At 45.6% G+C, this 240411-nt stretch overlaps 1 protein-coding gene across 1 annotated transcript; it reads right to left on the bottom strand.

Annotated features, from left to right (window-relative positions):
- Positions 1 to 42297: 42297 nt before the first annotated feature.
- URB2 (URB2 ribosome biogenesis homolog) lies at positions 42298 to 225329 on the bottom strand. Its single transcript, XM_082251818.1, has 10 exons — positions 225283 to 225329; positions 208438 to 208582; positions 178388 to 178564; positions 121082 to 124400; positions 108296 to 108456; positions 105711 to 105821; positions 68449 to 68691; positions 68158 to 68248; positions 54911 to 55050; positions 42298 to 42604 (listed from the first exon to the last, which is right to left on the bottom strand). Exons 2-10 carry the CDS (start codon positions 208561 to 208563, stop codon positions 42404 to 42406), a joined length of 4569 nt encoding a protein of 1522 aa, XP_082107944.1. The 5' UTR covers positions 208564 to 208582; positions 225283 to 225329; the 3' UTR covers positions 42298 to 42403.
- Between the last annotated feature and the right edge of the window lie 15082 nt (positions 225330 to 240411).

Raw genomic sequence — 240411 nt, 5'->3', positions numbered from 1 at the left:
ACTGCGGCGGTCAGCCCCTCACAGGCAAAGTGACGTAGGCAGGGCCAGCGCTACACATAAGGCAGCACAGTCAGCCGCCTGAGGGCGCTAGGGATGTGGGGGCGGTGAATTCCCTTCCCATAACTCATACATTAGTCCTGGATAGGAGTCCCGGCACATTCAGGAGAAGAGGCAAGTGTGCAGGGGCGCGCTGGTGTGGGCACCAGTGTCATCTACCCCGCAGCTTATTCAGGGTGTTTGGTGTCCCACATGGCACGCTGTCCACTCTGCAAGGCACCCGGCATCTTTCCCCAAGTCCCCGCCCACCAGCCACCTTTCACAGCCTGGACTGAACTGCCCCCTCCTCCTCCTCGGCTGTGATGTATTCCTCTACACACTGACAGGAGGAGCTGGGGAGGAGGAGAAACGCTGCTGTGCATGCTCCCGGCTGATCTGAGGTCTGTGATTGATGACACTGTGATGTAGATGACGCTTGCAGGGAGGAATTGGGAAAGGAAAGTATAGGAGGGAGGGTGAAGGAGACCAGCTGGAAAAGAGTGATAAGGAGGGAAGGAGGGGGGGATGCTAAGAGAAAACTGTATGTCTTAGGGAGTGTTTCAGTAGGAGAGAGAACTTGTGCTAGGAGAGGAGAATGGATATGAAATCTGAGCACCCCCAGCACAAGTCCTCTCTTCTCCCAAAGCACCCCTAGGACATACAGTATTCTCTTATTCTCCCCTCCCCCCAAAATCAAAGAGATGCTGGCTTCCACACAGGAAATGAATTGGCATTTAGGACAATGGGCACCCCACTAGAGATGCATGGCAATCACCCCATGAACCCACATTAGTACTCCCCTGCCAAGCAAGTTTAGTGGAGACAGGTGGCAGAAGTTTTTGCAGCATTGGGCTCACTCCAGGACTCAGGGCCAGTTCATACCATGAATCGCACAGGAGCACACTGTGCATTTGTGTGATTTACATGCATTTCAGGTGCCGTGCAATTTCAGCCCATTTGTTTGAATGGGCTGAAATTATGTCAGACTGCACCAAGAGTTGTAAAACGCACCGCATGCGGATCACATGGTACTACTGTACCATACAATCTGATAGAGGCTAACGCATTACATTTGTGACCTAAGTTTGGGGTGTCATTAAGTTACCACTGACACCCACTGTTAATTGCAACTGCAGTGCAGGAAACACACACGGAATGCAGGTTTCCCACACTGCATGCTGGTGTGAACTAGTCCTGGATTTGCAAGATTTTGTCCTCATCTCCGGAAGGTCCCACAAAAAACAGGACATTTGGGAAGTATTGTTGATTGATTTGCATTAGAAGGGGGGGGGGGGTGTTGTGTTTGGGGGGAGGTTTTGTACTGGGAAGGGGTTTTGGGTGGGATTTATGATGGAACTAAGCAACTGAGTTGTTCTGGCGTGGGGAATTGGGAGGGAAAGTGGATTTATGCTTGGAGTGGATTTGGGGTGGTGTATTTGTGCTGGGATGTGGATTTGTGTTGGGAGGGGGTATTTGGGGGGTGGAAAAAGTGTGCTGGGAAAGGGGATATAGGGGAGCGAATTTGTGCTAGAAATGGGGAAAAGATTTACACTGGCAGGAAGATCTGTGCTAGAAGAAGTATTAGGGGATTGTTTTGCTGGGAGAATACATTTGGGGGGATTTGTTGTTCTGGGAAGGGGGCTTGGGTGGGAGAGAATTTGTACTGGAATGGGGGGTTGTGCTAGGAGGGAGCATTTGGGGGGTGGAAGAGGGTTTATCCTGAGAGGGGTATGGGGGGGGGGAGGATTTGTGCTGGAAGGGGAAGAGGATTGGTGCTGGGAAGGCTGTGGGGATGCTAAGATGGGGAAATTAGAAGAAGGGGGGAGTGGCCTGGTCTAGGGACTTGGGAAGGCTGGAGGAGGGGGGAGTGTACAAATTAGCGCTGGATTTTATTTATTTATTTATTTATTTTTTTAAGGGGAGGGAGTGGGGATTTTTACTCTCCTTACCACTACACTGTCCTATTAATTTTGTGCATTACACTCCTGCTCCCTGCATTCTGTGCATTACGCCCCTGCCCCCTGCATTCTGGGCATTGCACTCCTGCCCCCTGCATTCTGGGCATTGCACCCCTGCCTACTGCATTCTGGGCATTACACCCCTGCCTACTGCATTCTGGGTATTATACCCCTGCCTACTGCATTCTGGGCATTACACCCCTGCCTACGGCATTCTGGGCATTACACCCCTGCCCCCTGCATTCTGGGCATTACACCTCTGCCCCCTGCATTCTGGGCATTACACCCCTGCCCCCTGCATTCTGGGCATTGCACTCCTGCCCCCTGCATTCTGGGCATTGCTCTCCTGCCCCCTGCATTCTGAGCAGTGCACTCCTGCCCCCTGCATTCTGGGCATTACACCCCTGCCCCCTGCATTCTGGGCATTGCACTCCTGCCCCCTGCATTCTTGGCATTGCACTCCTGCCCCCTGCATTCTGGGCATTGCTCTCCTGCCCCCTGCATTCTGGGCATTGCACTCCTGCCCCCTGCATTCTGGGCATTGCACTCCTGACCCCTGCATTCTGGGCATTACACCCCTGCCCCCTGCATTCTGGGCATTTCTCTCCTGCCCCCTGCATTCTGGGCATTTCTCTCCTGCCCCCTGCATTTTGGGCATTGCACTCCTGCCCCCTGCATTCTGGGCATTGCTCTCCTGCCCCCTGCATTCTGGGCATTGCTCTCCTGCCCCCTGCATTCTGGGCATTGCACTCCTGCCCCCTGCATTCTGGGCATTGCACTCCTGACCCCTGCATTCTGGGCATTACACCCCTGCCCCCTGCATTCTGGGCATTTCTCTCCTGCCCCCTGCATTCTGGGCATTTCTCTCCTGCCCCCTGCATTTTGGGCATTACACTCCTGCCCCCTGCATTGTGGACATTACACTACTGCCCCCTGCATTCTGGACATTACACTCCTGCTCCCTGTATTCTGTGCGTAATATTCCTGTCCCCTGCATTCTGTGTTGGGAGGTATGCATTACTTAAAGCTGCGCCCTCTCTCCTATTGGGCTCAGCTTAGAGATTTTAGTTTGCCTCACCTGCAAGCTTCCGTAAATTTTTAATGCTGTGTAATGTCATTCACACTTTGCTCCATCACATAGGGGCACAACATAAAGGAGGTACCAGCGAGGCTGTAGACAGTGGGGGGGGGGCACTAAAATGCACCTTTGCCTGTGTAGACAAAAATCCATGCACCGGCCCTGGACGTAGGACTACGTCGCTAACCTGTGAGGCTCTAGGGGGCGAGCACGCGCCGCCAGGGGCGAGCGCGCGCCGTCGGAGGCGCGCCCCCGCTCGCTCCTGCACATCCCCGAATGTGTGACCGGCGGACCCGATGTCCGCCGGTCACTCGCGATCGTCCGGTGCAGAGGGAGAAAGGCAGGCGGCTGATGTAAACAAAGCCGCCTGTCATTCACCCCTGTGTAACAACAGAGATCATACGGTCCTGCTATGTAGGATTGTTTGTCTCTGTTGTTACACCACTAGCCACGCCCCTTTACAGTTAGAAGCATGCCCCTAGGGACACACTTAACCCCTGCATCACCAATAAAGTTAACACCTTCCCTGCCAGTGTCATTTTTACAGTAACAGTGCATATGTATAGCACTGTAGTAATGTCACTGGTACCGCCAAAAGTGTCAAAAATGTCAGTCAAGGGTCCGATCTGTCTGCCGCAATGTTGCAGTCCCGCAAAAAAAATCGCAAATCACCGCCATTACTCGTTTTACCAAACATATGTAGCAGAAAACAAATTGGCCTAAAATGTTAAAAAAATTTGATTTTTAAATTTTTTTTGGGAATTTCATATAAAAAAATGTGAAAAATATCATTTTTGAAAAATTTACGCTCTTTTCTTGTTTATAGCACAAAAAGTAAAAATCGCACAGGTGATCAAATACCACCAAAAGAAAGCTCTGTTTGTGGGGAAAAAAAGAATGTCAATTTTGTTTAGGTACAGCATTGCACGACCGCGCAATTGTCCGTTAAAGTCACGCAGTGCCGAATCGCAAAATAAGGCCTGTCAGGAAGGGGGTAAAATCTTCCGGGGGCTTAAGTGTTTAATATTACAATTGTACAGTATGTACAAAAAAAAAAAATATATATATATATATATATATATATATATATATATATCACGCCCCCTACAGGGGCTGCTGACTATGTTTGTTTCCTCCTCACTTCCTTGACCCTGAGGCACCTCCAACCCGCTTGACACTAGGGGTTCTGAAATGAGACACTATGGGTTCTGACATAATGATTCAAAAAACACAACAATGACACCTACATTTAGGTATATCCATTTTACTGACTTTAAATGGAAGAAGGAACAAATGGGATTTTAACACAGCAGGAATTATGACAGTATAGGACCAGAGTGAGATTCTGAGTCTTAAAGTCCCAGTAAAGCACAAGGTAACCTGAGACTCAGAATCCTTTACTTAAATAATATCAGAAACAAATATATATAATGATATCTAAATGAATAAGCATATAACTATGATTGCAAGAACAGTGCAATTCTACTTATAAGAATGTTAGAGTGACAAATCAGATATCTGACTCTATGTTAAATGATAATAGGAGAGTCAGATCTAACTAGTTCAGCTGCATGAATAACTCTTAATAGAATATATTTCTATAACAAGTGTAACCTGACAGAGTGCATTCTATCACCTATAGGGGGCCCCCTTTAACCTTGAATTAAGTGAGTCTCTTCCTGAGCAAGGCTTTGCTGGTCTTCGAAGGCAGTAGGAGCTCAAATCATTCCAAGAATGATATTTGTAATCCAGTGGGGAAAAGGGGTACTTGTATCCAGGTTGTGACTAAAATAAACAGTAAGATCTGCTGTATGTACAGTGCCTTGCGAAAGTTTTCGGCCCCCTTGAACTTTGCAACCTTTTGCTACATTTCAGGCTTCAAACATAAAGATATAAAACTGTAATTTCTCTATCGCTCATTGACAGACGTAGTCCTCGGTGATTCAACACCCTCGGGTTATGCTGCCCTCTACAGGAGTAGGACTAGACAGGAAAGAAAACGTTCTGGCCACACCCTAGGGGCAGTCCCAGAGGGTATATCCTCTCACTTCCTGCTACAGCAAATCAGTTTTTTTCTGTCTAGTTAGGAGTAAGGACCTAGATACCTTGCTGGGATCTTCGGTGCTGGCAGGATTTTTTTCTTAGAAAAGATATTTTTTAGACAGCTTTTTTTCTCCAGTGTTCCTGTGAGATCTTCAAGCAAGAAAGCTGAACTGGGCGACGGGCTGGATGTTGAGATCCAGTGGTCACCCCAGTTCAGCCTACGAGCGCGTGCAGGCCATAGCTCCGCGCTGGGTCGGCCGCGACATAGTCCCACTGGACGGGGACTGACCCTGCGAGTTAAACGTCTCGCTGAAACGCCAAAGACCATGAGTCACGGTGTCCGTATTGGTTGACAGCCCTCCTACCTCGGTGGAGAGGGGTACTGTCAGGAGTTGGCACCCACCTGGTTCCGGTATGGCGAGTAGTATGTTCCCCCTGACGGGTCTTGTGGTGAACGCGGGCCCCTCTCTGTAATGGTAAGGATGGGTTCCCCTCTATCCTATAACATGTCACAGATCCCCCTAATTGAGTGTGATTTTTGTGTACAAGAAGCCAGGAGGCTTGGTTTGGGAGCTGACAATCTAATTGTAAAAATGTGAAAATGATTGTAGTCAGTGGCAGTACTAGAACTTTACTGTGATAGTATAAGGTATCCTACCTGTCAGTAGCCACAGGGCGATGTCTATACATGTATACTGCATTCCAGATCATTCCTCCAGCTAAGCAGATGCCTCCCGATGGCCACGGACCGCATACGGCCCGCCAGGGTCCGGTACCGCCGACCACGCTGACCACCATGAGGGTGAAGGGTTGTGAGGCCGAGATCCTTCTGCAGACATGCCGCTATTCTGTGCAGGCCGCCGCCATTGTCTGGTAGATCGCACGAGGCCGCCATTTTGGTGTAGCCTCGTGTCTCCAGCATGGGGGCGGCCATGTTTGAGGTGACTCAAACACCTCATGGAGCCAGGGGGAGGCGCCGGCAGGCGTGTTAAGGGGCGGAGCCGCCTCCTTTACCCAGGAAATAGGGCCAAAGACTTCCTGTCTGTAACAAGACAAGCACTGAGCAAGCTGATGAAAACTTCTGTGCATCAGGGATGAGCCTTGGGGTCTCTCTCTCTCTCTGTGGGGTCCAAAAAGGCAGGTAACACTGAGGGGCGCTGTTGCGACTGGGGGACACAAAAAAAAAAAAAAGTTTTTTACTTTGTCATTTTTTGTCGCTGGCAAGTGTCTTGTATAATCATTGACCCTGCCGCATAGGTATCCCCACCTGATCCCCTCAAGGTGGCCGCAGGACCCTCCAGTACCCCACTTATTTTTAATGCATTATCGGCAGTTTTGGAGTCTTTGGTATCCCGGGTGGAGGTGGCCTGTCAGGGACGGGGGTCAAGAAGCGACCCCCGCCTACCCCTATTGTTTATCAGATACTTCAGATACGGATTCGGAGCTGGTCAATGCAGTTGCAGGTCCCTCTTAGGGGGCTGTTGTCTCAGGTAATATCTCCTCAGCAGTGAGGAGCACGTTTCTGCCTCCGCCATAGCACAAGAGTGGTGGATGCACTAGTTGTGTCCGTCCAGGAAACCTTTAGTCTTGAGGTTACACCGGCAGAGGTAGCTGAGACTGAGATTCCTTTTTGGTACTTGTTAGCCTACCAAAAGGGCGAAGGATTTTCCTTTACCCAAATGGGGTCGTTTTGAAACGAACCCCTGCTATTTCCAAACGCATGGCTAGGTGCTATCCGTTTGAGGAATTCCTCTTTATAGGATAGACGGTACCACCTGCTGTCTTGCCACAGACTGTTAGGATAAAAGGACCTCGTAACTAACGAGGACCTTCCTTTTCTGCTCATAAAGAGTTGTTCGTTCCGCGAGGGCGGGCGATAAGGCGAAACCCTCCAAAGCCCCTTTAGAGGGGTTTCAAAGGGCGCTGGTCGGCTAAACAAAAAGTCCGGCTCAGCCAAGCCTGAAGATACAGCCTGATGCGCCCCTACCCATCTCTGGGGTGGGGGGGATGTCCTCACCGGCTTCTGGAGGACACAGGATCGAGTTTCGATCACTTCCACCGGTGCGATTCTTCCCTTCTAACATTGAACGGTTTCAGGGGTTCTATTCGAACCTATTCACAATGCCCAGGAAAGAGGGCAAGGTGCGTCCAAATCTGGACTTGGGAAGAAATAGAGTCCATCCGTACAGTGGTGGCCTCCCTGCATCAGGGGGATTTCCTGGCATCCATAGACATTTAGGAGGCCTATCTTTATATCCCCATCATCGCAGGACATCAGCGTTTTTTCGCTTTCCCAAAGATCATCCCTGGTTCCCACCAGGAGACTGAACTATCTGGGCCTAAGGTTGGATACATCCTGGGCAAGAGAGTTTCTCCTTACGGAGAAACTCCAGAAGGTTCAGTCAACGATTCGGATGTTGCTGTCTGTCAATTGGCTGGGACTGATGGTGGCCTTCTTAGAGGCAGTACCGTATACCCAGTCTCATACCCGAATTCTCCTGAAGGAGATTCTTTTTTAATGGAATCAGAATTCCGATTCCCTGGACAATCAGATCCGGTTGAGCGAGCGGACCAGGAAGTCTCCGATGCTCAACCAGGGGAAGTCATTTCTTCCGATAGTATCCAGATTACCAATAAGGGTATCGGAACTGAGAGCGATCAGATTTTGTCTGATTTACTGGATCGAGCAGCTCTAGAGCAGCCCGATTCGGATCCAATCGCATATGGCCTCTTCATCCAGAGGTTTTTCACTAGCTGTCCCTTCATTGGGACATCCCGGATGTGGATCTGTTGGCACCTTGGCTTAACAGGAAGGTGCGGAGGTTTGTAGCTCGCGCCGCAATCCTCTAGCGGACGCAGCAGAAACGCTGATCGCCCCGTGGGGGCAGTATCAGCTACGGCATGCCTTCCATCCTCTCAAGTTACTGCGGGAACTTCTTTGCAGGATAGAGGTGGAGGGAATTCCAGTTATTCTGGAAATTCCGGACTGACCTCGTCGAGCCTGGTACGCCGACTTGGTGAGGCTAGTCGCGGACGCTCCTTTGAGACTTCCTCTCAGGGAGGATTTGCGGTCTCAGGGACCGATCTTCCATCTTGCTTTACAGTCGCTGGCTTAATGGCCTGGCCATTGAGACCCAGGTACTGAAGGACAAGGGAGTGTCAGCTTCAGTTATTCCTACCTCCAGTTAAAGCAAGGAAAGCGACTTCCAGCACATGGAAGTCTTATATTGCATGGTGTGAATCTATTGGATTTCCCCCACCTACCTATTCGGTGACCCGAATTTTGGTCTGTCTGCAACAAGGGGTTGAGCAGAAACTATCCTTGAGCACGATCAAGGGTCAGGTTTTCGGCGTTAGCAATCTTCTTTCAAGAAACCTTTGGCTAATCATTCCTTGGTGCGGAATTTCATCCAGGGGGTGCGACATCTGGCTCCGCCAGTGCGCGCACCCTTACCGCGTGGGATCTTAATTTAGTGTGGTCGGTTCTTCAGAAACTTCTCTTTGAAGATATTAGGGAGATTCCCTTGCTTACATTATCCCAGAAGGTGGCCTTCTTGGTGGCCATTACTTCTGTACGCAGGGTGTCAGAACTGGCCGCATTATCCTGTCGTTCCCCAGATATGGTGGTTCATAGGGATAAGGTGGTTCTTCTTCCGAATCCATCCTTCCTTTCTAAAGTGGTTTTCGTAAGACGGACTCACTTTTTGTGATCACGGATAGCCCTTGAAGGGGGTTGCCTGCGTCTGCCGCGACCATATCTACATGGATCAGTCATACGGTGGTACAGGCTTATTCTATTAAGGGTCGGAATCCTCCGTTCCCTGTTAGGGCGCACTTCACTCGAGCGCTCAGTACTTCCTGGGCCTATCGCCATCAGGCGTCAGTGGTCCAGGTATGTAAGGCGGCCACCTGGTACATACCTTTACAAAATTTTATAAGATTGATGTGATGGCATCGGCGGATGCCTCATTTGGCCGCAAGGTTTTGCAGGCCGCAATTTGAGGAGACCGGTGGTCTACCTCGGGGGTTTTTTTCTGTTGAAAAAATTTTGTTGAGTCTCATCATTGAGGATGAGCATTGTAAACTTCTAGTTGGCACCGGTTGGGCCTTCTAGATTGGATTTGATTTCCATTTTCCCACCCCTCATTTGTGGTACTGCTTTGGGACGTCCCGAGGGTGTTGAATCACCGAGGACTACGTCTGTCAATGAGCGATAGAGAAAAATGGATTTTTGTAAAATCTTACCGTAAAATCCTTTTCTCTTAGCTCATTGACAGACGTAGTACCCGCCCCTCTGTTTTTGAGTTGGGTTGGGTTAAATTCTCTAAACACTGCTTTGTGACATAACTGATTTGCTGTAGCAGGAAGTGAGAGGATATACCCTCTGGGACTGCCCCTAGGGTGTGGCCAGAACGTTTGCTTTCCTGTCTAGTCCTACTCCTGTAGAGGGCAGCATAACCCGAGGGTGTTGAATCACCGAGGACTACGTCTGTCAATGAGCTAAGAGAAAAGGATTTTACGGTAAGATTTTACAAAAATCCATTTTTTTTTGTGAAGAATCAACAAGTGGGACACAATCATGAAGTGGAAAGAAATTTATTGGATATTTCAAACTTTGTTAACAAATAAAAAACTGAAAAATTGGGCGTGCAAAATTATTCAGCCCCTTTACTTTCAGTGCAGCAAACTCTCTCCAGAAGTTCAGTGAGGATTTCTGAATAATCCAATGTTGACCTAAATGACTAATGATAATAAATAGAATCCACCTGTGTGTAATCAAGTCTCCGTATAAATGTACCTGCACTGTGATAGTCTCAGAGGTCCGTTTAAAGCGCAGAGAGCATCATGAAGAACAAGTAACACACCAGCCAGGTCCAAGATACTGTTGTGGAGAAGTTTAAAGCCGGATTTGGATACAAAAATATTTCCCAAGCTTTAAACATCCCAAGGAGCCCTGTGCAAGCAATAATATTGAAATGGAAGGAGTATCAGACCACTACAAATCTACAAAGACCTGGCCGTCCCTCTAAACTTTCAGCTCATACAAGGAGAAGACTGATCAGAGATGCAGCCAAGAGGCCCATGATCACTCTGTATGAACTGCAGAGATCTATAGCTGAGGTGGGAGACTCTGTCCATAGGACAACAATCAGTCGTATACTGCACAAATCTGGCCTTTATGGAAGAGTGGCAAGAAGAAAGACATTTCTTAAAGATATCCATAAAAAGTGTCGTTTAAAGTTTGCCACAAGCCACCTGGGAGACACACCAAACATGTGGAAGAAGGTGCTCTGGTCAGATGAAACCAAAATCAAACTTTTTGGCAACAATGCAAAACGTTATGTTTGGCGTAAAAGCAACACAGCTCATCACCCTGAACACACCATCCCCACTGTCAAACATGGTGGTGGCAGCATCATGATTTGGGCCTGCTTTTTTTCAGCAGGGAAAGGGAAGATGGTTGAAATGGATGGAGCCAAATACAGGACCATTCTGGAAGAAAACCTGATGGAGTCTGCAAAAGACCTGAAACTGGGACGGAGATGTGTCTTCCAACAAGACAACGATCCAAAACATAAAGCAAAATCTACAATGGAATGGTTCACAAATAAACCTATCCAGGTGTTAGAATGGCCAAGTCAAAGTCCAGACCTGAATCCAATCGAGAATCTGTGGAAAGAACTGAAAACTGCTGTTCACAAACGCTCTCCATCCAACCGCACTGAGCTTGAGCTGTTTTGCAAGGAGGAATGGGCAAAAATTTCAGTCTCTTGATGTGCAAAACTGATAGAGACATACCCCAAGCGACTTACAGCTGTAATCGCAGCAAAAGGTGGTGCTACAAAGTACAGTATTAACTTAAGGGGGCTGAATATTTTTGCAAGCCCAATTTTTCAGTTTTTTATTTGTTAAAAAAGTTTGAAATATCCAATAAATTTCGTTCCACTTCATGATTGTGTCCCACTTGTAGATTCTTCACAAAAAAATTAGTTTTATATCTTTATGTTTGAAGCCTGAAATGTGGCAAAAGGTCGCAAAGTTCAAGGGGGCTGAATACTTTCGCAAGGCACTGTATATTCGCCTCTCGCATTGGCCTTAAAGGCTTTGCTAATACACATTTTAAATAAAACTTTTCCATTTTCATTAGATATTTTACTTTAGACCCAGTGACTTTCTTAAATGGTTTCTGTGCTTCCGTATGCAATGCATGCAGATTGTGGCTGGTGTGAGGGGTGCACCATTCATGATCATATGTACAACAGGATGCAGCACATAGCTTTCTGAAAACATCACAGCACCCTGTCTCAGTAGTCCTCTGAAGAGTCCTTACCCCTAACAAAAGCAGTGGACTGGCTCTTGGGAGGAGTTATGCAAATCTCAAAATTTTTTTATGGGTGGGTGGGATAGTCTGGAAGAGTGGATGTTCCTAGGCAGACCACACTAGATTATGTCGACGTGATGTGAAGTCTCCACAATTAACCAGTTCTGGACCGGAAAATTGCGAGGTCGTGTGATGCTGTACCGAAATAAAATTGATGTCCTTTTTTCCCCACAAATAGAGCTTTCTTTTGGTGGTATTTGATCACCTGTTAGATTTTTATTTTTTGCGCTATAATCAAAAAAAAAGCGACAATTCTGAAAAAACAAAAACAATATTTCTCTAACGTCCTCTGATAGTCGCCGCCAGTTCAGTAAGCCTTCACTAGTGGGTAATGGCCTCCTCTGCAGGAGCAGGCTAGGCAGTAAAAGGTTAACAAACAAAAGCCTTTACAAATAACAAACCTCTAGGGGGCTGTTCCTAAGCTATTTCCCATCAGCCACTAGGAGTTGCTCTCCAGTTTTTTGCTGCCTAGCGTCAGGAGTAGGCCATGCTGGGACCTAGCGTCTCAGTTTCTTTATGTTTTTTTCTTAAACAAATGTTTTTTCTTTTGAAATTAGCTTTTTATTTTCTCTTACTATCGCTAGGTAGTCAGGGAATTTTCCTCCTGGAGGACTACAAGCGACAGCAGAGCTGGGCCTCGCACTGGATAATATAGATCCTTACGGAGTCCCAGCCTGCCACCAGGCCTCGCAGGTCACTGGTGTGCCCTGGCCTCGCAACAACACTGCCCCTCGGGTATGGAAGTACTGGTGGCTTCTGTAATATCCCCCTTCTGGCTAGCGTGGTAAGTTCCCCTCCCTCCCTGACCCTGCTGGGGGAGCTGTGCAGTGCACTTTGCTGCACCTGGGGGGCATGGGGGGCTCTATAGCGTCCAGGGATTCTCTTTGGGGTTCCCTGCGGTGGCCAGATAGTGATTGTATGCTTTAATTTGCACCGTTGTAGCGCGGCCGCCATCTTGGGTAAGGGCAGACTGGCTGGGCTCATTGTAAGGACAGCAGCCATTTTAGATCCCTGTTCAGGCGCCATCTTGGGTGTGGGCAAATGCCTAGTAAGGGCGGCAGCCATTTTGCCTGCAGTTCCTCCAATTGACTTTCATTAGGCACCATTTTCTTGTGGCTCAGGCCTCTATGGGTGTGAGGTCACTTCCTCTCTCCTTTCCTTTTTCCACTGAGCAGCGTGTGGCAAGTATACTGACACTGTGGGGGATTTTTTCTGTTTTCTCGGGCATTATCCTGTTAAAACTGTTTTCTCTTGTGGCTATTACCTTCTCTGAAGGGGCTCCACAGGTAGTGCAGTTTGCGGTGGGGGTCCGCGGGAACCGCCATTTTAAAGGACCAGCATCCCATTCATTTTTACAGGCAATTATGGACTCCCAGGATAACAAATTCCCCACAGGCCTGGTTGTGGCTTCAGGTACTCCTGAATCCTCTTCCGTGGCCTCATTATCTGCTGCTCTTGCAACTTTGGCGTCCAAAGTGGACCTGTTGATGTCTGAACGCACTTCTCAAAATCGGCCTATGCCCTCGCAGTCTTCTGCCTGATTTGGTTGCCACAGACAATGTTCCCCCTGAGGGGTCTCAGTCCTTACATTCAGATGGGGAGGAGGAAAAGTCATCTTCAGTGGCACGGGAACGTGCTGCGGTAGATGCACTCATTAGCACCGTTAGGGAGACTTTGAATCTGGACGATGAGCCTTCCCTGTCAGGTAGGCGAGTTTCCTTTGTGTTCTGCAAAGCCAGAAGTTGGGTCAGGTTTTCCCCTGTCCCAAGGAGTTTCATGAAACCGTGAACGACAAATGGCGTCGCATTAAGCATATGCTGATGGTGCCTAAGTGGTTTAAGTAATGTTCTCCCTTTGCGAATCCTGTTGATAATCATTGGACGGTGAACCCTAAGGTGGGCCGCATAGTTTCTAGACTAAATAAGTCCACTTTAATGCCTGAGGAGGACTCTTTCCCGCCTTATCTACATGGTGGCAGGCTCCCTGCTAAAACCGGTATTCACTTCAGTGATGGTCTCCCAAGCTGCCGCGGAATGGACCAGGGCGCTGATGCGCTCGTTGGTGGCGGAGTCAGTATCTCCGGCTGCCCTGGACATGGTGGATCAACCTTTACCTGGGGATGGTCCTGGACTCCGCTCAGGCGAAAGTCTTTCTCCCGGAGGACAAGCTCTGGACCTTGCAGGGTGAGATCAGGTCCCTCAGGGACAACGATATCTCCTCTCTGTGGGCCTCCATGCGGTCTCTGGGTCTGATGGTTTCAGCTTTCGAGGCTGTCCCTTTTGCTCAGTTTCACACGAGAACTCTGCAAGCAGAGATTCTTGCCATGTGGGACAGAACGCCTCAGTTGTTGGACAGGAGGATTTCTCTGAGCCCCCTCACAAGATTGGATCTTTTGTGGTGGCTCCTGTCACCAACTCTGACACAAGGCAAGTCCTTCTGGCCTCTACTGTGGACGGTGCTTACCACGGATGCCAGCCTGACGGGCTGGGGTGGAGTTCTGGGCACGCTTTGAGCCCAGGGGACATAGTCGGTGGAGGCGGCTTCCTTGCAGATGAACGTTTTGGAGCTCCTTGCAATCAAGCTGTACTTGTCTTGTGAGTCAACTCGGCTCTCGGGTTGCCCGGTTCGGGTACAGACGGACGACGCCACGGCTGTGGTGTACATCAATCACCAAGGGGGCACCAAGAGTAACCAAGCGGCCAGGGAAGCGGCCGAGATCCTATCTTGGGCCGAGATGCATGTTCCTGCGATTTCGGCAGTCCACATTCCGGGGATGGACAACTGGCAGGTGGACTGAGTCGCCAGACCCTGGACCAGGGGGAATGGTCCCTGCTTTCAGGGGTGTTTTGCTTCCTGTGTGTCCGGTGGGGGTCTCCGGCTGAAGATCTGTTTGCGTCCCGTCTCAACACCAAGGTGGGAAGGTTCATGGCCAGAACCCGTGATCCTCTGGCGGACGCCACGGACGCGTTGGTGGTGCCCTGGCACTGGTGTTGGCTGATTTATGCCTTCCCTCCGATTCAACGGTTATCCAGGTTCCTCCGCAGGTTGGCGTCGGAACGGGTGCGGGTCATTCTGGTGGCCCCAGACTGGCCGCGTCGGTCTTGGTACGCAGACATCGTGCAGATGGTCGTCGAGCCTCCCTGGCGGCTTCCGCTGTGAGACGTTTACTGTCTCGGGGACCGATCTTCCATCCTGCTTTGCAGTCTCTGGCTTTTACGGCATGGTTGTTGTAAGCCAAGTCTTGAGAGATAAGGGTCTCTCGAGTGCTGTCTTTCCTTCCTTATTGAAGGCTCGGTAAGCTACCTCTGGTATTATTTACCATCGCACCTGGAGGGCGTATTCTGCCTGGTGCGTGTTGCAGGGGTTTCATCCCTGCTCCTTTTCGGTGGCGAGGGTTTTGGGCTTCTACAGGAAGGTGTGGATCAGCGTTTGGCGCTGGCCACGTTTGCAGGTCAGTTGTCGGCCTTGGCCTTTTTTTTCCACCGTCCCTTGGCGTCTAATTCCTTGATTCACACCTTTATTCAGAAGATGCGACATCTGGCTTCCCCGGGGGAAGCTCCTTTGCCGCCATGGGACCTGAACTTGGTTTTGTCCATTTTGCAATGGCCCCCCCTTTGAAGACATCAGAGACATATCTCTGTGTTGTCCCAGAAAGTTGCTTTTCTGGTGTCTGTGACCTCTGCTCGCAGAGTGTCTGAGTTGGCGGCTCTGTCTTGCCGCTCGCCTTATCTGGTTGTTCATAGGGACAAAGTGGTCTTGCGACCCAATCCCTCTTGTCTTCACAAGGTGGTATCTGCTTTCCACCTCTACGACGATGTTGTCTTGTTTTCGCTTTGGGCGAAACCCGAGCATCCCAAGGATATTGTCTTACTTTCCTTGGTTCGGGCGGTCGGGGTTTTCTCTGTCCGCCATGGAGTCTTTTCGGTGGTCTGACTCCCTGTTTGTTCTTCCTGAGGGTCCTCAGAAGGGTGCGGCATTGTCCGCGGCAAACATGTCTATCTGGATCAGGCGGGCGATTGTTCGGGCCTGTTCAATCCAGGGTCAGATTCCTCTTTTCCCTGATCGGGCTCATTCTGATTGAGCTGTCCGTGCCTATTGGGCGTTTCGCCATCAGGCTTCTGTGGCTCAGGTGTGCACAGCGGCGGCTGGTCGTCTGTGCAACTTTTCACGGAATTTTACACACTTGCTGTGATGGCATCTTCGGATGCTTCCTTTGGCCGCGCAGTTTTGTGCGCGGCGGTTGTTTTGCGGAGATGTGTGTTTCTGTCTCTTCTTGAGGTGTTTTTGTCCAGGGTTGGCTCTTGTTGAGCTTTTGTTGCCCTGTTGGCTCAGTTTGTTTTGAATCTCTGGCCTGGTTGCACATTGCCTTTTCTTTGGTTGCGTCTTCCCACCCCTCACACCTACACTGCTTTGGGACATCCCACCAGTGAAGGCTAACTGAACGGGCGGCAAGCTGTCAGGATGTAAGAGAAAATAGAATTTTTGTAAGGACTTACCGTAAAATTAGTCCTCCGACAGTCGCCGCCCCCGCCCCTCTTCTTTTTGGAGTTGATAGTCTTTATATACTGCTTGCTACAAAACTGGAGAGCAGCTCCTAGTGGCTGATGGGTAATAGCTCAGGAACAGCCTCCTAGAGGTGTGTTATGTGTAAAGGCTTTTGTTTGTTAACCTTTTACTGCCTAGGCTGTTCCTGCAGAGGAGGCCATTACCCACTAGTGAAGGCTAACTGAATGGGCGGCGACTGTCAGAGGACTCAGAGAAAATAGTTTTACGGTAAGTTCTTAAAAAAATTCAATTTTTTCACTTTCCGCTATATAACATTCCCCCCAAAAAAATGTAAAATCAAATGTTTTCATCCTTTTAGGCCAATTTGTATTCTGTTACATATTTTTGGTAAAAAAAAAATCGCAAAAAGCATATTTTGATTGATTTGCGCAAAAGTTATCACATCTACAAACTAGGGGAAAGATTTGTAATTTTTGTTTTTTTATTTTTTACTAGTAATGGCGGCGATCTGCAATTTTTAGCGGGACTGCGAGATTGCAGTGAACAGGTAGGACTGACTTTTTTCACACTTTTGGGGGGACTCAACTGTGAGTGTTGTGAGACTGTGCTCTACGACAGCGACTGACCGGCCAGTGCGACTAACCGGGCTGTGCGACTGTGACTGTTGTGCGACTGAACGGGCTGTGCGACTGTGAGTGTTGTGCGACTGTGAGTGTTGTGCGACTGTGAGTGTGGTGCGACTGTGAGTCAAGTGAGTGTAGCGGAGTGTCAGAGGGTGAGAAGGTAGAGTTAGGAAGCCAGGAAACAGCCACACAGGATAGACTTAAATGACTGAATTCCCATTAGATTAGATTAGTAGGTACAATGCCCGGCGGGTGTGGAGATGGGACTCGGTGTACATCTTGTGATATATATGCGTTCCTCGATCATGCGATCGAGAGCGAATACAAATGCGCAAAATGTAAGCACGTTGCTTCCCTGGAAGCTCAGGTCCTGAATCTAGGGAAGCAGCTGGCAACACTGAGCCGAATGTCCATACCGAAGGAGAACCGGGATCGTACCCATCAGAAGCAGGCAGGGGCCTGCACAGAGGTGGGCGGAGTAATGGAGGTGCAGGCATCAGAGCAGAGTAGAGGGGTGACAGGAGGGGTAGAGGGGTGACAGGAGGGGTAGAAGGGGACAAGGTAAGGAGGCCGGTCCTGGGCTGGATCACCCCAATAGATACACCCCGTTGCATGATGTTGGGGAAACCAGTCAGGGACCAGCATTGCTGGAGCAGAGCGACGCCCCTAGCTGCCAGGGGAAGAACTCCTCCAGTGAGGCCGGGAGAAAGGGAAAGGAAAGACAGGTGCTGGTGGTAGGGGACTCAATCATTTGAAGGACAGACAGTGCAATCTGTCACAAAGACCGTGAGCGCTGAACAGTCTGTTGTTTACCGGGCGCTCGGGTTCGGCACATCGCGGATCGGGTGGACAGATTACTGGGTGGGGCTGGGGAAGACCCAGCTGTCATGGTACACGTGGGTACCAATGACATAGGCAGAGGAAGATGGAGAGTCCTAAATGATTTCAGGGACTTAGGCGTATAGTTGAGGAGTAGGACCTCCAAGGTAGTATTTTCAGAAATATTACCTGTACCTCGAGCCACACCAGAGAGGCAGCGGGGGATTAGGGAAGTTAACAAGTGGCTGAGGAGCTGGTGTAGTAAGGAGGGTTTTGGGTTCCTGGAGAACTGGGCCGACTTCTCAGTCGGCCACCGGCTCTATGGTAGGGACAGATTGCACCTAAATGGGGAGGGTGCAGCCGTACTGGGTGAGAAGATGGCCGAAAAGTTAGAGGGGCTTTAAACTAGGTGATGGGGGGGAGGGTACAGATGTAGAATTAGCCAGTGGAAAGCAAGATTCAGAGGGCACAAATGGGGACATTAGCAGTAGGGTGTTCAGAGCTCCTAAATCCAGGGTGGGTATGGGGAAAAAAATCACAGGAGCAGCCTAAAAACATCAAATGATGATATATGTAAACGGCCAAAATTACGAGGTTTGTATACCAATGCCAGAAGCCTGCCCAACAAGATGGGAGAGCTGGAGCTGCTGATGTTTGAGGAAGACTTCGATTTTGTGGGAATAACTGAGACTTGGTTCGACAGCTCTCATGACTGGATGGCGACCATTCAGGGATATTCCCTTTATCGCAGAGATAGAGAAGGTAAAAAAGGGGGAGGGGTATGTCTGTATATTAAGAACAGTGTACAGGTAAATATGAGGGATGATATCAATAATGGAGCTATGGACGAGGCAGAATCCCTATGGGTAGAACTTCAAAGGGAAGGCACTGTGGGGAAGGTAATATTGGGCGTATGCTATAGGCCCCCCAACCTGAGGGAAGAGGGGGCGGCGGACCTCCTTTTACAGATAGGATTGGCAGCAAGGATGGGAAATGTCATTATAATGGGGGACTTTAATTATCCAGATATAGACTGGGCAGAAGGAACCACGCATTCAGCCAAGGCTCGGCAGTTCCTAAATGTTTTGCAGAACAATTTCATGGGTCAGATGGTAAATGCACCGACAAGAAACAATGCGGTACTTGACCTACTGATTACCAACAATACAGACCTGCTCACGGATATAGAAATACGGGGCAACTTAGGAAACAGTGACCATAGGTCAATTAGTTTCAGTATTAATTACAGTAATAGGAAACACAAGGGTAATATAAGAAAACTGAATTTCAAAAGAGCAAATTTCCCAAAACTGTGCTCTCTGCTAGAAAATATCAAATGGGATAGAACCCTGCGAACGAAGAACACGGAGGAAAAATGGGAGTGCTTCAAGAGCATACTTAACAAGGGGATTGACCAGTGCATTCAAAAGGGAAATAAATTGAAAAGAGCAAAACTATACCCTGGGTGGCTAAACTCCAACATAAAAATGCATATTAATGCTAAAGAAAAGGCCTTAAAAAAATACAAGACTGAGGGGTCTTTGGCAGCATTCAAGCATTACAAAGAGTGTAATAAGAAATGTAAAGACAAAATCAAGGCGGCTAAAATAAAACATGAGACATATAGCGGAAGAGAGTAAAAAGAACCCCAAAAAATTCTTTAAGTATATTAACAGTAAGGAAGAGAGGCCAGAACACATTGGCCCCATAAAAGACGACAAGGGAGATTTGGTCACAGAGGACAGGAAAAAGGCGGTAGTGTTAAATAATTTCTTCTCTTCAGTCTTCACAAAAGAATTGGGGGGCTACACTAGCCCAGCTTGTAAGGCCAAACTAAACAACACACCTTAGGAAATACTGCCATGGCTAACAGAAGATAGACTTAGAACTAAACTAGAGAAACTTAACATAAATAAATCACCGAGACCGGATGGCTTGCACCCGAGGGTTCTTAAAAAGCTCAGCCAGGTGATTGCCAGACCATTATTCTTGATCTTTAACCACTTCCACCACAGAGCAGTTAGACCCCCTTCCTGCCCAGACCAATTTTCAGCTTTTAGCACTCTCACACTTTGAATGACAATTGCTCAGTCATGCTACACTTTAACCAAACAAAATTTTTATCATTTTTTTTCACACAAATAGAGCTTTCTTTTGGTGGTATTTGATCACAACTGGGTTTTTTTTTTTTCGTGATATAAGCAAAAAAAAGCAAAAATTTTGAAAAAAAACCCCACTTTTTTTTAGTTTTTATTATAAAATTTTGAAAAAAATGTATTTCTCTTCATACATTTGGGCCAAACTTTATACTGCTACATATCTCTGGTAAAATTAACCCAAATTGGTGTATATTATTTAGTCTGTGTGAAAGTTATTGAGTCTAGAAGCTATGGTACCAATTGCTGAAAATTGATCACACCAGATGTACTGGCGGCCTATCTCCTTTCTTGAGGCCCTGAAATGTCAGGACAGTACAAATACCCCCCAAATGGCCCCTTTTTGTAAAGTAAGACAGTCCAAGGTATTTAGTAAGATGCAAGGTGAGTTTTTTGAAGTTATAATTTTTTCCCACAATTCTTGGGGAAAATGAAGAAAAAATTGTTTTTTCTTTTTCCCACAAAGTTGTCAATTTATAAGCCATTTCTAACACATAGCATGTACACAGCAAAAATGACACCCCAAAATACATTCTGCTACTCCATCTGAGTATGGCGATACCACATCTCTGAGACTTTTACACAGCCTGGCCACAAAAAGAGACTCCACATCCAAGTAGCACCTTCAGGCGTTCTAGGAGCATAAAAAAACATAAAACGTTCTTACTACCTATCGCACTCTTGAAGGCCCTAGAGCACCAATACAATGGAAAAGTCCACAAAATGACCCCATTTTGGAAAGCACACACTCCAACGTATATTCTATGAGACATGTCGTTTGAACATGTAATTTTTTTCCACAAGTTTTTGGAAAATGTGGGAAAAAAAACGAAAACTTTTTTTTTTTTTACACAAAGTTGTCAATTTATAGGATATTCCTAACACATAGCATGTACACAGCAAAAATGACCCCCCAAAATACATTCTGCCACTCCTCCTGAGTATGGCAATACCACATGTGTGAGACTTTTTCACAGCCTAGCCATATAGAGGGGCCCAACATCCAAGGAGCACTATCATGCATCCTAGCCACTTGCCTAGGCCTATTTTTGACATTTGTTAAAATCAGTTGTTTTTGCTAGAAAACTACTTAGAACCCCTAAACATTATATATATTTTTTTAGCAGAGACCCCAGAGAATAAAATGGAGATTATTGCAATATTTTTTATCACACCGTATTTGCGCAGCGGTCTTCCAAACGCAATTTTTTTGGAAAAAATGCACTTTTTTAAATTAAAAAATAAGAAACCAGTAAAGTTAGCCCAATTTTTTCCATAATGTGAAAGATAATGTTACGCCGAATAAATAGATACCCAACATGTCATGCTTCAAAATTGCGCACGCTCACGGAATGGCGACAAACTTTGGTACTTAACAATCCCCATAGACGACATTTTAAAAATTTGTACAGGTTGCCATCTTAGAGTTACAGAGGAGGTCTAGGGCTCAAATTATTCCTGTTGCTCTAACGATCGCGGCAATACCTCACATGTGTGGTTTGAACACTGTTTACATATGTGGGCGGGGTTTCCGTATGCGTTTGCTTCTGCACGCGTGCTCACGGTGACAGGGCACTTTAATTTTTTTTTACTATTTATTTTATTTATTATTTTTTATTTTTACACCGTTTTAAAAAAAATAATTGATCATTTTTATTTCTTTTACAAGGAATGTAAACATTCCTTGTAATAGAAATAGGCACGACTGGACCTCTTGTTTGTGAGATCTGGGGTCAAAAAGTCCTCAGATCTCACAAGTACAATAAAAGATAGAAAAAAAAATAAATATATAAAATGAAAAAAAAAAGGGACCTTTAAACCGGTTGCTAGGCAACAACGTTTGCCGTAGCTTCGGTCCTCCAAGACCATAGAGTCAAGTGAGGGCAAGCTTGCCCTCACTCGACATCCTGTCTGTGAGGATCCGGGACCGGATCATTTTCCCTGCTGCCGGCGGGTCCGGTAAGCGGGGAAAAGGACCGGAACGCGGGGGGAGCACCAACCGTCCACCGTTTAAAAAAATACCAGGGTTATGGCAGCTATCTGCTGCCATAACACCGGTATTAAGGTTTAAACGGAGGACGTATATAAACCTTTTTGGACTTGGACATGGTGGCTGTATGAAGGGGTGACAGGTACTCGGGTACTTTGCTGGGGAGGTGACAGGCAGGTGACAGGTACTCTGGTACTGATGAGCAGGTGGCAGGTACTCGGGTACTCCGATAGGCAGGTGACAGGTACTCGGGTACTCTGATGGGCAGGTGACAGGCAGGTGATAGGTACTGATGAGTAGTACTGATACTGATAGGTGATACAGATACTGTACTGATGGGTACTGATAATCAGTACTGATAGGTGATAGGTAATGATGAGCAGGCGGCAAGTACTCGGGTACTTCAGGCGTCAGGTACTCTGATGAGCAGGTGGAAGGTACTCTGATGGGTAGGTGACAGGTACTCAAAGTACCCGAGTACCTGTCATCAGAGTCCCCGAGTACCCGTCATCAGAGTACCCATCATCAGAGTACCCGAATACCTGTCACCAGCCCATCAGAGTACCCGAGTACCTGTCACCAGCCCATCAGAGTACCCGAGTACCTGTCACCAGCCCATCAGAGTACCCGAGTACCTGTCATCAGAGTACCTGATGGGCTGGTGACAGGTACTCGGGTACTTTGATGGGCTAGTGACAGGTACTTTGATTGGCTAGTGACAGGTGCTCTTTATTGGGGGGGCAATCAGCGTGTTTGGGGTGCACTGTAATTGGTAACTAGCTGTTACCACAATCTCCTCCTCACACAGGATCAGTGTGTGCAGAGGAGAACACGGTGACAGCTAGTTACCGTGTTCTCTGTTGACATTTGTGACCGGCTGTGATTGGACACAGCCGGTCACGTGGTAAAAAGCCAATTTCATTGGCTCTTTACCTAGATCGGGGATTGGCTCTGTCCGAGGGACGAGCCTCGTCCCCGATCGCTGCTCTGCGCGCCCCCGGGGGCACGCATTGCAGAGAGAACGAGCGGCTCGCACTGGAGCTGCTCATGTGATCAGCTGTGATTGACACAGCCGATCACATGGTAAACAGCCAATTTCTATTGGCTGTTTACCTTGATCAGGAATGGGCTATGTCCGAGGGATGAGCCTCATCCTTGATCGCTGTGCCTGGGGTACGCAGTAGCAGCTAGAACGGGCGGACGTCATATGACGGCCGCCCGGAACGGTAAAGCCATCCTGCCGGCGTCATATTACTATATGCCGGTATGGATGTGGTTAAGGAGAGTTTACAGACGGGTATGGTGCCAGCTGATTGGAAAAAAGCCAACGTGGTACCAATATTTAAAAAAGGGCCGAGATATATCCCTGGCAGTGACGGCCGGTCAATAGGGGGCGCAGGGGCGCTGCCCCCCCAATCAGCATCTTCCCAATCAGCATCTTAAAAAAAAAAAAAATTACCTTTCTCTTACGTCCTCCGACAGTCGCCGCCTCTTCATATTCGTCACATATGGGGTATTAGACTTTGCTCCGAAGGAGTAGCTAGGCAACAGAATATGTTAACAATAAAGCTTTTAACATATCCCACCCTCAAGGGGTGGTCCCCTCAGTCAATACCCTCCTACTTCCTGCAACCATATCTCAGTTTTAATGTCTAGCTTGTCAGGAGTGGCTGGCTCTCTCTGTGCTGGGACTTTCTGTCCCAGACTCTTTCTTCTTTTTAATATTTTGTTTGAGTTTTTCTCTCTACCTTTATTTAGCTGTTATTTTGTCAGCGTTAGTTAGTTCTTCGGATGAAGAGGATCATGCGGACTGGGTCTCGGGCTGATCCCCCTGGTCGCAGGTCGTGGGTCAGTGGCTTCCCAGTCTGCCATCGAGCGTTCAGCCAGGTAACGCTCCTGGCAGAGTGAACGACCCATCCCTGTTCGGTGCAGGGATGATTGGTGAGGTGGCTACCTCACTGGACGCTGTGCGGTTTCTTAACCCCCATTTTGTGCGTCTTGACTTGCGACTCTCCCTGCCTCATGTGCAGCGGCTTGTTCGCCTGTGCGGGTCCCCCACGCCATGTGAGGTAAGTGTATTTATGTGGGGACCTGTCTGTCTGGGGGGGTGTCAGTCTGGGACTGTGTAACCTGCCTCTATTCACACTGCTTGTCTCCCTATCTCTCGGCTGCATGCTGTGGGCTGCAAGGGGGGGGGGAGCTGTATGACACTGTGTGTGTCAGACTGGTCAGTGTGAGGAGCTGTGTGCTGTGGGGCATGTTTTTTTGGCATGTTTGGGCATATACAGCGATCGCTGCGGCGATCTGACATGTATTCTGATATTGGAATGTAATGTGTGTTTTAATGCACTGTGGAGCGGCGGTTTCGGCGCCAAACGACGCCATTTTGCCTACACCCGCTCCGGCCGCATGGTTTACATGCATGGCGGCCATTTTCTTGTAGCCTCCATAGGCTTACATAGAGCGCCCTGGCAGCATCACTTCCTCTTTCCAGGAACACCGATCGAGGCAGCAGCAGCGGCGAGGGTCTCCTCAGGTTTTATCCTTCTGTTCTTGCTATCCATTGCCTGTGTTCAGTTTGCATATTCCCTGTGGGGGTCTCATTGTGCTTGAGTGTGGTGCGGTGGGCTGCGCTTGCCGCGCTTGCTTAAAAGGGGCAGTTAACCCTTGGTTGTCTGGCATTACAGGGGCAATGGATTCTCAGGAAGGCAAATTTCCTACAGTATTGGTGGAAAGCCAGGGGACCGCTGTTTCCCCCCCAGGGGGGGATTTAGCCACTATTGTGGCTGGCCTTGCTGCTCAGGTGCAAATGCTGGTGGCTGCTCAATCTACTAAAAGGCCCAGAGTTGCTCTTTCCTCTGATTCTGAGGGTGAAGGTGATGGGGCTGTTATGGCAGGGGCCTCCTTATCGGGGTCCCGCTCCTCTCTTGATCTAGTGGGGTCTGAGGTGGAGGCTGAAGTTGAGGGGGTTGATAATTCTCCCCCTGGCTCGCCTGAAGAGCTTGCAATCATGGATGAGTTGATTGCTTCCATTAAGCAAACGCTGCGTTTGCAGGACGAAGTGTGTCCCCCCGCTGCCTTGGCGGCTTATGGGACGCAGAGGAAACGCAGGACGCCGCAGGTTTTTCCCTGCAATGCTGATTTTCAGCGCGCTGTTAAGGATCAATGGCGCGATCTGCGCAAACCTTTTGCGGTACCAAGTAAATTCAAGCTGCGTTATCCTTTTTCGCCTGCCACTGATGAAAGGTGGTGTGTGCCTCCACCAGTGGATCATGCAATTGCGGTTTTGAACAAAGCCACTGCGATTCCTGCAGAGGGTTCCCCTGTTTTCCGTGATGCCACGGATAGGAGACTGGAGTCTCTTGCCCGTCATACTTATTCTGTTACGGGTTCTATGCTTAAGGCTCTGTTTGCTTCTCTCATGGCGGCCCAGGCGATCGCAAGTTGGACGCAGATGCTTAGGCGCGTCCTAGTGGCCGATTCGGCCTCGCCGGCGACCCTGGATATGGTGGATCAGATCCACCAGGGTGTCATGTATCTGTGTGATGCGGACCTGGACCTGATTCCGTTGGCTGCACGTGTGCACAGCGTGGCGGTGTTGTCTCGCCGCCTGGTTTGGTTAAAATGTTGGTCGGTGGACCAATCTTCACGTAAGACCTTAGCCAATCTGCCTTATGATGGGTCTCGCCTTTTTGGGGAGTCCCTGGATGTGTTGATTAGGGGATCACCGGGGGTAAGAGCACTCTCTTGCCCCATTTCCCCAAGGCTAAGGGGGCTTCTGGGAAGAAGCATGCTAATTTTCGGCCCCCTCAGGGGTCCTTTCGTGCCTTTCGGCCGCACTACAAGGGCAAACCGTTCAAAGGTCAAGGCTCTCAGAAGAAGCCCTGGTCTGGTAAACAGAAGTCCGGCCAATCCGGACCTGCAGCCCATAACAGTTCGGCCTGAAGGGGCGCCCTCACCCAGTTTTGGGGTGGGGGGACGCTTGCTCGGTTTTCTTCAGCCCTGGTTGGCCCGTGTGCGGGACAGATGGGTTCTGGAAATCGTTCGATCTGGTTACAAGATCGAGTTTCTCTCTCGGCCGGAGAGCAGATTTTTCCCCTCAAATCTTCAACTGTCTCCAGAGCGCTTGCGGGACCTGCACCTGGCGGTGCGGGACCTGAGGGCTCAGGGAGTGGTGGTTCCGGTGCCTCATCGGGACAGGTTTCGGGGGTTTTATTCCAATCTGTTCACCGTGCCCAGAAAGGAGGGCAAGGTTCGTCCGATTCTGGACTTGAAGGCTCTGAACCGCTCTGTGCGGGTTCGCAAGTTCCGCATGGAATCCCTGCGGTCGGTGGTGGCTGCCCTGGTTCCGGGGGAATTCATGGCCTCCATCGATTTGAAGGATGCGTACCTTCACATCCCCATATTCGAGGGTCATCAGAGGTACCTTCGATTTGCCATTGCGGAGGATCACTACCAGTTCGTGGCGTTGCCCTTTGGTCTCGCCTCGGCTCCGCGGGTCTTCACCAAGGTGCTTGCACCGGTTCTGGCATTATTGAGGGCCCAGGGCGTTTCTGTCCTGGGGTATCTGGACGACATTCTGGTTCGGTCTGCGACCAGACAGGGTCTGGAGAAGGACCTGTCTGTCACAATGCAAACTCTGCAGGAGTTCGGTTGGACGATAAATGTTCCAAAGTCGACACTGAGTCCGTCGGTTCGTCTCCCCTATCTGGGAATGATACTGGACTCGGTGCAGGCGAAGGTCTTCCTGCCGGAAGACAAACTCAGGACTCTTCAGGAGGAAGTCAGGTCCCTCAGGGACGTTCCGAACTCGTCTCTGCGGACGTGTATGAGATGTCTGGGATTGATGGTCTCGGCCTTCGAGGCGATTCCTTTCGCCCAGTTTCACACGCGGGGTCTCCAAGCGGAGATCCTGTCCAGGTGGGACGGGCGACCTCAATCTCTGGATCTTCAAATCTCGTTGAGTCTTCGCACCAGGGAAAACCTTCTGTGGTGGCTCCAGTCCCCGTTGGTGTCCGGGGGCAAGTCGTTTCGTCCGATCTCGTGGACGGTGATCACCACGGATGCCAGCCTGTCGGGCTGGGGTGGTGTTCTGGGCGTTCTGTCCGCTCAGGGGACTTGGTCGGAGGGGGAGTCTTCCCTTCCGATCAACATTCTGGAATTGCGTGCGATAAGTCTCTGTCTTCATCGCTGGACGGACCGGCTGCAGGGTTGCCCGGTTCGGGTGCAGACGGACAATGCCACGGCGGTGGCCTACATCAACCACCAAGGGGGCACCAGGAGTGCCCGAGCGGCTCGAGAAGTGGCCGACATTCTGTCTTGGGCCGAGACTCATGTCCCGGCGATAACGGCGGTTCACATTCCGGGTGTGGAGAACTGGCAGGCGGACTATCTGAGTCGCCAGACCCTGGATCAGGGGGAATGGTCTCTCCATCCGGCTGTCTTCCAGATGTTGTGCGCGAAGTGGGGTCTTCCAGATGTGGACCTGTTCGCGTCTCGTCTCAACAACAAGGTGATGAGGTTCGTGGCAAGGACGCGCGACCCTCGGGCAGACGCGTCGGACGCGTTAGTGGCCCCGTGGCATCAGTACAGGCTGATGTACGCGTTTCCACCGATTCAGTTGCTGTCCAGGTTCCTTCGCAGGTTACACTCGGAACGCAACACGGTGATTCTTGTGGCACCGGACTGGCCTCGCCGGTCCTGGTACGCAGACCTCGTGAATCTGGCGGTCGACGCCCCGTGGCGTCTGCCTCTTCGAGACGATCTACTGTCTCAAGGACCGATATACCATCCTGCTTTACAGTCGCTGGCTTTGACGGCCTGGCTGTTGAGACCGAGGTCCTGAAGGAGAGGGGTCTCTCTCCGGAGGTCGTTCATACTTTAATCAACGCGAGGAAGTCTTCCTCGGGGAAGGTTTATTACCGTACATGGAAGACCTATTTTGCCTGGTGTGAGTCCAGGGGGTTTTCACCCCGCACGTACTCGGTGTCCCGTGTGCTGTCTTTCCTTCAAACGGGTGTTGATCAGCGTTTGGCGCTGGCTACGATAAAGGGTCAGGTGTCTGCTCTGGCCGTTCTGTTTCAACGTCCCGTGGCTTCCAACCCATTGGTTGGCACCTTTGTTCAGGGTGTGCGGCATCTGGTTCCCCCGAGGCGGGATCCTCTGCCCCCTTGGGACTTGAATCTCGTTCTATCTGTGTTACAACGTGCTCCTTTTGAACAGATCAGGGAGATCTCGTTGTCTATGTTGTCCAAAAAGGTCGCCTTTTTGGTGGCGATCACTTCGGCTCGCAGAGTGTCGGAGCTGGCGGCTTTGTCCTGCAAGTCTCCGTACCTGGTTATTCATTTGGATAAGGTGGTCTTGCGACCTAATCCTTCTTTTCTTCCGAAACGAGTTTCGGAATTCCATCTTAATGAGGATATTGTCTTGCCTTCGTTGTGCACGAAGCCTAAACATCCAAAGGAGGTGAGATTGCACTCTCTGGATGTTGTTCGGGCGATTAGGGTTTACCTTAAATCGACTGAGTCTTTTCGAAAGACGGACTCCTTGTTTGTTCTTCCAGAGGGTCCTCGGAAGGGCATGGCGGCTTCGGCCTCTACCATCGCCAAATGGATCAGGCAGACCATTGAACAGGCCTATGCTTTGCAGGGGAAGGTTCCCCCTGTGCCTGTGAAGGCGCACTCTACTAGATCTCTGAGTACGTCTTGGGCCTGTCGTCATGGGGCTTCTGTAGCCCAGGTGTGTAAGGCGGCGACTTGGTCGACCGTGCACACTTTCACAAAATTCTACAAAGTAGATGTTCAGGCATCGGCGGATGCTTCCTTTGGCCGCAAGGTTCTTAGTGCGGCTGTTCCCTAGGGTCCCTTGTTGGGGACTCCTGGCTGTTGGGATAAGTTTTGTATCCCCTGGTTTTTTGTCTTTTCCTGGGTTGTTGCTCCTGTTGAGCACTTGTTTTTTGCTGTTGCCCAGCTGGTTTCCTACCTTTGGTAAGGTTCCTTCTTTGATGCGGAGACTGCGTTGCCTTTCGGCGCGGATGCGTTTCCCACCCCTCATGTTTGCACTGCTTTGGGACGTCCCCATATGTGACGAATATGAAGAGGCGGCGACTGTCGGAGGACGTAAGAGAAAACGGAATTTTTGTAAAATCTTACCTGTAAAATTCCTTTCTCTGAGTCCTCCGACAGTCGCCGCCCCCGCCCCTCTTTTGGGGTTTGATTGTATACTCTACTGCTATTCCACTAAAACTGAGATATGGTTGCAGGAAGTAGGAGGGTATTGACTGAGGGGACCACCCCTTGAGGGTGGGATATGTTAAAAGCTTTATTGTTAACATATTCTGTTGCCTAGCTACTCCTTCGGAGCAAAGTCTAATACCCCATATGTGACGAATATGAAGAGGCGGCGACTGTCGGAGGACTCAGAGAAAGGAATTTTACAGGTAAGATTTTACAAAAATTCAGTTTTTCAAGCCAGCTAGGGGCGTTGGCCCTATTGCTGGCTATGGGGGGGTTTGGCATCCCACGTGCTCAGAGCAGTGACGCCGATTGGCGGCTTTTTGGGTGTCATTGGGGCGCAGATCAATGTGCCCCGACACTCCCCATGCTACACGTGAAGTCCTGTGATTGGTCCAGACTCTAGCCTGGACCAATCACATTCAGGACGTCTGACATGCGACTCCTGGGGGCGGTGCACCGGTGTATGCGTCTGTCACCTTCCCTGTTCCCTCCCGCCGTCAGAGCGAGTAGCAGCGTGGGCGAGTCAAGACGTCTCTGAGCCAGGAGCAGGTAAGTGAAGCCTCGTGTCTGGGGAGGATGAAAGGAGGGTAGGGAGAAGAAGATTATCATAGCCAAGGAGAGAGCTGCAGCGCAGAGCTTGTGTGCAGTCATCGTCTTCTCTGCAGTTCAATGTGCCCAGGGGCAGACTGACCATTCGGGAATTCGGGCGCTGCCCGAGGTACCGGTGGTCAGTAGGAGGCCCCATGCCCGGCATCTGCAGTCTGCACTCAGTGACCTCCCAGGGGCTCGCTACTCCGGCGCCTGATACTTCACAGCATGGGATTTAAATTCCCCGAGTAGCCGACACCAGCGATGTCCCATCCGAGCACAGGTCACATAGGATCGTCAGTGAGGGATCGGGGAACAAGTGCACTGTGTCTAGAGCCTTCTGACAAATGGGTGAGCCAAGGAAGCCAGCACTGAGAGTGCTTCCCCCCTCTTCCTAACCTGTCGGCTTGGTTTGCTCTGTGACTGTGCTGGAAGAATCTTACCAGGCTGTGCAGAGAGGTGAGGGAGTACTTAGGAGGGGATGGGGGTTGTTCACCTGTCAGTGTGTGTTTGTACATGTCTACTGCCTGTGTGTGCTACACTGAGACACAGGACAACAATGGCTGCATGCTGAGACCATTTACCCACACAGCATGTCACAGTACACAGGGATCCTGATAGATAGAGAGACAGTCCCTGACCTGGAGACCAGTCCCTCTCCTTCACACACTATTGTGTATGTCATTGTCCAGTTCCCTGATTAACCCCTTGCTTACTGCGCACTTAAACCCCCTTCTTGCCCAGGCCAGTTTGTATGGATGTGGCTTGGGTGTGGGCGGAGACACAGGGGGCTCCATAATCTCCTATTTCCCGGGGGGCCCCATGAGTTGTCAGACCGCCCCTGAATGTGCCCATACATGTTGAGCAGGTAACAGGATCTGACTGAGACTCTGCCACTGTCGCTCTCTGTCTCTCTCTTTTTTTCTGTTGCACTCTCCTCTTCTTGCATGTCTGTTACCCTGCTGTCTCTTTCACCTCACAGTCTGCTCATTCTCATTTTTCACTGTACAAACACACCTTGCATTGTCCATTTCTGCCTGTCACAATACACCTTGTCTCAATGGCAGTCTGTCACTCTAAAAACAATCATCCCATAAAATGTTGTCTTTAATTTATTTTTTACTTTATAGTTAGAGTTGAGCCTCTCCTTACATGTTAGGGATGTCTCACAGCTGCTTGTGGCTTTTGATAGTTTGGGAAGGGTCTGCCTGGGAAGATCTGTCACTTGGCACTGGACATGAGGCAGGCACGGTGTGACTTGTCTGCTGGGGATGTGCAGGGGCTTCCAGTCCCTTTAACACACTATTGTACAGTATAGGGTTTATGTGGCAATTGTACAGTATAGGGGTTTATGTGACGATTGTAGAGTATAGGGTTTATGTGATGTCCCCTGAGCATAGTGAGATATGTCATTCACATCAGGTTTCCTATTTCTCTCTGTCTCGGTCTTGCTGTCTGTCTGCATGGGAATTGCTCTGTACCACCTAAATATATGTTCTGCAGCCTATACCATAACTGACCCATTTTTTAAATCTGCAGAACATTGCTCAGACCAATCTATATCTCTGTTCTGCAGATTACTCTTCTAGAGATCTGCAGAATATAATTCTTCCATTTATATTTTTGGCAGAATATCCCCTCTACAGATCTGCAGAGCATTGCTCTGTCCCATCTAGATTTATGGTCTGCAGATTATCTAATCACACAAACCCTTCTACAGATAGGCACAATATAGTTCTCTTCTATCTGTAGAACCTCTAATCATACCTAATCGATATAGTAATGCATTCTTTTTTGCAATTTTTTCTAATTAATTTGGTTTGTAGATTCCTCCCAGCAATTTATGTTGACTCCGGGCGTTGCCCCTTCTCTAATGTGCGTCCCGACACGGGGAGACATATACCGCGTCATCGCGGTAGCCTGGTCCTACTCTCCATCTTCTGTGCCCTTTGCGGTTCAGCTCGGACCAATCGGCAGCCTTAGTGCATCTGCACTTCCGGCTCTGACCCCCGTGTCGGTGGAGCGCAGATGCCGATCCCGCCCACGTCGCGTCAGGGGTGACGCATGCTGTTTGTGGGCGGGCTCGGCACCGGCGTTCCGGGAAGCCCTTCCCTTGAGGCCAGCTGTTCTACGTCTTGCACTAATTAACTAGCACTTTTATAGTGCACCTCTCGCAACACACAGCCAGCGCATTTACTTGCTGGCTGTGGTGCTGAGAGGACGCTGTTTGCCTTACTATCATCTACATTCAGGTACCAACTTTATACATTTTATTCAGTCCTTCAAAAAACCTTTATATTTCTTTCTGATCGGCTTCGCTGTTCTAGTTATATTCTATTGTAATTTTATTGCCCACTTTATATTGGGCTACCTTTTTTTTGGTATATACTTTTATCTCATTATGCTCTTTATATACTTACTATATCACTCATAGATTTACAGCTATTTTATATGCCGACACTTATCAGCCTTTTTCTTGCTCATTTTGCTACATACATCAATGTACTTAGCTCTGATCTGTCCATTTTTCAGACCGGCGCTACCTACACCTTTGCCACTCACCTACGCTTAAAAGGCTACCTCTGGCCTCTCCTAATTAAGGACTTCAGACGTCCGTTGATTGGGGGCTGCACACCTGATGTCAACAGCGGCTGGTTTATTGGCTAGAATAACCATTTACCATCTTACTCATTGCATTTTTGACTGCAAGGACACTCGCACCCACCAGATGCTTTTAACCGTGCAGGCTACCTGAGCACAGTTATTTTTTCAACCCTGTAAGTACTCGTTATTATTGTTATCATAATAACTATGTAAAACTCTATAAAGTTATGTTGGAATATCTTCCTTCTTTAAAAACCTCCAAAAATTTATGGTTTTTGTATTATCTATACTTTTTTATTCATTAGAGTACCGTTTGAACCCCTCCCCTGAAGAAGAAGCAAAATCTTTCCTTTGGCTTCGAAACATGTTGGGTTTCAGTTCAGACTACTACGGTTGATATATCTGTCTCTCCTCTGCCTGTACTGTTTTTAATCATTATTTGTATTTACAATAAAATTTATATTTTTTCAATACTCTTCTCATATAATTTTATACATAGTATATATCTTATGTGCCTTCAAAGTCCCACAAGGGGAACCCCACTTTCTTTGTCCAAATACTAGGGATGTGGCACACATAAAGCGCTAGGCTGAAGCACCCCATTCATTCAATTTTGGTAGTAGATACCGCCCCCGTCGCTTTCTTTAGCCTACCGCTTATTTTTAGGTTTTGCTTTTGTAGTTTATCCTAGAGTTCATTCTCTAAAAAACTAAATATTTGTCTACTTATTTGATTATTTGATTTCCTATTTGAATTTTCATAATGACACAGGATACCATTTTGTCAGACTTCACCGGGGATAGTTGGAACAATCTCATGCAACAATACCAACAAGATTTCGAGGACAACGAATTTATAGAGACAGAATTGTCATCTATGTTTTTTCAGTTGTCCAAAATGTTAGAGAAAAAATCAATGTTCTTTTGGAATATAAGATCTTTCCAGGAACACATAAAAGAAAATGTTAGCCCGTTCGGCCTAAGAGCCCAAGTTTTTCCGATATTGGAGGATCCAACCCCTAGCTTTAAAATCAAATGGGAACAGGCCTTACAACAATGCTCTGTGGCGCTTATGAACCTCCTCATTGAGGAATATTCTTTAAGAACCACAGAGCTGGATAAACATATAGCTTCTACATGTGAAAGACTAAAAAGATATAAAAGCCATACCACTTTTTCCCATCGGGAAGTCAAATTAAAACAACAATTAGACACCTTCAATAAAAATACCCTTGTGAAGAAACAAAAAATTCTTAACAAAGACAAAAACACTTATATACAAGGGAAGGCTTTTCATTGGACGAATAACCAACACTATACTCGTCCACTTAATAGGGACTCTAATGCCCCAGCACCTAAACTGAATACCAAGTTACCACCCCCTGTGAAGAATCACAAGACACCAATGGAACGTACTAAACGTCCCCATGCCTTCGGCTCAGACCCAATATCTAAAAAGTCTAACACCCAACCCCAACATAAGGAGGGTTTATCTCTTTTTCCTACACCATCAATACCTCCACTGTCCAATATCCCTCTCTCACAACAAACACCACCCCCTATTAATTTATCTAATTTACCTACACATCACTCCTCCATCACTCACTTAGACGACCAAACTTTTTTAGATGTGGTCCACCAACGAGCTTCACAACTCACACTTGCACTCCCATCACCTCTTCCCCTCACCTAACTTCCCACACTGTAACCCCCCCTCCCCCCACCAATTTGGCACAAGACAATGTGGACTTTTCTATCATTAATTTGTCCAGCTATAAATTATCTGAATCTGAATTATCCATATTACAAAAAGGCCTTAATTTCTGCCCCACGAATAACATCAACAAATTTGATTTTGTCAAGGATCTCCATCTATTTGCCCGCAAATTAAATTTTAAATACATTTACCACAAAGACAAACAAAAACCACATGAACAGGACCCCATCTTAGACACTTTAATTACTCTTCTCGAAGAAAACGAGGATCTTATTGATCGTGTGGACCTCCCCTCTTTACTCGCTGGTATCCCGCCTGAACCCAGAGAACAAAAGATAGTAGGCACTGATTTTCGCAAAAAATCCGACGCCTACCCTCCCATTCAGAATGCGAATATCAACGCCTTCTTAAAAATAGTGTCAAAGGAAGTTGAAAAACTTAATATACGTCCGCTATCCCAACCTAACATCTCTCAAGCTCAAAGAGAGGCAATTAACAAATTGGCAACTAATAAATCTATTACTATCAAGCAGGCTGATAAAGGAGGGAATATTGTGATAATGGACAACTCTCAATACATCAAAATGTGCACCAACATCTTAAATAACGCTGATTGGTACAGGCGTATCACATCTGATATAGTTACCAAGTATAACTTGGAATTTTATCAGTTGATAGACACCGCCTACCTCAATAATGTTTTTTCTAAAGACACCTGGAATTTTGTCCGCACTAAATTTCCTGTTACCCCCACATTTTACGGCCTCCCAAAGGTACATAAAAGTACCACAGACCCTCCCGGCAGACCGATTATTTCGGGATGCGGATCTATTACAGACAACGCAAGTAAATTAGTTGATGCTTACCTTCAACCCCTTGTCCATAAGCTACCTTCCTTTACTAAGGACACTATTCACTTTATTAATAAAATTAAGGATCTTTGGATACCCCCCACCGCGATTCTAGTCACCATCGATGTGGAGGCTCTTTACAGCTCGATCCCCCACTCCAGGGGTATCGCAGCTGTAAAGCATATTATATCTGGTCAGGACACAGTGGACGCCTATGGCGAGTTTATACTAGATTTATTGTTGTTTATCTTAACACATAATGTATTTACATTTAATGGTTCCCACTACCTCCAGGTGCAGGGGGTAGCGATGGGCACTTGCTGTGCCCCATCATATGCCAACCTGTACCTGGGGGAGTGGGAACATTTTCTCCTGGATGATGACGCGTTGTCGATGTACACTGGTCACATCCTTTTTTGGACCAGGTACATCGACGACGTGTTCCTCATCTGGGACGGTCCCACGGAATCCCTCCAAGCCTTCTTAGTTCATTTGAACAAGAACGACTTTAACCTCTCATTCACAATGAACATGGATCCCGATCGGATCACTTTCCTCGATGTCGAGATTATACGCAGTGAAAATGAAACCCTAAAGAGTAACCTCTATCGTAAACCCACCGCGGGAAACACAATATTGCACGGATCAAGCTTCCATCCCACCCCTCTACTTAGATCAATTCCCACCAGTCAATACTTGAGGTTAAGACGAAATTGTTCAGACCTCAAACTATTCCAAGCGGCTGCTGACGCCCTCCAAAAACGTCTACTACGTAGGGGCTATTCTAAGAAATCGCTCAAACAAGCTTACCAACGTGCCCTTAATAGTGACAGAGACACACTACTAGCCCCAAAAACATCAGTGGGCTCCAATAAGGAAGATATCATAAGGATTATAACACCCTATAATCAGCAACATCAAAAAATTAGACGTATTGTCTCCAAACACTGGCACTTGCTGGCCTCGGACCCTATATTGGGCCAACATGTATCAGATACACCTAACTTTACCTATAAAAGGGCCCCAGCTTTAAGAGACAAAATAGTCCGTAGCGAGTTCCGCGATACTGTCACGTCCACTTGTTGCAAATACAGAGGGACATACATCTGCGGCAGTTGTAAATACTGTGGCTATATGTTCACACAAAAATCCCCCATATTACCGAATGGAGATGTTCATCGACCTAAGCATTTTGCCAATTGTCGTACGATAGGCGTGGTTTATCTCCTGCTTTGTTCTTGCCAGTGCTTTTACATTGGTAAGACCAAGCAGGAGTTTTGGCAACGCGCATACCGCCATCTTCTAAGCATGAGGAAAGCAGACCCTGAGCTACCTTTAGGTAGACATGTGGCTACTGTACATGCCGGCAAAATGCCTAAGGTTAAGTTTTTGATTCTCGACCGAGTCCACCCAGCCCCTAGAGGAGGGGACTGGAATAAGTCCCTCCTCCAACTTGAACTAAAATGGATATATTGTCTTAGGGCCACTGAGCCCCCAGGACTTAATGGATCTCTATCATTCAAGCCCTTTCTCGAGGGTTTTAACTCTGGAGGAATGGAGATTTAATTCCCCCTACCCAAACCAGACGGCCATTCACCCCTAATCACATTTTAGGGCCTTCTCATAACATCATACTAGTCCCAATATCCATTTACTTATATGCTTTACTGCTCTGGCCTTATTATGTTTTGTACTGTATGATATTATGTCAACATGCTAATTTTCCTTTTTTCTTTGTATAATAACTATATAACAAAATTAATTTCTTTTGTTATGATTATGCATAAATATATGTACATGTTTCGATGCTTGTTGTATTGTCATTGACACAAGTTGTATGTATGTTCCTTTTCCCCGTATGTTGATCTTGTCATTTTTTATTCCAGTGTCTGTAACCTGTTTACATCTGCGGGTCGTGTCCTTGCTGATATTCACATTCAAGAAACTACAACCTCTAATCATACCTAATCGATATAGTAATGCATTCTTTTTTGCAATTTTTTCTAATTAATTTGGTTTGTAGATTCCTCCCAGCAATTTATGTTGACTCCGGGCGTTGCCCCTTCTCTAATGTGCGTCCCGACACGGGGAGACATATACCGCGTCATCGCGGTAGCCTGGTCCTACTCTCCATCTTCTGTGCCCTTTGCGGTTCAGCTCGGACCAATCGGCAGCCTTAGTGCATCTGCACTTCCGGCTCTGACCCCCGTGTCGGTGGAGCGCAGATGCCGATCCCGCCCACGTCGCGTCAGGGGTGACGCATGCTGTTTGTGGGCGGGCTCGGCACCGGCGTTCCGGGAAGCCCTTCCCTTGAGGCCAGCTGTTCTACGTCTTGCACTAATTAACTAGCACTTTTATAGTGCACCTCTCGCAACACACAGCCAGCGCATTTACTTGCTGGCTGTGGTGCTGAGAGGACGCTGTTTGCCTTACTATCATCTACATTCAGGTACCAACTTTATACATTTTATTCAGTCCTTCAAAAAACCTTTATATTTCTTTCTGATCGGCTTCGCTGTTCTAGTTATATTCTATTGTAATTTTATTGCCCACTTTATATTGGGCTACCTTTTTTTGGTATATACTTTTATCTCATTATGCTCTTTATATACTTACTATATCACTCATAGATTTACAGCTATTTTATATGCCGACACTTATCAGCCTTTTTCTTGCTCATTTTGCTACATACATCAATGTACTTAGCTCTGATCTGTCCATTTTTCAGACCGGCGCTACCTACACCTTTGCCACTCACCTACGCTTAAAAGGCTACCTCTGGCCTCTCCTAATTAAGGACTTCAGACGTCCGTTGATTGGGGGCTGCACACCTGATGTCAACAGCGGCTGGTTTATTGGCTAGAATAACCATTTACCATCTTACTCATTGCATTTTTGACTGCAAGGACACTCGCACCCACCAGATGCTTTTAACCGTGCAGGCTACCTGAGCACAGTTATTTTTTCAACCCTGTAAGTACTCGTTATTATTGTTATCATAATAACTATGTAAAACTCTATAAAGTTATGTTGGAATATCTTCCTTCTTTAAAAACCTCCAAAAATTTATGGTTTTTGTATTATCTATACTTTTTTATTCATTAGAGTACCGTTTGAACCCCTCCCCTGAAGAAGAAGCAAAATCTTTCCTTTGGCTTCGAAACATGTTGGGTTTCAGTTCAGACTACTACGGTTGATATATCTGTCTCTCCTCTGCCTGTACTGTTTTTAATCATTATTTGTATTTACAATAAAATTTATATTTTTTCAATACTCTTCTCATATAATTTTATACATAGTATATATCTTATGTGCCTTCAAAGTCCCACAAGGGGAACCCCACTTTCTTTGTCCAAATACTAGGGATGTGGCACACATAAAGCGCTAGGCTGAAGCACCCCATTCATTCTATCTGTAGAAGGGTCTGTGTGATTAGATAATCTGCAGACCATAAATCTAGATGGGACAGAGCAATGTTCTGCAGACCTGTAGAGGGGTAAGTGATGGGGATAATCTGCCAAACATATAAATAGATAGGCACAACATAGTTCTCTTCTATCTATTTATATGTTCGGCAGATTATCCCCATCACTTACCCCTCTAATCACTGACCCCCTCTAGAGATCTGCATTGTCATTTTTCTTCCACTTCACAATTTTGTGCCGGTCTATCACAGAAAATACATTTACGTTTTTGGTTGTAAATAACATGACAAAATGTGGATTATTTCAAGGGGTGACTATGAATACTTTTTCAAGGCACTGTTCCTTGATTACTGAAGGCCCCTTTCACACTTGTGTGACCTCAAAGTCACCCAAATTTTTACCGCGAAGCAATGCCTATTGCATTTTCTTTTTGTGCCCCCCCCCAAAAAAATTTTGAGCACCAGCCGCCACTGATCCCGGGTAACTATAGGCCGGTCAGCCTAACATCAGTAATCTGCAAGATTTTGGAGGGGATGTTAAGGGACCACATACAAGACTTTAGTAATGAAAATGGTATTATTAGTAGTAATCAGCATGGATTCATGAAAAATCATTCTTGCCAAACTAATCTACCAACCTTCTATGATGAAGTGAGCTGCCACCTAGATAAAGGTAAGCCTGTGGATGTGGTGTATCTGGACTTCGACACCGTTCCCCACAAACGCTTACTGTTCAAACTAAGGAAGGTAGTTATGGACCATATGGTGAGCACCTGGATAGGGAACTGGCTCCAGGGGAGAGTGCAAAGGGTGGTGATTAATGGGGAGTACTCGGATTGGGTGGGTGTGGAAAGTGGGGTCCCCCAGGGTTCTGTCCTGGGGCCAATCCTGTTTAATTTATTCATAAATGATCTAGAGGAGGGGATATCGAGTACAATCTCAGTATTTGCGGATGATACTAAACTAAGCTTGCCAATATCTTCTATGCAGGATGTAGAAACCTTACAAGCGGACCTGAACAAAATAATGGGGTGGGCAACTACATGGCAGATGAGGTTTAATGTTGAAAAATGTAAAGTAATGCACTTGGGTGCCAGAAACCAAGCTACTCACTAGGGGGGGGAGCCTCTGGGTGAGTCTAGGATGGAAAAGGACCTGGGGGTACTGGTAGACAACAGGCTTGACAGTGGCATGCAATGCCAAGCCAACAGAATACTGGGATGTATAAAAAAGGGGATTCACTCCAGAAATAAAGAGATTATTCTCCCTCTCTACAAAACTCTGGTCCGGCCACATCTGGAGTATGCTGTCCAGTTCTGGGCACCGGTCCTCAGGAAGGATGTGCTGGAACTGGAAAGAGTCCAGAGAAGGGCAACAAAAATAATTAGGGGAATGGAGGACATCAGCTATGAGGAAAGACTACAAGCACTGAACTTATTCTCTCTGGAGACGAGACGATTGAGGGGGGATATGATATCAATGTACAAATACTGTACTGGCGACCTTAGCATAAGGAACAAACTATTCAGAGAAAGGGAATACAATAAGACACGTGGCCACTCACTAAAACTAGAGGAAAGGCGGTTTAACCTTAAAGTACGTAGGGGGTTCTTCACTGTCAGAGCAGTAAGGATGTGGAATTCTCTTCTGCAAACAGTCATATCATATCAGCAGGGAGCATCGATAGTTTCAGAAAACTATTTGATGGGCACCTAAAAGACCACAACGTACAGGGGTATACAATGTACGGTTAACCGCAAACACACACATCATAGGTTGAACTGGATGGACTGATGTCTTTTTTCAACCTCACTAACTATGTAACCAGTGACATTACTACAGTAATCAGTGCTAAAAATATGCACTGTTACAGTAATAAAGACACTGGCAGGGAGGGGGGTTAACCTAGTGGGTGATCAAAGGGTTAAGTGTGAGCCTAGGGGAGTGTTTACTAACGGTGGGAGGAGGTGCTTATGAAATGGCCATAGACACCTGTGATCCTATATAGAATATATGATCATTTCAGAGAGAACGGTCGGCTGTGTTTACAACAGTTGACCGTTCTTCTCTCTCAGTGGGGAGCGATCGCAGGTGGCCGGCGGAAATCGGTGCCGCAACCCCAGTGCATCGGCAACCCCGCTGCCTAGTGGCCCCCAGCACCACACATGTGACCAACGTATTACTATGCCGGTTCGCACAGCCGAGCCAGCCTGCCGCAGTAAAACTGCGTCGGGCGGTCGGAAAGTGGTTAAAAGAACTGAAATCCTTGAAAATTGAGTTGGGTGGACCAGGGAGTCAGGCTGTCATCTGTGAAGCTGGACATCTTCCAGCGAAGAAATGAGGCCAGCCTTATCTGGCTTGCTGTACCTTCAAATGCACGCATCGTCAGGTGATGACACAAGGGGGCGTGGGTCTCCGGGTGATGTCACCGGGTGGCCACACCCCAGCGCTATATTAGAAACCACGAAGAGCGGAGCCAGCATATTCACAGGAGACATCATCGGAGGAGGACTGGGTTGGCTGCAGAGAAGACCAGAGGGAGAAGATCGGAGGAAGAAGACCAGAGAAAGAAGTACGGAAGAAGATCGGAGGGAGTAGACCGGAGAGAGATCTTTAATAAAGGACTTCTCAAAACATTCTCTTGTTATTATTTACACTACACGCCTTTTGTTGGGGTGAATGGGTAGGGGTACAATGTACCCCATACTCATTTACATGGGGGGGCCCCCTTGTTACAGGGGGCATGAAGATTCTGATAAGTCTCCTGCCCACAGACCCCCACCAAGTGTTGTCGGGAAGAGGCCCTTGTCCCCATCAACATGGGGACAAGGTGCTTTGGGGGTGCTACCCCAAAGCACCCACCCCCCTATGTTGAGGGTGTGTGGCCTAGTATGGTCCAGGAGGGGGTGGGGGCCACTCGCTTGTCCCCTCACCTTTCCTGACCTGCCGGGCTGCATGCTCGGATAAGGGTCTGGTATGGACTTTGGAGGGGACCCCACACCGTTTTCTTGCGTGGGATTCCCCTCAAAATCCATACCAGACCCAAAGGGCCTGTTACGCAACCTGGGGGGGGGAACCTCACGTAGTTTTTTTTTCCCATTTTGGCCTGGAGTTACCCCTCAAGATCCTCAGAGCGCAAGTCGCACCACAATTTGGATCATCATGATCCGACCTGGATGCGACTTCCATTCAAATCAATGGGCTCTCATAGGGAACCATTGATTTTCACATTAAAAAAAAAAACGTTTGATGCGGCTTAACGCTGTATAAGCAACGTTAAGCAGCGTCAGACGTTTTTACAGCTGTAATGCCGGTCCTCAGAACGCGCTGCCAACGGGTTTTTTTTTGTAGCTTAAAACCGCCTATGCCATCTACAGCTTCAAAATGTCTGTGTGTGCAGGAGGCCATAAAATAACATGAAGGGGCGTTTTTTAAGCTGCAAAAAAAATAAATAAATAAAAGTCTGACGCTCCTAAAAGCAGCTGCAAAAACGCCCTGTGTGCATGAGACCTTATTATTATATACAAGTTTTATTTTTATTGACATGTTAGTATACTTATCGTAAATATATACTAGTACTGCTTCCACAAAAAAAGACAATTTCCAAAAGTTACCAGTTTTTATTATACAAAATATACACAAAAGTGACAGCATTATAGTTCTTATTGAGGACAATCTTTAGGCTGAGCTGAAGCAATAAATTGTAATCATTTCTAGCATTTTAATAACTTCTAGAATGTGCACTAATTACAAAATGTACACATAAAATTTACTAAGGGCCCACGCACACTGCTGCGTTGTCAAAACAATACAGTTTCTGAAAACCAAATCGCGTTTTTAGTGCATTTTTATTGTGTTACGTTAAAATTTAATGCAATGCATATATGTTTTACATGCGTTTTTGCATACATTTTTAGCCCTGGTCACCTGGGAGAAAAAAGGCACTTAAAAAAAAAAAAAAAAAAATGTATTTTTTATGCATTTCCGTTGACTATAATGGAATGTGCATTTTTTTTTAATAGGACACCAAAGATGCAACAAGCGGGACTTTTTTAAAAATGCAGCACAGAGATGCGAACAGATAGAATTTAAAGGTAACTACTTTTAATGCGCATTTGTCGTGCTGAAAAGGTGCATTTTAGTATGGCAAAAAGGCACCAGTGTGAACAGGGCCTAATTCAGGATTAATCAAAATAGTATTGTGTACCTTGCTGGGTGCGATGTATTAAAGAAACCACTGCTTGATTTTTGATTTTATATATGACAATTAAAACTTTTATCCATGAAGTGAGTCATGACATTTATTAACAAAAATGACACAAAAGTTTATGTTTTTGTCCACATGCATGGCACATCATGGCTGTGTCTTTTTAGGGCAACATTCATACTGTACATTAAAATCCTGCATATTTTTCTTCTACTTGGTTTCTTGTTTTGTGTTGGTGAGTATATTCCTGGTACAGTTCTTTGAATACTTCTCGTACTCCCATTTGTAAGGATGCATTTAGGAACTTGATATCACGGTCAATACACAGGTCCAAAATGTGAAAGATACCTCCTGTGAGGTGCTTCTTCACAGCAGGTTGAAGTGTAACCTGAGCAAAAAGAGACTGGTTATATCATCACATCCAATTACAGAATACATTTTAGATACTTATAAAACACACACACACATGCACAGTATATGCCCCTAACCACCTCAACACCGCCGTACATATATACACGGCCTCATTTTGAGGTAGTTATAGCATACTTATCCCAGTACTGTTTTGCACAGGTGATTCCCTACACGGTAAAAGGTATCTAAGCTCCTATGCAGGCTTTTACCCCCCTTCCCTGCTTCTTTTCCTGGGCTCTCCAATTCCACTGGCAAGCCCAGGATGGATCCAACCGTCAGTATCAGCTTCCATGTACACAGTGAGAGGAACTGATGTTGTTCCTTCAACTATTTGCACCAAATTCATGAAGCATTTGTGAAACTTTTTGGTTCTAACAGCGACTCCTGCACCAACTTAAGGTAGTTCTAAAATGCATGTAATAAGACGCAAAAAGATTCCAAGCTCTCCTTACCGACCAGTCTACGACCAACCAAATTGACCTGTCTAACAGTATGCATTAAAAACAGGGGTTTAGTTGTACTCATCTGCAAATACATGCGTAAGCCACAGAGCCCCAACAAGGCACCCCAATTTCTGTGGGTGAAAACCCCTGTTCTTAACGCATACTGTTAGGTCAATTTGGTTGGTCGCAGACTGGTCGGTAAGGAGAGCTTGGAAACTTTTTGTGTCTTGTTACACGTGTTGCCCTTCCAATGCTTCTTACTGCAGAGACCAGTTACAGGAGTGGGCAGTAACCATTTGTTTGTGCTATGGATTAAATTGGCCAGGTAATGCACTGACACCTTTGCTGCCATGGTGCTATAGGCTGGGTGTTCAGTGTGCCCCTGTGGACTCCCTTCAGGTATATCTGCCCTACACCTGTCCATTTAATTGCCTGTGCTTCCATTGTTGGAGACTCACAGAATTTAGAGTTAGCACCACAGAAAATGGGGTGCCTTGTCGGGGCTCACTTATGTATTTGCAGATGTGTGCAACTAAACCCCTGTTTTTAAGGCATACTGTTAGACAGGTCAATTTGGTTGGTCGCAGACTGGTCGGTAAGGAGAGCTTGGAATCTTTTTGTGTCTTGTAACATGCATTGCCCTTCCAATGCTCCTTACTGCAGAGACCAGTTACAGGTGCGGGCAGTAACTGTTTGGGCTTAGTTCTAAAATGCAGCATTTTTAAATTGTGTCCCAGTGAATGCGCCATTTCTACATTGTTCCACATTGAATGGAGTGAATTGAGTGGAGCTAATTAAGACATTCTCTCTGGCATACAGAGGGAAAAGCTGTCTCAGACAGATTTTGCAAAAGGATCTTATGCGCATTCTAAAAGTGGCGCAGCATAAGCCAAATTCAAGAACAAGTTCCAGACAGTTGCATGAATTTGGTGCATTCTTCACCACTCTTAGACTGCATGATACTTTAACACTTTCGCAAAATCTTCCTGTGCCAGTCTTTCTGAATTCCGGGGTGTGTGTTACCAGCTTATACAGCATCTGATCAAATCAATCTTGTTTTTTTAGGATGCTTTAGAAGCCAGAGGAGAGATATGAGGTCTAATAGACCCCAGATCTCTCCATTAAGAGGACCCGTCACCGCCCATGCTATGATAGGATGTTGTTCATCATCTGTACTAGCAATAAAGTTGATAAAAAATGTTTTTGTAAAGGTACAGTGAAAAAAAAAACTTAAAATAGAGAAAAAACGAAAGCACGTCAGTGACCATGAGCTTATATCAGAACTGTTTAGCAGTTTCTGCTGACCAAAGCAATAGCTTTAAATTAGCAAGCCGCTGATCAGAGCTATTGACTTAAAATATGACCCCCCCCAACTCACCACCTCTTCTGCTGTGCCTGCCACTTCCCACTTGCTGCTTTCTCCCCTCCACTAGCTGCTGAACTGTCCCCTTCCCCCACTGCATCTGTGTCCCACAACGCTGAATCCCCCCCATCCACTGCGTGCCAGCACCAATATCCTGTTTTTCCCATGTACTTACCGGCTTCCCTCCTCTGCCCCTCTTGCTGGCAATTGCATGGGAGCCACAGGCTAAACATAGCCACAAAACTGCCCCCCCCTGCTGCTGCAACCCCCCCACCCCCCACTGATAGACTCCTATCAATTCATAGTGCAGCTCAGACTGTAGAGAAAGGAACTGTCTTCAGTCCCTTTCTCTGTCTGAAAAAAGAGACATCAGAGGTCTGTTTAGACCCGTCTCTTTAGCGCCTCCCCCCCCCCCCCCAAAAAAAAATATTTAAAATCAAATTGTATCGGTTAACAAAAAAAAAAAATAGAATTGTAAAAAAAAATAAAATGTAAAAAATTATAGTAAGGGTGAATTTAGACATGAGTCTAAACCTCCCTTGCCTCTGAAGCCCGAGGTTACTGATGGGTGGTGAGAAAGCGATGGAACGCCTCCTCGCCACCTGTTTTGACCCCATTTTTGATAACAAATGCACTGCAACCGCATTCAATTTACGCAGTTGTGGGGTGTTTGTTGCGCTTCCTATTTTGAATGTATAGCATTTAGCAGGTGGCATTGCGCAAAAAGCATTGCAGCCCCAGTATGTAAACACACCCATCCACTGCCTATTGCAGCTAAAGTGGGTGTGGTTGTGGGGCAGCAGAAACACAGTTCAACAGCGCATTTTTGCTGCCCTACCCCCCCAACCGCAAGCCTAAACAAAGCCTAAAGTCTCGTTCACGTGGGGCATACTATTGTGCGGCCTTGTTTAGCTGCATAGGGATGCACAGGTGTTCCATGCATCCCCATGCAAGCAGTCTCATTGATGTCAATTGGGAAAAAGTAGCTGCATGGGAATGCACAGGTGTTCCATGCATTCCTGTGCAGGCAGTCCCATTCAATGTCTATTGGGATGCAGCGGCTGCTTCCAACTTGACTTCCGTGTGGTTGCAAGTTCCTGAACTCACACTGTCTGCATTTAGGGCCATGCACCTACACCGCAGATGTCAGATCTGTCTTGCAAAGAATACCTGTGTATCTGCGTGCAGGTAAACACAGCCTTCCATGGTACGCGTACGCTTTAGCACACCCACTGAACGAGGCCTTAGTAGGAATTTAGATGGAATTTTGTAAGTTAGATTGTGTTTATATGTGCTAAAAAGGATTTTAGTTTTTATTTGTGAAAATAATGATTTGATAAACATTTGCACAAATATCGCAGGACCTAAAAAAATCAGTAGCACCTTCTTTTTATTCTACAGGTCATGTGCTTTCAGAAAATATATAGTTTGGGGGTCTTTTACAAACTCCACAAGACTCACCACCCCACCAGGGTAGCACTGGTCTGCACCAGAGATAGCGCAGTATCCATGTGCAGCATCCAAGGGAAAAGAAAAACCCAGGAGTCAACACCAGGGGAAAAAGGAGCTTCCACAGCCAAAATTGCCGCCCAGAGGCTCCACTGTTCTGGCCGCCACTCCAAGTTCACGCTGGACCAACCAAACATGCCCGCCTGTAAATAGAAACACACAGGCCCAAAAGAAATGGCACCGACAATGGCAAAATGGCTGCCACACGAGGCTCCGAAGAGACTGAGGAGGGATCCCTGGAGCCCTGGTAGTAGTCATTATGGAGAGAGGATACCTGATCACAGGAGGGGCCCACATCCACCCCAAACCACGTCCAGGGGGAGAGGGGGACAGCTACTCACCATATCGGGAACCATGCAGGCACCACTCCAGACAGAACCTCCTTACCATCAAAATGGGGGGGGGGGGGGGGGCTGTCAGTCAGAAGGAACACTGCAACTCGGGCCGAGACCAGATCGTATGCAACCTCACGAGGCATTTAACTCACTGGCCAGCCCCCCTCCAGTGGGGCTATGTCGCGGCCGACCCATCGCGGAGCTCTAGTCTGTGCGCGCTCCCTGACCAGACTAGGATGACCACTGGATCTAGATAACCAGCCAATCGCCCAGTCCGCCAGTTGATAGTAGATTTGACAGACCTAAAGAAAAAATGCCATATAAAAAGAAAAAAAAATGCCAGGACCAGAGACTAAGGCAGAGAACTAGGTCCTTACTCCTGACTAGGCATAAATAAAAATGAAGGCCCAAAGCAGAGAGGGGGATGAAAAACACCTAGGACTGTCCATAGGCTTAGCCAAGTCTTTTTTCTGCCTAGTGTTCTACTCCTGTAGGGGGCAATATAACCCTGTGGTTCTGAATATGAAGAGCTGTGTCCGTCAATGAACGAAAGAGAAAATATATTTTTTACTTTCTTGTATAAAACATATCCAATAAAAAAAAAATTTAAAATCTAATTTAGGCCAATATGTATTCTGCTACAGTGGGAAAAATAAGTATTTGATCCCCTGCAGATTTTGTAAGTTTTCCCACATACAAAGAAATAAAGGGTCTATAATTTTTATCATAGGTGTAATTTAAATAATAGAGACAGAATATCAACGAAAAATCCAGAAAAAACACATGATACAAATGTTATAAAACTGAGTTGCAGTTCATTGAGTAAATTAAGTATTTGATACCTAAGCAAAACATGACTTAGTTCTTAGTGGAGAAGCCCTTGTTGGCAAGCACAGAAGTAAGACGTTTCTTGTTGGTTACAAGGTTTGCACACATCTAAAGAGGGATTTCGGTCCATTCTTCTTTACAGATCTTCTCTAAATCCTTAGGTATTCTTGGTTGTCGCTTGGCAACTCAAGTTTCAGCTCCCTCCATAAATTTTTCTATAGGATTAAAGTCTGGAGACTGGCTAGGTCACACCATAACCTTAATGTGCTTCTTCTTGAGACACTCTTTTGTTGCCTTGGTGGTATGTTTAGGGTCATTGTAATGCTGGAAGACCCATCCATGACCCATCTTCAGTATTCAGGCTGAGGGAAGAAGGTCCTCATCCAAAACATTTTAATACATGGTCCCGTCCATTGGCCTCTCAATGCGGCAAAGTCAGCCTGTACCTTTAGCAGAGAAACAGCCTCAAAGCATAATGTTTCCACCTCTGTGCTTGACTGTAGGGATAGTGTTCTTAGGGTCATAGTCAGCATTTTTCTTCCTCCAAACACGCCAAGTTGAGTTAATGCCAAAGAGTTTCTTATTGGTCTCATCTGACCACAGCACTTTCTCCCAATCCTTCTCATAATTATTTCGATTCATTGGTAAACTTCAGACGGGCCTGTACATGTGCCTTCTTACGGAGGGGGAGTTTGCCGGCTCTGCAGGATTAAAATCCATGGCGGTGTATGGTGTTACCAATGGTTTGTTTGGTGATTGTGTTCCCAACTTTGAGACAGGCCTTGAGATAATTTACAAGCTCATCCCATGTAGTTCTGGGCTGATCCCTCACTTTTCTCATGATCATCCTTACCCCATGAGGCGAAACTCTGCATGGAGCTCCAGACAGAGGGCAATTGGTTATTTTGTATTTCTTCGATGTGAATATTCTTGTGAATAATTGCTCCAACAGTTGTCTTTTTACCAAGCGTTTGCTGATGGTCTTGTAGCCCATTCCAGCCTTGTGCAGGTCTACAATTTTGCCCCTGATGTCCTTTGACAGCTCTTTGGTCTTGCCCATGATTGTGAGGTTTGAATGGAAGAAAGAGATTCTGTGGACTTATATACACAATGCGTTGTCGTTCAAAGCAACTTCTTAAATTGACAGGACTAATCTGTGTACCACATTAACACATACTGTAGCCAGTGTTTTTCTGAATTTTTGGTTGATATTCTGTCGCCATCATTTATGATAAAAATTTTAGACCATGAATTTCTTAGTAAGTGGGAAAACTTACAAAATCTGCAGGGGATCAAATCATTTTCCCCACTATACATATTTTTGGTAAAAAAAAATTCCAATAAGTGTAAATTGGTTTGTTTGAGCAAAAGTTATAGCATCTACAAACTAGTTATTTGTTTTTTTACTAGTAATGGGGGCGATCAGTGACTTATAGCGGGAATGCGATATTGTGGTGGACAAATCAGACACTAAGGGTTTTTTGCTTTTTTTAAATTAAAGCTAGAGAGGGTAAAATTGGTCATAAGTCTGCAGAGAAACCAATCAGCTTCTAGGTTTTATTACTAAAGCTTAATTAACCACTTAAGCCCCGGAAGATTTTACCCCCTTCCTGACCAGGGGGTATTTTGCAATTCGGCACTGCATGACTTTAACGGACAATTGCGCGGTCGTGGGACGCTGTACCCAAATTAATTTGACGTCCTTTTTTTCCCACAAACAGAGCTTTCTTTTGGTGGTATTTGATCACCTGTGCGATTTTTTGATCATGCGCTATAAACAAAAAAAGGGCGACAATTTTGCAAAAATAACAATATTTTTCAATTTTTTTATATGAAATTCCCCCTCAAAAAATTAAAAAATCAAAATTTTTGGCCAATTTGTTTTCTGCTACCTATGTTTGGTAAAAAAAATGTCAGCCGGCTTTGTTTACATTAGCCGCCTGCCTTTCTCCCTCTCTACCCGACGATCGCGAGTGACCGGCGCGCACTCGCCCCCTATTCGCTCCCAGGCTAGTGACGTACCGGTACATCACTTTGCCTGGGAGGGGCTGACTGCCGCCGTATATAGTCGGGCAGCGGTCGGCAACTGGTTAAACAAGCTGAGGTTAGAAGCCGATTGGTTTCTCTGCAGAATTGTGACTAATTTTGCACTCTCTAGCTGTAGTAAATAAACCCCCAACTGACACTTTTGACATTCTTGTTGGGAACCAATTACACTAATACAGTTATCAGTGCTAAAAATATGCACTGTCACTGCACTAATGACAGCACTAATGACACTGGCTGGGAAGGGGTTAACATCAGGGGCGATCAAATGGGTAAGTGTGTGCCTAGCTGGTGTTTTCATACTCTGGGGGAGGTGCTTTTACTAGAAGAAGCCATGATTCATGTTCCTACTTTGCAGGAACACAGGATCCAGGCTTTCTGTACTGACAGAGTGATCAGCGGGTGCCAGGGGACATCAGGTCCGTGGTACCCACTGATTAGCTCCTTTTACTGTCGGCTGTCGGCTCTTCTTCTTCCTCCGGTCCTCCTCCGACGACGTCTCCGGCGATTATGCCGGTCTCTGCAGCTTATTATATAGCCATTAGGGGCGTGGCCGCCAGATGACGTCATCGGGAGACCATGCCCCCTTGTGTCACATGTGACGACACATGTGACACAATGGGGCGTGGTCTCCCGATGACGTCATCTGGCGGCCACGCCCCTAATGGCTATATGATAAGCTGCAGAGACCGGCATAATCGCCGGAGACGTCGTCGTCGGAGGACCGGAGGAAGAAGAGCCGACAGCAAAAGAGCAGAAGACCGGAGAGGAGCGGACAAGAAGAGAGGACAGCAGAAGGGCGGACAGCAAAAGAGCAGAAGACCCCGGAGAGGAGCGGACAGCAGAAGACCCCTGGAGAGGAGAAGACAAGAAGAGAGGACAGCAGAAGGGCGGACAGCAAAAGAGCAGAAGACCCCCGGAGAGGAGAAGAGCCGGATGAAGATTTTTAATAAACTTTCCAAAACGTCTCCTGTCGTTATTTCCATACACTGCCTTTTATGTGGTGAATGAGTAGGGGTACAGTGTACCCCATACCCATTCACATAGGGAGGGGGTCCGGCATCTGGGGGGCCCCCCTTGTTAAAGGGGGCTTCCAGATTCCGATGAGCCCCCTGCCCGCAGACCCCCACAACCACCGGCCAGGGTTGTGGGGATGAGGCCCTTGTCCTCATCAACATGGGGGCAGGGTGCTTTGAGGTGGGGGGTGCAGAGCCCCCCCTGCCCCAAAGCACCCACACCCCCCCATGTTGAGGGCGTGTGGCCTGGTATGATCCAGGGGGGGTGGGGCCGCTCGCTTGTCCCCTCCCCTTTCCTGGTATGCCGGGCTGCATGCTTGGATAAGGGTCTGGTATGGATTTTGGGGGGGACCCCACGCCGTTTTTTTTCCCCATTTTGGCGTGGAGTTCCCCCTCAAGATTCTCACAGCGCAAGTCGCGCCGCAAGTCGGATCACCCTGATCCGACCTGCGGTGCGACTTCCATTCAAATCAATAGGCTCCCATAGGGAACCATTGATTTTGAATGGAGGCAGAAAAAACGCTGCTAACAGCTACTGTGGCCAAACGTGCAATAACGCTAATTGAAAAAGCTACTGAAAGCACGTTTTTACAGCTGCTGTTTTCCGGCGTCAAGTAAACAGCTTTGGAGCACGTTTTTATGACGCCCTGTGTGCATGGAGCCTTAAAATAAGATGAAAAAAAGAAATGGGGGGGGGGGACCAGGTAACTGGGGAGAAAATGAGAGTTGTGAGGGAACACAGTAAAAGAAGGGGGAGGAAAAAAAGGGGTAGAAGGGGAAAGTTCTCCCAGGATGGGAGGCGAGTGAGGTCAATTAGAGAGGCCCAGGTTGGTCAGACGCAAGGTTGGGAGAACATAAGACCACCAAGGGGCCCACACCTTAAGAAATTTAGTCATTGAGGATACTACTCATGTTCTCAATAATCATGAGAGTCGTCAAGATGCTCTTTACCTCTGTAAACAAAACAGATGTTTTTTTCCAGGCTCTAGCTATTGCACGTTTAGCGGCAATAAATACATAAGTGGACAGTTTCTGCTGGTAGGAGAAAATGCCTGGGATCGGACAGTGAAGCAATGCCAATTTAGCATCTTTGAGGATAGGTACATAAGAGGATAAACAAGAGTCCAAAGATTCTTGAACAAAATCCCACTAGACGGGGGCAGGACCACCAGGTATGAAGTTTGTCTCCTTGTTAGCCACATCCTTGGAAGTATCTATCATTGTAGGATGGGTTAGATTTGGCAATGCCACCCAGGACCCAATACCGTAAAAAGGAGTACCTTGTTGGCCGCCTCTAATGTAGCTGTATTAAAGGAGCAGTTTACAATACTACACCAGGCTTTGCTCCAATCTGCAAAGTCAATGGGGAATAAATCTGGCTCCCATTTAGGTACATAGGATAGTAAGGCTGAAGGAGTATATCAAGCATATGGTGCCAGGAGCTCCTGGGGAGTGTAGGGAAGTATGTTGGAAGGCTGTTTTCTGATACGGGAAAGTATCATAATGTCTGAGAGAGGTTATCCTGTTTCGCATTTGAAGATAGCTGAAAAAAAAATAAATTTAGGGGGCATCATGGGTCTCTTGGATCGAAGACAAAAAGAGAGAAAATGTTGAACCTGTGGAAACCCATGGGTGGACCACCATGAGAAGACATATGTTTGTTCTAGGCTGGGAAGAAACATGGGGTTGTTGAAAAGGGGGAGGAGTGGAAGGAAAAAGGACATGAGCCTGCCAAAGTACCAGACTGAGTCCCAAAGTTTATAGGCTGTGAGCCATTAGGGGGCTGATGGAAGAGGGACATAGTTTAGGGGGAAGCCAGAACAGGGCAAAAACAGGGACAAGCACACAGAAGTCTCCAAAAGAACCCAGTGAGGAATGTCAGATGTAGCCTGCAGCATTGGTGAGCTGGGAGATTTGTGGTGCCTGATAATATTTTGCGATGTTTGGAACTTTCTAGCCCACCTCGCACCCTGTGGGTAAAGCGGGAGACCCTGGGGGGGCTTGCAAGCCCAAATAAAGGAGAGAATCCTATTCTGGAGAAGGCGCGGGGACTCGAACTGGTAGGGCCCAGAAAAAATTTAAGATCTTCGGGAGGACAGTCATCTTGACAGCATGAATGCGGCCAATCCAAGACTGGGTGGGAAATCTCCAAGATGTCATAAGAACTGTGATAGAACATAACTGAGGGTAGAAATTGGTGGAGAAAAGAGAGGAATAGGAAGGAGTCCGTTTATTACCTAAATAATCCAGCGAGGAGCTGGCCCAGCGATATGGGAAGGTGAATTGGAGGTGCGAGACCAGGGAGTCCTGGAGGGAAATATGCAGTGCACTGGTTTTGTGTGGATTGAGTCGGAGCCTGGAAATGGCATCAAAGCGGGTCAAGAGAGATTGTAGATTGGGTAAAGAGACAATCTTGTTAGTCAGGGTTAGGAGAGCGTTGTCCGCAAACATGGTCACCTTGTAACACTCACCCGCATATGTGATTCCATTAATGTTCAGGTCAGCTCTAAGAGCTATAGTTTAAGGTTTGAGGGCAGGGAATAAAGAGGACGGGAGATAGGGGGACCCCTTCTGCATTCCTCTAAAAATAGGGAATGAAGGTGATAGGCATCCTGCATAGCGAACGGCGGTGGAGGGTGAAAAGTAGAGGGCAGTCAGCCATGTGAGGATTAAGTCCCCGAAGCCCCAATGCTGTAGGACATATTGCAAGTAGTCCCTCGAGAGGGAGTTGAATGGTATATATATATATATATATATATATATATATATATATATATATATACATATACATATATACACACACACACACACACACACACAGTGCTTTGTGAAAGTATTCGGCCCCCTTGAACTTTTCAACCTTTTGCCACATTTCCGGCTTCAAACATAAAGATATAAAACTGTAATTTTTTGTGAAGAATCAACAACAAATTTTTGCCCATTCCTCCTTGCAAAACAGCTCGAGCTCAGTGAGGTTGGATGGAGAGCGTTTGTGAACAGCAGTTTTCAGTTCTTTCCACAGATTCTCAATTGGATTTAGGTCTGGACTTTGACTTGGCCATTCTAACACCTGGATATGTTTATTTGTGAACCATTCCATTGTAGATTTTGCTTTATGTTTTGGATCATTGTCTTGTTGGAAGACAAATCTCCATCCCAGTCTCAGGTCTTTTGCAGACTATCAGGTTTTCTTCCAGAATGGTCCTGTATTTGGCTCCATCCATCTTCCCATCAATTTTAACCATCTTCCCTGTCCCTGCTGAGGAAAAGCAGGCCCAAACCATGATGCTGCCACCACCATGTTTGACAGTGGGGATGGTGTGTTCAGAATGATAAGCTGTGTTGCTTTTACGCCAAACGTAACGTTTTGCATTATTGCCAAAAAGTTTGATTTTGGTTTCATCTGACCAGAGCACCTTCTTCCACATGTTTGGTGTGTCTCCCAGGTGGCTTATGGCAAACTTTAAACAACACTTTTTATGGATATCTTTAAGAAATGGCTTTCTTCTTGCCTATAAAGGCCAGATTTGTGCAGTGTACGACTGATTGTTGTCCTATGGACAGAGTCTCCCACCTCAGCTGTAGATCTCTGCAGTTCATCCAAAGTGATTATGGGCCTCTTGGCTGCATCTCTGATCAGTCTTCTCCTTGTATGAGCTGAAAGTTTAGAGGGATGGCCAGGTCTTCGTAGATTTGCAGTGGTCTGATACTCCTTCCATTTCAATATTATCGCTTGCACAGTGCTCCTTGGGATGTTTAAAGCTTGGGAAATCTTTTTGTATCCAAATCCAGCTTTTAACTTCTCCACAACAGTATCTCGGACCTGCCTGGTGTGTTCCTTGTTCTTCATGATGCTCTCTGCGCTTTAAACTGACCTCTGAGACTATCACAGTGCAGGTGCATTTATACGGAGACTTGATTACACACAGGTGGATTCTATTTATCATCATTAGTCATTTAGGTCAACATTGGATCATTCAGAGATCCTCACTGAACTTCTGGAGAGAGTTTTCTGCACTGAAAGTAAAGGGGCTGAATAATTTTGCACGCCCAATTTTTCAGTTTTTTATTTGTTAACAAAGTTTGAAATATCCAATAAATTTCTTTCCACTTCATGATTATGTCCCACTTGTTGTTGATTCTTCACAAAAAATGACAGTTTTATATCTTTATGTTAGAAGCCTGAAATGTGGCAAAAGGTCGAAAAGTTCAAGGGGGCCGAATACTTTCACAAGGCACTGTATATATATATATATATATCAATCAACGGTACCTTTTTTTAAAAAAAATAACAAACATGTCATACTTACCTACGCAATGGTTTTGCACAGAGCAGTCCTGGTCCTGCTCAGAGCGCCCCCCCCCCCCTCCCCCCACGCTGAATGCCCTTATAGCAAGCTTCTTGCTATGGGTGCACTCATGCGTGCCCGCTCCCAAGCCCCACTCTGCGTGTCCATGAGGCACACAGAAAGGGGCTCAGCCCCCACCCCCGGTCACTGTCTGTGATTGGCAGCAGCGGGAGCAAATGGCACACACTGCTGTGTCTGAGCCAATGAGGAAGGAGAAAATCAAGAGAGCATCAGCTCTTGTACACAACGTTGAATCAAGCTCCGGTAAGTATAGAGAGGGTCTGGAGGCAAGCTACTCATAGAAGGATTTTTAAAGAAGCAATAGTTTTAAGCATATCTACAGTATATGTAGCCTTTACTTCACTTTAACATTGAATAAAAATTTTGGTCATACCTTCTGTAGCTCATTAACATACTGTGAAACCATGAAAGCAGAAAAAACTGTGAATTCCTCTGTTTTAGCTGCAATATGAGTGTACATTCGTTCCACCAGTTGTGCGCATTTCAGTACGATTTCCAATTCAGCACCTGTACCTGTTAAAAGGATGAAGAATAGTAAACTGATGATGATTCGTTTTTAAAAAGAACTAGCACTAGCACATTGACAAATTAGCACTGACCCCATTTTTTACACTGCACATTTCCAAAAGCTGAACCAATTCAGAAGAGGAAAAAGTGTGCCTTTTTAAAAAATGTGTACATCTGTGTAAAAACTGAGCTGTTTTAATGCTAAAAGATCACAATAAAAGCAATTATTGATAAACAAATATATTTTTGTAATGCATTATGTGATATGGGCAGGTGTGCTGCACGGTGTTCCTGTTACAGTAATTGTAAAATATAATACTGGCTATTATTCTTTAACTATTTTCCGACCGCCCTTTGGCACATTTACTGCTACAGGGTGGCAGCTGTGAGCAGGATCACACACATATATATATATATATATATATATATATATATATATATATATATATATATATGCGATCCGTGCTCCCTCTGTGTTCCCGAGCAGAAGGCGCTTCTGACGGTCCAGGGGTGTCGTGATTTAATCCAGTACCGATCAGTTAACAGCTCCAGCCCAATGATTTATGGCCTGGACCTGCTGATCGGTTCTAACAAATCACAGAACTGCCTGTGTCTGTGTTTACAATACACAGACACAGGAAATTATGTCATTTCTCTTGGAGTCCTTTTTGGTTCCAAAGTGTGAAAAGAGACAGCATCTGATAGTTAACCCTTTCATTCCTTGTCACAGTGTCATTAAGTACAGTGAATACATTTTTTTGCTGATCACTGTATTGGTGTCACTGGTGTTGTGGAAATTTTATTAGGACTAGTGTGGACATTTTTCAGGATGTGTTTTCTTTAGCTTGTCATTATGACTCCTGTTGTCGGTTTGCTTGCAATAAGCTCATTACAGCGTGTATTGGCGAACCGGCATTGAGGAAAGACTACTGACAGTGACAACCTTCCTGTAGATGTATAGATGCTTTCGCTCTACATAGACATCTCCATAGGTGAACACTCCATACGCGGGTCTGTTTGCCGCTAGAGATCTATGTGTATTGCAGTGTGGAGTTCAAAGATAAAGCTGCAAGAATATGACCACCAGTGGGGGCCTCTGTATAATGTGCAGATTTGTTCGCACGGCGGGGATATGTTTGCTCTGTGAAGTCAATATAGTTTTGATATCAATCTGTCTTTATGAAGGGATACACGCTCATGATACAATTTCTACTGTGCCTGATCACTATTGTGGAAACAGCATGGCTCTTTCCCTGCAGATAGCCTCACTACTATGGGAACAGTTGTATAATTCTTTTAGGCATTGTTATCTGAGCCTTGCTGAGTGGGATTCATGCTAGTAGTAGTGGCGGGAGTGCATGCACGTGTTTGATCAGAGTAGCGTTCACAGTTCTACACACTGATTTCATTGTGTAGTGTTAGGCGCAAATTCCGCTAAACGTGGGTTTCATTGTTAACTGCGGTGCGTTGATTTTCACGCATCAATGGCGGGAAGCCGTGCACGCTGTTCTGCTCATTCACGATCGTGTACTCCCCCTTTCTATTGTATATTTGAATATATACAGGTGTGTCGTTGGCTGATTCTATGTGAGTAACTTATGTTATGTAACTGTACATTTGGAACTGATTGGCTGATGCTGTATAGGCATCACTTTCTGCTGTTATCCCTGTGTTATCCCATAAATAAGCGGAGCTCAATGCTTTAGCCAGGACATTCTATCGAGCATCCAATGTGATAACAGCCTGTGTGTCTGTATTAACGGGGTACTGCTGAGCGCGCTCCATTACCTTATACAAAAGAGCTGAGAACTATGCTTTTTAGCACAACGGGATTATTTGCGCTTGATGTATATTAACCACTTCCTGCCCGCCCTATAGGCAATTGACGGCGAGAAGGTGGTTACATTATCCTGACCCGCCGTCACTCTGACACACCGCATCTCCGATCTCGGTAAAGAGCCTACTGATGTAGGCTCTTTACCATGTGACCAGCTGTGTCCAATCACAGCTGGTTACATAGTAAACAGGAAGAGCCATTGATCGGCTTTCCTCAGTTCATGCCTGTCAGGCACCAGCAGAGGAGAGCCGATCTGCGGCTCTCCTGACAGGGGGGGTCTGTGCTGGTAATCAGAGCATTGATTACCAGTGCAGATCCTTAGGGGGGGTGCCACTAGAACCACCAGGGATTCCCACTCATGACCCCAGGGATGCCCACCCATGACCCCAGGGATGCCCACCAGGGATGGCAATCAGGGCTCAGGGAGCCTGCCAGTGGTGCCCTACCCATCAGTGCTACACCCCATGCCATCTATCAGTGCTGCCCACCAGTTCCCATCATTGCCATCTATCAGTGCCGCCCACCAGTGCCCATTATTGCCCATCAGTGCCGCCTATCAGTGCCCATCAGTGCTGCATATTAGTGCCAGCCAGTGCGGCCTCATCAGTGCAGGAAAAAAACGTATCTATTTCCAAACTTTTATCACATAAACAAAAAAACTTTTTTTTTTTTTTTTTCAAACTTTTCGTTTTTTTTATTTGTGTAGCAAAAAAAAAAAAATCCTTGCAGTGATCAAATACCACCAAAAAAAGCTCTATTTGTGGGGAACTAAATGACATGAATTTGGTTTAGGTACAGTGTTGCATGACTGAATTGTCATTCAAAATGCAACAGCTGTAAAAGCTGAAAATTGGCCTGGGCGGGAAGGGGGAAAAATGCCCTGTATTGAAGTGGTTAATATCTAACAGTGCACTTATTAGCGCATTAGAGTCATCTTCGCATCAAGCGTACATTAAGATCAAATACGCTGGTGACGCTAGCATTAGCGCCATTCCCAGATAGCATCAGGGTACTTGTCACATATTCCCTAATAAAAGTTTATTCCTCTGATCATCCCCCAATCAACCCTTTCACTGCCCTGTCACAGTTTTATTAGTACAGTGTACAGATGTTTTTTCTGATCATTGCATTATTGACACGGGTGACGTCAGATAGCAATTGTGTCAATCCCAGACAGCATGAGTTTGCCCGCCACATATTCACTAATACATTTTAACCCTTTGATTGCCAGTAACACTCACACAGACACATTACACACCTCAATTACTAGTATAGTGTCTAAATGGATCTATATCTTTGATCAGATCAGAACTATACTAGTGTTACCTGCATTAGTCAGTAGATCACTGTGACTACTGATACACAGTACACAAAATCACAGCGTTAGCAGAATCAGGCCTGATCTCTGCTAGCACTAGAAAGTACATTTTATTTGTAGCAGTTTAAACAGTCCTTGACAGCCAGGTGCTTTTTTACCTGTGAGTTGCACTAAATTTATAGGTACAGTGCTTTAAAAAAGCATTCATACCCCTTGAAATTTTCCACATTTTGTCATGTCATGCTAAAAACGTAACTGTATTTTATTGCGATTTTATATGATAGACCAACACAAAGTGGCACATAATTGTGAAGTGGAAAGAAAAAGATAAATTATTTTTAAACTGTTTTCAGCTCCCTTTAGGGCTCTTTCACACGGGCGATCCGAAAAGATCCGCCTGTCAGTTTTTTAGGCGGATTTGATTGGATCCTCCATGCAGCCCTATGGGGCAGCGGATGTCAGCGGAGACACCTCCGCTGACACCTGCTGCCATCCGTATCCGATCCTGTCCGTGAAATCTGGACAGATGGTCACCCTATTTTTCCATCCGTTCAGGGATCAGATCGGATGAGAGCGGACAGGCGGTCCGCTCTCATCCGATCCCCCATAGAGAGTAGCGGGAACTGTGACACCTTACTCTCCGCACTGCAAGCGGAGACGGAGCACAGATCCGCCTACGGAGGCGGACCGCGTGAAGGAGCCCTTACTCTACCCCTAACTAAAATCTAGTGGAACCAATTCCCTTCAGTATTCACCTGATTAGTAAATAGAGTCCACCTGTGTGTAATTTCATCTCAGTATAAATACAGCTGAAGCCCTCAGAAGTTTGTTATAGAACCAAACTTGGAAGTCAGGAAGTGACGAAACGTGTCAGAACGTGGAACGCACAACGTGACGTACACACAGAGTACTGGAGCGCAAGCCGGAAAATAACCTCCGCTCGCCACTCTGCATTGCTGTACACTGCTGTCACTGGGATTTTTAACCCTTTTACCCTGCTATACGTTGCGATTTTTATTGGAATACCCACTATATGGGGAATAAAGCTCTTAAACTTTATCACACTATTTGAAGCATTTATATTTTCTATATACACCTACCGTATGCTGATACGAGGAATGGTGAGGAGGAAACCCTAATCTACATATCCAGGAGGCATTACAAGTGGACCTACCGTGGACCTGAGGGCCTACAAGATTGATTGGTCTCAATATCATACGATATACTAGACCCATTACATCTGGTAAGTCACCCATCTTTTAACATACCACTGAAAGGAGGAACCTGCACCTGCACTTTAAAAAGTCACAAAATTGGAGAAAAAAACCTATCACTGAGCACCTTACACTTTTAAACCCATCTGGAAGAACTTTTTTGCACTGAAGAATAGCCGATTGGCTTATTTTATATTTTATTTGATTTATTGCCATTTTTTGATTTGATTTTATTGCCACTTGATGTATTTATTATTTTTCATGTCACAATATTAATTGATTCGCATATTAATATTAATTTTATTTGGATCACCTTTATTAATTTACACCACTTGCACAAAATACCACACTATGTTATATTAATTGGTTTGATATTTATTTATTTATACATTTACTTATGATATTTCCTTTATAATATTTATCTATTTAATTATTTATTTCGAACACACTAATTATTCTATATATTTGGATTGTTAGCAAGCGCTGTAGATAGCCCTAATTCTTTAGGACTATTTTTTCACATGTGGAAGAAGGTGTTCTGGTCAAATGAGATCAAAATTGAACTTTTTGGCCTAAAAGCAAAATGATATGTGTGGCAGAAAACTAACACTGCACATCACCCTGAACACACCATCCCCATTGTGAAACATGGTGGTGGCAGCATCATGTTGTGTGGATTCTTTTCTTCAGCAGGGACAGGGAAGATGATCAGAGTTGATGACGAAAACCTGTTCAAATCTGCAAAAGATTTGACTTGGGGCGAAGGTTCACCTTCCAGCAGGACAACGACCCTAAACATACAGTCAGAGCTACAATGGAATGGTTTAGATCAAAGCATATTCATGTGTTACAATGGACCAGTCAAAGTCCAGATCTAAATTCAATTGAGGATCTGTGACAAGACTTGGAAATTGCTGTTCACAGAAACTCTCCATCCAATCTGACAGAGCTTGAGCTGTTTTGCAAAGAAGAATGGACAAAAATTTCACTCCAGTGATCTGCAAAGCTGGTAGAGACATAACCCAAAAAGACTTGAAGCTGTAATTGCAACAAAAGGTGGTTCTACAAAGTATTGACTCAGGGGGCCTGAATACAAGTGCACGCCACACTTTTCAGATATTTATTTGTAAAAAATGTGAAAACCATTTATGATTTTTTCCTTGCACTTTACAATTATGTGCCACTTTGTGTTGGTCTATCACATAAAATCCCAATTCGATACAGTTACGTTTTTGGTTGTGACATGACAAAATGTGGAAAATTTCAAGGGGTATAAATATATTTTCAAGGCACTGTACCTATAAATTTAGCGGCCAAAATGTCAAACGAAAGGTACACTAGTGAAGAGGCCTACAGGGTACTAAGCATGACAGATGAGTGCAATGGGGAGTGCTCACAGTCAGAATCAGGCTCAGTATACAAACCTGTAGAGAGCAGCAGCACCCTGACAGATAGCTCAGACGACAGAGAAGAAGCCCCTGCTAAGGTCAGGCGTACCCGACCCCGTTCCCCTGTTGCGGAGATGGTCCAATCGCATGATGATTCTCATATGCAGCAGAGTGCCAGTACTAGTGCCGCTCTACCTTTTGGTGAACTGGCGAGCACCAGCGGCCTAGTAAATCCTGGTCATAGACATACCAGCACTGCAGCAACACTTGGTGACGTAGCCAGTCCCATAATTGCAGTTCAAGCTGGTGCGATGGCTAGCACAAGTAGTGTCCCGCAGCCACCAAGAATTCAAACACAGGCCCGTAGAGTCCATAATGCCCTTCCCGCTGCGCTTGCAAGTCCTGATTGGGAGCCCACAGATTCTGCAGCACCCGTATTTCCCCCATTTACTGCCCAACCCAGAATTCAGGTGGAAACAGCAGATTTAACTCCCCTTGGTTTTTTTAAGCTGTTTTTCATGGAAGATCTGTACAGATCGATTGTGGACCAAAGCAATTTATCTCCTCAAACCCAAATTCTAACCTTGCCAGACAATTTGCGTGGAAACGTATCACGGTTTCCGAATTTAATCGTTTTGTGGGCTTAACCCTTAACATGAGCATTCCTTAAAAGAATGAGTCACAGTCATACTGGTCCACAGACCTGATTTATCATATGCGTGTTCTCTGCTGCCATGGCCAAGAGTAGATATGAGAATATAATGCAATTTATGCATTTCAACGACAATGAACTCTGTCGTCCTTGGGATGACCCTGAATATGATCGGCTCCACATAATATGGCCCCTCGTAAATAACGTCCCTCATTAAGTTTTCTGGCCGCCTTGCTTTCAGTTTGTCACCAGCAAGCATGCCAGCTCTATGAGAGGGTAACATTCTATACATGTAGTTTCCTGAATTAACGAGGAAAAAGATGTAGCCCTGCGACTGCCCAGACGGAGCAGTGGCAAGATTGTTTAGGAATTGGTGTCTCCCTTTGTCTGTAAAGGGTACCATTTGTATGTGGATAATTTTTATACAAGCGTGACATTTTTTAGACACCTTTATGAATTAAAAATTGGCTGCTGTGGCACTATGTGACCTAATCGCCGGGGCTTTCCCCAAATTAGATGGGAGGAGAGAGCCTGCTTGAAAAGTAATGAATTGCACTAGTGCAGTATTAGTAGAGGGTACAGCACGGCACAGTATAGGGCACACATTCACACCGGGACTTAAAAGATGTTAGTCAGGAAACTGGCTATCGCATTTTGAGAGACCCTATCCTGGAAAGTTTACTGTTTTTTACAGTTACAGAAAAGTTACAAATGAAGATTAAAAAAATATATAAATAAATAAATGGAAGAAAAAAATAAATATATATATATAAAAGCCAATGATAGTTGTCGTTTTTATTCTGTTCTTATTATGTTTTATTGTTACCATTGTTTGATTTGCAGGTACGTACAGAATTCACCTTCAGCATTGATCTGTTTATTCTAAAAAGCTTTAGGGTTTGCGTTCAAAATACATAAATCAGTGACTGCAGCGCTGTAAGAGGTGATTTCACCACCGCAGTTAAATAAACAGCGTATATACCAAAGCATGGGGGCTGGGGAGGTCAGAGGGCGGATTGTCCCTATGCTTTGGCATATATTTTTTACTTTTTTTTGGCAGAGATTGCAATAAAAAAGTTGTTGTTTTATTGGTAATGTGTTTTATTGTTAAACTTTGTTTACTTTGAAAGAATGCCATTCAACTGAAGCACTGATCTGTTTATTCTGAGAGCAACAGGGTTTGCTTTCAGAATACATAAATCAGTGACTGCGGCTATGTAGGAGACGATTTCACCACTGCAGTTAAAAAAAAAGAACATATATAATGAAGCATGGAGGCTGGGGTAGACAGTGGGCGGATCACCCTATGCTTTGGCATATTTTTTTTTTCACTTTTCTTGGCAGATTTCTTCATCCACATTGATCGATGTGAATGGAGGAATCTGCTAGGTTATTTTTCTTTTAGTTTAGCCCATGGGCTTAATGAAAAAAAAAAAAGGAACATTGCATTTATGGCCATCATTAGAAGTGGGTGGATGCAGGAAGTTATATTCTAATGGTGGGGATACCACACACTTTTTCTGGCAGAAATTTCTTCATCCACATCGATCCATGTGAATGGAGGAATCTGTTAGGTTCTTTTTTTGTTTAGCCCACAGGCTGCATGAAAAAAAAGAACATTACAATATATGTCGGTATTGCTACGCCGCTGGACTTTGAGTGGTTATGCCAGGAAGATGCCTGCAGGTTTAGGCATCATCTTGATACCATTTTTTTCAGCCGGCGGTCGGCTTTTACGTAAAAGCAATCTTAGCGGTATTCTCTAGCTTTCCTGTTCCACCGAGGAACCAGAGAATGCAGCCGGTGGTTCCGCCAGCTGACCATAGAACTGAGCCGAGAACGGAATCGCTCCAATCATCTCTATGCCTAAGAAACTGGAAGCTACGAGCATTTCATCACTTCAGTTTCGCCAGATAAATCAAGAGCCATTTTTAAATTGGGAAAGAATCTTATCACACTGATCTTGGTGTGGTCAAATGCTATAAGGGCAGAGGAAAGATCTAGAGTCTAACAGACTCCACATTTTTCAAAAATAGAGTACCTGTCACTACCTGGGCCTCTCTGTATTGTACAAAATTGCCAGGACTTTTAGGGATGTGGAGTTGTCATAAATGGATGAGCACAAAAATGTATATAAAAGACAAAATACAAATATGTTAAAATATGTATCCAAATTGGAAAGAGGATAAAAACATTGATCCATTAGTATCAATACAAACTCAAGGTCATTTTGGAGTACAATACAGAGAGGCCCTGACTCCCTGTGTATTCTGCATGTTTTTATATGGTTTTCTTGAATATATATTTGGATGCGGTTGTGGTTAGTTGTCTCTAGAACTGATATACAATTATCTAGTTACCTGTCACTACCTATTGCCATCATAGGGATATTTACATTCCCTGTGATACAAATAAAAGAAAAATAAAATATGCATGTGAGGTATTACCCCGTGAATGTCAGATTGACAGATTGAAGGGAGTAATTCTAGCATTAGACCTCTTCTGTAAATCTAAAGTGGTAACCTGTAAAGGCTTTTAAAAATGTATGTAGGTTGTTGCCACAGGTGTGCACACATTTTAAAGCATGTCGTGTTTGGCGTTTTGGTATCCATGTACTCTGAGTAAGATCATCTTTTAGATTTTAAAAAATTTGGCAATATATTGTGTTTTTGTGCATTAAAAAATAAATAAAAAAATAGCAACACCCACCATTTTATACTGTAGGGCCTCTATAATGTTTGGGGGTTCAAAGTCATTTTCTAGCAAAATAAAAATGTTTTTATGTAAACAAAGTGTCAGGAAAGGGTTGGTCTTCGAGTGGTTAGAAAAGAGTGGGTCATGTGTGGCATTAGCTTCTAAAATGCCAGGACAGCTTTAACAGCCGCCAAATGTCACCTTTTTGAAAAGTAGACACCCCAATCTATTTGCAGAGAGGCATGTTGAGTACATGACATACCGTATTTATCGGCGTATAACACGCACCTCAATATTAGCAATGAAATTTCAGTAAAAAAAGCTTAAATTTAAAATAAACAGCTTTGAACATTTTTTTTTTAATCTAATGGCATCTTACCAGTGTCCAGCAATGCAGCCTTATCAGCAGTGTCCAGCAATGCAGCCTCATAAGCAGTGTCCAGCAATGCAGCCTCATAAGCAGTGTCCAGCAATGAAACTCATAAGCAGTGTCCAGCAATGCAGCCTCATAAGCAGTGTCCAGCAATGCAGCCTCCAGCAATGCAGCCTCCAGCAATGCAGCCTCTAGCAATGCAGCCTCGCCAGCGCAGTCTCCACTATAATGCTGCCTCGCAAGCGCAATTCACACGATCAGTTTTTTAAAATGCCGGGAAGCAGCGCCGAGAGAAGAAGGGGGCGGGCCAGGCCAAGGAGAAGGAAGAATGAGCGCTCGTCATAGGAAGTCCCACCTATGATAGACGTCACACGTCTCGGCAGAGGAGGCGGGACTTCCTATTACAGCTTGTCCTTCCTTCTCCTCGGAACGGCCCGCCCCCTTCTGCGCTGCTTCCTGGCCTTTTTTTTTTAAATATCGGCGTGCAACACGCACTATTGCTTTTTCCTCCATTTTTAGGAGGAAAAAGTGCGTGTTATACGCCAATAAATACGGTATTTTGTTTTTTTGCCACAAGTTCCTGGAAAATGACACAAAGTTGTCAATTAAATGATATAATGCTCACACATGCCATTGTCTATAAAATATTACACCCCCGGGTGCCTTGGTAGCATTGGATGGGTTGTTGTGGGGGGGATTTCCCCCGGCGGGGCGGGCGGGGCCTGGGTGTCGACCCTCGGCCTTCTATTTTCTCCATAGCCGCTGATGTCTCTTTCTTCTCTCTCCCTCTTCCATTCCTGCTGCCCTCCTCTGCAGTTTCCTCCTTTTCCCCCAGTCTGGTCCCTTTCCCTCTATCTATTTTTTCTCTTTTTTCTTAATTTCTGATATTTTTCTGATGGTGCACGGACGACAGGCTGTGCCCCCCACTAGTGGAGGGTTTGCTATAGGGGTTGGGGTTCGCCCCCTCTGGAAGGGCGCAGTGAGTTCCCGTAGGGGCGCCATTGAGGGGTCGGGCCCGGACCGTCGGTCCTGTAGGGTGTAATAGCGGGGGCGCTGTCTGTCTGGGTGCCGCTATGCTTTCGCACTGTTGGTTGGATGCCTAACTTAAGTTTACATTTTAGGTTATAGTCTTATTGACTACCCATTTTGCTTTTGTGTTTTTCTGCATTGGCACTAATGTATGTCTTGTTTTCTGAGATATTTACTGTATACATACAAAGTATTTGAGCCATGTTGGCTCCTAGTGCACTGTTAACGCTTTCTTTCCAAAAAAACTTCAATAAAAACATTGAAACATAAAATATTACACCCCAAAATACATTCTGCTGCTTCTCCTGAGTATGGGGATACCACATGTGTGAGACTGTCTGTTTAGCCGCATACAGGCCCCGAAAACCAATTACCACCGTTAGGCAGTGAAACATGTAATATGAAGCAAAAGGTGAACTTATCCTTTAAGGCTTTGTAAAATAGGAGCCATATGAGTATTATTAAAGGAGTAAATGATCATCAGCATAGTATTTCTGTGTTTACCTTCAATATTTTTAATGTGTCAGATGTAGATTTAAAAGATAATGCTGCACACAAAGATAAATCTAGTAATTTCTGTCTTATAACATTGAAAGTGGAACTCTAGGGGGAAAAAGTGCTTTTTAACTTTTGCTTGGTCCACATACGTTACCTCTAATCCGGTTTATACTACGTCTGTGGATATGGCTGTTAGAGGAGCTAAAAATGGGCACTGTGTTTGACAGATCTGGGGTTAGAGGGGTTATGTTGTTCATTCTCCCCTTCCTCTACCACATTCAGTATCCATCTGTGGCCTAAAAAAAAACACTGAAAAGTTCCTTCCCCCCGAATCCAGACGCTCGCTACTAAGAAAAAAAATTGCCTGCCTATCTTCCATGCTGCCAATTTGTGGTGCCCCTTTGTTAAAGGAGTCCAGTTTTGGAGGGAGTAGAATGTTAATGGGAATTGGAAGGTGAATACTTGGGTGCCCACGGCTCAAGCTGTCTGGTTTTACAAGAGGGTGGTTTTGGGACCTTCCGTTGTGGGAATAAAACGCTCCCACCTCTAACCTTTTTGATGAACTCATCAAATGCCTCACTAAATAGACATCTCCTTTGGAAAGGCATATGTGAGGCACCTTTTACAGGCAGCTTCAGTTATCCAAGCTTTTAGCCATGAGATTCTGTGTATGTGAATGGAGATTAGAGTCATTCTGGAAAATTGCCTCATGAAATGTTCTAAAAAAAAGCAGAGCAGAAGGCAATAACTGTAATTTTTGTGTAACCGCACAATCCTGAAAAACAGGGTCAATTAAGCAGGAGTTACACCAATGTTATCATTGAGCTACCATTCCATACATTGTAAACATGGTGACAAAAAAAAGTTGTGGATATGCTGGTGCCAACAACAGAACTATTAACCATAAATGCTCTCAGGGGGATATATGGAGATAAGTGAGCTGTTAAATGGGGGGGGGGGTCCACCTCTTTTAAAACAATATACTTAGCTGGCCAGAACTAGTTCTTGAGGGAGTGTTTTTGCTTTTTACTGTGAAGAAGCCTTACTGTATGTAAAGAGTGCCCCCTTGTCCTGTGTCATGACCAGAGAGTGAATAAGTCTATAACAAGTTCACTATATGGACCACCTATATATTTCTACATGGTGTTTATTTCCACCCACCCCCCATTAACTGCCTCTTCTGAAGACAGAACAGATTCAGTTCAGCTAATCTTTCCCCATAGCTGAGCTCCTCCACGCCTCTTATCAGGTTGTTTGTCCTTCCCTGCACTTTCTCCAATATCCTTTTTGTGAACTGGAGCCCAAAACTGAAATGCATTTCCCAGATGAGGTCTTACTAATGATGTACACAGGAGCAAATTTATGTCTCTCTCTCCCTGTCTATACCTCTTTTAATATAATAAAGTATTCACCTAACTTTAGAAACTGCATCTTTGGACCACAAGTTACAACAGAGTCTATGAGAACACCTGGATGCTTCTTGACCACAGATTTCCCCAGCCTGTTCTCCTAAATGTATGACGCAAGCATGTTTTTAAACCTCCTCTGCAGCAGCAGCCTTAAAAGTATGTGACTAATGATGTAATGATCCACCTATGAGTCTAAGTGGCTGAATTTTAGCATCAAGTTTGAAACCTGAGATGAACACAATCCAAACATAGTCCTGTTTTAACAGTAACAGTGAGAGGTACAGGGAAACCCTGTCACAGTGGGCAAATCCAAAAGGGGTCTTCAGGGACTGGGTTCCATAATGATGGTCTGTCCATGACACTGGACCTGTAAAGCACCCTGTGGCTTACTCAACACGTTGCACCAAGTGCCAAGGTGAGCACCCACGCAGGATTTAGTACCCAATGTAACATTATAGATCGTCTCCACATAATGGGATCCAGGTATGGCTCCAAAGGCTTTACCAAGGTTGTGCCGATCCAGATACACTGCTTCTATGCTGGCATTAGAAGATAATGAGGGCTTTATTTAATAATCAGAAAAAAACTATTAATAAAGAAAAATAATAAATTAGTTAATATAAGGGAGATCTCAGTGAAGGAGGTATTTTGACCTACAATTTGTGTGGACATTTGTATATGAAAATATTACAGTATTTTACCTTTATCTCCTTTTTGTTGTCCCTCATGCATGACAGATGAAACCAGCCTATGGAATGTGCTCAAGAATGGTGCAACTGATTTTAGCATTGCCTTGGGTAGAAATAAAAAACAAAAAACATTTAAAAAGAGGCCCCCCTAATTTTCAAAATATCTTCAATTAAAACATGAATTAATAAAGGGCTTCTAAAATATTTGTAATATTTAAAAAATGTGCCCCACTGCTTTACCATTCTAACAAAAGTTTTAAAATGATCTGCAAAATATTGGTTTTAGAATGAAAATAAATGTACCTTGGGATGACACTGCAGTATTGAAAACAGCACTTCATGCACTGCCAAGAATATACTGTAGTATTCTTCAAACCTCAAGTGATCAAGAGGCACTGTGAGCAGCGTTCTGAATGAGAGGGTCACATGGTGAGGATTAATCAGAAACATCTCTCCACGCCTCAGTAACAAGGCCATAGTATCTATTACAGGCACAACAATATCCGAGAGCAGTGAACGGTCCTTGCAAGCTTCATTGCCAAGAGTCTACAACAAAAAGAAAAAAAATTAATAGCAGGATTGCAACTATATTATGTATCAGAGTAATTCATGAACTATAATCAAAGAGATTAATATGCTTATTTTAACTGCATATTCACACAAGCTAAAATTATCTGGGGCAGAAACACGTTATGATTTGCACTGTTACCTCTTAACACTGTAGCCAGTGTTCAGTTCCCAATAAGGCAATATATGCTCAGAGTTGGTATGTTTTGTTTGTGTGTTTCCTGTAGGTCCACAATCCAAATCATACATAAAAAATGTAATGCGGTTGTAAACCTCTGGCCTTTTTTTTTTAAACCTGCATGCAAGGTAAAGCCATAATGTGATCGTATACATTGCATACTATCAAATTATGTTAAGCTTACCTTATAACGAAGCCCTCCCGCTCCAAGAAGTCAGCGCTGCAGGGGCTCCCATCTTCAGCAGTTTGCTTCCGGGTTCGCGGATTCAAGCTCTGTGACTGGCCAAGGCCGCGATTACATCACTCCCGCACATGCACACGGGAGCTGCCTTTCATGGCACAGGGCTCTGAAGGTATGGTACAGGTGGCTGTCCCTTCAGAGCACATGCGCCAGTGATGCCACTGGCTGCATGTAATAGAAATATCTCCTAAATGGTGCATGTTTAGGAGATATTTACACTACCTATAGGTAAGCCTTATTAGAGGTTTACCTCTAGGTAAAATCAAAAGATGGAAGTTTATTTACACTTTAACTACCTTTTCTCTAGAGATCTAGGACTGTATGTCTGTATGATTGTCATTTGGACCTCACGTTGTAAGCACCTGTACAGACAGGAACTAAGAAATAAGAATTACATTACAGTCTTATAAGTATTGTTAGTGCTCGATAAATTAAAAAAATGATATACGCACCTAAGTTTTTTTTTAATAAAAGTTAAAATAAGGACAAATATTAGCACATTATGGTAACATAAAATTATGCAACAACAGAAAATTATTTTGTATCCTTGGTGATTTATATATATATATATATATATATATATATATATATATATATATATATATATATAAGACTACAGTATGTGTGTTACAAAACCCATGTAATCAAGTCTTTCTTACAGTGTAATTTAAAGATTTATATGATAAAGTGTTAATATAATGTTTCATTGGTGTGTTTGGGCTACACCTTCCATCAAATAAATTACCTGTAATGGAGTGTGTCCCTGGTGATTACTACTTTGTGTATAAATCTCCTCCTCAGGGATGACAGGTCCTCTTCATAGTGCTGAAACTCCTGTGAATGGGGGAAAGGATTCTGTCATTCATCCACCTCTCCCTCATCCACAGAATGTGTTTCATGAGAAAATAATGCAAGGACCTTTGCAATGCAGGATACAGAAAGGGGTGGGCTGCTGTTTTGACTTCTTCAATGTACTTCAATGTTAGATCTGAGGTAATTAACCCATATAACCCTGGAAGTTCAAAGCTGTAAAGTGGACCTGTCATAATTGGAGAGAAAATTTCTTTACAAAGGCGTAAACAGCAGGATGTGGGATACACTTCAATAACTGCCTCCCATCCAGCCATTGTACATATACAGCTGGAGGGGAGCAGCACCAATGTAGGTGGATGTACCTGCACGCCTTCCCACATTGAGGACATTCTCTAGAGTGCGCAGCAGTGCAATTGGTGACCACTGGGTCCACCAGACACAGCAGATTACTGATCAATGCACCAAGTCATTGTGCCTAGCCCTGATCTACACCACAGCAGTAAACAAAGGTTTGATGAATGAAACCTTTAAACAGTTTTACATATTGCCTATACAGTGATCCTCACTATAATAAGCAGTCAAAGTGATAAAAAAAATCCCTGTACTATAGAGACACTGCACTTCTCTAGTGACAGTATGTTAAGAAAAAAAAAATTGTTTTTTTCCATTATACAGTCACTGGTCCCTGCTCCTAACCACCACACCTGCCCCAGTGCCCCTGATCACCACCACACCAGTCATATTGTACCTAACCTCTGCCACACCAGTCACAGTGTCCATGATCACCGTCAAATCAGTTACAGTATCCCTGATCACTACCACACTAGTTAGTGTCCCTGATCACCATCACAACAGTAATAGGATCACCATAAGGACTTGTTTACATATGCAATGCTCTCTGAAGAGCCATCTATGCTTGGATCTCTCCTCAGAGAATATTTGACAAACACAGAGGAGGCATTGTATTGCCTCCTCACCCCCTGCTTTAACTGCTTAGACCCACACAAGCACCCCCGTTCACTTAAATGGGTAACGATTGGTGGGTATACAAGGGGTAAAATTCCTACCACAGCTGCAAAGTAAACCATCAAAGTCGTGGCATGTGTACACCCCCAGCCTCTGCCTACGCAGCCAAAGAAGGTAGTAGTTGAGGGGCAGTAAAACAAGGAAACTTTACTTTAAGTCTTTGAGTTATATTTGAAAGCACTGATTTGGACAGCCAATTAATTTTAGTTCCCACATTAGATTATAAATCAATATTAACAGATTTGATAAGGAAAGCAAATTGGCATCGGTGTAGGCAGAGGTGAAAAAACTGGTGTTTTATGGGCATGGGGGCCCTCTCACTTTATGTTGCCCCAGTAATTTAGGGATGAAAAAAAAAATTTGTCTTCCCCAATCCGTTCTCCAGTTGATATTTTACACTTCCTTACATATTTTGCAGATAAATACATCAATAAATGTTTTTTTTGTTTATGGCATAATGCAGCACCCTTGAGAATATAGTTCTCTTAATTAGCCCCACCGCTTAATTTGAGTTTGAACTGAATGTTTTCTCTTCCCTTGGTATAAGAATTGTCCAAAATGATCAGATTTGAAGATTGCTGTAATTTTAATTGTATTGTTCTAATTCAACTGCAGACCAATTTAATCTAGCGTTATAATTTCCACATATCTATATACAGTATATATATATTTTATCAGAATAATAATGGGATTTTTGACTTACCGTAAAATCCATTTCTCATGTTCATTGACAGACACAGCTCTTCATCTTCACGACCATAGGGTTACACTGCCCCCTACAGAAGTAGGATACTAGGCAGGGAAAAGCTTGAGCACGCTTATGGGGGAGTCCCTGGGGTATACTCCCACTTCCTGCTATAGGTATTCAGTTTTGTAACAAGCAGTGTCAGAAGAAGAAAACCCAACTCCAAAGAGGGGTGGGTGCTGTGTCCATCAATGAACATCAGAGACATAGATTTTACGGTAAGTCAAAAATACCATTTTCTCTTTCGTTCGTTGACAGACACAGCTCTTCATCTTCATGACCATAGGGACGTTCCAAAGCAGTGTCAAACATGAGGGGTGGGAACAGCAGAACAAACTTCCCCAAGGCTAAACATAGCCAACCAGGTAACATGGAGTTCCACTGAGAACAACTGGAACTCACCTGAAAAAAACACCCTCAAAGGAGGAAAAATCCTCTGAACAGCAGCCCGCAAAATGTTGTGGTCAAAAGAAGCATCCGCAGATGCCAAGACATCCACTTTATAAAACTTTGTGAATGTGTGTACAGACGACCAAGAAGCCGCCTTGCAAACTTGCATCACTGACGCCTGATGACGGAAGGCCCAGGAGGCACTAAGCGCCAGAGTAGTTCATGCCCTGACAGGGAAAGGAGGAACCTGACCCTTAATAAAATAAGCCTGAACCACAGTCTGTCTGATCCATCTGGAAATGGCCGCAGCAGAAGCAGCCAGCCCTTTGCAAGGTCCATTCGTGAGGACAAAATTGAGTCTCCCTTCCAAAACAACTCCGTAACTGCCAGGTACACCCTGATAACCCGAACTGCATCCAGGGCATGCAAGGCAACTTCCTTAGGATGCTTAGGCTTAGGTCACAGGGAGGGCAACACAATGTCCCAGGGTTCATACACATTTTCACCAATGAAATTCCATGACTTTTCCATGACTTCACGTAAATATTCATGACCTAATGTTTCATGAAATGTCTATGTATACGTGTTAAATAAGAAAATCTATGTCACACCCAGCATATTTTTACTAATATAAATGACAGAAAAAAAGGGGAGATTATGGTCTGCCACATATTACATACTTAAAAAGCCTCCATCCCTAATATATCGAGAAAAAGTGGGGGAAAGCAATGGGACTTTAAATGAGGCATTTAAGTAGAAGAAAAGGGGAAATTTATTATATAATAAATAAATATATATAATACATGTAATTATACAGAATTTATAAACAAACAACATGATACATAGTATACAATTTATATTGAAATCATAAATACATAAAAATAGGATCTAACATAGGATCTCTCAACTTAATACATGTCAATATAAAAACTGTTTGTCTGTCAATTCATAATTACTAAATAAAAATAGAAAGGATAAAGCATCTGAGTTAATCGTAGGCTCGACGCGTTTCTTGGACCTCCGTCCATTCATCAGGAGCATTGGGTACAAGAAAAATGTCTAAAAAAGGGAAAAATATATTTATGCATTGTTGCACCAGAACATCAAGAGGGTAAAAGAATACCAAAGAGAATATGTACAAAAACCTTTACCTCAAATGTCTCAAAAAACCTAATTGGACACGAAAAATACCTCCAGATGGGAGGGGAAAGTGAAGACATCGCAGGCATGGTCTCCCCCGGGGCTGAGGTGCCGATGATGCCAAGCACAGCGGGGATAATCACCGTCCAGGTAGTAAACGGAGCTCCTGAGTGATATACCAAATAGTGACAGTGAGTGCTCCCTTGGACCAGAAAATTTCTAAAATACATAAAGATATTGGGTATGATTCAGTAATGGAATCTGTATAGAAATAATAAGGATATATCAGCTGGTCCAAAAAGAGAGTACCCATCAATGTAGAAAAATCATGTGGGTGGTATAGGTGAGATGAAGAGGGAAGGAGACATGGAGAGATAAAGACTAGAAAAATTGATTTGATAAAAATAAATACCAGGTGTGCAAGTGGTAGTGCAAGTGCATCAATAAACCAAGTGCTAGAACCAAGTAGGTGAAGTGAATAAAGATATGAAAAGAACGTACCGTGAATAAAGGAAGTACAGGGAAAGTATCCCCATTTGTAGTGGGATGGTAAACAGGAGAGCCGAGTAGGTCCTAGCGAGGTGCCCCGATGTACAGGCAAGATCAGCACCAACGCCATGTGTACCGCCAAATATAGACGGAATTCCGTCCTCCCACTTCCGGTGATGAACCGGAAGTGGGTGGTGTCAGACCGTCCGAGGCGTGGATGACACAAAAGAGGAAGCTGTCACGGTAGTGCGACATAGATATGTCATCACGTCCCGGGCAACCTTACATGACGTCGATGGGCAGTGGGAAAACCCCACCCCCAGCATGGATGCAATACAGAGGCAGGACGGGGGGGAAGCCCCAAACGCCCATCGCAGCCCCGGAGTGGGAGACATCCCCCATGCAACACTAAAAACCCTCCTCCAACCGATGATTTAGGTGGTTCCTAATAAATAAAGGGAGTACATGTTGATAAACTAAAAAATATATATATATAATATAATTGACAGTAAAGGCATTGTTCAGGTGCAACAGGTCTCCCACTCCGGGGCTGCGATGGGCGTTTGGGGCTTCCCCCCCGTCCTGCCTCTGTATTGCATCCATGCTGGGGGTGGGGTTTTCCCACTGCCCATCGACGTCATGTAAGGTTGCCCGGGACGTGATGACATATCTATGTCGCACTACCGTGACAGCTTCCTCTTTTGTGTCATCCACGCCTCGGACGGTCTGACGCCACCCACTTCCGGTTCATCACCGGAAGTGGGAGGACGGAATTCCGTCTATATTTGGCGGTACACATGGCGTTGGTGCTGATCTCGCCTGTACATCGGGGCACCTCGCTAGGACCTACTCGGCTCTCCTGTTTACCATCCCACTACAAATGGGGATACTTTCCCTGTACTTCCTTTATTCACGGTACGTTCTTTTCATATCTTTATTCACTTCACCTACTTGGTTCTAGCACTTGGTTTATTGATGCACTTGCACTACCACTTGCACACCTGGTATTTCTTTTTATCAAATCAATTTTTCTAGTCTTTATCTCTCCATGTCTCCTTCCCTCTTCATCTCACCTATACCACCCACATGATTTTTCTACATTGATGGGTACTCTCTTTTTGGACCAGCTGATATATCCTTATTATTTCTATACAGATTCCATTACTGAATCATACCCAATATCTTTATGTATTTTAGAAATTTTCTGGTCCAAGGGAGCACTCACTGTCACTATTTGGTATATCACTCAGGAGCTCCGTTTACTACCTGGACGGTGATTATCCCCGCTGTGCTTGGCATCATCGGCACCTCAGCCCCGGGGGAGACCATGCCTGCGATGTCTTCACTTTCCCCTCCCATCTGGAGGTATTTTTCGTGTCCAATTAGGTTTTTTGAGACATTTGAGGTAAAGGTTTTTGTACATATTCTCTTTGGTATTCTTTTACCCTCTTGATGTTCTGGTGCAACAATGCATAAATATATTTTTCCCTTTTTTAGACATTTTTCTTGTACCCAATGCTCCTGATGAATGGACGGAGGTCCAAGAAACGCGTCGAGCCTACGATTAACTCAGATGCTTTATCCTTTCTATTTTTATTTAGTAATTATGAATTGACAGACAAACAGTTTTTATATTGACATGTATTAAGTTGAGAGATCCTATGTTGTTAGATCCTATTTTTATGTATTTATGATTTCAATATAAATTGTATACTATGTATCATGTTGTTTGTTTATAAATTCTGTATAATTACATGTATTATATATATTTATTTATTATATAATAAATTTCCCCTTTTCTAATATAAATGACACTTACGTTCGCCGCATGCAAAGCTGGCCGCTATCTTGCTGTCTGGGAACATAGTCTGGAAAAGCTGACCTGTGTCTTCACAAGACTTGTATGAATAGTGTGAATTAACCACCTTTAGAGCCCACAGTACCTCTGCTGTTAAGAGTTTCGTTTCTGGATACAGCGTGACTCAAAATGGTCCCTTGTTTTACAGAGGATGAGGTGGAAGCACAGCTGCCGCAGCTGGGAGCCGGTGTCACTTCAGGCGCACGGGTGAAAAAGCCAGCGATCGGATTGGAAGCTGTCGAGCACGCAGCTGCAGACTGGTGCTTTGCACCTTTAGCGTGGCTAGACAGCGCTGCCTCTCCCATGTTCGAAATGTCAAATGTTTTACGACACACTGTACATTTAGCACGTCCCGGGTCCTGATCTTTCTCCAGCCACCTCTCATACTTTTCGTCATGAAGCCATACATTTTTAAAGCTGCATTTCCCTGGCATTGCTGTAACACTGTGAACGGACTGGTATGGATGGCACAGACAGTGAGATGCACAAAATGCAGCACAGCAATCTTTTAGGCCCAAGCGACAGTCATAAGTTGCAGGCGGACTGGTATGGATGGCACAGACAGTGAGATGCACAAAATGCAGCACAGTAATCTTTTTAGGCCCAAGCGACAGTCATAAGGTGCAGGCAGACTGGTATGGATGGCACAGATCTGATGGTGCACAAATGCGGCACTTACTTTTGGGAGAAAGAACAGTGGTGCTCCTGCTTGCCCAAATAAAGCTGTTCAGGTGGCAGTGAGTCATGAAGGTGCAGCTGGAAAAAGTGCAGCGCTTACTATTCTTAGGCCAAACCTAACAGTCCCATGAGGCAGAAAAGAGTTCTCACAGAAACTAAGGCGACTCAGGATTGGATGCTTAATTATTTATTTACATTTATTTTTAACATTCCCGTAGGACTGGTACAGTAGGTGCCCGCAGTTTGCCCTACGGTCGGTCACTGGCCAGCAGCAGCCGAGGAAATGATCGTGCACCAATGACAGGCAGCGGGGAGGGCCGGGCCGCGGTTTGCCTGTATGTGACTGGCCAGCAGCAGCAAACCAATCACAGGCAGCGGAAGCGTCACTGGAGAGCGGGCCGGCCGCATGAACGTGATGACGCGGGGGTGCGGTAACAAACGGTTACCGCCCCCTTCCACGTCATCATCACGTTCATGCGGCCCGCCCTCCAGTGACGCTTCCGCCGCCTGTGATTGGTTTGCTGCTGCTGGCCAGTCACATACAGGCAAACCGCGGCCCGGCCCTCCCCGCTGCCAGCGATTGGTGCATGGTGTATGATCTACTCCTCGGCTGCTGCGGACCCGGAAATGTGCACAAGCATAAAATAAAATAATTATACATTAATTTGCAATAAAAAAGTTTTAAGCATCCGCTCCCCCCGCCGCTCCACCCCGCTCCTCCCCAGATTTCCATGACTTTTCCAAAACATTTGTAAAATCATACTTTTCCATGACCTTTCCAGGCCTGGAAAGTGTCATCTCAGAATTCCATAACTTTTCCAGGTTTTTAATGACCGTACGAACCCTGATGTCCTCATTCAGATGAAATTCGGAGACAACCTTTGGATGGAACAATGGACATGGTCAAAGAACCACCTTAACCCTGTGAACCACTAGATAAGGTGAACGACAAGACGACGTCGCCAGCTCAGACACCCTAGGCGCAGAAGTAATAGCCACCCAAAAAGGCCACCTTCTGGGACAACGCAAGCAGGGGAATATCCCGAATATTCGCAAAGGGAGGTTTCTGAAGAACTGACAACACCAAATTGAGGTCCCACGGCAGCAATGGCAACCGCACCGGGGAAGCCAAGTGTCTCACTCCCTGGAGGAAGCTACGCACCCAGGAGTGTGTGGCCAACGAACGTTAAAAGAAAAATCGCCAAGGCCGAAACTTGGCCCTTGATGGTACTCAAGGCCAAACGCTGCTCAACCCCTTGCTGGAGAAAGGCCAATATCCAAGTCACCAAAAAGGAGCAAGGGTAAACCCCAGGAGACTCACACCCACCACGCTATGTACGTCTTCCAAGTACGATGGTAAATCTTCCTGGAAGTCGTTTTTATCGCTTTTAAAAGCATAGGAATCACCGATTAAGACAACCCTCTATCCTTCAGCACCTGGCTTTCAACAGTGAAGTCGTCAAAGCCAAGGACTGTAAAGCAGGATGGAAGAGCAGTCCTTGAGACAACAGATCTTCCCTGTGAGAGAGTCTCCAAGGAGCATCAGCGACTAGCCGTACCAGATCGGTGTACTAAGACCGGTGAGGCCAATCCGAAGCCACTAGGATGACCGGAATCCCTTCTGCCTCGATCCTGCGCAAAAGTCTCGGCAGAAGTTTGAGAGGAGGAATGGCGTATATCAGATGATAATGACTCCAGGGAGCCACTAAGGCATCTTTGGCATCAGCTAGAGGATCCAGAGACCATGCCACAAACCTCTGTTCTTTCCTGTTGAGGCGAGAGGCCAATGGATCCATCCTCGGGAGTTCCCCACATGGGACACAACTGACAGAACACCTTCAGATGAAGTGACCATTCTCCTTGGTCTAACGCCTGTCAACTGAGATAGTCCACCTGCCACTTTTTTACTCCTGGAATGTGCACAGCAGAGATGGCTTAAAAAAAAATGTTCTGCCCACCTTAGAATGCCGGCTACTTCCTGAGCTGCCAGGACACTTCTTGTGCCCCCTTGGTGATTGACATAGGCCACAGCTGTGGCATTGTCCGATTGAATCCATACCGGACACTCCTGGAGACGATTTGTCCAATGATCCAGACAAAACCTGATCGCTGGGAGCTCCAGTACATTGATCACATTCCAGAGTACAGACCCCTTGAGCACACTCCGTGCCTAGGACGCCTCCCCACCCGGATAGGCTGGCATTCGTGGTGACAACCGTACAGTACAGGGGAAGAAAGGATTTTCCCTGAAGAAAAGGCAGAGAGCGAAGCCACCAAACCGGAGACCCCCTCGTGCTCCGGCTCAACAGGATCAGATTGTCCAGAGACTGAGGATGCTTGTTCCATTTCACCAGAATCTCCTTTTGCAGAGATCTTGTGGGGAACTGTGCAAACAGAACTGCCTCAAAAGGTAGACACTATCTGGCCCAGCACCCGAATGCAAGTCCAAAGAGATGACCGTCTGCTGGACAGCAGAAGCTGGATCGCATCCAGCAACTTCTGAAGTTTTGCCGGAGGGAGAAACACTCTGGCCGAGTCCAGAGTCTGTCCCAAATATTCCAGGCTCGTGGACAGGACCAGAGCAGACTTCAGAAGTTTCAGAATCCAACCAAACTCCCTCAGTGTTTGTAGAGTGATCTCCAAGTTGGCCAACAGAGCAGACGAAGACTCTGCTCGCAAAAGCAGATCGTCCAGGTACCCCACAGATCTTCCAGGTACTCCAAGATCGCGATCCTCTGCTGACGCAGTAATGCTAGAACTGGGGCCAACACTTTTGTGAAGACCCGTGGAGTGGAGGTGTAACCAAAGGGTAACGCCACAAACTGATAGTGCTCCTCGCCCACGGCAAAGTGGAGGAAGCGCTGATGGGGGATACAAATGGGGATGTAAAGGTAAGCATCCTTGATGTCGATGGATGTGAGAAAATCCACCTGATGCAAATGGATTCCATTCGGAACTTTCGTACCCACACAAAGCAGTTTAGTGCCTTAAGGTACAAAATTGGACTTCACAAGCTGGGGGGAGGGGAGGCGCGATTGAGAAGGAGAGGAACCCAGGGGTCCAGCCATCCCAGGGAGGGGCCCACGTCCACCCCAAAACCCACCAGGGGTAGAGGGGGGACAGCTACTTACCACACCATGAACAGGGTGGGCACTGCTCCGGACAGGACACCGCTCCAGCATAATGTGGGTGCTGTTGGCTAGAAGGAAACGCTGCAACTCAGGCCGAAGCCAGTTCGTATGCGGCCTCGTTTAACTCGCAGGCCAGCCCCCCAGTGGGGCTATGTCGTGGCTGACCTAGCGCGGAGCTGTACACGCTCGCTGGCCGGACTGGGGGGACCCCTAAGGATCTATATTATTCAGTTTGTGGCCCAGTCCTGCAGTTGATAGTAGATTCTTACAGGAACAAAATAATAAAAGGAAAAAATTTAATTCAAAAATAAAAAATTGCCAGGACCAGAGATTTCAGCAAGGAACTAGGTCCTTACTCTTGACTAGGCAGAAAAAAAACATAATACCTATAGCAGGAAGAGGGACTGCCCCATAGGCATGCTCTAGCTTTTCTCTGCCTAGTGTCCTACTCCTGTAGGGGGCAGTATAACCATAAGGTCATGAAGATGAAGAGCTGCGTCCGTCAATGAACGAAACAGAAAAGATAGGCACATAGAATATAAGAATTTTGCCAATCTTTGTATTCAGTATCAAAGTTAAGATTTTGTGTTGTGTTAGGGAGAGATTGCCCATGGTTAGAGTTACGAGTGAGTTATGCAAGATGAAAAAAATAAATAAAAGGAATTTTTCGATGCGATTAATACAACAATCTCAATGGGGGATATTTACCAAAACTGGAGCACTCAGTCTGATGAAGCAGTGCATAGCAGTCAATCAACTTCTAATTTCAGCTTTGACAATATAACCTGGAAGCTGGTTGGTTTCTATGCAGAGCTGCAATAGATTTTGCACGCTCCAATTTTAGTAAATACAATTTAAAGTCATTTTTAGATGTGAAAAGCACAATCTCAATATATCTACAAAGCAAAGACCAGTGAGAAATTATTTGTAAAGTGGTTCTGAAGTCAAGACATTTTTTACCATAATTAAATCCCTGCATTAAAGTAAAAAAATGTATTATATTCCTTCTCTCCTCCAAAAAGCGTACCCAAGCCTTTTCTCAATCCAGCACCGTGCTTGTGTGCAGCAGCACTGCTCTCTCTCCCTCTCCTTCCAGGATACAGCGAAAGCAGTAGGAGCCAGTGGCTCCTACTGCTGTAAATCAAATCCTGTGGAGGGAGCAAGAGATGGGGTTGAGCCGCTCTGTGTTTCTATGGATGCACACAGCCCAGCTCGGGAGCGCTCCCGCACAAGTGTCCCCACAGCAGACAGCTTGCTATGGGGGCACTTAGTGAAGGGGAGGAGCAATGGACACCAGAAGAGGCGTTAAGGGGCTGTTCTGTGCAATACCTCAGCACAGAGCAGATAAGTATAACATGTTTATTATTTTAAGAAATAAAAAAGAGCCTTTACAAATACTTTAATGAAAGAAAGCTGACCAGCACCCAAAGACATTGAGATTTGTTCTCTAGTAGGTAAGTATATGTTTACAAAGTACACATGCAGTTTATCCAATGCAACGGATATTCCTTTTGACTTATTATTGGTTGAATAAACCCAGGTTTGAACATTGATTTCAATATTTTTTCTCATGAAAAAACTTTTAGATTTAGTTAAATATTAGCTCTTTTTTGGAATGTAAAGCTTCTTACATTAAGTGATATTTTCTAAGAGCATCCTGAATTAGCCATTCGGGAATTCTAACAGTTTTTTTTTTTTTTTTAATCGGCACAAAATGGTTTGGAAAAACTGGAGAATATTATTAGTAAAAAAAACAGATTATAGCTATTAAACAAGCGAATTAAAGAAAAGAATCGAGTCGATGGAGAACTCTAATATCTCAGAGCACTGTCCGAATTGAGAGCTTGTCGGTGTGAAAGATAAACCTAAGAGGTCAACTTGAAAACAAGAGAGCAAATCCTCATAATGAGCCATTTCTAGGAGAACTTCAGTATCTCACAAAAGCGAGTACACCCCTCACATTTTTGTAAATATTTTATTCTATCTTTTCATGTGACAACACTGAAGAAATGACACTCATCTTCTGGGCAATCTTGTGAAAAGCTAGAAGCACTGACTCCCAATTAATGTGAAACGAGGTTGCCACTTTTGGAAGAAAACTCGGAACTGGCCTGAGTATAATCCTGTCTTGAAGAAGCAAGCAATACGGTTCCTTGGCTGAAAAAGCACACAACTCGGACACCCTCCTAGCAGAAGCAATGGCTGTCAAGAACACGGTCCGCAGTGTTAAGTGAAATAAGGAACAAGAGGTAGGAGGATCAAACGGAGGGGCCAAAAACACCAAAGACAAATCCCATTTGGGGAAGAAGGACCTTACTGGAGGCCTGATCTTCATGGCCACCCTCAAAAAGTGTACCACTAATGGATCCAAAGTCCATCTTCTGTCCGACATTGCTGACAGGGCAGAAACTTGGACCTTTAAAGAATTGTAAGCCAAGCCCTTGTCAAAGCCAGACTGGAGAAACTCCAAAATTTCAGAAACCGAAGAAGATATGAAGTCCCAACCTCTCTTCGAGGAAAAGTTCAGAAAAGCTCTCCAAATTCTATGATATGTCTTGTTAGTCAACCTTTTGCGAGTTTGTAACAGGGTATCCTTTACCAGTTCCAAGATACCTAGGTAATCAAAAGATCTCTCAATCTCCACGCCATCAACTTCATTCTCTCGGGGGTTTGGGTGACATAACCCGTCCTGCAGCAGGAGATCTCGAGCCAGAGGTAGTGGAATTGGATGGAACAACTTAATGCTCCATAACAATGGAAACCACGGCCTTCTGTGCCAGAAGGGCAGAATCGCAATCGCCTCCACATTCTTCCGACGAATCTTCAACAAGACCTTGAGAATTCCTGAGGGTGCCAAACTGGAGAGACGTAGCGAGGAAGCTGGAATTTCTTCTTCAAGGCCATCTGATCTATCTCCGGTGTTCCCCACATGCTGAAGATCTTGGCTAAATATTTGGAATTGAGGTCCCCTTGTTATCTAGTTACATAGTTAGTGAGGTTGAAAAAAGACATCCGTCCATCCAGTTCAAGCTATGATGTATGTGTGTGTTTGCTGTTAACCGTACATTGTATACCCCTCTATGAACTTACAACTTAGACAATCCGCCAGAAAATTCTCGGGCCCTGGTAGGTTAAGCAGCTGAAAGAGAGGCGAGATTCTTCTCCGCCCACAAGAATATTTGGCAGGCCACCTGCAGAAGAGACAGACTCCGGGTGCCCCCCTGCCGAGTTACCTAGGCCACTGTGGTCCTGTTGTCCGAAAGCACTTTGACTGCTTGTCCTTGCAAAAGAGGCTGGAACGCTAACAGAGCGCGTCGAACGGCTTCCAACTCTAAGTAGTTCGAACTCCTTGAAGGCAGCGACTGCCATTGACCCTGAACGTGCTGTTCCAAACAGTGTGCCCCCAACCTATCAGACTGGCATCTGTCGTCACCACCACTGGGTCTATGAGCTCGAGTGACACTCCTTTCGGTAGATTGTGAGAGACTCTCCAACAAACGAAGGATGAGCTACTGGAGTCGGAATACAAATTTTCTGAATCAAAGACTGGCGATCCCAATGGTGAAGGAAAGTGCACGGAAACCTCCGTCTTCGCCACCTGGTCCATGGTACTACCAGAATAGTGGAAAATAGGAGACCGAGATAACGCATGCACTCCCTTAAAGACAGGTTAGACCGGGACATCACTGCCCTTGTCTGTTTCTGGATCTCCAGAATCTTTCGTATTGAATTGCACTCCGAGATACTCCAACACCTGCGTTGGGCACATTTGACTCTTCTGATAGTGGATTAGCCAACCGAAAATAGTGAGCGTCTCGCAGGTCAGAGCTACATGATCGAGAACGAGACTTCTCGAGGGTCCAAGCAGTAATATGTCATCCAGGTAACGGAATATCTGCACTCCTTCTATCCTCAATAGCGTGATGATAGCCGACAACACTTTTGAAAATGTTCTGGTAGCAGTGCACAGGCCGAGAGGAAAACACAGAAACTGGAAATGCAGACCCTCTATGGTGAACCTGAGAAAGCGATGGTGGGCCGCATCTATGGGAACATGCAAGTAGGCATCTGCTAAATCGATGGAAGCCATCCAATCGCCTCTTCTTACCACGGAAATTATAGTCTGCAAATACTCCATTTTGAAAGGTGGCACCTTTAAAAATGAATTTAAATATTTTAGATCCTAGACCGGCCTGAAACCTCCCGATACCATCGACACCAAGAATAAAAGGGGAATAAACTCGTTGGTCCCATTCTCGCCTTGGAACTGGAAGAATGGCATTTACGGAAAGCAAGTCTTTTACATATGTTAGCCAACATTGTCTTTTGACAGTAGAGACTAACTCCGGTTTCCACAAAAAAAGAAGAAGGATGGGGTCTTTCTCCGAATTCCAAACGATATTCACTCTGAACGATGTTTAGAATCCAGACTTCCTGAACTTTGTCCGCCCAGGCGCCCCCGAAATGAGCTAGCCTTGCTCCTTCTCGAGGGGACTTGGCGGAGAAACCTTCAGATCGATTTGTCTGAAGTCTTTGCTGACTGGTTGGGTTTAGTTCTGGGACCTTTTGGGAAGGCCGAGCCAACTCCCCTCCACTGCCGGAAGAACGGTCTACCCGGCCTATATGCATTTGGTTCCCAGAACCCCTCCTTGTTCTTCCTGGAAAAACAAAAGGGCTGACGCTGTCTTCTCCTCTCTTGAGGTATTAAACCAGACTTCCCGCCAGAAACTCGATAAATACCCGCTGCCAACGCTTTGCCAAATAGAAGCTTTCCATCAAAGGAGACCGAACAAAGGCTGTGCTTGGAGGTGTTGTCTGCCGACCAATGCTTCAACCACAAAGCCCTGCGGGCCGTAACGGAGTGGGCTATTAACTTTGAAGTCATTCAGACCTGATCCACCGCTGCTTCAGCTAGAAAATACACTGCCGTCTTCACCAATTGCAAGGGAGAAGAATTACCAGCTTCAACTACTTCCTCCGAAAATTCAGCCTTTAACTACATTACCCAAACTTTGAGGGCTGCCGCTATCAAAGTGAGAGCAATATCTGGTCTATATGCTGCTCCCGCCAGGGCATACATCCTTTTTAAACCTGTGTCAACTCTGCGATCCATTGGATCTTTAAAGGAGACTGAATCCTCTAATGGTAGTGTGACATGACGATTCAGTCTCTGCAATGAAGCACCCACTCTACTCTAGGTGTAGTGTCCCATAATTCCGCATCCTTAGCACTGAAGGGATATAACTTTGAGACTCTATTGTGGACATACAGCTTCTTGTTCGGCCTTGCCCATTCTTCTTCCACAATCTCCTGAATCTCAAAAATCAGAGGGAATAAAGGAATTGATTTCTTCAATTCTGGATAATACCCGCGCTGTTATTTGGGAGGGGTAACCTCCTCCCGCCACTTCATGGCATCTGTGACTGCTTGCACTAAGGAGGGAACTAGCGAAAAATCAAACGTATAAAATTCCGGTTCAGACTCAGAATCTGAAGCGTAAGATCTCATCTCTTCATCTGAGCTGCCACGCACTGCCGCCTCCTGATCTGAATTTTCCGAAACAGATGACCGAGCAGAGCGAGCTGATCTCTTGGATACACTCTTGATCCCCTCCTTGACCGGAGCCTTAATGTATGACTTCACCTGACGTGCATCTGCAGCATAATCCCGAGCCGCTCCCTTCAAACAAGAGGCGCATACTAACTTTCCCGGCAAGGCCTGAGCTGGACAAGCCCAACAGGATTCCGCGTCTGACCGAACTTGTGAAGAGGCTCTGGAAGAGAAAGAAGACCTCCTTCTATTTCTGCAGCCAGATTTGCACTTCTTTAAAGCCTTACGGTGGGGTACCTTCCCCTGATTGGGATCTGAACAACCACCTCAGGGCACAGGCGAAGGAGCCCTGGATGGCCGCTGTGAGGCTTGCAGCTCAGAGCTTCGGGAACTGACATGCCTAGCCCCCTTCCTGGCTTTTTCAGCCAGGAAAGCTGAATTTGAACCACTTTGCGGACGTTTATCCCGCACTGGGTTCTTCTCCGTAAAAAAGATAGGAGAGAAGGGAGCACTCTTTTAACCACTTCCGCCCCGCCCACCAAACATGTACTGCGGCACTCTGCCGCTTACAGGCAAAGCGACATAGCCCTACGTCGCTCGCCCACGAGACTTTAGGAGCCTGGGGAGGCAGCGCGTGTGACCACTCGCAATCTCCCGCAGCAGAGGGAGAAAGACAGACGGCTGATGTAAACGTAGCCGTCTGTCATTCTCCCTGAGGTAAGAACAGAGGCTATGCGATCCTGCTATATAGGATCGCATGTCTCTGTGGTTACTTCACTAGCACGCCCCCTGACAGTTAGAATTACGCCCCTAGGGACACACTTAACACCTTGATCACCAGTAAAGTTAACCCCTTCTCTGCCAGTGTAATTTTTACAGTAACAGTGCATATTTATAGCACTGATTACTTTAGTAATGTCACTGGTACCCCCAAAAGTGTCAAAAATGTCAGTCAGGGGTCCGATCTGTTCGCCGTAATGTCGTAGCCCCGCAAAAAAAAAAAAAAAAATCGCAGATCGCCGCCATAACTAGTTAAAACAATAAAAATGACATAATAAACAGGCAAAAAAAATTTGGGGGAGCATACACATGTATTTCTAAAGCTGCTGCAGCTATGAACCAAAAGACATGTATATTTAAAAAAGAATAGCGCGCAAATGCAAAAGAAATTACTACCAAATCTGAAGACAATCCATAAATAAAAATGGGGATTTGGTCCCACCATATGGCCATATCGTGCTCAAGCCCACTACTGCGTCAAAGTACCCCATTATCAGTGGGTCCTACACTATCCATGAAAAAGAGATGAATCCAGCCTTTCTAACCCTCCTATATCCACTTGATGGTGGACACTGATTGAGTACAGGTGTGTGTGGGGGGGTGGGGAGGGTTGCTCAACCTTCTTATTTCTTTTTTAAATATACATGTCTTTTGGTTCATAGCTGCAGCAGCTTTAGAAATACATGGATATGCTCCCCCAAAATTTTTTTGCCTGTTTATTATGTATTCGGTCTGACCAGACTATCGAGGTTGAGCAACCCTCCCCACCCCCCCACACACACCTGTACTCAATCAGTGTCCACCATCAAGTGGATATAGGAGGAGTCCCCTGTAGTGCATTTGCACATCTTTCCCAGCAAGGAGTATTATCTCCAAGGGTTAGAAAGGCTGGATTCATCTCTTTTTCATGGATAGTGTAGGACCCACTGATAATGGGGTACTTTGACGCAGTAGTGGGCTTGAGCACGATATGGCCATATGGTGGGACCAAATCCCCATTTTTATTTATGGATTGTCTTCAGATTTGGTAGTAATTTCTTTTGCATTTGCGCGCTATTCTTTTTTAAAAATAAAAATGACATAAATCTTTCCCGTAGTTAGTAAACACAATAACATTTGCGCAAACCAATCAAAATACGCTTATTGTGTATTTTTTACCAAAAATATGTAGCAGAAAAAAAATTGGCCTACAATGTTAAAAAATTTTGATTTTTACTTTTTTTTTTTGGAGAATTTCATATAAAAAATATTGTTATTTTTTCAAAATTGTCGCTCTTTTCTTGTTTATAGCGCAAAAAATAAAAATCGCACAGGTGGTCAAATACCACCAAAAGAAAGCTCTGTTTGTGGGAACAGCGTCGCAATTGTCCCTTAAAAGTCACGCAGTGCCGAATCGCAAAATAGGGACTGGTCATCAAGCAGCCAAATCCTCCAGGGATAAAGTGGTTAAAAAACACACACAAAAAAAAAAACACACAGCAGACCTTTCCATTTAAGTCTTCAGCAAGAGGGGCAGCAAAAGGAGACCTGCAACCAGAAGCAAGTACTATCCTTAAAATCAGAAAGTAAGGCAGCAACCAACCTAGAGACCTCAAACAAATGAATAGCAGCTTAAAAAAAGATATACTTACCAAGGCAGAGCAGGGTAAAGGCAGGCTGGAGCATCCACACACAAGCAGCCGGAGAGAAGCACGGATTGCAGCAGAGGAGATTAAGGCATGGATTGCACTGGATTAGTGCAGCAAACACACACAGGAACTTTCATCTTTTTAAAAAAGCCCACGCTCCCTGAATCTGAGCCGAGCGGCTCGGTGGTTGCTAGGTGACCCGACGAAGCAGAGACCTAGCTTCGCCCCGCCCAACCCAAAGCCGCCACATCACCTGCTCGGCTGAGGGAAGAGACAGCACATGCGAGAGGCGGCAATGATGAGGGAATGCAGGTGAGAGGCAAAACTGCAGGAAAGCAAGGCAAGTCTAGTCAGGACCCAAAAGCAGCAATGCAAAAAACAAACACATCCACAGAGACCACAAGTGCAGGCAGTAGTTTATACTGCTAAAATTTGGCAATAGGGAAACCCCCCCAGCAGGAGATTTAAACCCTAAAAACGGGGGGTCATCTCACTCGGGAGAGGCTGAACCCATGCAGGCAATAAGAAAAAAGTATTTCAAAAATACAAAAAAGTTTTCTTTCCTTCTTTTTTTTTTTTATTTCAAAACAAGGCGTCCAGAGCGAGGACTAAAAAAGAACACTGGCTAAGGCAGACAGTCGCTTTTTATGGGCTAAAAGAAAGGGGTGTACTGGAGGGGTCAGAGGGGGCGGAGATGACCCATGGTAGGCTGACATGGGGAGGTCCAGGAAAAAATGGATTTTTGTAAGAACTTACCGTAAAATCCTTTTCTCTTAAGCTCATTGACAGACGTAGTCTTCTTGATTCTCAAGAGCTGGGTTATGTTGTCTCCGCAGGAGTAGGACTAGGCAGAATGACAAAAACGTTCTGGCTCCACCCTAGGGGGCAGTCCCTGAGGGTATATCCTCCTTCTCTCTGCTACAGGGAATCAGTTCTGTTTAAAGCAGTACAGAGAATTTAACCCAACCCAACTCAATGATAGAGGGGCGGGTACTACGTCTGTCAATGAGCTTAAGAGAAAAGGATTTTACGGTAAGTTCTTACAAAAATCCATTTTTCTCTATCGCTCATTGACAGACGTAGTCTTCTTGATTCTCAAGAGCTGGGACATCCAGAAGCAGTGCCACAAATGAGGGGTGGGATTGACAAAATCAAATCCAATCTAGTAGGCCCAACCGGTGCCAAACTAGAAGTTTTAAAGGCTCATTATAAACAAAGAATGAGACTAAAAGAAAAAATTTTCCAACGGAAAAAAACCCTCGAGGTAGACCACTGGTCTCCTCAAATTGCGGCCTGCAAAACCTTGCGGCCAAATGAGGCATCAGACGATGCCATTACATCAATTTTATAATGTTTAGAGAAGGTATGCACCGACGACCAGGTAGCCGCCTTGCACACCTGGACCACTGACGCCTGATGGCGAAAGGCCCATGACGCACTAAGTGCCCGAGTGGAGTGTGCCTTAACAGGGAACGGGGGCTCCCGACCCTTAATAGAATAAGCCTGCACTACCGTCTGTCTGATCCATCTGGAAATGGTCGCGGCAGATGCAGGCAACCCCTTTTTGGGTCCATCTGGGATCACAAAAAGTGAATCCGTCTTGCGAAACGAGTCTGTCGTTTTCAAGTATACCCTGATCGCCCGGACCACATCCAAGGAGTGCAAAGCAAATTCCCGAGGATGACTGGGCTTAGGACACAGGGAAGGTAATACAATTTCTTCATTCAGATGAAATTCTGAAACTACTTTTGGTAGGAAGGATGGATTCGGACGAAGAACCACCTTATCTCTATGAACCACCAGATATGGTGAACGACAAGATAATGCGGCCAGTTCTGACACCCTGCGTGCAGAAGTAATAGCCACCAAGAAGGCCACCTTCTGGGACAACGTGGGTAGAGGAATCTCCCTAATATCTTCAAAGGGAGGTTTCTGAAGAACCGACAACACTAAATTAAGATCCCAGGGGGGTAACGGCGCGTGCACTGGCGGAGCCAGATGTCGCACCCCCTGGATGAAATTCCGCACCAAGGAATGAGTAGCCAAAGGCTTCTGAAAGAAGATGGCTAATGCTGAGACCTGACCCTTGATAGTACTCAAGGCCAGTTTCTGCTCAACCCCTTGTTGCAGAAAAGCCAATATTCGACTAATCGAATAAGACCGAGGATGGAACCCCAAAGGTTCACACCATGCAATGTAGGACTTCCATGTGCGATGATAAATCTTTCTGGAAGTCGCTTTCCTTGCTTCAACTAGAGTAGGAATAACTGAAGCTGACAAACCTTTGTCCTTCAGCACCTGGGTCTCAATAGCCAGGCCGTTAAAGCCAGCGATCGTAAAGCAGGATGGAAGATCGGTCCCTGAGACAGTAGATCCTCCCTGAGAGGAAGTCTCCACGGGACGTCCGCCACCAGTCTGACCATGTCGGCGTACCAAGCTCGACGAGGCCAGTCCGGAGCTACCAGGATTACTGGGATTCCTTCCTCCTCTACCCTGCGAAGAAGTCTTGGCAGTAACGCGAGAGGAGGGAAGGCATACATTAGCTGGTATTGCCCCCACGGGGCGATCAGTGCGTCTGCGGTTTCTGCTAGAGGATCGCGGGAGCGAGCCACGAATCTCTGAACTTTCCTGTTGAATCGTGATGCCAACAGATCCACATCCGGGGTGCCCCACCGTAGGCACAATTGGTGGAAAACGTCTGGATGGAGGGACCATTCCCCCTGATCCAGGGTCTGACGGCTGAGATAATCTGCCTGCCAATTCTCCACCCCCGGAATGAAAACCGCAGAGATTGCTGGAACAAATCGTTCCGCCCAGCGAAGAATGCAAGCCACTTCCTTGGCCGCTCGGACACTCTTGGTGCCCCCCTGGTGATTGACATAAGCCACGGCCGTGGCATTGTCCGACTGGATCCGAACCGGGCTGCCCTGGAGCTGCTCGGTCCAGTGAATCAGACAAAGTCTGATCGCTCTCAGTTCCAATACATTTATCGGTAATCTGGATTCTTCCGGGGACCAAAGTCCCTGGGCAGATAATTGACCGAGAATTCCTCCCCATCCGGATAGACTGGCATCCGTGGTCACTATCGTCCAATATATTGGCAGAAATGACTTTCCCTGGCTGAGCATTGGAGACCGAAGCCACCAAACCAGAGACTCTCTGGTCTGTTTGCTCAATCGTATCTGATTGTCCAGGGATTCCGGATTCCGATTCCATCTGAGGAGAATCTCTTGCTGAAGAATTCGGGTATGGGACTGGGCAAATGGGACTGCTTCGAATGAAGCCACCATCAACCCCAGAACCCTCATGCAAGTCCGAAGGGAAGACCAGCTGTTGGACAGTAACAACTGGACTGCTGATTGAATCTTTCGAAGTTTCCCTACCGGAAGAAACACTCTTGTCCTGACTGTGTCTAGAATTAGACCCAGATATTCGAGCCTCTGGGTGGGAACCAGAAAAGACTTTTGCTGGTTCACCAGCCACCCGAATTCCTGTAAAGAAATCATAGTAATTTCTATGTTTTGTAGCAAGGTCTGAGGAGACTCTGCATGAAGCAGAAGATCGTCTAGGTAACCTAGAATCGATATACCTCTTTGGCGCAGAAGTGCCAACATTGGGGCCAACACTTTTGTGAAGACCCGCGGAGCCGTGGCGAGACCGAAAGGTAACGCCACAAACTGATAGTGGTTCTCCTCTACGGAAAAGCGTAGAAAACGCTGATGTCCTGCGAAAATGGGAATGTGAAGATAGGCGTCCTTGATGTCTATGGACGCTAGGACATCCCCTGGATGCAGGAAGGCTGCTACCGTGCGAATGGACTCCATTCTGAATCTTCTTATGTTGACGAAAGAATTGAGTGCTCTTAAGTCCAGAATTGGACGCACTTTGCCCTCTTTCCTGGGTATTGTAAACAGGTTTGAATAAAACCCTTGAAACCGTTCTGTCCAAGGAACGTGGACTACCACTCCTTGTTGTAGTAGATCTGTGACTGCTCTCCGCAGATCTTCTAGACGATCCGGAGATAGTCGGATATTGGAAGGGAAGAATCGCGCCGGTGGGAGAGATCGAAACTCGATCTTGTACCCTGACTTTATGACTTCGCAAACCCATTTGTCCGGGATTCTGGAAAGCCATGGATCCGGGAACCGGCGAAGACGTCCCCCCACCCCAGTTATGGGTGGGGGCGCACCTTCAGGCTTTGGATGGTTTATCTTCAGGTCTGGAGGGGGCGGGCTTTTGCTTGCCCGACCAACGACCCCTGACGCCTCCTGTAGGAACCTTGGAGGACTTAGTTTTTTCACCCGCTGGACGAAAAAACCTCTTGTGAGCAGAAAAAGAAGGCCCTCGTCTTTGACGAGTTCCTCTACCTTTAAAATTTTGCGGTAAAAAGGTGCTTTTTCCACCGGTGAGATCCTTAATGATCTCATCTAAGTTGGCTCCAAATAGACGTTCTCCTGAAAAGGGGATATTAGCCAATGCTTTTTTGGAACCTTGGTCGGCTATCCAACCTTTTAGCCACAGTGTACGCCTGAGAACCACTGCTGAGACTGATGCTCGCGCCATTAATGGAGTGGCGTCTAACGCCGCATCACATACAAACTGTAACCCCTGTATCATTTGTTCCAACAAATCTGATACCGCCTGAGGGACTTCTTCTAAGTCCCGGCGTAACCACTTGGTCCATTCAGTTACAGCCTGCGAAACCAGACCAATAGCAATTATTGGCCTGAAAGCTGATCCAATCAAGGAAAACATGGTGCGAGACATAGCTTCTATCTTGCGATCCACTGGATCTTTAAAAGACGGAGCGTCTTCTAAAGGAATAACCGTGGCTTTATTCAATCTAGCAATTGGTGAATCCACCACAGGTGGTTCTGTCCATTTCTTAATAAGGGTTTCCTCAAACGGATAACGCCTGTCAATGCGTTTGGAAATATTAAAAGTGCGTTTTGGCAGACGCCATTCTTCATCGATTGGATTGCCAAAACATTTGGGCAATGGAAAAACCTTTGCCACTTTGATGCGCTTTTTAGTCCCAAAAGGGATCTCAGTTTCAGCTATTTCTGATGGAATACCCTGTAACCTTAAAGTCTCTTGAACAGATACAATGAGTGCGTTTACCAACGCTTCCTCTCGGGCTATGGCAGATGCCGAAACATCCTCCTCACTGTCTGAAGAGACAGGACCCGAGACACCAATACCAGATGAAGTACCTGCAACTGCAGAAATAGGCTCAGAGTCTGAATCCGAGGTTTCAGATAATAAGGGGTTAGGCGGGGGTCGCTTTCTTGCGCCCTGTCCCTGACAAGCCACTTCCACCCGGGACACAAAAGTTTCCATAATGGCTGACAAAGATTCAATTGTCAATGGGGTGCTGGAGGATCCCGCAGACCCCTCGAGGGGATCCGGAGGAGATACATGAGTGGCAGGGTCCATGTTAATACAGGACACTTTTTGCCAGCAATAAACAAAAAACTTCTTTTTTTTTTTTTTTTTTTTTGTGTGTCTCCCCCTAGCGCAATAGCGCCCCTCAGAGTACCTGCTTCTCGATCCCAGAGAGAGAGAGAGAGGGACCCCCAAGGCTCACCAACCGATGCAGTGCAGTTTCCAACAAACTGCAGCCAGCGTCTGTCTTACACAGACTGGAAGGAGCTGTTTGCTTTTTCCCGGGCAGAAGGCGTGGCTCCGCCCCCTGTGTACGCCTTCCGGCGTTCCCAGCCCTCCACGAGGAAGCTGGGCTCACAAAACATGGCCGCCCCCATAGAAGAGACATAAGACTCCAAAAACATGGCGGCCGGCGTGACCTGAGGACATACATGCATTCGGTCTACGGCAAAATGGCGGCGGACCGCCGATATCGTCTTCCCAGCACATCCACCTGCACTCTGCTGAGAGGTGACATATGGATCTACAGAGATACACTGCACATAAGGTAGGATTATACCTCCTATGTTTGCTGTAATGTTACAGTCTGCTGGGTAGAGTGTTAGCTCTTGAACCAAGTCCACTTCCCACAAACACATGCTGTATTACAAGGGGGACTTGTAAGTGTCAGATATATACTGACCATATATGGAGGGGCCCATGATATATACTGCCTCATAAATGAGGAAAAAAGGGAACGTTTTACTCACCATACCGAACCGACAGGCACCCTCTCTTCATAATACCCTCTCCACCGAGGTGGGGGTTTGTGGACGCCTCGACTCTCTGGTCCTGGCGTCCAAGCGAGCTTTTAACTCGCAAAGTCAGTCCCTTTACTGGGACTCCGTCGCGGCCGACTCAGCGCACTGGTCTGCACGCGCTTTTAGGCAGAGACCGGGGTGACCACTGGATCTCACATCCAGCCCGTCGCCCGGCCCCGCATACTTACTTGAATATGTCGCGGCCGACCAAGCGCAATGCCTGGTCTGCACGCGCTCGTAGGCCGGCTGGGGTGACCACAAGTGTCGCCCAGTCCGGCATTTTTGCTTGAAGATCTCACAGGAAAAAAACACTGGAGAAAACTACCTAAAAAATGTCTTTTTCTTAAAGAAAAAAAGTCTTGCCAGGACCAAAAGATCCCAGCAAGGAACTTAGGTCCTTACTCCTGACTAGACAGAAAAAAACTGATTCCCTGTAGCAGAGAGAAGGAGGATATACCCTCAGGGACTGCCCCCTAGGGTGGAGCCAGAACGTTTTTGTCATTCTGCCTAGTCCTACTCCTGCGGAGACAACATAACCCAGCTCTTGAGAATCAAGAAGACTACGTCTGTCAATGAGCGATAGAGAAAGTGAGTAAACCCCTAAGTGGAAATGTCCAAATTGGGCCCAATTAGCCATTTTCCCTCCCCGGTGTGATGTGACTCGTTAATGTTACAAGGTCTTGGGTGTAAATGGGAAGAAAGTGTGTGAAATTTGGTTTTGTTGCTTTTACTCTCTCATACTGGTCACTGGAAGTTCAACATGGCACCTCATGGCAAAGAACTCTCTGAGGATCCGAAAAAAAAAAAAAAATTGCTGCTTTACATAAAGATGGCCTAGGCTAAAAGAAGATTGCAAAGACCCTGAAACTGAGTTGTAGCACGGTGGCCAAGATTATACAGCAGTTTAACAGGACAGGTTTCACACAGAACAGGCCTGGCCATGGTCAACCAAAGAAGTTGAGTGCACGTGCTAAGCCTCATATCCAGAGGTTGTCTTTGGGAAAAAAATGTATGAGTGCTGCCAGCAATGCTGCAGAGGTTGAAGGGGTCAGCCTGTCAGTGCTCGGACCATACGCCGCACACTGCATCAAATTGGTCTGCATGGCTGTCGGAAGCCTCTTCTAAAGATGATGCACAAGAAAGCCCCCAAACAGTTTGCTGAAGACAAGCAGACTAAGGCCATGGATTACTGTAACCATGTCCTGTGGTCTGATGAGCTCAAGATAAACTGGTTTGGTTCAGATGGTGTCAAGCGTGTGTGGCAGTTATCAGGTGGGGAGTACAAAGACAAGTGTGTCTTGCCTACAGTCAAGCATGGTGGTGGGAGTGTCAAGGTCTGGGGCTGCATGAGTGCTTCCAGCACTGGGGAGCTACAGTTCATTGAGGGAGCAATGAATGCCAACATGTACTGTGACATACTGAAGTAGAGCATGATCCCCTCCCTACAGGGACTGGGCCACAGGGCAGTATTCCAACATGATAACGACCCCAAACACATCTGCCTTGCTAGAGAAGCTAAAGGGTAAAGGTGATGGACTGGCCAAGCATGTCTCCAGACCTAAACCCTAATGAGCATCTGTGGGGCATCCTCAAATGGAAGGTCTGGGAGCCCAAAGGCTCTAACATCCACCAGCTCCGTAATATCATCATGGAGGTGTGGAAGAGGACTCCAGTGTCAATCAGTGAAGCTCTGATAAACTCCATGCCCAAGAGGGTTAAGGCAGTGCTGGAAAATAATAGTGGCCACACAAAATATTGACACTTTGGGCCCAATTTTCAGGGGACAGCAAATTGACACTGGTATACAAGCTGTATACTCACTACTTGTAGCAAAGTGTCATTTCTTCAGTGTTGTCACATAAAAAGATATAATAAAGTATTTACAAAAATGTGAAGGGTGTATTCACTTTTGTGAGGTACTATATATAATGTATTTTAAACCTAAATTATTAACTAGTGATACATAGGTTTTTAAGAGATGCAACTCCACTTTACGTATCTGCAGAAGTAAATAAGTTAAATTTAGTTTACTAAATGAACCACTAGATGTCATAACTGATCCAGCTGATAGAGACATTAAAAAACTGAATGGGATGAAACATTACATTCCCTGATACATTTATGTAGGTTGTTGTTTAAAATCTTCCTTGACTGGTCACGAAGGGAGAATCCTAAGCTGATTATACTTCCTTGGTTTTGGTGTAGGAACAGATTCTCAACCACATAACTGAAAAATCTAGAGGTGGCACCACCAGAACTTTAAGATTCCAAACTGATATCTGAATATGATCCAAAGTTATCTTTTAAAGAAATTAAATACATCTTGTGGATTTCTTAAAGCGGAGTTCCACCCTAAAAATGAAGTTTGCACCATCCGCTAGCTTAAAAACACCTGAAAAAGAATTGGATAATTGAAATTTTTTTTTGTTTCACTTACCTTGTTTTTATTTTAGAATATACTTAACCTTCCTTCCTCTTCCTCCCTCTGTGGACACGGCGCACAACGTCACTTCCTCCTTGCATTGACTTCTGGGAGATGAGCATCATCACACCCAGGAGTCAATGCGCCTGCACCGGAGTCACTAGTCACTTACGGTGCAGGCGCGTCATTCCCTGCTGAACAGCTTCTGGGCATGCCCAGAAGCTGCTCAGGGATGAGACGCCTGCCCCGGAAGTGACGAGTAGGGCATTCTGGGACTCCAACATCACCGAATAGGATGCGAAGAGGGATGCTCCGGCTTCAGCTGCCCATACCGGAGATGGCAGGTAACTTTCAAGGTATTTCTTCTTACAGGTAAGTGAAATAGGGAACATAGCCCTGACAGTTAGAATCACGCCCCTAGGGACACATTTAACCCCTTGATGACCCATACTGTTAACCCCTTCCCTGCCAGTGTGATTTTTACAGTAACAGTGCATATTTTTAGCACTGATTACTGTAGTACTGTACTGTCTGTACTGTGTAGTACTATTACTGTACTGTCCGCCGCAATGTCGCAGTCCCGCAAAAAATCGAAGATCGCCGCCATTACTAGTAAAAAAATAAATAAATAAAAATGACATAAATCTTTCCCGTAGTTAGTAAACACAATAACTTTTGCGCAAGCCAATCAAAATACGCTTATTGCGATTTTTTTTACCAAAAATATGTAGCAGAAAACAAATTGGCCTAAAATGTTAAAACATTTTGATTTTTACATTTTTTTTGAGAATTTCATATAAAAGAATGTGAAAAATATTATTTTTTTCAAAATTGTCGCCCTTTTTTTCGTTTAGAGCGCAAAAAATAAAAATCGCACAGGTGATCAAATACCACCAAAAGAAAGCTCTATTTGTGGGAAAAAAAGGATGTCAATTTTTTTTTTGGGTACAGCATCGCACGACCGCAAAATTGTCCGTTAAAGCCACGCAGTGCCGAATCACGAAAAAGGGCCTGGTCATTGAGCAGTCAAATCCTCCGGTCTTAAAGTGGTTAAGCAGTCTTATTTGCTCCAGGGGTGTAAAAAAGAAAAAAAATGAATCCCGACTCCCCTAAGGTAATCACATAGTCCCTAAATCAACAATCTCTGGTGGCATTACCTATACATTTTAATACCCAGCTACATTTTGTGCATTTAGGCATGCATCCAGCTCTTTTTGTAAAGAAACTGAGTTAGCTAGAACTAGTTCCTGAGGGAGTCTATTCCACATTTTCACAGCTTTTACTGTGAAGAAGCCTGTCCATATGTGGATAAAGCTCCTTTCCTTCAGACACAAACAGTGACCCCTGGTCCAGTGTAATGACCTTAAGGTGACTCTGCACCAAGTTCACTATATTGACCCCTTACGTATTTATACATGTTGATCATATATCGCCTCTTCACAAGAAAGAATAAAATTCAGTTTAACTAATCTTTCTTCTTAGCTTAAGCATCAGTTTCTCTGTATGTTCTCCAATATCCTTTTTGTGAACTGGTGTCTAAACACGAAACTGCATGTTTCAGATGAAGGTTTGCTAATATTTTGTTCAGAGGCAAAATAGGGTTTCTCTATTATGTCCCCGTTCACACTAGGGCGACCTGTGAGGCGACCTGGTCGCCTCACAGGTCGCCTCCCATAGGGAAGCTGCGGACCCGTTCTAATAGGAGCGACACAAGTCGCTCCGACTTAGAAAAAGGGTCCGGAGCTTCTTTGGGACGACCAGGAGGCGACCGCCATAGACTTCAATGTTATGAAGTCCGTGGCGGCCACTCCGAGGTCGCGGCGCGCTGCTCGCACCGCGACCTCGGAGGTCGCGGTGCAAAGTAGCGTCACCCCTATGTGAACGGGGCCTAAATGTAGTTTATACCTCTTTCATTTAAAATATAAAAATATAAACAGAAAGTGCAGCGCTGATATAGTGATACAAAAGTGTCATATATAATGAAAAATATGAATACAAATAATCATAGAAGTCCATGGAGTGTCCATAGAAGAAACATGAAAAATATTGGTTCCAGTGACTAAAAAAACATATTCCATAGAAAAGGCACCACAAGTCCCAGCATGCGTAGGAGAGCCAGTCTTCCCAAGTCCTTTGTAAGTGAACACCAACACTAAAAAGAAAGGAATGGCCGCTTACCGGAATCAAATGGCTTCCAATTTAATGGAAAAGCCTAAAACGGTTTGGGGAGATATGATTCCTAAAAATTCAAGACCCCATCAATATTGTTCATTCTGGCATGCTTCCAATCCGTATATCGGTCCCGGTATACATAAAATTCTATCTATCGGCCCTTGTTAGCAGCTGTTCTTTTTATCACCCTAATTGATTTATTTCATTTATTTTTTGTATCAGATTATTTGAATTTTATACCTCTTTTATTAAAAACAAGTATTTTTCTTGCTTTAGAAACTGCAGCTTGGTATTTTCTGCTATTATTAAGTCCTTGATCTACCAGAACACCCAGATCCTTCTCGACCTTTGACTCTCCCAATTGTACTCCTAGAATGTATGATGCATGCTTATGTTTAGCCCCAGTAAACTGTATTTTTCACATTATAGCCCAATTAAACAGTGCTAAAGCCACCATAGCTGAATTGTGCAGTGCGGTGTGCATTGCATTACGTTTAGCATAGCACAGGGAAGACATGCAGGGTCTTGTAGACCCTGCACATCTTGGAGGGGACTTTTTCTTGTTCAAATATTTTTATTTTGTAAACACATAGGGGACTTTTTGTCAGCTATGTGATGGAAAAAAAAAAAAAGTTAGTGACAAAAACCTTTTCTTTTTTAATTGTAAAAAAATTTGTTACACCCAAGCGTATAAAATCCCCCCCTTCCAAAAACATCTGAGCACCCCCCATGCGCGCCTACACCTGAAAGCGTTGATTGCAATACATGTTACATATCATCGCGCAGACTGGAATGAGAGCAATCATTTTAGCACCAGACTTCCTTTGTAGCGCTAAACTATGGACTTATAGGCAGCTTTTAAAATCATTGCCTCAGGAAAATATAGGGTACTGACATGTTTAAGGTTTGACATGTTGGGTATCTATTTACTCGGTTTTTATATTTTACAAAAAAATTGGGTAATTTATTGCGTTTTCATGTCCCCTAAAATTAACATTTAATGTGTTTTATTTACTGAAATTTTTGCTTCCTAGACCTTTGTGGTCATATCGTGTGACAAAAAAATTAAACTACCACTATTTTATTCTCTAGGGTGTATGCTTTCAGAAAATATGGTAAAAATATATGTGTAGCACTTAACCCATGTATATATACAGTGCCTTGCGAAAGTATTCGGCCCCTTTGAACTTTGCAACCTTTTGCCACATTTCAGTCTTCAAACATAAAGATATAAAACTGTAATTTTTTGTGAAGAATAAACAAGTGGGACACAATCATGAAGTGGAACGAAATTTATTGGATATTTCAAACTTTGTTAACAAATAAAAAACTGAAAAATTGAGCGTGCAAAATTATTCAGCCCCTTTACTTTCAGTGCAGAAAACTCTCTCCAGAAGTTCAGTGAGGATCTCTGAATGATCCAATGTTGACCTAAATGACTAATGATGATAAATAGAATCCACCTGTGTGTAATCAAGTCTCCGTATAAATGCACCTGCACTGTGATAGTCTCAGAGGTCAGTTTAAAGTGCAGAGAGCATCATTAAGAACAAGGAACACACCAGGCAGGTCCGAGATACTGTTGTGGAGAAGTTTACAGCCGGATTTGGATACAAAAAGATTTCCCAAGCTTTAAACATCCCATGGAGCACTGTGCAAGCAATAATATTGAAATGGAAGGAGTATCAGACCACTGCAAATCTACGAAGTCCTGGCCGTCCCTCTAAACTTTCAGCTCATACAAGGAGAAGACTGATCAGAGATGCATCCAAGAGGCCCATGATCACTCTGGATGAACTGCAGAGATCTACAGCTGAGGTGGGAGACTCTGTCCATAGGACAACAATCAGTCGTATACTGCACAAATCTGGCCTTTATGGAAGAGTGGCAAGAAGAAAGCAATTACTTAAAGATATCCATAAAAAGTGTCGTTTAAAGTTTGCCACAAGCCACCAGGGAGACACACCAAACATGTGGAAGAAGGTGCTCTGGTCAGATGAAACCAAAATCAAACTTTTTGGCAACAATGCAAAATGTTATGTTTGGCGTAAAAGCTACACAGCTCATCACCCTGAACACACCATCCCCACTGTCAAACATGGTGGTGGCAGCATCATGGATTGGGCCTGCTTTTCTTCAGCAGGGACAGGGAAGATGGTTAAAATTGATGGGAAGATGGATGGAGCCAAATACAGGACCATTCTGGAAGAAAACCTGATGGAGTCTGCAAAAGACCTGAGACTGGGACAGAGATTTGTCTTCCAACAAGACAATGATCCAAAACATAAAGCAAAATCTACAATGGAATGGTACACAAATAAACATATCCAGGTGTTAGAATGGCCAAGTCAAAGTCCAGACCTGAATCCAATCGAGAATCTGTGGAAAGAACTGAAATCTGCTGTTCACAAACGCTCTCCATCCAACGTCACTGAGCTTGAGCTGTTTTGCAAGGAGGAATGGGCAAAAATTTCAGTCTCTCGATGTGCAAAACTGATAGAGTCATACCCCAAGCGACTTACAGCTGTAATTGCAGCAAAAGGTGGCGCTACAAAGTATTAACTTAAGGGGGCTGAATAATTTTGCACGCCCAATTTTTCAGTTTTTTTATTTGTGAAAAAAAGTTTGAAATATCCAATAAATTTTGTTCCACTTTATGATTGTGTCCCACTTGTTGATTCTTTACAAAAAATTACAGTTTTATATCTTTATGTTTGAAGCCTGAAATGTGGCAAAAGATCGCAAAGTTCAAGGGGACCGAATACTTTCGCAAGGCACTGCACGTGATAGTGTTTAAAAAAGTGAATGTGCGACAATGGATATCCAACACATCAAAAATTATGAGTCCATAAATTCTTAAATAACAGTCACAATAAATCAGTACACAAATAAAATATTCAATTCCAACATCTGAGTGTGAATCGTGTTGTTGAAAAAAAACTTTTCTATATGTAGCAGATCCAAAACTGTAGATGCTGCTCCGTAGAGTGATATTGCAAGAAGGCACACAGGCGATAATGAAAAAAAGGGAAAGCCGCTTACCAGATGCAATTGGTCATCCAAATCAATGGATAGACCTCAGTACGCTCTAAGAGAGTATTGGCAGGATCCCCCCAGTCCACCTCTCACCGATGTCAAGCAGGCCAGCACTCAGTAGCATGTGATCAAAGATTTCCGAGATCATATATAGGACAGGATATATGGAAAAAACATTGCGTGATACCGTACGGAAAATTGGGGGAAAAAAAAGGAAAAAGTGGGAGATTGCACTCACACGAGACCCCATTTATTCCGTGTATCCATATGAATCACAAGTAGACAAAAGGCACCACAGATCTCAGCAGTACGCACACCCGTGAATAATCACCAACACTGAACGTCCAAATGCACCGCTTACCAGATGTATCTGGTCACCCAATCAAGGGATAGACCACAGCAGGCTTCGTATACATTCATAAAAGTTCACCAGGTGTGATGGTTTGTATCAAGTATGCTGAGACATTCAGAGGGGCCGATCCTGTGGACCATCATATAGTATGGTCAAATGCATGTGTTACATCTCCTTATGAAGGGACACTCCAAAGTGCCAAACGTGATCCAGTCAGGGGTGGTTCATCAGCAGGATGAAAAATAAGAAGCATATACGCCAATGCTTAGGTATTGCTATATTTCTCAGAACACTTCAGAGAGTCCCTGGTATATAGACACAGATAGACAAACCAGTAAGACACAGGAAGAGGTCCAGTTCGTACGGTATCACGCTATGTTTTTTCCATATATCCTGTCCTATATATGATCCCCGAAATCTATGATTACATGCTACTGAGTGCCGGTGTTCCGTGAGAATTACCTACCCGTGAGAAAAACCTACCCCTCGTCACTTCCGGTACTCCGCACTGTATGTAATGCAGCGGGTACATTAAAACAGCTGTGCTGAAATACGAGTGATCTCCGCTCCTGTCCCGGTCACTTCCCTGCTCTCGGATAGTAAATATAAAAGCGGCGGCGGCTGTATGAAAACATAAATCACTGAGCCGAAAGCCGCTTTTATATTTACTTGCCGAGAGCAGGGAAGTGACCGGGACAGGTGCGGGGATGACTCGTATGTCAGCACAGCTGTTTTATGTAAGCGCCGCGTCGGTAGGTTTTTTTCACGGTACACCGTGATCGTTTTATACTAGTGCGCATGCGCACTAGTAAGCTCCTCTGTTCTGCCATTAGGTATCCGGCGCTCTGAGCATGCGCACTGCTGCGCTGCTCAGATGCTTCTGGCCGGAAGTGACGGGGGGTAGGTAATTCTCACAGGGTAGGTAATTCTCACGGAACACCGGCCTGCTTGACATCGGTGAGAGGTGGACTGGGTGGATCCAGCCAATACTCTCTTAGAGCGTACTGAGGTCTATCCATTAATTTGGATGACCAATTGCATCTGGTAAGCGGCTTTCCCTTTTTTTCATTATCGCCTGTGTGCCTTCTTGCAATATCACTCTACGGAGCAGCACCTACAGTTTTGGATCTGCTACATATAGAAAAAATTTTTTTCAACAACACGATTCACACTCAGATGTTGGAATTGAATATTTTATTTGTGCACTGATTTATTGGGACTGTTATTTAAGAATTTATGGACTCATAATTTTTGATGTGTTGGATATCACTTGTCGCACATTCACTTTTTTAAACACTATCACGTATATATACATGGGTAAAGCGCTACACTATATAATATATTTTTACAATTTTTGCAGGATTCTCTATAGGTGCATGTGTGCAGCTTCCTCTTTTTCCTTCACAGATTAACATTTTTACATTTTTTTTTTCCTTGGTTACACCAATTTTTTGTTTTTGAATACCTTTAGCGCAGAAATCTGCCCACTTTTTTATTTCAGAAAATATGTTTGGGGGTTTCATGTAATCTTCAGGCTTAAAATTAGGTTTTAAACGTGTGCAAAAAAACAAGCAAAAACGGCTCTGGGAGTGAAAGGGTTAAACGAGAAGGTCACCTTCGGGATCATGTTACATGTTCCACCAGTATCAACAGCTTCCCTATCAGGCGCACGCGTGGTGCTGGGGGGCACGCTCCCGCCCCCACTAGGCAGTGGGGATGCTGATCCACAGGGTTGGAGGCCGCGTTTGCCACCGGGCACCCGCTGAGAGAGAAGGACGGTCAGCTGTCGTAAACACAGCTGACCGTTCTTCTCTCTGATCCTTTTATATAGGATCACATGTCTCTGTGGTCATTTAACAAGCCCATACCCCATCCAGTTAAGAAAACACTCCCATAAGCTCAAACGTAACCCTTTGATCACCACTGGGTTAACCCCTTCCCTGCCAATGTCATTACAATAACCGTGCATATTTTTAGCACTGATTACTGTAGTAATGTCACTGGTCCCCCCCAAAAGTGTAAAAAATGTCAGTTAGGTGTCCGATCTGTCCGCTGCAATGTCCCAGTCTCACAAAAAATTGCAGATTGCCACCATTACTAGTAAAACGAAAAAGTAAATAAATAAAAATGACATCTTTCCCCTCGTTTGTAGACAGGATAACTTTGGCACAAACCAATCAAAATACGCTTATCGCAATTTTTTTACCAAAAAATATCTAGCAGAATACAAATTGGCCTTAAAGGATGAAAACTTTTTATTTTTTTAACTTTTTTTGGGGGAATGTTATAAAGCAGAATGTGAAAAATATTGTGGTTTTTTTTCCAGAATTGTTGCTCTTTTTTTGTTTATAGCGCAAAAAATAAAAAAATCGCACATGTGATCAAATACCACCAAAAGAAAGCTCTATTTGTGGAAAAAAAAAGGACATAAATTTTATTTCTATACAGTGTGACACGACCACACAAATTTCCGTTAAAGTAACACAATGTCGAATCGCAAAAAATGGCCTGGGAGCAAAAAATGGACAGGGAGCAAATCCTGTCGGTCCAGAAGTGGTTAAAAAAACTAACTTTTTTAGCTGGCTCTTAGATTCAAAGCAAATTTGTTAAGCGTTAAGCCCTGAATTAAGTCAATACTGTTTACAGTGTGCCAAGGTTTGGGGGCTTGATATGTTCCTGCCGTCTAGCTCCTTATCCCCATAGATGATGGATACACATGCACAAATGACTATATAGCCATATGCAGGTTGTGCAGTGCTGGTTCTTAGGTTTTTAAAGCTGGCTCCTACTTCCTAATGAAAATTGTCCAGGCCTGGTAGAATAATTTTCTAGGTCCTATGCGCCAACCTGTTTACATGAAGTGTCTTCGCCTTCTGTATCAAAGCAATCATCTGTAGCATAACAGTCAAACTTCTGAGAATTTCAGTGAATTGGAGTGTTTTTTTTATCCTCTACCAATGTTGTGTCAGCGCTATTTTGTGCACTAGGGGTAGACCTTTAGGGCAGCTTGTCAGTAGCTGTTTCCCCAACCTTTGTACTCCTAGGTGTTTTGGAGAACTATGCCATCTTGATTGAATCCTTACTCATCATTCATTGGGCAACAGCGTCTTCCTGGTCCATATGTGCAGAGAATTACCACCATGCTGACATCCTGCTCTGTAGATAGCAAGACCATCTCCTCTTTCTTGTTTTTCTAATTTGGGTACATCATGTAATTTATTTTACAAGTTCACATTTTAAATAGCCTAGTGTTATACAAACACTTATAAATTCCACCAAGGGAAGATTATTAAATCAGGCTTGCGCATGCAGGTGTCCCAATCATACATAATACAACCAGTGATAACATTGCTACTCTTCATATATACCGTATGTATCAGTGTATAACACGCACAAGCGTATAACACGCACCTTCACTTTAAGAGGGAAGTTTCAGGAAAAAAACATTTTAAAAATGTTAAAATAACAGTACACTGCCCCTTTCATTAAACAGCCCCCTATACATTTCACAGTTCCCCCCATGCACAGTACATACCCCCTTTTATTATAAAGCCCCCTTTTTTATTGCACAGCGCCCCTGTACTCCCAGGAGACCCCCATTCTCCTGACACAGCCCTGCCAGCGTACTCTAAAGTAAAAAAAAAATAACTGCCAGCCCCTTTTCATAGATGCTTCCTACAATGTGTCACTGTTATTGTAAACTGATGCCTCTAAATACCTCAGTAGCTCCGTTATTTCATGGCCGGTCATGAGACTGCTCTCCTCTGACGTTTAATGGCTGGTCATGTGATCGCTCTCCTCCACCAATCTGAAGCTACACTCAGAGGAGGAGGAGCAGGAGGAGGAGAGCAGCCAGCAAAAACAAAGCTAAAAAGGTATTTGGAGGCACCGTTTTTCAATGACAGTGATATAATGTAGGAAGGATCTATAAAAAAGGGCAAGATTTTTTCCAGGGTTGTCCCAGGGCCAGGAGAGGTGGGACGGCGTCAATCCCCCCGTTGAAAAAAAAAATATCGGAGTATAACACGCACCCACTGTTTGAACTATATTTTCAAGGGAAAAAAAGGGGTGTTATATGCCGATAAATACGGGTAATCTATTTTGAACACATAACACACTATAGGTCACAAAATATCCAAATACAGAAAATATAGTAGCAGATTAATATATATAACACTACTCACAACAAGTGCAGTCATAATCTGGGAGGTGGTAAACCAGAACACCTTTCCTTTGTCTTCTTCTAAAGGACAATTAAGTAGCAGTTTGGTTATTGTGATGCCAGCAACAATTTCCTGTAAAAAAAATAATCATAACCCGTTTATATAAATTAATTTGTTTTAGGAATAATTATTACAGGTGAACAAATTATCCAAAGTTTGATCGGCTATCAATTCATTGGGTCCTGTTTAACCAATTTTTTAAACTTTCATAAGTATTTAAAAACACTAGGCCATCCCTCTCAAAACACAAGCTCAGTGCTGAGGACAGAGGCTTTGTGACCATTTCTGACACCCACAGAGTATTTTCCCCACTCTAATAGCTGGCTACTCAGAAGGAGAGAAATGTGAGCAAGGGCAACCAAAGTGGTTGTCAGGCCACTCAATGATATTCCTACAATCCCCTCTGCTATATTAAATAATGTCCCCAGTGCATGTTTTTTTTTTTAAATGCCACTGTGTATCTCATTTTATAGCGCCGCTCAGTGCTCACGTGACCGCCCGCTGCTCCCTCTTCTACACCAAGAGGAGCTGAGAATCCCCAGCTGACATCAGGCAGGAGGAGGAGAGGAGAGAAGAAGACTGGAGGGCAGTCACGTGAGCGTTGAGCAATGGAATAAGGTACACAGCGGCATTTTTTACAAAAAAACACACACACTGGGTACATTATTTAATATAGCAGTGGGGATTGAAGGAATATCATTGAGTTATAACAGCAGCAGGAGGGGAGCAGATCGGCACTGACACAGCTGACTGGCATGGAGGGAGGGTAAGAAAGTAAAGCTGCAGATGACAGAGGCATGTAAACTGACCATGGTGTCAGAGCTCAGCAGCCATGATAAACTGTCATCAGTTTACAGAGGGGAGGGCATGATCAACCAGCTATTTTAGGTGATAGAAAGGGCCACATTACACAGCACAAGCACTGTGCTGTATAATATGCTTTAGGGTTACAACCACTTCAACATCTCAGCTAGAGGCATTCAAAGTTCATATGTACAAATCTTAACATTGTGTTTAAATTTATTACCATTCCCCACAAAAAAAAAAAAAAACACATGGTTGCTTTGCTTCATAGCTTAGAGTGAATCTTGCCAATCCTGTTACTATGAGCTTGAATTGTACCGTTGTACCTGTTGTACACCTTTTAGTGCTACGTCTCTCATAACAAGATGGAGCATTTCCTAGAGAGCAGCTGTGAAGACTTTGTACAAAAAAACATCTTTAAATTCAGGAGTCCAATCTGCAGTCTTTGTCTATGTTCAGTCTGCCTGGACACAACATTCCTCCTTTCTCAATTGACTGGGATTATTTTTTTTTTTTTTCTATTGGCTCACCTCTTAAAGCACTGCATGAACAGCAAGCTCAGCAATGAGGTTTCATTAGTTACTAAGAAAAAGATGTGCCCCAATTGAGGCACACACATGCTCCATACCCTCTACCTCTACCTCAGGTGTTGGCTCTCTAAATCAGACTTTCTATTTTTCTGAATGGATGCAAAAGAAAAAAAATGTCTCATTATCTATACTTTGTGGCATTAAGCTTTCTGTATGGAAAAGAACAAGGAGCCTACACTGGGAATCCTTAGCAATACCTCTCATGCATTAAAAAAGGCAAGAAGAAAATGTTCCAAGATCACTAAAAAAAAAGGGACTAAGATGCAGTGGAACTCAACAATAATGCCTGCATAAAAATTTGAAGTGGAAAGGCCATGCTCCCTATGATTATTCTAGCATTTAAAGGTCCACCTTTTTTGGGATAGGGTAGGAAAGGTTGAAAAGCTCTGTCATGTATTTGTTTGGTGTCAAGGTCAACCATCTCCCAAGTATACGCTCACACCCTGTCCTTGTGATAGAATGTCAAAAGGACAGAAGTGGTGGGTCCTCTCTCTGAGGAGGACAGAGACATAAACAAAAGTGGTAGAGTGAGAAGGGTTTTAGAACATCTTTCAGGGTTTTATTGCTGTGTCCTCCTGACCCATACACAGGTGTCAATGAGACAGGAATGTACTTTTAAGTCTTGTATCCCGGTCATCAATTTTAAGATTTATCTGGATTGTGCATCTGAGATGTTTATTCATAAAAACATCTCTCTTTGGAATGCAAGGTTCTAGAAACCAAACAATAACAATTATAGTGGAATAATGCACAGAAGGACCAAATATAATTTTGATTACGGAGTGAAAAACTATACCATTTTGAAAGTATCGTGGTTGAAAACTTGTTAGAAAGCTCCCAAACATTGATTGATTTGCCTCAGATTTTCAACCCAGATGTTTAACCCCTTCACACCCACAATCTGTATATAATTGTTCCCCTGTATCATTTTATTGGAATACTGGACCAAATAAAAACCCTATATGTCCTTTAAAATGCACTCAGATTATTTAAATATGTAAATTAGGCATACGTTATTGTCAGGGTAAATGACAAATGCTGATGCATGCCTGGCCATTTAGGCATCAATGAGCTCTGGTAATGAACATGTTAAATGTCAGCATAAAAAGATTTAGCTTAAAATTGACACTAAAAAATAGGAAAAATGTTAACCTTATTGTTGTTTTCCCACAGGTTGCGAACTTCTAGTCCTTGAAGTGTAGATTGTAGAACTGTATTAAATTCTTCACAGCTACAACGCTCCATCATCTGACTGAATAGGTCATTTAGCTCCCCTTCTACACTCTGAACAATCTCATTAGTGATCCAGGGACCTAAGACAAGAAAGTATCATGTAAGTGTATACACATGAGGAGCAGGAAAAAGACAAACCAAAGACAATATGCACATGAGCAGGAAAAAGACCTATACCAGAGCAGAAATACCTCACAATCACCACTACAACATACTTAATTTACTTTTTCCCAAAGCAATGACATCACCCACACACTCCTTGATTTTCTGTATCTGTGCATTCTGCATTATCTCGTCCGAAGTGAGACTTGGTCTAAAAGTGACTGTATAGTAAGGTTTACCATATATTATTTATATACATGTGGAGAGTCTAATAATCCAGAATATGACATAGCATTAAGGGGGTAAAACCTTCCGTTCCTTAAGTGGTTAAACACTTACCCCCATTCTGCAGAAATCTTACAGAATGACCTGAACAAAATAACAGAGTGGGCAACTACATGACAAATGAGGTTTAATGTGGATAAGTGCAAGGTATTGCACTTAGGGACCAATAACATAAAAGCAATATACAAGCTGGGGGGGAACCTCTGGGGGTATCAAAAATGGAGAAAGATCTGGGGGTCTTAGTGGAAGAGAGATTAGGCAATAGCATGCAATGTCAGGCTGCAGCTGCCAAAGCTGGCAGAATTTTGGCATGCATAAGGAAGGGGATGTATTCCAGAGATAAAACTATAATCCTACCGCTTTATAAAACTCTGGTCCAACCACATCTGGAGTATTCTGTCCAGTTCTGGTCGCCAGTCCTCAGAAGGGATGTATTGGAGCTTGAGAGAGTACAGAGAAGGGCAACAAAACTTATTAGAGGACCTTAATTACGAAGAGCGTTTAGAAGCACTCGATTTATTCTCCCTGGAGAAGAGACGCATGAGAGGGGACACGATAGCGATTTACAAATACCTCAACGGTGATCAGAGCATAGAAAAAAAAAGTATTCAGTCGCAAGGAATGCATGAGGACACAAGGTCATTCAATGCGTTTAGAGGAGAAGAGATTTAACCTCAGGCTATGCAGGGAGTTCTTTACTGTAAGGGCTACAAGACTGTGGAATTCCCTGCCACAAATGGTAGTAACTGCGGGGAGTATGGCTACTTTTAAAAGACTCTTGGACGTACATCTCAAGGATCGAAACATTCAGGGGTATGAGAAATGAATACGTCCACACACACCTACACAGGTTGAACTGGATGGACTATTGTCTTTATTCAACCTCACCTACTATGTAGCTATGTAATAACCAGGCAATTTTTTGCGATACGGCACTGTGTTACTTTAACTGACAATTGCACTTTTGTGCGACACTGTACCGAAATAAAAATTATGTCCTTTTTTCCCACAAATAGAGCTTTCTTTTGGTGGTATTTGATCACCTCTGCGGTTTTTATTTTTTTGCGCTATAAACATTAAACAAGTGACAATTCTGAAAAAAAAAAAAAAAAAACTATGTTTCTAACTTTCTGCTATAAAACATTCCCAAAAAAAAAATATATTAAAAAAATCAAAATTTTTCATCCATTTAGGCCAATATGTATTCTGCCACATATTTTTGGTAAAAAGAAAAACCCCAATAAGTGTATATTGATTGATTTGCACAAAGTTATCGCGTTTACAAACTAGGGGATAGATTTATGTCATTTTTATTTATTTTTTTACTAGTAATGAAAGCGATTTTTAGCGGGACTGCGACACTGCGGCAGGCAGATCAGACACCCGACACTTTTGAGGGGATCAGTGACACTAATACAGTATTCAGTGCTAACAATATGCACTGTTACTGTACTAATGACACTGGCAGGGAAGGGGTTAACACCAGGGCCGATCAGAGGGTTAAGTGTGTCCCTATGCTTTCTAACTGTGTGGGGGATCGACTCACTGGATGAACACAGAGACCTCTGTTCCTAAATAGGAGGAACACAGGATCCCTGTGTTCCTCTGTGACAGAATAGCGGTCTGCCCTGTTTACATCAGAAGACCGCCATTCTGTCTCTGGGGGGTTATCGCATCCGCCGGCCTGCTGATTGGCTTCCCCTTTGGCCAATTGGCGCATAAGCACGCCTCCGATGGCGCGCACATGCCCCACTATCTGTTACACGAAGCGAAGTACAGGTACATCGTTTCGCGCAATAGAGCTGACCTGCCGCAGTAAAACTATGGCGGCTGGTCGGCAAGTGGTTAATCACTAGGCTATAATAAGAGCCGAAAATTGCAAAAGCACATATTAAAATTACACACAGATGCATAAGTCAGCTGAACGACTCAGAGAACAGATCTGTGACATTTCCTTCTGTCCTAGTAGAGATGGTGCCACCTGCATTGTCAGTCTACAAGAGAAGTCAAAGACTACAAGCATAGTGGTGAGTTATCTGATGAAAAGGGTGTTGATTTACTACATTTTAAAACAAATTGGGTCTTGACAATGCACCAACAGAAAACTATTGTATATTTAGGAATGGACAATTCAGAAACTTACATTCAGTTGAAACACTGTTGTAAAAACGTAATACTCAAGCGCAAGACATCCCAAAATACACACTCACCGGCCACTTTATTAGGTACACCTGTTCAATTGCTTGGTAACACAAATTACTAATCAGCCAATCACATGGCAGCAACTCAATGAAGTACAAACCAAGCATCAGAATGAGGAAGAAAGAGGATTTAAGTGACTTTGAACATGGCATGGCTGTTGGTGTCAGACAGGCTGGTCTGAGTATTTAAAAAACTGCTGATCTACTGGGATTTTCACACACAACCATCTCTAGGGTTTACAGAGATTGGTCCGAAAAAGAGAAAACCTCCAGTGATAGCCAATTGTGTGGACGAAAATGCCTTGTTGATGTTAGAGGAGAATAGGCAGACTGGTTTGAGATGATAGAAAGGCAACATTACCTCAAATACCCAATCGTTAAACACCCAAGGTATGCAGAATACCATCTCTGAATGCACAACACATTGAACCTTGAAGCAGATAGGCTATAGCAGCAGAAGACCACACTGGGTGCTACTCCTATCAGCTAAGAACAGGAAACTAAAGCCCCATACACACGTACTGATCGTCGGCCGAACGATCGGCCGTCTTTTGTCCAGGGCTGTCGTGTCTGTTGAAAACTGCAAAAGACTGCAAACGAATTTTGTCGGCCAACAACAGCTGACTGCAGAAGTGATGTCATGTGATGGTTAACTTTCCTTGTCTTTTTTCTTTTCTGAGCATGCCCAGTCTTGCTAATCTGCTGTCTGTCGGCTGAAATCTGTACTGACTGGCGAACAATCGGCCGTTCTGGTGACGGCCAACAAATATTTTAAAGTCTGCACAACAGATTCTGTTCGGCCGAAAATGCGCTGTCGGCTGTCGGAAGCATCATACTAACAAGCCTACAATCGGCCGATCGGTCGGCGGCCGAATATTTACGGCCGACAATCGGTACGTGTGTACGGGGCTTAAGGCTACAATTCACACAGGCTCACCAAAAATGAAGAATCAGAAAAATGTTGCTGGTCTGATGAGTCTTGATTTCAGCTGCAACATATGGTAGGGTCAATATTTGGCGTAAACAACATGAAAGCATGGATCCACGCCGCCTTGTATCAATGGCTCAGGCTGCTGCTGGTGGTGGTGTAATAGTGTGGGGGATATTTTTTTGGCAAACTTTGGGCCCCTTAGTATCAATTGAGCATTGTTTAAATCAGGGCTCGACAATCCCCGGGCGCCAGGTCGCATTTGCGACTAGAATTAGCGACCTGGCGCCTGGGGGTGCCCTGCAGAAGGTGTCCTGTCATTTTTGCCCGGACTTCCGCGCACGGAGTGCACGGACTTCCGGGCCGTCCGAAAATTGAAGCACCGGCTTTTCAGCCTACTTGAGATGACAGGCTTCCAATGGGGAACTGGCGCCCTCTTGTGGAGGCCGGGAGTAATGACTGTTGTAATGACTGTTTCCACTGCCTTTTTGTTCTCTATTCATTACCATCTCCCTGTCCAGTTAGTTATCTTTGAGCCCCGGTTCACACTACTGCGTGTGCGGGGTTCGCATGTCATGTCGGAGCGCACTGCTCCGACATGACATGCGATCAGCTGTGCGGTGCGAGTTTAGCCATACAGTTTGTATGGCTAAATTCGCATCGCACCCGCAGCAAACACGCACAGGAGGCATTTTTGCTGCCGCATCAGGATCGGATCGCACAGCGGTTCACACTTGTGCGATCCGATCCTGTGCGAACTGCACGATCGCACTGCGATATGCGATCAAACTGGGGGTGTCGTTAAGATTACATTGACACCCCCAGCGGATCGCATATGGCAGTGTGAACTGCCGGGGGTGCGTGTGCGATGCGGGAACAGGCTGCGAATTCGCAGCCTTCCCGCATCGCATCAGTGTGAACCGAGCTTGACAGGGAGTGTGGTTATTATTATTTATTTAATTTATTTTTTAAATGTAAAAAAAAAAAAAATATTTTTTTCTTTTTTTTTTAATTATTAAAAAAAATAAAAAAAATTATTTTTTTCCAATTAAAAAAAATAAAAATAAATATATATATATATACACACACACACACTTTTTTTTTTTTTTTCCTCATCGCCATGCCACAGCCGAAGGCCCCTTTCACACGGGCTGTCTGATCAGGTCCGCCTGTCAGTTTTTCAGGCAGACCTGATCAGACCCTTGATTCTCCTCTATGAAGTAGTAATCTGCCGCCATCTGATCCTGTCCGCCAAAAGCAGACGGATGGTGGTTCTATTTTCTATCCATCCCGTGGATCGGATCAGGTGGCATCGGATGGAAAGAGACAGACAGTCTGTTTTCATCCAATTGTGCTATAGAGGAGAGTGGGGTTCTAGTCGTATTTATGTGTAAATTTAGTATCCGTTTTATTAAATAAAGCTTGGTTGTTAGTTTAAAAAAAAAAAAAAACTGGCTCCTAACTTTTTTAGCTGGCTCCTAGATTTCAGGAAAATTTGTCAAGCCCTGGTTTAAATGCCACGGCCTACCTTAGTATTGTTGCTGACCATTTCCATCCTTTATGACTACAGTGTACCCATCTTCTGATGGCTACTTCTAGCAGGATAATGCACCATATTACAAAGCTCAAATTACCTTGAACTGGTTTCTTGAACAGGACAATGAGTTCAATGAACTCCAATGGCCTCCACAGTCACCAGATCTCAATCCAATAGAGCACCTTTGGGATGTGCCCTACAAATCTGCAGCAACTGCGTGATCATGTCAATGTGGACCAAAATCTTTGAGGAAGGTTTCCAACACCTTGTTGAGTCTATGCCATGAAGAATTAAGGCAGTTCTGTAGGCAAAAGAGGGTCCAACCTGGTACTAGCAAGGTATACCTAATAAAGTGGCAGGTGAGTGTACATGAACTGCAACAGTTCATTATATTAGAAAAACTCAGCCACTATAAAAAGCTTTTGGTAGAAGTTACAAAGAGTCCTACTTTTTACAAAATATAAGAATAGAGGAATATTTAAAACATTTGTCAATATGATAGGACAATATTAATTGCTCTAAGTAGGCAAATGAGATTCCATTTCATGAGCAATTCATGTAGAAGGTTAGAAAAATTCTAAGGATTTCACAATAGTTTGATCTTCTATGACAGGGGTGTGTTTCTCAAAAGCGAATAAACAAAACTACAAATTCTTCAGCAGTTAAAAGATTTTAAACAAATGTATTTTGAACTGCTTGTTTTCAAATTTATTTGCCTAGAGTTCTGCCTAATCCTTATTTTGTAAAACAACCCATTCAGTTTAATCTATTTCTGGCCGTGCTCTAGCCAAAAGATGGCTACAGCGCAGGCTCAATTTGACGGGAGGTCATGCATTGACGTCCTCCTGTGATTGCACTACCCACGCATCCCCTGCATCCTTTGGACTCAGCTGATTACAGATCGGGGTAAAGTGGCCAATCACATCAGCCTTTTACCACGTTATCAGCTGTGTCCAATGACAGCTGATCACGGAAGTAAACACAAGCCGGTTATCTACTTTTCTTTCCTCACGCTGACAGTGTGAGGAGAGAAAAAAAAAGAGGACACTGATTATCAGTGTCCTCGGTGCAGTCCCAACAGTACCCACCAGTGCCTCCTTGTCAGTGTCCCCTATCAGTACCCATCAGTGCAGCCTTATTAGCGCACATCAGAGAAGGCGAAAAATTACCTGTTTGCAAAATTTTATAACTATGAAAAATGTTTTTTTTCTTTTATTTTTTGCTCTTTTTTAGTTTGCTTAGCAAAAAAGAAAAAAAACCCAGTGGTGATTAAATATACACTATATTGCCAAAAGTATTGGGACGCCTGCCTTTACAGATGAGCTTTAATGGCATCCCAGTCTTAGTCTGTAAGGTTCAATATTGAGCTGGCCCCACCCTTTGATGCTATAACAGCTTCAACTCTTCTGGGAAGGCTGTCCACAAGGTTTAGGAGTGGGTCTATGTGAATGTTTTGGCACTTTTCCACTGCAAGTACCGGCTCGGCTCCACTCGGCACTGCTTGGCCCAGCTCGGCTCAGTTTGCTTTTCCACTGCGTGGTACGAGTCGGCACCTTTCAGCACTGTATAGGCTATACTCGGCTCGGTTTGCTTTTCCACTGTTGTAGTACTTAGTAGTAAGTGGGTGGGATTACAACAATTCTCTGACCAATCAGTGGCTAGTAGTGACAAACAATCAATGCTGCATGCAAAGGATTGTGGGATATTGTATCGGTACGGCGTGCTTGGAAGCCCAACCGAGGTGGTACTGTTTAAGCGAGCTGTACCGACGCCGTACTGACGCTGTACCATGTAGTGGAAAAGCGCAGCTGTACCAAACCGTACCGAACCGTTCTAACCCGTACCATGTAGTGGAAAAGCGCCAAACCGATCCGTACCATGCAGTGGAAAAGCGCCATTTGACCATTCTTCTAGAAACGCAGTCTCTGCTCTAATTTACACCAAAGGTGTTCTATCCAGGTGAGATCAGGAATCTGTGCAGGCCAGTCAAGTACCTCAACGCCAAACTCACTCATCCATGTCTTTATGGACCTTGCTTTGTGCAAATCAAGACATGGATGAGCAAGTTATAGCTGCAAAGGGTGGGCCAACTCAATAGTGAATACTAAGGACTAAGACTGGGATGCCATCAAAGTTTATGTGTGTGTGTGTGTGTGTGTGTGTGTGTGTGTCAAGCATCCCAATACTTTTGACTATATAGTATACCACCAAAAGAAAGCTCTACTTGTGTGAAAAATATTATAAAAATTTCATATGGGTAGAGTGTTACATTCAGCGTGTGACAGCGCTACAAGCTGAAAATTGGCCTGGTCAGGAAGATGGTAAAAGTGCCCAATAGGCAAGTGGCAAAAATTAAAGGTAAAACATTTGTGTGTATATATATATATATATATATATATAAAGCTTTTTTTTTTTTTTATAAGTGATCACATAATCTCTGTTCTCAACTGTATAAGGAGCTTAGAGAGGTGGGGATGGAGAAATTAGCTGGGCTTTGAGGAGATACAGGTAAAAATGTATAATTTCACCTTGTTGCCAACACACAGCAGAAGTACGCCATCCCACAAGCTTTGCCAAAGAACAATTAAAAAAAAAACCCCAGCGCTCAAAGTAAAAATGCATCTACACAGTCCCAATAGTATGCACAGTGTGGAACACTCATAATTTCTTCACCTGGAATGCTATGCCTGGTGCAGCCTTCCTCAGACTGGAAGATCTCCACAAGCAACTGTAAAGAGAGCAAACAGGAGGGCACAAACACCAAGTACATAACCGAAAGCTTTTATTGAACTAAAACACAAATGCCAATTAGATACTTGCAAAAGTGATAAAATACGACAGTAAATCAGACCACACTTGGGAGGATGCACCCCCTTCTTCAGAGTTATGCCAGAGACCAACATCCTCTTATATATACAGTATCTCACAAAAGTGAGTACACCCCTCACATTTTTGTAAATATTTTATTCTATCTTTTTATGTGACAACACTGAAGAAATTACACTTTGCTACAATGTAAAGTAGGGAGTATACAGCTTGTAGAACAGTGTAAATTTGCTGCCCCCTCAAAATAACTCAACACACAGCCATTGATGTCTAAACTGCCGGCAACAAAAGTGAGTACAACCCTAAGTAAAAATGTCCAAATTGTGCACAATTAGCCATTTTCTCTCCCCAGTGTCATGTGACTTGTTCGTGGTTATAAGGTCTCAGGTATGAATGGGGAGCAGGTGTGTTAACTTTGGTGTTATCGCTCTCATTCTCTCATACTGGTCACTGGAAGTTCAACATGGCACCTCATGGCAAACTACTCTCTGAGGATATTAAAAGATTAATAGTTGCTCTACATAAAGATGGCCTAGGCCATAAAAAGTTTGCCAAGACCCTGAAACTGAGCTGCAGCACGGTGGCCAAGACCATACAGCAGTTTAACAGGACAGGTTCCACTCAGAATAGGCCTCGCCATGGTCGACCAAAGAAGTTGAGTGCACGTGCTCAGCGTCATATCCAGAGGTTGTCTTTGGGAAATAGACGTATAAGTGCTGCCAGCATTGCTGCAGAGGTTGAAGGGGTGGGATTTCAGCCTGTCAGTGCTCAGATCATACACCGCACATTGGATCAAATTGGTCAGCATGGCTGTTGTCCCAGAAGGAAGTCTCTTCTAAAGATGAGGCTCAAGAAAGCCCGCAAACAGTTTGCTGAAGACAAGCAGACTAAGGACATGGATTACTGGAACCAAGATAAACTTTTTGGTTCAGATGGTGTCAAGCGTGTGTGGCGGCAACCAGGTGAAGAGCCAGGTGTGTCTTGCCTAAAGTCAAGCATGGTAGTGGGAGTGTCATGGTCTGGGGCTGCATGAGTGCTGCTGGCACTGGGTAGCTACAGTTCATTGAGGGAACCATGAATGCCCACATGTACTGTGACATACTGAAGCAGAGCAACCCCAAACACACATCCAAGATGACCAATGCCTTGCTAAAGAAGCTGAGGGTAAGGGAGATGGACTGGCCAAGCATGTTTCCAGACCTAAACCCTATTGAGCATCTGTGGGGCATCCTCAAACAGAAGAGGGAGGAGCGCAAGGTCTCTAACATCCACCAGCTGTGGGATGTCGTCATGGAGGAGTAGAAGAGGACTCCAGTGGCAATCTGTGAAGTGCTGGTGAACTCCATGCCCAAGAGGGTTAAGGCAGTGCTGGAAAATAATGATGGGGTGGAACCGGCGGCAAATTCAAATGGGTAAATACACAAATGACATGATACAAAGCTGTGATCTTAACTGATTACACTGCATCATGCCATTTCAGCACAGGATTGCAGGTGACATTTCCAGTGCTCTACCTGTGCTTTTCCAGTGCTTTGTGCCTGTAAAACTTTGAACGACCATGGTGTCAAAAAAGCTTTCTTTTTGCGCAAAAGCGCTTTTAGACAAACTGGAAAACAGCGACAGCTAAAATCGCTTTTGCACAAAAAGAACGCTTTTTGGACACAATGGTCGTTCTCAATTTTTAAAGCACAAAGAACTGGAAAAGCACAGGCAGGGCACTGGGAAAGTCACCAGGGGAAATCATGTGGTGAAATGGCATGATACAGTGTAATCCGTTAGGATCACAACTTTGTATCATGTCATTTAGTGTATTTACATTTATGAATTTGCCACTGGTTTCACCCCCCCCTGCGTCGCAACGCTTGCAGGGAAAGTAACCGGAAGACAGGTGCCGGCATCGGCTGGGAGGACAGTGGGAGGATGGCGGGGGAGGATGGCGGGGGATCGCAGGGGAAGGGGAGTTTTTAAATATAAAACAACAGATTTCCATGCAAAAGAATGTAGCGCTTTTAGCACAGAAATCTGGACATAATCAGACCGCCAGGGAGGTTAATGAGAGATCTGGGGTCAAAAAGACCTCAGATCTCTCATTTACACTTAAAAGCAAAAAAAATGAAAATAAATTGATTTAATTGATTGAATAAAGTGATTTACTTTTGCCATTAAAAGAATTGGCCCTTTAAAGCCGTTGGGGGGAAGTGATTATGATGTTGCTCCGGACCTCCAGGGGCATAGAGTCGAGTGGGGGCCATCTTGCCTTCAATGGACTTCCTGCCCAACCGTGCCCATCTGAATCCATCGCTTGGACCACTTTTATCAGATTCCAGATCGCCTGGTGTGTAAAAAAATACTGGGGTATGGCAGCTATCCGCTGCCACATTATCCCGGTATTTAAGGTCAAAGTACCAACGTAAATACACGGTGGTGGTCCGGAAGTGGTAAATGTGAGCAGCACCGTAGCAACAGATGGGGTAAACCTTACAATAAAAAGTATATAAAACATGAGATACCCTAAAGTCACAACCAACCACTTTCCAAATCAAAATATATATAATTTGATCAAATACATACATATGCTTATTTCCCACAGAATAAAAATGCAAAAGTACAATACCTTTTAAAGGAGTGCATAAACCTGTGGAAATATGGTGGCTCTGATCGATGCTAGCTGCGCACTATTGGTCGAGGAGTCTTTGTGACGCACTTTTTAGTCCACCAATGGTTTCAGGTGACTGAGGGTGCGTTCCAGCGTGCTCTCCAGTGCCTTGCAGCCACCATATTCCCACATGAGACAAGTCTATCCATGTTGAGCATTTCCAGTTTCAGTTCACAAGTGACGCACTTGTAAAGCCAGTGGCTCGGAACTGCCATACCTAAATTTTTATTCTGTGGAAAATATGCATGTACAGTAAAACATTGGTTTACGAGTAACGTGGTTTACGAGCGTTTTGAAAGACAAGCAAAGTTTTCTTTAAAATGTTGCCTTAAATTGCAAGCGCTGTTCTGATATACGAGCAAAATATGAGCAGTAGTTTTAATGTTAAAAAAATAATTACACTCACAATGTTAAGGAGTCTGGTGTAGTTCCAAAGCCACTGGTGTATATATACTGTACTGTACAGTAAAGCCGCTGGTGTACAATATACAGGTTCTGTATGTGGCCAGAGGTCCAAGGTCGCTGGTGGCTCCCAGTGCTTCCTGCAGAACTCAAGAGACACTCCCAGCTAGGTGTTCGGACGTAACATGCGTTCGGAGCATCCAGAAGAGACGTCAACAGTTCCTTAGTGTGTAAGAGTTCTGCAGGAAGCGCTGGAAGCCAACAGCGCCCACGGACCTCTGGCCACATACAGAACTGTATACTGTACACCAATGGCTTTGGAATTGCACCAGACTCCTTAACACTGTGAGTGTACTGTAATTAGTTTTTATATACAAAAGAAACTGTGTATTGGAAGCCTGGTCATAATGGTATATGGAGGGGTGCCGCAAAGTGCAGGTTAATTTGTTTTATTTTTACAGTACACTTATACTGTAAAGTACTGTATTTTGAAGTGCAGGTTAATTTGTTTATTTTTACAGTACACTTTATACTGTATTTTGTATTGCAGTAATCATTTTTATATGAAAAAGTGGTTGTGGAAAAAATCATCCGAGTTTCCATTACTTCTTATGTGGAAATTCGCTTTGATATACAAGCGCTTTGGATTACAAGCATGTTTCCGGAACCAATTATGCTCGCAAACCAAGGTATTACTGTATGTATTTGATAAAATTTATATATATTGATTTGGAAAGTGATTGTGATGTTAGGGTATCCTGTGGTTGATATACATTTTATTATAACCTTTAACCCCATCTGTTACTACGGTGCCACCTACCTTAAGTGTGTGTGTGTGTGGGGGGGGGGGGGGTTAATACTGTACCTATGAGTGTATAAAAAGAGGAAGTTTGGCATACTTCTGAAGAAGGGGGTGTATCCTCTGAAACATCTCAGCCTGCCAACTGAGTGATGCATAGGATTAGGTCATACTCCATTACTACTGATTTGTGTTTGTTGTTATAAACTACTCGTATCTTATCACTTTTGTGAGTATTCAGTTGGCATTTGTGTTTTAGTACAATAAAAGCTTTTGGTAATGCACTAGGCGTTTTTGCTCTCCTGTTTGTTCTCTTTACAGTTACAAGCTTTGCTATTCTGGATTTAACACAGATGATGTCAAGATGATTCCATGGACATTACATTTTCTAAAAAAGGACTGCATAGATACTGGAAGTTATCCTACCCCACCCTTATAGTTAAATCAGTTTGAAGAGTTCTCAAACACCTCTGCTAAAAATATCCATGGACAGGAAATGTAGGTTTGATTAGTTAGGTGGATTATAGCACAAAACATAGAAAGATGCAATGGCCAAGTATGCATGTGCAGCACATTCCCAAGGCACTACCCTCATCTTGGAAAAGCAATATCTATCAGCCAAAGTCAGGCCAATTATTATCTCCTGCCTATGGATACCTTTGCAGGAAAGCAAGCAATCAGGCAGGCACACACGACATTTTATTGTCTATGGCAGGGATCCTCAAACTACGGCCCTCCAGCTGTTGCGGAACTACACATCCCATGAGGCATTGTAACACTCTGACCTTGACAGACATGACTAGGCATGATGGGAATTGTAGTTCCTGAACAACTGGAGGGCCAAAGTTTGAAGACCCCTGGTCTATGGCTTTTAAAAAGTCTTGCCTGAAGAGCTTTAGGTTAACTGTATAAAAGGAAATAGACAGAAAATCTTATTTTACACATAATTAAGAAAACAATAATACTTACTAGAAAGCATTCTTTTGACGGAACTAAATACAGAGGTCACTAGCATTTGCTGGGCAGTGTAGATTTCTTCTACGGTAATACCAAACGCCAAATAACGAAGGGCGGCTTTCAGAAACTGAGTTTCTTTCTCAGCATATGGAAGTTCTCTCAGAATTTGTAAGCAAAAGCATCTGTAAACCTCAATGTTCTGAATTTTGATTTTATCTTGGCAACTGAGCTCGGCTTCAAGGAGAGTGGTTGTGCAGGATACAAGGAATGAAGGTAAAATCTGTGCTGGGGCACTGATCTTAAGGCATTGCTGAACAACTATATTCATAGTAACAACGGACCGCTGCAGCAAAGCACAAAGGGTTTCAGTCTTCTTTTTATCAACAATGTGTTCTTGGATGCAAGTTGTTAAAATTCTGCATAAGCCACTTAGAACAGAAATAAGCACTTGACCTATACAAGAGTTCCAGTCTTTGCTTTTGGGATTTGGAACAAAGTCAAACACAAATTCTGCAAATTTCTCTAAGTTCAGGAGACAGCTCTGTTGCCGCTCTAAGACCAAAGCAAGCAATGTATCAAAAAAAGACTGTATAGTGGAAACAAATTCAGGCCAGTACTGTTTGTTTTCCATGTCATCAGCAAACTCCAATTTAGTTGGCTGAAAGCATATCATAACAGTTTTTAGAATGTCGCTTGGAAAGAGCAGTTTGAATAATGCTTTAGCATGTTTACCATTTAAAAGACATATCATAAGTCTGTAACAAACACCTGCAAGTTGGAGACTCCTAAGGGAAGTTGTCCTAGCTATAGATAACAGCAGAAAAAAGCAGCGACACTGGTCTGAGGGTGTCAGGCTGTCAGGTTTTAATGCTGAAATAAATTGTATAATATTAGTTATTTGGTTTATCTCAGAATCACATAATTCTACACATTTAGTTTCATTAGCCAATGATAATATACATTGTACAACATCCTCTAAATTTGTTATACATCCAGAGACTTTAGAATTTAATCCATCCACTACATCACTGGCACATATTTTGGTTCCTTTACTGTAGGATGAAAGAAAATCTTCATGCCAATGCAAGTCTTTAGCAGAGAGAAGATCACAAATAACATTTAAAACATTATTCTCTTTTAAAGCCATGGCGCATTTGTTAATAATGCTGGTTATAAATGCACATTGCAATACAGGTAGCTCGGAAAAATGATCACTTTTCAGTAAAGCCAAAGAAATATCCTCAAAGGAAACTGAACTTTCTTTATCAGTTTGACCTTTTGTGTACTGTGTAGGTGGCATTGTTTCCAGCAGAAAGTCTGCTATATTGTAGATATTTGGTAATGCAATGTATGGGAGGATAATTAGAAGATTTGATGCAATGAGGTGCCAGTGAGCCACATGGAAAGAACTTGTATCAACTAAGTTAGCATTTCCACTCCAAGGTTTGTGATTTTTCGGCACCTTAAGATCACTAACAGGATGAATAATTAGAAATGTAGCATTCTGAAGAGTAAGTTGCATTGATTCAGTTGGGGAGACATAATGCATTAGAATATGTTTAATTTTCTGAATAGAAAGCAGCTCCAGATAAAACATGCTGACTGGGTTTGATTCAGTGCAATGTTTATAGACTTTGCTCCAACAATCTTTATCTCCACAGAACAATGAAAAATCCCACCCTTCAATAGATGATTCCAAAAGAAGGGGCAGTTCTCTTATCTGTGAAACATATTTATTGCAGTTCAGTTTAGTCACAGTATTTACTTCTATCCATGTATAGAGAAGCAAAAGGACAGCATCACAGAGTTTGGGAAGCCAGGCCAAAGATACAGTGTTAACACTACCCTCCTGAACAAGAGTTAGAGAAGGCAATATCAGCTTATCCATCATTTGTTTCATGAGATCATTGAACCTGGCTAGAACAGGCGTTGGAGTATAATTGTCCAAACTCTTCATGTTAAACACCAAGCAATGCAAAAGAGAGCTGAGAGAGACCATTTTCAAACAAACATCTTGGTCATCTTTAATATCTGGAAGGATATCACAACCACACTTTTCCAAAATAATGGCCCACACGTCCAAAATCTGATTAGGTGGAAGCTGAAGAAGAAAATCTGAAAGTTTCTCACTCAGACTAGAAGTAAGAATTGGCTGTCTTAACTCATCAGCTGCCGGACGGCATATCAATATTACAACCTCCTGAAACAGTTTTGGAAACTGCCGAAGCTTAGTATAGGTCTGAAAAAGGCTTAAAAGTAAAGCTTCTTGGGCTTTTCTAATGCGCAGATCGGAAATGTCTGCATCAATCCATGCACATGATAATAGGTCATCAAGGTCTGGTTCAACAATCATGTGATTTAAAAGAATTAAATTTTTTAAGCATCGAAACCAAGATTGTGAAGAGGTGCAGGGGTTGCATATCAGCATTTCTGCTAGCTTACGATAGAACTGATATTGAATATCTTTATACCTTATGTGGTCTTCAGCAACATTGTAGATGTCATGATTGAGTGCTAGGTTCAGTAGCTGTTCTAATGCAAGAAGACCTGTAGAGTAACTCGAAGATGCTGCGTTGTCTTCCTGCCTAAATGGAATAGTTGATTTAAGGCAATGGAAGAGCTTGACAAGCATGTGAAAGAAGAATATTTCCTTTCCATCTTTGCAATATGCATCCAAAAACAATTTATACACAAGAGAAACAGAATTGGCTAATAGTGAAACATAGGTGTCTGGGTTACAGAACGTGCTATCCTCTAGTTTTGCCAAAATGGAGGATATAGGTGTAAGAAATATTTTGGGTGATATCTTTTTCTTCTCTGATCTGTCTCCTTCAGAAAGAAGCTCTTCTTTGTATGAAGCCAGAAGTTCAGGCTGAAAAAGGGCACTACAAAGAACAGTCTCAATGCTACTGCGGAGTTCCTTGATTAGTTGGGGGCGTACTTGACTACCATCATCCTTACTCCAAACACGAACATTCAAGGTATTCCTTAACAGCAAGCATGGCTGAAAAAGATGTGCCATTACATATGTAAATACTCTATTTGGATTACTTTGCTGTCTCTGTACTTGTAGATACTGTGTGAAAGACAAATGAAGGATTTTAAGGACTTGGATTGTGATGAGTTGTAATTGTTCAGATGGGATGATCAAGTAATGACAAGCCAATGTGCACAGCTTAGTTAATAAGTCTACCATCAATTCGTATTTTGATGTGTAGACATAAGCAAGGCTAGGAGTAGAGAGAACAGTTTGACAGCAGCTTAAAATGGTTGTGATGCCAGCTGGAGGGCCTTGTTGCACAGATGATAAAGCAATGAAGTCGTTCATAACCTAAAAAATAAGAAACATTCACATAAATAACCTGTACAATGCTAATAACCTAATAACTTAAATAAACCAAAAAAACGTTACATATAGTTACATAGTAGTTGAGGTTGAATAAAGACAATAGTCCATCCAGTTCAACCTGTGTAGGTGTGTGTGGCCGTAATCATCTCTCATACCCCTGAATGTTCTGATCTTTGAGATGTACGTCCAAGAGTCTTTTGAAAGCAACCATACTTCCCGCAGAAACCACCTCTTGTGGTAGAGAATTCCACAATCCTGTAGCCCTAACAGTAAAGAACCCCCTGCGTTGCCTGAGGTTAAAACGCTTCTCCTCTAATCCCATTGTATGGCCTCGAGTCCTCATGCAATCCTTTCGACTGAAAAGCTTTTTCAGATCACCATTGAGGTATTTATAAATTTCTATCATGTCTCCTCTCAGGCGTCCTCCAATCCCCTAATTAGTTTAGTTGCCCTTCTCTGGACTCTCTCCAGCTCCAACACATCCCTCCTGAGGACTGGCGACCAGAACTGGACAGAATACACCAGATGCGGTCGGACCAGAGTTTTATAAAGAGGTAGGATTATAGTTTTATCTCTGGAATACATCCCTTTCTTTATGCATGCTAATATTCTGCCGGCTTTGGCAGCTGCCGCTTGACATTGCATGCTATTGCTTAGCCTATCCTCTACCAAGACTCCCAGATCTTTATCCATTTTTGATTCCCCCAAAGGTTCCCCCCCTAAAGTGTATTGTGCTTTTATGTTTTTAGTCCCCAAGTGCAAAACCTTACACTTCTCCACATTAAACCTCGTTTGCCATGTCGTTGCCCACTCTGTTATTTTGTCCAGGTCATTCTGTAGGATATCTGCTTCATGCCGTGCAGTTATTGCCCTGCCCAATTTTGTGTCATCTGCAAAAACTGATATAGAACTACTGATCCCGTCCTCAATGCTGTTTATAAATAAATTGAACAGGGTTGGTCCCAGGACTGAGCCTTGGGGGACCCCACTTACCCCCTCAGATCAGTCTGAGTATGCGCTATTTATTACCACCCTTTGGACACGCCCTTTTAGCCAGTTCCGTATCCAAGAGCAAACCTTGCGGTTGATGCCTGTAGACCTTATTTTATAAATTAAGCGCTTGTGGGGAACTGTATCAAACGCCTTAGCGAAATCCAGGTACACCACATCCACTGGTCTCCCCCTATCTAGCTCACAGCTCACCTCCTTGTAGAATGTTAAGAGATTGGTTTGACAAGATTGCCCATTTGTAAACTCATGCTGATTACTGCTGATGATGTTGTTGCCTTTAGCAAACTCTACGTTATAGTCCCTTGTCATCCCCTCCAGAAGTTTACATACTATCGATGTCAGACTGACAGGCCTATAATTTTCCGGGACATGCCTCTGCCCTTTTTTAAATATCAGTATCAAGTTGGCTTTCCTCCAATCCCCTGGTACATTTCTTGTCATAATACCGTCAGCAAAGATCAGGAACAGTGGTCTAGATATAGTCTTACTAAGTTCTTTGAGTACTCTCGAATGTACGCCATATGGGCCTGGGGATTTGTGTTAATTTTATCCAGCCTTTCCCTGATTTCACCCTCTGTTAGCCATAGTGGCAAGTCCTGTGAATTACTGCTAACCATACAGTCATGGTCAGTGTACCCCTCCTTTTCCTGTGTAAAGACTGAGAAAAAAAGCGTTCAGCACGGTTGCTTTTTCAGTGTCCTCTGTAACCATCCACCCATCATCGTTAATTATGTGTGCAATATGCTCTGCCCTAGTTTTTTTGCAGTTGATATATTTAAAGAATTTCTTTGGGTTCTTTTTACTATCCTCCGCTATTTGTCTCTCAAAGCTGATTTTAGCCATTTTAAATTCGTATTTACTTTTCTTATTTGCCTCCTTGTATTGCTCGAAAGCCGATACTGTGCCCTCTGATTTATATTTCTTGAAGGCCATTTTTTTACCCCTAATAAGTTTTTTAAAATTACGGTTTAGCCAGCCAGGTTTGGCTTTTTCTCTTCTAAATTTATTTCCCATAGGAATGCACTGCGAGATGCATTTGTTTAATATGTTCCTAAAGCATTCCCATTTTTCCTCTGTGGTCAGTGTTCCTAAGGTTTGGTCCCAGTTTACCCTTTCCATCATTGAGCACTATTTGGGAAAGTTTGCCCTTCTGAAGTTTAGGGTACTTATGTTATGCTCTTGCCTTGTTATATTGTTATTTATGCTAAATGTGATCATCCTGTGATCGCTAGAGCCCAGGTTGTCCTGGACTCCTACCTCCGAGATTAGGTCTGGGTCATTAGTGATCAATAGATCCAGCACTGCATTTTCTCTAGTAGGAGAATCCACCAACTGAGACATGAAGTTGTCCTGTAAGGTTTCCATGAAGAGACGGGCCTTCTGTGAGTGTGTAGTCCCCTCTTCCCAGTCAATGTCGGGATAATTGAAGTCCCCCAATATGATGACTGATCCCAGTTTTGCCACTTTACCCAACAGTGATATAAATTTCAGCTGTACATCCTCCCTTTGGTTGGGTGGCCTATAGCAAACCCCCACAATTTCTTTTCCCTTTACTTCTTCCCTATGGAGTTCTATTCACATGGATTCTAACTCCATACTCATCCCTTCCATAATATCACTCCTCTCTATCACCCTTAAATTATTCTTGACATAGAGACATACCCCTCCCCCTCTTTTTCTTACCCTGTCCTTCCGGTAGGCCTGCACAATATTGGGAAAAAAATATATTGCGATATTTTTTTTTCAACGATATATATTGCGATATTGAGAGACAGGTACAGGGTTAATGTTACTGTAGGGATTCAGTGCACACTGCAGCCTTGTACCATATACATTACAGGGGTAATGTTCCTGTAGGGTAGGGAAGTAGTGCAGCCTTCTGATTGTACAAGGGACACCAGGGACAGCCAGGTTTAATGTTACTGTAGGGATGGGATGAGTTTTGCAGCAGCCCTTCTTCAGATTGTATATATACTGCACTGGGAGTCTGGGACAGCCAGGGTTAATGTTACTGACACTGTAGGGAAGGATGCTGGGAATGGATGGAAATCATATTGCAGAAGGACATGCAGGCAGCAGCGCAGCCTTCTGATTGTAATTACAGGCCAGGGTTAATAATGGTATACTCTCAGTGACAGTGTGGAATTGTGTGGAATCAGTCTCTCACTCTCGGGACTCACAGTGGGGCAGTGGTGGTAGGAGGACTAGGAGCTGGTAGAAGAACACAGCCATACAGTGACTCACTTGACTTCCTTGCAGCCCACACGTTCAGTCTCCGCCCTGCAGCTAGTTTTCTTCAATGGCACAGCGAACCAATCACGCCGTGAGTAGCGGCACAGCAAACCAATCAGGTGTGCAGCTGCTCACAGTGCGCTGCTCACTGCTGAACGTGTGGGACGGATGTAATCACTGTGAGTCGTCCTCCTCCCCCCGCCGAGTCCCGACTTCTCCCTGCCTCCCTGCCTATACTAAATATCGTGTCTTCGGCGATATGAATATCGCCCACGACCGCAGAACGATAGTCGATATCATATCGACTATCGTTCAGCCCTACCTTCCGGTACACCGCATACCCTTGGATATTGGCCAGCCAGTCATGTGAGGGGTCGAACCAAGTTTCCGTTATTCCCACAAGGTCTATGTCCTCCTCATGTACTAACATTTCCAACTCATCCATTGTATTAGCTAGGCTCCTGGCATTAGCATATACCCCTCTTAGTTTTGTGGAAGTTGATAGTGAATGTTGATTATTTTTATTCCTGTTTGGTCTGAGGTTTTCCCGCACAGACCCCCCAATTGACGTTATGGAACTACTGTCGCTGCTGAATCCAATACTGCCTTCTGTCCTTTGCTCCCTCCTGACTGACTCTACTTCTCAGCCCCCCCCCCCCCCCCCCGTCTCCTAGTTTAAAAGCCCCTCCAACTTGGTGGCCATCTTTCTCCCCAAAAGAGCTGTACCATCCTTACTAAAGAGCCGGTAGCCGACTGAGAAGTCAGCCCAGCTCTCCAGGAACCCGAACCCCTCCTTCCTACACTAGTTCCTCGGCCACTTGTTAAGTTCCCTAATCTCCTTCTGCCTCTCTGGTGTGGCTCGAGGTAACGGCAGTATTTCAGAGAAAACCAGCTTGGAGGTCCTATTCCTCAATCTATTCCCCAAGTCCCTGAAATCGTTCTTTAGGATCCTCCACCTTCCTCTTACTTGGTCATTAGTTATTTACTGCATATGAAACAGATGGTTATAAACAGTTGCAATAAATAGCGAGGAAAATACCTGTTGATCTGCCAGAACTGAACTTAGTTTCTTTTTCCTGTTGTGGGCTGAACACTTTTTTGTCAGCCCCGTCCTGTCGTCTTTTGCTAAACTACTCAAATTCCCCCACACTCATATATCTACAACATAGGACAACTAATATTCCATAGTTTGAGATAAGAGCTAGACGAGGCTTAACAGACTCCTTAAAATAACACAAGAAATGTGCACAGCACAGCTCTGAAGTTCTGATGTGAGAAACAGGTATCGTTTTGCACTTATAAAACGAATTTAGCTAGAAACTTTCAATTAGTGTTTAACAGAACGAAAGGTAGTAAAAAATGGGAATTTTGACTTACCGGTAAATCTCATATCCTGGAGTATAGTACAAGAAAGAGAGGAAATAATAGATTGTTTTATATACTGCTACCTTAGGGTGATTGGGTGGAACTTTAGTTAGAAAATTAAGTCCTGCTAGATAACTTCAGCCTGGTCTCTTTTGCAGGTATAGCTATGTAAAACATTATAAATAAGTGCGGTGCGTACAACCGCTGGACTGAAATTAATACATTGTGTCTGACACGGATACATACTAACAATTTGCTCTGGAATGCTGATGTTGATGTGACTACTTACTGTATTATATTCTATGGCCCTTCTATGTTGTCTCTGGAGACAGCCCAGACATAAGCACTCGCTCCTATCTGAAGCTTCTTTAGTAACTGCTTTTCTCTATAACCCTAAGGTACCTGATAGTCTTACCTCCCAAATTATCTCTCTATGGCTGTCAGGGAACCTCTCATTTTGGGCATCTTGTTAACCCTGTCGCCCATACACTACTGTAAAAGAAATAAAGTGCGCTGTCCGAATGTGAATGTATTAATGGGCTGCCACCGCTCAAAATTACAAATTATTGTGCCCTTAAAACTAACGTGCACACTAACAAAAACAAAGTTATTCTTGGGACTATTTTTTGTTTAGTTTTGCTTTTTTCAACTTAATTGTATTGTTTCTTATTTTCCTTAGCAAGAGGTGTCAACTTTTTGCATATGTTTATTGTGCTTTTGCAATATGACCTTCCTCACATTGTAACATGTTTTGATAGTGTTTATATGCATGGTTTTTTAAATGTTTTATTGTTGGATCAATACAGTAGAAAAAGGCCTAAATAGCGTTGAGTTGGTGCTGAAATGATGCTAATCCTTAGCCTTCAAACTGCTGCGTGCATCACCACCACCACAAGTAATAAATGGCCCGCTGACGGCCGTGACATCAGTGCGAATGGACCATACTGTAGGTGGCCGTGCCACCACGAGAATCTGTGCTATGAATCAAGAAAATAGTCTGTAAGTGCAATATTTTTAACAAACACATGTTTTTAAATGATAATGCATCAGTCCTCCTTTCATCTTTACATCTACCTGTGAGCTGGGAGCATCTGACCATCGGGAGTCCTATATAGGCAGCAACACAGATCGAAGTCTCTCAGATGAGAGCAGCATATACAGTATCTCACAAAAGTAAATAGACCCTCACATTTTTTTAAATATTTTATTATACCTTTTCATGTGACAACACTGAAGAAATGACACTTTGCTACATTGTAAAGTAGTGAGTGTAGAACAATGTAAATTTTATATCCCCACAAATAACTCAACACACAGCTATTATTGTCTAAACCACTGGCAACAAAAGTAAGCAAACTCCTAAGTGAAAATGTCAGAATTGGGCCCAATTAGCCAATTTTCCCTCCCCAGTGTGATGTGACTTGTTAGTGTTACAAGATCTCAGGTGTGAATGGGGAGCAGGTGTGTTAAATCGCTCTCACTTTCTTATACTGGTCACTAGAAGTTCAACATGACACCTCATGGCAAAGAACTCTCTGAGGCTCTGAAAAAATAATTGTTGCTCTACATAAAGATGGCCTGGGCTATAAGAAGATTGCCTAGACCCTGAAACTGAGCTGTAGCCAATACCCTACAGTGGTTTAACAGGACAGATTCCAGTCAGAACAGGCCTCACCATGGTCGAATAAAGAAGTTAAGTGCACGTGGTTGTCTTTGGGAAATAGACGTATGAGTGCTGCCAGCATTGCTGCATAGTTTGACTAAGGACATGGGTTTACTGGAACCATGTCCTGTGGTCTGCAACCATGAATGCCAACATGTACTGTGACATACTGAAGCAGAGCATGATCCCTCCCTTCGGAGACTGGGCGCAGGGCAGAATTCCAACATGATAATGACCCCAAACACACCTCTAAGACGACCACTGCCTTGCTAAAAAAGATGAGGGTAAAGGTGACAGAATAGCCAAGCATGTCTTTAGACCTAAACCCTATTAAAGCGGAGTGCCAGCCTAAAAATAAACTTTGCAGCATCAGTTAGCATAAAAAACCCTGAAAAAGAATCGGATGATTAATATTTTCTTTTTTTTTGTTTTACTTACCTTGTTTTTAATGAAAATAAACTTACCTTCCTTCCTCTTCCTCCTTGTGCCGCCGCGGCCCCCGACGTCACTTCCTCCTTTGCATTGCGTCCAGGGAGATGAGTGTCATCAATCCCAGGATGCAATGGGAGCGGCCAGCCGCTACTCTGAGTGCTGATCGCAATCTACAGCGCATGGCTGAAATTGCGATTGGCATTCTGGGTAGCCCAGAACCAGGAAGAGGGACATAGCGGGGGACACCACGGCTTCAGATGCCCACACCGGAGATGGCCGCGCTTTGCAATCAATTTTAATGGTAAGTTTTTTATATGAATTCAGTAAATGTAATGTACTGTAATGTGGGGTTAGTGCTAGGGTAATTGGGGATAGCTTAGGATTAGGAGGGTATTTTTAGCTCAAAAAAGTGTATGTGGCCGGAACTCCGCTTTAAGCACGCGGGGCATTTTCAAACAGAAGGTGGAGGAGCGCAAGGTCTCTAGCATCCACCAGCTCTGTGTTGTCATCATGGAGCAGTGGAAGAGGACTCCAGTGGCAACCTGTATAGCTCTGGTGAACTCCATGCCCAAGAGTGTTAAGGGAGTGCTGGAAAATAATGGTGGCCACACCAGATATTGAAATTTTGGGCCCAATTTGGACATTTTCACTTAGGGGTGTACTCACTTTTGTTGCCAGCGGTTTAGACATTAATGGCTGTGTGTGGGGTTATTTTGAGGGGACAGCACATTTACACTGTAATGGGCACAACACACTATAAGATTTTCTGAAGACTTTTTCCTTTAGACCAGGCATGTCCAACCTGCGGCCCGGGGGCCGCATGCGGCCCAGAACCGCAGGCTATGCGGCCCACTGCCCCCTGACAATTTATTTATTTTTTTGCTGGGGAGGAAGGAAGCCGAGTCGGGGGGACGGCCACAGAGGCAGCTTCGGAGGGGATCATCTACTAGTTGTGTTAAATTAGTGCTGGGGGGGGGGTGGCAGCACAGGAAGGGGGCGGGGCGGCGTTTTATTACTTATATACCTTAACTAATAGTATATATTTTATATGAGGCCCGAGAACATTTCTCTACACTCAATGTGGCCCAGAGAAGCCAAAAGGTTGGACACCCATGCTTTAGACTTACCAAAACCATATAATACGAGGTCAAACCTAAACACTTTTAATTTGTATGCAATATGGCAGGCCCTTGCACTACATAGAAAAGGTAAATCTAAAGGAAAACGTCTTCAGAAAATCTTATCTAGATTTTAGACTTACCAAAACCATATAATACGAGGTCAAACCTAAACACTTTTAATTTGTATGCAATATGGCAGGCCCTTGCACTACATAGAAAAGGTAAATCTAAAGGAAAACGTCTTCAGAAAATCTTATAGTGTGTATGGCCCTTTATACAAGCTGTACACTCACTACATTACATTGTAGCAAAGCATCATTTCTTCAGTGTTGTCCCTTGAAAAGCTATAATATTTATTTATATTTACAAAAATGTGAGGAGTATACTCACTTTTGTGAGATACTGTATGTCTTTTGACCCTTGGGGTCTGGTAGGCGACCATTTATTACTTAAGCACGGTGGTGATGCATGCAGCACTTTAAAGGCTAGGGATTAGCATAAAATTTCAGCATCAACAACACTTTTTGGGACTGTTTCTATTGTAATGATCCAAACAATAAGGCCTCTTTCACACGGGGCGTTCCGTATGTCCGAATATCACCCCATCCGTTTGCGGGTGAAATACGGACATAATGCATGTCAATGGGATTGCGGATGTCAGCAGATGACCATCCGCTGACATCCGATTTGCGTCCTTTTTGCGTTTTTTAGAACGGAACAGAACCCTATTTTTCTTCCGTTTAAAAAACGGAAAGGACGCAAAATCAGATGTCAGCAGTGTCATCCGCTGACATCCGCAATCCCATAGACATACATTATGTCCGTATATCATCCGCAAACGGATGGGATGATATGCGGCCATATGGACCGGATGACACAAATGTCATCCGTGTCCGTGAAAAAAAAAAAAGGGCCGGAGCGGATCGCAATACGGTCCGCTCCGTGTGAAAGAGGCCTAACAGTTCTTTTTGAGACTATTTTTTGTATAGTTTTGCTTTTTTTCACTTCATTTTATTGTTTTGTTTTCCTTCTATAGAGGTGTTAACTATTTGCATATGTGTTTATATGCATTTTTTTTTTTAATGATTTTTGTTGTTGTGTGCATGTTCATTTTAAGGGCACAGTAATTTGTCCTGTATAAGTGGCTCTCTTTACTACATATTTATTTGGCTCTGTTATACCTCCCTGTGTAGGCGGCTCTGCCTTGCCTGGCAGGGAGATCTTTTTGGCTCTCTGGAGAATGCCCCACCTTGAGGGATCTGTCATATTCAGAAGCCGCTAAAAGCAAAGCTGTCCCTTTTAATCACAGAAGGCTTTTGCGTCGACAAGGGACAGTGGGGAGCAGGAGCGGGGGGGGGGGGGGGTGAGAGCTGGAGGTGGAGGAATCAAGTTCTTGCAAAACTCGGTGTAAGGACCACATGACAAGGCCTGAAGGGCCAGATTTGGCTCACGGGCCTTGTGTTTGACATAACCGCTCTAAGGAATCTAGGAAAAACTGAATTTTTGTAAAATCTTACCTGTAAAATTCCTTTCTCTGAGTCCTCCGACAGTCGCCGCCTCTTCATATTCGTCACATATGGGGTATTAGACTTTGCTCCGAAGGAGTAGCTAGGCAACAGAATATGTTAACATCAAAGCTTTTAACATATCCCACCCTCAAGGGGTGGTCCCCTCAGTCAATACCCTCCTACTTCCTGCAACCATATCTCAGTTTTAATGTTTAGCTTGTCAGGAGTGGCTGGCTTTCTCTGTGCTGGGGCTTTCTGCCCCAGACTCTTTCTTCTTTTTTGAATTTTTGTTTGAGTTTTCTCTCTACCTTTACTTAGCTGTTCTTTTTGTCAGCGTTAGTTAGTTCTTCTGATGAAGAGGATCATGCGGGCTGGGTCTCGGGCTGATCCCCCTGGTCGCAGGTCGTGGGTCAGTGGCTTCCCAGCCTGCCATCGAGCGTTCAGCCAGGTAACGCTCCTGGCACAGTGAACGACCCATCCCTGTTCGGTGCAGGGATGATTGGTGAGGTGGCTACCTCACTGGACGCCGTGCGGTTTCTTAACCCCCATTCTGTGCGTCTTGAATGCGACTCTCCCTGCCTCATGTGCAGCGGCTTGTTCGCCCTCTTCATATTCGTCACATATGGGGTATTAGACTTTGCTCCGAAGGAGTAGCTAGGCAACAGAATATGTTAACATCAAAGCTTTTAACATATCCCACCCTCAAGGGGTGGTCCCCTCAGTCAATACCCTCCTACTTCCTGCAACCATATCTCAGTTTTAGTGGAATAGCAGTAGAGTATACAACCAAACCCCAAAAGAGGGGCGGGGGCGGCGACTGTCGGAGGACTCAGAGAAAGGAATTTTACAGGTAAGATTTTACAAAAATTCCGTTTTCTCTTACGTCCTCCGACAGTCGCCGCCTCTTCATATTCGTCACATATGGGGACGTCCCAAAGCAGTGCAAACATGAGGGGTGGGAAACGCATCCGCGCCGAAAAGGCAACGCAGTCTCCGCATCAAAGAAAGGAACCTTACCAAAGGAAGGAAACCAGCTGGGCAACAGGAAAAAACAAGTTCTCAACAGGAGCAACAACCCAGGAAAAGACAAATAACCATGGGATAAAAAACTTATCCCAACAGCCAGAGGTCCCCAACAAGGGACCCTAGGGAATTGCCGCACTAAGAACCTTGCGGCCAAAGGAAGCATCCGCCGATGCCTGAACATCTACATCTGGAAGACCCCACTTCGCGCACAACATCTGGAAGACAGTCGGGTGGAGAGACCACTCCCCCTGATCCAGGGTCTGGCGACTCAGATAGTCCGCCTGCCAGTTCTCCACCCCCGGAATGTGAACCGCCGTTATCGCCGGGACATGAGTCTCGGCCCAAGACAGAATGTCGGCCACTTCTCGAGCCGCTCGGGCACTCCTGGTGCCCCCTTGGTGGTTGATGTAGGCCACCGCCGTGGCATTGTCCGTCTGCACCCGAACCGGGCAGCCCCGCAGCCGGTCCGTCCAGCGATGAAGACAGAGATTGATCGCACGCAATTCCAGAATGTTGATCGGAAGGGAGGACTCCCCCTCCGACCAAGTCCCCTGGGCGGACAGAACGCCCAGAACACCACCCCAGCCCGACAGGCTGGCATCCGTGGTGATTACCGTCCACGAGATAGGACGAAACGACTTGCCCCCGGACACCATCGGGGACTGGAGCCACCACAGAAGGGCTCTTCTGGTGCGATGACTCAACGAGATTGGAAGATCCAGAGACTGAGGTCGCCCGTCCCACACGGACAGGATCTCCGCTTGGAGACCCCGCGTGTGAAACTGGGCGAAGGGAATCGCCTCGAAAGCCGAGACCATCAATCCCAGACATCTCATGCACGTCCTTAGAGACGAGTGCGGAACGTCCCTGAGGGACCTGACTTCCTCCTGGAGAGTCCTGAGTTTGTCTTCCGGCAGGAAGACCTTCGCCTGTACCGAGTCCAGAATCATTCCCAGGTAGGGAAGACGAACCGACAGACTCAGCGTCGACTTTGGATAATTTATCGTCCAACCAAACTCCTGCAGAGTTTGCAGCGTGACAGACAGGTCCTCCTCCAGACCCTGGCTGGTCGCAGACCGAACCAGAATGTCGTCCAGATACCCCAGGACAGAAATGCCCTGGGCCCTCAACAATGCCAGAACCGGTGCAAGCACCTTGGTGAAGACCCGCGGAGCCGAGGCGAGACCAAAAGGCAACGCCACGAACTGGTAGTGATCCTCCGCAATGGCAAAACGAAGGTACCTCTGGTGACCCTCGAAAATGGGGATGTGAAGATACGCATCCTTCAAATCGATGGAGGCCATGAATTCCCCCGGAACCAGGGCAGCCACCACCGACCGCAGGGATTCCATGCGGAACTTGCGAACCCGCACAGAGTGGTTCAGAGCCTTCAAGTCCAGAATTGGACGAACCTTGCCCTCCTTTCTGGGCATGGTGAACAGATTGGAATAAAACCCCCGAAATCTGTCCCGATGAGGCACCGGAACCACCACTCCCTGAGCCCTCAGGTCCCGCACCGCCAGGTGCAGGTCCCGCAAACGCTCTGGAAACAGTTGAAGATTTGAGGGAAAAAATCTGCTCTCCGGCCGAGAGAGAAACTCGATCTTGTAACCAGATCGAACGATCTCCTGAACCCATCTGTCCCGCACACGGGCCTACCAGGGCTGAAGAAAACCGAGCAAGCGTCCCCCCACCCCAAAACTGGGTGAGGGCGCCCCTTCAGGCCGCACTGTTATGGGCTGCGGATCCGGATTGACCGGACTTCTGTTTACCAGACCAGGGCTTCTTCTGAGAGCCTTGACCTTTGAACGGCTTGCCCTTGTAGTGCGGCCGAAAGGCACAAAAGGACCCTTGAGGGGGCCGAAAATTAGCATGCTTCTTCCCAGAAGCCCCCTTAGCCTTGGGGAAATGGGGCAAGAGAGTGCTCTTACCACCGGTGATCCCCTTAATCAACACATCCAAGGACTCCCCAAAAAGGCGAGACCCATCATAAGGCAGATTGGCTAAGGTCTTACGTGAGGACTGGTCCACCGACCAACATTTCAACCAAACCAGGCGGCGAGACAACACCGCCACGCTGTGCACACGGGCAGCCAACGGAACCAGGTCCAGGTCCGCATCACACAGATACATGACACCCTGGTGGATTTGATCCACCATATCCAGGGTCGCCGGCGAGGCCGAATCGGCCACTAGGACGCGCCTAAGCATCTGCGTCCAACTTGCGATCGCCTGGGCCGCCATGAGAGAAGCAAACAGAGCCTTAAGCATAGAACCCGTAACAGAATAAGTATGACGGGCAAGAGACTCCAATCTCCTATCCGTGGCATCACGGAACACAGGGGAATCCTCTGCAGGAATCGCAGTGGATTTGTTTAAAACCGCAATTGCGTGATCCACTGGGGGAGGCACACACCACCTTTCATCAGTGGAAGGCGAGAAAGGATAACGCAGCTTGAACCTACTTGGTACAGCAAAAGGTTTGCGCAGATTGCGCCATTGGTCCTTAACAGCGCGCTGAAAATCATCATTGCAGGGAAAAACCTGCGGCGTCCTGCGTTTTCTCTGCGTCCCATAAGCCGCCAAGGCAGCGGGGGGACACACTTCATCCTGCAAACGCAGCGTTTGCTTTATGGAAGCAATCAATTCATCCATGATTGCAAGCTCTTCAGGCGAGCCAGGGGGAGAATTATCAACCCCTTCAACTTCAGCCTCCACCTTGGACCCCACTAGATCCAGGGAGGAGCGGGACCCCGATAAGGAGGCCCCCGCCATAACAGCCCCATCACCTTCACCCTCAGAATCAGAGGAAAGAGCAACTCTGGGCCTCTTAGTAGATTGAGCAGCCACCAGCATCTGCACCTGAGCAGCAAGGCCAGCCACAATAGTGGCTAAATCCCCCCCTGGGGGGGAAACAGCGGTCCCCTGGCTTTCCACCAAGGCGGTAGGAAATTTGCCCTCCTGAGAATCCATTGCCCCTATAACAAATGCCGGATAATAAAGGGTTAACTGCCCCTTTAAGCAAGCGCGGCAAGCGCAGCCCACCGCACCACACACAAGCACAATGAGACCCCCACAGGGAATATTAAACTTAACACAGGCAATGGATAGCAAGAACAGAAGGATAAAACCTGAGGAGACCCTCGCCGCTGCTGCTGCCTCGATCGGTGTTCCTGGAGAAGAGGAAGTGATGCTGCCAGGGCGCTCTATGAAAGCCTATGGGAGGCTACAAGAAAATGGCCGCCATGCATGTAGAACATGCGGCCGGAGCGAGTGTAGGCAAAATGGCGCCGTTTGGCGCCGAAACCGCCGCTCCACAGTACAGTAATGCACACGTCATCCATGTATAAAAAAACATGTCAGATCGCCGCAGCGATCGCTGTATAGTGCCCAAACATGCCCCACAGCACACAGCTTCTCACACTGACAAGGCTGACACACACAGTGTCACACAGCTCCCCCCCCCCCCCTTGCAGCCCACAGCATGCAGCCGAGAGATAGGGAGACAAACAGTGTGAATAGAGGCAGGTTACACAGTCCCAGACTGACACCCCCCCAGACAGACAGGTCCCCACATAAATACACTTACCTCACATGGCGTGGGGGACCCGCACAGGCGAACAAGCCGCTGCACATGAGGCAGGGAGAGTCGCATTCAAGACGCACAGAATGGGGGTTAAGAAACCGCACGGCGTCCAGTGAGGTAGCCACCTCACCAATCATCCCTGCACCGAACAGGGATGGGTCGTTCACTGTGCCAGGAGCGTTACCTGGCTGAACGCTCGATGGCAGGCTGGGAAGCCACTGACCCACGACCTGCGACCAGGGGGATCAGCCCGAGACCCAGCCCGCATGATCCTCTTCATCAGAAGAACTAACTAACGCTGACAAAAAGAACAGCTAAGTAAAGGTAGAGAGAAAACTCAAACAAAAATTCAAAAAAGAAGAAAGAGTCTGGGGCAGAAAGCCCCAGCACAGAGAAAGCCAGCCACTCCTGACAAGCTAAACATTAAAACTGAGATATGGTTGCAGGAAGTAGGAGGGTATTGACTGAGGGGACCACCCCTTGAGGGTGGGATATGTTAAAAGCTTTGATGTTAACATATTCTGTTGCCTAGCTACTCCTTCGGAGCAAAGTCTAATACCCCATATGTGACGAATATGAAGAGGCGGCGACTGTCGGAGGACGTAAGAGAAACCTGGATTTTTGTAAGAACTTACCGTAAAATCCTTTTCTCTAAAGTCCATTGACAGACGCAGCTCTTATGCTTCTTATACCATACGGTTATATGCTGCCCCCTACAGAAGTAGTACTAGGCAGGAAAAAATTTACTGACACGCCTACAGGGGCTGTCCTTCATGGCATAACCCCACACACACTGCCACAAGCCAGTTTCGTAGCAAGCAGTGAAAAAGAAGACACAAACCATCCCCATAACAGAGAGGCGGGTGATGCGTCTGTCAATGGACTTCAGAGAAAATGATTTTGCAGTTTTCTCTATCGTCCATTGACAGACGCAGCTCTTATGCATCTTCTATCATAGGGATGTCCCAAAGCAGTGTAGGCATGAGGGGTGGGAAGAACGCAACCAAAAAAAAAAAAACAGGTAACGTTTGTCCAAAAGCTAAACGTAGCAAACTGGGTAACAAAGCTCAACCAGGAACAACAGGAGCTTACCCATAAAAAGCAAATATAAACCCCTGAAAAGAGAAAAACAAGTCTCTTTAAACAGCAGCCTGCAAAACCTTGCGGCCAAAGTATGCATCCGAAGATGCCATCAAAATTACCTTGTAGAATTTTGTAAATGTAAATGCCATTGACTGTCCTCCTGGGATTTAATTAGATATAAAATAATTTTTGGAAAAAGTTATGCTGCTATTGGTTGTTTCTGAATGCATTGTGCTTGCTCCGCTCTAGTTGATTTTTATGCTGCGTTTTGTCCTTGTGCATGCCCACACCTGCACCCCTGTGTTTAACCTGGTGAGGGTTTTGTTGTTGGTATATGCGGTTATGTTTTCTCTTGTTGATATTGATGGGCGGATGCTGTGTGTCTCCCTGGTGCGGAGACACTGTAGAGATTGTTTCCTGTCTACTATGCTTAGTACTGCCCCGAGAGGAACATCACGCCCCTTGGCTGCTGATTGGCTACGTAGGGTGGGGCGTGGGGAGCGCGAGATACAAGCCGATGCTGTCACCTGGAGTAATCGGGGAATAAGCCTGCATAAGGCTCCTTTCACACAGTAAGTCCGTCAAACGGACTCCGCTTTTCTCAGCGGGGGATCGATCCGCCGATCCCCCGCTGAGCAGGAGAATGACAGCTGTTCTCCGCACTGTGTGCGGAGACACAGCTGTCACAGCCCCATAGATCTCTATGGGGGAATCGGATGAGAACGGACCGTCGGTCCGTTCTCATCCGATCCCATCCGCTGGACGGATGGAAAATAGGGTTTCCATCCGTCCAGATTTGACGGATCGGATCGGGTGTCAGCGGACATGTCTCTGTTGCCATCCGATGCCCCAGAGATGCATGGGGGGACCGTTCAGATCCGCCAAAAAAACGGACAGGCGGATCTGAACGGTCTGCCTGTGTGAAAGGGGCCTAAAGACGCCGGACACACACAACTGATCTCAATCGGCTGATGGTGTGCGGCGAGGAGGAAAGTCTGTGTGCGCTCCTGCTTCACATGGTTACTTTGTCCTCTATATGTGGATCTTATATTCACGTAAGGTAATAATCTCATGGCTGTTATATGAGTGGATACCCATATGTACTGTGTATACATCTTGCTAAGAGAATATTTTATATCATTACTCATTTTAGGATTACCTCTTCCTACTGCCCTATGCTAGACCCTAGGTGGCTTTCTCTGTGACCCTCTGCGGGATTGGTTTGCTCATGTAATGGCATATCCTTATAATGCCTGTAAGCATATTGTGAATGCTGTTTAGCATTTTTCTTCCCTTTCACCCTGATCAGTAAGTATACACATATTTGCTGACATTAGTTGTGCTTTTTCACTATGCACTGTTCATTTTTGTTTTTTTTGTTTCTCTTATGATATACAGGGATATACAATGTACGGTTAACAGCAAACACAAGCACATCATAGGTTGAACTGGATGGACTGATGTATTTTTTCAACCTCACAAACTATATGTAACTATGTAATGATATTTTTACACGGCTATGTATTCTCTTTTTCCAGACAAAAGAGTGATTTGTTTGTCAGCGGAGTGTTTTTTTCCTCCAACACTGTTTTTGGAGTATATCCTTTTTTCTCTCCTGATGAAAGCATTGCCGGTCAGGGCTATAATTAACTTTCTCATCCATCACCTAAGGTATTATATTTTTGTTTATATTATATACTTTCTTATATTGGGGATTTCTATACAGGTGATGGTTTTTGGTTGTCTATCTCGCTCCCCCAGTCTTTGTTATCTCTTTCGGGTTTTTAATCATCGCTCCTCGGGTGGGGTTGTTTTGTGTGTGTGGGTTTTTTTTTTTTATTGATTGTCCAGAATCTTGACTGTTTTTTAAACAAACAATATAAATGTTATATATTGAGATTTGTTTGACGGTATTTTATGTTTCTAGTGGTGTCTATTATATCTGTTATGGGATCCTGAAGAAGCCCCCATCCTTTGGCGAAACGCGTAGATCCAGCCTCAGATTGACCCACATCTGATATTATGATTGTTCTGTGAGATATACTATTGGATAGGATGTACCCCATTTCATAGTTTATTCATGTGTTTTTTATATTTTTTGATACTAATAAAAGACATTTTTTTAATGTTGGTTTATATGCTTGTTTATGCCAGACACTATTGAAACCCCTCTTTTTTCATCCCTGACTCTCCCTCTATGAGGTTTAAGGGTGAATGCACCTCCCATTATTAGCCATTAAAAAGGCCACCTTCTGGGACAGCGTAAGCAGGGGAATCTCCAGAATATTTTCAAAGAGAGGCTTCTATAGAGCTGAAAGAACCAAATTAGGATCTCAAGTCGGCATCGGAGTCCGCACTGGAGGAACCAAATGTCGGACACCCTGAAAAAAGGTACGCACCAGGAAGTATGTGGCCAAAGGTCGTTGGAAGAAGACCGCCAAAGCCCACACCTGGCCCTTGATGGTACTCAAGGCCAATTTCTGTTCAGCCCCCAGTTGGACAGACCCAGCCAGAGCAGACGTCTGAAAATTCAGAATCCAGCCAAACTCCCACAGAGTTCGTATTGTGATCTCCAAAGTTCTCCACCAGAGCAGAGGGAGACTCAGCTCGCAGAAGGAGATTGTCCAAGTAGCCTAGCACCGTGATCCCCATTGGCGTAGCAAAGCAAGCACCAGGCTAAAACGTTTGTGAAGACCCGAGGAGCAGATGCGAGACCAATGGGTAACGCCACAAACTGATAATGCTCCTCTCCCACAGCAAAACGGAGAAAACGCTGGTGACTGGCACATATTGGAATGTGAAGATAGGCATCCTTGATATCGATAGAGGCAAAGCAATCCCCCTGATACAGGAATGCCACCACCGTTCGAATAGACCCCATTCTGAACTTCTGCACAAAGCAGTTTAGCGCCTTGAGGTCCAGGATTGGATGCACTTTGCCTTCCTTCCTGGGAACTGTGAACAGGTTTGAGTAAAAATCCTGAAAACGTTCCGAGGTCGGAACTCGGACAATAACCCCTTGAAGGAACAGGTCTTGTACTGCCCCAAACAGGCCCTGTAAGCAGTCTGGGGACAGGCAGAAGTTTGAAGGAAAAAAATCTTGCTGGGGGACAACAGCGATACTCGATCTTGTAGCCAGATCAAATGACTTTGTGGACCCACTTGTTTTGCACCTGGGAAGTCCAGCACTTGAGCCAAAAAACACGCCGAAGGACCACTGCCAAAACAGAGAGGTGAGCCATCAGGGGAGCCGCATCCAAAGAGGCATCACAGATAAACTGAAGCTCCTGGAACAGCTGGTTCGCCAGCTCGGCAAAGGCAGGGGGGAGCTGTTCAACCTCCAGGTCACGGTGTATGACCTTAGCCCACTCGGTTAGAGTTTGCGACTCTAGGGCAATGGTGAATACCGGCCTCATTGCCGAACTACTCAAGAGTGTACATAGCCACAGCCTCCGCCTTCCGGTCAGCCAGATTCTTAAAAGCAGGGGACTCTTCAACCGGAATCATGGTTGCCTTGATTAATCTGGAAACCAGAGAGTCCACCACCGGTGGCACAGTCCACTTCTTAAGAAGATACTCCTCATAGGGGTAACGCCTAGTAAAGCGCTTAGTCATTCCCACTTTTTAGAGACAATTCTGACAAAATAGGTAGGGAAAGGAAACACCTTTGCCGCTTTGGATGGCCAGGGAGTGCCAAAGGGCACCTGCGCCTCCGCCGCAGCTTCAGCTGCGTCCTCCATCTTTAGGTTCTCATGCACAGACACAATCAGTGCATCCACCAGCAACTTTTCGTGCGTGGTCGCAGACGTGGAGGAATCATCCTCACTATCAGAGGATTCCAGGCACGTTGTTGCATACCCAGAAGGGTGACCCACGTTCACAGGGGCTGAATCAGATTCAGGATCTGATGAGACAGAAGAGGCAGGGGAGGGGGTGGGGGTTGCGTTTTTTGCTAGCCCATCCCCCCGCAAGCCACCTTCACCTGGGACACAAGGGACTCCAGGACCGCCGTCAGTGCATGGATGGATGGTTGGGACCAGGAGGGCCTCTGCAGCCTCAGAGAGGGAATCAGGTGGGGAAATGTGCTCCAAACACTCCATGAGTCACCAGGGGGACCCCACAAAAAGTGTAAAACACTGCTAAGGGACAACAAAAACCGCGATGGCAGCACCACCTGGTCGCCAGGCACAAAACACCAAGTGATCCTCAGCAGAGAGGGAGAGGACCCCACCAGACTCACCACCCACAGAAACAGGCACCTGCAGTCACCAGAAGAATCTGCACTACACATACAATGATCAGAAAGTAAAATGATCCAGGAGTCAGCACCAGGGGATGAGGAGGGGCTCGCACCACCGAAATTGCCACCCAGAGGGCTCCACTGTCATGGCCGCCGCTATTTCCAATGGCAAACCACGAAACCATAAAATTGGCCGCCGGACTACACAAACATGGCTGCCGTGTATAGAAACACACAGGCTACAACAAAATGGTGGCCCCGTGCGGCACCACAAGGCTTACAGGGACTCAGGAGGGAGACCAGACCTCAAGGACAGATCTAGGCAGGACAGGGCGGGGGGCCCTGGCAGCAGCCTCCACCAGGTAAACCCCCCCCCCCCCGCACAATCGATCGTTTCCTGGCAACGAACAGCCCCCCCCCGGCCCCCCCATCGCCAATTAGCATCCTGCCCTCATCCCAGAAAAGTGGCCAGACCACCTAAATTACCCCAGCGTGGAGGGGGGCAAGATGAGGGACTTGGCAAGGGGGGGTGCCTGCAGCAAGGAGGGGAACCAGGGGGTCCAACCATTTCAAGGAAGGGCCCATGTCCACCCCAAAACCCTCCAGGGGGAGAGGGGGACTGCTACTCACTAGGGATGCACCGAAATGAAATTCTTGGCGGAAGCCGAAGCCGAATAATAATAAAATGTTTGGCCGAAGGCCGAACGCGGTGTTTCGCATTTTTTCCATTTATTTTGCCAATTTTTTGTCCTCTCTCTTGTCCTCTCGTGTCTCTCTCTCTCTCTCTCTCTCTCTCGTCCTCTCACTCTCTCTCTCTTGTCCTCTCATGTCTCTCTCTCTCTCTTGTCCTCTCACTCTCTTGTCCTCTCATGTCTCTCTCTCTCTCTCTCTTGTCCTCTCTCTCTCTCTTGTCCTCTCATGTCTCTCTCTCTCCCTAAATGTTACTGTAGGGAATGGGATTCAGTGCACACTGCAGCCTTGTACCATAGGGTTAATGTTAGTGACACTGTAGGGATTGGGAAGGATGCTGGGAATGGAAATCAGGAAGCATGCAGGCAGCCTTGTAAATTTTAATTGCAGATACAGGGCACTGGGCAGGTCAGGGTTAATGTGGTAACATCAATTACTCAGTGACAGTCAGTCAGTGTCAGTGTGGACTCGATCAGGTTATACAGTGACACAGTCTCTCATAGTGGTGGTAGTAGGAGGCTGGAGGTGGACTAGTAGGAGCCTGGAAAGGAGCACAGCCGCATACATACATTACTCACTCGTGCACTGCAGCCCGCCCCACACATTCAGTGAGTCTTACTCTCCTCCCTAGTTTTTTCAATGGCACATTCAGGAAGCCAATCACGCCGCGAGTAGCGGCACAGCGGAACCAATCAGGTGTGCAGGCACGCGTGATTGGTTCGCTGTGCAGCTAATCACGGCGTGATTGGCTTCCTGAATGTGCCATTGAAAAAACTAGGGAGGAGAGTAAGACTCCCTGAATGTGTGGGGCGGGCTGCAGTGCACGAGTGAGTAATGTAATGTATGCTCACCGCTGAAGTGTCCCGGCTTCACGGAAGTCTGAGAGTCCTCCTGTCCTCATCCGAGTCCCTTCCCCCTGTAAATATCGTGACCTCGGCGATATGAATATCGCCTACGGCCACAGAACGATAGTCGATATCATATCGACTATCGTTCAGCCCTATTATTCGGCACAAAATTATTCGGCCTTTTGACTTATTCGGCCGAACTCCGAAAGTGCTATTTCTTCTATTTTCGGCCGAATAATGTTCGGCCGCCGAACATTCGGTGCATCCCTACTACTCACTATACCAGGAACCAGGCGGGCACCGCTCCAGACAGAACCTCTTCGCCATCGAAAATAGGGGGACTGTCGGCCAGGAGGAACGCTGCCACTTGGGCCGAGACCTGGTCGTATGCAAGCTCGTGAGGCATTTAACTCGCAGGCCAGCCCCCGTCCAGTGGGGCTATGTTGCAGCTGAGCTAGCTTGGAGCTTAGGTCTCCCACACTTGCTGGCCAGACTGGGATGACCACTGGATCTAGTTTATCCAGCCCGTCACCCAATCCAGCAGTTGATTGTAGATATCACAGGGAAAAATCGATGAGAAAAACAAATTTCTATCAAAAAATGTTGTCAGGACCAAAAATCCCAGCAACAAAATAGGTCCTTACTCCTGACTAGGAAGAAAAAAGGGGCTATAGCAGAGAGAGGGTGTATACCCCCTGGGACTGCCCATGGTGTAGCCAGATTTATTTTATGCCTAATGTCCTACTCCTGTAGGGGGCAGTATAACCCAATAGTTATGAATATCAGCAGCTGTGTCTGTCAATAAACGAAAGAGAAAATAGTAGCCCTGAAGGCATGAGCTGCAATTGCACCAGCATGATAGGGAACTCAAAGATAGGATTGTATTCTCTATTTATTTGTCCAGTCCAGAAAGCAACAATTTGACAAATGTATATAGTCGAAACTGCCTGTGGTAAGGCATGACCAGCATAAACAAAGGTTATCTTTTACAATGTTTCAAAGTGTCTAGTAACCAAATCCAATCCAATGGACGGAAAATCTTCAAAAGGAACAGTGTGATGCTTCATCTAACTCAGCAAGGAGTTTTGGAGGAAGGAATACCTTTTCAGGATTTGACCAATCCTCATGCAAAGCACAGGTAATTTACATGTGCAAAGAAAAAGTCTTTCTAGACTTTACAAGCTGTTTAGGGTCCACAGGAGCCTGAGATTCTAAGCAAAGTCTAGTATGCATCTCATCACAAATTGAGCTCACATTAGAAAACATGCGCATTGACATCTTAGCTTGTGCCTCAATAAATGCTGGTGAAATAAATGATCTACTGTTTCCACCTCTCCTTCCCCGGTATTTAGAGATTAGTAGGATTAGGGTCATACTCTTAAATAGATTCAGGTGGTGGAAAGGAAGAAGAGCACTTGTAGGTTCTGGAGACCAAAGAAGAAATCGAACATAGTTGCTGTGAAATTTGCCTAAATCTGATAGGCTGTCTGTTGTGTGCTTGAGAGTGTGCAAGAATAAGAATAAGGTAGCTGTGTCAAAATAGGATTTTGCTCGGATGTAGGGGAACTACTGTCATGCTAAGCTAATATGGCTTACCTCTGTGCCATCTAGCCATAATAGCATGAGTGCTATTAGATTATTTTTTCTCTGCTCCTCATTGCCTTGTTTCCACCATGGAAAGTGAGGAGATCCTCTGTGAAGTACTCATGAAACGTATGCTGAATGAAGAGGTATTAGCGTGTCCAGGAAAGGAGCCTCGATAACCCAGATGCTGACCAATGTCCTCTGGCTGTCCCCTCTGGAACAGCAGGTAGCTGGGAGACCACCAGACATGCTTCTTACAAACTCGGAGGAAATCAGATGGAGGATACAGTGCAACTATACCACCCAAGCCATAATGCTTTGTGGGAAGAACCCATCAAGTTTATCAAGTAAGAATAAATGTTTTACTCACCTGACCTACCATTGATGTAGTCAAAACATATACAGGGGTGAACGACACAAAGTGAATAACCCCACGTGTACAGAAAAGACTAAGTCAAGAATACAGGGAAACCCTATCTTACCTATTCCACGCTGCACATTCCTGGAGGTGACCAACCTTCACCCCGTGGGCATACACCCCCCCCCCTCCCCTGAGCCGGAACCAGAACAATCACCCCTTGAAATAAGTCTTGCACTGCCCCAAAGAGACCCCATTAAGTGATCTGTGGAGAAGAGTGCAGGTTGGAAGGGGAACAAAAAAAACCTCTCTCGATCTCGTAGCCTGACCGAAAATCTTTGTGGACCCACTTGACCTGTGCCAGGGAGGTGCATGGATCCGGAAAGCAGTGAAGACATCCTTCCACCCCAGATATGGGTGAGGGTCTGGAAGAACCCACTCATGGCTCCCCAGACCAGGTCCTCTTGGAACCTCTGGTCGAGGCCTGACTTTTGATCCCTAATCTTAAGATCCTGAGAGACGAAAAGGCCGCTTAGGAGCCGAGGAGAATGGCCCATGTCTACGATGGGGCTCCTTGCCCTTGGTAGCCTGTGGAAGAAGAGTACTCTTTCCCCCATGGTGTCATCCAAGGAAGCTCCAAACAGGCACCCCCTACAAGAGGGAGATCAGATAAGGCCTTCTTAGAAGTCTAGTCCGCAGACCAGCATTTCAGCCAGACAATACGCCGAAGGACCACTGCTGATACAGACAGCCTAGAAATAAAAGGAGCCGCAACACAGACAAACTATAGCCCCTGGACCAACCATCCCGCCAACTCCACAAAGACTGGGGAAAGCTATTCTCCCTCCAGGTTCCGGCGTAAAAGCTTAGCCCACTCGGTCAGTTTGCGACACCAGGGAAATAATAATTACCAGCCTAATTTCCAAACCAGTCACAGTTGACATATGGCGGGCCAGAGCATTCACAAGCAAAAAACGCCTAGCAACCACTGTGTTGTGGACAACCCCACTGTTTGTGACAATGTTGTCAAGGTAAGCGGAAAAAGGAACACCCTCCCCGCTTTGGAGGGCCTGTGGGAACTGGTGCCTCCAACGCGGCATCAGCCGCACCTTCATTTTAAACGTTTCACACACTGGCACAAACAGTGAGTCCACCAGCGCCTATTTAAGCATGGCTAGAGGAGCAGACTCTCTATCTGAGCACTCAGGGTGCATGGGCACAGATCCAGTAGTGTCGCTATACACTGAGCTCACCCCAAAAACATAACAATCAGGGGAGGTCGCTGACTGCGATCCCGCAAAGGGGACGCCAGCCAAGGGTCCACAAATGGACCACCTATTGGACCCCGCAAAAAACAAGTAGGTCGCCCTCCATAGAGAACATAATAGGAGATAGTACTCTTAAAAAGGGGGCCGCCCGTCATAGGCGTCCCACAAAATAATGGCGGCAAGACTGTCATTAAAAATGAAGCACCCCCACAGCGCCACCCAGTCCAAGGGAGGTGCCAAGCTGACCATATGGCCAAGCAGGCCGCAAGCCTAAATTTTTGTGGTGGCCCAGTCGCAATTGTACAGATCCTCAGCCCGGTAGATGCCCAAAGGAAGAGTGGGGGCTTCAGTTACACGCATTGGGGCTGCCCCCCAACGGCAGACCCTACTCAGCCGCATAGCCTAGTAGGCCGCAGACCATGGCCTAGTAAATTTTTAAGGGTGCCTGTCCGCCAGGATGCGAGCCCCAGTGGAGCCGACCACCCATGGGCAGTGGAGGGGAAGGCAGATGCCCAAATGGGAGGCAGTGGCTTCAGCCATCTTGTCCAGCCAGGGGCGGTCTCACATAGGTTCAGACGAGTAGGCCGCAAAGCCGCAGCCTAAATTTTTGGCCGGATCCAGCTGTGTGAGGCGCATACCTGCGGATGGTAAATACATCTGCTCCCCCAGCCCAACAACCGTCACAGGGAGCCCAGAGGACATCCCTGCCCTAGTCAAAAACCCTAAGGTTGGCAAGGAAACCTGTTGAGTTTTTTTTTTTTTTTAATTCATTAAAGTGTATTTTTCTATTTTGTTCATTGACGGACACAGCTCCTAATTCTTCTTAACCATTGGGTTATACTGCCCCCTACAGGAGTAGGACACTAGGCAGGAAAAAGCTTGATTACGCCTATGGGCAGTCCCAGCGGGTATACACCCACTCTCAGCTATAGGCACTTAGTTTTTTTTGCCTAATTGAAAAGTTTTCCTTTTTAATTATTTTGTTCCTGTGAGAACTACATTTAAATGCTGGACTGGGTGACGAACTGGAAAATATAGATCCTTAGGGTCCCCCCGGTCCAATCAACGAGCGCGTGCAGGCCGCAGCTCCCCACTAGGTCGGCCGTGCCATAGCCCCACTGGACGGGGGCTAGCCTGCCAGGTAAACAAATGGCGAGGATGCATCCAAACTGGCTTCGCTGAGTCGCAGCGTTTCCTTTTGGCCGACAGCACCCACATTAGGATGGACCATATGCCCATGTTCTTTGCGGTCATGGCCAGGACTAGATACGAGCAAATCTTGCGGTTCATGCACTTCAGTGACAATGAACTCTATCGTCCTTGGGGTGACCCTGAATATGACCGGCTCCACAAAATTCGGCCCCTCATAAACCACTTCAACCAGAAGTTTGTAGCCTTGTATACACCCCAACAAGCTGTCTGCGTTGATGAGTCCCTGATTACATTTTCTGGCCATCTTGCTTTCAAACTGTTTATCCCCAGCAAGCATGCCAGATATGGGGTCAAGATGTATAAGCTCTGTGACAGAGCAACAGGCTATACATGTAGTTTCCGGGTATACGAGGGAAAAGACAGCAATGTGGAGCGCCCAACTGCCCAGACTACATGGGGAGCAGTGGCAAGATTGTTTGGGACTTGGTGTCACCCTTATTTGGAAAGGGGTAGCATTTATACGTGGACAATTATTACACAAGCATGCCATTTTTTAGTCACGTTTTTGATTTTGGAATTGGCGCATGTGGCACCATGCGACCTAATCGCCGGGGCTTCCCCTAACGGCTTGTAGATTCCCGACTTAGACTGGGGGGGAGAGAGCCTTCTTGAAGTGTAATATATTGCTTGCAGTGAAGTGGAGGAACACTAAGGAATGTTTTTGTTCTGTCCTCCATTCACGCAGATACGACAGTCCAAATTGCAACGGCGACTGGTGTTGTCGAGAAGCCCCTTTGTGTCCACGAATACAACTTTAACATGGGAGGGATGGACTTCAATGACCAGATGATGACACTGTACTTAACTGCCCCTAAGGCCAGATGCTGGTACAAAAAAAGTGTCTGTATACTTATTCCATTTGGCTCATCTGAACGCTTATGTGCTATACAAAGCATAAGTTAGAAGTGGATCCTTCCTTAAATTCCAGGAAGAGATCATCACAGCCCTTCTGTATCCAGAAGGTGCTGTGATCCAAATTCACAATCCAGATGCAGTCAACCAGCTGCATGAGAGCCATTTTCCGGATGTCCTTCCTAGTACCCCTATCCAAAGAACACCCCAAAGAAGATGTCATGTCTGTAGGAAACACGGATATAGGCGTGACACCCGCTATTTTTGTCCTTCCTGTCCTGGCCAACCTGGTCTCTGCATCAGGTCGCTATCACACACTAGTAGAGTATTAGTATAGGGTACAGCATGGCACATTCTAGGGCACACTTTTTCACACAGGGTCTCAAAAGATGTTGGCTATCGCATTTTGTGAAACCCTAGCCTAAAACTTCTTTTACAGTTACAAAAAAGTATAAAAAAGATTACAAAAAAAAATAAATAAAGCCAAAAATAGTTGTCATTTTATTGAGTTAATTTTCTGTTTTTACTCTACTTTTCTACTTTTACTGTACTTTATAATATACTGTTAAACTAATGTTTTATTGCTACTGTGTTCTATTGTTAACCATTGTTTGCTCTGCAGGTACGCCCATCAGCTGCAGCACTGATTTGTTTATTCTGACAGCAACAGCGTTTTCTCTCACCATATACGTAATCAATGATTGCAGCGCTGAAGGATGTTATTTCACCACTGCAGTTAAAAAAAGAGCATATATGGCGAAGCATAGGGTACCGGGTAGACACAGAGGGCAGATCTAACTTATGCTTCGCCATATATTTTTAACACTTTTCTTGGTCGAGATTTCTTCATCCACATCGATCGATGCAAATCGAGGAATCTGCTATGTTCTTTTTTTTCCCCTTCAGCTCACTGGCTGAACGCAAAAAAAAAAGGACCTCGCATGTATGCCTATCATTAGAAGTGGGTGGATGCTGGGAGGTCTAATGGTGGGCATACCACACACTTTCTGGTATCATTTTTTACAGCCAGCGGTCAGCTTTCATGTATAAGCAATCCCAAGCAGATAATTAGCTCCTAGACTGCTTTTACAAGCAGTGGGAGGGGACCCCCGCCTTCCACGGTTTTCTCGGGCTCTCCTGTCCCACCAGGTAACCTGTCACTACATATTGCTATCATAGGGGATATTTAAACTCCCTGTGATAACAATAATAAAAAAAAATTAAAGGGAAAGTGTCAAAATAAAATAAAAAAGCAACATAAATAAAAAAATAAAAACATTCAAGCACCCCTGTCCCCCCATCGGTCTGGTGTCATAAGTACACAGCAATTGCAGCATGCATGTGAGGTATCGCCGCGAACATCAGATCGACGGCAGTAATTCTTGCAGTAGACCCCCTCTGTAAATCTAAAATGGTAACCTGTAAAGGATTTTTAAAGGCTTTTAAAAATGTACGTAGTTTGTTGCCGATGCACGGGCGTACACATTTTTAAAGCAGGTCATGTTTGGTATCTATGTACTTGGCATAAGATCATATTTTATATTTTACCAAACAATTAGGCAATAAATAGTGTATTTGTACATTGAATTTTTAAAAAAACTGGATTTTTGTCTTACCGTAAAATCCTTTTCTCTGACGTTCACTGGCGGACACAGCTTCAAGTCTTCAGACCATTGGGCTTTATGTTTTGTCTCTCTCTGGGAGTAGGACTAGGTGGAAACCTTTTTGGTTACACCCCTGGGGCAGTTCCAGAGGGTATACCATCACTTCCTGCTGTAGGACTCCAGTTTGTAACTAGCAGTGTCAGGAGAACATATAACTCAACCCCAAAGAGGGGCGGGTGCTATGTCCATCAGTGAATCTAAGAGAAAAGGATTTTACGGTAAGACAAAAATCCAGTTTTCTCTTTCGTTCACTGATGGACACAGCTTCAGGTCTTTACATGTCAACATGAGGGATGGGGAAAAAAACACAGCAAACGCAGAATTCCCAACAAGGCTAAACATAGCCAACCAGGTAACAGCAGGAGCTCCACTAGGAAAAATTATGACCATCAAGAAGCGGAAGCCTCTGCAACTGCAGCCTGAAAAACTTTGAGGCCAAATGCCGCATCTGAAGATGCAAGTACATCCACCTTATAAAATTTTGTGAATGTGTGTACAAACGACCACGTAGCCACCTTGCAAACCTGAACCACTGACGCTTGATGACGGAAAGCCCAGGAGGCACTAAGCGCCCACGTAGAATGTGCTTTAACAGGGAAAAGAGGAACCTGATCCTTAATGGAGTAGGCCTGCACCACCTTCTGCCTGATCCACTTGGAAATGGTCGCAGCAGATGCGGCCTGCCCCTTACGAGGGACATCCGTAAGAACAATCAGATTTTCAGTCACCGCCAGGTACACCCAAATCGCCCTTACCACATCTAAGGCATGTAAGTCAATTTCCTTAGGATGTTTCGGCTTAGGACATAGGGACGGTAACACAATCTCCAGAGAGAGAGATATCATTTTGCCCCTGTACAAATTATTAGTAAGACCTCATCTGGAATATGCAGTTCAGTTTTGGGCACCAGTTCTTAAAAAGGATATCGGGGAACTGGAGAAAGTGCAGAGAAGTGCAACCAAACTGATAAGAGGCATGGAGGAGCTCAGCTATGAGAAAAGATTAGAGGAACTAAAGAAAGAGGAACTGAATTTATTCTCTCGAAAAGAGGAGATTAAGGGGGGATATGATCAACATGTTAAAATACATAAGGGGTCCATATAGTGAACTTGGTGTTGAGTTATTCATTTTAAGGTCAACACAGAGGACAAGGGGGCACTCTTTACGTCTAGAGGAAAACAGATTTCATCTCCAAATACGTAAGAGCTGTGAAAATGTGGAATAGACTCCCTCCAGAGGTGGTTCTGGCTAGCTCACTCGATTGCTTTAAAAAAGGCCTGGATTCTTTCCTGGGTGTACATAATATAACTGGATACTAATATTTATAGGTAAAGTTGATCCAGGGAATATCCGATTGCCTCTCGGGGGATTAGGAAGGAATTGTTTCCCCTGCTGTAGCAAACTGGATCACGCTTTGCTGGGGTTTTTTTCGCCTTCCTCTGAATCAACTTCGGGTATAGGATTGTGTATATGGGATTGTATGGTTGGGTTTTCTTTACTGTTTTTCTATTTTTTATTCAACCTGACTAACTATGTAACAATGTCTTCATTCAAATGAAACTCCGAGACAACCTTAGGAAGGAATGCCTGACAGGATCGCAACACCACTATATAAATATAAAATCAGCGCACCTGGATAAAAATATGAAAAGCAGCTATGCACTCAGGGTCAATAAACCAAAAATCCCAATAACATATATACATAAAAAAAAGTGCAGCGCTAACATTAGTATTGGATAGTATAAGAGAAACAGTCCAAAAGTGCAGATAAGGCGATACATGCACTAAATGAGTATCAGTGCTCCACTTCGTGCTGGTTATCCTTCACCCAATCTCACTAGCTGCTCACCTAACAATTAGCCCCTGTGTCACCAGACGGGCTAATAAGACTTGTACTCTCACAAGAGATAACCCCAGATCAGGATAAGATCCTCAGTCTTCTTCCCCCAATAGACAGACTTCAGCTCACAGATACAGTGCCTTGCGAAAGTATTCGGCCCCTTTGAACTTTTCAACCTTTTGCCACATTTCAGGCTTCAAACATAAAGATATAAAACTGTAATTTTTTGTGAAGAATCAACAACAAGTGGGACACAATCATGAAGTGGAACAGAATTTATTGGATATTTCAAACTTTTTTAACAAATAAAAAACTGAAAAATTGGGCGTGCAAAATTATTCAGCCCCCTTAAGTTAATACTTTGTAGCGCCACCTTTTTCTGTGATTACAGCTGTAAGTCGCTTGGGGTATGTCTCTATCAGTTTTGCACATCGAGAGACTGAAATTTTTGCCCATTCCTCCTTGCAAAACAGCTCGAGCTCAGTGAGGTAATAGAGCGTTTGTGAACAGCAGTTTTCAGTTCTTTCCACAGATTCTCGATTGGATTTCGGTTTGGACTTTGACTTGGCCATTCTAACACCTGGATATGTTTATTTGTGAACCATTCCATTGTAGATTTTGCTTTATGTTTTGGATCATTGTCTTGTTGGAAGACAAATCTCCGTCCCAGTCTCAGGTCTTTTGCAGACTCCATCAGGTTTTCTTCCAGAATGGTCCTGTATTTGGCTCCATCCATCTTCCCATCAATTTTAACCATCTTCCCTGTCCCTGCTGAAGAAAAGCAGGCCCAAACCATGCTGCCACCACCATGTTTGACAGTGGGGATGGTGTGTTCAGGGTGATGAGCTGTGTTGCTTTTACGCCAAACATAACGTTTTGCATTGTTGCCAAAAAGTTCGATTTTGGTTTCATCTGACCAGAGCACCTTCTTCCACATGTTTGGTGTGTCTCCCAGGTGGCTTGTGGCAAACTTTAAACGACACTTTTTATGGATATCTTTAAGAAATGGCTTTCTTCTTGCCACTCTTCCATAAAGGCCAGATTTGTGCAGTATACCAGTGGTCCTCAACTCCGGTACTCAGGGCCCACTAACAGGCCAGATTTTAAGTATTACCTTGGGGAGATGCAGACTAGAGTACTGCAATCACTGAGCAGCAAATGATATCACCTGGGATGTATTTCAGTTATCTTGCAAATCTGGCCTGTTAGTGGGCCCTGTAGGCCAGGGTTGAGGACCACTGCAGTATACGACTGATTGTTGTCCTATGGACAGAGTCTCCCACCTCAGCTGTAGAGCTCTGCAGTTCATCCAGAGTGATCATGGGCCTCTTGGCTGCATCTCTGATCAGTCTTCTCCTTGTATGAGCTGAAAGTTTAGAGGGGCGGCCAGGTTTTCGTAGATTTGCAGTGGTCTGATACTCCTTCCATTTCAATATCGCTTGCACAGTGCTCCTTGGAATGTTTAAAGCTTGGGAAATCTTTTTGTATCCAAATCCGGCTTTAAACTTCTCCACAACAGTATCTCGGACCTGCTTGGTGTGTTCCTTGTTCTTCATGATGCTCTCTGCGCTTTAAACGGACCTCTGAGACTATCACAGTGCAGGTGCATTTATACGGAGACTTGATTACACATAGGTGGATTCTATTTATCATCATTAGTCATTTAGGTCAACATTGGATCATTCAGAGACCCTCACTGAACTTCTGGAGAGAGTTTGCTGCACTGAAAGTAAAGGGGCTGAATAATTTTGCGCGCCCAATTTTTCAGTTTTTTATTTGTTAACAAAGTTTGAAATATCCAATAAATTTCGTTCCACTTCATGATTGTATCCCACTTGTTGTTGATTCTTCACAAAAAATTACAGTTTTATATCTTTATGTTTGAAGCCTGAAAGGTCGAAAAGTTCAAGGGGGCAGAATACTTTTTTAAGGCACTGTAACAGATCACAGGTCCATGTAACAAGCAGGTCAAAGGTCCATGTAAAAGCAAGGGTCCAAACATAGTGTTTTACCGCTAAAACAACCTTTATTTTGCTTTACATAGTACATATAAAATTACCTAGTCAGGCACTAACAAGTGTGTGTGCAGAGCGATACAATGTAACTGAGTCCTAAGATGAAAACAGTATAGGAATCACATCTGACCACGATGGATGGCGGGTGACGTCACCGGTGACCAACAGGACAACACAGCCAACCCCAACACGCGATGTGCCGAAGTAATAGCTACTAAGAAAGCCACCTTCTGCGACAGAGTGAGCAGAGGAATTTTTCAAATATTTTCAAAACGAGGCTTTTGAAGCACCGACAGGACCAAATTGAGATCCCACGGAGGTACCAGGGATCACACCAGAGGAGCCAGATGGCGAACCCCCTGCACAAAAGTATGAGCCAAGGACTTTGTTGCCAACGGCCTTTGGAAAAAAAATAGCCAAGGCGGAAATCTGGCCTTTGATGGTGCCCAGAGCCAAACGTTGATCCAATAAACCTTATGCACCTTTAATATGATAAATATGAGGTCCTCAGCACCTATGACAAGAGACAGCTCAGTGTCAGCTCCGATGTTGTCGGGTCATCTTGGTCCATGCACGGTCGGGTGAGAAGGGATTAAAGGTGCATAAGGATTATTGGATCATTAGCTGCCATGGGGAAAACAGGGGATCAGGATTTGTGCCAGTCTGGATATCAGCATTTCTCAGCGTGTTAGCCTTACCTATGAAAGTGGGTGGGCAATTTTATCTGGTGATTTGCCATTCTCACTAATTATTCACAATGGTGGATGCAAATATCTTTCTGGTGATCCTGGCTACACGGTGGTGTTTCCTGTCTGGTGGATTGGCTTTTCTCAGTGACCCTTTATTACATGAACTTACTCTAGGAATATCTACTCTATGAATATTGGACTGATCATTTTTTGTCTGCGCTACTAATACTTTTACTTTAGAATCCATATGGGATTTGAGTTGTGTATTGTATTTTATGATTATCCAGAGAATTGAGACACATGTCCCACTTTAACAGGATCTCCTTCTAGAGGAACCTCATATGGAACTGAACAAATGGGGCCGCCTTGAAGGTAGACACCATAAGGCCTAGCACCCGCACGCAAATCTGAAAGGCGAACCACCTGTGGGACATCAACAGATGAATTGTGAAATGCAACTTACGGGGTTTTTCCTAGAGGGAGGAACTCTGGCCAGTGCTAAATCCAGAGTCAGAGCCAGGTAATCAAATTTTCTGGATGGGGTCAGAGCGGACTTCTGGTAGTTCAGGAGCCAACTGAACTCCTGTAAGGTCTGGATTGTGATCGCCACATCGTCCGTCAATGCAGACGAGGACTCTACCATCAAAAGAAGGTCGTTCAAATAAATCAGGACAGCAATCCCCCACTGACGCAGCAACGCCAAGATCGGGGCCCAAATCTTCGTGGAGCGGAGGCGAGACCAAAGGGTAATGCCACAAACTGATAGTGTACCTCTCCAACAGCAAAACGGAGGAAACGCTGGTATCGGACACAAATCGAAATGTGAAAGTAGGCATCCTTTATAGAAATTAAAATGAGTGTGGTACCTGCGCTCTGGAAAATTGGCACACTAAATCAGGCATGTCCAACCTGCGGCCCAGAACCGCAGGCTATGCGGCCCACTGCCCCCTGACAATTTATTTTTTTGCTGGGGAGGAAGGAAGTCGAGTCGGGGGGACGGCCACAGAGGCAGCTTCGGAGGGCATCATCTACTACTTGTGTTAAATTAGTGCTGGGGGGGGGGGGGTGGCAGCACAGGAAGGGGGCGCGGCGGCGTTTTATTACTTATATACCTTAACTAATAGTATATATTTTATATGAGGCCCGAGAACATTTCTCTACACTCAATGTGGCCCAGAGAAGCCAAAAGGTTGGACACCCATGCACTAAATCTATGTATGAAAGTAAAATGTCAGAAAAAACAGCGCTTCCAGGAATGTGCATAATCATAAATAAATAATAAAATTACCAAATAATTACATATAAAGTGCACTTATAATAAAAAATGTAAACAATTCATAAATATATAAAGGTGCAATAGTATCAAAAATGAATTATGGTGCTAATAGTGCAAAAGTGCTAAATAAAGTGCAGTCCAAAATAGTCCACTCAAAATATAAAATTTCAATAAGGTGCTGTATGAAAAGTGCTTGAAGTGCTCCACACGGTGGGAAGGTGCTCCAAAAGACCCTTTTGGGGATCCACTCACCAGACTTCTATGGTTAACAAGCCTCAAATATGCAGTGGTCCTCCAGCATAATATAACCCTTAGGCCTCCAGCCTTCAAATATAGTCCCCCCTTGGTCAGTACTCTTGTCCTCTGCCACTGCGGGTCTGCTGACTTTAGTCCGAAGGTCTTGTAAATCTATTCGCTCAAGGCTGATGGGGAAATCCCAGGCTCAGCTAAACCTGCAGACTACTAATTGGAAAGTGTGGAACAATAACATTTTGAAAAGTCACGTGCTCTTCTAAGGCCGTCCTTAGGTTAATAGGTTAACCCAGGAATCCAGGAGCTTATGTTACCGCCACGCTATTGCTGCCAGCATTAAGTATTGCTGTATGGTCATACCACCCGCTTTCTATCTACCCTATCTGAGGAGGGGATTGATACTACAGGCTCATTTACCCCATTTGTCTGGTGAGTGGGGGACTGAGAGGGGAGCACACAGTGGAGGCACCAAGCACTGAGCACTTTGTGTGGAACTGTCAGCAATACATGTCATTTAAGCACAGAGCACTTCTTTGATTTGTGTGGAACTGACTTTAATATATTATCAGAGCACTGAGCACTTTGCATTAATTGAAGGACATTGTTTATCAATTTATTATGATTATTTCTTGCACTTTAATACAATTATTTAATATTTATTGGTATTGTACACAGTATCTGTTGGAGTATGCACATATGGTTATTACTGTGAATATTTATTTATTTAATATTTATTGGTATTTATACTAGGGATGCACCGAAATTTCGGCCACCGAAATTATCGGCCGAAAATGGGCCTATCCCATTTCGGCCGATAATGGGTTAACATTGCCGAAAATAATGGATGCCGTGAGGAAGGAGGAGGGCGCAGGGCAGGTTTTAAAAGTCCCGCCTCTGGCCGGCAGCCCGCCTCTCCATGACGTCCTACTACTAGATGTGTGCGTGAATGGACATACCAGGCGGGGGGGGGGGGGGGGGGCGGGGCGAACGGCCGCTATAGATGTAACTATGTGATCCATCCCTGTCAGCTCAGCGCGATTATGTGTGAATGAGAAGTGACCTGACACCGGGCGGGGGGAGCGGACGCTAATAGCTGTAACTATGTGAGCTTCACTTCACTGTCAGCCATGTATCTCCGCTGACAGTGAAGTGAAACTCACATAGTTATAGTTATTAGCGGCCGCTCCCCCCGCCTGGTGTCAGGTCACTTCTCATTCACACACAGTCCCGCTGAGCTGACAGGGATGGATCACATAGTTCTATCCAGGGCCGTTGTCATAGCACACACTGCAGCTGCCAGTGTACAGGTGCATCCTTCACGAGCCGGGCTTGGAATGAAATCACCCTCAGCCAATGAACGGCGGCGCTGTGAGTTGTCAGCCGTGAGCTCAGCCGGTGCAGCTCCAATCACAGCCTGGGGAGGGAGGGGAGCTGCAGAGAGGAAGTCGAGCCGAGCAGGGGGAGGGGGTTCCCGGTGTTCTGAGCTCAAGTCACAGTCCACTGCTGCATCAGGAAGGTGGGATATTCTTTTTTTTTTTTGAATGCAAAGCATGTGTTGCCCCCACTCCTCCATTGCACACCTACTGTATGCAGATCAGTCCTCCATACCAGACAAGTTTAAATAGCAATGCTTGTGATATATTCCTGGGACCTCCGACCACCTAGTCCTCCCAGTTCAGGAGTCGCCGTGCCCGTGATTGATGTGGATCTGAATGCTGGGGATCAGCCATCCAACACCAAACTAATCATTGCTGCCTCTCCCCCTAAGAAAAAGTTTTCTCTGCCCAGGGGCTCATCTGACCACAGGGGTCCAAAAATCCTTCACATCAATTCCATTCTGTATTAATAACAAATACATATTTAGAGGAGATGTTTCTCTACCCATAACATTTGCTGGGATCGTTCTATGGCTGTGCTCCAGATGTATAGATCTTCTATTATCATCCTTTTCATGCAGATTTCACACCCCTGTGTAATTATCTGTATACAGTATAGTCAATGGTGCAGATTGTGCTGTATATACATGCAGCATGAGGGGGTTAATGTATTGTCACTGCTGGTCACTCATCTATTAGTGACCGACCAGTGGCAGTTAATTAACCCCTTTGTGCTGCATTAGTGCAACCAGTATCAGTGTTAATTAACACTGGTTGCACTTATACTGGTTGCACTAATGCAGCACAAAGGGGTTAATTAACTGCCACTGGTCGGTCACTAATAGATGAGTGACCAGCAGTGACAATACATTAACCCCCTCATGCTGCATAATACAAATATCATTGGTAATTAAATTACAGGTGTGCGTCGCTGCCTGTTTTTGGTGTATGCCCCTGTTCTATCCATTTTAAATTTTTTTGGGGGAAAAAGTCATTTTCGGTTTCGGTTTTCGGCCAAGGGCATCCTGCATTTTCGGTTTCGGTTTCGGCCCAAAATTTTCATTTCGGTGCATCCCTAATTTATACAGTATCTGTTGAAATATGCACATATTATTATTGTGAATATTTATTTACACTGTGATTTGTAGCACTTTAAGGCACAAGTTTGCACATTATATTGTTTAGTATTTGATTGTTGGCATTTGGGCACAAGTTTTATAGCAGGGCTGATATATATATATATATATATATATATATATACACACACACAAACACACACATCCTTTATAGAAGCCAGGAAATCCCAGGGCTGCCACCACTGATCGAATGGACTCCATCCTGAACTTCTGTACCCACACAAAACAATTCAGAGCCTTGAGATCCAGAATCTGACGAACCTTGTCCCCTTTTTCGGGACCGTAAACAGGTTTGAATAAAACCTTTGAAATTGTTCCGCGACTGGAACCGGGACGATTACCCACTGGCACAACAGGTCCTGAACATCCCGAAAAGAGTTTGCAGACGGTCCGTTGGTAGACGCACATTTGAGGGGAAGAACCTTTCCGGAGGACAGGAACAAAACTATATCGTACCGGGATAGAATCACTTTGTGGACCCATGCCTCGTTCACTAGTGATGTCTACGGGGCTGGAAACCAGCGAAGACATGCCCCCACCCCAGACATGGGTGAGGGTGAACTTTCATGTCGAAGATGCCTTGTCTGCGGGCCTGGAGAAGCCGGCTCTTGGCTTGCCAGACCAGGGACCTTTGGGGCCTCCTAGGGAGGGCTTGAAGGATTTATTACCCTTGTCAGCGGCCCCAGTGGAACGAAAAAAAAAATGTTATTCACAGAGAAAGGCTCCTTCTCCTTCCCAGACTGTGGAAGGAAGGTACTCCCCCCCCCCCCCCCCCGTGAGACTCTTAATTATGTCATCCAGGGTAGCCCCAAACAGGCGATCGCCTTGAAAAGGCAAATTGGTAAGGGCCCTTTCGGAGGTTTGGTCCACAGTCCAACACTTCGCCGAAACGGAGAGCTTGGAAAGCAAAAGAGTTGTATCCAGAGATGCATTGCACACAAATTGCTGCTCCTGGACCAACTAGTCGGCCAGCTCAATGTAAGCAGGGGGAACCTGCTCACAACCCAGACCGTGGCGCAAAAGTTTTGCCCACTCAGTTAGCGTTTGGGACACCAGGACAGTGGCACGGACAAGCTGCAATGCCGAACGGGCGATAGTAAACATGTTGTGGGCCACCGCATCTGCTTTTCTGTCAGCTGAGTCTTTAAAAGCCAGGGATTCCTACACCCAAATTATGGTTGCCTTATTTAACTTGAAAACAGGAGGGTCCACCACCGGTGGAACGGTCCACTTCTTCAAAAGTGATTCCTCAAAGGGATACTGCACCACAAAATGTTTATGGACCATAAAAGGGACGTTTTGGGTGCTCCCAATCCTTGTAGACAAATTTGTCAAAATAGGTAGGATAACGGAATTTTTGTAAAATCTTACCTGTAAAATTCCTTTCTCTGAGTCCTCCGACAGTCGCCGCCACCTCTAAGTCATCACTATTGGGTATTGACTTCCGCTCCGCAGGAGTAGCTAGGCATAAGAACAAAGACATTTGCATATACACACCCATGGGGGCTGTCCCACTTAGTCAATACCCCCTTGCATTGACCACTCCCAACTCAGTTTGTTAGCATAGAAGTGTACAAGAAAAAACCCCAAAAAGAGGGGCGGGGGCGGCGACTGTCGGAGGACTGAGAGAAAGGAATTTTACAGGTAAGATTTTACAAAAATTCAGTTTTTTCTTACGTCCTCCGACAGTCGCCGCCACCTCTAAGTCATCACTATTGGGATGTCCCAAAGCAGTGTAGACATGAGGGGTGGGAGACGCAACCGTAGAAAAGGCAACACAGTACCCACATCAGAGAAAGGAACCTTACATGCATAGTAAGAGAACCTTCTGGGCAACAAAAAAGGCTCAACAGGAGCAACAGCCCAGGAAAGCAAATAATCCAGGGGATAAACACCCCCAAACGTCAGGGACCCACAACAAAACAAGGGTCCCTCATGACACTGCCGCACTGAGAACTTTGCGGCCAAAGGAGGCATCAGCTGATGCTAGAACATCCACCTTATAGAATTTTGAAAAGGTGTGCACTGACAACCAAGTTGCAGCCTTGCACACCTGGGCCACCGAGGCACAATGCCAGTAAGCCCAAGACGCACTTAAAGATCTGTTAGAGTGCGCCTTAACAGGGAAGGGAGGAACCCATTCCTTCAAAGCATAGGCCTGTTCAATGGTCTGTCTGATCCATTTGGCAAAGGTCGCTGCAGACGCAGCCTTGCCCTTCCGAGGTCCCTCAGGAAGGACAAAGAGAGAATCCGTCTTCCGAAAGGACTCCATAGACGACAGGTAAACCCTGATCGCCCTGACAACATCCAAGGAATGCAAAGCAACCTCCTTAGGATGCTTAGGCTTCGTACAAAGCGAAGGCAGGACAATGTCCTCATTAAGGTGGAACTCCGAGACCACCTTAGGAAGAAAAGACGAATGAGGTCGCAAGACCACCTTATCCTTGTGAATTACCAAGTAAGGAGAGCGGCAAGATAAAGCCGCCAGTTCCGATACTCTGCGAGCCGAAGTGATCGACACCAAAAAGGCAACCTTCTTAGACAGCAGAGGCAACGATATCTTCCGGATGTCCTCAAAAGGAGAACTCTGTAACACGGACTGAACTAAGTTCAAGTCCCATGGAGGTAAAGGCTCTCTCCTTGGAGGAGCCACATGTCGCACACCTTGAATGAAGGTGCGAATCAATGAATGAGATGCCACAGGTCGTTGGAAAAGAACAGCCAGTGCAGATACCTGGCCCTTTATTGTGGCTAGCGCCAGCGCTGGTCCACTCCAGACTGAAAGAAAGCCAACACTCTCGACACGAGTATGAACGAGGGGAGAACCCCCTGGACTCACACCAGGCAAAGTAAGCTTTCCAGGTACGGTAATAGATCTTACCGGATGAGGTTTTTCTAGCCTTAATCAGCGTAGGAATGACCTCAGGGGAGAGACCCCTGTCTCTCAGGACCTGGGTCTCAACAGCCAGGCCGTTAAAGCCAGCGACTGTAAAGCAAGATGGAAGATCGGTCCCTGAGACAGTAGATCTTCCCGCATTGGCAGCCGCCAGGGAGGCGCCACTGCCAGGTGAACAATGTCGTGGCCAGTCTGGCGCCACCAGAATCACCAGGTGCGGTTCCGAGGCTAACCTGCGAAGGAACCTGGCCAACAACTGAATCGGAGGAAAGGCATACATCAGACGATACCGATGCCAAGGGGCCACCAACGCATCCGAGGCGTCTGCCAGAGGATCGCGCGTTCTTGCCACGAACCTTTCCACCTTGTGGTTTAGCCGAGACGCGAACAGATCCTCGTCCGGGGATCCCCACTTCGCACACAGCATTTGGAAGACCTCCGGGTGTAGGGACCATTCCCCCTGGTCCAGGGTCTGGCGGCCCAGATAATCTGCCTGCCAATTCGCCACCCCATGGAATCTGAACTGCTGAGATTGCCGGGACATGAGTCTCGGCCCAAGACAGAATGTCGGTCACCTCCCGGGCCGCCCGGGCACTCCTGGTGCCACCTTGGTGGTTGATGTAAGCCACCGCAGTAGCATTGTCCGTCTGTACCCGAACTGGACGGCCCCGAAGTCGGTCCGACTACTGGAAGAGACAGACCTTGATCGCTCTTAATTCCAAAATATTGATCGGAAGGGAGGATTCCTCCTCCGACCAAGTGCCCTGGGCAGACAGGTTGCCCCGAACTCCACCCCAGCCCAACAGGCTGGCATCCGTGGTAATCACCGTCCACAGCAACGGACGGAAGGACTTGCCTTCTGACACAGCCAGGGAATGAAGCCACCACAGCAGATCCATTCTGGTTGGGCAACTCAATGACACACTCAGATCCAAAGACTGAGGTAGTCTGTCCCACCTGGCCAGGATCTCCGCTTGAAGAGACCGTGTGTGAAACTGTGCAAAGGGTATCGCCTCGAAGGCCGATACCATCAACCCTAGGGACCGCATACAGGTCCTGAGTGATGAGGATGGCCTGTCCCTGAGGGACCCGATCTCGTCCTGTCCCCCGGCAAGAACACCTTTGCTTGAGCAGAGTTCAGAACCATTCCCAGATAGGGAAGACGAACCGAAGGAGACAGGGCCGACTTCTGGACATTGATGGTCCATCCGAACTCCTGGAGCTTCTGTACGTGGTAGACAGATCGCGCAGTAGGTCCTGGCGGACACTCAATCTTAATAGGAGATTGTCCAGATATCCCAAGACCGCAATGCCCTGAGCCATCAGCAGGCCTAGAACAGGCGTCAACACCTTTGTAAAGACCCTTGGAGCCGAAGCGAGACGGATAGGTAATGCCACAAACTGATAGTGGTCCTCCGCTATGGCGAACCGAAGGTACCTCTGGTGACCCTCGAAAATGGGGATGTGTAGGTACGCATCCTTCAGGTCTATAGAGGCCAGGAATTCCCCTGGACTCAGGGAGGCCACCACCGAACGGAGAGATTCCATACGGAACTTTCGAACGCGCACAAAGCGGTTCAGAGCTTTCAGGTCCAGAATAGGACGCACCTTGCCCTCCTTTCTGGGCACAGTGAACAGATTGGAATAAAACCCTCGAAACCTGTCCCGATGGCGATCAAATGATTTCCTGAACCCACCTGTCCGGAATTCGGAGCAGCCAAGGTTGGAGGAAACCGCGCAAAAGTCCCCCCGCCCCTGCAACGGGTGAGGGCGCCCCTGCAGGCGGAGGCGGATTGACCCGCCGTACCGGCATTGCCGGACTTCTGCTTGCCCGCCCAGGGCTTCTTCTGGCCACCTTGGCCCTTGAAGGGCTTGCCCTTGGTCTTATTCCAAAAGGCACGAAAGGACCCCTGGTTGGGTCGAGAAGCAGAACCCCGCTTGCCACGAAAGGACTTGTTCTTGGGGTTCTGGGGCAGTATGGTGCTCTTGCCCCCCGTGACGCCTTTCACCAAAGTATCCAACGCCTCGCCAAACAGGCGAGAACCAGCATAGGGAAACTGTTTTCCGTGATGTCTGGTCAGCCGACCAGCTCTTCAGCCAGATCAGCCGACGGTTAAGCACCGCAACACTAGATAGGCGTGCAACCAAAGGGGCCTCATTCAAGGCCGCATCGCACAAATACATGACTCCTTGGTGAATTTGATCCACCATATCCAACCTGGCAGGTGGGACAGAATCAGACACGAGGTTGCTCCTAAGCACCTTAGTCCAATCAGCCACCGCCTGAGCCACCAAAACGGACGCAAAAACAGGTTTGAGCAAGAAACCCGCCACCGTGTAGGAATGGCGGGCCAGAGACTCCAACCTCCTGTCCGTGGGATCCCAAAAAACCGGGGTCTCCTCAGTAGGAATGAAGGTAGCCTTGTTCAATACTGCCACAGTGTGATCCACCTGTGGAGGCACACACCATCGCGATTCTGTAGCCGGTGCAAAGGGATAAAGTAACTTAAACCGACTAAGTACCAGGAATGAACGTTTTAAAGTGCGCCACAGTTCATTAACAGTGTAATGAAACTCAGCGGGGCAGGGAAATACCTGCGCCGACTTGCGGGTCCTGTGTGTCCCAAATGATGACACAATGCCCGGAGGACTGGGCTCATCCTCCAAATGTAAAGTTTCCTTAACAGAAACAATCAACTCATCCATGGTCGCGCGTTCTTCAGGCGACCCCGGGGGAGAAACATCAACCCCCTCCACCTCCGCCTCCCCCTCAGACCCCAGCGGGTCTAAGGATGAGCGAGATCCTGAAAAGGGCACGCCTGCCGCAGCAGCCATATCACCATCTGAATCAGAGGAGAGAGATAATCTGGGCCTCTTCCTAGCAGCACGTTCAGCCCTCAGCACCTCCATTTTGGACACTAAGGACGCCACTACAGCGGCCAAATCAGGCATAACAGGGGCCACAGCAGGACTGTGGTCCCTCACCAGGGCTGGAGGAAATTTGCTATTCTGAGAATCCATTGCACGAGGTGAAAATAACAGTGCAAGAAAAGGGTACTGGCCCTTTAACACCGCTGCGGAGTGCGCAGCCCACCGCTATATTACAGTGACAAAAGACCCCCAATAGGAGAAGAAAACAGCCAGAAATGACAAAACAGAAGGTTATGGAAGAGACAGTCTGCAGAGCCCCACAGAGTGTTACCACCTAGATCGCTGCTTCAGAGGAAAAGGAAGTGAGGTCATGAGAGGCTGAACTATAAGCTGCAAAAGACCCAGGGAAAATGGCTGCCCATAGAACTGCATGGGAGACTTCGGGAAAATGGCCTCCGACATGTGCAGGGAACGATCGTTCTGCCCCACTCAAGATGGCGTCGGATGGCGCCAAAACAGCATGTAAATCATCTAATAGTGAAGCCAACATGCTTGCCCAAATTAAAGATTCCCCGCTGCGGCCGCCACACACACAAAGTCTGCACCCCCCAACACACACCGAAGTGACACAGGGGAAGGGGCCCCCACACAGATACACAGCACCACAGCGCATGTATAGAGAAGACCCCAACAGGGATCGCAATAGGGAGCCCCACACCGGCACAGACATGGGGGACACACAGCAACACAGGACTGCCACCCCAGACAGAGGCCCCACACAGAAGTACTTACCTGTACCAGATGGCGTGGGGTTCCTCTCAGAATGGAAGGTCGCTGTCCTCAACTGACAGGGAATGCCGTTTGCCAAGGACATTACACTGCATATCGCAGATTTGTCCAGTGAGGTAGCCACCTCACAGCTGCATCCACGCGGCGAGCAGGGATGGGTCGTTCATAATGCCAGGACGAACCATGGCTGAGCGCTCGATGGTGGGCTGGGGGTCCATCTGACCCTCTGCCCTGGAGAACCAGGGCGGTCAGTCCGAATCCCAGCTCCGCATGAATCCCTCTTCATCCGAAGAAACAACTAACACTAAAGCTGACAAAATAAACAGCTAGTACAAGAAGAAAAAACTGACATTTTTCAAAAGAAATCAAATAAAAAAGATTAGAAGGCGGAGACTGAAGCCCCAGCACAGGGAAAGCCTAATTACTCCTGACGCTAGTCAGAAAGAAACTGAGTTGGGAGTGGTCAATGCAGGGAGGTATTGACTAAGTGGGACAGCCCCCATGGGTGTGTAAATGCAAATGTCTTTGTTCTTTTGACTAAGTCTTATGCCTAACTACTTCTGCGGAGCGGAAGTCAATACCCAATAGTGATGACTTAGAGGTGGCGGCAACTGTCGGGAGGACGTAAGAGAAAAGGAAACGCTTTGGCCGAATGAGATGACTTGTGAGTGTAAAAGGGGACAGCTACATTTACAGCTGCCTCAGCAGCATCCTTCATTTTCAATGTTTTACGCACTGAAGTAATAAGTGTGTCCACCAGCGCCTTCTCATGCGCCGCAGTGGATGTTTAGGAGTCATCCTCACTATCAGACAGATCAGAGAGCATTGAGGCCGGGCCACGATGGCAGAGCCAGAGTCAGGATCTCACCAGAACGATGAACCAGGAGAGAGCGGAGAGGACCACCATCAATGAGGACCTGAGATCGCATACGCCAGGAGGGTATCAGGTGGGGAGATGTGCTCCTGAGACTCCATGGAGAAAAGGGGGTAACCACAGACCAAAATATTTTGGCACCGCCAGAAAACCCACCTAAACAGAGCCTGCACTGCAGCAGAGAAAGGGACACCCAACCAGGACTCACCACCCAATGGGAGAAGCACCAGATGTTCAAAGTGCAGAAAGCGTCCTGAGAGGAGGAAGCCCGGGAAACCACAAGGGAATGGAGGAGGGGCCAAGGAACAGTGTCTGCTGCCGCGTTGTTCCAAAATAATGGTCGCCGCTATGTGCCAGTGCATTACAGTAGCCTGGCCAACAAATGAAAAATGGCCGCTAGACCACAAGAAAATGGCCGCTCAGGAGAAGTCTACAGGCCCCAAAAACATGGCCGCCACACCCAAAGACCAAACCATGGTAATATGGTCGGCGTGCACTGCACCATGAGGCTCCCAGGAGATTGAGCTGATCCCTGTGGGAGCATGGGCCCACCACAGAAACAGAAAAAAGGGGGACAACTAGGTATGTGGACCCCAAAACGGTCCTATCGCTCGCCCCCATGGGAGAAAACACACCCGTCAGTGACCGGGCCAGCAGACCCTTACCGCGCCCCCGCAGTCCATAAAAGCTATCCACCACCCCCCCTTCCCTCAGCAGGTAGGCCTTTGGGCTGGAGGGGGGGGGGGTTGCTTTTATGGGCTGTGGGAGGAGCGGTAAGGGGACGGGCAGGGAGGAAGGGGGGAGAAGCCGGCAACCCACGGGAGGCCCATGTGGGAGGAAGTTAATACAGGGGTCCTTCCATCCCAGGCAGGGGGTACCCACATCAGCCCCACACCACGCCAGGGGGGAGGTGGAACAGTACTTACTGATCCACTCATGCAGGTACTGCTCCATACAGAACCCCTCACCACTGAAGTGGGGGGGCTGTCGACCAGGGGAACGCTGCGACTCGGACCAGGGGCCCGGTTCAATGCGACTCGCTGGCCAGCTCCTGTCCAGTGCGGCTATGTCCCGGCTGACCTAGCGAATAGCTGATGGTCTGCATGAACTCGATGGCTGGACTGGGGGGATCACTGGATCTAAATATCCAGCCCGTCACCAAGCCAGCAGTTGATTATAGATCTCCGCAGGAAAAATAACAGGAACAAAAAATCAATAAGGATGCAAAAAAAAAAAGTGCTAGATCCAAAGATCCCAGCAGGGAGCTAGGCCTCACTCCTGGGAGTACGCAGAAAATAACTGGAGGCCTATAGCAGAGAGGGGGATTTATACCAGCTAGGATTGCCCATAGGCGTAGCCAAGTTTTTTTTTTTCTTCTGCCTAGTGTCCTGCTCCTGTAGGAGGCAATATAACCCCATGGTTCTAAATATGGAGCGCTGTGTCCATCAATGAATGAAAGAGAAAACTGGATTTTTGACTTACCGTAAAATCGTTTTCTCTTAAGTTCATTGACGGACGCAGTTCTCTCTGATTCATATCAGTAGGGTTATACTGCCCCCTACAGGAGTAGGACACTAGGCAGAAAAAAGTTCTGGCTACGCCTATGGCCAGTCCCGGAGGGTACACCCTCTTTCTTCCTGCATAGGATGTCTGTTTTGTATCAAAGCAGTGTCAGAAAGTAACACCAACCCAACTCAAAATAGAGGGGCGGGTACTGCGTCAGTCAATGAACTTAAGAGAAAAGGATTTTACGGTAAGTCAAAAATCCAGTTTTCTCTATCGTTCATTCACGGACGCAGTTCTCTCTGATTCATATCAGTAGGGACATTCCAAAGCAGTGCCATAAAATGAGGGGTGGGAACAGCAGAAAAGAACAAGTCCCCAAGGCCAAACCCAGCCAACCAGGCAACATAGGACTCATCAGAACAAAAGATGAGGCCCACCTGAAAACAAACAGTAAACACCCTCAAGGAAGGCCAAAAGCCCTCCAAACAGCAGCCAGCAAAAAATCTTGCGGCCAAAAAGAGGCATCTGCAGATGCCAGCACATTCACCTCATAAAACATAGCAAAGGTGTGAACAAAAGTCTTATAATCTGAAGCACAGATGCCTGCATGACAAAAAGCCCAGGAAGCACTAGGCGCCCAAGTAGAAAGCGCCGAAACAGGGAAAGGTAGGACCTGACCCATAAATGAAGAAGCCTGCACCATGACTGTCTGATTCACCTGGAAACAGTCACAGCAGACACAGGCAGCCCTGTCCTTGGGCCATGTGAGCACAGAGAGTGAACCTGACTACGGGAAGACTCAGTAGTCGCCAAGTACCCCTCGAGTGCCTGAACTCCATTCAGAGTATGCAACGCACATTCCGTAGGATGAGGGGGCACAGGACACAGGATGGCAACACAACGGCCCCATGCAAGTGAACACTAGAAACCACTTTCGGAGGGAAGGACGGATCCGGACGAAGTACCACCTGGCCCCATGAACCAACAGATAGGGAGAATGACAGGACAATGTCGCCAGTGCCAACACCCTGTGTGCAGAGTGACAGCAACCAAGGCCACCTTCTGCAATAAGGTAAGCAGGGGATACCCACGATACTCACAAAAGAGGGTCTGGAAGAACCGACTGCACCAACCAAGGTCCCCAGTTGGTGACTGTGGTCGCACCGGAAGAACCAAGTGTTGCACCCCCTGGAAAAAGTTACGCACCAGGGAACGGGCGGCCAACGGGCTGTGGAATAAAAATTATCAAAGCCGAGCCCGACCCTTGACAGTACTCAAGGCCAACGTTTGATCAATCCCGCCGTTGAAGGAAGCCAAGATCTGGCCACTGAGCAAGAGCGAGGGGGAGTCCAAGAAGACTCACACCACGCAATACGCGACTTTCTCATATGATGAAAAAAATTATCATAGAAGATGCTTCACACGCTTTACGCAGGGTGGGAATCACCAAAGCAGACAACCCCACGTCCTTTGACACCTGGCTTACAACAGCCAAGCCAGCAAGCCGTCAAACGTAAAGCCGGACGGGAGATGCTCCCCGGAAAGAAGAAACCCAAGGATGCGTCAGCGGCAAGCCTGACCATGTCGGCCACAAGAATGACCAAAATCCCTGCCACCTCGATCCTGCAAAGGATTCTTGGCAGCAACAGGAGAGGAGGAAAGGCAGACAGCAGCCGAAACTGACCTCGGCCGATCCGCGAGCACTCTCGCACGACCATGCCGGCGTCAGCCTTGCACAGGTGAACACGCCAAACATCTCAGCATCGAACATGTTAAACCTAGCGAATATTCTTGCCCTTAACAGAACCCATGAGGCCACCATTGCACCCGCCACGACTTCTGCACTATCCTGTAGATGCGATGCCAACAGGCCCATGTCCGGAGTGCCCCCAAATGAAGGCACAACTGCTGGAACGACTCCGGGTGAAGGGACCATTGCCCTGCATCCAGGGCCTGTCAACTGAGGCAAACTGCCTACCAATCGTGTTGTTTCTCCCCTGGAAAGGGAACAGCCGATAGAGCCGGAACAAGGCCCACTTTTGGTGAATGACACAAGCCACGGTCGCGGCGTAGTCATTAAAAGTGCACCGGTCAGCTGCAGGTGCCCGATCCAGTGAACTAGACAAAGCTGGATCGCTCTCAGCCCCAGGACAATAAGCGGTAACCTGGATCCTCCAGGGACCATACTCCCGAAGCAGAAAACCTGCCGAGGACTCCTCCCCACCTGGACAAGCTTGTATCCGTGGTGACAATTGTCCATTAGACAGGTAGGAAGGATTTCAGAGCAAGACTCCCCGGGCACCCGGCCCAGCCGGATCCGCAAGTCCAGAGAGTTTGGATTCCAGTCGCCTTCGAGAAGGAGTGCCTCCTGGGGGATCCCCAGAGGGATTGAGCGAAAAGGACCGTGTTGAAAAACAACACCATCAGTCCCAGAACTTGCATGCAGGTTCAAAGGGAAGACCATGTGCGGAACAGCAAGTCTAAATTGCCAAGAGTTTTGACCCCGAAGGGAGAAACACCCTGACCGAGGACGAGTCCAAAGTCAGAATCAGAAAGTCCAGTCTCATGGAAAGGACCAGGGATGATTTCTGAAGGTTCGGACCCACCTGAACTCCACCAGAGTTCCCACGGTGACAACCAACTTCGTTGTCAGCACCGTAGGGGACTTCAAATGGAGAAGCAGAGCGGCCAGGAAACCAGGAGCCAGGACCGCCAGGACAGGAGCCAACACCGTCGTGAAGACCCTAGCAGCATAGGCGAGACCAAAAGGTAACGCCACAAACCAAGAGATCCTTCGTAGCTGTCCAGAACATAACGGGACGTGAAGGTAGGCAGCTTGAAGTCTATGGAGGCCAGGAAGCACCCTGATGTAGAGAAGCCATCGTGCGAACCAATACCAAATTAAATTTGTGATCTGCACGGAACCAACAAAGGACCAGTAGGTCCAGCTTGTTGAACCAGAGCCTGAACTGCCCCTCAGAGCGCCTGTAAACGATCCGGAGACAGCCGTACATTGGAAGGGAAAAACCTTACCGGAAATAACCGGATCGAAACTCGATCTTGCAACTGGACCGCATGACCTCCTAAACCTAGTCAGCATGGGATCCGGGCCAGCCGCAGGTCCTCGACCCCCTAGATGGGAGAGGAAGCACCTTCAGCCCGAGTAGGCCTTGCCCGCTGGTCTTGATAAAAAACCAAACCCATGTACGCCAGACCAGGGTCGTCTGGAACCCACACGGAAGTCAGGAAGGACTTTGCCACATCGACTGTCCCCGAGGGACGAAGAAACTGTCTGTGAGCCGAAAGGGAGGAACCCCCGACTGCGACGAAGGCCCTTACCCTTGACAGCCTGTGTAATCCAGGGCAGCGCCAAATAGGCGATCCCCCTGAAAAGGGAGATCCATTAAGACCTTCTTAGAAGTTTGATCCGCAGACGTAGACTGAACCACCACCAAAAACGACAAGGTGTTATACAAGGGAGCCTCGACCAGCGCGACATCGCAAACAAAATGCAGCCCCTGCGCCAGCTGGTCCAACAGCTCCCCCAGGGCAAGAGGGACATGCCCCACACCATATCGTGGTGTTGGGACTCCGCCCATCAGGCAGAGCCAGCGTGGCAAGGGCAAACAAGCACTGTTCCCAGTGCAGCTACGCCAGGGAGCACAGAGCGCAGGCACCAGCCCGCGCCATCCTATCCCCTAAGTCCTTAAAGGACGAGGATTCCCCCACCGGAATGACGGTAGTCCCATTCAGCTAGAGACCGTACGTCCACCAGAGGCAGAAACAGTTCCCTGTACCAGAGACTCCCCCAAAAGGGCAACGTCTAACGGCCGCTTAGACACCATTTTAGCGCACCTACCACCACCCCCCGGGCACAAATGCGTCCTGAACTGCCGAAAAGGCATAGACAGACAGTGGGGATCCGGAAGGCCCTGCGGCCTCCGTGAGGGGGTCACGTGGGAAAAAATGGTCCTCAGGGTCCATACTGAACCTGAGGAACCCGCCAGCAACTTTTAAAAAAAAAAATGTTTTTTTTTTTTTTTTAAACGGCCCCACAGCGTTACAGCGCCCCCCCCCCCAGAGGTCGGGCCCCCAAAGAGAGGGAGAGACCACCCTCAAGACTCACTGTCCTTCAGGCACTCCCACCGGCCTTCACTGCAAAAAATCTCCAGCAAAATGGCAGAAAACGGGTGTACCAAGATGGCCACCTCCATAGAAGCAGACAGAGGCTACAACAAAATGGCGGCCCCGCCCGAAAATCGCGGCAATCGGGGGCACCCAGGGGGACCCCCAAACGCCCATCAGCACCATCCACTTCAGGAGAACCCCAGCAAGGCCCCCCCCCAGCATTGAGCACCGCGGACAGCGAACTCGCCCGGCCCCCCATGCGGCCTGCACACTAGGCCCCAGGCTCAGGTAGGCCCAAACAGTCCCCCCACATGGGGGGGTAGGGGGGGTGGAGAGGAGGGGGGGGTCACAATAGGACAGAGGGAAACCCAGAAGTGTGAGGGTCCGACCGTCCCAGGGAGAGGGCCCGCGTCCACCCCAAAATCAGCCAGGGAAGGGGGGGGGATATTTACTCACCATACCAGGAACACAGGCGGGCACCATCTCATGACAGGAGCCCACGCCACCGGAGTAGGGGGGCTGTCAGCCAAATAGGAACGTTGCGACATCAGCCTCGACTCCGTCGTGTGCGTCCTGGCGAGACGTTTAACTTGCGGGGCCAGTCCCCGTCCAGTGGGACTATGTCATGGCCGACCCAGCGCAGAGCTAAGGCTTGCACGCCCTCGCTGGCCAGACTGGGGTGACCACTGGATATGGGGGTCCAGTCTGTCGCCCAGCCCGGCATAATTGTTTGAAGATCTCACAGGAAAAACCTTCCTGGAGAAAAAAAGGCTAGCTAAATAAATTCTACATAAAAAAATACTTTTATGTCAGGACCAGAGATCCCAGCAAGGAACTAGGTCCTTACTCCTTACTAGGCAGAAAAAAAACTGACATCCTATGCAGAAAGAGAGAGGGTGTACCCTCCGGGACTGCCCATAGGCGTAGCCAGAACTTTTTCCTGCCTAGTGTCCTACTCCTGTAGGGGGCAGTATAACCCTACTGATATGAATCAGAGAGAACTGCGTCCGTCAATGAACGATAGAAACAGCATTTTTGCTTGCACATGATTGGATAATAGAAATCAGCAGAGCTTCCCCTCATTTCAGATCTTCCCCTCAGATCTACAGCGACTTCACTTCCATATAAGGAAATCAAGGACTCAAAAATTCAAAATGAATGACAGATTGCAAAAGATAGAAGGACGAACCCAAAAAAATTCTTCAAATATATTAATATTAAAAAAGGTTAGGTCTGAGCATGTAGGCCCTTTACAAAATAATCAGGAGTGGGTGACTGGGGGCAAAGAGTAGGCAAATTTAATAAATACTTTCTTCAGCTCTGTGTATACAAAGGAGCATGGGGGAGCTCATGACCATAATGAAGATGGTATTGACACAGCCCCAAATGATCCAAAATGACTCAAAAGCCATATGGTCCAGAAATATTTAGACAGAATAAGGGTGGATAAAGCTCCTGGACCAGATGACATCCACCCACGCATCCTAAAATAATTGAGCGCTGTAATTTCAAAGCCTTGGTTTCTCATTTTTAGGGACTCGTTAAGGACTAGAACAGTACCACTGGATTGGCGTAGGCCCAATGTGTTGCCTATATTTAAAAAGGGATAAAAGTCTTTGCCAAGTAACTTTAGACCTGTTAGTTTAACTTCTATAGTCGGGAAGATACTGGAGAGTTTAATAAACTACCACATAGATGAGTTCTTGCTGGAAAATAATATTTTAAGCAACAGACAGCATGGATTCATGAAAGACAGAAGTTGTCAAACAAACCTGATTTCTTTTTATGAGGAGGTAAGAAAACCTTGGACAGAGGGGTGGCTGTGGACGTAGTATACTTGGATTTTGCAAAAGCGTTTGACACAGTTCCCCACACACGGCCAATGGGTAAGGTAAAGTCTACTGGCTTGGAAAGATCAGTTTGTAAATGAATAGAAAATTGGCTAAAAGATAGAATTCAGAGAGTAGCGGTTAATGATTCTTACTCGGAATGGTCTAAGGTTATCAGTGGTGTACCCCAAGGTTCAGTGTTGGGACTCTTACTTTTTAATATATTTATAAATAATATAGGGTCTGGGATTAAAAGTACCATTTCAGTCTTTGCAGATGACACCAAGCTTTGCAGTGGAAAAACTTCCATACAGGATGTCTCCAACTTACAAGCTGACCTCAATGCACTGTTTCATTGGGCAGCTATGTGGCAAATGAGGTTTAATGTTGATAAATGTAAAGCTATGCACTTGGGGGCTAAGAATATGCATGCATCATACATACTAGGGGGAGTATAACTGTGGGTATCCATAGCAAAGAAGGATCTGGGTGTTCTGGTAGATCCTAAGCTTAATAATTGCATGCAATGCCAAGCTGCAGTTTCCAAAGCAAGCAAAGTCCTTTCTTGTATTAACAGAGGCATGGACTCCAGAGAGAGAGATATCATTTTGCCCCTGTACAAATCATTAGTAAGACCTCATCTGGAATATGCAGTTTAGGGAACTGGAGAAAGTGCAGAGAAGGGCAACCAAACTGATAAAAGGCATGGAGGAGCTTCGTTATGAGAAAAGATTAGAGGAACTGAATTAAAGGGGGGAAATTATCAACATGTATAAATACATAAGGGGTCTATATAGTGAACTTGGTGTTGAGCTATTCACTTTAAGGTCAACACAGAGGACAAGGGGGTGTACATAATATAAATGGGTACTAATATTTATAGGTAAAGTTGATCCAGGGAATATCCAATTGCCTCTCGGGGGATCAGGAAGGAATTTTTTCCCCTGCTGTAGCAAATTGGATCATGCTTTGCTGGGTTTTTTTAGCCTTCCTCTGGTTCAACTGCGGGTATAGGATTGTGTATATGGGATTGTATGGTTGGGTTTTCTTTACTGTTTTTTGTTTTTTATTGGTTGAGCCAGATGGACTTGTGTCTTTTTTTCAACCTGACTAACTGTAACTACTATGTAACTATGTACACTTGCAGTACACAGTGGATTTGCCTTTAGTAAATCAACCCCTATGTGCTGATGTCCTAGGGGACTGTTGCATACACAAAGGTTTCTAACCAGCCTGCTAATAAACAGCTCTTTTCATATTTAACAAAAATTTGCATTAGTAAATGTACAGCCATGGCAAAATGCTTTGAGAATGACACAAATATAAATTTTCAAGTCTGCTGCCTCAGTGTTTTTAGATCTTTTTGTCAGACATTACTATGGTATACTTAAGTATAAATACAAGCAATTTCATAAGCGTCAAAGGTTTTGTTGACAATTACATAACAATACGTTTATGCAAAGAGTCAATATTTGCAGTGTTGACCCTTCTCTTTCAGGACCTCCGCAATTTGCCCTGGCATGCTGTCAATCAACTGGATCACATCCTAACTGTTGGCAGCCAATTCTTGCATAATCAATGCTTGGGAGTTTGTCAGAATTTGTGGGGGTTTTTTGTTTACCCACCTCTTGAGGACTGAGCATAAGTTCTCAATGGGATTAAGGTCTGGGAAATTTCCTGGCAATGGACCCAAAATGTCAATGTTTTGTTTTGTTATGGGAAGGTGCTTCATTATGCTGAAAAAGGCATTGTTCGTCACCAAACTGTTCCTGGATGGTTGGGAGACGTTACTCTTGGTGTATGTCTTTGTACCATTCTTTATTCATGGCTGTGTTCTTAGGCAAAATTATGAGTGAGCCCACTCCCTTGGCTGAGAAGCAACCAAACACATAAATGGTCTCAGGATGCTTTACTGTTGGCATGACACAGAACTGATAGTAGCGCTCACCTTTTCTTCTGCGGACAAGGTTTTTCTGGATGCCCCAAACAATCGGAAAGGGGATTCGTCAAAGAAAATTACTTTACCTCAGTCCTCAGCAGTCTAATCCCTGTACCTTTTACAGAATATCAGTCTGTCCCTGATGTTTTTCCTGGAGAGAAGTGGCTTCTTTGCTGCCCTTCTTGACACCAGGCCATCCTCCAAAAGTCTTAACCTCACTGTGCGTGCAGATGCACTCATACCTGACTGCTGCCATTCCTGAGCAAGGTCTGTACTGGTGGTGCCCTGATCCCACAGCTGAATCAACTGTAGGAGACGGTCCTGGCACTTGCTGGACTTTCTTGGGCGCCCTAAAGCCTTCTTTACAAGTGCAGTGGAAATGTTTTTTTATGGGATTAAGTTATTTTTCATGGCAAAGAGGGACTTTGCAAATAATTGCAATTCATCTGATCACTTCATAACATTCTGGAGTATATGCAAATTGCCATAATAAAACCTTAGAGAGCAGACTTTGTATAAACTAGTATTTATGTAATTCTCAAATCTTTTGATCGTGGCTGTATATACGATTGTTTTAATGACATTGTACTGAAATCTCTCTCAAGAGCTCATACTGATTAGAATCATTCAGTATTCCTTGTAAACCACTGTGGAATATGTCAGTGTCATATAAACCAGTAAATTAAATATATTAGTATTTTTGTGGGTAACTATACTTTTTCCTTGTGTGAATAATGGTATTGCTAACCATCAGTGTCCACTATTTAGCCAATAAATGTAGACATTGTGACTCATTTTTCTCTTACATACCTGTGCAATAGCAAAGCGAAGTTTCACACTCTTTCCCTCTTTTATTAGACATTCCAACCTTTTACTGCGTAAAATGCTGTCCAGAAGAGACCAGAGCTTCTGCTGAACATCTCCTTCCAGATTCAGTTTCTTGGAATGAAATCCAACCAAAGCATGGCAGACCCAGTCAAGTAAGACCTGTAAAAATGATTATAATATAGGATATACTGCAGGATACCACTGTTTATCACACTAAAATGTCCCTTGGCACAGACAGGTACATGCCACACATCTTAGAACAACATTTTTATATGGGAGCAGGGTGTGTGAATACTACATTTCTCAGATTACCCATTAGACCATGGCACAGTGTTGTCTATTCCACGTAGGATAGGAATCAAAACAAGGGGCTGCCTGATATTGGTGTGCTAAGCTGACAGCAATATGGGGGTAGGATCTACTTAAGTGATTAGGGTATGAGTGCCCAGAGAAAAAACATATTTGTCTAAGGTGTTCAAAGTATCAGTATCATGATAAACAGCGAGTATTGAGGTTTGGGGGATAGGGTAGGGAGAGGTAAGGGGGGGATGGTGAGGTGTCAAAAAGGGAAGGAGCAGGGTTTCTGGAAGAGGGCCACAGGAGAATTTAGTAGATGGCAGGGTCAGATGAACAAACTGTTTACAGGCATGTGTAGACTTAAGTCTTAAGAATAGCATTCATGCTTTTTTTGTATGTGTAGCACCCTCCTAGATAGGTGCTAGAGTGTGAGTATAGTTTTGGCTTTGTGGTGGGTAGGAAAGTGCGCTGATTCAATATAGGGTGTGCTGCTACCTTAGAGTGTATGTTGTAGAATAGGTAAAGAAATCAGGTGCGCTGCCCTAGTGCATATGTGCAACATACAAAATGATGTAAACAAATAAACCAAAAATGCAATAATAATGCAAAAAAATGAAAACGTATGCAAATCGTGTAAAACAAAAAATGTCCAGAAGGTGACTAGTGATACACCAATGTGCAATAAACGTTCATATTATAAGTCCATAAATAAAGTGCAAAAAATGGTGACAAAAACTTCCAGCTTGGGGAAAGGTGAACTGTGATTGGAAGGTGCAAAGTCCCACCACCAGCTTGGCCTCTTACCAGAAGTTAAACGTTAAGGGCATATATGAATATGACCGCTCCAAAGGTCATGCAGCCAGGTAGAAAAGTTCCCAGAAATACAGAAGGCACTCTGACACACTCGTGCTCCCTAGACTCTTACCGGACAAAAGCCAAACAAGAAGCCTGGTTCTATGGTGATGAGTGGTCCTGCCGGGGGTTACTGGACTCTAGGATGGCTGATGTAGTTGCTTGTGTCCAAGAGGAACAGACCCAGTCAGAAAGCCTGACGAAAGAAGATCCTGCCAAAGGTGGCTAGACTCTGATTGGCTGCTGTAACTCCTTAGTCTGGTCGACCTCAATAATAGGGGACACAACAGAGGGGACCGCAATGGTGCATTACCAACAGTAGATTTTTATTAAAACAAGTGGTTGCACTTACAGTTGTGAAGACAATAATATCGAGTTCCCTCACGGAGGAGCTGTATGGCGGGGTCCGCCTGCAGTGCGGACCGCTGCCTGGTCTAGATGTGATGACGCGGCGGCGCCTCCTCTCTGACGCGTTTCTCCCGATAGGGCATCCACTTAGATAGGAGGTAGAGCCAGCGCCATCACTACCGCCATTATATATGCCCTGTAGCAAGTACTTCCGGGGTTCGGGACCCTCCCCTTCTTACCTGTAGACTGGCCACTTATCATACTCTTTAATAGCAAAGTCCAAATCAACCAAAAGGGGATAAGGGGACTCTTGGGCATCACCAAATATTGTTATGATGTGTGGTTACAGTCTGGAAGGTCGGGATGTCCACCGGAAGTACTTGCTTTGTTTACTTCCTGTCGTCTCATATCTATGATGCTGCTTCCTGTGCTGATGACAAGGGCATTTCCTGTGTAAGCAGGAAATGATGCTGCTTCCTGTGCTGATGACAAGGGCATTTCCTGTGTAAGCAGAGTATGTATTCCTCTCCCCCACAGGCATAACAGCCAATAGGAAGAGGAAGCGGACGATCTCCACCTACTACTTAATATACAGAATATTGTTATGCCGCATATCTTCTACAAACTTTCATATCATTGCAGCGAAATAGATAGGAGCCTTGAGGAACATTGAAAAAACATTAAAAACATACAAACTTTTAATTCTATTGAATTGACCGGGCTACTTAACCCTTTCTAGTGTATGATGGTGTATAATGCTTTTATAAAAAATCATAAAAAAGCTGTGGGGTAACTACTAAGCTTCCCGCCAGCTTGGGTGTATTAAAACACGAAATTCTGAAAGAAAAATGAATAAAAATTCCTACCAAAAGTGGAATTGGAATTAAAATAGTATACTCAAAAAATAAAATAAAATCAAAATTAAAAAGGAGGAAAAAGTTTTTTGATTTGAATTTCTTCAAAACTAGCTATTAGAATGTGGAAGAAGATCCTAGTCACAAATGTTGTAGCTCCATGCAGAGACCCACACACTTCTAACTAATAGAGGAAACATGAAGGAAATGGGTCAAATTTCCAGTAAAGGGAGCATGGGACATAAATGTCAGCTGTTATTAATAAACGCATTTATGTCCCATTCAATGTTGTGTCCTAGGGGCTTGTAACTTCTGAGCTCATAGATCCAGAAGGTTTCCCTTCTGGAAATTGCTCTTTTCATATTACTCCCCCGCCAGTGGGGTTGATACTTCTCGATTACAATAATCTTCAGTTTGCCCGGATTTTTATGGTGGTGGGTGGCAAAATGTTTCGAAAGACTGTGACCAGGGAAACCTTTCCGAATATTGGCCAGATGTTCGCCTATTCGGATGTTGGCAGTCCAATCTCTTAGCATTCTACGAGGAGGTAAGCTGTGAGCTAGATAGGGGGAGACCAGTGGATGTGGTGTACTTGGATTTCGCTAAGGCGTTTGATACAGTTCCCCACAAGCGCTTAATTTATAAAATAAGGTCTGCAGGTATCGACAGCAGGGTTTGCTCTTGGATACGGAATTGGCTAAAAGGCCGTGTCCAAAGGGTAGTAATAAACAGCGCATACTCAGACTGGTCTGAGGTAGTAAGCGGGGTGCCCCAGGGCTCAGTCCTGGGACCAACCTTGTTCAATTTATTCATAAACAGCATTGAGGACGGGATCAGTAGTTCGTTATCAGTTTTTGCAGATGACACAAAATTGGCCAGGGCAATAACTGCACAGCATGAAGCAGATATCCTACAGAATGACCTGGACAAAATTACCGAGTGGGCAACGACATGGCAAATGAGGTTTAATGTGGAGAAGTGTAAGGTTTTGCACTTGGGGACCAAAAACATAAAAACACAATACACGTTAGGAGGGGAACCCTTGGGGGAATCAAAAATGGAGAAGGATCTGGGAGTCTTAGTTGATGATAGATTAGGCAACAGCATGCAATGCCAAGTGGCAGCTTCCAAAGCCAACAGAATATTAGCATGCATAAAGAAAGGGATGTATTCCAGAGATAAGACTATAATCCTTCCACTTTATAAAACTCTGGTCCGACCGCATCTGGAGTATTCTGTCCAGTTCTGGTCGCCAGTCCTCAGGAGGGATGTGTTGGAGCTGGAGAAAGTCCAGAGAAGGGCAACTAAACTGATTAGGGGGTTGGAGGACCTTACCTATGAAGAGCGGCTGCAATCGCTCGATTTATTTTCCCTGGAGAAAAGACGTCTGAGAGGGGACATGATAGCAATTTATAAATATCTTAATGGGGATCTCAGCTTAGAAGAAAAGCTGTTCATTCGAAGGAATTGCATGAGGACTCGAGGACATACAATGCGATTAGAGGAGAAGCGTTTTAACCTCAGGCAACGTGGGGGGTTCTTTACTGTTAGGGCTACAAGATTGTGGAATTGTCTACCACAAGAGGTGGTTTCTGCGGGTAGTATGGTGACTTTCAAAAGACTCTTAGACTTACATCTCAAGGATCAGGAGATTGAGGGCTATGTTAGATGATTACAGTCACACACACCTACACAGGTTGAACTGGATGGACTATTGTCTTTATTCAACCTCACCTACTATGTAACTATGTAACTAATCGTCCTCCCCACATATTGCTTCCCACATTCACAGGTGACCAGATACACTACCCCTTTGGTGTGACAGGTGATAAAATCCCTAATGGGGTAGCTCTTTCCTGTGGTGGTAGAGGTAAATTGCTTGGTCTTAATGGTAGTAGCATTTAGACAGATATTACACCTCCGGCACGGGAAGTATCCTTGAAGGTTAGGGAAAAATTTAGGAGTTGCAGGTTTTTCAACGGGATTCCTAGCTATAATTTGTTTTAGGTTCTTAGCCTTTCGGTAGATCATTGTTGGTTTGGATGGAAGCGAAGGACCCAATAACGGATCTTGTTGTAAGATTCCCCAGTGCTTCCGAAATATGTGATTCAGCCATCGATAGTGGCTGGAGAATTGAGTTGTGAAGGCAAACTCAAATTTTCCCATAGCATCTTTTGATTTATCTTTCTCCCTAGGGACAGATAATTCGGATTGTTTGAGAGTTGCAATTTCACGTATCTCTCCTTCTAATTCATTCCGGTCATATCCCTTCTCAATAAACCGATTCTTCAAAAGCTGAGCTTGTGTTTTGAAGTCTTCATCTTCCGTACAGTTGCGTCTAATTCTCCTGAATTGCCCTTTGGGCACAGATTTTAACCACATGGGGTGATGGCAACTGTCGATGGAGATGAAGCCATTTCGGTCTGTCGGTTTTTGGTATGAGCTGGTAATGAATCTTTCTCCTTTCCTCCATATCACAAGGTCAAGGTAGCTTATAGAGGTGGTACTCCATTGGTAGGAGAAACGTATACCCCAGTTGTTGCAATTTAGCTTCCCCATGAACTGGTGTAAGCTTGCTTCCTCTCCTTTCCATATGATTAGGGCGTCGTCAATGTAACGCCGCCACATCACTAGCTCGTTAGTTTTCTCCGCGAAGATGTTCCTATTTTCCCATAGAGCCATGAACAGGTTGGCGAGGCTGGGGGCAAATTTGGCCCCCATAGCCACGCCAGTCCGCTGTAGGTAAAATTGTTTATGGTAAAAATAGTTGTGTTCCATACCAAATTGGAGAAGTTCTAAAATGAATTTCTTCTGATTTAACGGGATGTGATAATCTTGGTCTAAAAAGGTGCTGACAGCCTCGTAGCCTAACTCGTGGGGAATAACGGTATATAATGAGGCCACGTCGGCTGTGACCATTATCACATTCCCTGGAACTTGGAGTTCAGTGATCTCTTGGATACACTGGGTGGTATCCTTCAGGAACGCCGGTGTCTCCTGAACTAACGGCTGGAGGAAATGGTCCACATACTTCCCTATCCGGGATGTAACCGAGTCAATGCCACTAACTATCGGTCTCCCCGGTGGCTTTATGAGGCTCTTGTGGACCTTTGGTAGGTAGTATATGGTAGGAATTCGAGGTGCAAGAGGTATTAGGTGTTCTTTCTCCTTTTTACTTAAAATACCATCCTTATGACCTTTGGACACAATGCGTTCTAACTGCTTTTTATAGCTCCAGGTAGGGTCCTTCTTTAGGATTTCATACGTCCTTCTATCAGACAACAAATTGTCCATTTCCTCCATGTAGTCCTCTTTCTTTAATAGGACTGTACCCCCGCCTTTGTCCGCTGGGCGGATCACCAAATCCTTTTTATCACATAGAGCTTTAATACCATTCCATAGATCTTTTTGTGGTTTAATGGAAGCATCTTTTTGTTCCAACTCCTTGAGAATAACATCTCTGAAGATCTTGATATGGTGGCTGGATTTCCCAGGGGGGTTAAAGAGGGAAGCATTCCTCAGATTAGTAGGTATACATGTAGGCTGTTTGTAAGAAACATAGTTTCTCTCGTGGGCCTTGTCGAGGAAATGACGTTTGATGTTGAGTTTTCTAATATATTTGTGTACGTCCAAAAACGTCTCGAACTTGTTTAAGGATTTTTTGGGGGCAAATTTCAATCCTTTCCCCAGAGTCTGTTTTTCTGAGCTGGTAAGGTCAATCCCACTCAGATTGAAGATGCCTCCTGCCTCTATTTGTTCTTTTTTCTTGGACGTTCCTCCCCTGCAGCCCCTGGTCGTTTTTTTCTTTTGGCTTTGGCAGAGCCCCGGCCTAAAAAACCCAGCGGTTTGGTGCTGATGGGGGTTTGCGATTGCTCTGGGTACTCATTTATCCATTCCTCCTCCTCATCTTGGTTGTCCCTAAGAGACTCATACCTATTTTCCACAGGAGGGTAAAAATTCCTCGGGGTTTGAGGGGTTGCTGGGTAATAATCAGAATGCTCCCTGGGATCTCTTCTTGGAGATCTGGACCTGGATCTTCTATAGTATCCTTCATAGTCTGACTCCCTTCTCCTTCTTTCTCCCCTAGGGTGTTCGTATGCGGCATTCTCATACCTATTCCTACTTTCATCTTTTCTGGACTTCCTTTTGGGCTGATGTCCAGATGGCTGTTCTCTCAGGGGTTTAAATTTCTTGATATTGTTACTGGGACCTTTCCGCTCTGTATCCCTCTTTAGGGAAGTCCCTGAAGTAACATTCCCACTGGTGCTTGCGACTGGTTCAGCAATGCTGATTTGTCTTGACCTTTCTTCCGCCACTTCCATTTCTGAAGGGTTGGTAACAGCTCCTTCAGTTGGAGTTTCGGATACTAAATTAAGTTCCCATTTGAAGACTTTAGACGTATTATAGTCTTCCAGGTCCCGGAAATATTTTTTCCTCTTTTTAATTTTCTATTCTTCTTCTTCCATAGCGAGAATTTCTCTTAACTCTTGATTGTAAACCTTATATGCTTCCTCTTGCATAAAGGGAGTTAGTTTCTCTTTGATCTCTAGAATCTCTTTATTTAGCCTAATAACTTTTTTCCTCCTCTTGTCAATTAAAAAATTTAAAAGACTCATCCCAGCTCCGTTGAAAAATTGGAACCATTCTTGGATCTCAGGTTCTCAGGTTGCCTGTGGGGGAGAGGAATACATACTCTGCTTACACAGGAAATGCCCTTGTCATCAGCACAGGAAGCAGCATCATTTCCTGCTTACACAGGAAATGCCCTTGTCATCAGCACAGGAAGCAGCATCATAGATATGAGACGACAGGAAGTAAACAAAGCAAGTACTTCCGGTGGACATCCCGACCTTCCAGACTGTAACCACACATCATAACAATATTTGGTGATGCCCAAGAGTCCCCTTATCCCCTTTTGGTTGATTTGGACTTTGCTATTAAAGAGTATGATAAGTGGCCAGTCTACAGGTAAGAAGGGGAGGGTCCCGAACCCCGGAAGTACTTGCTACAGGGCATATATAATGGCGGTAGTGATGGCGCTGGCTCTACCTCCTATCTAAGTGGATGCCCTATCGGGAGAAACGCGTCAGAGAGGAGGCGCCGCCGCGTCATCACATCTAGACCAGGCAGCGGTCCGCACTGCAGGCGGACCCCGCCATACAGCTCCTCCGTGAGGGAACTCGATATTATTGCCTTCACAACTGTAAGTGCAACCACTTGTTTTAATAAAAATCTACTGTTGGTAATGCACCATTGCGGTCCCCTCTGTTGTGTCCCCTATTATTGAGGTCGACCAGACTAAGGAGTTACAGCAGCCAATCAGAGTCTAGCCACCTTTGGCAGGATCTTCTTTCGTCAGGCTTTCTGACTGGGTCTGTTCCTCTTGGACACAAGCAACTACATCAGCCATCCTAGAGTCCAGTAACCCCCGGCAGGACCACTCATCACCATAGAACCAGGCTTCTTGTTTGGCTTTTGTCCGGTAAGAGTCTAGGGAGCACGAGTGTGTCAGAGTGCCTTCTGTATTTCTGGGAACTTTTCTACCTGGCTGCATGACCTTTGGAGCGGTCATATTCATATATGCCCTTAACGTTTAACTTCTGGTAAGAGGCCAAGCTGGTGGTGGGACTTTGCACCTTCCAATCACAGTTCACCTTTCCCCAAGCTGGAAGTTTTTGTCACCATTTTTTGCACTTTATTTATGGACTTATAATATGAACATTTATTGCACATTGGTGTATCACTAGTCACCTTCTGGACATTTTTTGTTTTACACGATTTGCATACGTTTTCATTTTTTTGCATTATTATTGCATTTTTGGTTTATTTGTTTACATCATTTTGTATGTTGCACATATGCACTAGGGCAGCGCACCTGATTTCTTTACCTATAGTTTTGGCTTTGTCTACCTATCATAGGAACAGCAGCTAAATTCTATATTGCTCTGTGCTTAACCACTTCCCGCCCGCCCTATAGGCAAATGACGGCGGAAAGGTGGTTGTATTATCCTGACCGGACGTCATATGACGGCGGCAGGATAATGCGCTCTGCGTGCCCACCGGGGGGGCGCACAGAACGGCGATCAGTGATGTGGCGTGTCACTCTGATACACCGCATCTCTGATCTCGGTAAAGAGCCTACTAATGTAGGCTCTTTACCATGTGACCAGTTGTGTCCAATCACAGCTGGTCACATAGTAAATTGGAAGTGCCGTAGATCGGCTTTCCTCAGTTCGTGCCTGACAGGCACAAGTAGAGGAGAGCCGATCTGCGGCTCTCCTGACGGGGGGGGGGGGGGTCTGCACTGGTAATCAGAGCATTGATTACCAGTGCAGACCCTTGGGGGAGGGTGCCACTAGAACCACCAGGGATGCCCACCCATGACCCCAGGGATGCTCACCATGGCCACCAGGGCTCAGGGAGTCCGCCAGTGCCCTCCCCATCAGTGCTGACTGCCAGTGCCCTCCGCATCAGTGCTGCCCACCAGTGCCCAATCATTGTCATCTATCAGTGCTGCCCACCAGTGCCCATTATTGCCCACCAGTGCCGCCTATCAGTGGCCACCAGTGCTGCCTATCAGTGCTGCGTATCATTGCCGCATATTAGTGCCACCCCATCAGTGCCTCCTCATCAGTGCCTGTCAGTGCGGCCTCATCAGTGCAGGAAAAAACGTATCTATTAACAAAATTGTATAACAAACAAAAAACTTTTTTTTTTTTTCAAACTTTTCGGTCGTTTTTATTTGTTTAGCAAAAAAGAAAAAACCCAGAGGTGATCAAATACCACCAAAAGAAAGCTCTATATGTGTGAAAAAAATGACAAATTTGGTTTAGGTACAGTGTTGCATGACCGCACAAGTGTCATTCAAAATGCAACAGCGCTAAAAGCTATAAATTGGTCTGGGCGGGAAGGGAGAAAAGTGCCCGGTATTGAAGTGGTTAACAGAGTGCAGGATCTGTGAGTTAGGTCTGCTCAATGTGCTCAGTGTGTGATTCATCTGGTCTAGGGGAGTGTTTCACACTGGTCCAATAGGGAGGCATATTGGACAGTGGAGGAAACCTGACCAATGGGTACACATGCTTTGATACAGCCCCAGTGATTGGCACAGACTGCTGTCTCAATGTCATGTGACTTCTTCAGGAGAAGTCACATGACCGTGACGATACGCGTTGAGACGAAAAGGCAAACCCGGAAGTGCGGCATCACAGGCGGCTCCGATTTAGAGCCTCGGTATCTTTACGCTCTTCAAAGTCTACTTAAAAGTTGCTATATTTTTTTTATAATAAACTACACCGAAAATACTACACAAGAAGAGCCTCTCTTTTCTGCTCTGCATCCCATCTGGAATGCTCTTAGGAAATCATGACGCCCCCTATCCCCCCTGGAAGGCTATAGGATCGTCAGGAATCCCTGCCACAAGCGGTATACTAAAGAAACTATGGCACCCCTAACCCCCCTCGGATGATTACTGGAGTGTCAGGAGACCTCCCCCCATTTATGCTGTAGCCTTACAGCAATAAGGTAAGGGCATAGCACAAAGAATAGCATCTTTATCTCATCACTGGTCACCATAGGTGTTAAAGTCACCCCCTGGAGTAGTTCACCTGTACCCTCAGCAGGATTACCACTCACAAAATTTCACACTCACTCACATATATGAACTTTTATGGTGTGATTTATACATTAATATTTATGGACTGTTCTATTTGACTTCAGCTTATGATCATTTAGTATTTACTTTCTCATCTATTTATCGGTGTCACTCAATCACCATTCACTGAATTGGCACTATAGTCACATAATTTTTTATTTATTCATATTGGATTTTTGGACTGTTGTGGTTTCAGCTTATGATGTTATAACATTAAGAGTTTTTTTTACTATTGTCCTTTTTTTTTTTTTGTGTCATTTAGTCACTATTCTCTTTACTGGCACTGTAGTCACTTTATACTTCTATTTACTTGCAAGCACACTATTTATTCCAGCATATGATTTTATACAATCAAGAGATTTAAATTATTGTTTGTTGGTATCACTTTGTCACCGCTCTTCCTACTGGCACTGTAGTCACTTTATAAGCACACTATTGCCAGCTTTGATCTCCACAGCACTTTAGTCAAACTATAGTCAAACTATATTTATGATTCAGTTATTACTTTGCACTACTATCAATTTATATAGTGTTTATTGTATACCCAACCTTTGTTATACACCCACCGGACAAGCGCAGTTTTATTATCCTACCATCTTTGCCTTTTCACTCAGTCCCTTGGTTAGGCTGAACCAGGAGCTGCAGCTTTCCTCCTCTCTCCCTGGCCATTTTGTCACTACCTATTTCTGCTCTGATAGGGCAGGGGCCCTTTACATATCTGATTACCACCAAAAGAAAGCTCTAATTGTGGGAAAAGAAGGACACAAACGTATTTTGGGTACAGCGTTGCGCGACTGCTCAATTGTCAGTTAAAATAATGCAGTGCCTTATCGCAAAAAATAGCCTGGTCCTGATGGTGGGTAAATCCTCCAGACGGCAAATAGTTAATCAGCACTGGGTTTTTACTTTTTGCTAAATAAACAAAAAAGACAATTTTGAAAAAAAAAAAAACTAACATTTTTCATAGTTTGTTATAAAATTTTGCAAACAGGTAATTTTTCTCCTTCACTGATGTGCGCAGATGGGGCTACACTGATGGGCAGCACTGATTATCACAGTAGATGTCCCTTTCACAAAAGCCGGCTATCGGCTCTCCTTTCCTATCCTCTTCTCACGCTGTTAGCGTGCGGAAAAGGATGCAGATAACCGGCTTGTGTTTACATTGTAATCAGATATCAGTGGACATAGCTTGTCATGTGGTAAAGAGCTGCTGTTATTGGCCCTTTACCCTGATTTGTGATCAGCTGTGTCCTAGGGACACAGCAAACACAGAGCGCACCACCCGCAGTCACAGGAGGACGTCATATGATGCTCTCCCAGAACTGGCCGGCTGCGCTGTAGCCGTCATTTGGCTATAGCGCGGCCGGGAAGTGGTTAAAGGATAACTTCAACTTTAGACAAAAAATATTAAATGCACATTTTTTTGCAGGTAAAAAATGTGCATTTATTATTTTTTGTTGCAGGAGCTTGTAAAGCATTGCACCAGCGATCGGCAGATCGCTGATGCCATGCAGGTCTCCTGCAGACCTGTCAGTGAATCTGCTTGCTCGTACCTCATACGAGCAAGCCCATACATGCTGACAGGAACAATCAATGCCTCAAATAGTCAACATACAATTAGCGCAACCCTATTATTGACTGTTAATATATCTAATATCTCCAGCTGCCACAAAACAAGTGCTTTCACTACACTTAATTCACATAAAACCAAAAATGAGTGCAGCATTACTGTAAACTCCCCATATTACCTTTTATAGTGCAACTCATTACTCAAATACCTATTAAAATAAATAGGTTCAATCCAACATATTAAACATTCCCTGAAGTGCAAAAATACGTACAATGAAAACTGATATATACAGTATCTCACAAAAGTGAGTACACCCCTCAAATTATTGTAAACATTTTATTATATCATGAAATCATTTGACAACCCTGAAGAAATTACACTTTGTTACAATGTAAAGTACTGAGTGTACAGCTTGTATAACAGTGTAAATTTGCTGTCCCCTCAAAATAACTCAACACACAGCCATTAATGTCTAAACCACTGGCAACAAAAGTGAGTATACGCCTAAGTAAAAATGTCCAAATTGGGCCCAATTAGCCATTTTCCCTCCCCGGTGTCATGTGACCCCGTTAAGTGTTAAAAAGTCTCAGATGTGAATGGGGAGCAGGTGTGTTAACCACTTTAAGAACAAGCCTATTTTTGACACTTGGCGTTTATACAAGCTAAAATCATTTTTTTTTTGCTAGAAAACTACTTCGAACCCCCAACATTATATATTTTTTTTTTAGCAGAGACCCTTGAGAATAAATATATAGAATGCAATATTTTGTATCACAACGCATTTGCGCAGAGGTCTTCCAAACACAATTTGTTTGGAAACAAAATCCCTTTTTTGAATTAAAAAATAAGAAAACAGTAAAGTTAGCCCAATTTTTTCCATAATGTGAAAGATAATGTTACGCTGAGTAAATAAATACCCAACATGTCATGCTTCAAAATTGCGCAGCCTCGCGGTATGGCGACAAACTTTGGTGCTTACAAAATCCCATAGGCGACACTTTAAAATTTCTGCAGGTTACCAGCTTAGAGTTACAGAGGAGGTCTCAAATTATTGCTCTCGCTCTAACGATTGCGGCGATATCTCACATGTGTGGTTTGGATACCGTTTACATATGTGGGCGGGGCTTCCGTATGGGTGAGCTAACGGGGACAGGGCGCTTTAAATTTTTTTTTTCCTATTTATTTTATTATTATTTATTTTTACACAGTTTATAAAAAAAAAAAAAAATGTGATCATTTTTATTCCTATTACAAGAAATGTAAACATTCCTTATAATAGAAATAGCCATGACATGACCACTTTATTGTGAGATCTGGAGTCAAAAAGTCCTCAGATCTCACAAGTACACTAAAAAAGAAAAAAAAAAAAAAAAACGGCTGTTACGTTTGACGTCACTCCGGTCCTCCAAGACCATAGAGTCGAGTGAGGGCCATCTTGCCCTTACTCTACTTCCTGTCTAAGAGGATAAGGGACCGGATCGTGGGGAAGTGGGGAAAAGTACCGGGACGTGGTGGGAGGGGGCACCTCTTCCGCCGCACTGTAAGGGTGATCCTGTAGCGAATCCGCCGCTGGGACCACCCTTATCTGAAAGCCAATCGCCCGCCATTGAAAAAAATACTGGGGTTATGGCAGCTGCGTCAAAGTACCAACGTAAATCGATGGCGGGCGGGCGGTAAGTGGTTAAATATGATGTTATCACTCTCACTCTCTCATACTGGTCACTGGAAGTTCAACATGGCACCTCATGGCAAAGAACTCACTGAGGATCTGAAAAAAAGATTTGTTGCTCTACATAAAGATGGCCTAGGCCAGTGATGGTGAACCTTGGCACCCCAGATGTTTTGGAACTACATTTCCCATGATGCTCCACTACACTGCAGCGTGAATGAGCATCATGGGAAATGTACAGTAGTTCCAAAACATTTGGGGTGCCAAGCTTTGCCATCACTGGCCTAGGCTATAAGAAGTTTACCAAGACCATGAAACTGAGCTGCAGCACGGTGGCCAAGACCATACAGCGGTTTAACAGGACAGGTTGCCTTCTTTCGTTGACCAAAGAAGTTGAGTGCACGTGCTCAGCGTCATATCTAGAGGTTGTCTTTGGGAAATAGACGAATAAGTGCTGCCAGCATTGCTGCAGAGGTTGAAGGGGTGGAGGGCCAGACTGTCAGTACTCAGACCATACGCCGCACACTGCATCAATTTGGTCTGCATGGCTGTCGTCCCACAACGAAGCCTCTTCTAAAAGATGATGCACAAGAAAGCCCGTAAACAGTTTGCTGAAGACAAGCATACTAAGGACATGGATTACTGAAACCATGTCCTGTGGTCTGATGAGACCAAGATAAACCTATTTGGTTCAGATGGTGTCAAGCCTGTGTGGAAACCAGGTGAAGAGTACAAAGACAAGTGTGTCTTGCCTACAGTCAAGCATGGTGGTGGGAGTGTCCTGGTCTGGGGCTGAATGAGTGCTGCTAGCACTGGGGAGCTACAGTTCATTGAGGGAATGAACTGCTAATTGAGGGTATTGACTGCTAACATGTACTGTGACATACTGAAGCAGAGCATGATCTCCTCCCTTTGGAGACTGGGCCGCAGGGCAGTATTCCAACATGATAAGGACCCCAAACACACTTCCAAGACGACCACTGCTTTGCTAAAGAAGCTGAGGGTAAAAGTGATGGACTGGCCAAGCATGTCTACAGACCTAAACGCTATTGAGCATTTGTGCGGCATCCTCAAACGGAAGGTGAAGGAGATCAAGGTCTCTAACATCCCACCAGCTCCGTGATGTCGTCATGGAGGCGTGGAAGAGGACTTCAAGTGGCAATCTGTAAAGCTCTAGTGAACTCCATGCCCATGAGGGTTAAGGCAGTGCTGGAAAATAATGGTGGCCACACAACATATTGACACTTTGGGCCCAATTTGTACATTTTCACTTAGGGGTGTACTCACTTTTGTTGCCAGCGGTTTAGACATTAATGTCTGTGTGTTGAGTTATTTTGAGGGGACAGCAAATTCATACTGTTATACAAGCTGTACACTCACTACTTTACATTGTTGCAAAGTGTCATTTCTTCAGTGTTGTGTAGGGGATCAGACTCAAGGCAAGGACACGCTCACAGTTTCTCTAGCAAAAAATTTCATGTTTAATCCACACTCAAGTTCATAACAAAAGAAACTGGCTCCTGGCCAAAACAAACAAAAGTAAACTTCCTCTCAGCTGAGCCTTACTGTGTTTGTAGTCCTTTAAAGTCCTTGTTCAAAGGTAGGTGTCCTTTCTGGAACAAAACATTGGTATCCAAGTTTTCAGAGAACAGCAGCCATGCTACCAGTTGCTTTTCCTAATGGAGACATCCACCCTCTCCCCGAGATCCAGGTCCAGCTGCCTTAATCAAGGCTTATCCAGAGACCATCAAACTGTGGTCCACGGAATTGGGAATCTGTCCCACCCAGAGCACTATCAGATTCCCAGTAAAACCAGCCCCGGAACAGACTTTATTAATAAAGGGTTGTGACGGAACCCACTGTCACTGTGTGTTTTGGAGGGGACTGTGCGCAAGCCTCCTACCAACAGACTATGGGCCAGAAGCTACTGGAGTTTGGCACTGCAGCCTTTTGACTTTACCATCCACTACTGCCCTGGGAAGCAAAACGGCAATGCCGACGAATTATCCAGGCAAACAGACATTGACTCTTTGGGACTTGTTACCCGACTAACTCAGGCACAGACCAGTTGGAGGTCTAGTACCTGGATTAGTCTACCTTTGGGGGGAAGAGATGTGACGGTACTAACCGTCACTATGGGTGACGGATCACCCTGTCCCTGGATTGTAAACCCCTTTGTGTCATTTTCTTATGAGTTTGGGACATTGCATTTTATTTTCCCTTTATTCATCCTCTGAACAACTGACTCATGGCATTGAGTTCATGTAATGTAATGTTACAACCCATCCCCCTCCCTCCTGTTTCTGTGTCTAAGGGTGTGGATTCATGACAGACAATGGTCGGGCTGGAGACATCTCTCCGCAGGGGGTGTGTATTAAGACTGCCTGCTTCATTGTACAAATGTTCAGTTCTCCTTGGTTGGTCCTTGTCTCATCCCCCCCCCCTGCAAGGCTAAAGGGAGTTTCCCTAACTGTGTGTAAAACTGTGTCTTGGAATGTAATAAACAGTTTAAGCTTTGCATGGTTAACCCTCAACACCTGTGTGGATTGTCTCGTGATTGAGGGGTTACGGGCTGGATATGGCTTCTCCACAGGCTGTGGGTGCGTTTGGAAGACAGGAGACAGAGGTCCGGCGGATGTGCTCAGCTGGGGTACAAAGATCCGTTACATTGGTTGGCAGCGGTGGGATGTCTCCTGCAGTCCAGGACATCCAAACCACCACCAGGATTCAAGATCTGGGCAGCTGCCGAGGAGTGATACAGGGACCAGCCAGCATGAGAGCGGAGTTCGGGAGGAGGCTGCAAGGCATGCGGAAGCACCATCGGGGACCAGCGACCGAGCACACCAGGCTCGGCTGGGAGGATGTGATCCGCCGGCAACTCTGGCATGAGGCGCTAAGCCACGAGCGGCACCATCAGGGGAAGATCCTTCCCTCCTCCACAGAGATGTACCGGACGCAGTACCGTGCGCGAGAGGTGTTCCTGAGGGAACGACCGCGAGATGAGGGGAAGACGGAGCTCGGAAGATTGGTCCAGGAGGAAATGAGGCTGGACGCCAGCTACAGAGCCCTCCGGTGGTTCGCGGCTCAACTGTGGCCAGGTACAGCAGATGGCAGCCCAACAGAAGGCGTTGGCTATGGCGGCGTGGGGCTGCTCCATCAAAAAATGTACGGAGACCCAGACTTTGGGAGCGATGAGGAGTGACGGCTGGAACACATTCTGGATTTCCAAGATGAGGTGCTGGACCTCGCCGACGAGGCGTGTGACCTGGAGGAATTGGAGTTCCTGGTTGAGCAGGAATGGGAGCTCGAGATTGCCTACAAGCGGCTGTTTGACGGTGATCAGCAGCCTGGCATGGCTCCCGTTGCCTGGGACTGTTCGAGAGAAATAGCAGACAGTCACGAAGATGAGAAGCAAATGGGGCCAGGGGTGACCCTGCGTTTTCCCATACAAACTGCAATGGAAGAAGCAGCGATGATACAGAGGGCACTGCAAGCGCTAGAATGCCGGAACTCACCGGAGCTCCCCCAGGCAGAGAGACAAGCTAATAGCATGAAGGTCTCAGAAGGGGGAGTTGAGACAGGCGCTGGAAGGCTGGGAAATGGTGATCAGCAGCAAGTCCAGAGTATCTCATCTGGTGCCCCAGCAGAAGCGCTGGCTACAGGGCAGAGTGTCCCTGGCATCTGCCCAGCATCAGAAAAAGAGTTGGATCCGGAGAGTCTGAGAGAGGATCTGCGTGAGCTGTTTTCCCAACAGCAGATATCCCCACCGGGAGTAGAGGAAGCAATTCTCCCTCCCCAACAATTGGACACTACCCCAATGTTCATCCCCCCAGCAGAAGCGCTGGCTACGGGGCAGAGTGCCGCTGGCCTCTGCCCACCCTCAGAGGTAGATCCAGGGAGTCCAAGGGATGACCTCAGTGAGCCGTTTCCCCAGCACTTGGACACTACCCCAGTGGTTATCCCCCCAGCAGAAGCGCTGGCTACAGGAGAGAGCGCTGTTGGTCTCTGCCCAGCATCAGAACCAGAGATGAAGAATCTGGGAGACAGTCCCTGCAAGATACCTTCTCAGCGGCTGGTAACTACACCAGGGGAAAAGCAAGTACCTTTTTCTCCCCAAATGCATAGCCCTACCAGCCTACATTCCCTACCAGCGGAAGCGCTGGCATCAGGGCAGAGGATTATTCAGCTCCCCCCAATATCTGCAACCCAGCCCCGGATCAGAGGAGTGCAGACAGCTGTTCCCACTCTGCAGCGGCTGTTTTTATTCATGGGAGACCCTATGTGCAATTTTGCTCCCCAGCGCCAGAGTCGTACTTTTACTTTTCCTGGTTGCCTGGGGTGGAAGTTTGTGACTAACGCAGGTCCAGACCAGTTGAGGGTCAGGAACCTCGTTAGTCTGTTTTTAAAAGGGGAGAAATGTGACAGAACCCACTGTCACTGTGTGTTTTGGAGGGGACTGTGCGCAAGCCTCCTACCGACAGACTATGGGCCAGAAGCTACTGGAGTTTGGCACTGCAGCCTTTTGACTTTACCATCCACTACTGCCCTAGGAAGCAAAACGGCAATGCCGATGAATTATCCAGGCAAACAGACATTGACTCTTTGGGACTTGTTACCCGACTAACTCAGGCACAGACCAGTTGGAGGTCTAGTACCTGGATTAGTCTACCTTTGGGGGGAAGAGATGTGACGGTACTAACCGTCACTATGGGTGACGGACAGAGATGTATAGTAACGAAGTAGAACTACTTAAGTACTGTACTTAAGTACCGAAATGCGGTATCTGTACTTTCCTAGAGTAGAATTTTTTTCTCCTACTTCTACTTTTACTTCACTACATTTTTTCGATGATTTCGATACTTCTACTCAAGTATTTTTTTTTTGTGCTGCATAGTTACTCGTTACTTTTAAAAAAATTACCACTGCCAGAACAGTAGATGGCAGGTTACATAAAGCTCAAAACACGTGTATTATCAGCGCATACGAAAATAAAGGCTGTGTATAATAAAAGCTGCTATACCAAATCTTTCCAATAAAAAGAAAATATGAAACAAACAAATAAATTGTGCTACAGCGCTTAAAGTGCATCAAGAAACTACTAACAAACACAACTTGGCTGTGCGAATAAAGTGCCTGTGCAATCGATATAATATCATTGTTGCCCCCAGTGCCCTGCCCACACTCTACACAGTATCAAAAATAAAGTGACATGAATGTGCTAAAGCCTAAATGCAGTGGAAATAATTATTCCCACAATGTAACAGTAAATTAAATTCATATAAAATATGACAATAAATCACAAAAAAATAAGTTATGAAATAAGTTAGGTCAGGTGCCTGCAACAAGTTGAAGTGTGTAAACCTATCCATAACGAAAAGTCCATAAATGAATTCCAGTGTGCAAATCTAAAGTGTCACTTCACTTGTCAGATGCTTCCACCTCCTTCAGTGCTCGAGTGACCGACCAACACACTTAATGGTGGTGGCACTGGTGGATAGCGTCTGGGTGGCACTGTGGCACTGACTGCACTGGCTCAAAAAGCCATATATATATTTAATTATTTAAATTCTCAATCCCATAGGTCCTCTCCTCATAAGATATTAATAACTTAAGATTAGGTAATGAACTTCTTGGCGGCCCTGGCAGGATGACGGGGACACCCGCCACTTCTGGAGCCGAGCCGCTGTGATTCCCCAACATGTGACAAAGTGACAGCCAGGAGATCTAGTGGCTAGTAGTGCTCAACAATACCGCTTTTATGTATAAAAATGAAATAAAATATACTGACTCATAATTTAGTAGTAGGTAGCATGTAGCAGTAGGCAGCACAACTCAATTCAATCAATCCCACAGCCTCGCTCATGCCGCGGCCTGCGGAATCACTGTCATGATCACCAAGTTAAGACCGCACTGGAGGAGCCATGCTGCCGTCTTCCCGCTCGAGGTTTCTGCCTCTAGACGTGTTGTGCGTCACTCAGACTCCACCCCTTAGGGCCCTTACTGAGAGGAGTTGTGACACGGGCGGCGGGACTCGGAGCATTTTCTTCGTTATCTCATCTTCTTCTCTATGAGGTGAGTGAGGTGGACCGTGGAGAGGGCCTAATCCTTGCCATGGCAAATGTGCCATTTGAGAATCAAATAATCAATATAAAATATTAATATATTATATACACACGGGTCATGGGTGGCTTCTTTGAACCAAGAAAAGTGAGACTGACGGCTATGATGATTATCCATGGACCATAAGTGTTGTGTTGTGGTGAAGCCTGTGCTTCCTGCGGCCTGCCTCTGCCTGTGCGGCTGTGCCTGGCCCTGCACTGCAGTGGCCACTGGCAGTGGCACTTGACTTGAGCAAAGCAAATGAGCACTACTAGTGTGAAGGACAGGTGGTGGAAGCATGTTCTGACAAGTTCTTATAATGAAAATAATATAGACAGCTTTTTGAACCAGTGCAGTGCCAGTGCTACTAAGGTGAGAGGCAGAGAGAGAGGCTATCCAGTCCACCACTTTACTTGAGCAGATCACAGAAGAAAGGTGGAAGCATCTGACAGCAAGTGACAAGCACTTCTTAGATTGCACACTGGAATTCAGTTATGGACTTTTCGTTATAAAGTTTAGTTTACACACTTAAACTTGCACCTAACTTCTTCACAATCACAACTTATTTTATTGTGGTATTGTCATATATATTTTATATGAATTAAATTTACATTGTGGGAATAATTTGCACTGCATTTAGCACAGACATGTCACTTTATTTTTGATACTGTGGGAGATGATTTTGAATACAAGAAGAATATATATAATTGCAGGCACTTTATTAGCATTTTTAGCACAGCCACTTTGTTAGTAGTTTTTGATGCATTTTTCACTTTAAGCGTTGTAGGTTTGATGAAGCTGGCCTGGCACATCCTCATCAATTGAGCAAATCAAATCAAACCGCGATTAAAAAGACTGCGCATGCTCCTGTTCTGCCTTTTGATCAGCTGAAAAGATGGACGAACCAAAAACACCACCTTCCACCCCTGGCCCTTCAACTTCAAGTGATCTGCCTGGCTGTGAGAGTGAGGAAGCTCAGGAAGGAGACCACCCCTGGCTTTAAAAGGTGGATGCTTTAAAAGGGGAAGGGAGGGACATACTTTATCTGTTTTTTGTTTACAAAAAGTTACAGCCTAAGGAATTGTGATTGTCCTTTAGGTTAATCATTTGAATAAATCATTTGAAATAATAAAAAACAATATGATGTTCAAACTTTTGACTTCTTTCTTTAATAACTACATAACACAGTACTTGTACTTCTACTTTCAGTACTTGAGTAGAAATTTTTTTTCAAAACTACTGGTACTTTTTACTTTTAGTACTTAAGTAGCAAATTTTTTGAAAAAACTACTTGCAATACTTAAGTAAAAAAAATGTTGAATACTTTAGTACTTCTACTTAAGTAACTTTTTCTGCGAGCACTTCCACTTCTACTTAAGTCACTTTTTGATCGAGCACTTGTACTTTTACTCAAGTAGAAATTTTGAATACTTTATACAAGTCTGGTGACGGATCACCCTGTCCCTGGATTGTAAACCCCTTTGTGTCATTTTCTTATGAGTTTGGGACATTGCATTTTATTTTCCCTTTATTCATCCTCTGAACAACTGACTCATGGCATTGAGTTCATGTAATGTAATGTTACAACCCATCCCCCCCCCCTCCCTCCTGTTTCTGTGTCTAAGGGTGTGGATTCATGACAGACAATGGTCGGGCTGGAGATATCTCTCCGCAGGGGGTGTGTATTAAGACTGCCTGCTTCATTGTACAAATGTTCAGTTCTCCTTGGTTGGTCCTTGTCTCATCCCCCCCCCCCCCCCCCCTGCAAGGCTAAAGGGAGTTTCCCTAACTGTGTGTAAAACTGTGTCTTGGAATGTAATAAACAGTTTAAGCTTTGCATGGTTAACCCTCAACACCTGTGTGGATTGTCTCGTGATTGAGGGGTTACGGGCTGGATATGGCTTCTCCACAGGCTGTGGGTGCGTTTGGAAGACAGGAGACAGAGGTCTGGCGGATGTGCTCAGCTGGGGTACAAAGATCCGTTACAAGGGTAAAGAACTAGCACTCTTTACTATAACGTCTTTGCTGATTTTACCTTAGATTGAAAAATCTTAGAAACCGTGGAGGAACATAGATCCCGTCAACCACTTCCCCAGCCATTTGGAGCTGTTTTACCAGCACCCTGCTACATATCCCCCCCCCCCTGCTCAAACTCGGGGGGGTTGAGCACCTTGGGCAAACAAACTGTATACTCTGGAGAGGGCATCAGCGTTAGCTTGTTGGCTACCTGGTCTATGTTCAACCACAAATTTGAAATTCTATAGAGCCAAGAACCATCTGGTAACTCTTGCATTTTTCTCTTTATTTTTGGGCCGTCCACTTGAGAGGGGCATTGTCCGTTAAGAGCCTAAACTGTCGCCCTAACAGGCAGTATTTTAAACTCTCCAGAGCCCATTTGATAGCAAGACATTCCCGTTCTACAATAGCGTATCTTTTTTCTGCGGGGGGTCAATTTCCTATTTAGGAATGCTATGGGGTGTTCGTCCCCATTCACCACTTGGGACAGTAATGTACCTAAACCCACTTCTGACGCATCCGTCTGCACTATAAATTCCCGTGGAAAATTTGGGGAAATTAAGACAGGGCTATTACACATGGCTGTCTTTAGGTCCAGGAAAGCTTTCTCGGCTTCCGGGGTCCAAGTTACCTCTGAGGACTTCCCCCCCTTGGTACGATCCGTATGGGGAGCCTCCAATGTAGCAAAATTGTGGACAAACCTTCTGTAATATCCTATTAGCCCCCAAAAATGCCCTCACCTGTTTTTTATTGTGGGGTCTTGGCCAACTTTGGATGGCATGTATCGTTGTGACCTGGGGTTTTACCATCCCCCGGCCAATAATGTACCCCAAATATCGGGCCTCCTCTAATCCCACAGCACATTTTTTTGTATTAGCCATCAAACCCTCACCACGGAGGGCATTAATAACAGCCTGCACTTTAGGTAAGTGGCTCTCCCAGTCTGCACTAAAAATAACCACGTCATCTAAATAGGCAGATGCATAGGCTCAGTGGGGTTTAAGGACACGATCCATCATCTGCTGAAAAGTGGCCGGTGCCCCATGCAGGCCAAATGGCATCCTTCTGTACTGCCAGTGCCCCTCAGAAGTAGAAAAGGCTGTCTTCTCCTTGGCCTGATCCGTAAGTGGTATTTGCCAATACCCCTTTGTAAGATCCAGGGTAGTGATATATCGGGCATGTCCTAGACGCTCAATTGCTCAATTAGCTCATCTACACTGGGCATGGGATAGGCGTCAAATTTTGATACCGCATTTAATTTTCGAAAATCGTTACAGAATCAGATGCTTCCATCCAGCTTGGGAATAAGGATGATTGGACTACACCACTCACTATGGGATTCCTCTATCACTTCCACCTCCAACATCCTCTTTATTTCCCCCGAGACTACTGGGCGCCGAGCTTCTGGGATCCGATAGGGTTTTACATTAACTTTCACCCCGGGCTCTGTCACAATATCATGCTTGAACATTGAAGCTACACCTGGAAGATCAGAAAAGAACTCCTTATTTCTTTGCAGAAATTCCTTGGTCTCTTGTTTTTGGCTTACTGACAGTGCCTAAGCGATTTCTACCCCAGGCATCATAGAAGGACCTGCGGCAGACATGGCCAAGGGCGCTTGGACCATAAGGGACACTCTGTCCTTCCAGGGCTTCAATAGATTGACATGATAGACTTGGTAGGGTTTTCTTCTTGCCTGGCTGGTGTACTCTATAGTTAACTTCGCCCACCTGTTCTACAACCTCGTAGGGCCCTTGCCACTCCACCGTAGGTACCAGCACAAGAACTCTGTCACCGGGGTTAAAGGTTCGGATCTTGGCTGAAAGGTTATAGACTCTAGGCTGAGCCTGCTGCAAGTGGAGATTAACAATGGGCATGACTTTTCCAATCCGGTCTTGCATTTGAGCAATATGCTCCACCACGCTTTTGAGTGGGGTTGCCTCTTGTTCTTAGGTCTCTTTTGCTATATCTAATAGGCCCCTCGGATGTCGACCGTACAGCAACTCAAGCGGAAAAAGCCAGTGGAGGCTTACGGTACTTCCCGTATAGCAAACATGAGGTAGGGGAAGAGGCAGTCCCAGTCCCTACCATCTGCTGCTACCACTCGTTTTAGCATCCCTTTCAAGGTTTTGCTAAAGCTTTCCACCAAACCATCTGTTTGCGGGTGGTACACAGAAGTGTGTAAGTGATTCATTTTAAAGAATTTGCACAACTCTTTGGTAACCTTCGACATGAAGGGAGTGCCTTGGTCAGTTAACAGCTCCCGGGGAATACCCACACGTGAAAATATAAGCAAAAGTTTTTTAGCATTACTCTTAGCCGTGGGGTTCCTCAACGGGATTGCCTCTGGGTATCGGGTGGCATAGTCCAAGATAACCAGGATATACTGGTGCCCCCTAGCGGACTTAACCAAGGGACCAACGATATACATGGCAATCCTGTCAAACGGCACCTCAATGATGGGTAAGGGTACCTGTGGACTCCGGAAATGTGAGACCGGAGCAGTGAGTTGAAAAACTGGGCATGACTCAAAACACAATCTGACATCTTTGTGTAAGCCTGGCCAATAAAACCGTTGCATTACTCGCTCTCTAGTTTTATCCACACCCAGATGCCCCCCGAGAACATGAGAATGTGCCAAATCTAGTACCATGCGTCTATGAGATTGAGGTACTAGCAACTAGGGATGCACGGATCCGACTTTTTTGGTCCCAATCCCGATGCCGATCTTTTGCTTTGTGAAATCGCTGATCCCGAGTCCGATCCGGAAGTACTGTTTTGTGAGCTTATTACAAAATAATACTTCCGGATCGGTATCGGCAGATACCTTCTAACATTGTGCATTTAAGAGGTTAAACTTCCCTCCTCTGGCAGACGGAACGAAAAGATACATTGTATGCATTGTGTTTACTTAACTGGGAAACTGACAGGCATTTGCAGGAGGCTCTTTTTTTTTCTTTGACAGCTGTTCTCTGCTCCCTCACAGCTATGTAAAGAGCAAAACTGGATCGGCCCCTGGATCTGTTAATTTTACCGATCCCCCGATCCAGCTATTATGGCCATATCGGCGCCGATACCCGATCCTAGTATCAGATCGGTGTCTCCCTACTAGCAACTGTTCCAGTCTCTCTCCCCGTATCTCATCCACTCTGTATAACAGGTCATTTTCCATAGACAAATGTGGTAATATAGCCTCCTCCCCTGGCTCTTGGGGAACCCAATTTACCACTTTTACCTGTTCCCTGGCTAAAGTGGGGTCCCTCAGCTGGGCCGTGCCAAACTTTTCCCGAGTCGTGGGGAGGTCCGGCAGGTCTATCTCTGGCGGGGGGTTCTCTGTGTCACCTGTGAGGACCTCCAGGGGAAAATTTGGAGGCTCTTTCTCTTCATTCTGCTCCTCCAGCAGTTCGGGGCAGCATGCGTCAGATCCAGCTGGGGGCCTTGCTTCTTTGGCATTTCCCCATAAATCCCAGAAAAAAGGGAAGTCTCGCCCAAGGACAGGATTATACATTAGATTTGGGACCACTCCTACTTCATGGTCCCTGGTGCCACTGGAAAATTTGATCGACACAATGGCTGCGGGGTAGCACTTGGTTTCTCCATGGATACAGCCCACTGCTATTAGCTGACGCTGCAACTTGCGGGGGTTCACTAGACTGGCGTGCACTAGAGTGACGAGACTGCCGGAGTCCAGAAAGGCAGTCATCTGGCAACCATCCAATTTAAATCACACAAATTTGTTTCTCAGAGCCACCTGGCTGTTGTGAGGTGTCCCCGGGTGTAGCAACAAAGAAGCGTTTCTGGGTTATGCTGCAATCCATAGGTTCCTGGGTTAGGGGACAACTGGCGACTAGGTGTCCTTGTTCTTGGCAACGCCAGCACACTACAGGCCCCTGTCCTGTTGGGTCTCCCTCTGGCGATTTGACCTCCTCATGCCTTGCGCATCAGTGTCTTCAAAAAGGTATTTACCTCCCTTTTCCCCCACTTTAGGGTGGGAGTGTTTTTTCCCATGTGGGTGGGCTTTTGTCTCTGGGAGAAGGACTCTTTGGGTGCTACCCCCTGAAGAAAGTCCTCAGTACATAAGTACCGCTCCACGAGGGCCACCAACTCATGGGCATCTTTAGGATCTGCTCGCCCGGCAAACTGCTGTATAAGGAATGGGAAGGGCTCTCCCAAAGCGATCCACTACCACTCTTTCCACGATCTGAGCTGGAGTGGCGACCTCTGCTTGTAATCACATCCGTGTGAGGTGAATGAGGTCATACATCTAAAACCTTGCAGGTTGCTCCACCTTGTATTGCCACACATGGACGCACTTGGCCCTCAAGGCCATTGTAACCCCAAGGCGGGCCAAAATCTCAGTTTTAAGGCTCTGGTATTTGCGGGCTTCAGCAGCACTCAGATCAAAATAGGCCTTCTGGGGATCTCCGGTCAAAAAAGGGGCAAGGACCTCAGCTCACAGGTCCTGGGGTAGCCCTTCTCGCTCTGCCACCTTCTCAAAAACCGCGAGGAAAGCCTCCACGTCTTCCTCAGCTGTAATTTTTTTTAGTGCAGCCTGCACTCGCTTGCGTATATCTGCAACATTGTCCACTCTTGGAGCCTTGTCAGCCAGGGACTGTAACTGACTCTGCATGAGCTTATTGAACTCTTTTTGTTCTTGCATGGCCACCTGGGAAGCTACAGACAAACGATTTGTTTCCTTTTGCTCAGTGCGTGCTTGCACCAGCTGTTTTAATAGTTCCTCCATTATCCCCACTTTTACTGGCACCAGTATACTGTCCCTTTAAGAGTGCTGGCTATATATGTATTTTTCTCTCTTTTTAACCAAAACACCACTGCAAGAGGTACAGTCTCTGGGTCCAAGCCACCAATTGTAGGGGATCAGACTCAAGGCAGGGACACACTCACAGTTCTTTAGCAAAAAATGTCATGTTTAATCCACACTCAAGTTCATAACAAAAGAAACTGGCCCCTGGCCAAAACAAACAAAAGTAAGCTTTCGCTCAGCTGAGCCTTACTGTGTTTGTAGTCCTTTAAAGCAGTGGTCCTCAACCCTGGCCTACAGGGCCCACTAACAGGCCAGATTTTAGGTATTACCTTGGGGAGATGCAGACTAGAGTACTGCAATCACTGAGCAGCAAATGATATCACCTGGGATGTATTTCAGTTATCTTGAAAATCTGGCCTGTTAGTGGGCCCTGTAGGCCAGGGTTGAGGACCACTGCTTTAAAGTACTTGTTCAAAGGTAAGTTTCCATTCTGGAACAAAACATTGGTATCCAAGTTTTCAGGGATCAGTAGCCATGCTCCCAGTTGCTTTCTCTAATGGAGACATCCACCCTCTCCCCAAGATCCAGGTCCAGCTGCCTTTTTCAAGGCCTATCCAGAGATCATCAAACTGTGGTCCACGGAATTGGGAATCTGTCCCACCCAGAGCACTATTGGCACTTTTCCACTGCAAGAACCGGCTCGGCTCTACTCGGCCCGGTTTGCTTTTCCACTGCTGGTACCGCATGGTATGGTGTTGGAACGGTTCGGTATGGTATGGTTTGCTTTTCCACTAAAGTAGTACTAAAGTTAAGTGGGTGGGATAACAACGGGGTGGGTGGGATTCTCTGACCAATCAGTGGCTAGTAGTGACTGCATGCAAAGGATTGTGGGATATGGTACCGGTTATGGTACCTGTTGGAACCACAATCGATTAGGTACTGTTTTTGAGAGCCATACCGTTCGGTTCCATGCAGTGGAAAAGCACCGCCGTACGGTACCGTACCCGAACCGTTCCTACACTATACCATGCGGTACCAGCAGTGGAAAAGCACAAAAGCGAGCCGAATCGTTCGGTCCATGCAGTGGAAAAGCGCCATATCAGATTCCCAGTAAAACCAGCCCCGGAACAGACTTTACTAATAAAGGGTAAGGAACTAGCACTCTTTACCATCACGTCTTTGCTGATTTTACCTTAGATTTAAAAATCTAAGAAACCGTGGAGGAACATAGATCCCGTCAACCACTTCGCCAGCCATTTGGAGCCGTTTTACCAGCACCCTGCTATAGTTGTTACATGAAAAGATATAATAAAATATTTACTAAAATGTGAGGGGTATACTCAATTTTGTGAGATACTGTACATAAAGTGCAATGTGTCCATAAACCCCTACTGAGGAAGTCCATGCCCAGGGACCATGCGCGTATAGGGGACGGAGCCTTTTGATTGAATATCATCCCGCTGCCGTCTCGGAAGTGTTTTACTAATATGCCTGTACCAGCTAGTACTGCTAGTTCGTAAGTGCTCATTTATGTTAGTGTACCACTTTTTTCTTGGTTTTGGGATAACAATTCATGCAGAGAGCACTAGATCTTTTGTTTTGTTTTTATTTTGAATAGCTATATGCTATCAGATCCTGCTGACAGGAGAATATTGGAAATACAGGGAGACAGATCACTGCAGAGACCTAACATTATCCCCACAGAGGAACAGCTGATTATGATCCATTTTTTTTTTTGTCTGCGGTGGTGCAAAAACCTAGAACGAAAAAACCTGTAAGTGTACAAAAAAACGTGCATGTGACCACACACTAAAAAGTGCACAAAAGGTGTGTTTTTAGTGAACCCCCCCCCCGAAGGGGTAGGAACTCTACCCTGATCCCCCGGGGCCCAAGGCTCCTGACAGGGACAAAGGGTTTACATGGTCTGCCTAGCCAGAAGGCCTGGCAGACCCCGTTCTTCTAGGAAAGCCAAAGCTGACCCTGAATACTTGGTCGAGGGGCTCTACCGAAGAGAGACCCCCAGAGGCAGGGGAGGAAGGAACCTGAGGGCCACAAATCCTCCCCTTAGACATCAGGGCAAGCCCGAGGACTCTTCATCCATTAAAAAAAACACACATAAAAGTGAAAAGGTGACTAACAGTGGGAGAAAATAAATAGAAAATAAAAAGTGGCCGTGCATGTCGGTGCACTGGCCAGGCCCTGAGGCCTGGTAATAAAAATTGCCCCAGGCGTTAGCCAAAAGGTGGCAAATATGGTGACTGTGACCATGTGCCTGTTCACACCATACACAGCACAGATACCACAGACCTTCTGCCTTCCCAGCCCCTGGCCAGAAAAGGTAGAGTGTTCAAACGAGGAGGTAATGGGCACTTCCAGCTTTCCCAGGGGAATTACTCCCATGCCCCAACTGCCTGTGGGTGCCCCCAGTATCTGTTCCAGCCGGTACTAACCTTCCAAGCCCCCATCACTCCAGCAGGTTTGCATATCCACCATCCAACCTTGGTCAGGCCAGATGACAGCACAGCCCCCCACTGAATCACTGATAAGAACAGATATTACACTTGATCTTAGACAAAAGGCCAAGAAGCTGATTATGACCCACTGGTGAAACGGGTCAGAAAATTAGGTGACCGTTTAGCTCTCACAGGTGGAGGATTGACACATGCACTTTATGGGCACTTTATGGATTTGGTTCAGTCACATCACGGTGGATCAACACTTGAATGAAATTTTTTTTTGTTAGCATTTATAATTGGCTCATTGCAGAGCAGATTTATGGACTATTTGCACTTTATCATACTAAATTAGTTTACGGACACACTGCACTTCATGTATATATCAGTTTTCATTGTATGTATTTTTGCACTTCAGGGAATTTTTTATTATGTTGAATTAATGCTTTTTTTTAAGTATTTACATATATTGGACTATATAAGGTAATATGGGGAGTTCACAGTAGCGCTGCACTAATTTTTGGTTTTATTTATGAAGAATCAATGAACTATCACAGCTCTTTATCGAGAACTACAAGCCGACAGCTGCCGTTGGGACTTGTAGTTTTCCATTCACAGGACTGTAAATTAATGACGCAGCTGAGCTTTTTTTTTTTAAATTTTGACACCTAGCAGGGGGAGAAGATCACCTGCTTTGCTGTCACAGCGGAGGGAGGTCCTTTCACCTTGAATATGTAACATGAAAGGTGAACTTATCCTTCAGGCCCCTTGCAGACGGGACGGACTCTGCCAAGCAGGTCCGCCTGCTTAGTGAGGGATTTTTCCGCTGATTCCTGCTGAGCAGGCGGATGACAGGTCCGTGTCCATGGCAATATGCAGAGTGGACATGGACACAGCCCGCTCTTCTCTATGGGGCAGTCGGATGGAAAGACTGCCTGTCCGTTTCCATCCAACTGTCATCCGATTCGCCGGACGGATGGAGAACAGATCCCCATCTGTCTGTGTTTAGCGGACTGGATTGGATGCCGGCGAGTGTCTGTAGACACATGTCCGCTCACATCCGCCACTCTCTAGAGGGCTATGAATGGTCCGCCTGAAAAACTGACAGCCGAGCATTTTTCATCAGAAAGCAGACGGCCGGCTCTAAAAAACAGTACCGGGTTGATGCCTGCAGCTATCACCCCGGTACAATCACTTCTTCAAGCCGAAGTACAGGTACGTACGTCGGTTTGCAGAAAGTGGTTAAAGGTTTTAAATACACACATTTTGCCTTTTCTCAGGTAAATACTAGTACTACATAGATCCAAAAAACACAACTGTATATGCTCTACCCCTAAATTTAAATGTATAAACTTTTACACACAAAAAGAGTTGTGTCAAACAACATAAATCAAGACTAAAGACATAAAAAGCAAGTTAAAAAGGCTTATCAGTTTTGTTGGTAATATTTGCAGTTACCTGTTCCTTATTTGGGAGAAAACACTGATGGGAAACCCATGCAAAATGAGCTAGTTTTATTTTGTCTTCCCATGGAATTTTGGCATTTTTCAGTTTTATATGGATTCCAGAGTAGAGTGCAGACATTTTCTAAATCTTGACCAATCTAGAAGTTAACAAAATAGATAAGTCATTTTTCATAGTTACATAGCTAGTCAGGTTAAAAAAAGACACAAGTGCATCAAGTTCAGCCAATAACAAAAATAAAAGTGTTACACAATCTCATAAACACAATCCTATACCCACAGTTGATCCAGAGGAAGGTGAAAAACCCAAGCAAAAGCATGATCCAATTTGCTACAGCAAGGGGAAAAAAAAAATCCTTCCTGATCCCCAGAGAGGCAATCGGATTTTCCCTGGATCAACTTTACCTATAAATATTAGTACCCAGTTATATTATGTACACCTAGGAAAGAATCCAGGCCTTTTTTTTTTTACTTTTTCACACCCAAGGATGTACCTATACGTCCTTGGGTTTCAGTGGTTATACTGGGATAATGTCTGCTTCTACAGGCATCATCCTGGTATCGTTTGCAGCCGGCGATTCTCTACAAGGCAGAAGTGATCTGAGTGGCTAATTAGCCATTCAATCACTTCTGCAAGTGCCGGAAGGGGGTACCACCCCTCTCCTGCCGCCACCTCTCCCAAGCTCTCCGGTCCAATTGCAGAGGCAGGGAGCAATGCGTCCGGCGGCGATGGCTACCTGGTACAGAGAAAGAGGAACTGAGGTCGTTCCCCTCTCTCTGTAATCCTGGGAACCGGGAGCGATGAATATTCGTCACTTCCGGTTAACCCCCTTTGGTTACCTGGACACCAGTGACCAGAGAAGCAGCCGATTGGCTGCATGAGGGGCCAGAGGCCCCAAAAAAGGCCAATATCTCTCCAGAAAGAGGACCTGTCACGGCCCAAGCTGTCACAAGGGATGTTGTTCCTCCCTTGTGATAGCAATAAAGTTTGTACAAAAAAAATAAATAAATAAAAAGTGTAAAAAAAAAAAAAAAAAATTATTGTATAAAAATAAATAAATAAAGAATTTAAAGCCCCACCGGGCTTACGTGCAAATGCGAACGCATACATTACTCCCACACGCATATGTAAACAGTGATCGCACCACCCATGTGAGGTATTGTCGCGAACGTCAGAGTGAGAGCAATAATTCTAGCACCAGACCTCCTGTGCCACTCTAAACTGGTAACCTGTTTAAACCATAGGCTTTTAAAGCATCACCTATGGAAAATTGTAAGCACCGTAGTTTGCTGCCATTCCACGGGCAGACACAATTTCAAAGCGTGACATGTTAGGTATCTATTTACTCAGTGTAACATCATCCTTCACATTATACAAAATAATTGGGCCAACTTTACTGTTAGGTTTTTTTTTTTTTTTAATCATGAATGAATGTGTTTTTTTTTTTAATTGCTTTTGAAAAAGGGCTGTGCAAATACCGTGTGACATACAAAATTGCAACACTCACCCCTTATTCTATAGGTTCTCTGCTAAAAATATATAATGTTTGGGGTTCTAAGTATTTTTCTAGCTAAACAAAGTAGATTTTTAGATGTAGTGTCAGAATAGGCTTGGCAAGGGGGTGGTTAAAGTGATTGTAAAGTCTAGTTTTATTTAAACAACTAACATGTTATACTTAAGAAAAGAGAAAAATCTGCGCTTAGGATAGATGACAGTTTGACTGCAGCCTACCTCTTAAATGTTCACAAAGGTGAACAGCAAATGGAGGGATAGATAGGGAGGTAAATGGCGCTGCCAAATATATGTGAAGGTTTACAAAAATAAATATAAGTGTGATCACACTATCCAATAATGTCAATTAAATAGCTAAGTGATAAATGCGTGTGTTAATTATGACTTAAAAAATGTAAACACTTAATATACTCCAGAAGTACAAATAATACATCAAATGGATAGTTATGCAGTTTAACAAACAACTAAGTAACCAGTGGTGATTTGAAAAGGAAGTGATCCTTCTGCAAAAATTAAGGTGCTTATAAAGTGAGCAAGTGTCTCCAATCGATAACTCGATGACGACGTCGGACAGACAAAACGCGTAGAGCATCACTGCGTCACTTCCGCCTCTGTTTGGAGCGCACATTTCCGGTTGTGTGGAACGCATTGCGTTCCGGATGAGCCCCAGCACTGCATACCATTCGTGCTATGCTTATTTTAATGCCTGATTTGCTTCTTTTAAATGTGAGTACTTTTCTTTAATAAATTATAAGCTTTTATACTTATATTTAATTTTGTACACCTTCATATATATTAAGCAGCGCCATTTTACATCCCTATCTAAACCTCAACATGTTATACTTACCTGTTCTGTGAAGTAGTTTTCCACAGAGCAGCCTGGATCATCCTCTTCTTGGGTCTCTCTTTGCTGCTCCTAGCCCCTCCCTTCAGTCAAGTGCCCCCACAGCAAGCAGCTTGCTATCGGGGCACCCAAGCCGAGCTGCAGCTCCATGTGTCCATTCGGACACAGAACTACCATTCGGCCCAACCCCCTCTCTCTCTCCTGATTGGCTGATTGACTTTGATGGACAGCCGTGGGAGCCAATGGCACCGCTGCTGTGGCTCAGCCAATCAGGAGGGAGAGTCACGGATGGCCGAGGGACTTGTGGACATCGCTGGACAGATATGGGGTTCAGGTAAGTATTAGGGGTGCTGGGTAGGCTGCTATGCACAAAAGGCTTTTTATCTTAAAGCGCAGCTCCAGTCCTCCAAACACTTTTTTTTTTCAAAGACTACTCTGTATTTGTCTAACAAGTACATTAACATTTGCAACAAGTCATATGTGTGGTAGTTTTAGTTTAAAAAAAAAAAAAAAGAAATGTATTACTAACTAGATCTCTGGAACAGGAAGGCTTCCATTTTAGCTGTAGGCATCTGAAGCCCTCCTGTCTTCATTTCCGGAATTTCCGTGCAGCTGGCTACCCAGCATGCACCTCCCGATCTCGATCCTGCACAGTAATGTCACTGCACGGCTCTCCCTCTTCCTGACAGGTTGTTATAGCAATGTCGGAGTTGGTGGAAGTTCCCGCCCCATTGCTATAGTATCCCGTCAATCAGAGAACAAGAGAGGAAGGTAATGGAAGTCTGTTAAAGCGAGATTTCGTCAGTAGACGATTCGCAAGGACTCCTAGGATACATGACGGGGAGAGAAGACAGCACATTACATGATAAAACCTACCCCGAAAATAAGCCCTACTGTGTCTTTTGGTGCCAAAATTAATATAAGATCCAGTCTTATTTTCAGACAAACACGGTAGACCCTGGGATATCAAAAAGCAGTCCAGCTGAGGGGTGGCCAACACAGAAAACAAGGACTACAAAACAAGCAAGTCAAAAGAAGAGCTTGATAAAACTGAGAGCAGCCTGAAGCATCTTATGACCAAAACTAACATCAAGTGAAGTGGAAACAACCACCTAGTAAACATTTTAAAGTTTGAACAGAAGACAGATTACTTATGCTGAAAAGCCCATGAAGCACTAAAAGATCTTGGGAGTGTAGAGCAGGGCAGACTTGTCCACACTGGGCTCCTGATATGCTGTTAGGATCCTTCATTATGCAGCATTTTTGGCTTGTTTTCCTCCATTTCAGCTTGGTCTTCTTATCCTGTCAGCTTTGGATTCCCCAACGATGCTTTCTAAGAGCCCCTCCTCCCTCCAGCAGACCAGTAAGCAGTAACTTCCAATCTCGTCCACAAGCCTCAACACCATCATGGCAGGAAAAATTAGATTTTTGACCATAAAATCAATTTCTCTGATGTTCGCTGATGGACACTTGACCAGTGTTATACTGTCTGCTACAGGAGTAGGACTCTAGGCAAAGAAAAAGGGAAACGCTCGCACCTAAGGTCCTGTTGGGGCAGATCTTAGGTGGAATTTCCTCGTCCCCGGTTTGCCGTAAAGATAAACCGCTAATCACAGCTGCCTCTCCTGGGCACGCGGGTTCGGTGGTTACTCAGGTGTTGGTAGACTCCAGTGCTGGTGTTTTTTTTTATTGATAGTACGTTTACTGCCAATTCCATACCCTTGAAGCCATGTGTTTCTCCACTAGTTATCGAGATGATTGATAGCAGACCCCTGCAACTGGCACAGGTTAACCACTTCCCGGTTGATATGGCGATAAGGGCTGTTCACAGGGAGTCGACCTGTTTCCAGGTTATTTCGTCCCCACACTACTCCGTTGTTTTGGGGGTACCCTTGCCTTCATAAACACAATCCGACCTTTGATTGGCAGTCGGTCGAGATCCTCTCTTGGTCTCCACAGTGTGGCACTATTTGTATCCATGGGCCTGTTTAGATACTTTGTACCTCCTCGGATTCAGTGTTGCCTACTGAATATCGTGATTATCAAGATTTATTTGACAAGGTGCGCGGGTTCTCTTCCTCCTCATCGTCCGTACGATTGTGCTATAGACTTGCAACCTGGTGCCCCTCGTGGCAGGGTTTATCCTCTTTGGTTTGCGGAGAATAAGGCTATGGAGGAGTACGTTGTGGATGCACTTGCCCAGGGACACATTCGCAAGTCCACTTCTCCAGCAGGTGCCGTTTTTTTTCTTCGTAAAGAAAAAGGGGGTGAGTGGAGACCTCGCATTGATTATTGGGGCCTCAATGGCATCACGTCAAGAATGCCTACCCGATTCCATTGATTACTGACTTGTTCGAACGCCTCAAGGGAGCAGCGGTCTTTACCAAGCTTGACCTAAGAGCAGCATGTAATCTTGTAAGGATCAAGGAGGGCAACGAGTGGAAGACCACGTTTAATACCAGAACAGGTCCTTACGAACCTCTGGTTATGCCCTTTGGCTTGTGCAATGCACCCGTTGTCTTCCAGGAGTTCATCAATGATGTCTTTCGTGATGTGTTGCAGCAAAGCGTGGTAGTGGTAGTCTATTTGGACGACATCTTGATTTACTCGGACTCCATTGAATCACACTACCTGGATGTCAGAATGGTACTGCAATGGTTACGTGAGAATGGGCTTTTCTGTAAGCTTGAGAAATGTGAATTCCACCTGTCTCAGGTTGCCTTCTTGGGCTACATCATTTCTGCTGAAGGGTTCTCCATAGACCCACAATATACTGCGACAGGCTGGCTCTCCTGCGCAAACCGACGTATGGGTGCGTCGGCTTGAAGGAGCGGGTCCTGGGCGCGCGCACTCGGCAGCACGATCGCACGCCCGCTCTCTAGCCCTGTAGTTAAGCAACGGGTCGGCGATCGCTGCAGGGACTGACAGAAGGCGGTGTTGTAAACACGGCACACCACTTATCTGTCACTGATTGAAACAGGGCTCCTGTGTTCCTTTTTTTTTTTTCGGAACACAGGAGCCCTGTTTTCATCCACCAAGTCTGGCCCCCACACAATTAAACCCCCCCCCCCCCCAGGTACACATTTAACCCTTTGTGTGCACCGGGTGTTAACCCCTTCACTGCCAGTGTCATTATTACAGTAACAGCGCATATTTTTAGCACTGATTATTGTAGTAATGTCACTGGTCCCCCCAAAACTGTCAAAAATGTCAGTTAGGGGTCCTGTCGACCGCAATGTCGCAGTCCTGCTAAAAATCGCAGATCACCGCCATTACTAGTAAAAAAAACTAAATAAATAAAAAAATACAAATCTTTCCCCTAGTTTGTAGATGCAATAACTTTTGCGCAAACCAATCAAAATACACTTATTGGGATTTTTTTTTACCTAAAATATGTGGCAAAATACAAATTGGCCAAAAATGATGAAAAAGTTAGATTTTTTAATTTCTTTATTGGGAATGTTATATGGCCGGAAGTGAAAAATACTGCTTTTTTTCAAAATTGTCACTCTTTTTTTTGTTTATAGCGCATAATCAAAAAACTACAGAGGTGATCAAATACCATCAAAAGAAAGCCCTGTTTGTGGGGGAAAAAGAAAGTCCATTTTATTTGGGTACAGTACCGCACGACCGCGCAGTTGTCAGTTAAAGTAATGCAGTGCCGAATCGCAAAAAAATGGCCTGGTCATTAAGGGGGTAAATCCTTCTGGTCCAGACGTGGTTAAAAACACTTCCAGTCTGTATGACAATGCAAAAATAATGATGAAGAGATGAAAAAAATGATGTATATAAAAATAGGTAAAACGTAGTCTACTGAAAACAACACCAAAAGATATGGTATAAAAAAATAGTCCAATCCCATGTGCAGATAATGAGGTTCCACAACCAGTGGCACAGAGTGAGTTGAAATGAATTAAACTCCTCCAGGTGCTCCTATATCCACCAGAGTGTCAGATAAGATAGTGATCACTAACCAAAAGGCTGCGGACAAGCAGCAGTGTGTTATCAAATCTCTCAGGTTCAAGAAAGACACCCACTTCTTTTCGTAATCCAACCAAGATATGCGACAGGGCAAATTATATTCTCCAGGAATGGTAAAAGCCAAGGCTGTTGTGTACAATTAGCTTTTTCGCTCTGCTGTATTGTCACTAACTGTGTTTTCTGATTAAAAGACTATGTCTCATTGGGGATATGAATCTGACATATCTCTCGGAAGCCGAGAGACTCACACCCAGTCAGGCCAGATGGGCCTTATTCTTGCCTCGTTTTTACTATGTGGTCTCCTATTTACCCAGCTCCAAGAATGTTAAGGCTGATGCCTTGTCTCGCCAATATTCTGAGTTGTCCAGGGAGGACTCCGTGCCGACACTGGTCATATATTCCTCCCAATCACACCAATGATGGGGCACAATTCCTTTAACTGACACCAATGATAGGGGAACTAGTCCTCCCAATCACACCAAAGATGGGCCATGCTTCCTTCCACTGGCTCTAATGGTGGGGCACTATTTCTTCCAATTACACCAATGATGGGGCACAATTCCTTTAACGGACACCAATGATGGGGCACTATTCCTCCCAATGATACCAATGATGGGGCACTATTCCTCCCAAGGACACCAATGATGGGGCACACTTCCTCCCACTGACACCAATGATGGGGCACTATTTCTTCCATTGACACCAAAGATGGGGCACAATTCCTTCCAAGAACACCAATGATGTGGCACTTTTCCTACCAATGTCCCTAGTGATCCTTCCACTGACACCAAAGATGGAGAACACTTCCTTCCACTGACACCAATGATAGTAAATGTTTCCTCCCAATGATACCAATAAATGGGGCACAATTCATTTCACTGACACCAAAGATGGAGCATTGTTTTTTTCCCGCTGACATTGGGACCTTTTCTCCTCCCAATGGCCAAAGTCTGACCCTCTTAACCACTTACCGACTGCCCACCGCAGATGTACGTCACTACTTTGACGCTAAATACCATGGTTGTGGCAGCAGATAGCTGCTGTAACCCCGGTATTTTTAAAAACGGCGGGTGATCGGCTTTCAGGTAAGAGTGGTCCCAGCGGCGGAATCGCCACAGGATCACCCTTACGGTGCGGTGGAAGAGGTGCGCCCCGGTCCTTTTCCCCGCTTACTGGACCCGTCAGCATCAGGGAAAACGATCCGTTCCCGGATCCTCTTGGACAGGAAGTGGAGTGAGGGCAAGATGGCCCTCACTCGACTCTATGGTCTTGGAGGACCGAAGTGACATCAAACATCATTGCCTAGCAACCGGCTTAAAGAGCCGATTTTTTTTAACCATTTTTTTTTTGTCTTTTTTAGTGTACTTGTGAGATCTGAGGACTTTTTGACCCCAGATCTCACAATAAAGAGGCCCTGTCATGGCTATTTCTATTACAAGGAATGTTTACATTCCTTGCAATAGCAATAAAAATGATCAAATTTTTATTTTTTTAAAAACTGTGTAAAAATCAAAAATAATAATAAAAAAAAAATTAAAGCGCCCTGTCCCTGTTAGCTCGCACGCAGAAGCGAACGCATACTGAAGCCCCGCCCACATATGTAAACGGTGTTCAAACCACATATGTGGTAATAATTTGAGACCTCCTCTGTAACTCTAAACTGGTAACCTGTAGAAATTTTTAAAGTGTCGCCTATGGGATTTTTAAGTACCAAAGTTTGTCGCCATTCCACAAGCGTGAGCAATTTTGAAGCATGACATGTTGGGTATGTATTTACTCAGCGTAACATTATCTTTCACATTATGGAAAGAAATTGGGCTAACTTTACTGTTTTCTTATTTTGTAATTCAAAAAAGTGATTTTTTTTTTTCAAAAAAATTGCGTTTGGAAGACCGCTGCGCAAATACAGTGTGATAAAAAATGTTGCAACGATCGCCATTTTATTCTCTAGGGTCTCTGCTAAAAAAAAAAATATATATATATATTGTGGGAGATTAGCTCGGTGGCGGACGTGGATGACCCCTTTGGGGGGTGCGTTTACACAGGGAGATAGCCGAGAAGTGGTTGCAAACAACAGTTTGGTTTATTCTTGGAGTTTACTTCACACAAGTGCAAGCCTCAAAACAGCAAAATAAAAATAAAACACAAAATAAATCCTTGCCACTGTGGGCGGCTACCTTCCACACACAGGAACCTATCTAATGAAGTCTGTCTCCAACCTACTGTTGGAGCAAACTTTGCTGATCCTACAGCAGACACTCAATAGTCCAACATGTCCCTTTTCCTCTTCACATTGAACATGTCCCTTTGCTTGGCTCTTCACATAGCAAACAGTTCAAGACCTCACCTTGAGTAGTCTTCAGTCTTAATGAATTTCCCCTTCACACAGGAAATGTCCATTGGTTTCTTTTCACATAGAAACGATCCAAGACCTCACTTCGAGTAGTCTTCACACTTGTTACCCTCCTCAGCCACATCGCTTCAGGAGGTCTTCCCCATGCTCACACAGCTTTCAGGGGGTACACATCTGACTGTCCTCCTCTCCCCATGCCCACACAGCGGCAGGAGGCAGCAATCCTTAGACTTCCTTTGGACAAATTATAGAGGCCTTCATTTCCTCATTCTGAACAGCTGAATGGTTTTCAACTTCCTGCTGGCTATCTCTGCAGCCGACACTCTAGAGTAATTGGTGAACTTTCCAAACCAGGTGGAAATGTATCTCCTGTCTGTGACTACATCCACAGATTTACCTGACTTCCTGTCACAATATATATATATATAATGTTTGGGGGTTCCAAGTAGTTTTCTAGCAAAAAAACACTGATTTTAGCTTGTAAACACCAAGTGTCAAAAATAGGCCTGGTCTTAAAGTGGTTAAAGTCTGAGGGACAGTAAACTGGCCTCTTGTTTAGAAAGTTTGCAGACCCCTCCTCTAAAATACCAATATGACCTCCCCAACTCATATCTGTTCTGGTACCTACAGCTCTATCATGCATACCATCATGCTCAATTTGGTACAGTTGCAGTGTCTCTTGAGGAATGATTTCCTAACCAAACCTTTATCCAATATTCACAGGGCTTTGCTGCCTTCCATTATTGATGGCTTGGATGCTTTACATTCCAACTGGTGGGTGGAACTGCCAGAACTGGATGGGGAGAATATATGGGAAAACCCTATGCTTCAGTAAAGCCTCGTACACACGCAACGAATTTCCGCCGAACGATCGTCCGTCTTTTGTCCAGAGTTGTGTTTTGTTGGTTGGAATGTGCCAAGACTGCACACGAATTTTCCCGCACGACAAAATTCTACTTCAGAAGTGATGTCATGTGTTGGTTTGCTTTCTTTGTGTTCTTTCTTCTCTGAGCATGCCCAGTCTTGCTCATAAGATTTTTCCCTGTCGAAATCTGTACTGACTGCACGAAAATCGGACGTGTTTTGACGGTCGACAAAAATTTTATAGCCTGCACACCCGAATTTTTTCGGCCAAAAAGTCGGAGTCGTTTGTCGGAAGCATCATACTAACAAGCCGAAAATCAGCGGATCGGTCGTCGGACAAAAATTCCAGGCCGAATTTCGACGCGTGTGTACGGGGCTTTAGTCTTCATCAGAGACCCGTTGATACAATTCAAAATTCTGCATTGGATATGGGGTTAGAGCAGAGAGCCAGAGACTGACAGAGTGTGGTGGTGTTAGATCAGTCATTTTTAATTGCAGAGCCGGTGGTGGACAGATGCACCATTAAATCGATTATGCATTCACCTAGGTGAGTATAAATGTTTTGTTTTTTAACCCCTTCATGCCTAGGCCTTTTCTGACACTTGTTTACAAGTTAAAATCAGTATTTTGTGCTAGAAAATTACTTAGAACCCCCAAACATTATATTATGTATGTATGTATGTATGTATGTATGTACGTACGTAGGTATGTATGTATATATATATATTTTTTTTTTTAGCAGAGACCCTAGAGAATAAAATGGCGATCGTTGCAAGATTTTATATCACACTGTATTTGCGCAGCAGTCTTTCAAATTCAGGTTTTTTTTTTGGCAGAAATACACTTTCAAGAATAATAAAAAAAAAAAAAAAACAGTAAAAGTTACCCCAATTTTTTGGTATAATGTGAAAGATGATGTTACACAGAGTAAATAGATACCTAAACATGTCACGCTTTAAAATTGCGCACACTCGTGGAATGGTGACCAACTATGGTACCTAAAAATCTCCATAGATGTCGCTTTAAAAAATTGTAACGGTTATCTGTTTGAAGCAGCCTTTTTCAACCAGGGTGCCCCGAGGTTTCTTCAGGGGTGCCCTGGCAAAATGCCTAAAAATTGATCAACAATTGTATACAAGTCAGCAGGTGAATTAAATGCCTTTTAGTTACACAAAGCCATGGGTTTTTATTATGCACCATTACAAATTTTTAGACACTGGCATCCTAACAACCAATGATGTCATCAGTTAACAAGAAAGATGTCTGCTACCTTTACAGCATCCTTGTTTGACCCTCCTATACCCATCTCCTTCAGCATGGGGTGACATTAGCTGACTGATGGAGAGAAATTGAGGGAGAAGAGAAACATTGGAATACTAGTCAGTACCAGTGTACAAAACGGTATTTGCTTTGGAAGAATAAATCCCCTCTAACGTTGGGTATCCTATGTGTGGTTGTTGCTGCATTGTGTAAAGCTATTAGGATCATTTTTTACATTTTCGAATGGGGTGCCTCGAGACTGTCCATACTTTTAAAGGGTGCATTGAGATTGTCAATAATTTTGAAGGGTGCCTCGACTAAAAAAAAGGTTGAGAAGCACTGGTTTAGCGTTACAAAGGAGGTTCAGTGCTAGAATTATTGCTTTTGCTCTAACGATTGCAGCAATATCTCACGTGTGGTTTGAACACGGTTTAAAGCGTAACTCCACTTTTGTTGAGAAAAAAACATTCCCCTCTGGGTGATCTCTGTACATTGCAGGGATTTTAACAAACTTTGTTGCAGATTCCTACCTTTTGATATTCTGAAGAAATCATTGTTTGTTACTCTGTGCTGAGTGGGTCAAATGGGAGTGGTTTCATAATTATCTATCAGCTGTGGCAGCTGCAGAGCTCTAATGAGGAAAGCTGCTGGGCCTGCATCCCTTTAGACTTGTTCCTATTGGAAGTATCTAACCAAAAATGAAATTTTTGTTGCAGGGGATGCCAGGAATCTGACTTGTATCTTAGGCAGACTTCTGGGAAAGTTGGTGAGCCAATCACAGAAGCAGGAAATTATGTTTTTGGGGTGTGGTCAGAACACATTCTGTGTACAGAACAGCTCCAGGTAGCCATATTGTATTGCATTTTCAGAAAATGACAACAGCTGCAGATTAAAAAGGTCATTTTTAATAACATTCAATTACAATATGATTTGTGTCACAATTGTATACGCTATATTATTTTTTCTTTATTTGCTGAACTTGTTTCCCCCACGAAAGTGGAGTTATCCTTTAAACCTGTGGGCACAACTTACGTATGCGTTTGCTTTTGCCTGCAAGCATGAAGGGATGGGGCACTTTACATTTTTTCTTTTTCCTTATTTATTTTATTGTTACACTGTACCTTTAATTTTTTTTTTTTCTTCAGCCAAACTCCCCTTACAGGGGAGCGAGACTGTGTCAGTCTCCAGTCTGCAAAGTGAGCAGAGATGGACCTGTCATCCGCCTGCCCAGTGGGGATCAGCGGAACGCTCCCCTGCTGAGCAAGTGGGTCTCGCAAAATGGAGGCACCCGTGTGAAAGGGGCCTAAGCCTTCTAAAAGTTTAGAGGAAAACAGGAGCAAGAAGATGGGTCTTAAGTTGGTTAGGCTGGTGGGGTCCAATGAGGGCTTTTTAAATGTGGGGGTGATCAGCATATGTTTAAAGAGAGGAGAAAGTGCCAGCAGAGAGGGAGAGATTGAAGATGATGTGAGTGAGGGAGCATAGGATTGAAAAAAGAGTGACTGTAGTAGTTGTGAGGGAACAGGATCCAGGGGACAGGCGGTAAGGAGGGTATCTGAGAAAACTTTAGCGACCTCTTCGGTAGTAGCAAGGTCAAAAGAGGAATGTGTTGAGGGTGGTTTTGTATAGGGTATGTTAACCCTTGAACTGTGGCTCAGATCCACCACAAGATAGGATTTTTTTTACTAGTAATGGCGGCGATCAGCGATTTTTAGCGGGACTGCAACAATGCGGCAGACAAATCTGACACTAAAGGCCCGTACACACACGCAGATCGTCGTCATACAAACGTCGGCGGACGAAAGATCTGCCGATTGTATGCGTGTTAGTATGGTGCCTCGGACAGATGTCTGCACACAATCTGCGGACAAGAGTCTTTCTTGCAAACATGAAAATTTTTGTCTGCAGACACCAGAACGGCCGATTGTTCGCCTGTCAGTACAGAAATCAGCCGACAGACCGCAGATTTGCAAGACTGGGCATGCTCAGAAAATAAAAAACACAGGGAAAGTTAACCATTACATGACATCACTTCTGCAGTCAGCTGAAGTCTGCGGACAAAATTCTTGTGCTGTCCTTGTGCTGTCTTTGCACTTTTCAACAGACACCGACATCCCGGGGAGAAAAGACGAACATTTGTATGACGACGTTCTGCGTGTGTGTATGGGGCTTTAGTGACACTTTTTGGGGATCAGTGCTAAAAATAAAATGCACTGTCACGATATAAAATACACTGACAGGGAAGGAGGGGTTAACAACAGAGGCAATTAGGGTTAGGTGTGCACCTAGGGAGTGCTTTCTAACTGTGGGGGGAATGCTGTGACTGGAGGAAAACAGATCCGTGTTTCTGCTTAGTAGAAACACAAGATCTCCATTTTCCTCCTTCATAGAACAGCGGTCTGCCTTGTTTACATCGGCAGACCGCAGTTCTGCCTTTCCTGTGAATGTCCGCCAGACCCGCTGATTGGCTACCGCTGTGTATAATCTCAGCGGGAGCGGGGCTGTGTGCGCCATGAAGCCGATCAGAGGAATCACGTACAGGTTAAAGTCTTTTTTTTCTTTTTTTTTAAATAACAAACATGTTATACTTACCTCCTCTGTGCAGTTGGTTTTGCACAAGGCAGCCCTGATCCTCCTCTTCTTGGGTCCCTCATTGCTGCTCCTGCTCCTACCTTGTAGTAAGTGCTCCCAACAGCAAGCAGCTTCTTATGGGGGCACCGGAGCCGAGCTGCAGCTCCGTGTGCCCATTCGGCCCCGCCCCCTCTCTCTCCCGATTAGCTATCTGACTTTGAATAACAGTCACGGGAGCCAATGGTGCTTCGGCTGTGTCTCAGACAACCAGAGGGCCAAGGGACTCGTTGACATCGCTGGACAGAGATGGGGCACAGGTAAGTAGTAGGGGGTGCTGGGGAGGCTGCTGCACACAGAAGGCTTTTTATCTTAATACACAGGATGCATTAAAGTGGAGTTCCACCCTAATTTTATACTTACCTCCATCTTCTTGCTCCGGGTCACCTGAAAAACAAATGGATAATCGCAATTTTTTTTTTTTTTTTTACTTACCTTGTAGAGAAAATATACTTACCTTACTTCCTTCTTTCTCCCCTCGGCGGCCGCGGCCCGTCGTCACTTCCTGGCATTTGCAATGATTCCTGGGAGCTGAACGTCATCGCTCCCAGGAATCATTGCGCCTGCACCGGCCTTGACGTCAGTTCCGGCGCGCGCGTCATTCCCTTCTAAACAGCTTCTGGGCATGCCCAGAAGCTGTGGAGGGATGACGCGCACGCACCGGAAGTGACGTCGGGGCCGGTGCAGTGCATCGTGGGACGGAAGAAGAAGGAAGAGGACGCCGAAGAGGATTGCGCTGGCTTCAAGCTGCCCACACCTGAGATGGCAGCGCTGGAGAATACTTTTTCAAGGTAAGTATTTCTCCTAAAAGGTAAGTGCAACCCGGGACAGATCAGAGGCTAGCCATTGTGGAATGTACTAGCCCTGACTGTCCCGGGGGTATTTTATTAAAAAAAAAATGTGCACTGGGTGGAACTCCGCTTTAAGATAAAAAACCTTCTGCTTTTACAGCTCCTTTTGGGCCGCTCTGCTGCAGTATATGTACGCAGGGCGATCTTTAACCACTTCTGGACCGGAAGATTTTCCCCCTTAATGACCAGGCTATATTTTGAGATTCGGTACTGCGTTATTTAAACAGACAATTGCACGGTCGTCCGACACTGTACCCAAATAAAATTGATGTCCTTTTTTTTCCCACAAAGAGCTTTCTTTGGTGGTATTTGATCACCTCTAAGATTTTTATTTTTTGCGCTATAAACAAAAAAAGAGCAAAAATTCTGAAAAAAATAAATAAATATTCTTCACCTAATGCAATATAGCATTCTCAAAAAGAAATCAAACATTTTTAACATTTTAGGCCAATTTGTTTTCTGCTACATCTTTTGGTAAAAAAAAAAAAAAAAAAATCGCAATAAGCGCATTTTGATTGGTTTGCACAAAAGTTATCGCGTCTACTAACTACGGGAAAGATTTGTCTTTTTTTTTTTACTAGTAATGGCGGCGATCTGCGATTTTTTTGCAGAACTGCGACTTTGCGGCGGACAGATCGGACCCCTGACATTTTTTACACTTTTGGGGGGACCAGTGACATTACTACACTATTTAGTGCTAAAAATATGCACTGTTACTGTAATAATGACACTGGCAGGGAAGGGGTTACACTGTGGGTGATCAAGGGGTTAAATGTGAGCCCAGGGGAGTGATTCTAACTGTGGGGGGGGGGGGGGGTATGCGGCTGACGTAGGTCTACATCGGTTAGCGCAGGAGAGCCGCACTGGCGCAGTAAGTGCCGGTTCACACTTGTGCGGATGCGCTGATCGCATGAAGTTCTGAGCGCACTGCTCCTTCATTACATGCGATCTCCTGTGTGGATGCGAGTTCAGCCATACACTTTGTATTGCTGAATTTGCAGCGCATCCGCAGCAAACTCGCACATGAGGCATTTTTTGAGCCACCTCAGAATTGGATCGCACAGTGGTTCACACTTGTGCGATCCAATTCTGTGCGAACTTGCAGATCGCACTGAAATATGCGATCAAACTAGGGGTGACGTTAAAGCGGAGTTCCGGCCACAAAATCGACATAATCGATTTTGTGGCCATCCGCTTGCTCTTCTTCACCTGAAAAGGAATTGGATAGTTAGGATTTTTTTATTTTTTTACTTACCTTGTAATTGTAGAAAGAAATACTAACCTATTTTCCACTTCCTCCCTCTGTGGCCGCGGCCCGCGCCGTCACTTCCGGTTTGCAATGATTCCTGGGAGCTGAACATCATCGCTCCCAGGAATCAATGCGACGGCACCGGCCCGCTCGTCACTTCCGGTGCGATGCCGCATTCCCTGCTAAACAGCTTTTGGGCATGCCCAGAAGCTGTGTAGGAATGTGGCGCATCGGAAGTGACGAGAGGGGCCGGTGCAGGCGCATTCTGGGAGAAGACGACACGGAAGAGGACGCAGAAGAGGATTGCGCTGGCTTCAGCTGCCCACAACAGAGATAGCAACGCTGTAGAAGAAATTTTAAAAGTGAGTATTTCTTCTTGCAGGTAAGTGCGAACCGGGGACAGATCAGAGGCTAGCCATTGTGGAATGTACTAGCCCTGACTGTCCCGGGGGTATTTTCATTGAAAAAATGTTTTTGTGGCCGGAATTCCGCTTTAACATTTAATTGCGTATCGCATATGGCAGTGTGAACTGGCAGATGTGCGGATGCGATGCGGGATCACGCTGCATATTCGCAGCGTTCCCGCATTGCACAAATGTGAACCGAGCCTAAATCGACGGCGGGCGGATGGGAACAGGTTAAGCAGTTAAGGCCTTGTTCACGTGTGGCATACTATAGTGTAAACCCATGCAGGACCATGTTTCATGTTTACCTGCACAGGTGTTCTGTGCATCCCTCCACAGACAGTCCCATCGATGTCAATTGAGTTGCAGCGGTCACAAGGACACAACGGCTACTCCGAAAATAGACATCAGTGTGGGTTCATTACCCCGAGCTCACATTGGGTCTTGCCCACGTGGCTGCTGCATCCAAATTGACATCAACAGGGATGCACTGAACACCTGCACATCCCTATGCAGGTAAATACAGCTCTCCACAGGCGTACACTTTAGTAAACCCCATAGGAACGAGTTCTAACACTGCATGCAATTACAAAGCATTAGGAAACATAAAGCAGACAGCTTCCCTCTGCCAGTAGCACACTGGCATAACCTTTAATACTAAATAATAATGAACATAAAAGCACAGCTTTATAAACGGGCATCATCGTTCACAGAACTCTGCGATAAACTGATCCAACCAGGAAACTTTCTAGAAACACATAACTACAACGTAGCCACTTGCAGCTATCGTACAGCTCTTGTCCGTTCCAAGCAATGCAAGCCAACACCGTTCTCCCAGTGACCGCATGCACGAATCTAATTCACTCGTTTATCACATTGCACTACTTAGTACTTACATATCAATATCGCGCACATGCCACAGATCACTTCCGGTATAGCCGCACACCACGTGCGGCTCACTGGAGCTGACGTCAGTCACGTGACAGGCTGTATGGGAAGGGGCGGAGTCTGGCAGGGCTGAGGGATGTAATGCAGCTTCCAATAGTGGAAAACGGATGCTGCTGGTTGGGACTAGAGATGCATATGGGAAATAATAGGAAGGTAATAAATGTCTGCAGGGCAGGATCCTGTCAATGTGATAAGTTATTTTATGTCGAGTTGAGTGCCTGGGAATGAGGAGCAGGGGCGTGCGTCCCTGGGTGACATTTATAAATGAGCCTGTGAATACTATGAGAGCAATTCTTTGTTGTCAAGATTTCTATAACCAGGAAAGCTTTTCAAATTTCTCAGCGCTGTCACACTTTGAATGACAATTGCGCCGTCATGCAGTACTGTGCCCAAATGAATTTTTTTTTCACACAAATAGAGCTTTCTTTTGCTTGAGTTTTTAATTTTTTTGCTTAACCACTTTACCACCGAAAGATTTTGCTGTCTTACGTCCAGGCCACTTTGTGCGATTCGGCACTGTGCAAATTTAACTGAAAATTGCACGGTCGTGCGACGCCGTACCCAAACGAAATTTACGTCCTTTTTTTCCCACAAACAGAGCTTTCTTTTGGTGGTATTTGATCACCTGTGCGATTTTTACTTTTTGCGCTATAAACAAAAAAAGAGCGTTTATTTTGAAAAAATAACAATATTTTTTTATATGAAATCCCCCCAAAAAAATGTAAAAATCAATTTTTTTTTAAATTTTTGGCCAATTTGTTTTCTGCTACCTATGTTTGGTAAAAGAAATCACGATAAGCGTATTTTGATTGGTTTGCGCAAAAGTTATTGCGTTTACTAACTAAGGGAAAGATTTCTGTCATTTTTGGTGTTTTTTTAACGCGTAATGGCGGCGATCTGCGATTTTTTTTTTTTTCTGCGGGACTGCGACAATGCGGCGGACAGATCGGACCCTTGACTGACATTTTTGACACTTTTGGGGGTACCAGTGACATTACTGCAGTAATCAGTGCTATATATATATATATATATATATATATATATATATATATATATATATATATATGCACTGTTACTGTAAAAATGACACTGGCAGGGAAGGGGTTAATTTTATTGGAGAGGGAGGGGTTAATGTATGCCTGATGCTTACTAATGTGTTGGGGGGAGGTGACTGACTGACACAGGGACAGATCGCATATGTTCAGCTATGCTGAACACTGCGATCTGTCACTCCCTATCACTTAGGAGATCAGCCCGCTTTGTTTACACAGGCGGGCGGATCTCCTCACTCGATTCCCCGACGATCGGGGAAGAGCGGCGGCGATCGCCACCGCTCCTCCCCTGGCCCGACTCCCGCTGTGACTGAAAACACGCGCGCCGCCTACAGGGGGAGGAGTCCAGGTCATAGGACATAGGTCTACGTCGCTGGACGGTATCGAGCCACATTGCTGCAGTAGCAGCAATGTGAGCAGTGGCCGAGTGGTTAAAAAAGACCAAAAAATTTGAAAAAAACGTTTTTCTTGTGTCAGAAAATTTTTTAAATAAGTAATTTTTCTCCTTCACTGATATGCACTGATGGGCGGCACGGATAGGCAGCACTGTTGGGGCTGGGCTGATATACAGGGCACTGATGATCAGTGCCCTGGTTATCTGTACAGGTCTCCCCTGTAAGTAGATGATGCTGATCGGCTCTCTTTTCCTCACACTTTGGCAGTGGTTGATTGGAGACAGCTGATCACATGGGTAAAGAGCCGCATCATCAGCTCTTTAAGAGATAGGGGTTGAGCTGTGTCATATGATGTCACCCCAGAACGAGAGAGCATCCTACCCATCAACCCTTAACTTCTGCTAGAAAGAGAATCTCTGGCTGAAAAATGTCATACTGAGATGATGTGTGCAGGTGTAGGCATCTTCCCGATATACCCGCTACAACCAAGGACATCCATGATTCATTGAATATCTCATGTGCATTTCTAGAAAACGCAGTCTGGAATTCTTTAACCTTCTCAAAAGAAATCTTTCTGTACCAGTCTTAAAAAAAATTGCCTTCTTATAACGGGCTTTACTCATAATTCATAAGTTTCCCCCTTTATCCACCAGCTTAATTGCAATATAATTTTTTTTGCAAATTATTTGCAATCTTGAGATTGTGACTTTGATTACCAAAGTCATGTTCAAATATCGGCAGTTCTAGGTCTAGAAAAGTTCATCAAGAATGTATTCACAGCGCTTCACTTTTTCCATATTTTGTTATGTTACAGCCTTAAGCTTCATGTACACTTAAGCCCCGTACACACGATCAGATTATTGAAAGATCTGTCGTCCGTTTTTTGTGGCATGCTAGTATGATGTGGAAAGTGAAGAGGTTATTTTCATACGAATTTTCCCGTACGACAGAATTCTACTTCAGAAGTGATGTCATGTGATGGATTGCTTTGTATGTGTTCTTTCATCTCTGAGCATGCCTAGTCTTTCTCTTAAGATTTTTTTCCGTCAAACTGTACTAATGATACGAAAATCAGACGTTGTGTTGACGGACGATAAAAATTTCATAGCCTGCACATCAGGACTTTTTCGGACGAAAAGTCGGAGTCGGCTGTCAAAAGCACCATACTAACAATCCGAAAATCGGCAGATCGGTCGTTGGACGAATTTTCCCTTCAGATTTTCTTATCGTGTGTACGGGCCTTTAGACTGTTGAACACTGGCCGGCAGTCAAAACGTTCCTATCCTGAACCCGATACTTTTGCGCTCAGGAGGGGGGAGGTTGAACCTCCCATTACCACAGCAACTTCAAAACTGTTGTAAAAGCCTATGTGTGCATGGACACATAGGCTTTTATGGAGTTGAGTTTAGGAGTTTTAGCAAAAAACACCAAATGCTCCTAAACTCATGTTTAGAAGCTGTAATGTACAGGAGCCCTTATTCCAAAATGGATCAAATTCATTATTATCATCATCAAAATTCTACAAACAATACCCCATAATGACAACTTGAAAGAAGTTTGTTTGAAATCTTTGCACATTACAAATAAAAAACAAAAAAAGTTCATAAGTATTCACAGCCTTTGCCATGAAACTCAAAATCTAGCTCAGGTGCATCATGTTATCACATATCATCCTTAAAGCGGTAGTATCCCGCTTTTTGACACTTTTACCTACAGGTAAGCCTATAATAAGGCTTACCTGTAGGTACAAATAATATCTCCTAAACCGGCACGGTTTAGGAGATATTTACAGTGCATGCAGCCGCTCGCGCGAGCGGCGCATGCGCTCTGAAGGTCCGGGGGACCTTCAATTAAGTTGCCGGTAACTTGCGGGAAAAATCACTCCCGCGCGCATGCGCGGGAGTGACGTCATCGCGGCTCCGGCCAATCATCGCGCCGGAGCCGTCTCTTCCGGCCAATCAGCGCGCCGGAGCCGCCGAACCCGAAAGAGACGACGAGGGACCATGGCAGCGCCCGCAGCGATGTCCGGGGGCCCGTGTCGGGGCTTCGTTTTAAGGTAAGTTACACATAATGGGCTAGTATGCGATGCATACTAGCTTATTATGCCTTTGTCTTGCAGGTTTTTATTTTTTTTTTTTTTTTTTTATAGAGTTTACAACCGCTTTAAGATGTTTCTAAGACTTGATTCGAGTCCATCTGTAGTAAATTCAGTTAATTGGACATTATTTGGAAAGGCACACACCTGTCTATATAAAGGTCCCACAGTTAACAGTGTATGTCAGAGCACAAACTAATGGGCCATACCCACTATACAATTTTCTTTAGATTTTTTCCTTCAGACTTACCAAAACCATATAATATGAGGTCAAACCCAGTGGTGTATTTAGGTTTTGTGCTGCCCTAGGCCTGACTAAACTTGTGCACCCCCTAATTTACATATGACCCACCCCTACCTGTAAAGGCCACACCCCTTACTGTTTATGACCCGCTCTGTCATCTGTGGACCACAGACCACAAGTCTATCAGTGCCCATCAGCGTAGCCTTATAGGTACAGCCTCATCACTGACCTCTTTATGGAGATGCCAGACTGATTTGCCTCCTGGACTCTGCCCTCTTGCCCAATTCACGCCATAAGATTCGCACTATACTAAAAGTGTAGCCCAAGCCGGCGGGGACCCTTTTTGTGCGGGACTCGGCTGTTTTTTTTTTTGTGCAGGGTGCAGCTTTTTTGCTGCGCCCCTGCAAAGTGCCTCCCTAGGCCTGGGCCTTGTTGGCCTAGGCCAAGATACAGCACTGGTCAAACCTAAACACTTTCAAATTGTATGCAATCAGGCAGGCCCTTGCACTACATAGAAAAAGTAAATCTAAAGGAAATCTGACAACAAAGGTTGTAAAGTGTGTATCCAGCTTAAGTCATGAGGTCCAAGGAATTCTCAGTAGACCTCTGAGACAGGATTGTATCAAGGCACAGATCTTGGGAAGGGTACAGAAAAATGTCTCCAGCTTTGAATGTCCCAATGAGCACAGTGACCTCCATCATCTGTAAATGGAAGAAGTTTGGACTCGCCAGGACTCTTTCTAGAGCGGGTCACCCAAACTGGGCGATCAGGGGAGAAAAGCCTTAGTCACGGAAGTGACCAAGAACCCGATTGTCACTCTAACAGAGCTCTCTGTGGAGAGAGGAGAACCTTCCAGAAGAACAACCATCTCTGCAGCACTTCTCTAATCAGGCCTGTATGGTAACCATTTTTCAGTAAAAGGCACATGACAGCCTGCCTGGAGTTTGCCAAAAGGCACCTGAAGGACTCACACACCATGAGAAACAAAATTCTCTGGTCTGATGAAACAAAGATTGAACTCTTTGGCCTGATTGGCAAGCGTCATGTCTGGAGGAAACCAGGCATCGCTCATCACCTGGCCAATACCATCCCTACAGTGAAACATGGTGGTGGCAGTATCATGCTGTGGGGATGTTTTTTAGCGGCAGGAACTGGAAGACTAGTCATGATCAAGGGAAAGATGAATGCAGCAATGTACAGAGACATCCTTGATGAAAACTTGCTCTGGACTGGGGCAAAGGTCCATATTCCAACAGGACAACAACCCTAAGCACACAGCCAAGATAACAAAGCAGTGGCTATGGGACAACTCTGTGAATGTCCCTGTGTGGCCCAGCCAGAGCCCAGACTTAAACCCGATTGAACATCTCTGGAGAGATCTGAAAATTGCTGTGCACCGACACTTCCCATCCAACCTGATCAAGCTTGAGAGTGCCCATGCATTGAACGCCCACCCCCAAGCACTGGTGTGGGCAAGGAGACTGTTGCCAACGTGTACTTTGGAGAAATTACCTACAGGACATGTACAGTATTCTGTTACTACTTGTAATAATCAACTCTTGTACAATATTTGCCATGCATTCTCTTTATAATTGTATAGGATATTCAATTAAAGTTTTTCTTGAATGTAAGATTTATGCAATATGTATGTGTATGTCCCTTTTCACAGCAGCCTGGGCCCCTTCTTTTTGGAAACAGAAAAGCCACCCACCAGCAGCCCTGAAAACAGATGCCCATTTGGGTGGATAATTAGTAGGGATGGAACCAAGGGAATGCTACACAGAGGTCAAGATAAACTGTAAACAAACATGTATACCAAATTATATTAAAGAATAGCACACACATGCAAAAGAAATGACTATCAAATATGGAGACAATCCATAAATAAAAATGGGGATTTAGTCCCACCATATGGCCATATCGTGCTCAAGCCCACCACTGCGTCAAAGTACCCCATTATCAGTGGGTCCTACACTATCCATAAAAAAACGGAATTTTTGTAAAATCTTACCTGTAAAATTCCTTTCTCTGAGTCCTCCGACAGTCGCCGCCTCTTCATATTCGTCACATATGGGGTATTAGACTTTGCTCCGAAGGAGTAGCTAGGCAACAGAATATGTTAACAATAAAGCTTTAACATATCCCACCCTCAAGGGGTGGTCCCCTCAGTCAATACCCTCCTACTTCCTGCAACCATATCTCAGTTTTAGTGGAATAGCAGTAGAGTATACATTCAAACCCCAAAAGAGGGGCGGGGGCGGCGACTGTCGGAGGACTCAGAGAAAGGAATTTTACAGGTAAGATTTTACAAAAATTCCGTTTTCTCTTACGTCCTCCGACAGTCGCCGCCTCTTCATATTCGTCACATATGGGGACGTCCCAAAGCAGTGCAAACATGAGGGGTGGGAAACGCATCCGCGCCGAAAGGCAACGCAGTCTCCACATCAAAGAAAGGAACCTTACCAAAGGAAGGAAACCAGCTGGGCAACAGCAAAAATAAGTGCTCAACAGGAGCAACAACCCAGGAAAAGACAAAAAACCCAGGGGATACAAAAAACTATCCCAACAGCCAGGAGTCCCCAACAAGGGACCCTAGGGAACAGCCGCACTAAGAACCTTGCGGCCAAAGGAAGCATCCGCCGATGCCTGAACATCTACTTTGTAGAATTTTGTGAAAGTGTGCACGGTCGACCAAGTCGCCGCCTTACACACCTGGGCTACAGAAGCCCCATGACGGCAGGCCCAAGACGTACTCAGAGATCTAGTAGAGTGCGCCTTCACAGGCACAGGGGGAACCTTCCCCTGCAAGGCATAGGCCTGTTCAATGGTCTGCCTGATCCATTTGGCGATGGTAGAGGCCGAAGCCGCCATGCCCTTCCGAGGACCCTCTGGAAGAACAAACAAGGAGTCCGTCTTACGAAAAGACTCAGTCGATTTAAGGTAAACCCTTATCGCCCGAACAACATCCAGAGAGTGCAATCTCATCTCCTTTGGATGTTTAGGCTTCGTGCACAACGAAGGCAAAACAATATCCTCGTTAAGATGGAATTCCGAAACTCGTTTCGGCAGAAAAGAAGGATTAGGTCGCAAGACCACCTTATCCAAATGAACAACCAGGTACGGAGACTTGCAGGACAAAGCCGCCAGTTCCGACACTCTGCGAGCCGAAGTGATCGCCACCAAAAAGGCGACCTTTTTGGACAACATAGACAACGAGATCTCCCTGATCTGTTCAAAAGGAGCACGTTGCAACACAGAACGAGATTCAAGTCCCAAGGGGGCAAAGGATCCCTCCTAGGAGGAACCAGATGCCGCACACCCTGAATAAAGGTGCCAACCAAGGAGTTGGAAGCCACGGGACGTTGAAACAGAACGGCCAGCGCAGACACCTGACCCTTTATCGTAGCCAGCACCAAACGCCGATCGACACCCGTCTGAAGGAAAGACAGCACACGGGAAACCGAGTACGTGCGGGGTGAAAACCCCCTGGACTCACACCAGGCAAAATAGGCCTTCCAAGTACGGTAATAAACCTTCCCCGAGGAGGACTTCCTCGCGTTGATCAAAGTATGAACGACCTCTGGAGAGAGACCCTTCTCCTTCAGGACCTCGGTCTCAACAGCCAGGCCGTCAAAGCCAGCGACTGTAAAGCAGGATGGTAAATCGGTCCTTGAGACAGTAGATCGTCTCGAAGAGGCAGACGCCAAGGGGCGTCGACCGCCAGATTCACGAGGTCTGCGTACCAGGACCGGCGAGGCCAGTCCGGTGCCACAAGAATCACCGTGCTGCGTTCCGAGTGTAACCTGCGAAGGAACCTGGACAGCAACTAAATCGGTGGAAACGCGTACATCAGCCTGTACTGATGCCACGGGGCCACTAACGCGTCCGACGCGTCTGCCCGAGGGTCGCGCGTCCGTGCCACGAACCTCTTCACCTTGTAGTTGAGGCGAGACGCGAACAGGTCCACATCTGGAAGACCCCACTTCGCGCACAACATCTGGAAGACAGCCGGGTGGAGAGACCATTCCCCCTGATCCAGGGTCTGGCGGCTCAGATAGTCCGTCTGCCAGTTCTCCACTCCCGGAATGTGAACCGCCGTTATCGCCGGGACATGAGTCTCGGCCCAAGATAGAATGTCGGCCACTTCTCGAGCCGCTCGGGCACTCCTGGTGCCCCCTTGGTGGTTGATGTAGGCCACCGCCGTGGCATTGTCCGTCTGCACCCGAACCGGGCAGCCCTGCAGCCGGTCCGTCCAGCGATGAAGACAGAGCCTTATCGCACGCAATTCCAGAATGTTGATCGGGAGGGAAGACTCCCCCTCCGACCAGGTCCCCTGGGCGGACAGAACGCCCAGAACACCACCCCAGCCCGACAGGCTGGCATCCGTGGTGATTACCGTCCACGAGATCGGACGAAACGACTTGCCCCCGGACACCAACGGGGACTGGAGCCACCACAGAAGGTTTTCCCTGGTGCGATGACTCAACGAGATCTGAAGATCCAGAGATTGAGGTCGCCCGTCCCACCTGGACAGGATCTCCGCTTGGAGACCCCGCGTGTGAAACTGCGCGAAAGGAATCGCCTCGAAGGCCGAGACCATCAATCCCAGACATCTCATACACGTCCGCAGAGACGAGTGTGGAACGTCCCTGAGGGACCTGACTTCCTCCTGAAGAGTCCTGAGTTTGTCTTCCGGCAGGAAGACCTTCGCCTGCACCGAGTCCAGCATCATTCCCAGATAGGGGAGACGAACCGACGGACTCAGTGTCGACTTTGGAACATTTATCGTCCAACCAAACTCCTGCAGAGTTTGCATTGTGACAGACAGGTCCTCCTCCAGACCCTGTCTGGTCGCAGACCGAACCAGAATGTCGTCCAGATACCCCAGGACAGGAATGCCCTGGGCCCTCAATAATGCCAGAACCAGTGCAAGCACCTTGGTGAAGACCCGCGGAGCCGAGGCGAGACCAAAGGGCAACGCCACGAACTGGTAGTGATCCTCCGCAATGGCAAATCGAAGGTATCTCTGATGACCCTCGAATATGGGGATGTGAAGGTACGCATCCTTCAAATCGATGGAGGCCATGAATTCCCCCGGAACGAGGGCAGCCACCACCGAGCGCAGGGATTCCATGCGGAACTTGCGAACCCGCACAGAGCGGTTCAGAGCCTTCAAGTCCAGAATCGGACGAACCTTGCCCTCCTTCCTGGGCACGGTGAACAGATTGGAATAAAACCCCCGAAATCTGTCCCGATGAGGCACCGGAACCACCACTCCCTGAGCCCTCAGGTCCCGCACCGCCAGGTGCAGATCCCGCAGGCGCTCTGGAGACAGTTGAAGATTTGAGGGAAAAAATCTGCTCTCCGGCCGAGAGAGAAACTCGATCTTGTAACCAGATCGAACGATTTCCAGAACCCATCTGTCCCGCACACGGGCCAACCAGGGCTGAAGAAAACCGAGCAAGCGTCCCCCCACCCCAAAACTGGGTGAGGGCGCCCCTTCAGGCCGAACTGTTATGGGCTGCAGGTCCGGATTGGCCGGACTTCTGTTTCCCAGACCAGGGCTTCTTCTGAGAGCCTTGGCCTTTGAACGGTTTGCCCTTGTAGTGCGGCCGAAAGGCACGAAAGGACCCCTGAGGGGGCCGAAAATTAGCATGCTTCTTCCCAGAAGCCCCCTTAGCCTTGGGGAAATGGGGCAAGAGAGTGCTCTTACCCCCGGTGATCCCCTTAATCAACACATCCAGGGACTCCCCAAAAAGGCGAGACCCATCATAAGGCAGATTGGCTAAGGTCTTACGTGAAGATTGGTCCACCGACCAACATTTCAACCAAACCAGGCGGCGAGACAACACCGCCACACTGTGCACACGTGCAGCCAACGGAATCAGGTCCAGGTCCGCATCACACAGATACATGACACCCTGGTGGATCTGATCCACCATATCCAGGGTCGCCGCCGAGGCCGAATCGGCCACTAGGACGCGCCTAAGCATCTGCGTCCAACTTGCGATCGCCTGGGCCGCCATGAGAGAAGCAAACAGAGCCTTAAGCATAGAACCCGTAACAGAATAAGTATGACGGGCAAGAGACTCCAGTCTCCTATCCGTGGCATCACGGAAAACAGGGGAATCCTCTGCAGGAATCGCAGTGGCTTTGTTCAAAACCGCAATTGCATGATCCACTGGCGGAGGCACACACCACCGTTCATCAGTGGCAGGCGAGAAAGGATAACGCAGCTTGAATTTACTTGGTACCGCAAAAGGCTTGCGCAGATCGCGCCATTGATCCTTAACAGCGCGCTGAAAATCAGCATTGCAGGGAAAAACCTGCGGCGTCCTGCGTTTCCTCTGCGTCCCATAAGCCGCCAAGGCAGCGGGGGGACACACTTCGTCCTGCAAACGTAGCGTCTGCTTAATGGAAGCAATCAACTCATCCATGATTGCAAGCTCTTCAGGCGAGCCAGGGGGAGAATTATCAACCCCCTCAACTTCAGCCTCTACCTCAGACCCCACTAGATCAAGAGAGGAGCGGGACCCCGATAAGGAGGTCCCTGCCAGAACAGCCCCATCACCTTCACCCTCAGAATCAGAGGACAGAGCAACTCTGGGCCGTTTAGTAGATTGAGCAGCCACCAGCATTTGCACCTGGGCAGCAAGGCCAGCCACAATAGTGGCTAAATCCCCCCCTGGGGGGGAAACAGCGGTCCCCTGGCTTTCCACCAATAGTGTAGGAAACTTGCCCTCCTGAGAATCCATTGCCCCTGTAATGCCAGACAACCAAGGGTTAACTGCCCCCTTTTAGCAAGCGCGGCAAGCGCAGCCCACCGCACCACACTCAGGCACAATGAGACCCCCACAGGGAATATACAAACTGAATACAGGCAATGGATAGCAAGAACAGAAGGATAAAACCTGAGGAGACCCCGCTGCTGCTGCTGCCTCGATCGGTGTTCCTGGAAAGAGGAAGTGATGCTGCCAGGGCGCTCTATGTAAGCCTATGGAGGCTACAAGAAAATGGCCGCCGTGCATGTAAACCATGCGGCCGGAGCGGGCGCCGGTAAAATGGCGTCGTTTGGCGCCGAAAACGCCGCTCCACAGTGCATAAAAACACACACATTACATCCCAATATAAGGATCCATGTTAGATCGCCGCAGCGATCGCTGTATATGCCCAAACATGCCAAGAAAAAACATGCCCCACAGCACACAGCTTCTCACACTGCCCAGCCTGACACACACAGTGTCATACAGCTCCCCCCCCCCCCCTTGCAGCCCACAGCATGCAGCCGAGAGATAGGGAGACAAGCAGTGTGATTAAAGGCAGGTTACACAGTCCCAGACTGAGACCCCCCCAGACAGACAGGTCCCCACATAAATACACTTACCTCACATGGCGTGGGGAACCCGCACAGGCGAACAAGCCGCTGCACATGAGGCAGGGAGAGTCGCAATTCAAGACGCACAAAATGGGGGTTAAGAAACCGCACAGCGTCCAGTGAGGTAGCCACCTCACCAATCATCCCTGCACCGAACAGGGATGGGTCGTTCACTGTGCCAGGAGCGTTACCTGGCTGAACGCTCGATGGCAGATTGGGAAGCCACTGACCCACGACCTGCGACCAGGGGGATCAGCCCGAGACCCAGTCCGCATGATCCTCTTCGTCCGAAGAACTAACTAATGCTGACAAAAATAACAGCTAAGTAAAGATAGAGAGAAAACTCAAACAAAATATTAAAAAGAAGAAAGAGTCTGGGACAGAAAGTCCCAGCACAGAGAGAGCCAGCCACTCCTGACAAGCTAGACATTAAAACTGAGATATGGTTGCAGGAAGTAGGAGGGTATTGACTGAGGGGACCACCCCTTGAGGGTGGGATATGTTAAAGCTTTATTGTTAACATATTCTGTTGCCTAGCTACTCCTTCGGAGCAAAGTCTAATACCCCATATGTGACGAATATGAAGAGGCGGCGACTGTCGGAGGACGTAAGAGAAAGGGGGGTTTTTATGGATAGTGTAGGACCCACTGATAATGGGGTACTTTGACGCAGTGGTGGGCTTGAGCACGATATGGCCATATGGTGGGACTAAATCCCCATTTTTATTTATGGATTGTCTCCATATTTGATAGTCAATTCTTTTGCATGTGTGCGCTATTCTTTTTTAATATACATGTTGCTTGGTCCATAGCTGCACTGGCTTTAGATATACATGTTCAGGGTTTGCTCCCCCAATTTTTTGCTTGTTAAACATTTATACCACTTTCACAGCTCTTCTTCCAGCTTTAGAATATATTTTCTTAAATCTGTTCAGTTTTGGGCACCAGTTCTCGAAAAGCATATCGGGGAACTGGAGAAAGAGTGCAGAGAAGGGCAACCAAACTGATAGGAGGCATGGAGGAGCTCAGCTATGGGGAAAGATTACATGAACTGAATTTATTCCTTCTTAAGAAGATGAAATTTGGGGAGGGGGGTGTATGATAAACATGTAAAAATATGAGGGGGTCTATATAGTAAAGAGGTGAGGTGTTGAATTATTCACTTTCAGGTCATCGCCGAGGACGGGGGGGCACTCTTTACGTCTAGAGGAAAAGAGATTTCATCTCCAAATATGGAAAGGTTTCTTTACAGTAAGAGCTGTAAAAATGTGGAATAGACTCCCTCCAGAGGTGGTTCTGGCCAGCGCAGTGGATTGATTGCGTAAAAAAAAAAAAAAAAGGCCTGGATTCTTTCCTGGGTGTACATAATATAACTGCGTAATAACATTTATAGGTAAAGTTGATCCAGGGAAAATCCAATTGCCTCTCAGGGGTTTTAGGAAGGACATTTTTCCCCTGCTGTAGCAAATGGGATCATGCTTTACTGGGGTCTTTTGCCTTCCTCTGGCTCAACCGTGGCTATAGAATTGTGTATATGGGATTGTATAATTTTTTTTTTCTTGCTATAACTAGATAGACTTGTGTCTTTTTTTCAACCCGAAAAACTATATTAAATCAGGAGTGTGAAGTGCAGAAGAAACAGCAGATAATTTTCTGCCTGGTAACTGTTCGATGTCTGGCTACTGGCGGTCACCTGAATATTGCAGGGTCACTCTGCAAGTAAAGCCAAGTGTAAGTTGGTCCACCCCTTTTTACCTTTTAACCACTGCTGCTGTCAAACTGTTTAGTGAAGTCATGGCATTTCGAAAAACCCCAGTGCTGACCATACAGGAAATCAACATGAGCTGGAACACTGACAGTAGCCCACCTGATTCTTCTTGACAAATGGGGGGGGTGCACAACAAGGCACAGGAGACAATATTCTCCATCTCCATGTAACATATTGTTGGACTTCTCTAACTACTTTTGTGTCCAACTGCCACTTTTTCTAGCTTCTACTACAAACTAGAATGTACACCCCTCACATTTTTGTAAATATTTTATTCCATCTTTTTATGTGATAACACTGAAGAAATGACACTTTGCTACAATGTAAAGTAGTGAGTGTACAGCTTGTATAACAGTGTAAGTTTGCTGTCCCCTCAAAATAACTCAACACAGCCATTAATGTCTAAACCGCTGGAAACAAGTGTGAGTACACCCCTAAGTGTAAATTACCAAATTGGACCCAATTAGCCTATTTCCCTCCCTGGTGTCATGTGACTTGTTAGTGTTACAAGGTCTCTGGTATGAATTCGGAGCAGGTGTGTTAAATTTGGTGTTATCGCTTTCACTCTCTCATAGTGGTCACTGGAAGTTCAACACGGCACCTCATGGCCAAGAAATCTGAGGATCTAAAAAAAAAAAAAAGTTGCTCTACATAAAGATGGCCTAGGCCAGTGATGGCGAACCTTGGCACCCCAGATGTTTTGGAACTACATTTCCCATGATGCTGAGTTACACTGCAGAGTGCATGAGCATCATGGGAAATGAATGTTGTTCCAAAACATCTGACGTGCCGAGGTTTGCCATCACCGGCCTAGGCTATAAGAAGATTGCCAAGACCCTGAAACTAAGCTGCAGCACGGTGGCCAAGACCATACAGCGGTTTAACAGGACAGGTTACACTCAGAACAGGCCTTGCCATGGTCAACCAAAGAAATTGAGTGCACATGCTCAGTGTCATATCCGGAGGTTGTCCTTGGGAAATAGACGTAGGAGTGTTGCCAACATGGTTGAAGGGGTGCGGGTCAGCCTATCAGTGTTCAGACCATACGCCACACACTGTATCAAATTGGTGTGCATGGCTGTCAACCCAAAAGGAATTCTCTTCTAAAGATGATGTACAAGAAAGCCCACAAACAGTTTGTTTAAGACAAGCAAACTAAGGACATGGATTACTGGAACCATGTCCTGTGGTCTGATGAGACCAAGATAAACTTATTTGGTTCAGATGGTGTGCAAGCGTGTGTGGTGGCGGCGGCGGCGGCGGCGGCGGCAACCAGCTGAGTACAAAGACAAGTGTCTTGCCTACAGTCAAGCATGGTGGTGGGAGTGTCATGATCTGGGGCTGCATGAGTGCTGCCAGCACTAGGGAGCTACAGTTCATTGAGGGAACCATGATTGCAAACATACTGTGCCATACTGAAGCAGAACATGATCCCCTCCCTTCAGAGACTGGGCGCAGAACAGTATTCCAACAGAACGACCCCAAACACACCTCCAAGACAACCACTGCCTTGCTAAAGAAGCTGAGGGTAAAGGTGGTGGACTGGCCAAGCATGTCTCCAGACCTAAACCCTATTGAGCATCTGTGGGGCATCCTCAAATGGAAGGTGGAGGAGCGCTAGGTCTCTAACATCCACCAGCTCCGTATTGTCGTCATGGGGGAGTGGAAGAGGACTCCAGTGGCAACCTGTGAAGCTTTGGTGAACTCCATGCCCAAGAGGGTTAAGGCAGTGCTGGAAAATAATGGTTGCCACACAAAATATTGACACTTTGGGCACAATTTGGATATTTTCACTTAGGGGTGTACTCACATTTGTTGTCAGCAGTTTAGACATTAATGGCTGTGTGTTGTTATTTTGAGGGGACAGCAAATTTACACTGTTATACAAGCTGTACACTCACTACTTTACATTGTAGCAAAGTGTCATTTCTTCAGTGTTGTCACATGAAAAGATATAATAAAATATTTACATAAATGTGAGGGGTGTACTCACCTTTGTGAGATACTTTGCGCTGTCACAAATATGTTATCAATACAGTTAATATATAATCACAGTTTATAGAAAGATCAGTTTATCAATAAAGTCTGTAAATAAAAGAAAAAGTGCATCCAAATAGAACATGAGGTGACCCAAGCTTGTGCAGGTAA

The sequence above is a fragment of the Pelophylax lessonae genome, assembly GCF_965119305.1.
Source record: "Pelophylax lessonae genome assembly, chromosome: 3".
NCBI lineage: Eukaryota > Metazoa > Chordata > Amphibia > Anura > Ranidae > Pelophylax > Pelophylax lessonae.
Note: the sequence above shows the minus strand (reverse complement) of the source record. Positions and strands in the feature narration are given on the sequence as shown.

Bases quoted from the DNA above. Each gene is read 5' to 3' on its own strand.
- URB2 (XM_082251818.1), bottom strand. From the start codon at position 208,563: ATGTCTGCACTCTACTCTGGAATCCATATAAAACTGAAAAATGCCAAA. The intron at 108,457-121,081 runs GTAAGTATTATT...TTCTTGTCTTAG, and splicing joins CGTCAAAAGAATGCTTTCTA to GTCCCTGGATCACTAATGAG. The intron at 105,822-108,295 runs GTTAACATTTTT...TTTTTTTTACAG, and splicing joins TGTGGGAAAACAACAATAAG to GAAATTGTTGCTGGCATCAC.